This window comes from Molothrus aeneus, chromosome 1 (genome assembly GCF_037042795.1).
Source record: "Molothrus aeneus isolate 106 chromosome 1, BPBGC_Maene_1.0, whole genome shotgun sequence".
Classification (NCBI taxonomy): Eukaryota; Metazoa; Chordata; class Aves; order Passeriformes; family Icteridae; genus Molothrus; species Molothrus aeneus.
In genome coordinates this window covers 92,084,932-92,358,407 of record NC_089646.1, presented here as the reverse complement: position 1 = coordinate 92,358,407, position 273,476 = coordinate 92,084,932, and the positions used below count along the sequence as shown (strand labels likewise).

Genomic DNA, 273,476 nt, shown 5'->3' with positions numbered 1-273,476 from the left:
ATATCTGTTTTCCCTCTGCTGTGTCTCCTTCCCAGGATTCATTCATTCCTGAAACATTAACTACTGAGTGCAGAATTTATGATGTAATTGTGTTTAGAAGAGAGTACTGAGAGCCAAACTCAGTGTAGAAGGTGGCAGATTTACCCTTAAAACTGAATCTATCTCCCAAACATGAAAATAGCCAAGGTGTGTCAAGATTTGCTCCAGATATCAGGCATCAGGATGTAGATTTATTCACAAAGAGCAAATGTTTAATTTAGAAGCTGTTTAAATGAACAGCCTCTTGAATTTATTGTCATACTTCCTTTTTTCCTTTCTCATTAATAATGCTGCTTTTTTTTTGCACAAAGGATGAGAATGATGGAATGCACTGTTTTCTGTATTGATATGCAGCAATCAAATAATGCCCAATTAAATGATTTTAACATTTCTAAGATATTCAGTGGAAGCTGATACAAAGGCTGGATGAAATTGCTCTAAAAGGCACAGCACACAGAAAGACAGTAAGCTCTGAGGCTACAGGGTCTTCCAGAAGTGGTTTACTGGAATCATGTTTCATATTTTATATCAAAATCACACAGTGAAAAAATAAAAAAGCACAACTTAATCAATGCCACCCTGATTGTTGTATGTGATGTTTCTTTCTCTTCCAGATAATCTATATCAACCTAAAACATTCCTGATGAATGAAGGACCCCTTTTGTTGCCAAAGGAAGGGCTAGAGAAAATAATGGAACAGTAGCCAGCACAGGTGATTCCCAAGAGATGCTTACTTTTTCTATACCAACACATAATGTCCTGTACAGATAAAGGAGCCATTTTTGCTGGTTGTACCAAGGAAGAGCTAAAGGACACAGAGAATTTCATCAGACCAGGTCAGGAGTGGGGTTTCTTGGAGGAAACAAAGCTCTGTAGTCCTCCGAAAAGATGACTTTTGAGTATCTGGGGAGCATCTTGTTCCCCAAACTCCAGCTGGTTAGCTGCTTAGTTGTAGTTGCTGGTTAGTTGGGCAACAAGGACAGCAGCTGCCTGTACCGAGCTGAGACGTCCCAGCCAGCAGGACTGACGGGTGCTTTGGACTGTCCGTCCTTTTGCACGGGAATGGGGCAGAAGACTCCCATGTGCAAACCCAGACATCTCTGCAGGTCTCCTTCTGTTCTATGCCTGAAGCCTCCCTGGTGCAGACTGTTGGACCATTTCCACAGCACTCTCTTGATAACGTGCTTCTTAATTTGCCTCCACGTTCCTAGTCACCATTTCACTGTTAATCACCAAATGTGTGTGAGCAAAGCCTTTGGTAGCCTGTCCTTTGTGGCTGCAGGGACAGCTGCAGAGCAAAGGTGCAGGACACCAGTGGGTGCAGGAGAAGCCAAGCAGCACCCTGGCAGGGAGTGCCCACTCTGCTGGGAGTCCTTCCAGCCTGTGCCAGCTTCTATTCCATCGCTCCCTGCAGCACCGCAGGGGCCATAGGAGAAATCTGACTGCAAAATTACATGATTTCTGCTTTAATTAAATGAAACACTTGCATTCATGTCGGAAAGGTACAGACATTTCTTCCCCCTCCCCTCCCTCCCCCTGGAATCACAGTTTTCAAAGGAAACTGATTGCCATCACATGCATTAAAAATGGTATTTAATGGCGACTTTATCAAATATACTGAAATATCTATGTTATGTGCATAAACGTAACATGTTTCACCTTCTCTATCTAATCCAAAGGCTTCTTATTTTCTATCCACCCACTCGGGCACACAGTTATTCATTAGGTACAAAAATGAACTGCACACATTAAATATATTCAGATTATTGTAAAACTGCCTCCACCTTGCTACCAGAATTGCCAAGGTAAAAATATATATCTCTTTTTCAAAAGATAGATGGTGATAATATAGAAATGTTTCTACTTCCATAGCACCTATACTAATACAAGGAGTCAATTCTATTTAAAAATAAATTCACACTTGAACAGTTGCTGTACTCTATACATGTATTTCACACACTTAGAAAAAAAATTGTTAAAAAAGTTACGTAGCTGTAGTCAAGCATTTAGAAGTTAGGAAATAAGAGTGAAGAAGAATCTTCTGTGCCTGAAGAAACTTTTTTCTCTCCATTCCTGTATAAGCATTATGACATAGTCCACAATTACATGAAAATATGCTTCTTCACCACAGGAATCCATCTTGTTTAAGCCCAAGAACATCTTTTTCTCTTCAAATTGTTCTACTTCAGCCACCTGTGCTATGGACATCTATAATATTATTTAATGCCTCTTCTAGCCAGGTTTTCTGGGCAAACAAATCTTACGCTATGCTTTGTCCCTCAGACCCCACTAGGTGGGCTCAACCAAATACAATGGAAAAGTGGAGGTTTTAAAGAAGAAATCCTTTCCATGTTTCAGGACAAACAGGGAAAAGTGAAAGCCTTACCAATGCCTTCATCAAAGTAAAGGCTGAAGGTGAGCCCTGCTCTGCTGCTGGAATTCAGGCGGCACAGCCCTGAGGTCCTGCATCTCAGGACACCTGCCCTGACCTGTCCTACTACACCAGGGCCACCCACACCTCTGCTGTACCCCTCACTTGGCCTCTCTTTTCTAAGCATCTGCTTCTTTCAAAAATCTAATTTTTAAAAAAATCTGAGCATTTTTTAACCCAAAAAATGCTCCAAGTGTGTTACCTTATAGCTTGGGATGATGAAGATTACAATACAACCAGATTTACATCCAGAAATCTGGTTTCACTCTTTTCTTCTTTCCCTTGGTACTCCCATTGGCCTCAGTTTCTTGCTTTTATCTGGCTGATCATCTTTTGGTTCTGTATTTCTCCCCCACCTTGCACACGGTTTGTCATCAAAACTCCCCCTCTGAGCTGAACGTTTGAGCTGTGCTATTTAGGTTTGCAGCCCGGAAGTCTGCAGTAAAAATTCTACACACAAGGCGTGTCAGGGCAATTTCAGTATTAGGTGATAAAATTCCCCTTCTTTCTAGTCACCTTTCAGTCAATGTTTCCAGCAACTGCCCAGTCTCTCAAAACCTTCAGGGTAGCAAAGATGGAGCTGGGTCACAGACCACAGCAACAATGCCTATGTCAGATTAAAAATAAAAAAAAATTATATAAAAAATCAGCACACTACCTGAGGGTTCATCAGCCATCTCTGCCAAACACAGATCTTGGACAACATATTGTAATTTTGCTCAAGATTGAGAGCATCTCAATAGAGATGTCTGCACATTGGCAGGAAATTGATTGATTCCTACTGTTCTTTTTATTCAGAGTCTGCTTCCATTTTCTCTCATAAAACAGAAGTGTAGCAGTAGATGGTGGATAACCTCTAGTGTATTCGCAGATACCATGCAATACATATATACACATTATCACATTGATTTTCCTGTATGTGCCTTTACTGTCACTCCTCATTGCTGCAAATGATTAAATGAAGTAGCAGGCAGTGAAAAACTACAAGAGCTTTCTGTTTGGCACTATCTGTAACAGCAGCTAATCTGCTTGTGTCCATGAATATCCAACTCATCTTCTAGGAATTACCATTCCCCCATTTTGTAAAGGTCCCAGTGTTAATTGTCTTGTACAGAGTAACCACCTTTATTTTCTCTCTCTCTTTCTCTTGCTTTTTAAAGTCCTGATTTGATGATTCAGTTTGTATCCACATGCACTTAGTGACAAATAACACTCTGCCTTAGCAGAAAATGTCTATTGAAGGGTTGCCAAGAGACTGGACATCAATCTAGGAAAGAAACACTACAAAAACTACAGAGCCCACCCGCAGTGTAAAGCAAAAAAAAAACCCCAACCCAACCTAAATTCCAAAGTACACATCTATGCTGTATAATCATGATAAGAGATTTTGCTTGAGTTCCAGTATGTCAACACTGGAACTCAAGCAACACTGTAATAGGATATTTTTGCTTCTTAAATGAGTCAAATACTAGTGACTGAAATTAATTTTTTAATTTCCCTCTTGCTGTGATAAAATGTGACCATTACATGGGAAATTTAAATTGAAAAATATGAGTTTTAAAGCATAACATCTGCATTCTTCATGCCTCATGCTAATGAAATTATATATTGCTAAAGAGTCAAACAGTTTTATATAGTTTGAAATTCTTTCCAGTTTGTTTTTTAACATACAAACCCACAAAAGAATAGAACAAATGGATAAAAGAAATACATTTCTATATTTACATCAATCTAACATTTGACAATAAAATTTCAACTTTTCACACCATTTTCTTCTGAAATGTTACTGCATTTTGCAGCTTGCCTGGTCTTTGGAATTTGCTTCAGCAATAACTGGATAGAACAAAACTACTGAAGACTCTACCCTGCTAAGAGCGGTGGTGAAAGACCTCTTCCTGTCCTTACAGTATTGTCCTTGTTATGTATTTTTACAAATGCTTTTAGCACTGCTATAGTGCTTCCAGGTCTGCTGTAGTGCAGCATAGACCCGGGGCATTGGGACAGCAGAAAAGAAGGAAAAGCTTTTGGGATGAGTCATCCATAGGGTAACAGAGCTGGAGAAGGAACAAGAAGGACAGAGAGAAAAAGACTAGTGGCAGAGTACTCTGAGGGTGGCTATGTAAAGAACAAGGCTATTAATAACAAGAAACACATGTAGGGTGTGGGCTGGAAGATGGCAGATCCCAGCATTCCAATCAGCAAGCTCATCCTACTGCTCCCTGAAAACCTCCTTCCTTATCCAAAGGATGCAGAGCCAAACTACCATCCCACTTATGTTCTTTCTTTGCAGAACTACCTGTGAAGACAGACTTCCACAGGAAACACAAGTTGCTTCAGTGCTCCTCCACTTGTATCTGAACACAGCCTTTTTCCTAGGAGCCACCACTGGTAAAGAGCTGGGTGTTGCATGAAGAGCATCAACTGGTGGGACAGCTTTTCATGCTCCATGCTTGCAATCCTGGAAAGAGAGTCATAGAGGACAGGGCTACAGTGAGGGAGTTCATGAAAGACTAACTTGTTCTCCTGAAATGTATTTCAAAGGTACTCCTCAAATGGAAGAAATGTATGTGTTAACATAAATCTTACAGAGTAATTGGAGCCTAAAACAGTCAACAGGAATCTTGTTTATTGCATCTGAACATCAAGTTCTGCTGTGAGTTTATTTACCTGAACACTAAGACTGAGGTTCAACCAGTCCCAGGAAATTTCTTTAGTGATCAGCCCTGAAACAGTCCTGAGAATCACAAGGCACTTTCCAATTCTGGTAAACTTTCATCTGATTCACTAAAGAGCTAAGAATTGGCTCGACAGAAGTGTTGTCTTGGTTTATTTTGAAGCTTGGGGCTCATAAAAGCTATTTTGTGTTGATCACCTCCATGTTGTTCACTTTGGGACTGCTGTCCAGCTCAGACTGACCCTCAGCAGGAAGCAGTCAGATAGACTGAAAACAAGATCCAATCATGTTCCTCAAACTGTGCAATCAATGTGCAATATTGCCAACACAGTCAAACAACAATTAAGAGTTCTTTTGTTTTCCCAGTGTTTTACTTGTCTGCAGCTGATGTAGAAGACAACCATTCATAAATCATCCAAGTCCATCCTGTGGGCAGTATTTGCCACCAAATAGAAAACTGCTAATATAACTCACTCTCTGTGCCACCCCAGTGTAAAACTAAGGCCCCTTTTAAGCTTCTCTGAAATTCAGAGCTTTTGCACACAAAGAAATAATCTACATTCACAGTGCCCACAGAACTTAAGTCCAATCTACTATTTCCGAGATATGAAATAAAACCATTTTAGTCACAATTTAGTGTTTCATTCAAACTGTAATTATACTATCTTTTAAATAAAACTGAAGATATTTACCTAAATATTGTCTTTATTTCATGTTTATGTTTTCCCTTTTAGTATTACAGAAAACTGCAGCATGGAGAAAGCAGTATTATCATGGCTTATCTAAATACTAAACAAAAATGTAAATATTCAGTATGATGTGCAGGGAATTAGTAGTAGCTTTAGCACTAATGGGACCTGCACTGCTAATTCTCCACAGAGCTAGCTGAACATGTATCCCAAAGTACTTACCAAGAAAACCAAATTTTCAACCACATTTTAAAGTAAAATAGGCTTCAGAGGCTTTTTTTCTCCGAGATAAATCTTTAAAGTAGGTTTGTCTCTACAAGACTGAACTTCAGGACTTCATAGTCTTACTGCCATACTAGAGGAAAATAGAATAAGATTCAAAGATTATTTATAAAAATAATTCTTACTATGGAATCAACTCTCTTTGCATATCTGTTTATGCAGTATCTTCAGTTTGTACTGTTACAGAAGTTGAGCACTTCACAGTTTTAGTGCATACATGGCACTGCAGTAACATGAAGTAATGAAAAGATCTACCTGATTTCACAACTGAGTAGATAACCTTCAGCTTTGCATCTTTGATGCTAGATTATTGATTTTCTTTTTCAGTAAGTGTTGATGAGCATGTCTGCAATAAAACAGTCTATCAGGGAAGAAAGAAACAAGTCTGAAATGTGAACTTAAGCCATTTGTCTTATGCCATCATCCCCATTCATGGCTTAGATACATCTATGACCTATGAGGAAGCAGGAGACAGTGAAGGAGTTAATTGTGACTACCTTCTCATTTTGTGTCTTTCAGAGAAAAGGGTCTGACTTCTGCTAGAAGCAAATTAAACTTTTCAAGATAATACCAGCAACCATCATTGTAAAGATCCAGGTCATGAGGGGTCCCTTTGTTGCAAAGAATTTGATGATTCTGGAAAATGTGTAAGACAGAAATAATCAAAGCAGCGCCGGGCCAAAGAAGTTTCTCATTTAAGAATGTATTTTATGACATATTTTTATCTTGCTAAGATAATCTCTCAGTTACATTTAAATTTGTATACTACTTGCCATGTATTAGAAATGACAGATACCTTCTAGCAATAGATTTGGAACTATACCTCAGCCATTCTTCTCTTCACTTCTGACTCAGCCTGACTTTCTTGTGAGTGGAAGTATTCCTCTGTACAATTGCTTTATTCATCGTGTTGCCTTCAATCATTTTCAGTGCAACTGTGTGGCCCATTCCTAAGGTAATGAGCCAACCATTTTGTTGGCCATTACCATTCAAAGTAAGACTTTGAGATTAGAATGAAGACTTGCAGTAAAACTTCTCAGACCTAAAAAAAAAAAAAAAAAGAGACAGACATATCAAATGCTAGGCATTGTTAGTAGAGTAATAGGCAACAAAGTGGAAAATACAATTATAACCTTGCATAAATATGTATTGGCCCACAAAATGAATATTGTGTGCTGTGTGCAGCTCTGGTCTCTTCACCTCATTAAAAAACAAAAAAAGAAAAAAGAAAAAAAAAGAAAAAAAAAGAAGCCAATAAGAAATGGAAAACACCCAGAGAAAAACTACAAGGATGATCAAAGTTATTGAGTACATTGACCACAAGGAGTGATTGAGACTAAGAAAAGGCAATGCAGAGCAGAAATGAGGTCATTGGAGCAATGAGTAGCAAGAGGAAGTTGGAAGCAATGAACTGTCAGAAGAATCAGCTTCTTCATACAGACAGCAGCAGACCTGTGAAAATCTTTGCCAAAGGACTTTTCTGCTCAAAAGAGCCTTGCTCTCTAGGGGAGAGTAGTTGAGAGATCCACTGAGATTACTGATAATCCAAACCAATTTGTGTTCAGGAAGCCCCCCCAAAAAAGGTGAAGGCTGGGAAAATATGGAGGAGGAACTAGCACACCGGCTTTCTTACTCTGACCTCACTGCGCACTTGCGGCTGCTGCTGGAGGCAATCCAAGACTCTGGGGCACACAGGGCCTTTGAATCAGCAGTGTGATTAATAGCTCATTGTACTGACAGGTAAATTCCTGAGAAACGTGATGTCAACTCGATGGCCTTAAACTGTAGGAGGGTTGATCTAGATTAGATATCAGGAAGAGATTCTTTTCTGTGAGGGTTGTGAGGCACTCAAACAGGTTGTCCAGAGAAGCTGTCAATCCCCCATCCCTGGAAGTGTTCATGACCATATTGGATGGAGCTCTAAGCAACCTTCTGTAGTGAAAAATTCCCTGCCCCCTTGTTTATTCACCTCTCAGCACAAGGAATCACTTTGGCAGAGCTGAACAATATTTTTCTGGTTATCCCATAAGGCAGAAGACAGAAGGCAAAGACAACTCTGAAATCTTAAAAGTAAATATGTAACATCAAGTCAGTGGAAAAGGACCCTAAATGAATGTAAGAACTCTAAATTTTAATTAGAGTTTTTTCTCAAATTCCCTGAAGGTTTTATTGAACAGGCAGTTGCTCATGATCTGCACATGTTAGAGAAACAGCAGAATCAGAAACACATTCCTAAATAAGCAAGAAAAATTAAAAATGGCTTTTAAAAAGACTATAATATAAATTGATCATGAATGTAAGATGATGATATTTCACCTCTGGTTCTGCAGTTAGAAGACATCCTGAATCCTTCCTTCTTTGCTAAATAGTTTTAGAAAAGGAATGTTTTATGGGAAGTATCATGGATGAACTGGATGGATGAATGAATGTTTGTTCAGTTGATTTGCCGTTTTCTATTTTCTATCCATGAATATAGTCAGTATTTTTTTTTTTTTTTTGACTCAGGAATCATTGGAACCTTGACAAAGAATTAAATCCTCACTATGTTGATTTTTATGGAAAAAAAATCATTACCATTGTCTTGATTGGAGCTAAGATTTGACAGAGAATTTCTAAGGTCTTGAATAAAAACCCCAAGGAAATGGACCAACTTCCTTTAGTTGGTAAAACTGCCTTGTGTGGAAACTCCTTTTTTTTTAATTGGAGTGACTTGTTGGGATTTAGCTCAAGATGATGCCGATATAATCCAGTATAACAAGAGACAAATGTGCACAAAAGACATTCCCACTCAGCTGAGTGAGCTCAACCTTCTTCTGAAACAAAAAGGTGCTGAGGTGACCTAACAAACAAAACTGGGAGTATCCATAAACCATTGCTACAGCACATGCTGAAAGCTGATCAGTAGCTCTGTGTGGGAGAAATCCTCTTCAGTGGGAACAAAAAGACATTGGGAAGAAAACACCAAACATGGATTTTAATGAAATTCTAGTCATGGGTAAGTTCCCAAGTATGGCCACAACCCCAGCAGCACATTTTTCAATGTTTTACCTCCTTTGATTATGACAGCAGTGGATAGCTAAGGCACCCCAGGCAAAGTGCTGCAGGTGCACATTCCCTAAGTGCCAGCTACACGCAGGAAAGCCTGCACAGAGAGGATGGTATGTACGGAGACTGACTACAATGCTGGTCTGCAGTAGGACTTCTCTTCAGACAAGAGCAGGGTGAAACAAGCTGGTGGGAGCTAGCGATGCTTGTTTCACCCTGCTCTTGTCTGAAGAGAAGTCCTACTGCAGACCAGGCATTGTAGTCAGTCTCCGTACACACCATCCTCTCTGTGCAGGCTTTCCTGCGTCACCCTTGCAGGGGTAGATCTGTGGCAGGTACTACAAACTATTCCTGCATCAAGGTCACACTGTGAGACCTGTGAATATGCTGGAAAAGACCCAAATAGCCAGTGCAATCTTCTATCAAAACAGAATCTGCTATGCCCTAATTTCTTTCTCTCCTACCTTTACACCCTATGCAGCATTACTGCTACTGCAAATATGTTAATGTATGATAAACCCCTTCCATTTCACTCCCATTTGAGAGCCCTAATTTTGCAGTAGTATACAAATGATCCTCAACCAAATCTTAGATGGTTTTGTCACAAAGTACATGGAAAGAACTTTGGAACAGAATTCTAGAAAATGTCAAAAACTATAGCATAACTTTTGCCAGCAGGACGAAAAGGTTTACCCCCAATTAACTCCCAGTATTTTGCTTACATCAAGAATATGGTTTTTTAAAATACTGCCACATATTCCAGCAAGAACATCCCTCAGTCAAGAATTATGGAAAGAGTTTGATTGTTTTTCCAAGGATGTATGTTAAAAGGGGATCTTGTTTCAAAGAAGCTCATGCTCCTGAAAGACTGTGAGAGAGAGCAGTGTTCACTGTAACACAGTAAGGGCTGTTTTCCATGACACAGTGGAAACTTTATGAATGGTTTTTGCCAGCACAAGGAGTTTGACACTGAAATCAGTGTATCTATAGCAATAATGTTGAAAAAGGCAACAGAATTTTGAAACGCTTTACTGGAAAAAGATACATATTTGGGAACATAATGTAAGCATCTTGGAAGTTCTGTGTCTATTGAGCAACACCCACTGAAATATCCCCAGCATGAGTTATCTGAGAGTCTGTGCGTAAGGAGAGATTGCTGGGAATAGAGCTAAGCATGTTAAATTAATTGCCCATTCTGTATCCATGTATCAGAAAACTATGAATGAGCTCATGTGGAAAAAGAAATAGAAAATGCTGCAAGCTCTTCCTCAGTCAGATGTACAAAAAAGTTCTGTGCCTTTCTAGGATTTCCTATTATTTTCTCATACACATTTACTGGTGGTACAGAACAGTTTGATACCTATATAGGGATGCACACAGTCATCAGATCTGTAAGAGACCACTCAGAATTGATCACTGACTTGCAATGAAAGTCTGAGTCTGTCTGTAATTCAGGAAGTTGAACCCCATTTACACTTTTTTTTTTTTCCTGAGATATCTTTTGCCATCAGAGGTAGTATTTTCCCAGACCTGAAGGTGGAACTCTTGTTCCTTTGATGATCTTTACATGAGTGACATAGCATTTTGCATTGTCATTTTTAGCTTGAGGAGATTTGGACTTCTCTGAAGTTGCTGCTGGGCTGTCTGGAAAACAGCATTAGTCCTGGTAGAAGAACTGGATAGTCAGGCATGAACGTCATATTCACAAGGAAGTGTGCCAGGAGTTCTTCAGATGTTGCCTGTTAGAACTCACACACACAGAAAAATCTTTCCTTTTGGAAATATTGTGATCCTGTTCCTTCTTTTGCTGCTATACAAGTAGACTTCTTGTTTTTTTCTGGAGTCATCACATGTAAGGAAAGGATTGGCTGAGTATAACCTTGTGGTTGGGCCACATCCATATTGGACCAATGAATTCTGCTGTTTATGCTTGAACTACAGTGTATCTTTGGAAAAAAATCTCCATGATTTTACTGACAATTTTGCATTGTTTCAAAACAGCTTCACAGACAATTTGATCCTATAGCAAACTAAGATATGTCACATTTCTAGTCTCATTTTTAGTCTAGTTTTGCTTTCAGAGTTTTGTAATTTTCTGAAAACCAATCCTTCTCCTCAAATATCTCTAAGTACTACTTAGACAAGTACTACAATGCTTATGACAAAAGTACTTCCTCATCTGCACTGGATTATATTGTTTATATATATATATTATATATATATATATCCATATATAACTCAAGTTAATGCACATCTTCCACACCTTTCCTAACTTTCTTGTGGACTCTCTTCGGTGTTTAACATCCCTTTGAAGTGTTAATGCTCAAACTGAATGCATTTTTTTAATAGTGGTTTCATCAGTTCTATAAGAAGGTGGAATATCCATTCCAGTTGTATTTGATATTCCTCTGGTTTTCTTCAGAGTATTAGCTATCAAAAGCTTTGTTCTGAGACCTTATGTTTAGCTGATTATGTCCAGGTCCTCTTTAGCACTGTCTCATGCCTGTCACTCTCCCAGATTCCAGGTGTGCCTTCAAGGCTTTATCTTGAATGCATGGCCTCCAATTTGACTGGCTTCAGAGGAGTATTTTTGCAGAAGAGCTTACAAAGCAATTCAAATAAGTTTATCTAAGCAAATTGCTCTTATCTCTATTTATGAGAGCAAAGTAGTCACTTGGTATTTTTGTGTCAGAGATTTATAACAGCATCAGGCCAAGAATAACACCAAGACAACCTAGTGACAAATCTTCACTTAGAATCACTCCACTCAAGAACTGCCACCTGAATCACTTATTATGATCTTATTATCACTTATTATGAGGAAAGGCTGTGGGAACTGGGCCTGTTGAGCCTTGAAAAGAGACAACTACGAGGGGACCTAATCAATTTCTACAAGTATCTGAAGGGAGGGTGTTAAGAGAATGGAGCCCAGCTCTGCTTAGTGGTGCCAAGCAACAGGATAAGAGGCAGCAGGAAGAAACTGATGCACAGGGAGTGCCACCTGAACACCAAGAAAAACTTATTTTCTGTGCTGCTGACTGAGCAGTAGAACAGGCTGCCCAGAGATGTTGTGGAGTCTCCCTCACCAGAGATAATCAAGAGCTATCTGGATGCAATCCTGTGCCATGTGCTGCAGGATAACCCTGCTTGAGCAGGGAGGTTTGACCCAATGACCCACTGTGGTCTCTCCCAACCTGACCCATTCTCTAATTCTATAATTCTGTGAACTACACAGAATCTGCACTCCTCATTGTATTTATGAGAATACCATACTGCTTCACACCAGATGGAAGCTATTACTTCATCATTACCACCTTCTTTTAACAAAGTTAAATCCAAACACATTTAATCAAATATTTTTCATAAAAATATGTTGACTGGCATTTAATTATTGGCATTTAATGACTCTATCCAAGGTCAGCACTTCCACGATTCTGCTCCTAATCTGGGTCAAACTGTGAAACTGCTAGCCTTTGCCATCCTCCTTAACCTTTTTAAAATATATGTTCAACATAAACTTTTTTTTTAGTACCCTGGCATTCCCCAGAATTCCATTGTCATTCCAGAAGCAGTACTGTGAACAACAGAACTAATGAAGCCATGGGATTCTGTTCATTTTGATTCTTCAGCCCCTAAATAGGCTTAATTATAACTAAAATTTATCCTCCATTACTCCTCTGAAAACCCTATCAAGCAGTCTGGAACTGTGTCTACCCAAAGTGGATGGCTGATATATACACACTGGCTGGCTGTTTGCTGCTACAAGAATGTGTAAGAGCTGAGCTTTTTGCTTACTATTCCTTCATTGAGGAAACAAATTTTAGTTTATTTCCTCAGTGACACATCAATATCCACAAAACTTACAGGACCATAATGACTTCCTCCAAATTAGATTGGAGCTGGCCAAAAAACTCATGGAACAACAGATGAACAGATAACATAAATCTTGTTTAGAACATCACAATCAACATACATTCATATTTGTTACTCTGGAGATCTTTCTTAACTTTGTTTTATTGATATTTAGCTAAAAAATTGTCCAATATTGACGTAACACAGTTGCTCTACAGATATTACCAGACAGTTTTACACTTTGATTCAGATGTGATAAATTGATCAGAAGTGGTACCAGGTTGCCCTTGGAGATTCTGCTCCACCTGTCCCGTACTAGTGCTATGGCCTGAAGTTGTCAGGGAAGGTTTAGGCAGGACATCAGGAAAAGGTTCTTTACCCAAAGGTCTTTGGACCCTGGAACAGGCTCCGCAGGGAAGTGGTCCCAGCACCAAGGCTGACAGAGCTCCACGAGCGTCCAGACACCGCTCTCGGGCACATGGGCGCTCTTGGGGATGGTCCTGTGCAGGGCCGGGAGCTGGACTCCATCACCCTTGTGGGCCCCTTCTAGCCAAGAATACTTTATCATTCTGTGAAAAGCTCTTAAAATTTTGTTGGGAATCTTTGGGTCTCTTTTAGAAGAATAAATTTAACTTTTCCCTCCCGACAAGCCCTGATCCCAGACTCCCGGTACCCCCTTCGTGGCCAGGACAGCTTCTCCGCCTCCTTCTCTTCTTCTTCTTCCTCTTCCTCTTCCTCCTCCTCCTCTCCGTCCCCTTCCCGCCCCCGGCCGGTGGTTCCCGAAGGGAAACAACCCCGTGGAGGATGGCCCGGGGGCGGCGGAGGGGGTGTGCGTGTGGCGGGCGGAGGGGGTGTGCGTGTGGCGGGCGGGGGCTGGGCCGCGCCCCGCGGCGGAGGGGGAGCCCAGCGCCGGCTCCCGCCCAGCGTCCCGGGGCCGCCGCCGCCGCCCGCGGTCAGCGTCCATCACACGGCTGCCCCATGGTGAGGGGGTGAGGGGCTGAGGGACCGGGGGCGGGCGGGGGCGGAGGGAGCGGGGACCAGCGGGCAGCGGGGCTGGGGCGGCTCCACTTTCGCTTTCGCTCCCCGTGCCAGCGAGGCGAAGGGAAGGAAGGGCCGAGCCGGGGCCTGGCGGGCGCACGGTGAGCCGTGGGTTGGGCCCTGCCGACGGGGCCGGTGGGAGCCGCAGCGCGGAGCGAGCGCCGGGCTCGCCCGCGACTCCCGGGGCCGGGCCCTCGGCCAGGCCGCGGCGGCCGCCGCTGCCCCCGGCCCGACCCGACCCGACCCGGGGCCGGTGGCAGAGCGGCGGGGGCTCGTCCTGCTCCCGGCCCGGCGGAAGGGCTGAGGGTGCCCAGCCAGAGGTGCCCCCGGCAGCGGCCGGGCCCGAGGTTCCCCCGCGGTCGGGTTGTGGGGTGTTGATCGGGACAGAACGTGTAACACCAGCTTGGGTTGTCTTGTTTACTTATTTACTTATTCTTCGCAATGTGACAAATTGTTAAGCCTGGCATTGCCCAGGCTTTTAAAACTGTAAGTCAGGAAAAAAAGTAGTTTAGTCTGCTTGAAGCCTTTATGTAAGACTTGAAGCCTGTCTTTATTTTTTATGCTTCTACTTTTTTCACACTCACCTTGCTTTTCCAGGGCATGGTACAGGCAGGGTAGGTCTCCAGAACCTGTTGGTCTTAAGCTGCACCAGGGGAGGTTTAGGTTGGACATCAAGAAGAATTTCTTCACAAAGGTTAATTGTATATTGGAGTGGGCTGTTCAGGAAGGTGGTGGAGTCAGTCCCTGGAGATATTTGAGGAAAGACTGGCTGTGCACTCAGTGCCATGGTCTAGTTGACATGGCGGTGTTGATAGGTTGGAGTTGATAATCCCAAAGGTCTTTTCCAACCTGATTGTATGGTTCTGGGGTGAGACCAGAGATGTAGTTCTGTTAATACTGAGAATTCAGTATTAGGGCTCTGATTGCAGGTTGAGCTGTTGTGGTTTCTCATGGCAGGCATCAGCCCATCGCAGACTTGCTCCACTGGTTCAGCTTTGTGCAGAAGGTGTTCACGTGTTAGTCATTAGGTGTTTTCTGCCCTTCTGCAGCTGGCTTAAACATACAAATCCAGGACAAAATGCCTGTTGTCTGCTCTGATTTCTCAAAATGCAGTCATGTGCCCTTGCCTTGCCTGGATCAAGTTTGTGTTGCCAGGCGATACACTAGAGCAAAGATCTACTGGGAGCCACAGCCTGACATGTACAGCTGCTGATTCTGGGTGTTCTGTGGGAGATCCCACAGGTGTGTGCCTGTTTATCTCACTAAGCAGTTTCATATTACTTTGTGAACATGCTGGGGCTGGTGACTGTGCCTTATTTCAGCATAACAAAGTTATTTTCTTTTGATTCATTTTAGAGACAAAAAGTAAAAGATGTAATTTAGTCCCTAAGTGCAGTTTGTCTGTAGCCTACCAGAGGAGTGTGTTCCTCACTAGCTACAGGCCTTGGCCAAGTGGGCAATCGTGTCACTGCAATTGCGGGGCCAGTACCACTCTAGGAAATGTTTCAGGTCATTCTGAAAGGGAGAAAGCTGTTGTACGTCCTTGTATTCTAGTTTATTTTATTTACAGGGCAAAACTTTTTGGCCTTTCAACCCTTATCAACAAGGAATTTATGCTGGAGGTACTTTTTCTAGTGGCAATGGTTGTCTAAAGTGTTGTGAGTGAATTAAAATCAAATCAGTGAATTACATTGTGTTTCCCTGGGCAAGCAGAACTCCTGAGGTTTGTTGTCTGTTGTCGTACTGGGTTTCAGGGGAGAACACTACGCAGTTTAACCAAAGTTCATGAGTGTTAACAAACAAAAGTTCATGAGTATTAACATTTGAGGTGTGTTAGAGCATTTTCTGAAATTCATAACAAGTATGCTACCATACCTGGGAAGAATTTTACTTCTTGTTGACTGCAACTATGTGGCTTGTGCTGCTACAGCCTGCTTTGGATATGTCTTTTTTTATTTACCTAGTTGACTGAAAGTTATTCTGCATCTCAGTCTTGATCACTTCTGGGTTAGTGTTATTTCAGTCACTGATACTCAGATCCAAGGACAGAGGCAACTCGCCTTCCTAAGAAGCTGAAGCTGAGTGCAGTGTTTTCACTTGCCTGAGGAGAGTGGTTCATAGGCCAGACACGGCTGCTACTCAGAGGGATCCTGACAGGATGGAGATATGGGCAGACAGAAACCTCAAAAATTCCAGCGGAGGCAATAAGAAAGCCATGCACCTAGAACAGGTTGGGAAGACTTGATGGAGAGCAGCCTTACAGGAAAGGACCCTGGTGTTGTGGTGGTTAGAGGGCTGGAGCACATGGCATTCTAGGAGAAACAGAGATGGGTTTGTTCAGCCTTAAGAGGAGGTGAAGGAAGGGGAGATCTTGCTGTTGTGGGTAGGAGCTGTAGAGCCAGGCTGCTCTTGGAGGTGCATGACATTGGGAGCAGTGGGCACAAGCTGGTTTAGCTGCATGGAAGGTCCTCATGGTTGTGGTTTTGGTTTGGTTGGTTTGTTTGCTTGTCTTTAGCCTGGACAATAGTCAAACACTGAAGGAAGGGCTCTAGTGAGTGTGGAGTGTCCATCCATGGAGGTGTTAGAACTTTACTGGACAAAGGTCTGTGCAATGACATCTGATTCAGCTTGTACTGGATGGCATGTGAAAATCCTTGCCAACCTAAACTGTCCTGTTACTCTGTGATTGCTGAAAGAACAGGCGTTATTGCTTCAGAAATTAGTTGTTAAAGTCATGCTTAGGAGAACACAAGTCATGTAAAGTATGGAAGATTTCCTTGAAATTGCATCAGCAACAAGCAGAAATGCATCACGTCTATTTTATTTATTTAATGTTAATATGATATGAACGTTTAAAAAAGTAAGATGTTGCATTGATAATTTATGGCTTAGAATTTTTGTTGCAGAAGCTACTATACTATTTGAGAGAAAATTAATCAGGAGACCTGATGAGAATGTAAGGAGTTTTTATATTTCTTTCTTAGTTTTTCGAACTTGCTGCCCAGTGAATTTTAGGCAGCAGTATCTTTAAGAGTAGACACGGTCATGGAAGTTACTTTACTGTCAGGAAATTCTTAATGAGAAGAAAATGACTAGCCAGAGCTCTGCATGCAGCCAAGTCTTCAAAATTCAGAATTCAGATCATCAACCCAAGGCACATGGCCATTGTTTACATCAACTCTGCTTTCATTGTGCTCCAGATTGTAAGTCATCTAAACTATCAGTTTTGACTCTCATCAATCTCCAGATGTCATGAAAGGTTAAGGACAAAGTTGTGGTGAATTTAACTTCATCTCTGCTGTATTTCTTCTAAGACAGAATGGGCTGTGTGTTTCTGGGAGTTCATGTTGTGTTACACATTCGAAGAATTTGCATCAACACTTCTTCAAGATGATTCCGTATTAAGGAAAAGCATGATACAGCTATTAAATATCTTTAGGGAACCGATTTTTAATTAATTCTAGCTCATAAACTCATGGATTAGTGTATAAGCTGCCAGGAAATTAAATGTCTGTTTGAGGAGGAAGTACTGCAGTTTGGAGTATGATGCTTCTTATCTTTTGGACATTATAAAAAAAAAAATCAGTTCTACACACAGAATAGAGTTCAACTGTGATCTGTGAGTGCCTCTTTCAAAAGTTAGGGACTGTAGTGACCAAAGTATAATAGAATGTATTTTTTATCAGCTTGCATTTAAACTGCTGTTTTTGGAATGGTGAAAAGAGTGAATCAATGCAAAAGGTATAAAGTTCTTTTTGCAACCTGAAAAGTGTGAGGTCACCCATCCACTGCATGTTTATTTGAAGGTTATTATTAAATGCCTTGGGTTAGAAGGGGATTTGTAAGGCTACTTGATAGTGTGTCTTTATAATTTGAAGTGGGTATGATTTAGCAATGACTGCAAAGTCAGTTGATGAAATAATTTCCTTTTGAGGTTCTGGAAAAAGAAAAGATGTGTCATTGAAACCTTAAAGATTGACTTCCCCTAACTTGGTCTACTCTCAGTAAGCATTCAGCTTTCCACAATTTTCAATTTCTTTGTTGATTGGGATAGATCAAAGGAGGAGAGTCTCCTGTTAGCATTCTGTTCTTCTGAAAAATGCAGCGTTGTTTTATTTTTAACTATCTTCCTCCCTATACCAGAAGTGCTTTCCCTTTCTTGCTGGAAGATGCTTCCCACTTGGCTGCTTTGAGTTTGGAGCAGGTTTGTAGGTGTGCTCCCTGCAGCCTGCACAAGAGGGCTGGGGCTGAACACTGAGCAGTTCAAAGACCCAGTGCCATCAGCTGGAGTCTGCCCCCATGTTCTCTCTGCCTGCAGGAATCACAGCTCTCACAAAAACACCAACACCCTCCCTCTGCGTTTTCACACGCTAGACAGATGTGAGAAAAGTGATGTCTAATTTCACTGTTGATAATATGTGTGGCTGTGGAAAAACAGGAATGTTTTCTAACCTGTTAGTTCTGCCGTGCCTCACCTATACCAGGAGGAATATGCTGGATTAATTAGTTTAAATCGATTTAGTTACTGAAAGAGGAAAATTGGGAAAGCTTTCTGATATGGTAGCTGAGGTACTTCAGGTACTTCCATATAACCAAGTTAGCACATGTCTTTTTACTGACACTTGTGACAAAACTTTCTCATACGTGTCTTCTTTCCCCTTGTGTGCATGCAGCATGATGGAATTCCTTTATGTTACGCCTATGCTCTGTGGATAAATGCTATTACATACAATACTACACACCTCTTTTAGAGAAGTGAAACACAAAAATTATGTTTTACACTATGCAGGGAACAGAATTCAGGCTGCTTATGTGCCTTCTGGTCCTGCAAATATTTCAGTAGCCTATTTATACCCCTTGTTAGGTGATGCCTTAGTCATTGTCAGCAGGGAACATATGCAATTTGGGGTGCAAATCTTCATTCAGGAGCTCTTAACATTTCCAGGAAATGGAATTCCAAAATTAATTATATTCTGGTGTGTTTTCAGGACATGTTTTACAAATTTTAGGATGATTCTGAATGAGAATTGGCAATATGTGAATTCTGATCAATCAAAGCATCTAATTGGAAGGTTTTTTCCGAACCTTTTTATGTATCATTATGCTGTAAAACATTTGCCTCTGCGTTAATTACTTAGCTGCTTTTTTCTTCTTGTTAGTGTTAGGTTTTATGAAAAATTATCCCCAAAGCCTGCAAATAAGTAGAGACAATACATTTAAATACAAACATCCAGATATTAATACTTCTTAGTTGTAGGTTTGGGGGATATGTGATCATCAGAAAGACAGATTTATCTTAATTTCTTTAAAAAGTGATTCAGGTTTAACTTTCTTGTTTAATTTTTTTTTTGTTTTTGGGGTTTTTACCTTGGTGAAGGTATATTGGACAACTGTTGACTTGAAAGCTGCTTTTAGGATGTCTGAAGATGAAGAAAAGGTTAAACTCCGCCGAATCGAACCTGCAATTCAGAAATTCATTAAAGTGGCAATTCCAACAGATTTGGAAAGGTTAAGAAAACACCAAATAAATATTGAGAAGGTTAGTGTTCACATTTTACTAATGTAGTTCTTTTTGCAGTATAGAAGCAGTCTCACTGAAAGATAATGTAGAGTTTTTGATGAGAAGTTGATGACAAAATGCTTTGATTCAAATTTGGCTAAAGATGAAAGTTCTATATTTGTAATTGTGTGCACAAAGGCCTTTACATTTGTAGTAAACACTGATGTTAGCAGTAGTTTGGTTGAAATACTTGTATGATAATTCATATATTATATCTTTTACATGAATTTTAGCCATAATGAATGTGTTAAAGTACTTTTGTGAGCTGTCATGATGATTTTCTCTTCAATAGTTTTTGTAAAATTAACTTTCAGCCATGCAAACCAAACATCCCTAGAGGTAAAAGGATAATTTTATAGAATCTGATTCTGTTTATTTTACAGGCTACTTTTAAGCAAAAATCACTAATTATGTCCAATTGCTTAGAGCAGCAACATTATTTACTTATGATGAAGCCAATATCTCTAACCTCATTTCATGAATATTGATTTAAACCTTAGGTTCCAGAGATAGTCCAAACAATTAATCTCCTAAATCACTGTTTGAAGAAACTATAAAATCAATATATAATGAAATTTGACCTTGAATACACCTTTCCAGAGGAAGTGGCTACCATAAATTCATCATCATTTCTTCTCAACTATATGAGAGTCCAACTTTCTGTTGACCATTTTGGAAGACTTAAAAGCTATAGCCTTTAAGAAATAAGGTCTCTGTAATTCTTCTTTCTTTCCATGTTTTCCCTATGAAAATTCTTGTTTTCTATAGTACATTTTATAGATTAGATGGCCTTTCACTCCAAGAGGGAATAAAATGCATGTGTATCCAAAAGAGGTACAGATGTCTGTAAGTTAGATAACAGCAATTGACTTGGTAGTACATTGGTACTACACTTCCTGTACTTGGTAGTACAAGAAGGTGGAGATTTTGTTTGGCTTACTGCCCTAGACTTTGTTGGTGATATGCAACAATCCTTTCAAAAAAAAAAAAAAAAGTGCTGTAATACACTTTTTCTCTCTTGCTTTCAAGAGAGAAAAATTTCATTTCATTGTTTCAATTTCATTTCTTGTACCCGTTTTAAAGGATGTTGCGTGAAACACTTTTTACCTTTGGCTGGGGACCATTGTTGTGGTGGGAATATAGGTCAAGGTGACCAAAATGAGAAATGAGGGTATCTGAATCTTCCTGCAGTCTTATTCAAGTGTGGATGTTGGTGTAAGACATTTATTGAAGAGCTTTTAGCAGGAGATAGTATGACAAACTTTTGAGTTCTCTCCGTGTGCTCTGGATACTTTCAAGGAGAGGTGAAAGGGATCCAAAGCAGAAGCATGAAAGTTCCTTTCTAAAGAGGGCTCTCAAGAGAATATTCATAGAGCAAAAGTGATTAAGTGTCTGAGAGTAACCTAATGTTTTATATTTTTATTTTATAGTTTATATTTTATTTTTATAGTTGTGGAATACAAACTATTTGGCTATAGCACAATTATGATTAAATTTCACAGTAATATGGAACTATAGGGTGATTTGAGTTGGAAGAGAAGCTTTAAAGATCATCTAGTCCAACCCCCTGCCATGGGGTGGGAACATATTTCATTACATTAGGTTGCTCAAAGCCCCATCCAACTTAGGCTTCCAGGCCTGGGGCATTCACAAGTTCTCTGGGCAATCTGTTCTAGTTCCTCACCACCCCCATCAGAAAAAAATTTCTTATGTCTATTCTCAGCTTACCCTCTAAACATTTAAAAGCATTGCCCCTTATGCAGTCACTACAGGCCTTAGTAAAACGTCTTTGTCTTTCTCCTAAGCCCTCTTTCTTTATGGAAAGGCTGCAATAGGGTCTCTCAAAAGCCTTCTCTTTTCCAAGCTGAACAATCCCAACTTTCTCAGTCTTTCTTCACAGGAGACCTGTTCCAGCCCTTGGACCATTTTTGTGGCCCTCTCTGGACCTGACATAAGAGGTTAGGATTCCATAGATGTTTTTAATTCCTGGACCTCTCTTAGTTTTACACATATTTGTTCAGGATAAGATCATAGAATGTTAGAGGGTTGGAATGGACCTTAGAGATCATCTAGTCCCAGCCGCACTGCCGTGGGCAGGAGCACCTTCCACTAGACCCAAGGCCTTACTCAAACTGGCTTTGAACATTGCCAGGGATGGGGGGGGGGTGCATCCATGACCTCCCTTGGCAACCTGTGTCTCACCACCTTCAGAGTAAAAAATTCCTTCCTAATCTCTAACCTAAATTTCCCCTCTTGCAACTTGTACCCATTGCTCCTTGTCCTATCACTACAGCTCCTGGTGAAGTTTCCTTCTCTGGCTTTCTGGTAGGCCCCCTTCAGATACTGGAGGGTTGCAGCGAGGTGTCCACGCAACCGTCTCTTCTCCAGGCTGAACAGCCCCAGTTTCCACAATAAATAGTGTCAATACCATCTCTTCTCAAGCTTTACTATCCTTGAGGCCCCCAGGGTGAACACTGTCCAGGAGTGTGGCCTACTTTGTGTTGCATGACAAAGAGAAGTCAACAAGGAGGAATTCTCTGACCACGTGAATGTCAGTGCGTTAAGTCATTGGATTCTTTGGACTCGTCAATAGCATATTCTGAATTTTGAGGCAAAGTAATAAAACAATATATTAAGCCGATGAATGTGCTGAACATCTCTAGAAGAAATTATGAAGAGCAGTAAAGGTTTCCTGAGGAATTTTTCTTAACTGGATAACAGGATTTTTTTATTATTAGTTGTTTGGACAATGTATTATAGTCAGCTGAAATGAAATAGGTGGTTTTTCCCTAGAACCTCAGAAATTCCTGTTCCAGTACTCTTTGAGGGGTGACTAAATTGGAAGAGCTACTGTTGATACAGGGCTTTCTGTCCATTTTATTTTAAAGAACACTGGCAGTAATTTTAATGGCAGAGCAATTTATTCAGAGGTTATCATTATTCAGTTTCCTGGAAGAATGACGTTAATCTGATTTTGTTGAACTCTAAACCTTTTACCTTCCATAGCCCTACGAAATCCTAACATGAAAGAACTTTTTGCTCTGAAAATAAGTGGTAACTTTAGATTTCTCCTTGTATTTCAGGAAGCTGAGTAACTTGTGATCCTTATTGCTGTGGCATCTAAAATGATGAAAATAATTATGGAAAGATAGAGACTACAGATAAAGTTTTTTATTGGTAACAAAGGTTATTAAGAAATTGAAGAATTAAACTTTACATAAAAATACCTTAGAAAGCATGGTAAATATTTTGCCTTGTTATCTAAATAATTAAATAAATATTCTAATATTATCCAATGTTGTAAATACATTCTTTGATAGTTTCAGTACACATTCCAGGAGTCACAGCTTCTACTTCTATTACTTTATTACTCTTTTTCATGCTGAAGTCTCTGTATCATTTGTGTCAACTGCCTGTAGCAGGCACTGATTTGTTTGATTGATGAAAAGCTTGATATGTAATAATATGCAGTTTTTTTGCCAAACTTGCTCTCTGCTAATGTAATGGTTAGTCTGGTCTCTGTCCCATGGGAAGTACTGTATGGATAGTTTCCCACTAAAATTAGTGGAGCCTCATGGAGGTGCCAGATCTGGCCTTGAAGGTTCTTGTAGCTGTATTTGTAACTATGTAGAAATGTTCAGTGTAAATGTAGACAGCAGCATTGTGTAATGAATGCCATTTTCTCTGTCAATAGTATCAGATACCTCATTGTCCTGTATGACCAATACTGTTTATCCACTATTCCACTCCTTTCTCCTTCTTCTGCCATTTGTTCTACTGCCCACCAAGTGATTTCTGCCACAGCAGTGTCCAGAAGCAATATCACTTGGATGTTAAAAACTGATACTGAAACCCTGGTTGTCTGTAATTCACTAAAATACATTGTACAAAATTTTTCACAAAATACATTGCTATTTACCTCTCTAATTTTGCAGTGGAACTGTTTATGACTCAACTTTCAGTTTTGGAAAATTAAAGTGATAATTTACCAAAGGTGGCTTTTTTCCTGCATAGCCAGTTGATAAAAATAGCAACTCTAAGGAGTCCTTTTCCTCTGTTTTAGTATCAGAGATGCAGGCTTTGGGACAGACTGCATGAAGAGCACATCAACGCAGGACGAACGGTTCAGGTAAGGATATGAAAGTGGCTGTGCTGCTGATGGGGTTGAATTACAGACATAGTTCTGGTCACCTCAGGGATGGACCTTCAGAGAGACATACACTTGACAGGTGGGTTTGACAAGCAAGCACTCAGTTTTGTTTTGCTTCATTTAAAAGTTAGGGATTTCCTAATTGTGTCCTATGAGGCAAGTGCGGCCAGAAATGTTTCCATATTCTTGAAAAAGCAAAAGTTTGGAGACTGTGATCTTTTGCAAACTTTCCTCTAACATTATTAAATTAGAAGACAGCTCTTGCAATAAGGGATACTGCAACTTTCAAAGCATGATTTCAGACATAGAGAACATCTGGACTACTAGTTAGATGTGCACATCTGTTGTTAGGTACATGATATCATCAAGGAGGAAATACCAGCACATTTGTCAGCATGGGCATCATCTCAGTGACTTCACTCATGGTCATCCACAACTCAGCAAACAGGGAACCATACACTGTTTCTAAAAATATATAATGTCTTGATGAAAATGATGTAGAACCTCAGCCAAACATCAGCTAAATAGCACACAGGCAAAGTAGACTGTCAGTATAGAAGAACACAAGGACCACATCTGCAGCACAAAGTTTGCTGAGGCAGATGTAGCATCTGGTGTCTGTAACAGGTGCATGCCAGTGTTCTGGGGACAGATGTGTGTTGGCCAGGAGAGGTACCTTGTGTTGGATTCACAGGTGTGGTTCAGAGGAGGGACCTGTCTTTGCTACTGTAAATGACCTACACTGCACATGGACGGGCAGGATTTGCCAACACACGTGGTGTAGTCTTAAACCATTGCTCACAATTCTAACACTGTGAATTCCCATGTTTCTTTCAGTGTCTTAATGACTCTTGTGGGAAATTAGAACAAACTAAAAATGAAAAAAAAAAAAACCACCACCAAAACCAGCTCACCTCAGAAAGAAGAACTTAATCCTGACTGAACAACAGAATTAGATAGTAGGCAGAGCTAGAGTTACATGTCATTTTTGAAGAATAGTGAGCTCTTTCTTTAGTGTAGGTGATATGATGTGACACATAAAATCCAGTTAATATTCCTGCTCATTGGAGGTTTGAGTGTATTTTGATTTTTCACCGAGTACTTTTGAAATTTTAATACAAGTTTATTCTTCATATTCAAAGAAGCTTCCAAAGGTGGAAGTTCTGTTAAAACAGTGGCATTTTAACAGGTGTGGTGTAGTAAGCATATATTTGCTTATGTCTGTTCTCTAATCTGTTTTCATATCTGAGTTGTGGGAAAGGCTTCTCTTGTAACTTTAAATTACCAGTATCATTTATTTAGCAAGACAAAAATCTATCAATAATTACAGAAAAAATAATTGTGTTGAAGATGTTATTTTTAGATATTTTAAGTGGTTTAATAAGAAAACTGCTTATATTTCTCTAGAAACGTCTGTATTTGTCTTGAATCTAAAGCTTGCTGTTTTTACTTACACTCAAAGTAAATTTTCTTAGGTTTTATTTAATGCTTATTGCTTCTAGCTCTGGATACAGATCTAGATGCATTAAAGTGGTTCACATTCTGATACCCAGAGAGCAGAATAAGTATCTGGGTCCATGCAAGAAGAGCAGACTGGCTCTTTGTTTTAATTAAATAGTTAGGAGTCTGGAGTACTTGATAATAAATTATATGACATGTAGAATGTGTTTGCCGTAAGCTGTTTAAATGTTTACTGATGGACTTGTGATCTGTTTGTTTGCAAAGAAATCAGATTAATTATTGTGATACCAAATGTTCTCTGCAGCACACACTTTGCTCTCAAAATTAGATGTTGTAAAAATACATTAGGAATCCCTAAGTCAATATTGACCCAAGGCATCCGCCACAGGTTTTAGACAAATATATGCACAGCCATTCTACATTTAATCCATGTGCACATAATTACCCATTTTTCTGAATTTTCAGTTTACCCAGAATAATTACTTCTGTTGTAATTTTGATGATGGTCAAAATTATAATAGAAGTATAGATGAGTGCAAATCTGTTGCTCTGCTTTCAAGTGACTGGATGACATTAAAAACTTCTATAAAGGAAGGTGAAGAAAACAGATAAATCTTGTACTCTTTCACATGAAGAGACCCTTTCAAAAATATTGAGAAAATAGCTCTTGTTTATCATGTATTAGTTTTTCTGAACATGCTCTAGTATATTTTCATTTTTAGGGACCGTCCATGGACTTATAATGTTAGAGCCTGAATGAATTTGCAGTTTTCTAGGCTTTGTCTGCATACATGCTGACTGTACCACACAATTAGTTAATTACTGCAAGGTTTAAGCTAATTTCAATGAAATGGCAGTATTTTGTTGTAACATCTAAGGACTGCCCTGATCATTTTGGTGGTGAGAGGAAGGGAAATGGCGCAGGTGCTATAAAGGACATAAGATATTAAACTAAAAAAAAAAGGAAAAAATGCAGTGGATGAACAGTCTGGCTTTAGTCTATGTTCAGCCCACAAAAAGAGACTCTGTTCTGCAAAACATATTTAGGCTGACATAGTCTCTCCACGTATTACTCTAACCTGGAAAACTGCTTGAAAAATGTTAATCTATTTTTTCTTTATGGTTTCTAGTTCAGCTGAAAATGGTTTACAAGTTAAAGGTGGTTTCTGATCAGCTCTTTTTTGCATAAATCTTCAAAGCTCAGGTTGTTGGCTCAAGGTGTTGTATGGCTCAGGTCTTCTGTAACATTTCTAAAATGATCCTCAGGTACCTCTCTGGCATACTGTGTAGATGTGCTGTGAGGGCATGAGGAGTAGTGTAGAAAACTTTATTTCTGCAGGAGATTCTTTGTGGTTTCAGTGAAGGATCATGTAAAATCAGGTCATTATTGCAGCCTGTGGCCATCTGCAGGGTAAAGATATCCTTAAACTCAGTTCCTTTGACCTGAGCCAAGAATTTTTTAAGACTTGAGGCACACGGAGTAGAAGTGAACTAACTGATTGTGTGGTAGTGGTCCAGAAAAGCCAGATAACTTAGTGAGATATATAAACAGGAGAGCAGTCAGTGTGGTCTCTCCTACAGTCTCTTCAGTCAGCAGTAATAGGATTCCAGGTAGAATAGTCTGTTCAGTTTGGGCACCACACTTCCAAGGAAGGCATGAAGTGAATAGGGAGAGACCACTGAATGCAGTCAGAAATTGAGAGAACAGGACTTCTGGTAAAGATCAAGAAATCACTTATTTTGCCCAAAGAGTGTCCAAGAGCATCCTGCTGTCTGTCTGCAAATGTAGAGGATGGTTGCAAAGAGGACAAGGCTTGTCCTTCCCTATTTTGCACAGAGAGGATTAGAAGTACCTGGTTTAAGCTGAGGCCAGAGAGATTTCTATTAGACATAAGGAAATGCTATAGTATACTGAATTCTGGCACTGAGGTATGAAGAAGCTTGTAGCTCTTCATGCAGAAGTCCTTTTAAGATCAGATTAGATAAACAACTGACAGAAATAATGTAGGGACAGTGGATCATGCATTGAAGGGATAACTTCCCAAGGTTTTCACCAGTTCTCTTTTCCTACAGTTTTTGTGAGAAAGCCATTTGAAACAGAGATTCTTGTTTGATTTTGGAAGTTAATGGACCAAAATTGCAATTGTTATAAAGAAAAATTATGTGTCTTTTGGGTTGAATTTGGAGAGTGCGAAACTCTGAAGTCTCCACAAATGAAAAGAGAATTTTATATTACCTTCCTTGCTAAATAATCTTGGTTTTAAAAGTGCAATCAGTTGAGATGAAAGTGATACACTTTCATGCTCTACCTAGAAATTAAACTCAGAGCCATTAAAATTATTCTGAGAAGAAGTCACAGTCATTTGCATATCCATAACATTTGTGATGTTACACCCTGGTGAGCTCCTGGGATGTGACTCCTCACAGCAGGGCTGAACTTTCCTGCTAGGCTGAATCCATTCACCTTCTGTTTAATTGACAGTAATTGGAACACAAGTCCTCCCTTCAAAACCACAAAGGAAGAGCTACTAAAATTAAATTTTACTACATAGGCTAATATCATCATCTGATTCCTCCATCTTCTTGCTTAGAAATATTTCTCTTTGATAGCAAGGTAATAATGAGCAGTGGAAGTGAGGATCTGGTTTAGCCATTCCTTAGGGTATTTCATACCTCTTTAAGCTTCTCTTCAGGATCTGTGCAAACTCCCATCAGCCAGTTGTGTTGTGTTGGTCACTGCACAAACTTGTGATTTGCCCCAGCAGCAGCTGCAATGGTTCAGATCCCAAGTAGAACTACATTTAAACTCAATTTCAACTGCAAAATTCTTCTTTTTCTTTAAAAGAAAAAGAAGCTGCTGTGGAACCATTGTTATCTCACCCCAAACTCACTGTTGTCACTGTTTCACTAGTTTTTGTTTGTTTGACATGCCTTTTTCTTTTGTCTCCATTGTTGCCAAAGGCACGATAATAGAAATAATTTTCTTTACTGAAATAAAACAGCATGATCAACCTCAGTCCCTTGCGTATAGTTCTAGAAATTAGAGGATTGAGTGTTGTGTTTTGATAGTCCCATTTTGTTACTTAAATGAAATTCCAAGGTTCTATAAAACAAGAATTTTGGCACACGGTGCAGTATGAAAGTGGTGACGTTCTCCTTTTCTGGGTACATAGGGGCGCACCATGGGGGGAAGATACCAGGAAGCACGAGGTGGACTGAGATGAGGAATGGATTAGGAAAGTTACTGGCTACCATGTTTCTAATTCAGCTCAGTGTCTTCCACAGTTGGGGTTTTTTTGTCTCTCTTTCTTTTAATCATCAATCAGTGGTTTTACCTGAGGTTAGTCTTGAATAATGCAGCCTAATTTGGCTAATAGTACTCTTAATTTAAGCATACAGTATAATCTAATCTAATCTTAGTAATTTGCCACATGATTTTAACAAATCAATAGTTCTTTCTTTGGAAGCTTGTGCAACAGGTTGTTGAATAATTTCCTTCCTTCTTCTCTAATTATATTTTCTACTATTTTTTTTATAAATACTAAAAGCAATTAATTCCACTAGTGTATATAAATAAAATTAGTTCCATCTAGATCTTGCTTTTCCAGATTGTCAATTTTACCTCTCTAAGCATTATCTGTACCTGGTTTGTATTCTGGAAGAAAACCTTTCTATTTCTAATCACTCATTGGTGTCAATCCATTCTCTTGCTCTGTTGTGAGAAGAGTATTCAAATTAATTGGTAAATAAGTGACAAAGAATAGAATTTATTGTGTCACTGTAAAGTAATGCAGATAATATATTTTTATTTATCTTTTTTTTTAATAATTAGATAAAAACTCTGTCCTAAAACAGTAAGTGGTGTAATTTAAACTGTAAATTTTGTCCTTTCATTTGTAGGAAAAGAAAATTTGTGTGTATTTTTAAAGCCCAGGCAATTAAAAGCCCCTTTATTTTTAATGCAGAAATAATTTATCTCATGTGAAAGGCCTGTACACATACTCTTGCTAGTTGTGAACAGTTTATATCTCCTCAGAAGTCTTGAAACTAAAGAAGTATTTACATGTTTTATTAAATTTGATATTCCAATCAAACAAGTGTATTTGTTGTTCATCTGAAAAAAAAAAAAGGCAAAAAGTAATCCTTCTCCTTTGTCCCTGAAGTTGTCTTCACAAAATGAAAGTTTTGGGGTAGTTGGGGGTTATGAATGACTGTATCCTGAGGTCCTGTGATCACCATAGTCACTTCTTATTATAAAAAAAGCAAATTTTGAGAAGCACTCACTTACTTTATTCAGATATTATTGCAACTTGTGTAAATATTTTGGCAAAGACCTAAATTGACCAGAGGAACAGAAATAACTTGAGCAATTACACAATGAATTAATTAGTTAAATACTTTAATTGAAACCCAAAATAAAACAAACTGACTTGGAGAAGTAGATAAAGTACAAAAACAACAACCAGAAAAATTCAAAATAGTGGTGGTGATGGCTTCAAAAATGTTTCTCCCTTGATTATAAAGATAATAGGTGCTTCCCAGGCACTGAAGGCATCTGGTGTTTTCACACAGTCAGCTACAAAATAACTCTTAATGCTCTTGCAGCAGCTCCGTGCCAACATGCGAGAGATGGAGAAGTTGTGTTTGCGAGTCCGGCAGGAAGACATCCCAGTTCTGCAGAGAATGATAAATCCCATTAAAGAGGAAGCTTCAGTTGCCATTAAGGACTTCCTGCAGCTGCATTCTGAATCTGCAGAAGAACTTAAAAGGCAACTCAAAGGACAGGAGGATGCTTCTTTAACCAGATCTGCAACTCTAGGAGAAGGTAGTAGAATTTAATTTCTGTATTTATTGTATCTCTGTCATTGTATCCTGTATGCAATTTCTCTGACCAGATACAAATGAAGCAAACAAATAAGATAAATGAAGTAAACAAATAAGATTTCAGTTGAAGAGTACTGTTAATGAAGAAGTAGATTTCTTTCCCTACACCACACTTTTGCCATGCCCTGTGACTGAATTTTGATAAGCAGAAAATGCTTGAATATGTTAAAAAATTAAATATCTATGGCCGTCTGTGACAAAGGTCCTGTACCCTTGGATCTTGAAATAGTGGACTTTTCATAGGAAGCAGAATACTTTCATTTATGTTTCATGGTAGCTTGGCTTCTTTTGTCCCCCCTGAAAATCACTTGATCTTGTGCAAGTAATCATTTTGGCCATTTTCATTGAATTAGTGAAGAAATACCAGGAAGATTTTTATATGACAGACGATGTAATACAGCATTGATGAAATATATGGAAAAAGAGAAGCAAGTTCCTAGGTAAGGAAGAACATCTCTTCCTTTAACATTTTAACTTGCTAACTGACAAGAAAGGAGTATAAATCCATTTAAATAAAAGATTTTGAAAACACACTGTGACATGCTAGAAATCAGATATGTTTGCTGGTCTTCCCTCCTTTCTGTATAAAATGTCTTTTGGTCTTTGTTCTACCATTCTGTCTTCAGGAGAACTCTCTGTTATGCCCTGGTGCTGGACAGTGCTCTCTCCTGATGATCTGTGAGAAGGTTGGTTCCATCAGGATTAAACCCTTCCCATATCTGTAATTAGATTGCTACAGTAGCAGTATTACTTAAAATGATCTGAGCATTTCATGTGTCCTAAAATTGAAAGAGCATTCTCAGGCAGTAGCACTGTAGAAGAACCTTCTGTCAGATTTGATTTCATGACCATTCTTGTTGCTGCATGCAGAACTACAAGAACTCTTTTCAAGTGTGATTAACAAGCCAGTGAGCCTCGTGGTTGAGCAGGGAGAAAAGGAGAATTGACAACCGGGCTTGCTTTCAAAAATGTCATGTGCAGTAGTATCAGAAAACCTTGTGAACATGAAGATAAATCAGACACAGTCTGAACCCCTTGGGTTAGAAGGGGCCCTTGAACCATCATCTAGATCCAAGCTTCCTGCCATGGACAGGGACATCTCCAACAGACCAGGCTGCTCAGATCCAACCTGGCCTTGAACTCTTCCAGGGATGGGGGCATCCACAGCTTCTCTGGGCAGCCTGTGCCAGTGCCTCACCACCCCCATTGTAAAAAACTTCTCTTTTACAAGGCCAGCAGAACAGACTGAATTGGCTTCTGACATAAAAATCTTGACCTCTTCAACACCTTCAACATGTTGTAGTTAGTTGTTCAGTAGTTTGTTCTAATATCTTTGTAGATTTCAAAGTCTCTTGCAGTCCTCTGGGACCACCTTATTCAAGTTCCCAAAAATATGCTTGACATTTCAAAGGCTATTTCTTAAAAATGCTCTAGAGTGAATTTCATCAAGCCTTCAGACCCCAAATAGGCCTAGCTCATCCAAATATTTTTAACCTGTTCTCTTCATGTTTCAGCCTCTCTCTTTCTTTCTTATTTAAATTAATTGTATCAAACACCTGCTTAAAGCCACCTTTTTATCTGGCAATGCACTTCCACATCCCTGGTCTTCCTCTAACTTCAAAAACATTCACAGGAACTTCCTTGCTACCATTTATGCCTCTTGGTAGTTGCAATATATTTATGTCCTGGTCTTCCTGATATTAACTTTCCATGCTTCTATGTTAACTTGTACTCATATTGTATGTCAAATTCTTGACATCCAGGGCATTGAAGAGCTCTTGCTTAAGCCATAAACTACTTCCTCTGCATCAGGACAATTTAAAGTCCTCTTCAGCACAGCCTGTTTTTAGTGTCTGACAGCACTTCTGCAGTCCTTTATCTTTTAGGAACTTCTACGTAATTTCTATTAATAGTTTTACCCAATTTGTTGACATCCTTTTTGTGGAGAGCTCATTGTTTTTGATATTCAGTGATTCCCTTCATATATATTGGCCATTACTTTCAGTCTCTTTGTGTGCTCTTCTCTGTTATGATCAGAACTAAATTTAAGATACCTCTTCTGTTGGTGACTTTCTGCAGTTGTTCTCAGTTCATTCCAATATTTCATTGGAAAGGCTTTCTTCTGGCTTACTGCTTCTGTTTTTTACACAATTACATAGGTAGCAAATGGGAACTAGGGTTTAATTTCAAAGTACAAGACTGTTTCTGAAATCTGAAATACCTTTGAACTACAGAGGATATTGAGAATAACAGCACTTCAGAAGGACAAATAAATTTATTAGAATGATGAAGATGAGAAGAACAGAAAAAATATTACAGGAATGACAGGCATCTGCAAATCTGCTCAGGAATGTGGAAATAATTCACCCCATTTAAAGTAAAACAGACAGGCAGACAACTAAATACAATTGAATAGTTTTTTTTTCAAGTTTGCCAGCCTGTGCAAGCAGCCTTGTTGAATTGCTAACCCAGACACAGTGTATTGCTTATTCTTTTGTGCTTAGAGGCTGCAGTCCTGAAAGCAAATCTTGGCTGTTGATCTTAATCAAAGGAAGTTCAATACGTGCCTGTTCTTTGTAGCATGTTGCTTCCCATCTGCTAGAGAAGGAAGGAGTTTACAAATTCAAATCTCCCATTTAGAAGGCATGTCAGTGATATGATACAGTCCCTTCCCCCATTCACCATCCTCAACTGAGGGCCAATAGAAATGGAATTTAATTGCATATTAAACAAATATTAACAAAAGGTGAGACTCCACTCTTAAAATTACTAAAATCTTTTAGGCAACATATTGGATCTTCCAGAGCATTAGATTTTTATCGCGAGTGTAATGAGGTGTAAGGCTCCTCTGTGAAATCTGCAGAGGTGTTTTGTATTATTGTATTTCTGTGGAGATGCTGTATAAATGAGCTGGTAGAGTCACTTCCATTCTCAATTCTATTAAAATTGGTTAGACTTGATAAAAAGTGAAGTAGTGAATATAAATTTCTTGCTCATACTTTCAGCCCAAATGTGACCACCTCTTACCCTTCCTGTTCTTTACCCTAAAGTGAATAAAGAATTTTCATGCGGAATTTTTTCACTGATTTTTAGTTACTACAAAATAATAACATCTAAACCTACTTACGGTTTTAATTGCTTTGGAATGCGTGTCATGCAAAACCTTGATTTTACAACACTTTCAAGGATATGCTTTTCTAGAGTAGGTCAGCATAGACTGTTAGGAACAGACCCCAGAGCAAGGTCTTGGGAGGAGGTAGCTTTGCTTAGTGAGATTTTTATTTTGCTTTTGAATTATGAATACTTTAATTATAACCAACTTAGCATGCATGTGGTTGATTAGGGAAGAGTACACCTTTCTGGGCAGAAAAAACTTTATTTTGAAATAGGATTGTGTAGGATTGAAATGAAATAAGACCCTCAGAACCTGTGATAAATGTCAGAGTATGTGGCAGAACAGTTTTCTCAAAAAATGCACACATTTTGATATATAATTAATTATATTGAAGGGGAAAGGAATATTTTAGAACTGAGTATACAACCTTAATTAATCTGAGGTTATTAATCAAAAATATGTTCAGGAAGAACAGGTGATGATTGTAGAACATGAAGTGCCTTCCGTGTCTGGATTCTTAAAGGAAAAGGGGCAGAAATAATTAAAAAGAAAAACAAGCCCAAGTCAAGCCCCAAAATTGCTTAGTGCATTCTTGTTACTCTGCTCACTTAGTAATTATGTGTAAATATCAACTTCATTCATGTTAGACTTCTACTGAACTGAGAGTAGGAAGATTGGGTCCTTCATCTATTTTGAGATATTGGGATAAAAATGTTGAGAAATGGACAAATGTTATGAAAATGTATCATTTTTATTTTATCTTAAATTAATTCCATGAATAAGCATGCACTGATTTTTTTAAGAATATGATTATATTTATTTGTTTTCCATTGGACATATCTGTTGTTGTAACAGTTATATAATATTATTATCGTACCTTGGCACAATCGTTGGATCTAAAGATTTTAATACAATATTTACACTTTAGTATTGTTAGATGTATCTAACCAGCCTTTCACTTTCTCTTGGGACTGCCTTCCCAAGAAAGGTAACACCAGTGTCCTGCTGAAGGAGCGATCTCCCTTCAGAAATTGAAGTTGTTTGAATTGAGATGATCTTTGCACTGTGTTTACATGTACACCTTCTCCAGTCTGCCTTCCAGACCCCCAAGCTCTTCCTCAGTCCTTGTATTGACAAGCCAAACTTGTTTGTTATTTTTCTTTATTGCCATTCAATTTGTTGTCCACAATTACAGGCATGTCCATGACCTCTGCAGTGACTCTGGAGTGGGCTCTGACTGGAGAAGGGCTGTGTGAGCCTGTCCATGTATCTGCTCTTCCCAGTGCCACTCAGTGTCTGTCATTCCCCGTTTTTACCACCATACTTTGTCCAAATGCCTTCTGCATTCAGCCCAGGTGATTTAGGGAAGAACATACTTGGGAATATCTCGTGTACAGCACTGAGCTGCAAATGTCTGCCATCCTCACAGTACCATTTACTCAAATGGGTTTCACTGCTTTTGCTTTGAAAGCTTTTTCCTCCAGCATCTTTTAGTTCTCAATGGCTGGAAATCAAACCAGTAGCATGATAATCAATCATAAAATGAGTAACTGTCTGTTCAGTTTTGGAAGCACAGTGTTTTTATGTGTTGTACGTAAATGAAAAGTTTTTGTCCCAAGCCCAGTTTTCTCAGCCTGGTCGATACAAAATGAATTAAATGACCTTGAATTCAGGAGTATAATTTAGTATCATTTCAGGACTGGTTGTGAAAATGTGCTGATAGAAATGAATCTATTTCTTTGTCAATAACATCCTTTTAAGAAACTGTGTAGTGCTGTAAGGCATCTCCCTATATGATCATTTTTGGGGCTGTTGCTTGGCTTGAATTAGTTTAAGTATTAGGTTACCCTTGAGAAACTTCAGGAACAAGAAATTCTGCACACCACCTGCATCCTGGTTCAGTGCATTTATTTATAAACATTATGTTTCTCATTCAGAAACTTTATATAACACAGAAGTGAAGGATGGCTCCCAAAGTTTGATCCAGATCTACTCCCGCCTTCCGGAAATACCTCAGGAAGAAAATGCAGCTGAGTCCTGGGAAAGTTTAGAAGGGGTATGTTGGAACTCCCTCCCTGCCATGGTGGTGCTCTTCATTTTAGCAACTGTCACAGAATAACTTTTTTTTTTTTATTTGCAGGACTTGGTTGAGCTCAGCCAGTTGGTGACTGAGTTTTCCCTCTTGGTCTGTGTAAGTATTAATTCTGCATTCTGTCCTACAGAGTCTCCTACCAAAACAGGGTGCATGGGTAACTCCCAGGTAGGGTTGGGTGGGGACTAAAACGCTGAGGATGTATCTCTCCTGTGATTCAGGCTCTGCCAACCTGACACTTTGAGGAGGTAGCAGCACTCTTTCAGCACTTATGCTGGGAGTTGCTCCCAAATTCTTGTCAGTGGAGCAGCTGGTGATGTTCCTGCCAGTGCACATGGCCACGAGCTGATCCTCAGCAGAAGCTCTGCTGTGTTGATTGCAGACTTCTACCCAGGTCCTATTAGTTTTTATAATTTCTAATTGTAATGGTGGTGACAGCTCTTACTGCACAGGGTGTGTGTTTGTCAGGTATCTTTTCTCACTTAATCAGGAGTGCTAGAAAAATCCTCACTGTTACCATGCCTTTTCTCTGTTCTCACTGCATTGCCAAAATGTCGGTTCCCAATGTTAGTTCTTCCTGTGCCATAGGGAATTTAAATGCACAGTTCTCATCTCCTAGGAGAGTTCTTAATCTCCTTGCTATTTGGTTATTAGGGATAAATAACCTAGCTTTTATCTTTTCTGCTGAATATGTGCTGCTTCATCTATACAAAAATACCCAAGTAAGTACCATTAGACTGGAGAGGAACTGCAAAAATGTTCATTCAGTATTCTAAAGGTAAAAGGAAGAGGTCCTGTTCCCAGGGCTTACTGGATTTCCCACTTAACCATCATTAGATATAATAGCAAGCATTTAAGGTGGGTGGACTGCATTGTAGATGAATACCAGAGCTGTGTATTCAGCAGTTTCTGACTTAGAAAGAGGCAAAAAGTTCAGAATGCCTTTTATTTTAAGCTGAACATCAGCCATCTCATTATTTTGTGACATAAAACAGCCTGCGTAGATTAGAATAAGAACAAACTAACCCACAAACCCCTTTATCTTCTGCTCCAGTGTTCCCTGGGAGAGACTGCAGGGGAACCTCACTGACTGCATTTGGAGAAAGGATGGAATGTTTTTGTAAAATCAAACAGTAAAATACAGAGCAACATCAAGTGTATTTTCTGTGCTGTCACTATTTCTGAAGTCATTGTTCTATAATGTCGTAATTAAATCTTAGATTTTTTGATGCAGCTTTGTATATTGAAATTAGTACTGATCTTATAAATGCCCTTTATAGAATTTTTTTTTGAACGTGAGACTCAGCAGGAAACAAAACAGGCTACTTTGGATTATTTTTCCTTTTGGACTGTGAATTCCTCTATCTATAGGAAAGATTTAGAAACCATTTTGCGTTGTTTTCTCTAACTGCAGCAAGACATTGTTTAATATCCACCCCATATTATTACTTAATAGTTTAGATTTTTTTGAAGTTAGTCTGTAGCTTCAGCAGAGTTTAGCAGATGCTAATCATGGAGCACCACTAAGGCTGCCGGGTGCAGATGAAAGCTGCTGTGGGGCCCTGATTACAGGCATTAAAATGGTGTGTATTGGCTCACTGCTGCTTCCCAGCAGGTTCCCTCACTCATAATTCCTTTGCATCTAGTCCCAGCAGGAGAAGATTGACAGGATTGAAGAACATGTCAACAGTGCTGCTGCGAATGTTGAAGAGGGAACCAAAAACTTGGGGAAGGTAGGGATCTGCTCCTGCTGGTGAATCAATGGTGCTCTGCCTCCCAGCCACCCTCTGTATTAACCCCATTGATCTGCCGTCTTTAATGCTGAGGGAACCAGCAATTAAGGAAATAAAGAAGAAATGACCCACAGGTAGCAGGGAAAAAAAAAATCAATCTCTCTTGTAATTTTCTATCACATACAGGCTGCTAGGAAATACAATTATTTAATTTGGGGGGGCCTTTGAAACACTATTCTGATGGTTACTTTGTTTTACCTGCAAAGACAAGTGCAGTCAGTGACTGGCTCACAAGAATCATGTAAACATTAAACAAGAGGCTGATCATAACCTGTCATTGCCATCCTGTTCCATGTCAGTTGCTAAATAAACCCCAAAGCTGCAGTCAGACCCATCACTGAAAAATCTGAGCATTTCCTCAGTTTATGATTTGATGTAAGGGTGGTGACCAGGTAACACCCAGTGTACACAGCAGCTAGAACCACATGAAAGGACTTGGTTCACAACTGCATACACAAGACAGGATTTTGAATTGGTTTTAGCATGTTCTGTCATACTTTTTCTAAATACTAATTTGTAAAGTTTATTTATCACTGAGCATTCATGTCATTGCCAAGAGCAGTGAGGGGAAAATGCACATCACCACAGGCAAGTATTCTGACTATTTTTTTTTTTCCTTTACAGGCTGCAAAATACAAGCTGGCAGCTCTGCCTGTGGCAGGTGCAGTCATTGGTGGAGTGGTGGGGGGTCCTATTGGTCTCCTTGCAGGCTTCAAAGTAGCAGGAATTGCAGCTGCACTTGGTGGTGGGATTTTGGGCTTCACAGGTGGAAAATTGATACAAAGAAAAAAACAAAAAATGATAGAGCAGGTCTCTTCCAGCTGTCCAGAGCTTTCTCACCAAAGTGCCAAAAAATCCAGCTGAAGTATAGATTCATTATGGCCAGGAATAACAGTGTAGTAGCTGAGCTAATGACAGACTTGCAGCCTTGTGCTTTATATACAAGGCTGAGTTGTGTGAATTTTGATGACAGTTCTGCTCCTTGGGAGGGCTGAAAAAGTCGTGTCAGAATTTCTCTTTTCAGACACGGTGACATCAGTCCTTTGAAAATTATATGGATAACTTTTAATTACATAATTCTTAGGTAAGCTATATTCACAGCTATAATAGTGGGTGACAGGTGCTTCATGCCAAATTTGCACAAAGTGTCTTGCAGACAATGCAAAGAGATACTTGGAAAATCCTAGTGCTTTCCCATAAATGCCATGAGAAGCTGGAGCTTTTATTGTAGTGCTCCAAAGAAAAGGAAATAAATGCCATCATTCTTTCACACTTATCGTATTTTAAATTTACCTTAATTTATGTGGATTCACAAATTCTTCCTGTTATTCCCCAGGATATGACCGACTATGCCTGTTTAATAATACACAGGGAAGCATGTGCTGTTGTAAGAAAAGGTGAGAATGTTGAGTGAGCAAAGTGAAAAAAGTTATGTATATATCACATCAGCACTGGAAGCAGCTTCTCCCCTTTTCAGGCAAGGCAGTTGATTTGTAAACTCCCCACCTGGCTTAAAGTGTAGTTGTGAATTGAACAGTCTAAGCAGCAACCCTGCAGCACTGCTACTGGAGGGTAGTAATTTTCCATAGCTGTTGAGCTCCTTGGCTTGTCCTGAGAACACTCTACAGGATGAAGGGCCAAGCTCTGGCATTCTGGACCTGAAGCCTCACACATGGAAGCAGCACTTATTGCAGGATGTTGCCTTTGCTTCTCCTGGAGCCCAGAGCGCCCTAGTGGGAGAGCTGAACAGCTTCCCTGGAGGGCAGTGCTGCAGCCAGGCCCACTCCTTCCACAGGCTGCTGTCCCTCAGGCCAGCAGAGAAGCAGTGAGGGAGGTCCCTTCACACCAGCAGTGCCAGCTGGCAACCCCAGAGGTGGGGACAGGGTTGAAAATATCAACCTGATAGAGCTTATGGCATAAACCAGCCTTGTTTGGGCAGCTGCACTCTTGCATTGCTCTCCAGTGCCAAAACTTCTGCTTCCACCCACACTGCAGTGTAGCTGCTCAGCCTCTTCAAGATTTTGGGACATGCTGTGAAGCCTGTATGCGATGAGATGCTGGCAGTGCTTTTGCTTGCTTTTTATAGTGGACACCTGTTATCTTACTCTCCCTAAGAAGCCTTTTGCTTCTGGAGCTTCGATTGTTAAATGCAAAAGTGTTAATGTGTTATTATTGTCATATAATTGTACAATCATCACATAATTTACTGTTTTGAACATGGTCCTACCTCCACCCTTTCAGGACACTTCCCACACTACTGCTGCTACTGTTTGGGGGAACAGAAATTGAGGTTGGGAAGCCAGTTTTTGAAGTTTTTAGATTGGTCAATTCATCCTGAGCTCTGCTTGAGTTGTTTTCTTAGGTGCACAGTGAAGTCAGTATTGAGATAAGGCTCCCTAGCAGGGAACATGGTCCAGGGCAGTGTACTATAGAAAGAGCTCCCTTTCAATAAGCAGTACTTTGATATCATCACTGGAAATCACTGTCTGCTAATGACAGATGATGGGGTTTTGTGCCTAGAGACATTGTAAGCAACTGTTAGTTACAGCACAAATAACTTCTTCTAAGCAGTGCTTCCTTATTACTTTTAAAATACTGAAATTGCTATCAGCCAGAGCATTATGTCTATTTTAAGTAGGTCTGAGATTCAGGGAAACAATGTGTGCAAGAATAGTTTTCACAAGTAATTGCAGACATTGTCAAAACTGCATGTGTTAAAACCTCGGTGCCTGCACTGGTAAAATCAGCTGGAGTGCAAAACATGACCTGAGTAATTCCGCTCATTTGCTTCTGACAGGCAAAAAGCCCTTTCCTTTCAATGCATCTACTTCAGATGTAAACACAGTTAATGAGCTTGTAACAACTTCATAGTGAGGCTGTTCATTCCTTTGATATTTATTTTCTACATTTAAAGGAAGACACTAAGGAAAAAAGTGTTCTTAATCAGAAAGTGGTTGATTTTTTGTATGATCTTCAAATGTGCTCTCTGCTTTCCTGCTGTATGCTGTGAAACCTCGTGCATTTAAATGACAACAGCCACATCTGCAATGTTGTGGACTCCATCCTCTCCCCCCAAACTGGAATAATGCCAGGACAATCTAAATTCGAAAGACGGAATTCCTGCCCCAGCTTATACAAATTCAGCTTGGTGTGCACTCATTTTATGAAATGTCTACTACAGAAACTATTCTTCCCCCTTGCATCCTTGTGGAAGCAATTTGAAATCATTGTGTACACACTAGATGTGGGAGACTGTTATTTAAGCTATGATATTTTAAAATAGGTGGATTATTTACATATGCAAAGAAACATCAGCATGTGAGTAACCAAACTAGCAATTAAATTGCTAGGCATGTTACTCAGAAGAATTGTAAGATATAAATAATTCTTTCAGATGAAATAAAAGTTTTTGCCTACGAGACTGGTTGGAGCATTTATTGAGAACACCAGGGTTATTTCCTTTCAGCATCTAAAAGATTAATCCCTCCCAAATTTTACATTATTAAAATAATTGCACTACCAAGATACAAGAATCCTGTAATGAGTTCCCAAACACATACTTCAGCTATCGAAATATTTACATTGACTGAAATGAATAGAAGTTCCTAAAATGTCACAGGCATCCAGTAACTCATACACACACAATGGCTCAGAAATGGACTCAAGTTCAGTGGAACACAGTTTGGAATGGTTTTGTTCCCTAAGGGGATAACACTAATATTTTTGACAACTTCTCCTGGAAAAGCTGTGAGAAGTGTTAAAGGGAGTGGGAAGTTGAGCAGCAAATGGTTAAAACCACAGATGCAGATGTTCAGAGTGCAAGGGCTCAATTTGAAACACAACTTGGATTTTGACAAGCACTTTGCTTTCTCAGGTAAAGGCTCAAATGCCCCTCAGCAGAATGGGCAAGCCCAGCTCAGCTTTAGCTGTTCAACATCCTGCCTGCAAAGAGAAAAGGGACTCGAGCACTGCTGCAGCTGGGTCAGTGGTCATCAAGAACTCAGGAGTATCAGGTCCAACTCCAATGAATGCACCAAAATTACTTGAGCATGGAACTGTCATAAAACTCTTACATCTAACCCTCAGCCTAGTGCTGGGGATGCCAAAGCTCTGGCAGAAAGTCCTTACCCTTAAAATCAAACTTGAATTAAGGAAGGGCAGAGGGGGCTCATCTCTTGCACTTCCTAGCTGAAAGCACCAGCCAGTGGACTGCTGGGTGGATGATGATCATCTCTCTTCAGAAAGAGAAGTTTAGGTATTTTCCACCAAACAGCAGTTTTAAATCCCATTCCTCCAAGAATCTCAAGGAAAAATAGGAGCCTCAGAGGAGTAAGGTAAGTACTTGCAGGTATCATGTAAGAATTGCATAACACAGACTTGCAAATAATAAGTGTCAGCCTTAAAACCACACCCTGCTCACATCTTTTGATTTCAGCTGGAAGGCAGTATGACTCAGCTGCCAAAAATGCTTGATTTGTGATGAGATGGAGAATGGGACAGGAGAAGACCTGGCTTTCAAGCATTTTATGTGCACTCCAAAATGCAGATTCACAAAACCAACAAAAAAGTATAGCTGTAAATAAAGCTTTGCAATACTGTTTTAGCTCCCAACTCTGCAGCTGCGTAGTCAGCTGTAGCTTAGCGTAGGACCAGCAACTCTGTCCTCACAAATGCTCCCTAGAAATCTGCTGTGCCTGGTGCTGCTGGGGCTTGAGTCAGGAGCCTGTCATGGGATCAACTTTTGCCACAGCTGCACAGGACTATGTCACTAACTCTGTCATGTCCTCTGTCAATAACTGAGCCAGTGGCATTGAGCTGAGAGGTAAAATGGTCCTGAGCAGTGACTGCACAGGCTGGGGCACTTTCCTAAGTAAACCAGAACCCAGTGTTGCACCTGTCCACAGAATAAACTTGCTTCCAAGGACACTGAACCCTGGGGCCCAAGTCACAGACATACAGTCTGTGCAGTAAGTGTACAAATCCAGTAATCTCCAGCAATGCAGCACAAATCAAGAGATATTCTGCCCTCTCACAGTTACTGTATGTTCACCTCACCCAGCAGCTTGAAGGTTCATTGAGAAAAGCCCGTAACAGAATGCCACAAGGAAAATGGTAATTCCTTCTTCAGAGCAGAATTCAAAGAGTACACAATAAGTAAGGCACAAGCCAGGCAAAGAGTAACAGAAAATTTGCAATGGTTGTTTGAACAGTGTCTGCCAGGAAGGCAGGAACCCAGAAGGAAAAAAAAATAAACAAACCCAAAATACCCAGAGACTAATGGTAACATACATACAGATAAAAATTTAGGACTGACAAACTCAGATACCAGTCCAGTCCTAGTCCTCTCTGATTCTGAAAGGTTTTTAACATTCCTGTCCTTTTACCACAATCTCGTGGGCAGCGTAACAATCTTAGTTCCAGGAAATCAGAGCAGGTCAGTACAGCCCCTTCATTCAAAATACAGCCATTATCATCAGAACTTGTCCTCTCCTCACTTGGTATTTTAATATTCTGGATTGTTAAATTGCTTAGATATTTACAGCCAGTAAAGCACCACACAAGATTCTGTAAAACTTTAATTTATTCCCCTCCCAAGTATCCAGAATAGAAGACCCTCTTAAGTTGGAGAAAAATGTGACAAAGAAATAGATTACCAGGATAGCTGTTCACAGAAGAAGAAAAAGCACATACTACCAAGGTTACACAGAAAACAACCCAAAAGTCCTATTTAATGGGATAGTGCAAGTTAACAGCATGTCTCTGGCAAGGATACCTTCATTTGGATTACAAAAGTTTTACAGAGTTAGATCAAGAGTCTGGATGGGTCTCTGATATTTTACTATAGCATTAAGAATGTACTGTTTGAAAGATGCTGTACAGAATGACCCACCAAACAAATGTATTTACAAGCCTGGGGAGAAAAAATTATTTTTCAGTTTATTCAAAATAAAAATACACATAGAATTATGAAAATATAGGTTTACTATTTCCACCACACAGAAGTCAATGCTGCTGTCTGAAAGGCTTGCAAGATTATTTCAAGTTTTTTAAAGTTCATCTTTTTCCCTCAATAAGGTGTACCTATGTTCACTGGGTGCCAGTTTCTGGAATGAGCTCTCTGGTGGGCTGCTTGCTAAATCCTGAATTGGCTGAAAAACAGAACAAACAGTAAAATTGTTTGTTAGACTAATAATCATTCATCTCCATTAAATGAATTTCTAGCATTATGGGAATGCAGAAATGTGCAGCATCCTCATAAATTGAGTTTGGGGATTTTTTGGAAGGTATGTTCTGAGTCCCAAGTAGGTGGAACACAGACACACACATTAATTAAGCAATTCCATTTAAGGATATTCCTTTTGTTGTAACATCTCAAGGGCAACAGCCATCACATGAGTTTCTGTACAAGTCACACAGAAGTGTTTCAAATGTACCCCGCTGTGTATTTGCTTTAATCCACCACTGGCTTTGGGGGTGTTCTAGATTTATCTGCATGTGTTTTATGAGATATACCAGGGCAGAAGTGACTTCACTGCAAAAGTATTTTAGAATTGCTTTTCCATGGAAACTAAAAGAAAACACCCCATACAAAAATACATGCAATTCAAGGGGCATAGGTGACCCACGACAGCAGCCTCCAGTTTAGTGAGTGCCAGTATTTATTTCCATTGCATCCACATCTTCCACAAGATGGCAGGATGCCATACAGAGATGGGAATGTAAACATCCCAGATTTTGTGTGCATTTTTCAAGGCAGAAATGAGGCAAGAGAGAGCCTGCAGCTCTGGTTCCTGTGCCCAGACGGGCAGGCAGCAGGATCCAGGGACTCCATAGGCTTCCTCCTCCCCTGGCCAAGCCTCCTCCTCAGGGCAAGTGCTTGGCCTATGCCTCAGTCCCAGCCCTTATTTCTGCCCCTCCTCCTGATGACCTGAATTCTGGTTGCTCAATGAATTTCTGAGAAACACAGGGAACTACAACTCAAATGAATTACTGCTGAGACAATTCAGCCCACGTGTTTTCACAGCCAGTCATGACAACATTCAAAAGCAGTCACTCTCTTGGCCAAGGCAAACCCTCCAGGGCTTTCACACTTTTAAATCTTTTGAGCAGGGAAACAGGAGGCTGCACTCAATCGACTTAGAGCAGTGCCATCCTTACCACATTCTGCAGATGAGCAGGAAAAGGAGCCTGTAGCTATAAATAGTTTCTGTCCCTCAGCCATGGAATGGTCCAAGGCTCCCCAGCACAAGGGCACCAGGGCTCCTCTGGGACCAAAGTGGCTCTTTGAGCCCTGGACAACACCACATATACCTTGAACAAAGTGTTTAAAAATGGTTCTTTCTTTGGAGGGTGCCCAAGCTAGAGAAAATGTTCCCTACAGTTAAATTTGCACTTTTCAGCAGGACCTCAAGCTTGTGAGCTGAGTGGAGTATCAAGAAGATACAAGGCTGAAAGAGACACCATTAGAAGACTGCAATGAGCAGAGGGAATTGAGGCTGGTCATGTCCTTTCTTTTCTGACACTGAGGGCCTTCTGACTTTTGTCTGGAGAAGGATCTCGTAGTTGTGTTTCTGAAGAGATCCCAGAAGTGACTTCCAGGCATGTAATTACACAACATGACAAGCTTTGAGAAGAACCATGAGGAAATCAAACTGACAAGTGCAGCCTGTGAGCACTGCTAATGGTGTTTGTCAACCGCATTAACAAAAGCAGTAATGCCTATTACTGCTCACCCATCCTTTCTTGATGCTCTAATAATTTGCTTCCTGCTTATACTGGTAATATATAAAATATTCAATTGTTGTTTCCCCTAGAAGCACCCTCTAGTAGTGGGTTGTGTGGGAAATAATGCAGCTATGATGGATTATCAGCTTTTGCACTGAAGTCACAGGAGAGCCTAAGAGCAGCTCTGTGAAGTCAGAGTCATCCAGCCCAAGATCTCCTGTTTCAGTGGAGAAAATAAATATACTCTTCCCTTATTCAAGGCAAATAGGTACCATATTACCCTAATGCCTACTACCCCTGATATTCCCTACCTTCACCCAAAGAAGGGTGAGGAGCCAAGCAAAGGTGGTAATGTTATGCTTCTGTTAATAGATTTTTCTCTTTCAAAAGACAGAAGTTAAAAGTACAAATATACCAGAAGGTACAGCTCTGACAAAGAGTAATAAAAAGGTCTTTACTAAATGGCCAAATGAAATGTATTTGCTGTAACCTTACCTGACCAGGTGCTACATCAGTTGGATCAGGGCCATGATGAAACTCTCTATGCAATTTTCCAGAATGCAAGTCTAGTACAAATTGCTTCAGTTTACCTGGAACTCTGGAACAAATTCAACAGAAACATCCATGAGTTTATTACAAGTTAAGTCCAAACACAGGAGATTTGAAGTGCACTGCTTAGAGTAGCCAACTTCTGTTTACCTAGCACACTATGCCTACTTTTAGGTGATTAATAGAGGATAGGGAGCCACATGGTTTGCTAAGGTATCCCACCAGCTTCTTTTTCTTTCCACTGTCTCTTGAGAACACAGCAAGTATTTCATCTTTTCAATAACTCCCACAGAGCTGTACCAGCCAATAACTTCATTGTGAACTCCCTTCAGCTCCCCACTAACCGTAATGTAAGAGGGAACAGCAGGTTCCAAATGCACAGTTTACAGATACAAATGACACTTGGGGAGCACTATTGACAAAACATCTTTGAAAGGCTCTCTACTGCCTCAGCAACTGCACACACACCACAGATAAGCACTAAGAGGATATCAATGTAAATCTAATCTGAGATCATCTACTGTCACCCACAGCAAACATGCTAAACTACAGCATCCAGTTTTATTTGTGAAATGTCAAGTTGACTAAAAACCTCAAAGTGAAGAGTTAATCTAGTAAGTATTAAAGATGAGATAAAAAATTCTAGTGTGGGCACTCCGCATGAAATCTAAAGGTAATGTGTGAATGGACACAGGTTTTGTAGGGAGTCTTTCATGAAACTAATTACATGTAGGAAAGAGGAAGAAAGTGTGGTCAGACAAACTATCAGCAATATTTAAGATCACCAGAAAATGCTATTAATAAAATGCAGCAAATATTGATTCAGAGGGTATCATTACAGCAATGTCTGTAACCAATCAGTATTACACTGGTACTTTAAGAGGGCTCTTCCCATCCCAGGTGAGATCATGAATTAGTACCAATGGAGAAAAAGGGGTTCACTGCAGTCTGGTTATAGGGACAGCAGACTTACTGCTCCCTGCTTTTCCTTGGGCTCCTGCTCCTGTTCTAGGGCAGGCACATTGCTGGAGATATTCTCCTCTCCTAATGCAGCAAGGGCACTCAGTGCCTGCAGCCTTGTGTAGCTCAGCCTGTTCTTGCTGAAGCTACAACCCATCTGTTGGACACTCCCTGCTATCATTTCCAGCCTGGAACAGCAGGATGAATAGGGCCAGGTGGCCAACAGAGGAGGATAAAATAGTGATGGTCTCATTTGCCTGCCAAGTGCCTATTCCCCAAAAAGACAATGAGCTCCCTAAAGAGAGAGGAAATCTTTTAGTAGCCCAGCTCTCAAAGTGCCATTTCCAAACCCTATTGGCTGGTGGCAGCACTGAGGTTACATGAGACAGCCTGGGGCCAGTTTATGAAAGAATACAGAAAGTTACTGAAGTGGTAGATGAAAGTCTCAGAATTAAGATTTTACTTATTATTAAAAAATAAAACCACCATACAAAACCACCCAAGAAGCAACAAAAACATCCAAACCACATATATACAAAAGAGTATCTTCCCAGGAGCTCCAAGCTCTTCTTGTTCCCAAACTGTGTTTTGCTATTTCTATGTATCAGCTCAACATCCTAGAGTAAAGTTGAGTAATTTTTTATCATTAGGCAACTGTCAACAATCCTGACATCTCTCCTTCAGCTTCATTTGTAAGTGACAACTGGTACACGTCAAGCAAGTAGCTCTCATTATTCTGACAGTGTTTCACAGAAACTGAACATTTAAGAAACATAACATCAAAGTCTAAACTAAACATCTCTACTACCTCTCTGTGAGATGTTAATTTGTTTTAGGGCTGTTTAAAAAGTGCCAATAAAAATAGAGGGTTTAAATGCAAATATCCTATTTTTTTGCTAGGGTGTGCAGTGAATACAATCTTCCAATGAAACAGAAACACAGGGAGAAAAATAGTCACTTATCAAGAATTTCAACATACATGGCTTCAGATATTTGAAAAGCACTATTCAAGATACATCAGAGACAACATTTTATAGATAAGCCTGTGGAGAACTGCAAAAAGAAGGTAAGTTCAAACTCTCCTCCCAGGTGTCAGTATTTCAGGTAGAAGAATGTCTCCTGGAATAGCAGAACTAAACATGATATTACATTGACGTTGCATGCTAAGTCTGAATCCTTGGTTTTGACAAAAATGAAATATCCAGCCTAGACATCTAACCTGGAGTTAGCAGGCAGTGTATGTGCAGCTGCAGAAACTGGAGGCTTTTTTAACACCCAACCAGAATACAAAAACAGAGCACTTGTCTCAGGCTGAAAGCCCCTGAAGAGAACATTTACACATCTTCATTCCTTGACTGACCCATACCAGACAGAACACCTGCTTCCAAGGCCAGGCACCATAGTCAGGCTGAGGTAATGAAGGTTATCCCAGCAGTATTTCACCTAAGCACCCTGGTATTTTGCTGTAACATATTTTATCCAGATAAACATGCCAGTGTTTGGCCATTTTCCACGTTGCACATGGAAAATTTCACAAACCCAAACAACTATTTCTTTGCCAACTTTCCAGGTGTAGACTAATGCAGGAAGGCTAGAATTGCACTGCAGGAAAACCCAAACCAGCAGGCTGGGAATTACTACATGCTGCTTTTTACAGTAATCCCTGAACAACACAGTACTTCACATCCCATGTAGTATTTTTAATCTTTTAAAGTTGAGATATCTAGATCCCTACTAAGAATGCCATGCCAGGCTCCAAAACCATGGTGGAAAAGAATCTTCATACGAGATTCTTTTCTTGCATAAAGTAATACAACTCCATTTAAACAATGACTTCACGCCAGCTCATCCTGCTATAAGGTTCTGACACTAAATCACACAGAGGCAGCCTTCGCGTCCCCAGATTTACACATCTTCCTACCACAGTACTGATTAAAGTAGGAGCCTTTTCACTTGCTCTTCTCAAATTAAAATGCGCCAAGAAAAATACTTACGACAAGTCACTGAAGTCTGGAAAGACATACATGTGCCTGAAGCTATCAATGGCAATGACAGGGCAGTCAGCTGGAGTCTTCTGAATGTGGAGGAGTGGGTGCCTGAATTTGTCACAGTCAGCATGGAGGAAGTTTATTGTACCTTAACATTGTGAGCAGACAAAAACCCATGTTAGGATTTTTTATTATTATCATCATCTTGAAACCCATTTGAAACCACTTTCCTAAGTATTACAAAGGTGGAGATATTAGCTAGATACAACATGCAGAACCTGAAAATAGGTCTGAATAAGCAACACCACCAAAAGAATAGATTTCCTAAAGTGGTTTTTTTCCGTATTACAAACTGAAGCTTGTTTAATGCCCTCTCAAAACACATTAAGTCATTCAGACAAGAAGGATTTCTGAAAGTTACTTACTAATAAATTGTGCATCAATTTTAATAATTTCCAGAGGAGTTGGTCCTCACTGTAAAAAACGCAACAAGCCCTTCAGTCTCAAGAGCTTGAAAGCTACAATTCTGTTGGGCCTTTGCTTCCACTCCCCTGAGTTGTCTGAAAAAAATTATACCAGTAAAACCAAGAAGTAGTGGGAATTATTACAAACCTTTTTCACCTATTAACTGCCGTGCAACCTCCTGTTGGAATTTCTCTAAACTCTCCAAGTCATCTTTCATGTGGAAAAGTATGAGAAAAGGAAGGCCTTCTTCTGTCAGTTCCTGCACAGAAAACAAAGGACAAACTAATTTCTTCCACTTCTTAAGGGCACCAAATTAAGTGATTCCAACAATTTTCAAATTCAGTGAGATCTCCACTTTAAAAACAGGCAAAAGAGCAAGGCCAAAGATGTTAACTGCTGACCCTTCCTCTGAGATACCCGAGTGATACAGTAACCATGTTTCCTCCTTCTTATTCATATACAACAGACAAAGGATGAGAGCCAGTCATTATCAGCATTTTGGGAAGGGATTCACTTTCACTGGAATACTTGTGCAAAAGAAATAAGCCCATTCTGAGGAAACACAGCAGCTCCAGAGAAACCACAATTAGGCCTGAGCACCATGGTTGTTAAATGCTACAGAAGGCTGAGGGTGTAGTCTAGGACCCAGTTCTAGCTTATTCACATAGTAAATTGGTGGTTTCTTAGCATAACACAAGAAGTGTCTTCAAATAACTCTATTCCCTCCTCACTAAAAAAGAGAAAAGCAGAAGCTAATGACACAGCGAAAGCAGTTATGATCAAGTGCTGCTCTCCTGCCAGTAACTGTGTCCTGACTGGTCATCCTTTGCTGGACAGGCAAACTTTAGTTCCCCATATGAATCTGTTCTTGCAGCCTTTTAAAACCTCTGCCCACAGACAGATAAATACAGAAGTGCCTTGAATAATTTATTCAGAATTTTCTTTTAATCAACCAAAACACAAACACTTGCTTGCTCTAGAAGTGATTTTTGTCATCTCAACTCACTACAGCCTGATTGAAGAAATAATCATTTACCATCTAAGAAATGCCTACAGTTGTCTATCTTTCATTTGCACAATTGGTATAACAAGCAAGTGCTGCTATTGCTTTGATTCTAGCCTACATCAGCACAAAAACTGTGCTTTTTGGGAAAGACAGTAGTGGCTTATTCTGCTACCAAATACAAGGGTTTCTTCAGATATTCTTTCAGATATCAATTTGCAGTAAGTTGAAGGAAAGACTTCCCCTATCAGTAGGCAGCCAGTTACACAGCGTAGATGAAATGGCTCTTGTTCTCCCTTCAACCAAGTCCATCAGGTAAGTTGAAGCATGGTTTTTTAAACAGAAGACTGCAGAGATCCCCATAACTTCAGTGCTCTTGAAATCCAATCCCTAAAACAACAACTAATCATATTTGTTCATTCTCATTTTTACACACACACATTCAGCTGGGTCTCAGCCTCCTACTACAGGATGGGAAAAAGTCCATTTTGTACCACTATAATTATGACTCCATTTCCTTCACTTCAGCAGGTGCATTTCCAGAGGGAGAACTCCTAAACAGCTTGGTATTCTGGCTCTAAGGTCTTCTGTTGCTTGCAAGCAGCTAAAATGACAACCTCAGCAAGTTACATTCACAAGATCAATTCATCTCCAAACAGGCTTTAAGAACAGCTGCGTGAACCTTGCTAATTTTAGCCCTTCTATGAGATACCTCCCTTTGTTTCCTGTGCTATTCCAGCTTTCATATCATGTCTCAATGACCAGGCAGGACAAGTGGAAGCTCCCTCAAAAGCTACTGTGTTGTTAAGCACTAGGAAAATCAGAAGACTTTCCATTAGACCTCAGCTTCCCACATCACTTCTGTGTGCCTTTGAGAAGCTTCTTACTGGTTCCAAACCTGACAGCTCAGCACCACCGTTGGACAACACAGGTTCACTGCAGCCATTTAACACAGAACTACACAGCCTGATTCCAGTTAAACAGGAATTTCTTCTGAATAACACCCTGATCCCAACAGCCTTTGCCAGTCAAGCACAAGAACTGTCTCAAATGGGCAGTCCTTGAGCAGACCCTGCTTGAGAGCTCAATTACTGGGTGCTTAAAGTGTATTCTAGTGCCATCAATACAGTTTAACAGTCACAGCACTTCATATTTTTATCTTGTAATATTGTGCAGTATGCATAGTAAGAGCCCATTTAAATAACTGTACAATCTTAGCATGCAGAAATATCTCAATTTTGGCATGTTTAAATTTATTTGCATACCAGCAACACTGAAATTTTTAAACAAACTTTGCCAGGCAATTCTGTTTATTGCAATTCTATCTGCCTAAGCAAACACGAATCAAAGTTAAAGGGAACAACCAGAGAAACCACAACAGAATGTAGTACAAGCTAACAGTGATGAACCTTGGCTTCCAAGGCTCAGAATCCTGTTTCACCATGTAAAAAGTACACTGAAAATCTACCACACACTTCTAAAGATGTTAACATGTTGGCATCTTTTACATATTGAGTTGCAAATGAAGAATTAAGATTTGTTAACTATCAGAGCTTTCCAATAAAAGCTGGCAGGATTGACTAGAAAACAGTCAATAAACATGGCCTAAGTAAAATCACCCTGTTCCTCCCTCTGCCATGAAACCTGAAGTGCTGCATGTGCCCAGAACAGCAGATTCAGGATAAAAATAATTAAGTGTGCAAACCATGAATGAATCACGACTGATTCTCTGGTTTCTCATCCAGTATGGACAATGTCCCATAATTTGTGACAAACCTTGGCAGATTTTCTAACAGATTCTGTACCTATGTACAAATATTCCTTTTGAGATGCTGCAAACTTGTTATTTTTCTAAGGGCTTTTTTCCCCGTTGTTTATTTTACAAAGAACAAAATTAAATATGGAGTTGGATATGGACGAAAGAAGAATAAGTTACATAAGAAAAGAAAAAAGCCTTGAAAGAAATAATAATAATGAGAAGAAAAGATGTTTAAAAACAAACTCCCAAATTCTACCAATTGCAGCTAAAAGAAGAAAAGCATGGGAAACAACACATGAAACTAAAAAGATTAAGCTACCAGTGCTTTTACACAGATTGAAAATAAAAGCCCCATATAGTTTTCATTACCATTCCCAGAAGATTCCATGGTCAGCCACCATTTAATGTGCTTATTTATCAGATAATGCTTTGGAAGTGGCTAATACAGTAATATTTTTCTACCACTCACATTAACATCAATGGGAGGGAGCCGGGGGAGTTTAGCCTGGAGAAAAGGAGGCTCAGAGGAGACCCTGTTGCTCTCTACATCTGCCTGAAAGAAGGCTGTAGCCAGGTGGGGGCTGGCCTCTTCTCCCAGGTAACAAGTGACAGGAGAAGAGGAAATGACCTCAGGTTGCACCAGGATAGGTTTAGATTGGATATTGGGAAAAAATTCTCCATGAAAAGGGTTGTGAAGAAAAAATTCTCCATGGAAAGCACTGGAACAGCCTGCTCAGGGAAGTGGTATAATCACCATTCTTGGAAGTGCTCAAAAAAACGTGGATGTGGCACCTGGGGACAAGGTTTAGTGCTGAGGACAGTGGTGCTGGGTTAACTGCTGGAGTCAATGATCTTAGAAGTCTTTCCCAACCTTAATAGTTCTGTAATTATAGCTTCTTACTTTGGTAGTGTATAAATCTACTACAGATCTGCCTCCAGTGAATTTCAAGAGGAACCAAAAAGATCCTAAAGAATGAAAAGACATTATCTGACAGCCATTTTCTGTCTAAACCAAAATACACAAAGTTCTTTGATATGGAATTGAAAGAGACATTTTCATTTCAAGAAAGAAATCCCAAATGTAGAACAGTAGAAAAAGTCTTACCTCTCCATTTTCAAATGTGATTTCTCGAACTAGTGGTACACATTTATCTTGTGTCCATGCATAAATCAAATCAAAATTGGTTAGTGAGCCTAAATACACCATATCTGGAGCATTTTCCTGTTGAAAAGAAAAATACAGTAGGATGAGAATCAGTAAAAATGACATTGCTGCCTACAAAGATTACTTACTCAACATAAAATTACAATATTCATACAAATATTTTAAACAAATCTTACACCAATATTCAACCTTGTGCATGCAAGATTTCTATTAAATATGTGATAAAAGTACAAATGGAAAATAAATATTACATACAATTTATGCAGTTAACTCCATTTTATAAGACAATTCATAAATAATCGGAGATACTTTGTTTCCAAATTAGGGATGCTTCAAGTAAGGCCTACTTAGATTTCTGCTTTCTGCTAGGCTGAGAAAGAATATCTCCACACCTAAACTAAATGCAGATAGTGAGATGCTTCAGTGAATGCTGATAGTTACAGAGACTCATCAAAACCCTCTCCTAACATCCTACAGAGCTTGAAACTGGTATTTTACATTTGCTTTTCCAAAGAGATATGAACAAATAATAATTTTCCTTTATTTGCTAGTAGCTTTAACTTGTAATTCAGTGCTAGCGTCCTTTAATTTAATTACAATTTTGGTTAACGTGAAGTGAAGCATGACTTCGCAAGCTGCGGCCATGATTAAGCACACCTTAATTCAGAAATGCCGGATAAATTAGGTAACTTCATAAATTCTGTGGTTGGAAAAAAATAAAAATGCTTTGAAACTCCCTTCCCCCTCAGGTCTATTTGCATCTATTTCCTCTTTTGTAAGTAGCTCTTTTCATACAGTAAATTTGAGAAAGGAGCAGAGTTTTAGATAGTATGGCTCTATAAAGCAATTCTTGCAGGTTTTCTTCTGTACTGAATTTTTCTTCCAGTAAAACTATGTTTATGAGAGTTTGTTAACCCACAGTTAATTTTATTAATTATTTTTCTTTTTTTTTTAATTAACAGAAGAGCTCTTAACCCTTGTGGACTAAGGCATACAAGACAATTAAGTAACAGTCATAAAAATAGACAGTAACTGTCACTTGCTTTGAAAAACATGAAGTGTACCAGCTTCAGAGATTTTAAAGTTCTACAGAACACACATGATGTGTTGACTGCATTAAAAAAAAAAGAAAGATTAAATTTTTTGACACGGATATTTCAAACTATAGGTTTAGGTTCTGTGCATTAACTGTTAACATGTGAGACTGATCTTTTTCACTGGCTCAGAAACACTAATTTCTATGATCCTATTCCTCACACTATTTAGTGATGGAATAAAACTAAGATCTGAGATGCAGTAACATACTGAATGATCTGAATACAGTCTCCATTTTTTGGTATTCACATATAATCACAAGAATCAAAATAAAATACATAGTTACACTTACCCCTGGTGGCTTGTAGATTACATTGTCTCCGCTAAATCTCTCTGCTTTTGAAATAGCCCTACAACAAACCAACCAGTAAGCATGTCTTGGTACAGACAGATAAAATAACTGAGATACCAAAATTCATGTTTTAATTTTTTATCATTTCCTTACTTCTTTTTTTTAACCTCTTCACAATTTGAGAATTAAAATCCTTAGTTTTTAAAGTAAACTGTAAAGCGACTTCATAGAAACTTGGCCTGCCTGGATAAGAGGGCATTAAGGGATTCAGCAAGATGCATCCCTAACATCAGAAGTCTGGACTAAAGGCAACAAAGTGACAAGTGATAAATGCCAGGAGAATTTGGGGTAAAGACTATCAAAGAATTAAAGAAAAATCGTGAGGAAGCAAAGAAGAAGGTGGATTCTTGTTTGCATTTACTCTTCCTATTCCACTGTTTACACTAAGAATTTACATCTCCTCTACCCTTACAGAGAAGGGCTTTGAGATGTTCTACAGGCACAAGCAATGAGAAAACAGAGGGCAAGTGAGCCCCCACTGCCCATTCTACCCTCAGAACACATCTAGACAGAAGACACAGCATGCAGTTTCTGGCCACTGATGACACTGAAGCAAGTGTGTACCTCTAAGATACACAATTCCTCCTTGCTATTCAGTTTACTATCTCACCTTGGTAAGTTCCTCTATTGCCTTTAGAATATTTTACCCCAAATCACAGCAAAGTGCCCTGAAAGCTGCTAGTTTGTACCCCAAAACTATCATCTCTTATTCAAGTAAGTTGCAACAGCTATGCATCCAATGAAGGAGACAGAAAAGTAAGAGAAGTCAAATTATCTGAATTTACCTCACTGCAAAATGAACTACATCTTCCAGGGGGCTGAACAATTTATAGTGCTGAGAAAACTACAGACATTGTAAGGCTGAACTCAAAGTACCTCTGTTTTATTGATTTCTTTTGATCCAATTATCTTTTCTTATCACATACAAAAGGTGCCTTGCATCAGTTATGTTACACCACCAGTATTTGCATCAGTTTAGAGATGTGTATTTTAAAATGCATTTTTGTATTCCCAACATGACTCTCCCCATAATGTGAAATGAGCCTTCCTAGTGACAATCATGACTGAAGTAAACCACTTGCATCCCAAATAAGCCTTCATGGAATAAGAAAGTGAAGCTATAGAAGCCACCTGCACAATCACTGCTTGCTAAGCTGATGATAATCTATAATGAAATACATGCTCTAGGCTAACCCTGTGGTAGAACCCAGAATGTCCTCTTCTGTGTTCTTCCACTCCAGTAGCTGCAGCTATGACTGATTTTTTTTTTCAGATAACTCAAATAAAGTGGGGACATGATGTGAAAATCCCAAATGCCTGAAGATACACCTTTTAAAAACAACTACTAAAATGGAAACACTTCAGTTTGCATTTTGTCTTTTTTTGAAGCAGTAATGAACAAGGTGAAGCTCTGGAAAGCACACAGGCCCCCCCTCCCCCATATTTACTTGCTAATGTAAAATTAAAACAGTTCCTAGATTTATCACTTTCTGCCATAAATTACTTATAGTTCATCATAGCCTTTTAAGATAAAAGTATTTTTTGCCTTTTTTTCCCCCCTGTTCAACATTCTCTTCCATGTTCACAACATTACAGATTCATTCCTCTCTATTTCTAAACTCTACCTAACGATCTCTTAATCAGATTCTTCATCTATCTCCTCCTGCTTACAAGCCTTCTTTCAATAATCTTGTTCTGTGGTCACTTCAGCTCTTAACAGAACTGTAAGGACCACTTAATTTAAGAACAGTTTTAAGCATCAAAATCATCTGCAACTAAGTACTATTAACAGAGTTTTTAAATAAGCTATTACAACTACCTAAAGACAGAATAATTTTGGCATAATGGGACAGTTCTGCCTTGACAGAAGTTAGTCAAGCAACTATGTTCCTCCTGTCAAATTGATTGTTTTACTTTAGCTTAAGAGAAATTTGAACATGACCACCCATGTAACCTCCCCAAACCAAGTAGCTGTTGAACTCTGTCCATAGCAAAACCAAAGGTCCTTTCCAGGGGCTGTTAGGATGCTCAGTCAGAAGAGTTCAACTGATCAATGCCAGCTCCCCATGAAGAATTTTGCTATATATAATCTGAACAAAAAACACTGATCCGTAGCCAGCATCTCCCTTGGAAGTCTTTTCACATACAATTTTTAGGAAGTTGAAGAGCCTCAGCTACTGAGAGATGAAAACATTTAGCTCCCAAGGCTGCTGTTGGGAAGGCTGCACTTTAAAACACTAACAGCTCCAGGCTAGAAAGGGAATGGGTGTCTGGAGATAAGAATAATGATAAACCTGCTGTGCCATCTGTATTTACACAGGCAGATTATCAATAATCAAACTGTGATCCATTCCACTATGTCTGCTTATTGTTTATATCTGAACAAAAAATAAAAATAAACTCCCTATAGTACTTATAGTACTTCAAGAACAGTGCCCAACAACCAAGTGCTAACACTGAGTGGTGGGAAACTGCTTCTCATTATAGGCAATTGACAAACAGCAAACCAAAGATGAACAGACTCAAAAACCAGGAGAGTGAATGTTGGAAGTAGTGCTATCTTACTAATAATTTTTAAAGTTATTTTTGAAAAGTTGAATAAGGGGCAAAAAATAATTTAAAATCCTAATAGCAACTCAGAGTGGCTGTGCTGAGAACAAGGATGGATGCAGCCATCAGAAAACACTTGAGATAATGGCACTCACCAGGGATAAGACTGACAGACCTACAGACCACAGATTTACAAGTCATGGCCAGGGCTGCTTACACAGTCGTAGCACTACCTGACTGGGGACTGAAGGAAGGGAGAGCCACATGCAACCCTGCATTTTGCAAACACTCATACTCACAAACTATTTTTGGAGACATATTGGAAGAGGCATCAGGGACTGACAACAGGTTTTGTCTGAACAAATGAAACATTTTCTACCTTGATAGATCCTCTCAGTTTCTCTGCTATTCTCTACTACATCCAATTTAAAAAAAAAAAACAAACTCCTGAGGCAACTCTATGCAGCTTAAAATCTGGCATAAACCATGCAAATTCCTGATTTTGCAACTGCGGGTAGACTGGAAACCACTACAATCACATTAATGACCAATCACTTCCAATTGGGCAGTGCTGGCACATTAAACACTGCAGAATGAATCTAGATTTTAATATGCTACTTAAAAACTGAATCACTCCCAATCTATTCTTCTTCCACTGAATATTTTGAAATACCACTGTAAATCTGTACAAGGAGAAATCTGAATTCCTGTAGATTTTTCTTCCAGACTTACACTGTGTAGCTCACCAATGCAATTTTCTAAGCTATTACATTGTGCAGTGACATAAAACTTGCATGGAAAAGACCCAGGCACAGAAATTAGGTATTTTGGAACAAGGCCTGCTCCCTAACACCAAGAGGAAATGAGTAAGCAACTACATTCCACAGAGAATGAAAAAAACCCTCTCTCTCTAATAATGCAGGTTTTTTGGGACACAAATGTCTACTATTCCCCCACCCAAACCTCCTCAGGTACATTTCAACTATACTAACAAAGAATGGTAAAAAAAGAAAAAGGAAGCAAAAAATAAAAGTTTAATTTCACAGCAAACATTAAGGCTAAGAAGAGTTTTGTCCTTCTATCCCTCCAGTGTATTTATCCACTAAGGTTTAGTCTCTTCAGCTATGCCACACTGAAAATAATAAAGAAGTCTATTTAATAAAATTATATAGACCTCATGAACAGAATTTCAATAATGAAGTCATGAAATCAAGAAATTTCAAAACTTACCCAAAGGCAGAGAGGAACACACAATCATCATGCAAAATATTCGCTACTCTTTCAAAGGTTCTGTAATTATCAGAGTCCTTTTGCTCAAAGTACCCAATAATATTTCTTCTGCTGCGCTGTAAAAACAAAGGTTGAATTATAACTTGCATCAAATTATCAAAAACAGTCATTACTCCCTACAGATATTAAATAGAGAGATACCATTCATTCAACCATCAGTAAATGCAGAAATTATTTCTTTTTTGCCTTTCCAATATTCAGAAGAATCCTTGTGAATATTTTTTTGATGAGGAATATTAAAAGTATCTTGTCAAATACAACACATGATTCTTTTCAAATTTTTAAAAGCAAGATAAATAACTTAGCAGTGGAGTGAATGCAGCTCAACGTGACTACACTAATTTTTAATATTGCAAGTGATCCAGTTTTCCATTCAGTTAAAAAAAAACCCACAAGGTACTGACCATTCCACAGCTCAACCTTGAAAAAAAATTTGGAAAAGGAATAAAATTGAAATACTTACATCAAGAGAACTAATTTCTTCCAAATCCTGGACCTCCCGAATAGGGTTACTTTTCTGCTGCCTGATGTAATCTGCTATTGCTGTCACAGATCTCTGGCCCCTGTATTCCCTCTTCATCATCATGCCATTCCGGAAGAGCTTCAGAGTTGGGTATTTGCTTATCCTGTACCTCTGAGCTATATCAGCTAAAAAGGAATGAAGAAAATAAAAGCAAAGCCCTACAAATACAGAAATATACTGAAGACGGTTTCTTATGTGTATATATGTCTGCCTGTATATGAAATCTCTGAACCAGCAGTTCTGTATCTTTAAGCAACAAGATGACAAAACAAAAAAAAACAAAACAAAAAAAACCACCCAAAAAACCAACCAACCAGAAAAACCCCCAACAAAAACAACCTCCCCAAAAACCCCCAAAGCAAAAGCTCCAAAACCGTTCACACCTATATTCTTCCCATGTACTGATTGTCATAAAAGAAAAAATTACCAAAATCTGCATCAAGCAAAGACTCAGCTTGGTCATGTATACTCATTTAGTACACTTCCTACAAACAACTAGGAAGGCAAATTTAAGAGCATAACAAGAACATAAAAATCTTCAAAGCTTGCCAATCTCAGTTAATTAACTCACTTGAGAAAATATTGATAAAATAAATCGTCTCCTATTTTTCTTCAAACTTAGGATTTTCACCTCAGTTGCAATGCTGGAAATATAACTGTCATGTCTAAAATGTTTGAGAATGTACACCCTGAGCAAAGTATTTTTTGAAGGCTGTGAAGACCAGAAGACTGCTGTTCCACTTCTGAGATGTTCAGGTTTTGAACAAACACAAAATTCCAGGTTTCTAGATTAAGGCAAACACCTCTCTGGTCAACCAGTATCATCATTCCCTCCAAGACAGGTCTTCATTCACATCTGTACATACAGTCCAGTCTTCTTCCAGACTTGGACTACACAAAGCTTCACAAAACAAAGTAACATGTGATTGGCATTAATCTAGGATAAGAGCACTAGCTATTTTCACCTTTATCTAACAGCTCAGTTATTTATTGATTCACAAGACTTACAAATATAAAAGAATAAAACCAGAAAGAGGCCTTACAAGAAAATTAAAAGAGCAGCAAAGAAGAAAGCTAAGTAGAAGCAATATAAGTTTCCCACACATGTGCATCCTGTGCCCTTACAACCACTACTAAGGCACAAATGTAGTTCTTCACCACACCCCACCAGAGTTCTTAACATGCCCCTTTGTCCCTCTTCCACTTTGCTAAATCATTGGGACACAGCAAATTGCAATAGGTATTGCAGCTAGTTCCCAGCCACATATTGATGGGGAAGCTTACACATAACCAGCAAGTGATTCATGGCACATTGAGCAGGATCCAGCTGCCTTTGCTATGGTGTAGAAATTTGGTTTGTGCATCTCCAATATTCAGCAACTTCTTTAATCAAAGTTTTTAAGTATTTAATAGCTTTGAATGCTATTCCCCCTTTCAGATGTGGCTGAAGTCCTGCAAAGAACTTGACAATTTTATCAGGAAGAACTGAAGAAATGAGGTAACCAGATATACTTTGGGTTCTTAGGGAAGCAAGAATAAAAACAAACAATAAAGACACAGTATGTAATGTTAGATAGATTTCCAGAAGCACTTTCCTTTGGATTTTGCTTTGCTTAATTATTCCCTCCTGTTCACTCCTCCCCTGGAAATAAATCTAGAAAAAAATAAAATCTCACAGACTTTGTGAAAATTATTTATCTTCTTTTACAGAGTGAGATGCAGTTTACTTATATCTCTGGACCTAAACTCAACTAAATGCCCCCCAAATATGCCTACCTTCCCAAGCTACTTAAGCATTTGAGGAGACTCATTCCAGTCAACCACACCCACCACACTTCCCCTTCTTTTCTCTCAAGGAAGGACAGAGGTGGTGAATTCAGCAGACTGATCTATACTTTGGAAACAGAGAAGTTTTATTCAGTTGACAGAGAGAGGAAGGCATTGCAAGTGTAGCCTGTACACATATCCTTACTTTTCATGGACTCCTTACAAGTCACAGTGTACCCTTCATGTCACCTGGATTAGCCCACAGCAGGAAGGCAACCAAATGGGGTCCATGAGCACATGTGGCACAGTACTGAACAATGTGAGAACAAATCCACTCTGACAAAAACATCCCTTCTCAGCTATATATTTACCACAAAGCAGATTTGCTTTCTATCTTACACTTATTTTTTTAAAGAGAATGGAGAAGTCTAAATTCCAAGCTGCTAGAACAATACTAATCCTATTTGCAGCATTAGTTACTGAAAACAGTCTATGTACAAGTTGCACAGCTTAGATCAGTCTGAGAACTGAAAACAAAAAAAAAAACCCAAAAACTGAAAACAAGAGAATAAGAACCAGGTCTACTCCACAAAAATGTTCTCTAACATCTCCCAAGCAAACTTCAAAGTTTCACCAGCTTAGCCCAGTTCCTAAAAAGCTTTGCATCACTATAAAACAGCACAGAATTCAGCCTATCAATTTTGACTAAGAGGCCTTGACTTGTTTCCTAAATATCCCAGAAGTGCATTTCTTAATGCACTAATTACAGATAAAATTAAGGTAAAACATTTTATGTCCCCAGTGAAGAGTACTTTTATTTCAAATTAATACAAATTTCTCCATGGAGGATGTCAATATATTCAACATTAATGAACATTAGATTAATAATGTTTTCTTCCCTTAAACTCTACCACATTTTAGTTAAAGTACCTAAGAGCTGCCTGCAGGAAGGTGGCAAGTACAGCAGGAGAGGAATCACTTAATATTTGCTTGGTAGAAGACAAACATCTGCAAGCCAGGCATTTGCTGCCCTTCTCCCTGCTGACAGAAGGACCTTTGGTCTGACAGTCCCTGAGTTGGTCCAACCTTGACAGGGTCTGACAAGGAGCACAACATGTCAGGGTTTCACAGAAACACACTGAGATTAGTGACTCCTCCTGTTACAGACCTGCACAGCAAGAGAACACCAAACCCCACACTTCTTTGTCTCACAACATGGACTTCTCCCTCATGTTATTTCCACAGCTATAGGAGGATGCAAGGGTTGAAGAAGGGGCATTCAGAGGGTCAGGCAGGTTCTCCAAGTACATGCAGGTTCTGCAGTACCTAAGGATGTGGATCTTCATCAAGGGCTGAAGTTGTGTAAAAATATTAATGGCAATAAATGCCCACTGTCAAGGCTGAATTCAAACATTATTTCATAAGTCAGTACCTGCATGATCTTTACAAATTACATTGAGATTCCATGAATGCTGATATTTGAACTAACACAGAGAAATGACACTCCTACACAAGTAAGTATTTGAAAACCATCTTTTTACAAAAAATAAAATGCAAGTACATGAAAAACTGTTTGAATTAATTCAAAAGTCAAATAGAGTAAACCTTAAATGCTTCATTAAGCCCTGGCACTTGATACAGGAAGAGTTAGCATAAGCAGTGCAACTACAAAATTATATTCTTTTTAAAATTGGAAATACACAATGCAAATACATGGAATATTGTTTGAGCTCATTCACAGATTGCATTAGTTATAGTAAATCCTAAATTAAATTTAAAAATATTTCCTGACATTCCCACTGCCAACTTTCTGATGAAACAGACAAGGGCAATCTACCTACAAAAACCAACCAACTCTCCCAACTACAACTTTATGACTTTTTATTTTCTTCAGATATGAAGGTACCTAAAAGGAATAAGCCTTGTGTTTGTATTTTGCTGAATTAATCATTAAATCATAAATCTAGTGTTTACCAGAATAGTTTCACATTAATTATGATAGGAAGCTACTGACATACTTGATCATCTTCTTCTCTTCTACAAAACAAACTTTGATCACAGCAATGACTGCTGGATTCAGATGATTCTCCTCTCCATTTTGCACGTTTACCTGTTGACATTCAACCATTTCCAAACTGCCCAGACTTTTTTTTTCCACTATTCATTCTGCCAACTCCAACACAAATGTCTTGCAGTTGCTCAGTACTCTTCAGATATGCATTGATTGGTACTTCTCCTGAGCAAAGCTCTGTCTTACAACAGGGAAGAGACAGCAGTTCTTGTTTTGAAACAAACTTTTCTGTGAAACCTGACATTTACACTCAGGTTTTCTAAGACAGTCTCCCACGTCACCTTCTGACACAAGGATCTGAGCAAGACCCTCTAAGGAAGTAGGATTTGTGAGCCATATCTCTATGGATCATTTGTGATCCATATCTCTATCATATCTCTTGTACTGTCAGCCATTTCTCCAGAGCATTGTGTGTTCCTCTATTCAAAGGAATGCCAAAGCCCATTTTTTTGGGGTGTCAGGCTTTTCTCATGGTGTGTACACACATTACCCAAGCCACAGCTCCAAGCAAGCACACAGCCAGTGACTTGTTTCCCAGAATGCTTCAGACTCCACCATTCTAGGTTAACACCACAAGTCACTATCCAAAATTCAGCTAGCTAGATATCAGATTACATCACCAAGAATCTCAATTCCACTGCCACCAAGTTGAAATTAAATGTACAGTGAATAAAGTGTTGTAAAACTGCACTATATTGAAGAAAGCCCCCACCCACAATGTAGCTAAGAAGGTCCTTCCCAGTGAAGGCCCAGCAGTATTTACAAGGGTTACCATTAACTTAGTACACTGCTCTAATTTTTCAGGGCCATAATTCACACTATGACTAAACAAATACTTAGATTTTAAATCTACGGGACTTGTTCTCAAAAAACATGTCCAGTAGGATTTGAACAATATTGATAGTTATCCTAAATGCCTACCTCATCATATAAGGCAGCACCTGAAGAATTCACATGCTGAACAGAAGACTATAACAGCCTGAAAAGTTATCTGAAAGAAAATCAGAGTTTCAAAACTCAAACCCTGTAAAAATAACTTCTGAAAATACTCAGTGTCCCTTTTTCTAGAGGAGAGGGGAGTGGTCTCTTTATGTTGTCTGAGAAAGAGCAAGCACAAACCCAAGCTACTGCATTTCCTAACTTTGGTGTTACATGATGGTGGTAGGAGTTGCACAGCTACATATAGGGAGAGCTCAAATTTTCTGGATCTAACACCAATCTTTATTTTGTGTGTCAAATCATCTGAAGTCTTCCTCACCCTTCTGCAATATCTTCCATCTCAAAAATAACAAATCCTTTCAGCTGTTTATTTGAAGCTGGAATGACCAAATGAGTATTCTGCTAGCTCACCTGAGATCAGTCAACATCTTTTGAAGTCCCTCAGGCTACCCACTAGGGCACACTACAGATGACAAATGAAGTCTGTCTTTGATAGGTACCTTTTACTTTCATAATACACCATAAATTCTCCCCAGTTCAACTACTGCTCTTGTGACACTTGCAAGAAATCATAAGCCCTGGTGGAATACTCAGAAGCAGAATTAGAAAGGAACTTGGGAAAGCATATAAACTAAGCATCCTACTCCAATGATTGTGATACTGGAGACTGGTATGATGGACCAAAACAGGTAGGAGGAAAGCAATCAATATTCTGTATCAAACTCAGGTAACAGCAAATTTAAACCACCTTCTGCTGCAAAGGAGCATTCACAACAGTCATGCCTGCTCTAAGCAGGGCCTCATCAGTAGGCATCCCATAATCTTCTTTGACAGACTAACAAAATCACTCTCCTAAGGAGTGCCATCAACAACCTCTCCAAATCACTTACACTTTTTATTTTACCCAAAGATAACTCTCTCAGACTGATTTTTTTTTTCCCAAGCAAAGTGACAAGAATGCAATGAAATCCTCATGCTTGTTTAGAGGTTCATTTAGAGTTCCTTTAAGAACTTCCAAATTTGTTATCATTGAATTCTTTTGCTTACCAAAGGCACAGTAGCAACACAACCTCATCTCTGCAGCCTAGCATTAGCAACATGAGCACACATTGCAGGAACAGCCAGTCACAGAGAGCAGCAGCTCACAAAATTTAGGGAAAATACCACTCCCAGACACATCTGGAGTGGAAGAACAGTTCCCTAAACAGTCTGTCCAGCAGTTAACATCTCCTTACATACCCTCAGTGAGAAACTGATTTATGTTTGGAGGCACAAAGATCTATTCAAACTAGCTACTGTTTTTTATTTAACTCAGAAACCAAAAGAAAACATGGTGCAGTAGAACCAACCCCCCAATATATACACTTCAATTGACAAGAATTTTGCACCACAGCTCCTAATGCTGAATTTAGAGAAACTGTCCAAAATATAAACTCTCCCCCAGAGAAACATGAATTCTAGATTGCAATATCCACTCAGAGAGAACAGAAACATAGGAAATCTATTGTACCAAGTGAGTTTTCAACACTGCTGCTTAACATAAATTATTAAAAACACCCTGAAACACAAGCAAGAAAAAAAAATCACCCAAAAAACCCCAAACCATGAAGCAAAACCTTCCTAATAACATCTATGCAGTAAGATCTTCTGTAACTTTATATGGAAGATCACTTTTACCAGGTATTACTTGGATGAGAGGTGTCTAGTATTTAAGATAGCTGAATTAGTAAATTGAACATACCAAAACCATCAAAGATTTTAACAAGACACAATGTAGCAGAACTCAGACATTTTTAAGTTATAAAAGGATGTGGTCTTGGAAAAGCAAAGAGTACCTGCTTTAACTACCTGCTCCAGATTTACCTTTAGTCTACGTTGCACACCAGCTTAAACACAGCCTGGTGACTTTGCCTACATATTTCAGGTATAATTATCTTCTACAATATTACCAACTAGTGTAAAATATAACACATACAGAGACTTAATATAGTGTTAATATGTATATTTTGTATTTTATCACATTAGGGACTGTCACTTTCCAGAAAAAACATCTTTATATTGGCTATAAGAGCAGACAGAATGATGGTTTTGTCATTAGGCATCAAACATTTGGCAGTTCATCAATAATTCTCTTTAATTTGCTTTACCCTCAGAAGCTGGTGTGAGCTGTTGGGCCCTGCAGTGTGCTTCAATAATAGTGCATTAAATAGAAAGTATCTATGCCTGAGTAACCATTCTGAAAGCTGGTTTTGAGTGGCCAGAAATCAGCTATTTGGATTCCCTACAGAGTCTTGGCCTCAAAAAGAAGCAAATCATTTGCAATGCAAATAATCCACCATCTCTAGAACAACATTCTAACAGCAAATTACTAGTGGTATGAAATCTACAGACATAACAAACCACCAAAATATTGACATAAAACCTCTAGTGTTGTTAAAATATGTAAACACATACAAAAATATAAAGCTAGAGTAAAAAAATCCCAAACCACTAGCAATCTCGACACCAGCATTCAGCAAAATATTACAGCAGGCCCAACCTTGATAATACAGTAATATCTGCTTTATTACTAAAAAGCTGCTATTGCACACATTAAAATCCAAGTTAAAACACCTAAAACTTTAGGACATGCCAAATAATTGTGTGCCATAAAATGTACCATTGTTTAAAACCCAGCAAATAAATACTAGAAACTAGGAATGAATGACATGCACAACTCTGTTATTTCAATTCAAAAAGGCAATGTAAATTGCCTGTCATTAAAGGATTTTATTTTTAATTCTCACATTTTACATCTTCTGCAACAGCAGTCATGCTCATCTACTTAAATTAAGGACAAAAAAAATGAATACAGAGAATTAATGGTATTCCAGAAATATAAAGAAAAACCAAAACTCCTGGCAGCCTCCTACTACTTAGCCCCACTACAAGCACTCCCAGGAGGGATGACAATCTCTCCTGTAGCAACTCCTCCTCTCAGCTCTCTGTAACAAGCACCAGTTACCTTAATTCAAAGAGCATATGAGAGGATTAAGCAGCAAACATTTAAAGCATTTCAAACACTTGGTGGGGGACAAAATAAAGTTTTCTTGACTACAGCTGCTAAGACAAGAACATCTCATAGCTAAACACTGGGCATTCAGCTGCACAGATTCTCTGAGTTATTCAAGCAACTGAAGCTACAGCAAGGACTTCAGCAGTTAATTTAAACCTCGACTAAAAAACACAACACAGGCTGATTTTACCATGGTCTTTAGAGAGAACTTTATAGAAAGTTTTGTTGTCATTATCTTGACATGAAAATATGAGCCAATTTCCAATGATGCTTGTCCTTACAAATTAACAGTTTTGTAAAGCCCAAATAGTATAATCAGTATTGATTAAACTGAATTTCTCTGTTAATACTCTTTGGGAATCATAAGCCACTGTTAAGAAATTATTCCTAGAAATGCTGGTCTCCAAGAAGCATAAAATAACAAGCTGATCCAACAGTGTAATAAAATTCTTGGTACTATCCATTTGCCTTTCAATGTGCAGCAGAAGTTCCTCACATTTTACTTATTAAGGGATTTAAAAAGAACTTTAGGAATTAGTACCAGCATAAAGTAAGATATTGCATATAATTTTCATGTCTGGGCATGGGGAAAACCCACCCCAAACAGGGAACTGTTTGCTGGCATGTGCAACAACAGCAGAGCAAAGCTCTGATCCCTGCCTGGCTGTGTGAAAGGAAACTTACAGCCCCCACCATGACTCCAAGGTGGAAGGAAGATCTGATCAGAACATATTCTTCATGCTAACAGTGGAAGGTTACCCCTTCCTTTTCTTGGTTGTGAAGACCTGCATCATTTGTTGCACTAGTGCTTCTCTGACATGTGAATGAGCCAATTCAATTTATAATCACAGCCCTATTTTCCTCATTAAGTGAGATAGGCTGAACTGATAAAAAAGGATGTTGATGGATGCAATGAGAATGAAACATTGGAAATTGCCCTGACAAATTTGGAAGGAGAGGTTTGTTGATATATTAAAAGCAACCCTGGGCTAAAGGACGGGCCATCTACAGCTACACTTTGCACAGCTATTTAGCATATTTCTCAATACAATTACTAACTTGGTAGCAGGACGGCACAGAAAAACCTAAATCAAGATTTACTTACAATGCTGATCACAGTCTACTCTAGCAAACACCACTTGATTCTTATCTGGATATTCTTCTTTGATTACATTAGAAGCTTCCTCAAAAATAGGATGCAGCATTTGGCTGAAGCGGCACCTGTAAATAGAACACAAAATCATGACTTCAAAATATCACTTTGAAATATTTCAGTTGATGACTACTGGAACATTTCAATCTTTGAAGGAAAAAGAAAAAAAGAAAACAAAGAAAAGCCATTGAAAAAAATCACATCTACATGTAATCATCCCAGTAACTGAGTGGATAAAAATCAGTTCAAAAGTAACTTGAATGAATCAGGTGCAGAAAAAAAAGTAATTCTGAAAGAATACATAGTTCAAGATACACTCCCCTGCTTTATCTCCCTAGGAAACACCATTAATCAATTAGAAGCCTTTAGGAAATATATTCTATTCAGACAGTATGTTGTTAATTTTTTCTACCTGAATTACCCCATGGAAAGTGAATTTAAAAATGTAGTAAAAGTTGTTCCTTCGATTGTTGAGATTTAAATATTCACCAACACCACCTTCAAGAAATATCACGGGTAATTTTCTGTGGGTCAACAATACAAGTTATAAGTATCATGTATTATATTATTGCTCAGGTTTGGCAGAATTTGAGCAGACTACCTTTACAGCAGCAAGAACAAAGAGAACCCTAAGGGTCCCTTCTTCCAGTAATGTCAGATTTTGATGCAAATTTTCTCTTCTTGCCCACAGAAAAGGTGGTAGGATTGTAAAGATGCTTCAGTGGCTTTAGGGAGTTTAGGGTAACAGTAGTGCACAAGCAAGCCCATTACAAATATGTCAACAAAATTATTTTATATTGTGTCCTTCCAAACATATGGCAGATTTTTAAACTGGAGATGGATAATGGCACTGTAGAAATTGTAAGAATGAGACTTCAAGGAGTAGACTTGCAATAAACCAGCCTGCACTGAAAACCACCTTAAACATAACAGTGACAGCCTGGGGATGCAGTTATGTCTGCAACAGCAAACATGTAAGTGAAGAGCAAGTCTTGCTCTCAAAATGCCAAGAGACCTGAAGTCCACCTTCTGAAAAAACCTGACTGAGCAGCTCAGCTGCATGCTACACATTTATGCAGCATGTACATGTTACCATGTATATGCTACAATGGCTTCTTGACCCCCATTCTTCTCCACACTTAAAACAGAGAACCTCCATGACTAAAACTGATCTGTTCTCACTCATAAATCAGGTTACATCACAGACTGGCAGTGTGCTATGTTGAGGGATTATTGCTGCATGCCTAAAAGTAATGATCGTAATTAAGGCTGCAATGTTTTAAAACTGTAGCCCATAATAATGTGAACCAAGCAAGCATAGACAGGAGAAGCAATCAGGACCTAAACCCAGGAAAGAACTGGTTTGAAAGCAAGAGACTACTGTATTTTCAATTAGAAAACTATAGCCAAACATGATAGTTTTCAAAAGACAGAAGCTTAAATATAAAAAAAACCAAAAAAACAACTTGAATAACTTACCAATCAGCATAAAAATTAACTAAAGCAACATCTGCATTGTCTGAGAAGAAAGAAAAAGAAAAAGCCCAATGTCACATTGTGAGGCAAACTTCTCAGTTCTTTTATTCGAGATTATAAAAGTATGCAAAAAAACTACAAAAGCAAATATTTCTAGATAATTCAGCATAAAGCTTAGTCTGGTTGCTAGAAAACTGCTGGGGTAAATCTCATCTGAAATATAATCTATAACAAATGGGAAAAAGATGGAAGAGGCCTTCAGTCAAGTGTTCTATTGACTTTATTGATATATAAGATAAAAAAAAATGTAAATACTTAAGGCATTAAGACACACAAAATAATTAAGTGACACATGCAGCAAAAATTATTTCTGGATTCAAAATTAAGGCACTCACATCCAGAAACTGAACTCTAGTAGCTCTTACGCACTAGCTCTATTATTCATAAGCATTAAAAATTAGTTAAAAGCTGAAATCCCAACTATTTGGGGTAGAAGACTGAGAAACAGGCAACCCGTCGGTGCAACTTGCTCTGGTTTCTCCTTACTTGTCTTATTTAACCTGGATACTATGGCAAAAGCTAACAAAGAAATTTTCAGTCCCCAAAACCAGAAAAATAATAAGGAACACTAAAAAAATGCAGTACTACATGAATACATATAATGAAGTAATGAAGTAATGTTCTTATGCATTCCTTTTCACATATTAAGCAAAAATTTAAAAAAGGATAAATTTCTGGCCCAAAAAAGAAGTATTATCTTTATAGAATATAATAACTAACCATGCTTTAAATTAATTTTTAGTAGTAGTACTGACCTAGACACTGAAAAAAATTGAAATACATACTCAAACTACAGAATATCAGCCACAGTTTTATAAAGCAGAAATGCTGACAAAGCAGAAAACTGACAAAGCTACAGAGAGTTACATGTGAAGATAAGGATGCTTAAAGCCTGGAAAAGACAACATGCTCATAAAGACAACTCTTGAGTAGGCTGGAGAACACCACAGTTTGATTACAATTATGATGTTAAGATTTTCATTATCAGCAAGGGATGCCAGTGGTGAATAGGTAAGTAACAAGCACTGAGAAGTTTAGGGTCACCTCCAACGTATAAAGTATTTCTTGAAAGTACTGGGATGAATTTCAGAAGCACTCACACTTAGCATATATTCCCTTTTGTGAATTACAATGTATAAAATAATTTTATATTTTCCACTGTAGAAAAAGTATTTACAAACAGCTCTCATATCACAAAGCAATCTCATATCATAAGGCAGGTTCTAGTCCAGACCTTATTAAAGATTTTTCACCCTGGATATATTTGAAACAATGTAATAACTTTTTCCTGCAAAGACAACCAGATACAGGCAAGTTGTATACTTCTCAGAGGGAAAGGTTTCGGACAAGAAACACATATCTGTTTAAATTAAAGATTTCCATTTTATGAGACACCAGAATCAGGACAGTGCTTAACCTGAGAAAAGGCAGAGCTGAACAAACAAGATACTTAAGGCCCATAACCATGGGTTTCACTTGCTGCTATTTTTGGGGGGGGGGGGAAACTTTTAAAATGCCCTCTAGACTAGTTTTGGTTATGCAATCAAGCATTCCCTTCTGCAAACAAGATAACAGTTATTTTCTTAAGACACTTCAAATTCTCATTGCAATACATTAGTTCAGACAGCTAATTTCAACCACAGGCATTTAATATTTCTAAGCCGATTGCAATTCATATATTCAAAGCTAGGCTATGAATATTCATTTAATACCACTGCAATATTCACACAGATAAGTAACTGCAGACATACAAGGAAAAAAAATTATTCGAAGTACTCACTTAAAATGTCATCTATATTTCCACTATCTAGACTTGTTATTTCACTTCTTGCTGGATTAAAAAGCCAAGACACCTAAAAAGAGAAAGCAAACCAGTAAGGTATGTTTCAGCAGTAAAGTAGTAACTGATGTGTGATTTTTAAGTGTTGGAGTTCAAAAGCTGGAGAAGAACAGTAAAAGAACTGTAATTCAGTCAATGCATTTCAGATGATTGCAGTACTACAAATATACAAATGAACTACCAATATAACATACTTTCACATTGAAAGAAAAATTAGTTTTTTAAATACCATTCTCTATTATGTAGCTAGAAATGTTACAGGTAAATCTGCACCTTTAAGAGTAACTTATATTCATAACTTCAGTCTGAAGTAAGAAATGAAACCCCATTTCAGCAACCTCACACAGGTGGGCACGTAGGTTTTACCCAGACACAAGTAATTCCTTCTGTCACTTAGAGGACTTGCCTGACAAAAAAGGTTCGCATTAAGTAAAGCCTCAGCCACCTGCATTTTTATTGTTGTTTTAGGAAACTATTTCAATACATCTAACTCAACTAGCTACAGTCTTTTATCTCTTCACACTTCTTCAGTCCCAGCATGCGATAGACTCATCAGACTGTAAAAACCAAGACACCACATCAGCTAAATCATTCAATTACAAAGCAACCTTTATATTACTCTTAATGCAACTCTCATAGCAATACACAGTTTTATGGATGGACACTCATTTTCAGTGCAACTGGCCCAGATCTTTATTTTTCTAAAGTGCAGTGGAAGAAATAGGAGGTAGAGTTCTATTCCAGGTGAGAGAGTCATCAGTGAATTACAATTTATTTTTGCTTTGAGAGAGACAAGCATGCAAATGTTTGAGTAGGATAATATAGATTCTTGTCTGGGACATGAGTGTTTCCATCCTGAGTAAGCCAGTCAGAAAGTCATCACTTCTGTAAGCCCAGTCAGAGCTTGGACCAGACTCTCTGCTGTGATGGCTTCATGGTTTCAAGTAATGTATGGTTCCTCAGCTGACAGAGGTAATAGCAAAGGAAAAGGAAGGGTTTTGGAAGAGAAATGAGAAGCACAGGTCAAGGAGTTGGGCAGAGATCAGAGATTCACACAGACATCCCACCCACACTGAGATGCAGCAGCACACACATGCTATTGATGTTCCCTTTTTTACTCCTTGAGGTGGAAACAAAATCTGCCTATGGCTCAAGAGGCACCAAGGAAAAACATAGCTAAAAGCACTAAAAGCATAAAGACCATCCAAATAAAACCACACAGAGCAGCTGTATAGCAGGAACCAGTGATATAAGGTTCTTTGCATTTATGGAAGACCTTGAGACCTATCCTGAACTTATAGTAGGACCATGACTACAAAGAACAAGCCTCCAGCATATACCTGCCTTTGACACTGTTTACAATTTATCAAAAAACTCATTTAATGTCACACACCAAATTTTGTTACATTTATTACAAGTGTATATGAAATATTGCCAAATTGGATCCCTGCTTTCCTTAAGATCAGCTTCAAAGATGGTAGGAAACTTCTGCAGTGAGACACTGTTAAGAGCTCTAAAACTATCACAGTAAATCACACACAGGTGAGATTTGCAGCAATCAATCATTTTCAATTCTTTCTGATTTGTGGATCACTAATCAGAAAGATTACTAATGTGGATCACTAATCACTTCCCAGTGAAGACAGTGATCCTTTCACATTTCCCACATGGAGGCCCTTGGGTAGCAGATAACTCTATCTTGCACACCAGCTGTTGGAACACAAAATATGTACCAGTGCTCCTCTCTTGGTAGTTGAATAAGATGCCATTCTTAAATGAAAATCTAAGAATTGTGGTGGAGTTTGCACAGTCTTCCTGTGGCATCTCAACTGCTTGAGACAAGTATCTGAACTATGGCTCTAAGACGACTGTAGAGAAACAGAGCTGTGAGGTCCAGAGATTAAACAGGCAGTGTAACAATACAATCTGCCAAAAAATTATCTGATTAAGCAACCTATGCAATGCACAAGTTCAAGCAGGCCAGTGTTCAGGGAGGTCCTCTGAAGATGCTGGCATTGCTGACTAGTGAGCAGCAAGAAGGTAGAATCTGCCTCTGGAATGAGAAGCTACCTGTATGGACCCAGATCCACACCGGCCAAATTACACCCAGAGAAGTAACAGCTGATGGCAACCCTTAGTGCAGACACCTCCCCATCACCCCTTGGGTGGTGCATGGGATGACAGCTTCCATGATGTTGCTGGGGGGAGGTTCTGGTAGTAGAAGTTATGTTTGTAACATAAGGGGTCAGGTCAGCATGTGCTGGCACAGGTTTTACTTGTACACAGGTGTTGCTTTGTTGCAAATGTCAGGTTTGACCTAACTTGAGTACAATTGAAGCAGTAGCTACAATTAACAATAACAGCTGAAATATTGCTCTAGACAATAATGGATAGGGTATTTCAACAATAATTTTCTTGGCCATCATCTGATCCTACTGAAGGTGACTTTGCAAATTCAATGTTCTAAGGCTTTAGCTGCCTTGCAAGGCCTCAAGAACCTCTGATCACCCTGAAAACCACAGAGTTACTTAAGCTGCTTGCAATCTTGGACAAGGTTTGTTTACAGAGAAAATCCACACAAGCCTCTAGAAAGCAGGAACTTTTCAGTAGCTGCACACAAGCTCTGCATCACCATTCATACTTGAAGAGAATTTCCATTGTAGGTCTTGGTATAACTATTTTCACAGGAGCTCAGCAGTAGCACTTCATATTGTCTAAACAAACCAAATGGGTAAGATAACAATTTCTTAAACACTCCTGGCTTTTTCTAGTATAACTTTCCAGCACCAAGACAAATCTTATCTAATAGGATAAGTTACACATAAATTAAACATAACATAGATAAGCGTATTATTTGCAGTCAAGAAATAGGCTCTGTTACTTAGCAGATATACTTCATGGATCAGGAACTGCAGTCATATTTGTAGATTGTCACAACACACTTAAAACACATTTAACTTGTAATGCAAATATTTAAGGGCACCATGAAAGCACAGGACTTACTAACCAATGAGATCCTCTTCTAGACTGTGCTATATGCAAAAAAGAGGAATTAAAACTAATACTTCTTTATAGGACAAATAAATTTTGTGATTGCTTTCTTGACTCTTACTGTGGAAATGTGCATGGAAACGTGCAAGCTGCATGTACTAACACATTAACACCAAAACCAAGCATCTTCATGTATTGAAGGTGAAAAACAAATTAACCATATACCCTATTGTCCATTTGTATTGCAGTAGTGGAAAAATACTAAGACCACCTTCCCCCAAAAGTTGCACAAAATCTGAGATAATTGAAATACTTTTCCCACTAGTAGTATGAAAATTTCTGTTTCATCAAATATATTCATAATCACGTTCTCAAACATTTTATACTGACTAAATAATTGTGGGTGCCAAACTTTTAATAATAAGTAGACAGACTCATGGAAAAAAAAGCATTCCTTGAAGAAATGTCAATAAATATGCAAGACACACTCCAGGCTGAAGCTTTCATTAAGGTATAATGCCTGTAAGGAAGAAAACACCTCCTTTTGACCCAGTAATCTTGCTGTCCTATGGGATGCAAGAAGATTTATGATATTACTAGTATTAATATTTATCATAAAGGAATACAAATTTGTATTTAATTTCTAAGAAGCTACACTGTTTTGAGAATATTTTCTGACCTTTTTGAGGCATGTGCTTGATACCCATGAGCAGAAAACAAGACATTTTTGAGGAGATAATTTCTGAATATCAGCTACACACTTTATAAAAGGTATTGAACATAAGTCCTGAAAAACATACTGGCTAAGGAAAGTATTCAGAATTTTTCACTTTTAAATGCAAACTTTAGGTTCCACTGCTCATAGCAGGACATATGGATGATGGTTCATATTCGTAACTGAAGTAAAAAAAATAAATTTCAAACTGGCATTACAAGATAGCTACAAACTCATTGAAGAAAGCATCTTGAAAAAATAATTCAAAAGGAGAATTGGTTACTGAAGTGCACCTGAAAACAACTCAACTTTCTGCAGTTACATTGGATAAAATTAAGTATTTTTTATATTTCTATTTTTTAAACATACAAACTGAAAATCTGATGGTAAAAGTAAGTAGCTATGAAATAAAAATATTCTAAAAATAGAGTAGGATATAATACTTTAAATACTTGAGTGAAGCTGCTCAAGTTAGATTAGGATATTTATAATCTACTCACAACATTTAACACTACAGAAAAATGACAAAACAAATGTAGACTGAAACAAGCAAATGCAGAAAGCTTTATGCACTTACAGAATACATTGCTTGAGGGAAAAATCAGGAACTGAACAATGTGTTCACAAAGATAAAATTTAGCTCATATGGGGGAGGGAAGAAGAGGCAATGACATACACTTTTACTCTTCTGGTCCTCAGAAATACTGTCAAATAAAGCAGGAACATCATGGCTCAGGTTCCTGGGAGTTTCTGAAGATAACAGTGGTCATGCTTTTTCTGGGAAGTTTAATTAGTACAGATATCTTAGTGTTTCTGATCAAGATTTGGTCCTCACTTGAAGTCAGCCAATGGCTTAGAGAGACAGTAGCAGTCACTTCTGAGGAGTAATTAGATGAGATTTATTCTGATTGTTTCCAATGAAAGACCTCAAAGCACTGCTGGAAAGTCACTATGGTCCTCCCAAACACACCATGCAATGTCACACAAGTATCCTCACACAAAACAAAATGCCTGGACAGAACCTATTCAACCTATACCCAACACTGAACCTCTGCCAGGTGTCACACCACTTTCCCAAAGAGGAAATAAAAGCACACATCCAGTTTCAGCTCACCTTCTGCTAACAGTATTCCTGTTCAATTGCCATTCCACACATACAATTAATAAAGCCTGCTGGTTACTCAAGAGATTTAAATCAACCTTTTATCAACATTTTACCAGCACTATTTAGTGTTGTTATTTCTTTAACTGCTAACTGGAAAGGAGAGACAGACCTATAGTTTAATGGTATTTCAAGTGTATTATACTTTACATGCCACTTTATTGCAGAAGATTTTAACAGTTTAAATGTGCATAACCTTAAAATTGAAAGAAAAGGAAAAAAGAACCAGGTCTGTTGCATTCTAGTTCTTTGTGCCTTTATTTTTTAATGCACATAATGAAGCAGAGGTCCTCATTTCTAAAGCAAACTATCTGTAGAATATAGAAAATGTATTCATGAAGCATTATGATTTCTAATTAGTACTACACCTGCAAAGCAATCAACAAGAACAGCCTTCATTTTCACTTGCTAAACTTTTCATTTACCTTTTCCTCCTTCTGGGAAATCCTAAAGGCAGACAACTAAACCATCTTTCTCCCCTAACACAAAATCATTTTACATTTGGCAACCAGGTCTAGCCCACACCTAATCCAGATTGGCATGTTGAAGTTACTACCTGAAGTCCAAGTCTCTCAGGACCCTGCTGCTGACTTTCAGTACCTGAGTACCTCCTTTTTTATGCATGCTGCTGATCTGCTGCTGCTCTGAGGTCTGCATTAAACTCCTGGACAACAGGAAGCAGACGGGTTTACAGCCTGCTGTAGGATGATTCAAATTGAAAGCAATCCCAGGAGACAGCAATGCCAAAGCTGGCTAGACATTGTAAGAGCCTCTGAATTTTGGCTTCAGAACCATCAATCAGGAACATCTTGCTGGCAGCATTCCCAGAAGCCCCATAACGAACCACAAAGTTCAGAGCAAAGAGAGGTAACAGTAAATAGAGAATGCTGAAGGAAAATAAAAAAAGAACATTATTCACCCTCTCAGTGAGAGCAGTTCAACTCTTAGTTGTCACCACTTAATTTCAGACTGTGCCCAAATATTTTCATAACTTTGACTGACTGTTGCCATCCCTGGTGAATATGCAGGAGTTTTTTTACTGGTAAGGTAATCTGCTTTCATTCTAAGACTATGAAACAAAGATCTATTAGTTCAAAACATTAACTAACGATCCCTTCTCAATTACATTCAAGTTTTCAGAGCAATTTTTAAATGGGTAACAAGAAATAATTTCTTATAATTTTTCACTTAGGAACTGTACCTTAAATTTAGTCAGGAAAATTTAAAATGCTCAAAAGAAGCTACTTAAAACAGATTTAAAGATTGCAGTTACAAATGTTCAGGAGAACGGAGAAAAAACCTCTAACTAAACAGAAATATGGATAATAAATAATTAGAAAAGTAAATCTGCTTCTTCAGCCTTGATAGACAGTTCACTTTTATGCTGTTTTAGCCAAACAGTGCTGTAACTGCATAGAGCTAAGTAGAGACCATCATATGAAAAAGAAGTCATGCCATTTTTTGTCTTCCACATATCCTGTTGTCTGCTCCCATTTTAAGTGTGTGGAAGGAATATTTGGAGTAGGTGCATATCTTATTAATACTGAAAAACTTACTTTCAAATGAAACTACTGGAACAGAAAAATTCACAATTTATAATGCTATCTTTGAAAATCCAACTCATATTGATTTTACAGGCCAAATTAGGAAAAAGAACTCGCAGCTAATGGTTCCTAATACTGAACTTAGCACACAAGCAAAGGAGTTGAAGGATTGTCCCATTTGACTGGGAATGGTTCAGAGCTGCAGAGATCTCTCAATGGCATGATACCACAGCACCAAGGATTTCCAGAAAAATGGCTAAGTTAATCTCTTAACAGTTTGTGAACTATCATTAGAAGACACAAGATGTTCATTCAAAAAGTCCATTGCGGAGATGAGAATTAAACATATTTATCACAACATGCAGTCCAATGCGTAGCATTTTTTTCCACAAAGATATTAGTAGCAGAACCATGCACCCAAACACAATTCTAAAACTTAAGTCTCTGAGCACAAACCTATGGATCATGGTCTTTTACAGAAGTGTTTAAGCAAGGGTTCAAAAAAAATGACATGAGGTGTGTCTAAAAAAATGTCACTGTGATAAGACCTGTAATTTATTTCCAGTTAAATTATTTGTAACATTCAGTTATTTCTCTTGGCCTTTAGGGAAAAGAGTAATCTCCAGTCAGGGTTATAATCCACTGGTTTCCTTGCCTTATATATCTACACAGAGAGAACACAGTCCATACACCTTAAAAAGATGTAAACAGATGTCTGAACATCTAGATTAATTTGTGAATGATGTTCAGAGTGCTCCAAATCTTCACAACTAGGAATCTACCTTAAAGCCTGTTTCACAGATTTAAAACTACAAATTCAGCTCCCCAGGAAACAGCTGAAAACTCTGAATCTTTATTTTTGAAATTATTTTATTTGCCAAGCTGCTTCTCTTAAACAAGCAGCTAGAATTCCCCTGAAAAAGAAAGGTCACATTTGTGCAGCCTTTTAGGAAAAAACACCTCATGTTCTGATAACTCTTTCTTTTCCATTTTGCCAACTGCTCTGATTATTTGGCAACAATACAAGGATACACTTTCAAGCAGGAGTAACACACATAAAATACAAATGCAATCTCCAAAATGATTAGCACAAATTAAGCAGCTGTTGCTGTGTATGAAAGCCAGCACTCTTAAGATCCTCAACTTGATAAAGTATGATCCAGCAATATGAAATAAAGAGCAGTTTGGTCTTGTCAAGACTTTGGTAAGGCTGGCAGAGGAGAATAGTTTGCTGCCCCTTTTCACTAAATCAAGGAAAAAGGTCTTGTTCTCTATTTTGGCCACTGCGATTAAATGTAAAACCCTCTATTAAAAAAAATTTGTTGTAGACAGTTTCAATATTGGAGACTGTGTACTTTTAACTCCATTCCTCATTACAAAAAGCAACACATTACCCTGCTATTCATTATAATCTATGGGCTTTCCTGTGCTCTTTATTATAGTTTTTACACAGGGCCATTGAAGAACAAGAAATTAGCTTTTTTTAAATAATACAAATGTATTTATGTTTTGTTCATTTTTGGACTGGTGATGAAAATGCATATTAAAATAAAACAAAAACTTCTACATCCTTCTGTGGGATGAGTGGCTGTGGAATTCAGAATCTCCCCTTTAAAGTATAGATGAAGAAACCAAAAGTAGATGTGGTGTTTCCATCAGAATCTGTATTTCTAATGTCACATGAATGTTTGCTACCTTGGAATAATTTGAAGTATTGAACATATTAGTGGATAACAGAATTTTCTATCCTTGCTGCCTGCACACATTCTACTGCTTTAAAAATAAACACAATTTCTATTTTGAGAAATTTTACTACATATTGAGCTTATTCTTCAATAAGACAAAACCAACTTTTTTTAAAGTGAAATGATCAGCTTCAACACCTATGCACTTCTAGCTGCTTAGGTTTTTATTAATGACACAATCTAGTTACAATACTGAACACATTTTTACCCTTCTTCTCCAAAACATCAAGTTCTCCATATCTTTGCCTTATCAAGAAAGGTGGGAACTTTAAGTAAAGACAAACCTGTTCAGTTTTACCTTTCAGCTGGAACTTGTTTTAAGAGTGTGTATGAATTACCCACTGCTCAAATGCCAATATAATATGACTACCATAAACATACAGCAACTAGCCCTCCACGAGAAAAATATCCACACTGGACATGGCTCTAAACCATGCAGCTGAGACACTAAGTTAAGAGAAAAAAAAAAGTAGAAAAAGCAACAAATAGACAAACAAAATACTTAAATGAAAAATACAGCTGCGTCATCGAGTCCACCCAAAGGGATGCAAAACATCATACTGGTTAAACTTGCACTCTAAAGGGAATATAAGGGAAGACAAGTGGACAAAGCCAGTTTCCAATAACTTTAAACTGGAGTTTAAACAATGGTACAATTTAAACTGTAGTTTAGTGCAGCTGCTTGTTTGTACCTCTGAATAACAAAATCCCTGTGAAAGCACAGAATCACAGCCATTGTGATTCAGCTCATCCTTGTTTGATGCTGAAGGTGATGATGGTTAGAACTAAACAATGGAGCAGTGCAGCAAACTATGGATGATTCTGTGGCAATTAGCAGTTCAACTTGAATTCTGACCCTCTTCCACTTTCACTATTACACAGTCACGTCATGCTCTGCAATCTCCACCACAACGAACCCACCTGTAATCACCCATTTACTAACCTCAGATCCAGAGCTTTCAGCACCAATACTACCAATATCACTATGTCTCTCCTTGTGCTACAGATTTTACTTTTCCTTCCACATGACTGGGATGCCACTTTCCCTCAAATTACCTGCTAATACTGCAGCAAGAGGCTAAGGTATTGTTTGCACAACTATCAAAAGACAGGTATAATAATTTGTGATGCAGCCACTTGTAGTGTATGAAGTGTTTGCCCACACATTAAAACCACTGAGATTCAGTCCAGTGTTGCTCCTCCCTCTTTTTCTGAGAAATCAAAATGAGGAACACCTCAGAATGTCAAAATTACAAGCTTTCTAAAACACAGTGGCATTTTGATGATATCTGTTTATCATTCCCTTAACATCAGAACTCTGAACTTTAGAATAAATCCACTTAAAACATAATCTGAACTTACATTACTTTGGTTATTTTATTTCTTCATTCCAGGCATAATTGTGATGCACACTCCACAAACTTCCACTCTATACAAGGAAACTGCCAATCATAGCGTATTAAAGCTCTTGGGACATCCATTAGCTTGTCTCTAGCAAACAATTTTTAGGCTAGCATTTATTATTTGCTACCTTAAAATGACATATGAGTAGATAATGGAAAAGATCTTTCCAAATAGGTGGTGATTGTGTGTAATAGAAATACTACTCCACAGCTGCATTCTAATTGACAAGCTGGCATGGGAAAAATCTCCCAATTCAAATGAGGAGGTTAAAAAAAAAAAAAAAGAAGATATCTTTTTACAAATAAATCCATTGGCTTATCTTCTAGGGAAAAGCACTGATTAAAGTAATGCTACCTGAACCTGAAGAGAAAAATTCACCTTTGGGACCAGAGCTGCATGCACCTTGAAGAATGAGAGGCTAATTTCAGACTGTATAAGACCTATTTTCTTTCTGTCCTAAACAGCTGCTAAGGTCCTGCACATATGCAGTCAATTTATCCTGGATAACTCTGGACAGCAGAAGAATAAATAATGCAGATGGCAGGACACATACCACAGATATTTTGAAATGCACAAAAGGGAATCATACAGAGATTGCTCTACTTCTCTTCAAGGAATATTAGACCTGCCAGCTTCAAGCTGACTCCCACAAAAACATCCAAGCAAGTATTCCAGACTGGTCCTAAAAATAGTATGAACACACTAACATGGTGCAGTGCTTGAACTGGGAGCAAGTTTCAGACACCCTGGCTCTGCACTCAACCAGCTTCATGTAGCAATCTTACTGCTCTCAACAGGGAAGCCTGCTGCAACCAAAACTGCCACCAAAACTCTCAGCGAGGTATCACAGCTATTTAATGGTTTATTTAAAAATATTTATTATCTACATAACACCAATTATATGTAGACATTTGCATTGGTTTAGCAAATTCTGCTGGCCTCTAAAAAGGCCTCTCCCCCTTCAATTATACCTTTTTAACCAAAGCAGATTTAAATGCCATGCGAAGGTAATTCCTGAGAGGCCAGAACACTCGGAACACTCAAACACTCGCTGAGCTCCCTTCACTAATTAACGGATCATTAGAAGGAAAGAACCCCTAACTGTTCAGCCCCTGCACCACATATTGTCTTAATTACCTTTGTGAAGCAACCAATTTGTCTTTTAGTTATTGTGTCCAAAATCCCAATTGAATTGACTCAACAGGGAGAAGGAAAAAAATAAGGAAAAAAGTTGTTTCATACACACGTTTATGAAAATTCATACTTTGTATGACTGGCAAAGAATCTAGGAGCTAAGTGTTTCTAGCAAGAGTTAAGAAAGGAGATTTCAGTAAATTACGAGAGTCAGAAGTGATAGACTGACTAAAGGAACAAAAAGCTTTTCTTGGGATTACAAATATGGATACATCACTGAAAAGCTTTCCCTTTGTGCAGCTTTTGAGAAAGTTAATTATATCATCACTTCATAATCACGACAGCTATGGGAAACAGCAAAACACTATCACAGCTGTTGTTTGCTTTTTCCAGACCATTGGAACAGGCACCTATTCCTTGCCTTTCAAAATACTTCCTTGCAGAGTTCCTAATGAACAAGTTCTCTCTGTGTTTATGCCCAATTGCCACACGAATCCAGTTGGAGACAAAATATAAGCTTTACTGCCAGTTATTTTACAACAGAGATTAGACTGCTCTTCTTCTCTCATTTTCACAAATTTATGAAAATAAAACCCAAAAAGACATTCATACTTTTTTTGGATGCACCTCAATGAAACACACAAGAAACAGGCAAGAATCACTGATGCCAAACAAGACAGAAGACAGGCTGGCTGCAAAAAACACATGCCAAGGAACCAGGTCATTTACTATCCTCCATTTCTAGAGTTCTATGTTCTGCTCAGGTTCCTGTTTCCTGAACATCATTTAGGATACAAAGTTTCAGTCATTAAAGAAATCTAAGCCACAGAGCAATGTAGCAAACCACATACCTGAAATGTCTCTTCATAACCTTCATTTTGGTCCCAAAGTGAAGCAGCTGGGAGACTCCAACACATAAAATGTGAACAATTACATCTTTCAGGAAACAAGATTTTGGACCTCCTGTGTTTCACTTCATTGCCACTGCTAATGCAACTTTTACATATATGACTGAGGCTCACACTAAATCCCATCTATAATCTACTACGATATTTATTTTTTACCTAAAAATATGTACCTCACAGGACAATTGAATAAAGTGACAAGACTTGAAGGGACTCGAGTCTTAATTCAGTTCACTCATAAACCGCGGCTCGGAAAGCCAAAAGGACCCACAAGAGCCTGCTGACCTTCAAGGAGAACCTCTTCAGAGCTCAAAACCAATCCACTCCACTGGGCAGAAAGCTGGCATGGCAGAAGACTTGCACGGATTAACAAAGAATTTCTGGATGAGTTAAAAAAAAAAAAAAAGAGGGAGCAGACAGAAGGTAGAGGTAAGAAAAATACTTGGTAGGAAGAGAGAAACACTGCTTGAGCTGGCAGCAGCCCAAGCTCAGCTGGAGTTGAGAGAGGGATGTCAAGGTAAGCTGGCAACAAAAGGAAGAGAGGAAGAGAGGAAGAAAATTGTAGGCTGCTGCTCAGCTAGCAGGAGACATAGAGAGAAAATACACAGAAAAGGCTTAGACACTCAATGTTGTCTTTGGCTGATTTTATACTGATGAGGTCTGAGCCCATAACAGAGTTCCAGGGAAAGAAGCATTACTCACATGAGTAGAAGACCAAGTTAGAAAGCTCTTCTGCAACTGGGACGTATACAGAGACACAGACCCAGAACAAATGTTTTTTTCTCTGGGTCACCAGGAGAATCATGGAAACAAACTTTCTTTCCAGAAGCCACATCCATCCAGCATGTATTTGGAATAAGTAAATCAATCTGTTTTCTGTGGCAAGACATTTAGCTCTGTAAACAAGGAAAGAGTACTGGATGTTGTTTGCCTTGACTTTAGGAAGCTTCTAACATAGCACCTCAAAAGATCCTTAGACCTAAATTGTTGATGCATGCACTGAATAAGTGAACTATGAAGTGAGTGACACAGCAGCTGAACTGCTGAACTCAAAAGGCTGTAACTCGGATACCATGTCTGAGTGGTCTCTAAGGAAGTTTCTCCAGAGCAACACTGGGTTTGAGATTTGTGTGTAGGAATGACCAGAAAGATGGAAAAGAGTGCCTCCTCAGCAATTCCCCAAGGATACAGGAACTAGGTGAAGCGCTTTATAAGCTCAAGGGAATATTTGCTATTCAGAGATACCTCAAACGGTTGGAGAAGTGGCCTGACAGAAACCTTGCAAAGTTCCACAAAGGCAAAGTCCTCTGTCTCTGTTGGAGACACATAGTTCACTGTTGGAATAACAGGCTGGGAGCCAACCAGATGGAAAACAGCTTTGCAGAAAAGGTCTTGGGGAGCAAGTTGAACAAGAGTCAGAAGCATGACCTTGCAGCAGAGACAACCACACACTGGTCTGTGCTAGCAAAAGTGTAGCCAGAAGACCACAGGAAGTGATTCTTTCCTTTCATCTGGCACTTGTGTGAGCACATCTGGAGGACTCTGTCCAGCTTTGGGACCACCTGTACAAGACATTAACATATGGAAATGAAGCCCAGCAGATGGCTGTGAAGGTGAGTAGTGACAGGAGACCAGGGTATACAAGGAGAGGCTGAGACAGCTGCATTTGTTCACCCTTAAGGAAAAGTTATTACTGTTGGTACCAGCGACCTAATCAGAGATTATAGAGAAGGCAGAGCCAGACTCTTCCCAAAGATGCAGTGATAGGACAACAGACAATATATACAATCCACACCTTCAGACAGACTTTTCAAAGAAAACTTGCAACAAAGTTTTGATTCAACACCAAATCAGGTGACCAGAGAAGCTGCAGAACCTCCATCCTTGGAGTTCTATAAGACAATTGGAAAAAAACCTGAGCAATCCCATCCAAGTTAGACTTGCACTGAGCAGGGAGTAATACCAGATGACTTTAGGAAGTCCTTTAAAATTTAAATGATCAAACTTCTAGTGGCAATCAAAAAAAATCAGAACTCTACAACTTGATCCTATCAGGTAAACACAGTGAGACTCTTAATACTCCTCTCCATCAAAGCTTTCTTGCTAAAGCCAGACATAGATCAAGAAACAAGGGAGGGAAGAAACCTAGAACATTTACCATAACAACAACAGATGAAAAGGAGATTTACTGTGTTCAGATGAAAAGGAGATTTACTGTGTTCAGCAGAAGCCTTGTGCTGCATAGATGATTAGCAGTTATTTGCTGAAAGTATGCCCAGAGCACCTGCCTTTAGGTAACCATGTGCATCCTCAATGCTTTCGCCATTCCAACCACTATATGGTTTAAGGCACAGAGCACTGCACTTTGCATTTTGCTTAGTGCCACTGTAGAGAACATTTTATGTCCTATCAGCACCCATGGAGCAGATCTTGTGGATCACTTCCACTAAAGGTCTATGTGCATGCATGTGAAGGAGCTTCCAGGTTTTGGTTCACTCACTTCCTTCACTAGAGGAAGCTCCAAGTCACATGTGCTTTTCTGGAAGACACAGTACTGAACTTTGCACATGTTTTAATGGCATGAATGGCTCTTAGCTATAAAGGGTGTACTACCAGGGTACTCAGTTTCTCAGTAGTAGCATATATAAAAATAGGAAAAATTATAGAATTCTCTCCCAATATGCCTTGTTGCTTTTTGCATGGCACTTTTACCAAAGTGTGGAAACAGTGCTACAGCTGGTTTGGAAAAACACAGTATCCTCAAGTAGTGGTGAAAAAAACATTCTGAGATAGTGTTATAGTATAGCAATAACTTTGCAGGATAACTCTTAACAATGTAAAAAGAAATACCAGAGAGAGTGAATTTGAAAATAAAATTAAAGCTATTCAAACTTCTAAAATCTTATGTATGAACTTTTTTTAACTAGACAATATGAGCACTTGACATTACTAAAAGTGTTGGAAAAGAAAATTGCATGTATTTCTACCTATGGTTAGGATGCTCCTGATGAAGGAAGACATGTCAAGGAGAAAAGAAGGGTAAAGGCAGAACACTCAAAAGGAAATTTGATCTCACTTCTTTTCCTTATTCTCTATAACACACTTCTCCCTCCTCTACTTCTCCAGGAGCTTTCTCCAGTTTGGAGTTTGGGAAGAATATTCTTTAGGCTCTGATCTCTGCACCCTGTATTGCTTCTGCTTACCTCCCCAAATGTTGCTTTGTTTCCTCCTCTAAACCACTAGAGAACTCACTCTCAAATGGGGTGGGGGGGAATAATGAACAGGTTGCTACTAATGCATCCAAATCCACTTAAAGCATTATTAAAGCACTTGTTTTTGAATTATCTCTAGACTCTCCTGAAGAGGTTTTGAAGAAGGTCTGGTATAAAATTTACAGCATATTTGTACACTTGCCCTATGCATTAGACAATTCCCTCCCCTTAAGCAAACAAAATATCTGGAAGCTATACAATTGAGACTTATAAAAGAGTCTGCAAGGTGAAAAATTGGTTCTCCTGAAAGCAGCATAGAATCCTAAAGTCTTTCAAATGAAGTAGGCTTGATTAAACCATATAGAATGTGGTAATTCTGCTTTCTTGAGAAAGCAATGTAAGGGCCAGTCTCTTGCTTAGGAAAGCTGTCCCACCAAGAAAACACAAAAAAACCCAACCAAACAAAAAACACAGCACATTATGGAAGTAAAGATATCACAGAAAAAAGCAAGGAGGGTGTCATCACAGCCACCAGCAACAGAATCTCTGAGATCTTAGTGTCAATAACCCATTTAGACATTTTCCAGCATTGTTAGAGTCTTCTGTTCCAAGAAACAGTTCAGTTTCTTCTCTCTTCCCTCCTGAGCACTCCAAACAGTAAACTTGCCTAGCATAGCACTAAGAATACAAGCTGTCTTCACAGGAATTCAAGACTCCCCTGCTTCCCCTCTCCAAAGAGGAATGTTCCTCAGTTACCTGCTATTTCATTTAGAAATCATGGCAGATAATGGACAACTCAGAAGTCCAGTGCTACCCTTGGAAGGAACCTATTTCATTGTATAAGGCTCAGCGGCCTAAATTTTGCCTGTAATTACAATTTCTGACTCATGCTCCTATTCAGAATATGGTATTTTGAGCAGCAGTCTCAATTACAAATTTAGTTTTCTAATACAAATGCAGGGAGAGGCAAATACACAGATATATGGTCTAGGCATAAAATGTACAGAGTTCAACTTCTCCTTGGGCAACTTACTACATATTTAACACTAAGTTAAAAGACAATTTTTATTTCATTTTACTTTCATTATTTGGGTACCTGGTGTCATGTTATCACGACATGAAAGGCAGTGGCAGTAAAACAAGAAACAAAAAGATTACCCCACAGTATTTTTTCCAGTTAGGAACTTCCCTCTTCATTTCCCTCACTATCCGTTGGTGGTTTCCTCCAGTCACAGCTTTTGCTCAGGGGCACTGTGCCTGAGCCTCCCAGGGAAGCACTGAGCAATACAAGCCTCTCAAACACATGCAGAAGAAGCATGTGCAATAGTGTCTTGTTCTAGAATTTTCTTTAAAGGCAAAGTATATCTGACTGCGACTACAGGCAAACATACAGAATGATGGAGCAAAGCCAAAGAGCCACACCTTGCCTTAGAGGAGAATGTCATGAGCCACTCTCCCATCAGCATTTATTCCACTCTCTTGGATTCATCTGAAAGATGTGTCCTGCCCAGTATTAAGAAACATACCAACAAGGCAGAAACATCTCACTCTCCAAGGGCCCCATGACATTTCTGTGCATCTCTTATTCTGGTCTTACAAACAAGCAGCTGTACAAGACCCTCTGTAGTCTGTGCTGTGCACTGCTCACCCCTCCTCTCAGCTCTTGAGGCAGGGGTCGTGCCAGCCTGCACCTCTCCTGTCCTTGCTCCAGTTTCCTTTCAACTCCCAGCAGCCCAGTAAAATGCTGAGAAGTTGGAAGGGCAGAGTTGTGCTGGGACTGCAGGTATCCCTTTGCACTGAAATCTCCCTCGTGTCAACCCAAACTTCGGTGACACCAGGGAAGAAGAATATTAGCACAGAAGAAGAATATGAGACACAAAGCCCTCTAAAACTGTAGTGATCTGTCAAACTTTAGACAAGAGAATTTATTTTGATTTGACATTGTATCTTTTCTTCTTTTTTGCAGCATATTAAATTCCCGTCTGGAAAAGAAATTTGCTTATCAGAAAGTCCAGAAAAGAATTCCTGATAACTTCATTGCTACTACTAAGCAAGACCAGCTTAGCAAGCTGTTTTCACAGCTACATATCAGTGTGTATTCTGTCTTACGAACCCCTGATGTAACACTAACAAATTCACTTATCCACAAAATATGCCATGCTCCAAGAGCCTCTGTCAGGCGGCACACCCCTTAGATATGGAGCAGAAGGCCAAGTTGCACTGCTGGTCTTAAGTATTCCAGGCAGTTGGTAACAAGAAAAACAAAGTTACCGGAACTTTAAAGCTTATCTGATACATCTCAGGGACATCAGGGACACTGAGTATCCCAAGAAAACAAACAACACGCAAAGTTTTTTCAAAGGAGGCTGCAGCCAGGTGGGGGGCGGCCTCTTTGAACAACGCAAAGTTTTTTCAGCCCTTTTAAAGAAAGAGCATCCCTTCACTCTCCCAGACTGCTTGGAACAACCTTTCCAAAACCTTTAACAAACCTACTAAAAGGAATGATTCACTGGCTTGATTCATGTAACTAGGCATCTTACAACACAGGACCATGGCTGATAAAATGACACTGAATCATTACACAGATAACATTGCATTTAATTGTATTTTTTTAAAAAAACAAACCTATGAACTGTATTCTTCTTAAAGTTTTATGTATTCTATTATTTTAAACCACATTAGAAATGGGTTTAAATGACCCATACACAAAGAAACAGCAAACAAAATACAGAGAAGTTGCAGATCAATAGTTGCAGCTATTTCCTGCTAGTTTTCTTTTTTGTTGGCAAACATAATTCTTATTGATGCATATTTAACTTGTATTGATCAACTGTGCCATGAAGAAAGAAAAACTCACTGACTTCCCCCCACTCTTTCAAATTTGTGGTTGCCTATTTAATGGACACATTCCATGGTGTCTTTAAACAGTACATGCTCCTTGGTTTTGCTCATTAGTCTGTATGTAAAACAATAGTGAAAACCAATCTAGCACATAAGCAATATTGTTTTAATACACAGATGACTGAAAAGTATGAGGTTCCTAACTTCAGTCTCTCATATAGTGTTTTAGCATGCTATTGCTGTCTATATATAAACATTTCAAGTGTGTTTTTTCAAACCCTACCAATCATATGCGTTTTCTAACCCTGAAATGACAGCAAGTTCATACTATTTTACCCAGAGCTTACTCAGCTAGAAGTGCACATTTCAAGGGGATAATGAATACTTGTACTGTTCATTACAGAAGTGTCCTCCCATTCCTAACCAGTTCATCCATTCATTAGCAGCTATATCACTCTGTACTCCTCCTTGGACCTCTAGACTTCTATCTACCATTACCTCCAATTATTCTTTAATTTTCTGGCCCATTTTATTCTTCCAAATGCTTAAAATAGATTGACTAAAATCCTTAGTACCTTAAGAGAAAAATCCTACTAGAATTTATTCACACAAGTCCCCCTTAGTTCTGCAAATCGCTTATGAAAGATCCAGAATCTGACCCAATATATCTCTGGAAAAGTAAGAATGAATCACCACACCAGCCTGGTTCCTCTTTCTTTAAAAAAAAAATGAACTATAGGGCAAGCAAGTTATCTCCACAAAACACACACATCAATGATTGCATTTGTGTACTGGCAAAGCTGGAAGGTGGCTTAGGTCATGCGTGTAATGCCAGCCTAAAAAAAGCCTAAGAAAAAAAAATGCTGTAGTCTGTCAACTAAAGATCACAGAATCAATGAGGCTGGAAAGGGCCTCTGAGATAATCGAGCTCAACCTATGACCCAACACCACCGTGTCCACTAGACCACGGCACCAAGTGCCACATCCAGTCATTCCTGAACATCTCCAGGGACGGTGACTCCACCACCTCCGCGGGCACTAGCCCACTCTGGTGTCTAATGGCCCTTGCTGTGGAGAGATTCCTCCTCACGTCCCACCTACACCTCCCCTGGCGCAGCTTAGGACCACGTCCTCCCGCCCTGGCAGAGGAGGCCCCCCCCACCTGGCCCAGTCTCTTTCAGGGGGCTGCAGAGGCGCCCCCGTTACGGCCGTTCCCGCCGGCTCCGGCACCCGCGGAGCCGGGGCCAGGCCGCGCCGCCCGCCCGAACACTGCCCCGGGCCCGGGCCCGGGCCCGGCCGCGGCCCCACCCCGTGCGCGCAGCCTATCGGCCTCGGCCACACCGCCGGGCCCCGCCGCCGGGGCCGCTCCCTCCCGGCCTCCCTCCTTCCCGGCCGCCGGCACCTGCTGGGCGGGGGAGGGGAGCGAGAGAGAAGCCCTGAGCGGGGCCCGCCGGCCACCCCAGCGCCGCCCTGCCCGAGCCGGCGCGGGGAAGGGAAGGGCAGCGGGGGACCGGCGGCTTTTACCAGAAGGAGCAGGAGGCAGCCGGGGTCAGGCAGGAGCGGGAAGATGGCGGGTCTCATGGTAGATCGGGCGGCCGGGAGCGGGGAGGGGAGAAGCGCGGCTCCCACTCTCCGCGGCGGCGGCTCCTGCACTTCCCCCCGTCGCCAGGAAACACCCGGGCAAGTTCCACCGCGGGGCCCGCGCTCCGCCGCGCGCTCCCGGGGCACGCCGGGAAGCGTAGTTCCGGGAAGGGGAGGGCACGGAGGAGGAGGAGGAGGAAGGAAAGGAGGGGACGAGAGAGAGAGGGAGCGGGAGAGGAGGCGTGGAACCCAGAGCGCACCGGGGCTGCCCGCGGGGCGGTGCCGCGATGAGGAGAAGGGCGGGGTGGAGGTGAGTTACGGGGCGCAACTGCAGCGCCGGGCTGGGGAGAAGGGAGGGGAGGAAGGAAGGCGAGAGGGAGGCGGTCTGGGCGAGGCAGGGTTAACCCTTCCCGCCGTGGTGGCGCGGCTGTCCCGTGGCGCCGCACCCTCTTCCGCTCTGGATCGCTCCCTGCCAGCCCCCAGCGGCTGCCCGCGTTTCCTTTGGATCCTGCCTTGTGCCTTCAGCCGGGGCTGGGCACGCGGGTTTGGCGTGGGGAACAGAAGGGGTGCTTAGGAACTGTGCTCCTTGTGGTATTCGAGTCCTCGGAGTTTGGGAGGAAACTTTCTGCTTGGAAGCCTGTGTGTGACGGGGCTGGGCGGGTTGGGAAACTTCAGCTCGGGTGGAGCGTCATCGTTGGTGTTTATCCCTTGGCGCTTCCACAGATTTGCGCTTTCTGTCGCTTCCTCAGTTGTAAATGCTGAAAATGAAGAACACCTGAAATTCAGGGCTCGGCCCTCTTCCACTAAAACTTTGGACCTTGCAGAATGCGTACACGCTCTGAGACCTTGCAGGGCTGTCTCAAAAAGATGATAGAAGGCTGCGCTTTGCGTTTGTCACATTTCCAGTATGCACACGTGTGTAAGGAGGGGGACAGGGTGTAACACCATTTAGAAGAAAATCCTTCACATCAGCCTTTTTCAAGTTAGGGCTCGCTTGGTTTCAAAGAACGCCTGACAGGCTCAGACTTTGTGTGGCCCTGCAAAGATCTTGTGGCCTGTCAGTTTCATGAGCTGCAAACACTCTTGCACACATAAGATATACTTACAAGTCATGTATTTTTTATTGTCTGAAATTGAAACTTGGCTTTTATCAGTTCTGCCATGACTACCTTAAGAACTTGAGCTCTTTGATCTGTAGAATGAACATCTTGTGCACTAACTCACATTTGAAAAATCTTTGATATTTTTTCAAAGCTCAGTCTTCACTTGGAAAGTATCAATAAAATGTGATAGCATGATTGTGCTATCATGTTTAAATTTTAACAACTCATGTTTTGGTGAGTAGAAATGTGGTATAACTCTTGCTATCTGTGTTATGCAAAGTAGACAAAATATTGTAGTTTGGTATGAAATTTCACACACACCTTGAAGAGGCCTTGGTGTCCATGTGAGTGTCCCTTCATTTTAAGTGACTTGAGAAGGCTAATATTTTTCTACATGTTAGCTTAAAGAAGAAAAGTATTTACTTGATTCCAGTAATATGATGTATATGACAGATATTGCCAATTATGTAGCATTTTATAAGCAGACCTTTTACTTATTTCTTCGTTTTTAATTGACATGTCTCATTTTTTTGTTAATGAGAATCTATATCAAGCAAGTCTTCCAGACAGCAGTTCATCTGTTTGTCATATACATGAGAAAAATACCTGAGGAATGTTACAAATTTTCCTTTTCTAGTCCCTCTTAATATTTCAGAACTTCTCTGATGCAGAATTAGCCTGTTCAATGGAATCATAAGACTTTACTAAGAATTGCTGTAGAGGTAATGGGTTGCTTCTCTCACCTGTATAATTACTAACACTTTATGCAGAACTGTTGCTTTCATCTGGAAACTATTAACATTTTTTCATTATTAATTCTCTTCTGTATGCAGTCAGTTTTATGGCAAAAATATTGTTGATGTTTCTGGTGCTTCACTGGGTTCTTTGCTATTTGCTGAAATTTGTGCTGCTGCCCCTAGATTTCTTATATTTTAGTTTATTTGTTGAGAGGTAAAATGTGAAGAAAATGGAGGAACTAGATAGTAAGATCCCCTGAGAAAATGCTTGTGAAGATGCTGAGGTCCATCAGTGCTGATCACTTCTTAAGCACCACCTCCTAAGGGCACAGGAGCTAGCAATTCCAAAATGTCAGAGGTCAAGCACACGAGGTAGAAGGCTGGCTTGGGTGACCAGGGATCTTCTTTTGGAGCTAATGGAAAAAAAGGAGGTGTATGCCCAATGGAAGTAAGGTCAGGTCAATTCCATCAGTTGATGGAATCTCTTTGGATTTCAGTAAAGCTTTCAATACTGTCTCTTAGAGTATCCTCCTGGACAAAATGTCCAATACACAACTGGATAAACACGTCATGTAATGGGTGAGAAACTGGCTCATGGGTTGTGCACAAAGGGTTAGAGTGAATGGGGTGACATCAGACTGGGGACCTGTCATAGTGGAGCTCTGCAAGGCTCCATCCTCAGCCCTGTGATTTTCAATTTCTTCATTATTGACTTGGTTGTGCAACTGGAAGGGATACTAAACAAGTTTGCAAATGATACATGCAAATGATACAAAATTGGGAGGTCTGTTCAGCCTGGAGAAGAGGAGACTGAGGGGAGACCTCATTGCAGTCACAACTTCCTTGTGAGGAGAGGACGAGGGCAGACACTCATGTCTTCTCTGTGGTCACCAGTGACAGGACCCAGGGGAATGGCTTGGAGTTGTGTCAAAGGAGGTTTAGGTTGGGTATTAGGAAAAGGTTCTTCACCCAGAGCATGCTTGGGCACTGGAACAGGCTCCTCATAGAAGTAGTCACAGCACCAGCCTGACAGAGTTCAAAAAGTGTTTAGACAGTGCTCTGGGGCACATGGGATGACTCTTGGGCATGTTCAGTGCAGGGCCAGGAGCTGGACTTCAGTGGTCCCAGTGTGTCCATTCCAGCTCAGGATTCTGTGATTCTATATGCAGGACTATAATAAGTTGATACTTGGTAACAAACTTTATTGGCTAAAGTTTGAATTAAAGCGTGCATGGCAATACTCTGAAGAACAGTCTCTTTGATTTGCACAGACTTTTACAGACTTTGGCAAAGCTTATGGACTGAAATTTGTGTTTAAGGCAATGAAACTACAATATATAGGTATATATTTCTTAATGAAGGCTTTTTTTCTGGCGAATTTTGGCTAGAGGTAGATTTAATTCACTGATAAAACCTGTGTTTTTTCTTTTCTGTTTTTAACAGAAATTTATTCTCTTTAGCATTGCTTGAATAATGTTAATGACTCATCGTGAAAATAATTCTGTGTTATTAATGTGGTTTTGGGTTTTTTTCTAGAACTGAATATATACAAAAAATGTTGGTGGCACAGATCTGACCTACAGTAATACCTTGAAAGAGTATGAATATTTCAGCAAACTGCCTCTTCAGTGGTTCCTCGTTAGCATCTGAAGTGCATGCTGCTGCTGTTAATGGAGATAAGAGTACCCTCCAAAAGCTAATAGCAGGTAAATGTTTTCACTGTAGATGCATTTGGATTACTTCAGAACTGAAGCTTTTTGGTTTCAACTTACAGCTCTGATCTTTAAGATACTTTTGATGTCTTGGTTATATGTGCTTCTAGAATAAATGTTGCCCTGAAAATATGACTGATTTTTCTTACTTTTTATTACCTATTGCCTTTGATTGGTACTTCTTTGTGAAGTAAAATAGAAAATTGGTAAGTGATAGAACTCCTTTCAGGGAATTTGAAGTTCTGGAGAAGTGCTTCGTGCCTAAATACTTTAGCTGCAAATTCTTAATTTTTTTAGTTGCTTTTTGGGAAATTGTGTTTTTACAGATAATTCATCATTGTTTCTAAAGTTTTATTACTATGTAGTATGTGAAAATGAGCCAGCCTCATTTATTACTTTGATTCTGATAGACTGGCAATGTTTCTCAAGAGAAATTAAACGTAGTGAGAGAGTTTAGTCTGATTGAATCTGAAGTTAAAAAAAAAATCCCATCCATTAAAAAGCTCAGGATTTTTCCTTCCCTTGCCCTCTAGGAATGTATGGCATTCCGGGTTAATAGTTCTTAAAAGCAGTATATATTCTATGTTCCAAAACCAGTCTTGCATATACTTGGAAGGCTGCCATATGATAGGTGAAGACTTGGATTTTTCAGAGCTTCTGATTAAATGCAATTCCAGGTGATACTAAAGAAGCTCTATTTGCTCAGTGTTTTTTGGAAAATCCTATTCCCAGAGCTTAGCAAGGGTTTGAAGGACTGTGAAATAGTAAGAAGCACAGGCTGTATTTATGACACTTACTGTCATTTTTAATGTGTGTGAAGGATTTCATGTTAACAGCATGAAACCAACGATCAAGTTTCTTTATATATCTTCTGCTGACCTCTGTTGAAGGCAAGGTGAAGACTTGTGTGGATGTATTGTCCAAGCTGCACAGAAAGCAGTAAGGGGCTCTTCTTTACAAGGAGTATGTAATTTTCTCAAAACATAACTAGAACTGATTTGATTCCAACAGGAACATGTTTGAGGGGACTGCCTTTATAGAAGCTCCACTTGTTGAAACAGTTATTTTTTGTTGGGCCTTCAACTTTATTTTGTCATATGATGGTTCAAACATATACTGTTTGCATTTAATGCTATCTGTTTGCTCTTTTAAAAAACATTTTATAAACAGCAGATGATATGGAGATACTTCTAGAAAACTGTGAGATTCAACTACAAAGTAGCTTTAAATATCCAAGTTTGTAAAAAACCCTTCTGCCTGCATGTGGAGGTGAAAAAAGTGTGGGCTTTCAAATTCTGAAGAAGCAACAAAGAGTCTTTGCTAACTTCAGTATGTTTTTGTTAATCTTAGTGCCAAAAGACATATTTTTGGAAACATGAAGGAAGTATTGTTTCTTTTTGCTGGTACATCTTGTCAAATATACCACAAAACAGCCATTAGAACCAGATAAGGAAAATGCTCTTCTTTCAAATGATGATCATGCAGTAAGAAGATAAAAATGCTGTTTTACTTTTACATGGGAGAGAAAACTGCACAATCCTTGTAGCATTTGCTGTACTAGCAGTTTGGCTTTTCTGCTTTCCCATGTTTTGACAGGATATGACATAGACCTTACTTTTTCCAGAACTGGACCAAAAAGAAAAAAATAAAAAAAACAACCCGAAGCTTCACGTATTGCCTAGCAGAAGAAGAATGCATTAAAGTAATATTTTTAGCTGTTTACCAGTCACTGTTTAAAATATAACTTGATGCCAGAAGCAAATTGAGCAATTGGTGCTTTTCACTGAATTTCATGACTGCACTCAGCAGCAGCAGCTAATTCAGGACAGTACTCCGGTGTTATGTCTGCTGGATTGCTTAAAAACACTTCTCTAATACAGCCAAGCTCTGCATCTTGGATACGTAGCTAGAGGTGGATGCAGCAATGGACAGTCCTGACTCTCTCCTCCTTTCAGTCCTGACTCCCTTCCTCCTTTATTCCCTAAATTCATTATTACTTTCCTCTTCATGCTTTCCCTGTTCAGTTATTAACATAGGAGGGGCATAGAGGCTGGCCAAACGGTATCTTGGAGCAGCCCCTCATACCTCTTTGGTGATTTTTCCTTCTGGCATCTGTAGCTTGGTGGAGTGTGCGTGGCTGTATACAAACATAGAAGCTTTATTTGCATATAATTAGAGTATGGATGAATTTTAAAGGAACAGATGTTTGAAAAAATAATACAGTGTGTTCTGTATAATGTGTTCCTTTTGACACCCTGTGCCAGAAAGAGGCACAGACAGAATCAAAGGTAGGTAAAAAATTTATTTAGAGAAAGGGGGCTTTGGAACAAAGTATCTCTCTATGTTAACCACTGCTAATGCTTAATCACGGGACTTTCTAAAAAGCTTGTGGGTTAAATGCCATAGAGTACATGCCTGGTGTTAATTGTATAACCAGTGTTCTAACAGAAATGTGCTAATTGTTTGCATTGCATGAGTTGTCATGTGCTGTATCATGTTGTTTTAGAATTGTATGTTCTTGGGCTTTGGGGAATGCTCACAGTATTTTCTTTCCTGTGTTTTACACAACACTGAACTTGTCTTTAATTAACAATTCTTCAGTGTTAAAAACCCATCTGTATGATTTTGATCCTAAAGAAAAAGCAAGCAAAAGTTAATTTTGTATTTGGAGGATCATTTTCCATTTTATGCTTTGGGAAGAGAGAATTGTTTTAATTGTTTAAAAGAACAAAATAATGATAGTCATTATACTGAAGTGTCTGTTTAGTCCAGCTCCTCATTCTAAAACCCTTATCATGCATTGCTTGCATCCGAATGCTTCTAAATCTCTGATGTGATGTTTCATTGTAAATTTTAACTGAACTATGGGCTACAAATATGCGGTTGTGTGCTATTGTTTTATCCTACTCTCTACTTCTCTCTTGCCTGTTCTACATTGTGGGAAGTAGGATAAATCTGAGGTACTGCAGCAGGCAAGATTCTTGAAAATGACAAGAAATGGTCTGCCTTTTAATAATTAGGGAGAAATCACACCCTCCTGCTGCCCCTTCTCCTTTTCTGGTTTGAAAAATGCATAGAAATGTTAAGAGTCTGATATGGCTGTTTGCATAGAGCGTGAGGAAGTTATGAAGTACAGCTATGAGAGTTAAATTTTGGACTTGGGCCCTGGATTCTGTTGTGATCATGACCTCTGTTGTCAATAAGCTTATGGAATGCATATTCTGGTGGGCTGAGGACTTTTATTCTAAAAGGGAATGGATCTAAAATTTCTTTATTAGGCAGGTATGTGAAGAGAAATTATTTTTGCCAAAGCACATTTTAGGTACGCTATGCACCTAAATATAAATGTTTTGAAGGCTACCTGTGCTTTCTTGATTGCAGAAATGGTAATTTGCTGCAGCTGTGAAGTTCACAAGGTGTTGTGGCTAGTGACTTTCATCAGCTTAATCTCCCCTTAGCACCTGATGGTGATATAGTATCTCCTAGACCTTGTCCTGTCTCTTAGCCTGAGCACAAAGACACCCTTTTAGGGAAATGCTCATAGGATTTTAACCATTCTAAGGGCCTTACAGAGCCCTGGTAAACAACAGTAGAAAACCTGCTGCTAGCTGAAGATTATTTTTTTACCTTCAAAAATAGTGCAGGAGCTTCAGGCAAATTACTGGCATCACATTTTGAGGTTCTTGCTCATTTTTCCCTCAGACTGTATGCAGTCATGGAAATTCCTTGTCATCAGCTACATCACTTTTTGAGAACTGAAAATGAACATAGATATCTGTTGTTCTATTTAGTTATGGTGCATTTGAGCTTTAGGCCATTTTTGCTCGTTGTTAGTCTCTAAATCTTTTACATATGTATGTATATATATATCCACTAACATTCTGTAACAGAAAAGGAACTGGAATTTGAGAGAAAGGTGCTGGTTTTGAACACTGCTGATGTAAGAACCAACGTTATCTGAGCATAAGCCCATGTGCTTGTGTCTTATTGGAAGAAATGAATATTTATGTATTTCTCTTAGTATATTTGTTCAAGTCCCATCAGCTTCAAGCAATTTAAGACACTGTTGAGGTTATGTTAACACTTAGCAGTGAAATGTGGTTTAGTGATGTCTAAGTGACCATGTTGAACTGATACTGGAAGAGCACCTGAATGTACATAGTTAATTAGAGAATCTGGCTTGTTGGTTGGGAACAGTGACATGTTAAATCATGCTTGGGACCACAGTGTATGCAGAGGAGCAGGCTAAACAGCAGTGTGAAGGTGAGTATTATAATGCAAAAAGGTGTTCAGAAACCAGCCTGTTCCTGACAAAGCTAGATATAGCTATATGTGGTATTTTCTGGGTTCCCTGTGGCAGGAAGGAAAGATGAATCTGACTCCATGTTCTTAGAAGGCTAATTTATTATTTTATGATATTATATTATATTATATTATATTATATTATATTATATTAAAGAATGCTATACTAAACTATACTAAAGAATAGAGAAAGGATGCAGACAGAAGGCTAAAAGATAATGAAAACCTGGTGACTCCTTCCACTCCCAACACAGTCTGACCGTGATTGGTCATTAAGTTAAAACAATTGACATTAAACTAATGGAACAACCACCTGTTAGATAAACAATCTCCAAACCATATTCCAAAGCAGCAAAACACAGGAGGAGTAAATGAGATAATATTGTTTTCCTTTTTCTCTGAGGCTTCTTAGCTTCCCAGGAGAAAAATCCTGGGCAAGGGGATTTTTCAGAAAATATGGTGGTGACACCAGTAAAAGACTTCTTGTGGGATTTTTTGGGGGTTGTTTGTTTGTTGTTTTGGTTTCTAGTAAACTGCTAGTGGCATCAAGATTAGTTGTAAAACCAGTGGGTTGTCAAGGTGAAGTGGCAGTCAGAGAAGATGAGGCCACAGGTGAAGAATAAAAAGAATTTTTCTATATCTGCATCACAGAGAAGTTTGGAAATGTTCTTAAACTTTTTTTGCAGAGCAGAAAGACTTTTCTTAATGCAAATCACACTTTCCAGGCAAAAAAAAAGTGTTACATAGTGAATCATGTGATTGACATGGTAATCACTCTATAGTTTTAAAGGAACTAAAAAATGTACTGAGTGAGTAAATGATTTCTCTAACTGGCAATATCCTACTTGACAGTGTTTTTTGTAAGTGGCTTGATTGGTAGGGAATGAATTTTAATTCTTTATATTGCCCTTGATTCATATTTAATCTCCTTGATTCTTCTTCTGGGTGAATCAATAGAAATTATAATTAAGAGTAAAATTACTGTGTATGTAGATAGGTATAATATGCTGGGGGAGAGCAAAGACTGTGTAAAGAAGCAGCATGCCTCTGCTGGAGCGCTTTTGAGGCATCAACAGTCATGCAGACAAAGGAATCATTAAAAAGCAAAACTAACTTGCCTGTAAAATTCAGTGTTCCTTGGGTAACTGTAGATAATGGTTCTCCAGTGGAGATCTGGAGAGTCTGGATGTGTGGGGTAGTTGATAGCCATGAAGTTAAAGGTGCTTGCCTTTATAAAGGTGACATCATGGAAATATGAAACTTTATAGTGAAATTGCTTTGTTTGGAGGGTTTTTTGGACTGTGAATAGGAATAGTGTCTTGACTCTTTTTTAAGAGGATCTGAGATTACTGCCTTTATTAACCTTATCAATTCAATAAACCTTGAGAAGTATTTTAGTAGTTTCCATATTGTAAGGCACCCTGAAGTAAATGATGTTGTTGATGTAATATTGATGTTTATGCTTTTAAAATAAACATTGCTGTGAGTAGGCTTCAAAGTTTGTTTTAGCTACAGTGTTTACAGGTTTCAGGAGGTCTATTTGGCTTCTATGCTGTTGATATTTTTTAAACTAGTCTGTGCAGCTGGGATTTATGTAACTATTTGAAAGTTATTTATCATTATGCCACTGCAGAATCTTACTGGTGGTAGGTGTATTCATGGAACTAATATTTTCTGAATGTACTTTTTTTCTGCAAATATATTTTGAAATCTTCTGTAACTGTCAGTAAAAGTAGGACAAAATGTAATGACTTCGAGTTTTTCACATACTCCATTTTTTGTTCAGCCCAGTCACATTCTAATGAGATACCTGCTGTTCATATTATAATAAGATGACTTTTTAATTAAAAAGTACTGCTTTTAGCTAGATACTGATACACTTTCCTGGTTTAAATGGGTGCTTTGTTTTGGTTTTTTCAGGAAACTCTGAGCTGAAAGATAAAGAGGACCAGTTTGGAAGAACTCCCCTTATGTACTGCGTGCTGGCTGACAGACTGGACTGTGCAGAGGCGTTGCTGAAGGCTGGAGCTGATGTTAACAGAGCGGATCGCAGCCGGAGGACTGCTCTCCATCTTGCTGCACAGAAGGTAATTTCTGTCAAGTGCTTATGAAGTCAGGGCTCTCACCACAGCTGGGAGGTGGGCTGACCCTGGCTGGACACCAGGCACCTACCAAAGCTGCTCTATCACTCCTCTCCTTAGCTGGACAGCAAAGAGAAAATAGAACAAAAGGCTCATGGACTGAGATAAGGTCAGGGAGAGATCCCTCACCAGCTCCTGTCATGGGCAAAACAGACTCGACTTGGGGAAATTGGTTTAATTTATTACCAGTCAAATCAGAGTAGCATAATGAGAAATAAACCCAAACCTTGAAATCATCTTTCCCACACCCTTCTTCCTGGGCATAACTTAGCTTCTGAATTCTCTACCTTAGCCAGCAGCCAGTGGTGCAGGAGGATGCTGTCAGTTCATTACTATCTGTTCTTCCCTCTACAATCTGTCCAGTTACATTGTCCCCCTGAAGAAGTGCTAAAGGAAGTATTCAACAATAAAATAAAAGGCAATTGAAAGTATAACTTGAACCTGCAAGAAATTTTGAGTGTGGTTAGGCCTGGAGGAAGTATCTACAGTCTCTCTACAGGAGACTAAGCAGGATGCTGATTGGGGGGGGAAAGGGGAGTGGCTTTGGCGGCTAACCAAGACATTTGAGTTCATAAACTCTGAAAAAGACTCCACAGAGAAGATTAGAAATTCACACTGAAACAAAGAGCCTTTTATTTACTATTTAAGTTTTTATACTATGTTTAAAACCATAACTGCTCAAAAATTAGCATTTTTTTGTCTGTGTTACTGTCTTTTGCTACCACTTAGAGTGCCTGCCATGATTTCCATAGCAAACCATTTCCATATATATCTTGTCACCTGTTTGTAACCGGTCAAATTTTTCAGATGTTGTAATACAATCTGCATTTTTTTATAATTTTATTTTAATTAGGTTTATGTAAAGGCAGCTATAGGTTAGTCATGGTATCCAGTAAGGAGCAGTTAAATAGAAAACCATCTTTGGAAGACTATAATAAGGTGATATTCTCCAGATACATTTGCTTAGAAGTCCATAGGGGCTGTGTGGTCTGTGTTACTGCATCCCTTACAGGGAAATAGTGTTGTAGGTTGTAGTTGACTTGAAATAGGCTAATTCATCTGCTTGGTTATGTACCCTTACACTCTGATGAAAACAATTCAGTCATCATAACCTTGTTTCCAGGATTAATTTTGTATTTCTAAGGGACCAACCAGCTTACTTGAATGTTGTTGTTCCAAAGCTAGGTATTTCATAAAAGCAGCAATGTCAGAGACTTAAAAAATGGCTGTAACATACTTTACTTGCCTGGTATTCATAGAGGCATTCAGATTTTATGATGTGATAGACACATGAACATTTTAACCATATTAAAAACTTCATTTTACAAATTATGTTTTCCTCAGATTTTTAAAATAAATTTTAGCATATAAAAACAATAGAAATTCTTGTCTAAATCTTTGTCTGAATGTTCACATTGTGGATAATATCCTCTAACTGCATATGCCCTCCATTTCCTTATGCCTTGCTTCAATCCTGAAAATGCAGATTTTACATGGGGTACTTGGACCATCTTAGATGGTTTTTCAGTTGACAGTGCAAATGAAAAGGAAGGTAAAACAGCATGAGATAAAGATTTTAGCAGTAGATTTTATGTAGTCACACACTTACTGTGTAAGGTGCTAGATAGATGTGATGCACTCCATAGCAAAAAGGGTCAGGAAACAGCCCTTGCTACTGCTTTTTATTTGCCTCACTTAGCTGTCCTCTAAAATTCTCTTCTGTGTCTTCTGAGCAGTTACTTGCTATTGATGTTACCTTATGAAATTAGCATTTCATGTGTGTGAAATTTTTCTGTAGTCTTTCCATATTAACATTTTTAGATCTACATTTCTGTCAGGAGTGTCTTCTGAAAAATACGTAAAATTAAAATTCAAAACAACCTAATGTTTCATGCAGTTTTGGCTGTTTAAATAATGTTATGCATTCTCCTTATATCTTGCTCATACTTTTGGTTTATATTCCAATTTTTTTTCACCAAAAGTAAAATTTCTCAGTACAGCTGACTTTCAGATAGAAAAATAAACATGCTGTGAGATCACCCATTACCAAAATTGTTTTGTCCTTGTTGGTTAATCATGAATATATATATTTACCAGGGCCACTCTATGGTTTTTGTTGTGTTCAAGCTTGTGAATCAGTAGCTGTCCTGTGCTTCATCAAAACCAGATTGACATGACTTTATAAATTCCCATTAATGGGTAGTCACAGGTACAAGCTATTTAGAAGGGCAGCACTTGGAAATTCAGATTCCTAAATTGTACTTGTGTTGCATCCTAATTTTCCTTTTCTTTGGAGAGAGAAGCTAAGTTACAGACCTTTACATGCAACCAGTGAAGAGGTAGGAAAGAAAAGACACTTCTTTCTACACTGCTGCTAACTAAAGTAGATGGAGGTAAAATTAAGTGAGGTTTCCTGAGTCAGAACCTTCCTTTCTAAGTACCAGGATTACCTTTGTTCTTCTTTGCAGTCTCTTTGAAGAGCTTTTGAGACACCTTGCTCATCAGATCACAGCAGACAGACATTCTGAGGGCTAGAGTTTGTTGCCAGAATATTTGAGACTCCTTAGGTCATCATTCTACAGGCTGCCTTTATGTGTCCCTTTGAACTTGTTCCTCTGAAACAGTCTTGCAGCTGATTTCACAAAAAGTGGTCTCTGCTGCCTTTCTTTGGGAACCTCAGAACTGTCTCAGAGGCAAAGAGTTAGTGAGAAAATGCTCCTCTAATGCCAAATAGAAGCAATGATTTAGCTGTCATAGACTGAAGAGAGCTGAATGTCTTAATTCGTGTGTTTGGATTCAAGATGGTGTCTCTCCTATTAGTAATCCTGGTTATCATAAAAACAATTGGTTTTAGTCTCTGCAGGATGAGGTGAAACTGTTCCCATTTTTCTGTCTGGAGATTTCACTGTAAGAGAACTGCCAGTTCATGTCTTTCAGTCTTAGTAAAATTGCTTGTGGGTTTTTTAATCCCTATAATAGAACAAGTATGCAGAAATGTGGCATTGACCTGAATTTAGTCATAAATCATCAGAATTAAGTAAAATAGATAAGGACTTCACTTGCTTTTCTTCTCTAGGCTGGATTTCTGGTTGGTAGGACTTAAATGAACAATTGTAACACATCATGCCATTAACACTTGCAAAATTAGCTTCTCGCTCAACCTGTGTTAGTTGCAAACCTGGCTGTACTGGGTGAGTGTGTGTATGCATAGACATATGTACATATCAGCTCTACATTATATTTTATTCTTAACATCCACCTCTCTGCAAGTTTTATGCTTCCAGCTATTGTCTGCAGAACAGGAGACAGCCTGTGCTTCCATCATGGTTGTCATTACTCTTACAGAAGGACTTCATTCTGTAAAAACATTTCTTCCAGTCCTTCAAAATGCCAACAATCACATCCAGTGTTCAAAATGCAGATTGTTATTTGTTGTTAGTACAGAGTTCTTCTGAAATTATAGGTAAAAATTTCAGCACTATCCATATGGTCATAGAAAACATTATCTGATGGATAGTTTAATAATAGTCCCTTAATCCTTTTCCTGTTCCTAATGATGCCTGTAAGTCCTTCTGAAGTAGTTACTTTGTTACTTGCAGTTGTGTAGTTGATCTCCTCCCAATATTCTGGTGTGCTCCAAGTGCCTTTGCTTTGTTTCACAAATGTCCTTGAAGACATCTTTCAGAGCCATGATTTGTCAAAATAGCTCTATTTTGATTTGGGTGTCAATAAGCAGTACCAAAATTTTTGCACTTAATATAAAAGCAGTTCACAGTCTCTACAAAAACTATTTCTGATAGTATACCTAGGTAGACTGGCCAGTGCTTTTACATGTTCTTTCTGTTCCAAGGGTTTCAACACAGGTAAGAAGTGTTCTGATGATCTTGGTACCTCTGTCTAGTGCTGTTTTAATAACCAGGCCGTATTTACCAGTCAATGAGGAAACTCATGTCTCAGAACTCAGAGTTGCTGTGTCATCCTGGTCTTGCCATGCTTCATTCAAATGGTTTTTGTCACCAGACCATGTCTACAAAGCAATAGTTAGGTGAAAAGCTGTCAGGTTCTCATCTCAACATCTGTTTTCATCTCAACAAAAGATTCTTATAATCTCTCTGTCTCAGATTTCACTAGTGACATTCTGGACTATTTGCAAGAAGTAAAGCTTTGGATATTCACTTACTACCTTTGTCACCTTTCTAAGACAAAGCATTCTGACACCTTTCTTTCCAGAAAGTTCCTGAAATTAATAAGGTAAGGTCAGATATTTTGGCTCTACTATTAGAAACATGAATGCTTTTTGAAAAACACCTGTGGTTATATATTGCAATGATAACCTTTGGTCAGTGGGTGTTTCATGCTAATAATTATGTTCTTAATGATTAGTCCTCTGTTTAGTGATGGGCATCCTTTGTATTACAGCTTTTAAGTTTTATACATCTTTTGATCTGAGAAACATTTTTAGCTTGAATGAAGAGATAGTTTAACTTTCTGTGTGCTTAAATGTAACAAGTATATCTTCTTTCAATGGAAAATAATATAGTACAATGCAATGTGAGATGATGGGCTGAGAATAATATCATGTAACTAAAAATTTACATTGCAGACATCTACATATGAGCTGGTTACGTAGATAACTTAAAAGTAATGCACTGGATGGTGCAGTCATTCACCCTAAAGTGAGATGAGTACTCTAGGGCACACTGACTAGCTGATTCTTTCTTTTAGGCATCTGTCTGATGGAGGTTTTTGTATTGTCAATATTGTAATTGTGACAAAATAATCTCATCCAAGGCATACATTTTTTAGCAACTCGTTTTCCAATTGTCTTTGATATGATCTTTCATGGTATCTGTCTTTCTTTTATCAGCCTTATGATGGAGGTGATTCAGTCTTTGTAGCAGAAGGCCGTGTAAATTAAGTTATTTGGTGTTTTTCCTTTTGGATTTTACTCTGTTCCACTCCTTTGGTCTCTCTTTTCAAATGCAATCTCACAAGCAATTTTGAAAGGGTGCACACCCCTTAAAAAATAAGAAAAAGGGGCAGATCAAGTCATTAACTTCATAAAATTTAAATTAAAAGCAGTCAAACAAAAAAGCCCTTAAAAATACAAACCCACCAGAGAATGATACAAATTATTGCAGGAGTGCACCTGCAAAGATTGCCATGGGAGTTTCAGAGGGTGGTTGTAACTTCCTGAACACGGATGTAATTTAGTGGGAACTGAAACTGTGACTGATTGCAACAGAAGTAGAATCATTAGCATAATTTGTCAGTGATTTTGCACTGAGGAATTGTAGTACTGTATCGGTACAGATTATTTAAGCTTGTAGAATTTAGATTATTGTGAAATAAACATGCTGTGGGGATTTGAGTACTGGGATTACAGTTTAACAACAGGCATTCATTTCCAGTTGCAGGCATTTTGCATTTGTAGCAATTTGCCTCTAGTGTTAAATTGCAACTTTTTTAAACACCCACGCGTGATACCTATGAATGGAAATGTTTCTGCATACCCAAAATGCATGTGTATGTTTTGTCATTTATGTTTCATTAAGTAATTCCAGTTTAATTTAAGGTGTGTGGGGGGGAAAGCAGGCCTGCCTCTTTCAAAATTTCTCACAGGGGATACTCACTTATTAGCAATCTGCTTCTTTTGGGGAGTAATCTACCTGAATCTTTCTGAATACTTTGGGCACAGCCTTTTGTGCTCATAGGGATAGAAGAAAAAATGCAATTTTTTGGGTGGGTTTCTAATAATATGCACTTCAAATAATCTATCAGGATGCTTAAATGTCAGGAGGATATTAATTTTGGCTTCAGGAAGATTACTACAACCCCAGAGGGAAAATGTGACTTTAGTAACGTTAAATATTGTATAGCTTTTATTATTTATTTGCTAACATGGTTGTTGAGAAATAACAGTACATTCAGGATGCAGTTAGGAGTTCTGTGTAAAGTAGGAGGATATATTTTAAGGGTCTTTTTTTTTTTTTTTAAACTAGAAAAAATGTACTGCTGAGTATACATTGTTCCTGTATACTCAGCAGTAACAGTAAAAGTAAAGTAAAAAAAGACAGCCTGTGGCAAGCATTAGACATGGTAGAAAATTGGAAACACAAGGTAGTTTTAGTTCACTTATTTTATGAAAGTTTATTCCCAAGTCTTATCTAATGAGTACAGTCAGGTTAGTCCAAGAGCTGCAAAAAGAAATTTTTTTTCCATTTCTTGAGCAAATAAAAGGTGTTTGTATTAAAAACTCTTGAATTAACTTGCCTGGGAGCCAGTTTATACATTTTTCTCTCATTACCTTTTCCAAGATGTATTTCCTGGAGCTATAGTCTTTCAGATCTTTCATAAGGCTTTATTTGATCTGCATAAAAGAGCACATGTACTTCTAACTTTCTTTCCCAATCTATGTAATGAAAATAAATTATCATGTCAGAGACAGTGGTGGCCAGTTCATGTTCTTGTTTTCCTCAGGCCAATAACCTTTTATGATGTTCCCCCTTAACTGAGAGCTCATAATGAGTAATATTAATTCTATGCATGTAGGTTCTTGACATGTAAATGAGCTTTACTTTCATTTTGTGGTATTTTCATGTGAGCATACAATTTGATTAAATGTGAGAAATCTGAACACACCAGGATGTGAAACAGGACCGTTTGCCTACCTGCCAGAAGAGGTGAATTTTTTTTAGCATATGGGACTGTAGTTTCCTTTGTGATTAATTAAGCCACAGACAATAAGCATGATACAACTGTTTTCTTTAGTTTCCTGAACAATGAGTTCTCTCTAGTGAATGTGGCCTGAAGTTGCTCAAGGGTGGAAGGCAGAGTAGTTCCTTGTGTGTGATTGGTGTGTGTGTTATACTATAGATAAGCTGTCCTAGCTACCAAGGAGTTGGTACCATCCACAGCCTTCCCCTGAGCCCTTTTCACAGCTGTAGAACTGCTCACTGGCCAGTGAGTTGACAGAAAATGAACTCTACAAAAAAACAATTAATTTTCTGCCCATTTAACACAAGGCCCCATGTCCCCAAATTATTTTTGCTATTGGTTGATACTACATTGATCTGTGCTGCAAGCCCTATTGAATTGGTTAAAAATAGCTACAGGAAAAATTTAAGAAGAGAAAATTCACATTGTTACAGAGATCTGATTCACAGTACACTCCCCAAGAAAGTTGTGCTGTCACTGCTGAGAATGAACAATAAAACAGAGACTTTGCAAGACTGGAATTTCCTAAATCACAGTGACATAATGAAAAATATTCTCAAAACCATAGGTAAGAATTTTAGCATCCAATTTGAGTTCAGGAAGGATGGGAGCCCTTTTAAAATTGGTGTTTTTCTGTGTGTGATAAATTGCTGCTGTGACTCTCTTTCAGGATCTTGTATGTCTCTCCTAATTCTTTTGACTGTTCTTTAGATTTCATTAATACTTCCATTTGTCTCTGCTGTGTCTTGATTCAGATTAAAATTTGGGCAGTACTTTGCAAGACTGATATGCTATTCTCATATATTCAAGGCAGTGCATTTTCAGCTTGCACACTTTGTCATGTCTTGTAACAAGGCAAGAACGTGCACATTGTTTCCTCATTAAGTGTTAAACTGCTATAATCATATGGTATCCAACAATTGTCTGTCTCTACTGTCAAAATGTGGGTTAGAATCCACATTTTAATTCTTTTCTCTGCAGAAGTTAAAACTGTGGAAATACTGTTCTACATGTTAGTTTTCAGTTGCACAGCAGATACTAAGACACCTGAATCTGATTTCTCACTGGTTTTATGTTAGTATGAAACCATATTTTAAGACAAGGTTATGCAAAAATTTTCATGTGCCAAAGTATTCTTTTGACTTGAAGTTCAAGATCAGAATTTCAGACTAACTGTAAGATCAAACTTGGTTTGTATACAAATTTCACTGATAAATATGGTATGAATGTCTATAGTCAATGGCACTTGTAGAGTTGATTTTTAAATTATTTTAGTAGCAGTTGGTTACTAAACTAACTTACTCTGGTAAAACATGTTTGAAAGTATTGCTTGCAATTTGTTGCTACCTCCCTGACTATAGCTACTTTCCAGCAGACATTTTACACATCAAAGGAGTTACTGCATGGCTAACCAGAAAACATAGCGTCTGTTACTGTCTGTGTTTAGGATTGGCTGGTGAAAGAAAACAAATAAAGCTGTCTGAGATGCTAAAATGAATTATTCTATAAATATGACAGAGTTGCTCTATAGCCTGCTGTAGTCAAAATGGTTCTATCTACTTCCAGTTGGAATAGCAAAATGGTATTTTCCCTCATTTAGAGTAGTAGAAGTAAAAACTGAAGGAGGATGGAAGATGTTTAAGGAGAGGATTTGCAATAGGAGCATGGGTGGAGTATTTACCCCAATAGTCTACTCAGCAGTAGACTATATTTGCATGGAAAGGGATGGACTGAGTATGGTGTGTTCCCTTTGACATGCATTTGAAGTGTTGGTCTCCAGTTGCCTGGGACAGTTGTTGACTGGCAGCCATCATTGTAGTACCCAGTTTTTATTTTTGTAGTATTCAAGGATTTTATTTTAATTGTGAGGTTGTAAACATAATCTATACACAGAAGAAAGAATAAATGCATCTAAGGTATTTGGGAAGATGTGTGGATTAGTTCTTGCTTTGTGTAAGGGATGTTTAGTATGATTCTCAAGGAGGCACATCTGGAACACAGCTTGAAAAATACAATGGTGTACCATTTCTGATTTTGTCTTGTAATAGTGGAAAAGATTCTCACTTATCAATAATTGTGATCATAAACCAAGTATAAATAAGGCTTGCAGCAGAAAAGTCCCAAGTGATAACAGGTACACAGCTCACTGGGCTAGTAAGTCTAAAGTTCTCTTTTCTCTCCACTTCTTGCAGACAGACAGGGATACAGAAGATTGTAATTCCCCATTTTTCACTGTTTGAATCTGGACAATAGCGTTGAGAATCTGGAGAATAACGTTGACTAGCGTTGTAGTTTTATACAGGATGTGCGTCAATGTTCATTAGTTCATTAGTGTAAATGTCTTAAGACATTTACAGATTTTGCTAAGATTAGGTGTTAAGAACAGTAATTTTTCTTCACTATTTGCCACCACCTAGTCCTCTAGCACAACATTGTTGTGTTTGGTTTTTTTTTAATAAAGCAAATTGGGAGAATGATATGTGCTCCATTTCTCTTTAATCAAGGTATGTGTTAAAAGGAATGAGAGTCTGCTAAATAAGAACAAACCATAGCAGTGACTACAACCTGGGATAAGTAGGAAGTTTGTAATATAAACAATAAAGGAGTTTTTGATCCTGGAAAATCTGAGCAGCTTCTGAGATCACTGTGTGCTCACTGTCACCAGCATAGGCATAAGTGCCTGTACGTGAATGGCAGTTTGGGAACAGTTTGCTCCATCTTCCCTGGGGTGGAGGGTTGGGTCAGGCCAGTTGCACCCCTGTAGGTCTCCTTTACACAGGGGCTTCTATGGGGCTCACCATTAGCTTTAGGAATTCTGAACTGGTCTCCTTTTTGAAAGGACAAGCGGCTATTTGAAATGTGTAAAATGTAAATAAAACTGTATCTACTAAATGTTTCTCTATGGTATTTGAAAATTACAGTATTTGTCTCCTCTTTGCAGTGATTTATTATGTTTGGAGTACATTTTAGACTGGAATAATAATAATTAATATTTATTCATAGAAATGTCATATACTGTTTCAAATTTTATTTGTAGGTTTGCTTGAGTTTTGTGAGAGCCAACTTACCAAAATGTCAAGTTCAAGTTTTCTTCAGGCTATAGTCATAAAGGATCTGTTTGCCAAACTACTTACTTAAATATCTATATTTTGTGTTGTACTGCCCATAAGCGAAGTGTTAAATCATCTGTGTCTGGTTGAAACTATTAATAAATATGTATTCACCCCCAGAAATATTTTGTAAGCCTAAAAAGTTAAAATAATAAAATACGGCATATTTTGATTTTTTTTTTTTTACTGAATAGGTCTTTTCAGAGTGTTTAGATTTCTTAAATTAATACTGTCTTGCACTTGCATAGTAGTTTCCTATATCTTTGCAACCTGTATTTTGAGCAAGAGCACATTCCTCAGTTAAAGGAGAACAGCAGATATTCATGTTTTATGTCTTTAACTAAAACTTTAAATTAAATTTGCATGTAAATTGATTTAATGATATTTTTCTGTTATTAAGTACTTCCAGAAGCATAGGAATCCCTTGCTGAAAAACATACTCCTTTTAGCATAGTTGAAGAACCAGTAAATTAATTTTGTCAGTATCAATTGCTTTTTAACTGTTTAAATAACTTGTGTATTTTTCCTGCATTATTCTTTTGGCTGCCTGATTTTAATAATATTCCTGTGGTTGTTGTGTTTTATTTTGGGGTTTTTAAATGTTCTCTTCTATCGTTTGCTATAGCAAACAGCCTCAGTTTAGGGACTGTGCCTCCAGTCTCACTGGTTTTGGATAGTACCACCCTGAGAATAATAAATGGTTTCAATTTGCCTCAGAGTGATGTGACTTGTGAGGTCCTGTGTCACTAGATAACTGCATATTGCCCTAGAAAAAACAATTGAAGCAAATTTATAATGATAAATTCAAATTATGTAGCCCTGGTTTCTATCACTCTGCTACAAAGAAAAAAAAAGAGTAGATATTAAATGGAATAACGACTGTAACATCTCTCTGTCACCTAGCATGGTATTGGAATCCCTTTTCCAGTGGTGCAGATCCTTGCCTCAATGTTTCCCAGCTCAAGCTTGGTTTTCTGGGGTTAATTTTCCCGGAGTGTCTGCCTGGGTTTTCGAGGAGCCCTGTACAAAGGGAGTCAGTACAGCCTAGTGGAGAGCAGAGTCATGAGCATTTGCATCTCTGGAATGTTTTTATTGACAAACGGTAGTCTGCTATTGACATTCGTGTCCCTTGATGATACTTCTATCCTAGCTTATCTTTGCTGGTCAAATGCCTTAATTGTTCTGGCCTTTAATTCAGTCAAAGTTGGTGCAGGAGTCGAAGAGAAAAGAGAAGGAACAGGTCTAACAGAGCATCAAGCTTGAGCTGTGAAGCTGCTGGCAACGATCAACCTGTCATAATGTTATGATTTGTTCATTTTTATACCATTTATTAGCCTTTACTTGTTGTGCCATTTGGCCTCCAGGGCAGATAAAGTGCTGTCTAATTTGGTAGGTTTGCTTCTGTCAGAGTGGCCTCGACAGAGAAGGTGTTAGCTGTAGTGACAAATAATCAATAGCTGTCGTTGTCATGAGGAACGTGAGTAGTTGGGCCTTTCATCTGGAGGATTAGAGGTCTAATTGGATTGAGAATAGGGAGGGTGAGCTGTTGGGTAACCCTGTCAGCTATGTTAAGCTGTCAAATGTCAGCTTGCCTGAAAGGAAGAAGGAATGGTTAGCTTTCAGAAACAAGGAAGAAGACATATGAAAGCTTTTTAAAAAGTAACAGATAGAAAAGTAGAATAGGCTAACATAGGCTTTAACCCTTTCTTGTTTAATTACATATCTTTCTAGTTAATGAGGATGCGTGGTGTGCACTCTCTCGCTCTCTCTGAGACAGGCAGAATTTGTGTGAAACAGATTTGGCAGTGTTATACCAGATCAGACTGGTTTTATGTCTCGAGAAAAAGCCAGTTAACTACTCAGATAGGGAATATAAATGCAAAAGATTATGACATGGGGGAAGAAAATATCCATCAAAGGAAGGAATCACTTAATAGAAGCTGTAAGGAAATAAAATATTTTATTTTAATATTTCCTTGTAAAGATATGTCAGTCTGATAATACTGACAATACAGTCTGATAATAGTATATTTTTTGAGAAATAAGTAGTTGTTTCAAAGTAAGTAGAGTAATTATTACAACCCAGTCCTGCACTGGACTTCAAAATCATCAGTTGAATTTTGTCTGCATTTTCTTATTGTTGTTTTTGATCTTTGCTTTCTGCCTGTTTCTTGGAGAAAGATTTCTATTGTTCTAAATAAGATAAATCTAATGAAAGACCCATTATGCTGGTAGAACATGTAATTTTATGTCTCAGATGTGCTAATATTTACCTTACCAGAATAAATAATAGGACTACATTTTAATGAAGGATTTGCTTATAAAATTACTGAAATAGTTGTTTCTTTACTTGTCATCTTATTCTGCCACTTACTTGTAAGCAAGTCTTAACTGTAACCATGCCAGTATTCCCCTTCTCTAAGTAACACATTTGCCTTGAGATCTGCAGTACTTGGCCATAGTTATCTGTATAACAGATCTGGAAATAGCAAGGTTTTTAGAAAGTTTTTATTTTGCATCAGTTAATTTAACAAAAGAAAATGATATATTTTTCTTCTTTTCTTTTTTTTAATGGACTTCTAGGTATCTCAAAACTCTCAGATTTTTTTCTTATGTGTTTGGTCATTTATTCTGAAGTAGTGGTTTTACTATTGGTGTTTTAATTTGGATTGATTCCCCTGCTGCTCCCCTCTCTCCCCTGCAGCACTTATTGATGGTCATCTAGACTTGCTACGTGGTTTTTACTGGTGGTCTGCTGTAAATACTGGCAAACCTATCCTTCATCTCAGGTTTATCTTCATAGATTAGTACAATAGTGTAAGTATTCCAGTGGCAAAAATCTTGAACGGATTGTCTGTTATCACATTTCAGTGGCATTATGTTATCAGGAATCACAGGGGTTTTATCCCTTTGAGATTAACTGCCATGCTCAAACACCCATCTTTGTGTGAGAGCCTGAATTCATGTGTGTTGAATAATTTTTGGGTTTGCAATTACTTATCTGACAGGTACTGTACCTCTGTAATTTAATTTCTGATAATCCAGTTCTCATGACTTACCTTTCTCTGCTTTGTTTCATTGCTTCCCCAGCTTGGACTTTATGATCTTGATATTTATTTTTGAGTCTGACTAACCTGATTTAAGCACATTTAACCTTCTGGTGTGAGCTACAGGATGGACAGATGAAGAAGTGGCATCATAGCCTACTCTCACAGCTTGAAGTGTGCTGAAGGTTGCTGAGCTAGAGGAGAAGTATTGTGCTGCTGTGGCCTGGTTGGCTTCAGTATCCATAATATCCATGAAGCTGACCCAGCATTTCTGCACTGTGTGGTTGTCTGCAGTGTAGATACACTGTGGTAAAATGAGCAAGCCCAGGCCTATTTATTTACTTTTTTTTAAAATTATATATTTACCTTATATTTACCTTATATTTACCTTATATTTACCTTATATTTACCTTATATTTACCTTATAGAAAATCTATCCATTTCCCTGATTTTTTTTTTGAAAGTTCCGTCTTTTGTTTTATCCATTGTGATAAAAAGAGTGTCATAATTCAGTATCTTAATTTCTAGAGTATTATCAAACACTTGGTATAAAAATCCTTACCCAGTATTTTTTCCCAGACAGCTTCCTTGCCATGACAGTGATCTGTGGTTTCCCCAGTTTTTCCCTTTTTTTTTCCGGCTCAAACATCGTTATTGATGATGCTTTCTTTCTCTTTTGCTCCAGCAATATCACAGCTATTTTCATTAACAAAATCGATTTATTTTCATTATTTTATTTTCAAACCACTCTCTCCCATTTTCAAACTGGATGTAATTTTACTTCTTTGCATCTCTGTTTCACTTCTTGCTCTGGTAACTCTCCTCCTTTCCTCCACTTGGGTTTATGTATTTTGCTACCATGCTTTCTGTGCTTGAAATAATCCAAGGAGGATATTGTCAGGCCCAGAATATATATTGTATTATCATCCTTGTCCCTCTCTTGAGCAGTCTTGCTCTTGAGCACTTGAAATTTGAATATGAAATTTCACTAAAATAATAAGAAAAGGAATGCCTCCAACTGCAGTGATTTTCTAAAAGATTTTGCAAATATCGTTTAAGTGCAAACCATGGTGGCAGAACATTGAGGAGCTCTGCTTGTGTTGTGTTTCCCAGGGAAAAGGAACTAATTCTGCATAGCATATGGAATGATATCTTAAATATCTGTGCAGCCAGCTGGTAGAATTACTTTATTTTCATCTATTGAGTTCAGTGCATACTTTCGTAAGTAAAATTTGGAAAAGATTCTGGACTCACCTATTGTTACTTTTTCTGATCTTTGCTAAAGCCTCTTCCATAGCAATATTTTTTCAGGTTACTATGAACAAATAAAATAATTTGTAATAATTTTTGAATATTCTTAGTTACCAAGAGTGAGTAGATAAAGTGATCCTGTTTAAAAAAAAAACACCCTAAATGAGTACTTAAGTCTGAAAAAGTATTGGTGCATAACTTCAACTCAGAGATTTTATTGCAAAGACCAACTAGAACTGAACATGATATAAATATGCCCAGCAAAGACAAGTAATTTGTTCAGGCATGAGCAGTGCTTTTTCTGTAAGAACATTGTTCCATATTGCTTGATATTTGGCTCTTTTAAATTGACTTAATTATCCTGGTTTCAGCTGCTGGTTGTCTCCTACATACTGTTGTCAAACAGCTGCTTCCTCTCTCTCATTTTGCTTTGTTCAAAGGACAGGTGAAAATTTCTCTATCATTTGATCTTAAAGACAATGGTTGCATCTTAAAAATGGTATTTTCTTTTTAAATGTGGTGCTTGCAGTACTTGGAGAGTTACACTTGAGATCTGAATAGAATTAATTTTGTTTCACTTATTGTTGTTCCTTGAGTGTGTTTAGCATTGTGGCATCCCTCGGTGCCCAAGAGACTTGTCCAGCGTTTCTCCCAGGACATTGATGTCTGCTGCCAAGTCTGTACCTTAAAAAGTACCTTTGCAGACAAAGACATTTCCCTGTCTGAGTGTCCTTTCTAAAACATCATTCTTGCATTAATTGCCCCTCTGCAGCTGACCCCACAAGTGATCTTTAATGGTTATGAGAATAAATATTGTTGTTGGGACTGAGGAACCACTTGCTTCTTTGTATCCAGATTTGGCACTGACAAATTAAAACAGAACTTCCACTATTATTAGCTCATCAGTTTGGTTTAGTCCCATTTTGTGGACTGTAGGGTGATTTCTGTTGGAATAAGGTGTCTTTTCCCAGCTATTTTGCAGTAAAAAGGGAAGATATTTGTTTTCACTGATTATAAATGTTATTCTAACTTCAGGCAAATTAGTTTTGTGTTAAATGTACCCACATACGCTTCAATACATGAAGTACCAGCAATAGATCATTTTGAAACAGGGCACCTTTCTGCTGAAATCTCCAGGAATCTTCTATCAGGTGTCTGACACATCCTTAATCTGATGCTCAGGCTTGTCATTTGAATCAATAGGATACTAGATAGGATGTCTTCAGCATGCAAGCCTACTGCTATAGGAAGTATTTGAAAAATAAATTCAGATCTTATGGCCAGCCACAAACTCCAGGAGCACTAATCTTTCATTTGTCTCTCTCTTTGTCTGTAAACAGTTGGTTAAATTGTTGATTAAAGAGAATTAAGTGAATCACACTTAAGTCAAAATTGATATGTATGAACTGCATAAGCAAATTCTGTTGCTGCCTGAAAAGCAACAGCTAATGTCAGCATTTCATAAAATACAAAATTAATTTAACTTGTCTGTTAAGATTCTAAATTTTCTTGTTTCTTTGTGGAGCGGTTTGGAGCTGTCTTTTGTTACACTTTTTTTTTATTAATGAAGGATTAAGGAAGTATGCTACCAGTTTTTATTAATGAGGAATAGTTTTTGCTGAAATATTAACTGATTTTTGTTATTAACATAATCTCTGTGTGTTCAGCCTTATGATGGGAACATTTAAACATAGATGGAGTTATACACAAAGGATGTGTTTTTCAACATGGTTAATATGGTGTGGATTTGGGAAGGCTTTGCAACACCAACCTTGAGCTGTTATTTTATCTGCCTCTAGTCCAAACAAAAATAAATAAATCTAGCACTTTTATTACTGCTAGGATGCAGTTTGAGTAGATTATGAAGGCTTTGATTTATCTACCAGTATTTAAATAGATTATGACTTCATTTTGAAGAGCAAAAATCACTGCAGTATCTATAGAAACGATTAAATTTTGCCATATGTAAAAGTAGCCTGAAGTGTCTGAATAATTATTTAAATTAAGAGTAAACCTACCTTTATTGCTGGTTGTTTTCAATATGGATTGTCTGTCTACTTCTGTAACAGTTCTGGAGATTTCACTGTGGCTGGAGACCTTTTCTTGTCCAATGGAAATTGATAGGTAGATTTGCAATTATTTCATACAGCGGTTTGTTATAGGGCTTAATATGTTTGAAATATATTTAAATCACATAAAAGGCATGCTTTTATTTGCAGATAAAACAGCAGTTCAAATAATAACAAAAAATTCTGTGAAGCTGTGCTCAAAATTGAGCATATATGCAACGTTTTCACTTGGCAAGCGTTGTTGCTTCCAGCAGTCTGTAAGGACATGACATGCACATAGAGGGGTGCAATTAAGAAGTACAAGGCAGTAGTGACCCAGTACTAGTCAGAGTGATGCTTAGTAGTAATGGCAATTAGTTTGCTTCCAGAATGAAATAGCACTGCACAAAGGTAGGATAAAAAGACTTGGACTGGACTGATGGCTGTTATTTAGACTTGTTTTCAGGTAGAATGCTGTCATGGATTATACTGTGATTTGTAACATTTTTATTAGATTTTTTAAAGGCATACATCTGTTTCAGGGATATGTTTTCTTACAGTGCTCTTATTTCAAGACAATGCAACTCAAAGCCATTAAGATGAAGAAAATGAATGTAGTAACTATTTTCTAGTACTTGTATTTTTGGGGAGGAGGGAGTCAGTACTTTCTGACAAATCTTTCAAATCACTGTTTTTTGAAATAAAGTATTTTTTGAAAGCTTAGTGTTTGTTTCTTTATGAAGAGGTGGGCAGTGATCCTGTAAATATGGATGATGCATCTCAGGCTTTGTTGTAAATCCCCAGAGATTGTGTGTTGTGGGTACTTCTGCCTGAGTGACTTCAAAAGAACACTACAGGAAAACAAGTTCAGCAACAGTGGAAGAGATCAACTGGAAATGAGAATGCTAATTGCATTTTCATCCTTGAAGTGTTTTTTACATGAAAGCCACTAATTTCAATAGGTTGACCATAACATTTATTGCTGAAGAGCTGAGAACACTACAAAGGAGCAACATGTACACAGGCCATGGATAAAGGAGGTCAAAGGCTAGAAGATACAAACACCTATTTTCTTTCAGCCTATGCTGGGAAACAGTTTTACCTTGGCTTTTACAGCACTGGTCCGCTGTCTTCTCTCTTGTGTTCTTTAACTGTGTGCCACTTGATAGTTCTGTCTATTCCTATGGAAACCAAGAGAGTAAAGCCAATCTTGCAAGAGGCTTTAGGGAGAATTGCTTGTAGTTGAGACACTGCCTTGCTTTCAGTCAAAATGTCTGATAGTCAGAGCTGGCCTCAAGTCGTGCTGATGTTCTTCGCTGATGTATTGCCTAAGATGCTTTGCCAGACAGATGAACACTTTCAGCTTGAAAAGTGGTAAATAAGGTTTCTGTTCAGCTGTCTGGGAGATTTTCTCCAGTTGAGTGTTTTACTTTTGAGTCTAGAATGCTGCTAACAAAGTTGCTAAAAAGGTACTTCGCGAGATTAAACCCAATGTCAAAAATCAGTGATGATTTTGTCATGGTTGACTTGAAGGGGTTAGCAGAGCATTACATATTTAAATCCACCAGTGGTTTGTTAGATAGAAGGCATGGCATCATCCTTACCATCCAGAGGTAATAAAGAGTTTGCAGATCTTTTTTTTCAAAGCTATAGTCCAATGGATGACTGCTAAGGGTTATGCCTAAAACAATAATCCTAAAGATTTTCTCTTACTTTTATTTTTCAGTTACTTTGTTAATCAAGGAGTTAACATTTAGTTAGTGATAACCAGAGAGGCAGCCTGATATTTTGATGGCAACTTTACTAATTTTAACTAGAAACTGGGGTTCTAAGTAGCTATGTTGACTTGGTTTTTTTTCAGGAGCTTGGTTTTTTTTCAGTAAACAAATTTACTGATACTCAAGGAGTGTAAGAATGGTGCAGTCATATACAGTAAAGGGTAGCTTTTACAGAGCTTATAGCTGTTGTAACCAGCTATAAGCTATATGAATTCAGTTTCAGTATATTAGAAAACAAGAAGCTCTAGTATTTCATGCATAGGTAAGATTTCAAAACACAAGTGCTAATTTATAAATCCAAATAATTCTTATTTGCAATTAAATTCATATATCTACTTGCTAGCCTCTCTTAGTAGTTTTTCTTCTGAAAAATTCTTGTGAGATTTCTGGCAAGTAGCTGATAATATAAGCATATCAAAATACTCCTTTTGATGTATGGATTTCAGTTACTTTTGGAACAGATATCTGTTCCAGATATCAAATTACAAGTATGATATAACAGATTCTGTTTTTCTAAGTGTTTAGTTTGTTTCCTGAAAAGCTACTGAAACTGGTAGGTGTTGGTGACAGAAGTCCACATCATTCCAAGTGGTTTCTGACATTCTTAGAATGTGCCTCTTCTCAAAGAGATGCTAAAAGATGAAACAACCTCTAAAGAAACCATGTGAACAGCCCCTTTCCTTTCCAAGGTAATTAAAATATTTGGGGTTTGAAAATTTGTTATTTTGTGCAAAGTTTATTTGTAAGGTAAAGCATCCTCTCTTCAGCACCTCCTCACTGGAGAGAGAGCGAGCATGTTTGTGTATACAGTAAGATTATCTTCTGTAAGTTGGAGTAGATCAAAGAGCACTTTCTACTCTGTGAAGGTAGCAGGTTAAATTCAGTTACCATTTTGGTTTTAAAGAGAAACCTCATGGATGTATTTGTCTTTCAGAGGCTTAGCTAGCAATTAAGGAGTTCAAGTTTTTTGACTTTCACTGCTTCTTGAAAGCATCTGACAGCAAGGAACGGTTCTCAACTTTGGCTTTAGCATCTGTGCTAATCTGTTGGTGAAACGTGTTAATGCAGGGCCAAGTGGCTGATCTGTTCTGCCTGGGTTTTTAAGGCAAAATGTGAAATACTTTCATATTGTGCATGTTTTACCTCCATGAGTGTCTGTGTTACAATATTATTTAGTATTTGTAAAGGTATAGAATTCGACTGGCTTTAGAAACTGACATGCCACTGTTAAAAAAGTGTAGACATTTTTGTGTTTCAGGCACAAGCAATGATTAACTCTTGACTCCAGCTCCTAAGGAGTCCTGGGTTTAAAAGGCTTAACTAATCTAATCTGACTATTAAAAGATCATAGCAATCTATTTTGAGTTTTATTTATTTACATACTTGGGACAGAATGTGCTTCTCTGGAAAAAGGAGATGACTGGCCTGGTGTGCTAAATTTTAATGTACATTAGCAGTTCTTAATCTGGGTCTAAAGCAAATGTAAAAGCTACATGAGTGAATATGTACACTATAACCCTTGATATAATTAGTTTTTCTGTTCTCAAGATGCTGTTATATATATATTCAAGCTCTACTTTCTTAAATACTATTTGGGAGTTTAAAGAAAGCTTAAAACATAATTAATATTGTACTTAAATATTAATAATCTAATAGCTGTATAATCACTGCCTGTGTTATGATTGGTGTGGTATTAGATGTTTTATCTTTACAATTAATTTAACTGTAATAATTTTGTGCTGTTCTGTTTGCGAAAGAGTAAAAGTAACAGAATTATATATTACATTTCTCTGAAGATGATCTATTGATTGCTAAATGCACAAAAGATTGCTAAGAAAATTTTGCTAAAATATCTTACATAAGTGCTTCTTAATTAATAATGAATATATTTCAACAATCAAAATTTAATGAGCTAATAAAATATTAACCTATGGCAGAGATGTATAATTATCAGATCTCTGAAATCCTTTCTGCCATGGTTGGTGGACTTGCTGCGCTGCAGTCTTCAAACACACCCTTTTCAATAGGCTGACCTTTGTGCTTCTGATTTTGTGGAGCCTCTGTTTTACCACTTCCCTGCACACTTGCTGACCAGGCTTAGTTACTGCAGGAGCTGTGGTCAGTGGTTAATGCCTGATTTTTGGTAAATTTCATCTCGTGAGTACAGAAACAGCAAGGGATAAGGTGCAAATGAATTTTAATCAATGAATCATTCTTTAGGAATTGTGACATTACAGAATTTATGGTATTCAATAACACTTTAAAATAGTGGTAAGAAATGTTTTAAGAAGGAATTAGCTGAGAGAGGCAGCCTATTTGACCTCAGAAGCATATAAGAATTTGAAATTATATGGGGATAAATATGTATGCAGAAATAGAAAATTGGGTAAAATGAGCACCTTCTGTCAGCAGTAGGTTCTTTAAGAGTAACTGGATATTTAGTTAAGTCATTTCATAGAAATAAATTCAATAGTTTGCCTTTTTAGCCTGTACAAAAATATTAACTGTGATGCTAGATGGAAAATTGCAAGCTTAATTAGAAATTAGGACACAAAATGTAAGAGAATGGTGAATTATTATTTGATAATGAACTGAAAACAGATAGACCTGAAATATGAGCTATAAGATCAGAAGGCATGTGTTGGAATTCCTTGATAGTTGCACTTGAATCTGATATTAGTCAGTATTTTTCATGAGCAAACTTATGAGTAGTACTTTTTTGAAGTATATTTAAGAGTTGGCACAGTGTTAGGCATGATTGTAAGTCAAAGAGAGGATGGCAGTGGTTAGGATATCAAAAGAATAGGGATACTGAAAGTAATTGAAATTATTAGAAACATTATAGTCCAAAATGCAAGTCCTAGGGGGTGGGTAGGGGGAAACAACAGACAATGCACCTAATGATTTATTCTGTGGATTATAAATTTATTATTTGAAACATGACTGAGAAGGATGTAATGTGCTGTTTGGAAAATGTACTTAATTTTTGGGAGAAATGCAGTTTTGGGTATATCTGACAAGATATATGCACTAGCAATAGACAAGTGTCATTGGGACTCAGTAGGGTACTTTGTGGGACCCCCTCGGGTAGCCCTGTAATCTGTGCTTACTTGTGTTCAAAATAGAAGAGTTCCAACTAGAATGAGTGCAGAGAGCTGATGATTTTTTGAGGGCAGTGTAGGGTTTATCCTTTGTTACTGAGATAAAAACTCCAATGCTTGTTTAGATTTTAAAAGCCACACTGTATTTTCATAGGTAGAAGAATGAAATGTGTCCTTGTGTGTTGGCTTAAAAAAAAAAAGAAAATCCAAACAAGAAACAAAACCTAAAAGCCTGAGTCTGAAACAGAGAACTGGGAGGAGAAAATCCTGAACACTGTAATTCCACTTAAAAGAAATCGCTAGGAATTTTTGAAAAGGATTAGATGTTCTTGCTCCCTATGGTGCTAGAGGATGGATTTACTAATCCAGAGGGTCAATTTCAACCTTCAGTTCTAATTTGTGGTTCATCTGTAAATATTTCTAAGGCTTTCTGTTCTGCTGCAAGAGTATGCCCTGGCTGCATCTTCAGTGCTTATGACTGTCAGCAGTGAAAAGCCCTTGAAAACCACCTCCTTTGTAAGGGTTTGTGCTCTTTTGGTCTGTCTGTTCCCAGTGCTGGGAAAGCAGGTATGTAATTTTGGAGTGGAGCCAAAGTAGCATCTTCACGGTTTAACAGCTTGGCATTCTTTTTTATGACCCCTGCTGTTTTTACCAGGAGGTTGTATAGAGATGCTGGGCTGCTTTTTCCCCAGTTCCTCTAGCAACCCTTACAGTGCCCTAAATCTTCACAGGCCCACTGTGGGTATTCCAAAATTCAAGCCTAGCTGTACTGTAACCATTGTCAGCTCATGTGCTCTACATTGTAAATCATTACAGATCAGTCCTTCAAGTCGTGTTAAGTACTTCATGTGGATTAGAATTGTTACAGCTTTTGAAAATGTGGTCTCAGCAATTAACAGGGAAATAAGCAATTTTTCTGTGTGCATTGTCCCCTTTTATCCCACTGATGATGAGGGGATGATAGCCTAACTGTGGGTGTGCTTTTGATGTGCTTGGAGAGATGCAGTATTCCTCTGACTTAGCCTTACCTTGTACATCTCAGTTTCTCCCCTCGTAAAAGATGTTGTGTTTATTTATGTTGTGCTGTATTTATCTATGCAGTGTGTTTTTAAAACCTGAATATGAAAAGTTTTGTGTCAGAGATGTACCCACACTACAGGGTAGGAAAAGTGGTTAGTCAGTGTATAAGCACACAGCTTAATCTAATGACCAAGTTAACTCACCAAGAAATAGTGGGATGAGAATGGAAATAAATTTTCACAGATCTCTGTTGCACATCAGCAGAACGTTTCTAGCTAGAACCCAGGTGTACTCTTTAAAGCAAGTTTTATGCTTGTGAAACACTGAAAATTTGCTGTGAAAAGTACTTCTGAGGAAGTGTTTGAAAGAGGGGCATGTGTCACTGTGTGACTTGGAGCAGGACTCTGTGGGCTGTACAGAGTGGAAAGAAGTGAAGTGTGGGGCCAATGTTTTTAGTGCAGTGGCAATACAACCAGTAATTTCAGCATCAACCTGTGATTAGAATCACAGCCCCACTGAACAGAGCTCATTTTTTCTTCAGCCTTTCACTTAGGTGACCATATGGGACAGCCTGACTGTGGCTGTTTGACAGATGCCCACCCAGCTGCTCTCTCGCTACACTTCCTCAACAAGCCAGGGAGAGGAAATAGGTTGAAAAAGCTGCTTTAGATTAATAAAGAAATAAGCACATTTTCTTCTAGACCCAGAAAACTGGGTAGAAAAATTTACCAGTGATTTTCCACTGAAACCTTTCCCTGGCAGCAGAATCATATTGAATGTACTAGACAGCTTTTTTTAATGACCCAGCTTGCAATTTTGGGGATAATTTTTTCAATTTCAGAGATAATCTAAAATCTGGCAAACTCATTGGTTCTGACTGAAATATTTCTTCCATAAATCTCTTCTCCATTAAAACGTTCAGAAAGTTTTTCTGACTGCTTAGCTTGGAGTCCAGAACTTTCTTTGAAGTCATTACTTGATGGCAGAGCCATGGTTACTTATTGAGCTGTCTACCAAAAAATGTGTTCTGCTAGTACCTGTGGCTGAATTTTTGAAATAGCAGAAGTATTTCTTCTGATTATGTTGAAATCAGCTGTTCTCTGGTAGTTTTCAGAGTCAAGTATTTTGATTTTCAAAAAATTTTAATAGAATCTAAAGGAATATTAAGAATTAGCATTGGAATGGTAAATTTTGGCTGCCAGATACCAAGTTTTCTGTACAAGAATTTAATCCTGTTTGCTCATGATGTTTTCTGTTTATAGTAGAATAAATTTTGAGTCACTATCAATGGTAAGAGATCATGGACTGACTCAGAGAGCTTCATGCTGCCCAGCAATGTTTAGGCCAGTCAAGTGCATTATTTATGAGTAAAATCTAGCCAACTTAAAGACTTTTTATACACAAAAACTTTATAAAAATGGAGGAATTGGCTTTTCAAATTAAGGATTCCCTCCCTCCACCTAATAAGACCTCAATTACATCTGCCTTCAAGGCATGTTGATACATTCCATACTTACAAACCTAAGTAGTAATCAATTGAAGGTGGGGAAATTTTCCATTGTCATTAAAAAGGGCAATATTGTTTTCTAACAAGTGAAAGGAAGACAGTAAAATTCATTGTGTTACTAAAGAAAAGAACAGTAGTCAGAAGTAAAACCATGAATAAGATAATTCAGATAAATAATGTAAGTACAGGTGTTTTCTGTGGTAATGTTAAAAAAATCTTAAATCACTTTGAAGAAACAGAATCTTTTGTGTTTCAGAATGAAGGGATTTATTATAAATTCATTTGCTAAGGAGAGGGATTTGTTGGCTAAGCATGCAAGAGAATAATGCAGTAGTAACTGATGGAAAAATGTGTAATAGCAAATATAAAATACAGTATAGGGAGAGAAATTCTAATAATAAAAGGGCATGTTTCCTTAGTTTTATGCATTATTTTAACTTTCAGTCTTCTTTGCCGTGGAATTCATTCAAAAAGCAGAATATACTTGTAAATCTTACAATAAGTACCCATCAACAAGACAAAAACATTTTTTTTTCTCTCATGGGTATGCATGCACTGTGTACAGGAAATATCGAAGGCAACAAATGTATTATCCTCTGTGATGGAGAAAAGCAGCTATATTTCTTCCAAGACTAATATTCTCTTAAGGTATTTAATATTTTCCTCCCCCAGTTTAATTGCCAACCACATCATGATACACTTAGATTTTTTTGCTAGTTTTAATTTTTCTTTTTTAATGACTTTTGTAAATTTTTCTCATATTTGCCTGTACAGTGTAATGGTAATAATGAGGAGTATTATTACCCTCCCTAGCTCCACCCCAAATTTATCCTGAGTTAATTCTGAGTGTGTTCTCTGTGGTTTAGGAGCCCTGCAGACATCACGCTGTTCTGCCCCTGTACTTCGGAGTATGCTTGGCACACAGAGTCTGTGTTCTGCAGGGACAAAATCCTGAGGTTGTGCTTTCCCTGACACCCAGCAGAAGAAAAAGATGTATTTGGTCACTTCTCACTGGGAATGCTGTAGTAGCCATGCTGTCTCTGGCAAGGGAAGTTTGCATGTTCAGGCAGGTCTGTGGTAGGTTCTGTGGCAGACTTTTCTTGTGAGCTGTCACTGACCAGCAAGGACTAGTAACAATAAAAGGTAGAAGCAGGATGAAGTAATTTTGTCTGACCTCATTCATGATTTGCTTTCCTTGATTTGTATTTTAAAATGAAATAGTGTAGCAGGAAAAAAAAGTCACATTCATTTATTTTGGCTGTACCTGGTGAAATCCATTCTGCATCTGTAAAGCTCATGTCTTCCATTGCTATTAGACAAAAAACAGAACAGTAATTTTTGTAAAGTATGCCCTTCCAATGTTTATGGCTGCTTTGAAAAATGAAATCTGTATATTTTTTATGCTCTTGCACTGGATACTGTGGAAGCCTCTGGAATCCTTTGGCCTGTCTCCATCCTACCATTCTGCTGACAAAAACACTTTGGAATTCTGAGCCTTATGAGATACCAAAGTGCCCCCGTTCATTAGCACTGCTTGCCCTTGTCTACTTGGTTGCCTTTTTTCATTGTTTTTCCAAAGACAGCCTAAGGGAACTAAGCTAACATGCAGAATTTGTAAAAGAATTGTAGCAGACTGAAGTATGTTAATTTGCAGGTAGTTTCATAAGCAGAAGAATCCAAAGACTTGACTTCTATTGATTTGAGTGTCACCTTTCCTGTGTACATTGTCTGCTAAAGCTTCATCAAATGCTCCAGCTTTTCCCTGAGTGGAGGAGAATTAGTAGAATTTATCTTCTCTTTTGAGCTTTCTGTTTTCATTATAGTTACAGTTAATGATCTATATGGGAAATTGGCAAAAACTAGTATCTTGGGAAAAAATTGGGAGACAGTGAGCAAAATTAAGAGACAACACACTTCTTTCACTTTAAGAAATGTTAAAAATAAAAGTTACAGTGTGAAAAGAGCTGGGGTGTTTAAATCATGATGGCTGAAGGCAGGTGCAGATGTTTTGTTTAATGAGTTATTGCTCCAGTTGCTGGTCCTCGATTGCAACCTAACTGCTGAAGGTGATTTGATAAACCCATAGACTTTGGGAAGTGGAAGCATGAAAATGTTGTATGTAGCATCTCTCCTATATGGAAAATAACTTTCAAGCAAAGGGTAGTAGCCAGTCAAGGCTGCCTCTGCTACTAAATAAGTACAGCTTCTTCATGATTGCATGTTCATGTCTAATTTTTCACTGGCTTCTTCAGTGATTTGAGAAATAAATCCAGATTGGGTTTTTTGGGATCCACCCTCATTTATTATATCATTATATTTGTATTAAAGAAGCATTGCTATGTTATTTCTTTCCAAGACATAGTGAAAACCTTGTGCAAGTCCTACTGTGAAGTATTTTCAATGTGTTGTAGAGCTAGCTGTCCCATCCATTTATTATATATACTGTAGACCAAAACTCATACAGTTCTCAATTTTAAAAATGTAAGAAACAATCACTTCTGCGTATATTTACTGTGTATTCAGATAAGTACATGTTATCTTTCTGAATAATTCCCGGTTATTTTTCTTACTTTCGTTTTGAAAATTATATTCTTTCTTCATGTTTGGTTTTATTCTTCATCTGATAACTGTTTACCTTGCTGAAGCCAGCATGTAATGATCTTATTTCAGTTTTTACATGATTTTTACTGAGGCTAAACAGTTAAGAAACTGATAATATTACAGATTTTTTGGTATTAATGAACCCTGTCTTATTCTGCTAATGGTGTATATATATATATATATATCTTAAACCGAGTAGCATGAGAGACCTAAAAATGAAGAGTTAACAAAATGTTACAAAAAAAATTGTTCATGTTAACAAAAAAAATCTTCATTAGATGTTTCCAAAGCTTTGAGCTGTTTTTTTGCTTCAAGCTTTTTCAGGCAGTGTAGTATAGTAAAAAAAAAATCTATATATATATAAAGATATATCTAAGTATCATAATTTGCTTTGATAAACTGACATAAATTTCTGGTATTTTTCTTTACCCAGGGAAATTACCGCTTCATGAAACTTTTGCTGGCTCGTAGAGGGAACTGGATGCAGAAGGACTTGGAGGATATGACACCATTGCATTTAACTACACGTCACAAAAGTCCAAAATGTTTAGCTTTGTTGTTAAAACATATGGCACCTGGAGAAGTGGATACCCAGGACAGAAACAAGGTAAAAGTACTGCTTATTGCAAGATAACTGCTTATTTTAAGACAACTGCTTATTTTAAGATTTGTAGCAACTTTAGGAATTGGTTTTACATCAAGCAGTTGTGTGCAAAAAATTATTTGTCATAAACTTTTTCTAGGTCTTCAAAGTAGAAATATTAATATATTCCTGATGTTAATGGTGTCCAAGTTCATTGCACTGGCTCCACTGACATTCTTCTTGAGAGTAGTTACAACAATAGAGGATTCAAAAACCATCCAAGTCTTTCTGTAACATTCTGTGATCCTTGTTGGAGTCTGGATAGCATGTGCTTATGTTGCTTTTCTGCCTTTGAAAAACCTCACATTCAGAATCTTGTAATGATAAGAGTCACTAGAAAACTGCCTATAATTACAGGAGTCATTCTGGAGAGGTCATGCTGACTTCATGACCATGCTAATTAATTAACAAAGGTATACATAAACCAGCCAAAACCATTTAGCAACCTTGCCTGTTCAGCAGATTTCCAAACCAGTATTTAAAGCATTGCCAGATTCCCCACAAAACAGGGAGCACTTTTCTCCCAGTTCATGTCATGAGTAGTCACAGTAGCAAAAATGGAATTCAGGTTGGTGAAAAGATGATCTCAGGCACAGAGTCTGACCTGTTTGACCCTGTTGGGCACATGGCTTTTTCAGTTTCCTTGCTGTAACTGTGCACATCAAAATTGTCAAATATAATTCCTGAAGATGAGGGAGAACAAGTGTCCTTTATGTCTGCTTCCATGTTGGTAACTGACTGAAACTGGTTGTAGGTGAGAGAAGTCAGTGAACCAAGGCTACGTTGGCCTTCTGGTAACCAAAGCTTTCTGCTGTCATTGCAACTGTCAGTTTCCAGGAATAATGGTCAGTTCCATTTAATAAATAACACTCATTTATTTAGTGCAGATTTTTACTGGTACAAGGCTGTGGTGGCACTTCGTGGAGCCCTTCTTCAGTGAGTGACAAGTAGAAAAAAAGGCTGTGCTATCTTATTGTTGTTACCATGGCACTAAGCTAACAGCTGGCAGCAATGAACACAAATAGATTCCTTTTTGCCTTCTTCCTTCACAGAGAAGTTAAGGATATGATAGTGAACTTAAAAATTCCACATCACTGTTTCAGGATGCTAATGCAGGGTATTGTACTTCTATACACAAATATAACAAAAGGAGATATTTCTCTGTTTCCAATCCAAGTGCCAGGTAATGTTTAGTAGGGGTGAGGGAGTAAGAGGTGGGGAAAAAAATTCATTCTTTATCTTCTAACTCTCTGTTACTTGGCAGTTGGGAGAGGTGTGTCTGGTAAATGAAATACTTGTTAATATGCCAATGTTTTGCTGGTTAAGAAACCCCCACACGTTGGTTTGCTTATGTAATTATGAATGTTGATAAGGCCTGTGCAAAAGCTGTTGGCAGTCAGGAATTGGCAGTAGGAGCATGGATTGCCTTTTGAAGTTTTATTGGACTGCCACCGGGCATTAGATTCACTAATATTCAACCTCAGAATTCTGAGTTATCACAGACAGTAAAGTCAAAACCTTAGTTCAAGATGGATCTGAGTCCAGTGTCAGCATAAAGTGTCACCTTCCCCTAGTGGAGAGTAGTCTCCATCAATTTGTGTCATCCCAACAGAGTTTGAAATTTAAGAGGGACCACACTAATGACTGCATTTGTTCTGTAGTGCAGCTCTGGGGCTAAGGCCTGGTTCAGGTCATCAGTCTAGCTTGGATGTCATTGCTTAATACCAAGCACAGATACTTTCTCTGAGTGTGAAAGTATTTGCTGCACCAAATAGCCATCTGGGCAGTGCTAAGTGGCATGCACATTTTTCTCTTGCCATAGTCCAACAAATCTTTATAAAAATCAGTCTCCTAGCAGAGATACTTATGTTCCAAACATAAGGGCTTCTCAGTTTGGATCCCATGTAAGGTGGTGCAGCTTAGACTTGACTCAGACCTCAGTAGGTGTGTGATGATCTGCCCTTACTGAAGTAAATGGGCCTTTATTCAGCTTTGTTTAAAGCCTATTTTCATAGATTTTCAGTTGTCAGCCACCCCAGGTACATGTGCTCAGTTATTTGTCAGGCCTCTTTCTTGAAGTGTAACAAATGCTTGCTTATTTACCTGTTGTTTAAGGCTGGTTTTAGCCAACTTTAATTTTCATGTTTAAACAATTTTTCAACATGTTGAAAAAGCTTGTGAAAATTTTATTGCAGCAAACTGCATTGCATTGGAGTGCCTACTACAATAACCCAGAGCACGTGAAACTTCTCATCAAACATGATTCAAATATTGGAATTCCTGATATTGAAGGAAAAATCCCACTTCACTGGGCAGCTAACAACAAGGACCCTAGTGCAATCCACACAGTGAAATGTATTCTGGTAAGAAAATCTGCAATGTATGTATATAACACTTTCTTTCCTTACTACTTTCCTCTGATATAAATATTTTTTTATTCTCATAAGATTTCTCATTTTGGTCCACTGACTCTTTGAGAATGAAATAATTTGCTTTTCCTAACATCCAGAACTTTGTAAGAAATAATTCTAAATATTTTTGCTGTCTCAAAAAGAGTTTTTTTGATTTCTATGGGTGAATATCTTTGCTTGAAGTCTTGTAAGGGGGGAGGAAAGACTTAAAAGTTTTCATGGATAAAATGGCCAGTCATATTGCTCATTTCAACTGCATTTTGCACACTGATTTCTTTCTTATGTGTCTTTCCTTCATTATTTAAAAGTTTATATCTAGTTATCTGTCTACTGGAAATTTTAGTTTAATTTGGTTTCTCAGGTTAGAATTCTGGTAAATATTTGATCAATTGTCAGTTAGCCCACAGTCAGTTTGCTGAAAGACTTTCTATGTGATTTTGTGTATCAATTCAGTATGGTTTCCTTGACAGCATATTTTCTCTTTCTGCAATGTTTGAGTTTATCTTCTGCAATGACAGTTATAATGGGTACAATGAAATCATATGATGAGCTTGATTTTTACCTTGATTTTTATTTTGTGGTAATTCCTGAGCTTCGCTAACATGGAAAGATACAGAAGTCTCAATTTAAATTTTCTGTCACATTGGAAGAATCTTCCTGAATCTTTGTCTTTCAAAGGTCTTTCAGAAGTAGACACATGATGATTGTACTTTAACTACAAGGACTTGTATGTCTGTCTGCCTGATTAGCTGGCAAGCTGAGAACTTAAATATGAAAATGAAAACTTTCTTTGCTTTTTTTTTCAAATGACACTGACAATCTTACAGTTACTGATACTTTTTTTACTATAATAAATAGTTTTAGAGAAGATTCCAGCATCAAAGAGATTGCATTTCTATAATACTGCTCTTTATTCAGTGTATTTGTAATTTGTATCCAGCGGTAAAACAATTTGTTACAAACAAAGTTTTGTCACAAACTTTGAATTTGTATATCTGCTTTTCTGCCACACTGGAGAAGTAAACTTACTGCAAAAAATATATGGATCTTTATATTTAACTACAGACTTTTTCAAACATTAGGTAGTCAAAAGACAAATACTTTTTAAAGTTGTGGTGTGTTTGGCTCAGACAAGAGCCTCACACACACCAAAAGCCACTCACTTACTTACCTACCCTCTTTCAAGGCAGAGAAAGTAGAAGGAAGGCAAGAAGTCTTGTGGATGAAGATAATGCCAGCCCGGTACAGAAAGCAAGAGCTGCATGCAGAAAAGGAAATTTATTCACTCTTCTCATCAGCAGGCAGATGTCAGCCACTTCTGGCAAAATGGAAAAAAAGCTTCAGCATGCTTAATCATGCTTGGGAAAACAAATGGTTAGCCATGAACATCCTTCCTGTCCCTGAGGTTTTTTGCTTAGCATGATATTATGTGGTATGATGTATTGTTTGGGTCAGTTTGTGTCAAATGTCCCAGCTGTGCCCTGTCTCTTGTCCACACTCAGCCCATTCACTGGGGTAAGCAGGGGAGCAGGATGTGAAAAAGAGGAATCCATGCTATTCCACAATAGCCAAAACATGGGAGTGTTATCAACAATTTTAATCACAAAGTCCAGTTGCTGCAAGGAAAATTAACTTCATCTCAGACAGACATACTACAAAATAGCAAAAATACTTGTGTCTTTACTGAAAGTGTTCTCAAAGATTCTCTTTAGGTAATCCAGAATCATGATCATGTCCAGGATTTTTGGTGGACTTTTTTGGTTTGTTTGTGTTTGTAGGTTTTTGATTTGGTTTTTTTTTAATCTGACAATTAAAAGAATCAGAGAATAGTTTGATTTGGTAGGAAACTTTTTAAGGTCATCTAGTTTAACCACCCTGACATGGGCAGGGTCATCTTCAACTATATCAGGTTGCTCAGGGCCCTGTCCAGCCCTTTGAACTCTCCCAGGAGTGGGGAATCCACAGCTTCTCTGGGCAACCTGTTCCAGTACCTCACCACCCTCACAGTAGAATTTCTTCCTAATATCAACTCTAAACCTACTCTCATTTCAAAATCATTCCCCCTTGTCCTGTCAGTATGTGCCTTTGTAAATAGTCCTTCTCCAGGTTTCTTGTAGGACCCCTTTAAATGCTGGAAGGCTGCTGTAAGGTCTTCCTGGAGCTTTCTCTTCAGCATGTGAGAACTCTCCCATCCTTTCTGCATAGGAGAGGTGCTCCATCCTCTAATGATCTTGGTGGCTCCTCTGGAATCACTCCAACAGGGGGATATCTTCCCTGTGCTGGGGACCCCGGAGCAGGATGAAGTACTCCAAGCGGAGTCTCAGGAGAGCAGAACAGAGGAGCAGAATCCTCACCCTCAACCTGCTGATCACACTGCTTTTGGTGCAGGCCAGGGCATGTTTGGCCTTCTGGGCCACAGACACACATTACAGGCTCATGTCCAGCCTCTCATCCTTTACCCAGCACCCCCAAGCCCTTCCTGGCAGGACTGTTCTTGGTCTCTTCATCCCCCAGCCTGTGTTAGTACGGGGGTTGCTCTGACCCTGGTGCAATTCCTTGCACTCGGCTTCATTGAACTTCATGAGTTTCCCATGGGCCAACTTCTACTTCTTGAGCTTGGCCAGGTCTCTCTGGATGGTATCCTATCCCTCAGGCTTGTCAGCTGCACCACCCAGCTTGGTGTCATCTGCAGACTTGCCGAGGGTGCACTCAATCCCTTCACTTGTGTCCTTAATGAATACATTAAATCTCACTGGTCACAGCACAGCCTCCTGAGGGACATCATCGTTTTCCATTGGGACATTGAGACAGTGACTACTGCTCTGGATGCAAGTGTCCAACCAATTCCTTATCCATCAAACAGCCCACCCATCAAATCTCTCCAATTTGTGGACAAGGATATTGCGGGAGACTGCATCAAAGGCTTTGCAGCAGTCCAGAAAAATAACATCCGTAGCCATTCCACTGATGTAGTCACTCCATCATAGAAGGTCACTGGGTTGGTCAGGCAGGGCTTGGTGACCACCAGGTCCAGTGACACATTCCCTCTGTTAGGGCTGTCTGTCACCTGTCTTGGGAAGTTATCCTGCATTCATCCCAGGCATCTCCTGGATTCCCTATAGCTCACTGTGCTGCTTCTCTGCAAATGACAAGGTGGTTGAAGTTCCCCAGCAGGACAAGAGCCTCCAGCACAATGCCTTCTGCAGCTGGAGCAGGAAGGCTTTATCAGGAGGCTCCCCTTGGTCAGGCAGCCTGTAGTAGACACTGACCACAGGGTTCCCTTTATTGCCTTGGTTTCTGATTCCTGCCTACAGGCTTTCTACCTGCTCATGGCTGTTCACCAGGGACAGCACGTTGCCTCTATCCATCTATTGTAAAGAGCAACCCCTTTGACCCTTCTTCCTGTCCTGTAGTAGCCTGTAGCCACACACCAGTCATGGATTCATCCCACCAAGTTTCAGTAGTGGCAACTGGGTCATCACTTTCTTCTGGAGGCTTCCAGCTCCTCCTGTTTGTTGCTCATGCTGGGTGCAGAGGTATAGAGGCACTTTGGCTGGGCTGAAAAGAGTGTATTCTTGATTTCATCTAGACTTTTTTATGCATCAGCTTAATTGTTTATATTGCAATATAGTTACATATATATGTGCTTAATAACAGAGTAAGTTAATAACAAGTTTAAATGAAAAAGTAATTTAGCTATGATGTAAAGTTGACGATAGAGGACTATTGTTATTAGGTAATCAATCTGTTGACTGAATTTTTTGTTCAGTATAAATACCTTTTTGTGCCGGTGGTAGTGCCCTGAGTTTAATTCTGTAGTAAAATCTTCTCTCCAAATTGAAATGTTTTTCTTACTTGTCTTGAAGTGACAGAGCTTCACAGCACAGACACAGCAGAGCTCACAGTCTTCCCCTCCTTTCTTAGCTGTTTTTTCCCATATTACCCAGTTCCAAGGCTATTGTCTAAGCATCATGTTTGATTCTCAGTCCTCTCTAGGCCTTCTAACTTTAGTTTTTCACATTCCATATTGTATTTCCAATGGATGTACCCATAGAGTGAAAGATTCTGTAATCTTGTGTTTTAAGGTATAATTGCATTTTTAAGTTTGCAAAAACACTGTCTTGTGGTGATAGCAGGATAAAAGACAAGTGTCTGTGTCACTGTTGCTTCCCCATTTTTAATCACATCCAACCAAACCATTTCTCTTCGCTTTCTCTAAGCATTTTGCCATTGCCCAGACAGCAATGAGGTATCAGTGTCTGCTTCCAGACCACCTTTAGTGTCTGCTGGCCAAGTTATGAAAAACAACACTGCTGTTGTTTCTCTCTTGTTATCTTTAACACTGTGGAAGAATTCCCCAGAAAATTATTTTTTCTCCACTTTGAATTCTCCAGTGCTGCTTTACAAAAACTTGACAAGAGTTTAGCTGCTGGTTTTATCGAGACCACAGTCTATGGTACTGAAAAATACTGTCTTGTTTTTCTGTACTCTGTCCTCTGGGTGTGGCCAAATATTGTCTTCTGTTTATAAATTCTTAAAATTAAGGATCATCTTTCTGTTTGGTATTTGTGTAGTACATAGTCCATTGGTATTGTCAAAATAAACAATAATGAAAAGAGCTGTGCTGAATGCTGAGAAAGTAGGTTGGGTGTGCAGGGGTGACAGCTGGGCACAAATTGGTTTTATCTGATACTGAAATCCATGAAATACTGCCAAAACTGAACTCAACATATGTAGAAAGTAAATATGTGAAGTAGAGAGAAACTCTAATCTGGAGATCCTCTCATGGTTCACTTCCTTTTCCACCTTTCCAGATTATGCTTGGTTACGTGAAAAACGTTGGGAAGATTTAAGGAGAAAAGAACAGCATAAGGTTCCATTATTATGATGGAAGCAACTGCTTAGTACTCTGTCTATTTTGTATCTCTTCTCTTTATTTATTCTTCATGGTAAGAGGCATGACATTTGTTTGTACCACACTTTCCATTATTGCTTACAATTCCATTGTTCTAATTGCCACAGAAAAATGCTTAGCTTCTGTTTCTTCTCTGTATTGTGCTTATAATATTAATACAGTATGACAGTTTAATTATAGCTAACCAAACCCACTTGAAATCTAAAGAAATTATACTTGTGAATGTAGGCAGAAACAGACTTAGAAAATTTTAATTTAGGTGGCCAAAAATTCAAAACACATGAATACTTTTAGATTAGAATACAAATAGTGGCTTTGTCACTGGAGAATCTGTACCATTTTGCAAAAATAACACTTTTGAGTATGGGGATGTTTCTTGGCAACATCAATGACTTTAAGCCAGGAGTTTAGGATTCATTTACTTAGGATGTTGTTGTGCCTCTGTAAGGCTTGAAAATTAGCTGTCAGGATTACATCAGCAAATTAGGAGTGATTTGTTTTCTTGTTTGTCCTTTTGTTCAAACACATTTTCTTCTGGTGGACTTAGAATTTCAGTAATAACTTCAGTGCCTATCATAATTCATGTTTAGCCACTCTTAAAAGTGATTCTCATAAAATGAATTTTTGCAGTAGGCTCTATGCTCCCCCTGCTGAGCTTTATGAATAGACAAAAAGTAAGCATATTATCAGTTAGCTTTCTCTTCAGAATTATTTAAGTTAGGGAGCAACATACAAGCTTTCACTGTAGTGGTTCAGGTAAATGCTTTTGAATGCTTGTCAAAAGAACTGTTATGCAGGCTTTGATTATTGTGTTTTGTGCATGTAATAATGTTAACTTTGATTGCATTTTTAGTTGAGAGTCATATTTATCAATTTTTATGTTTTTAATAGTTTATGGTTATTGTACTGATGACTACATATATTAGTGAGCTCCAATGTGTTTTATGTTAATTTTTGACTCTAACAAAGTATGGTTGATGGTACTGATATCTAATCTAAAACTGATGAAGTTTTTTGTCTGAGATGGGCAACTTAATTAGCATTTAATTAGCATTGGCAGATGTTATTACTCAGATACTGTACATCATCTTTGAAAAGGCATGGAGAACAGGAGGGGTGCCTGACGACTGGAGGAAAGCCAGTGTCAGTCCAGTGTCTTGAGAAAGGGCCAGAAGGACAATACAGGAAACCACAGATATCACCTCAATCCCTGGAAAGGTGATGGAACAACTCCTCCTGGATGTCATCTCTAAGCATGTGAAGGAAAATAAGGTTGTTAATAGTCAACATGGATTCACCAAGTGGAAATAGTGCTTGGCCAGTAAGAGAGTTTTCTGTGATGGCAGGACTAGCAGGGTAGATGAGGGAGGATCAGTGGGTGTTGTCTAACTTGACTTCAGCAAGGCTTGTGACACTGCTTCCCATGACATTGTCATAGGTGAGCTCAAGGAGGGTGGGTTCCCTCAGTGGGCAGCAGGTGGGTTGAGGACTGGCTGAATGTCAGAGCTCAGAGGGTTGTGATCAGTGGCACAGAGCCTGGTTACAGACCTGTATCTAGAAGTGTTTTCCAGAGGTCAGTAGTGGGCCCCTCTTTTTCCATTTATTTGTTAATAATCTGGATGAAGGGAAAGACTGTACCCTCAGCAGGTTTGCTGATGATAAAAAATTGGGAGGAGTGGCTGATACACCACCGTGGTGTGCTGCCAGTCAGTGGGACCTGGGTTGGGCAGAGAGTTGAGCAGAGAGGAGTCTCATCTAAGCTCAACGGGGGCAAATAGAGAGTCCTGCACAGGGGGAGAAACCACTCTGTGCACCAGTAGAAGGACCTGGGGCTCCTGAGGCACAACAGGCTGTCCATGAGGCAGCAGTGTGACCTGCAGGCCAAGAAGGCCATTGGTACCCTGGAGTGCATTAGGAAGAGCATTCCCAGCAGGTTGAGGAAGGTGATCTATCAACCTAGTGAGGATCAGCCTAGGGATCAACCCTAGTTAGGCAGCATTTGAAAATCTGTGTCCAGTTCTAGGCTCCCCAGTTCAAGAAAGGCCAGGAGTTAGTGAGGAGGATCCAGCTAAGTGCTATGAAGATGAGGAAGGGTCTGGAACATCTCTTTTATGAGGAAAGGCTGGGAGAGCTGGGACCAGTCAGCCTGGAGAAGACTGAGAGGGGATCTAATCAATGAGAAATACTTCAAGTGTGGATGTCAAGAGGATGGAGCCAGACACTTTTCAGTGGTGCTCAGCAACAGGATAAGGGGCAATGGGTACAAACTGAAACATGGAATTCCCATTTGGATATAAAGGAAGCATCTTTACTGAGATAAAAAGTGAGCATTGGAACAAGCTGCCTAGAGAGGTTATGGAGTCTTCTTCTCAGGAGATATTTGAAACCCACCTGGACTCAATTCTGTGCAAACTGCTGTGGTTGAACCTGCTGTTGTAGGGGGTTGGATTAGATGATCTCCAGAGATCGTTTCCAACACCAGCCATTCTGTGATTTACATACAGTGTGCAAAGTATGTAGCTCCTTAGATCTAGAAAACTTACATTAACCAAATATTAGGAGGTTTAACTTGGCACCGTAAGAAAGCAAACAATAAGAAACAAAGAATCAGGGCATTGCAGAGTTGAAGTTACTACTGCTGTATTAACTTAGCCAGATTGCACTTAGAAAGTATGGTGAAACATGACTCTAAATGTTTGGAGGGTTTTGAGGGTTTATTTATCCATTACATAGAAAATATAGATTGTACAACTTTGGTCAATTAGTATTTGCATAGAAACCATAATTCTGGAATTTTCTTTCTTCTTCTTGATTTATTGTTCTCGGTGTTAGAAATTTGTTTTCTGTGTTATAGTTACTACACATCAAGTAATGCAAATGCAAGTGATTCTGCAGCCAATTTGTGTACCTAGTGGAGCCAAAAGAAAAGATTGCAGTTAGTTTCATGAGAAAGGGGTCAGGAACTTGCTTTAACAGTTAACAAGCTGCACTTACCACAATTCCTTGCTCCTCTTTCATAAATGTATTGTGATATATAGTGTGACTCTGTATTTTCAGGAGGATTGCTTTTCTCACTTATTATGAGTTAAAATCCCCTCTAGTGTTGGAAGTTAAAAATCTCAGGACTACATTCCCTTTTAGTTCTGCACAGATGTCCCATAACTTCACTGATTTGTTCTGAATTCTTGGAGATAGAAAAGCAGACTCACTCCCTCTGATTTACTTAAACTCTTGTTTTGACAATCTGCTTCTACTCTAGATGATAAGTGTCCAGCATCCTGGGTTTCTACTGTATCATTGCTTACCACTTTTTAGTAATACCTCTTTTTTTCAGAAAAGTGATGTTTAAAGTTTGTGTTTCATGGGCCTTTATGATATTTGCCATTTGAAGATCTCTCAGATGCTAAGATGATGTTCATTTGTATCTGTTCTGGTCTTCTGCCTGAAAAAGAGTCAGGAAGAGAAATCTGTATAGAAAAACATTTGAGAGAGGAAATTATCACAATACAAAACTATATAGCTACGGACCTTATGTGAAAGTAATTTAGCATATTTTTAAAGAAAAAGTGATGAAAAGTCAAGTTATATTTATTAATGCCTGTGTTACATGATCAAGTGGCTAATCATGAAACTTTAAAAGACTTTCTAAATTCAGAATTAAGTAGAAGTAGATGCATTATTAGAAGTACTCTCTCACTTCTATCCTGTCAGCTGGATATGTCTACATATTTTCCTTTGAAAATACTTTAGGATATAAAACACTACAAGAATATTGTAGCAAAGCCATAAAATTAACTTGTGCAAAAAGGGAAGTGTTGTTGGAGAAAATCTGAAGATATATGTATATGTAATTTTCAACTTGTAAATCATGTAAGAATTTCTAGTTATTTTCATAAGAGCCAGAGTTAATCTTTTAAAGATCGGTTTAAGGAACCACATGCACAGCAGACTGGTAAAACTATGAGGTATGTACCAGGAATCTGGTCTTGTACAATAATTAAGTATAAAAAAGCATTCCATAAGAAATACTTGAAAGTAGCCTATACTGTAACAAAAGCATTTGGTTGTGGAGCTACATTCTGCTGGACAAGCACAGTGTATCTCTCTGAGAAAACACCTGTAAGGATTGTATAGGTTTTCTTTTCAATTTAAATATTCTTAAAATTTTTGTCGTTTCTTTTATTTTTAAAGGAAGCTGCACCTACAGAATCTCTGCTGAACTGGCAAGACTATGAAGGACGAACTCCTCTTCATTTTGCTGTTGCAGATGGGAATGTGGCAGTCGTGGATGTCCTGACCTCCTATGAAGGCTGCAATGTGACATCTTATGACAACTTGTTTCGAACTCCCCTCCACTGGGCAGCCTTACTTGGTAAACTGGACAGTGCTGAAGTCATTTAGTCATTAATTAACTGTACTGTTTAATCTTTGTCTCTGATTTTTATTTAATTCCAGCCTGTCAGTATGATAATTAATCTCTTAGAGCAATAAGAGTTTCTGCTCAACCAGGATTAGAAGTTTGTGTATAGATTGCTTATTTTAGCTTCAGATTCTCCAAAGCATTGTACAATGCATCACTTCAACAGGTTATATATGCTGATGATTTAAGAACAATTAGGGTATATTGAGATTGTTCTTGCATATTCAGCTTTGATCATAGGTTAAAAAAACCAGATGCTCTGGAGCAGTGGTGTCTGATGTGGGGTATGCACAACCCAGCGTGAAAGCAACACAATCTATGGGAGTGCATGAAGAAAATGCCAGAGTTCATTTTTTATCTGAAAAGATAACTTGACTAATATTTCACATAGAGATTTAAGCTAGTACCCTTGTTTGGTCCATATGTAAGATGGTCACATGGGGTTTGCAGGGTGCCTGGGGGAGCTGAGCTGCTCCACAATGCAGAGTGGTTGATGGTGGCATCATGAGTCACATGCTCACTTTCAGCCTACTGTGATGTTCTGCAGTTCGTGTCTGCCTGGTTAAGTGGATTTACGATTATTTTATCTAGTTTTTATTAAACTACCCTTCACAAACTAAATAAGGGGCTTAAGAAGATTCCCACAAAGAAAATGCAGATACTCTGATAATGCCAGCACAAGTAAACAACAAAAAATGGCAGAGTTGACACTTCTAGTATAAGCTCCTCATCAGACACGCCATGATAATCTAATCAGATCTGACAAGGAGTTTTATTTATATCAAGTTCTTCTCTGTTTAGATTTTTACCCTGCAACTCAGACACTCTGTAAATTGTAACCTTGCATACGTAAATTTTGATTTGTATTTACAAAAACTAGATCCTTGCAAAACAAGTTAAAACGGGATTAAATGTAAGTAGTCTAAATGCAAAGAAACACAACCGGTAAAATGATAGACACAAAAATAATATGATTTAGAAAATTTACCTCCTATTTCCATTCAGGAGGAAAAAATAACCACTGGATAAAAGAATCTTCCAACAGTCTCTCTCCCCTTTTAACTGGCTTCATCCCAATGATCCTTTGGGACACTGCAGACAAAGAATGCCAATATAAGAATCAGAATCAGATGTTCACTGGAGTGAGTTACTGCAACTCCAGTGGCAGTATACATGTAATTTGATTATGTTTATTAAAACAAAAAAAGAGGGAAGGGTGTTCTCGAATTTGTATATATGTAGGGATATTGAATTTTAACAGAAATTGTGAAGCATTTTAAGTGTCATAGGATCCATAGGATCAGCTTTCCAAAGAAATAGTCATTATCACTTGGTTCTGTCCAAGAAGCAAAATTTATTGTATTTTGAAATTGATTGTATTTGAGAGAAGTTTTGTCTGCTGGAAAAATGGATTGTCTAATCAATGTAGAATAAAGGAGGAAGATGTGCCAAGACCTCCAGACTATTTTGTGAACCTGATGAGGTCTCTAGTTGGCATATGCTCTTTGGGAATTTCTGGTTAGTAAATCATTATTAATTTTCAGGGTTATAGTTTTAAGTTGAAGGTAATGTTCTCTGTAGGTCTTAAAGACAGTGAGATGTTACTATATAGGTTAACAATAGGAGATTTAAAGCAGTGCCGGGATGCTGCCACAACTTTTCTTAGATGTGATGGATTGCATGTGACTACAACTTAAGGGCATTGCTGCTCCTCTTACCTTTTCTTTTTGCATAGATGAAAGTCTTACCACTTACATCTCTGCTAAAAGAAAGTACAACAGTAATGACAGTTCTTAACCCCAAGAAATGAGTTTTAACCTTTACATTAATGGCCAAGTGAGATGCACCTTTGCACCTATTTCTTTACTGTTGCACCCAATACAATTTTTTTTAACTCCCTCAAGCCTTATTCTCATAGATAATTTAGCTAGACCATGTCCTCATTATGGAGTTAGGTTCCCTTTTTCTGGTTGTCTGTCCTGAAAGTTCAGGAAACTTTTTTTTTCAGGCTCGGTACTCCTAAGGTTTTTCTGCTAGGATTTCACTCCAAAGCAACTTCTTCCAGTGAACCTCAATTTACTTCTTAGACTCTTCAGATGGGACTAGCATGGCAACATTATATCTCTCTTTTTTGTTTTGTTTTTTTTGGTTGTTGTTGTTGGAAGGGACAGAATAATGTGATGTTCTCTATCCAGCATTCTCTCTTAATAGCTAACAAGAAAGAGGAACCTTCCTGTACACCCCAAGGCCCCTAGAAAGAAAAAATGCTCACATAACTCTATATCCTTTTTGACCCAAGTTACCATTTTCTCCCATTTCTGATACTTCTGTACATATAAAGTCTCAAAGTGCCATTTCACAAAAGTGGGCTTGCCTAGTCCTCCATGTCTTAGGTTTTAAAGAGCTACAGAGCACAACTGTATCACAGCTTCATTCTGTAACTGTTGGTGTTTTCATTAAAAATAATCTACTGCTAGCAGGAAGGTTTAACTACCTTTTCATTTATTCTAAAGTCATTCATGACAACTGTGCAAAAGTAACAAGATGCAAAATTGATTGCTTTTCTGACATATGAGGTACTGGAGGTTTTCACCTGTAAAATCAGAGTGGTTTTATAGTATTGCTTGAAATACCAAATCATTAAGATACTCTGTGAGCTGCATATGCTGACAGGAACAAGTATATGAACGGACTGGTTCACTTTAGTGGCAATATACTGTATTTGTCTTTGTTTTCTTGTCTGTGAAGTGAATATAAAGTTTACTCATCCTCCAAAAGTGTTGTGATTTTAATCTCAAAATATTTTGATCTGTTTTTATGAAGGAGTTGTGTGTGAGCTTGTTTATAGCAGCTGGTAGTAGATTAGCCTCTGATTCTGCTATACATTCTCAGATGTAAGTTTTGGTTAAATAAAAACTAAGTGAAGAATTTACACTTGATTTCTGTAAAGCAATGTGATGTGTGATGAAATTGTCAACATTGATTTAGCTTGTCTTTTAATGCAGATGGACAAATGCTCATCATCATCAGCCTGTGCTCACTTTACTGTTTCTGACTGACCTGTCACTCAAGTGCAGCATCTCAATTGAGTTATTATTATAGGTTTTTTCTGAAAATATTCAACCACTTCATTATGAAGTTAATATCTTAGCTATCGGACCAGTTACTGCTGGTTTCTTTATTTAGGGAAAAGCTCCAGTGATTTCTTTTAAAAGAAATTTTGTATTTGTAAGTCATTCTGATTTATAGATGCCCCCCAAAAATGACAATACAGGGTAGGGCACTGGACCACTATTGGGAATAAAGTACATGCCAGACTTAATAGTTCAAATATCAAGTCTTATGTTTCTCTCTTACATTTAAACTATAATGGCTACAACACAAATATGTGACTATTTGTGAAATAGTTTAGGTTTTTCATTTGTCAGTGATGCGGTTTTTTTACCTTTTTCTTAACTAAGCTTTTTAGTGACTTTAAGATTTGATACCAATTTGTTTTTATTACATTATTTTTCTCAGGTCATGCACAGATTGTCCATCTCTTACTAGAAAGAAATAAGTTTGGAACTATCCCATCTGATAGTCAAGGTGCAACACCCCTACATTATGCAGCGCAGAGCAACTTTGCTGTAAGTAGAACATACCCTAAATGTGAAGTAAAGATATTTTGCTGAAATCTTTATAGTTTAGCAGAGTGTTTGAGTTGTTTTTGAAATCATATAAACACAGTGTTGTTGGCATGAGTTATTTCAGAGTTCTCCTATGTAATCTGATACAAATGTGGTTAATTTCAAACTATTAAAAGATAGATGTACAAAAACTAACTTTCTGTACCAAAAAAAGGCCCTTTGAGCTGTATGTTTGCATCACAAAACACAATAGTCATTCAGTTACTTCAACAGAAAGCAGAATGGCACCTACTATTTCACAGTGCTTTCAGGTTTTAGGGCTCATTATAATGAAGTCTAAGCAGTTATGAGGTATCTAGAGTAAGATGACCTGTAGGAGTATTTGCACAGCTGCTGCAGGACCAGTCAAACCAGTCTTTGCATTCAAGAAGGTAATTAATTTATAAATATTTGGCATTATGAATGAACTGTTGTCTCGTGAAGCACAGCTAAAGAGTTGAGTGCCTTTTGTCATAATTCTTCAGGAACACTATATTTTTAAAATTTTTATAAATATTTTTTAAACTCAGACAACAAAGAACATTGGTTTCTCAGACCGTTTAATTCTTATACTTTGGTATAATAGGTAATGTTTTTTTCCAGAGCAAGTTCAGATACAGTAGAGCCAAGTATAAAACTCAGCACTTCAGTGATTGCCAGTCACAGATGTTGCAGAAGTAGTTCTCAAGCACTGGAAATTAAGAAAGCTTTTCTTAAGCTCCTTTATCTCTCATACTTTTCATACCCTCCCTTTCTAGAAAGAGTTATTTAGTGTCTAATTAATGTAATAATTATGTAGTCCACATTGCAACATTTTCTTAGCAGGGATAATAATTTGGGTCTTTCTTGCATACCTACATGTTAACAAGGAAAAAAAAGAAGGAGAATTTAAATGCCCCTGAGAACAATTCAAGTTAACAAATCTAAAAATAGTATTGAAAGAGGGAACAAACCAATCAATATTTTTGCTCCCAAGTGAGTTTTGGGATGTTGGTGGCATTTTCTGGAGATGGTCTTACTAAGACCATCCAGATGTCTCTTAAATTCAGACTTTTATTGAAACATATTTCTCTGTGCAATCTTCACTTTAGAGAATTTTTTGTTGATGCTGATTTTTGTCGATTTAGGGCTGTGTACAATTTGGGCTTAACACATTTAAAATATTTGTGTTGTAAAAGCCTTTCTTTCATGTTTGAGTTAAACTCATAGAAAAAAAAATTTACCATCTGGTGATTATCTCCACATTCTTTTATCTTGGTTTTTTTTTTTTTTTTTTCTTTTCTAGATTGATGTATTGCTAAAAAGATTTTACATACTGGTTTTCTTTGCCTGGGCTTGATTCAGTTAAATGAAATATCTTCATTATGTTGCTGCCTTTTGATCCCATCAGCCAGCCAAACTGTGATATCATCTGTGTTTTAAGGGGAAGTGAAGTACATGGTGGAATCAGGCATTCTTTTGCAATCTTGTGTACTTATAATGAATGTACTGTTTCCCATTTTACATGAAAAATCACACAGGAGAGTTTCATTCAGATCTGCAGGCCTCTTATAGCTGGTGATGTACTCAACAGCCCCTTCCTAAATTATGTCTGGAGTCTGGTTTCACCAGTCCAGTTGTTTCTGAGCACCACTATTTGCCTTTTTGTCTCCTTTACATGCATATCATTGAGTAATTCCCACCACTGCACTCCATATACATGGTGAAACAACTGAGTGGAGATACATTCATGTTTGTTCTGGCAGTAGCATCTCTGTACTCATGGTTTGAGACCCACATTGTTGTTCTATTCAGTCTGCCCAATTTTGGTTAGGTTTTTCTCAGGTAAAATGTGATGTTTCTTAGTCCCTAACAAGAAGAAAGTTTGTTCTTTTGTGTTTACAGTAAATGTTTGCATGGCTTTTAGTTTTATTTGCTTTGATATTTTGTTCTTTGCTCTGTTTCTCTGTGGGTTACTTACTGTAATATGACATTTTTAGGTTTTTTTAAAGACTGAAAAGGATTAGCCAGCACTTGATTTAGGTGAAGCATTTGTTCCCTAAGACTAACTTATCCCTACTTACTATAGACAAGAAAAGTTCTGAAAGAAAAGACATTACCCAGTATAACCACCCAAATTTAGATGTCTTGGGTATCCCAAGGAGGCCCCAAGAAACACTGCTATTTAAAATTTTGAACTTCATGTGTGAAGGAAGATCAGAAAATCTTTATTTCCCAATCACAGAATATTCTGAGCGGGAAGGGACCCAAAAGGATCATCAAGTCCAGCCCTTAAGTGAATGGCCCAGGTGTTATTAACACCATGCTCTAACCACCTGAGCTAAGATGCTCCCTTCATATGGATTTTAGTGTGCAGGACTAAATTTTTTTTCCTGAATTTTCCCAGAGGTGTTCAAAACAATGTACTTTCCTTTCATGTATTTATATAGATTAACCTAGTAAATGAAATGTGGATACCCCGTCTTATTTTTAAATATTCAAAAATAATATGTAGTATTTTTCAGTTTCCTGATAGCACAGCATTAAATGTTTCATGTTTAGCTCTCTCCTTTACTGTTATTTTTCAGATTTATTGTTTTTTATGTTGTTTCCTCCACTTTTTTTAGTAATGTTAAAATACCTGTGATCTTTCATAACAAAATACATGTAGAATTAAATTGATTGATACTTCTATTTCCTGATTTGTTAGTTATCCTGGTGTAATTAAATTTTGTTTTGTTTTCAAGTTGTGGTAACTTCATTTTGGAAAATAATGCTTATAGTACTGTGGGATTTTCTTCTACTTTTTCCAATTAAAAAGCTAGAGGAAAGAAAGAGTCATTGAAAGAAGCATTGCTTTGCCAAAACGTAGCAGAAAAATAAAATAGTTGTATTTTTTAGAATGTTTGCCTCAGTACTGAAGAAGCGCAGCCTTTGCAGTGCTTTTCACTCAGCAGGATTTCCAGCAGGGCAGAGCCCTGGGAGGGTGCTGAGTTTCTGGCCTAATGAGAGGCTGTTTGTGTCTGAGGTGTGCTGGTGGTCAGTGTGAGAACACAGACATAGAAACTCATGCTGGGTTTGTGTGGAAAGCTTTGTGCTTCCATCTCTCCTTGCTTCTGGCTGGACCTTTTCACAATAAACTGGTAGTTCAGACCTAAATTCACAAAGCTGTGAGGATCCTCGATCAGTAGCATAAGATAAATGAGACATTTCCTATTTCTTTAGAGGGATGAAATAGTAAGTAGTAGTGAAGAAACAAATCCAAATTGATCAATGGTACTTAGGCATTCAAACACCTTCATGATTAAAATAATTTAGTTCATTCTAGCCAGGAAATTCTTGTCATGCCAAGAGTAGGGGGGTAGCTATTGTGAGATAGTATTGATAAAAGAATATAAATATAAAGTAAAATAATGAAACCTGGGTTTTTTCAGGTTTTTATTGGCTAGCCTACCAGTGACTCATATCAGACGTTTCCCAGCTGTTACATACATGGCCTTTTAAGGCATTAGATAGAAAAGGGAAAATCTTCCTTTTTAGTTGTTTTCTAATAGTTGTGATTTTCTCTCCCTTCCTTTCCTGGGTGACTCATTAAGAATCTAGCAGCAGGTTAAACAGTGGACTTGTTTGCTGACAGCTTAACACAAACACAGCATTTAAAGAAATAATTATTTTTTTTCCTTTATTTGAAATTTTAGTTTAACAGTTACAGTGGAAAGACTGGACTCAGGTGTAAAGATTTCCTTAATATTTTCTGAAATATAGTATTTCAGTAATTAATAACCTGATGATGTTATTAAACATGAGGAAATATGTCTATGTTGACCCCTCCTTTTTTTTAACAGTCAAAATATTAGAGAAAGGCAAAGTAAAATATTTGCATGTGCAATTGTATTTATAATTGGAGAGAAAAAAATATATTGGGAAAATATTTTGAAAGAACATTATTGTCAGGTTTAGGTTGGACATCAGGAGTCCCATCACAGACAGGCTGATGGAATGTTGGAATGGGCTGCCCAGGGAGATGGTGGAGTCACTGTCCCTGTAGGTATTTAAGGAAAGATTGGATGTGGCACTCAGTGCCATGGTCTAGTTGACACGGTGGTGTTGGGTCCCTTGGTGATCTCAGAGGTCTTTTCCAGCCTAAAGGATTCTGTAATTTTTTCATCACAGTATTACAGTCATGTTTGGATAAACCCATGGTACTTTTTCCCATCGCTTTCTTCACAGAGACTGCAGTGTCTTCTGCTTCCTTGTGATGAACTCGTTGTATTTGACGCTGAAAAGAAAAAAGTGTTAAATGACAGTGTTAAATTCATAGTTAAGGATGCACTATGATCTTTGGTGAGGGAAAAGGCATAGCAGAAGATGCAGTGTTCCTGTTAAGCAGTTACTCTTTATAAACATAAAAGGAAAAATGAATTTATTTGCTTCATAAACAGCTACATGAGACAATGGTTGTTGCAGATTCCTTTTAATGTTAATTTCAACAATATATCTTTTCAGGAAACAGTTGAAGTATTTTTGAAACATCCTTCTGTAAAAGATGACTCAGATCTTGAGGGAAGAACATCCTTCATGTGGGCAGCTGGCAAAGGCAGTGATGATGTCATTAGGACTATGCTGACTTTAAAATTGGATATTGATATCAATATGACAGACAAATACGCCGGCACAGGTAAGATGCTTTACAGTAAAGAGCCACTGCATGTTTCCAATCTGTGTGATTTCCACCAAGTGGAAATATTGATAGAATCTGTATTAATGTTTTTCTGAATGTGTACTTCAATCCTGAAAACATTTCTGCATTTTTGTAATTATATGTGTCAGTCAAGTCTTTGCCTTATTGTGGGAAAGAAACAAATCTTTTCTGCACAGATTGGAACAGTTCATTTGAAATGTAGAAAGAAGAAATGTACTGCAATGCTATTTAGTTAGCTCTGTAATCCTGTGAAAGGAAGAGCTGTTCTGTAATTTGAAGAATAACATGAAACATAGTTGCATAAAAAGCTCTTCCTGAAAATGCCTGTTCAAAAATGTGTTTGACAGTACATAAATACTTTGAAACAATATGGACCAAACTAACCACTGAAGTAGCTAAATTATCATGAAAATCATTCCATAGTTATTTTTAAAGATAGTGAAATAAAGATTAGATCTATTGCACTTCTGTTGTCCCAACAAGAGATCAAACTTGATACCCCCCAAATGTCTCATCTTGTTATCTGCCTGAAACAAAAGTAGGCAACACAGTGCTTCAGAATTCAAGTGTGCAAGTAATGAAATACTTGCACACTTGCACACTTGCAAGAATTTCCTGTAGTAACTATGAATTTATCTCCTTTAAGGAAAAAAAAAAATTGGTGGAAATATTGTACCTATGCAGTGCTTTCAACAAAAACAGAGTAACAGTTTTGACAGGTGAGAGAGACAGGTGTTGAAGTGTTTATGTATTCAGCAGCGTTGGAAATTTAGGTATATTTGGTATAAATTTTGGGGGGTTGATAGCAGGGCTTCAGGGTAAACGGTGTGTAGAGAGATCGGGAACTACGCAATGCCAGATACAGTCACAGAGGTAGAAGTGCAAAATATATATGTCAGGGTTGTGTGGTTCAGGATTTGAAACTTAGTATGCATCAATCTTAACAAAAAGCAATTTGCAGGTAACATAAAATTCTGTTTAAACATCTAAATTCTTGTTTTTCTTACAATGTAACACACACTAAATACATCAGTCTTTCCAAGTTGTGATGGTTTGAAATTTTTGAGTATAGGAAATAGTGCAACAAATAAAATTGCAGTCTTCATGTTTGATGACAGTACAAACTAAATATTCTACAATTTTGGTCTTATTTCATCTTTTATCAGTCTCAACTACGCTTGCTACTTCATGACAGTTCCCTTTCAAATAACTCTCAGTATTTTTTTCAGACCTTAAGGTGCAGCAGTGTTGTTGTTACTCTGCAAACCTCCTTACAAAGGGCTTTTTTCTTTGCAGGCAGTAATCAGTAATCACATAGTGTGTTTCTGAAATTACTCAGGTGTGGATTTCATGCTTGAATAATTCAGGTGGTTGGGTTTATTATCTTCCAGTCTTAAACCTTTCCTAGCGGTGATATGTAATCACCTTTTAATCTCGGTTTCCTTGTAGGGCTTTTAATCCAAGGAAATGAATGGATTTTCCATTTGCTTGGGAGTGCCGCTGTGTAGAGCACAGGAACAGCCTGGAAGTGGGGAGCTGTGCTGCCGAGCAGCCCGAGCTGCACCATTGTGCCAGCGAGCGCATAGCATGGGCTTTATTGGAGCCAGCTCTAAACATAAAAGGAAGCCCACCACTAAATCACTCTCTGATTTTTATTTTTTTTTTTTCTTCCCAAAGGGCTTTAATCATTCCCAAGTATTCGTGAGGGAGAAGCAGTGTTGCGTTCGGACAGGAAACTATGCACTGATAGAAAATAGCGCACATGCCTCCGTGCCTGGGATACAGTTGCTGAGCAGAGTTCAAGGCTGTGTTTTTCTTGACTTTTGTGTGCAGACTCGGTTCAGCTCGGTTGTAATGTTGCGTTAACGCAGCCTTTTGCATTTACTCAAAAAGAGCAAGCTCTCCATTGAGCTCTGCTAGAACATCCAGACTCTGGGCATTGTGTAGGAGAATGACACCAAGGGAAAGGAATTTCCCTCCTCTCAGAGATCAGCGCTGCAGGAGCATTACAGGGGCAGCTTTATAGCTCTGCCGTCACTGCGCACAATGGAGAGGGCTCTGTCTGTCGGCTGAACAAAGGGCCCATTGTCACCAGCTGGCTGAAGAATCTCTTCAGTCACCGTGACTCCATCACAGAAAATTTGGCTTACAAGAAAATATTGAGCACAAAGTGCGAAACAAGATGCCTGCGTCAGAATGAGTGATAGGGGGGAAGAACTGGCCAAGCTGACACAGCAGCTCTTTTTCTATTGTATTGTTACACACACCCCATGTGTCATCTGATGGAGTGGTTTACTGCCTTTGGTTTCATAAGGGATTCAGGACAAAAACCAGAACCTAGAGTTTATTGTGAGGTCAGACCACGAAAAGCAGGCCCATCCAAATGTAGGACGCGGCAGGGATCTCATTCCTGTCCAATTCCTACTGATAGCCACCCACTCGCAGTGGCTGCTGCACAGGCACTCCCTGTTCACCAGCGCAAGGAGCTCTGCTGAGCTTTCAGGCTGCTGCACTCAAACTTAAATCAGCGTCCTCTCAAAGACATGATTTCAATTTTCACTCCTCACAGTGTCTCAGGCTCTGACCCCAGTGCTTAGTCCGTGTCACAATGTTGCTGTCACTTATTTTGTGACTCTGTTTTAAGGCAGTGCACACCAGGTGGATTCGGGTCAATAACAGCACGAACAACCTGAGCATTTCAGTAGGGCCTGTGTAACAGGTTGTGCTGGGTTACTGTCTCATAAGCTGGTACTGGTTGTAATCAGTAGCTGGCAAATAAAAAAATGCTGGTTTTATATTCTGCCTATGGCTCAAGAAGCTGCTTCTTCTAATGCTGGTCTTTGTGGTGTGCATTTCTGTATAATGCCTCTGCTGGATCCTGACCCTGTCTTAACATTGAACAAATGTGGACATGTAGGTAGTGTTTACAGCCCCACATTTTGCTTGCATGAGCAGATTCAGTTCTCACTAAGCATGACTATTTCTGAAATTTCATGGGGAAATATGAATTCACTTTGTTAGATGCACACTTATAAACCACACTGTTTTGTGGTTTTATTCCACATTATTTTGATTTAATTGTCTGTAATATATTCTACATTTAAGGCAACATCAGAATGTAGATTGTCTGATTTGACTGCTAACTGTTGGAGATAACTCAAAGCATTTTGAAGTCAAGCTGCACCAATACATGTGCTCTCCATTGGTTTGAAATCTCATTGGTGTGCAGTTCTTTGCTTCAAAAAGAGCCTTGAAGTGGGCATCCACAGCTCTGGCTGACAGTGCCTGCAGGATGCTGTGTTAGGCAATAGCAAGTTAGCACAGTTACAGGACACCACGTCTTTACCTGAGTTCTGAAGTAGCAGCGTCTGGATTTTCTGTAATCTTTTTCTTTTTCTTGAAGAAAACAGGGAGACAGATACTGTGCAAGATATGATGGTCTTGCCACATAATTTAGTATACAATTTTCTCCAAGTAATTCTGAAACAAAAGAGGGGGGCAAGGAGGAGTAGGAACAGCTGGGTGGTTTTCTGAAGTTAGTTTTAATTGAGACAACTTTGCTTACTTGAAAGAAAAAAGTCATTTCCAGGAAAGCGTTGAAGAAATAATAAAAGCTTTCTTTCACTGATGATGAGCAATCTCAGAAATGCCACAAAGCAGAGGCAGAAGTAAATCATGTTATGTTCTCTTAATCAGAAGCTGCTATTCTTCCACAAATCCTCACTATAAGCCAATCTTGGTGGTGTTAAATGTAAAATTTCTATTTGTGCAAGTTAGAAACATGTTTCAGGGCTAATAGTTTTTCTGTTTTTTCTTGAGGCTGAAAAGTACTTTTTCCACCAAAATTGTTGTAATTAATTTTATTTTGACTGTTCTTATTGTGGACCTCTAAAGCTCGTGGTCTTGTGGTTTCTTTTTCCCTACTCCTTTATTCCTCCAGCATTACACGCTGCTGCCCTTTCTGGCCACGTCAGCACAGTGAAGCTGCTGCTGGAGCACAAAGCACAGGTAGATGCCCTGGATGTGATGAAACACACCCCACTCTTCAGAGCCTGTGAGATGGGTCACAAGGAAGTGATTCAAACACTCATCAAAGGTCAGCTCTCAGGGCTTTCCAAACCTGTTCAGGAGTTCTGCTGCTGCTTCCTGTGGGGATGGGAAATAAACAGCTGAGCAAGAGGTGGGGTAGGAAATTGCTTCTCTAAAGCAGGTTTTGTTTGTAAGTTCCCCTTGTGAATCTGAAAGATTATGAGTGTTGTGCAAAATGGCTAAAGTGTTAAATACAAAACATCCCAATACAAATCCCAATTTCAGAATTGGGATTGTTCTTTTCAAAGCTCATTTCTGCTTAAGCCTTTGCAAGTACATTCTAGTCTCTCAAACTAACTCTTCCCCCAGGAAGTTCTTTCTTTCTTTTGGTCTTTTTCGTTTGGTTTTTTCCCCAGTAAACAAGACCAAATTAAGTTTTCTTCACTTTTGTGAAAAACTGGTTTTAGGGTTCTTTGAAGATTTTTTACTGAGTCTTTATTTTTTTAATTTAGATAGATATCAAAAGTCCTACATCATTAATATTTTCATATGGTTGGTTTTTAAAAGCAGTATTTATTTTTTTTTTTGTATACATAAATAGGATTTAATGTAGTACACAGTTTTAGATAACTGTAAAATATCTCCTGAAGGGTAAGAAATACAGTGAAAGAACAGTGGCATCTTAGATGCAAAATTCTGTCATTTTGGCTTCCTGGAAACATCTCCTTCCTGCTTCATTGGATAGATGAAGTATCCAGGCTAAAGTTTGCAAGTTTTCTATCAACCAGCCTTTCTTACTGAAAAGTGTTCTTCCTTCCTTGATAGGCTGGACATGTTTTAACCTCCTGTTAAGCTCTTCCCCCCACTCCCTATGCCATTTAGCTTTTGTAGATGCAAGAGGTTTGTCTATCAGAATCTCAATTGTATTTAATTAAATATTTTATGATATAGAGAGTCATTGTTTTTGGTTGGTTCAAGTTCTTGTATTTGTGGAGTTTTACTTTTGTACAGAATTTTTACATCTTTCAAGAACATATAGAGATATTGATTATCTGCATAAAAGAGTCTTAGCGTGCTTGATTTTAAAAAATAAGCTTATTTTAAAAATTACTATTACATTGTGAATATTTTATCTTGTCTGCTTTAGAGATTTAAAAAGGCATTTAATCTGAAATCTAATTTTTAGAAGTTATTTTGTTGTTAAGAAAGAAAGGTTCTACTGAAAATTCATAGACCTGAAGCAAATAAAATAGGTTTTCCATAGGCAATTGGTAAGTCTGGATATTCTAAAGCATATTAGAGGATAGTCAGAAGATTTTTAAAAAGTTAGATGCCTGACCTTCTTTGAAACTATTTCATTCCCAATTAATTTTGATTTAAGTTTTAGGATTTGAGTAACAAAATTGAAGTTGCTTTCTGAAATACTTCTCTCAACTGTCAGTTTATGAAAGATGTTCTAGTTGAACACAAACTCGCTCTTTTCTTAGCATTCAACAGTATTTTCTTTTTGTGCTCAAAAATGTATGTTTTTACAGGAGGAGCAAGAGTAGATTTGGTTGACCAGGATGGGCACTCACCCCTTCATTGGGCAGCCCTGGGAGGAAATGCTGACGTGTGCCAAATCCTGATAGAAAATAAAATCAACCCTAATGTGCAGGATTATGCAGGTAGAACACCTCTGCAGTGTGCTGCTTATGGAGGTTACATTAACTGCATGGTAGTGTTGCTGGAAAACAATGCAGATCCAAATATTCAGGATAAAGAGGTATGTTGTTCTTCTTCACTGAGGTATACCATTAACTTTAGAATAACCACAAATCAAAACATTTTCCTTTTCTTCAAAGTCATTCTCTTTTCCAGGACATAGAAATGTCTGTGCTGCTGTTTGTCACAGAAGGAAATGCATCCTGATGTCATTTTCCCTAAGCCTTCACTTCTAAAATTTCGAAAGAAAAGTAGTATTTGAATTTTGGTTTTTCCTCATTGAAGTGTGATCATATGAGGAGTCATATTAATGATCTGATTTCTTCTAAAATTCCTTATTAACAGCTGATATGGGAATGTGATTTTAGTCTGTTCTCCAGAATAGAGAGAGTGAGCAAGTAGAAAGTAAGGTACTGCAAGTGAGATTGCACAATAACTGCTTCAATTGCTTGTCCACATTAAGTACCCACATATGTATCACTCTTCCAGGTGAAAAAAAAAAGAACCTGATTGGTTTGTTTGTTCTTTTGTGCCATTGTTCAGGCTGTAATTGAAATTAGGAGCCAGAATAATTGTGCTACCTATAACAGATTTCTTTGTTATATGACATAATTTCTCAGAAGTCAGTAGAACCTCGTCAGTCAAAAGAGCTTCACCCAATTTATTGAAATTTTCTGTAGCTATTTGTTGTAGGGCATAGATAATTCCAGGTAATGGAAGTGTGCTTTTCATTATGAGTTCTACAGAGCATGCTGTACATCTTTTGCAAAGAAAGCAACTATAAGGCTTTCAGCTGCTTTTCAGCTGTTTTAGGTGAAAAAGCACTGGTGTTGAAATCTTGTTTAAAAAAAAATCCATTTTTTAAGTGTTGTGTTCTTTTTATTTTAACAAGGAAGTTATTTAGAAGAACTGTTTGTTCTTCATGTCCAGAAAAGCATTGAATTGCACTATGATTTATGACTTTAATTGTGGCGTGGCAGAGTTTGGGGGTAATATTTATTTTTGTTCTGTTCTATTGTTTTACAGGGCAGAACTGCCCTGCACTGGCTCTGTAACAATGGCTACCTTGATGCTATAAAGTTGCTGCTGGGCTTTGATGCTTTCCCCAATCACATGGAGAACAGTGAGGAGAGGTACTGCTTATCTCAAGGTGTTATTTTGTAATTGTGCCAAAGCACTGCCTTCCCTTTAAATGTTAAATGTTCTGATCCTGCAAGAGAATCCTCATCTTATATCTCACAGGAGTGCTGTAACCCAGGGCTTCAGTGTAAGCAGCTTTTCTGATGTGAAAGTTCCCTTCTTTAACTAAGACATTTCAACTTTTATACTTCTGAACCATCTTCTGGAAGTATTTATTCATTGTAGTCTTGTTGGAAATATTAAATATCTTTCCTATTGGCAGATACATATGGCCAAAGGATGAAAAGGCAGTTCTGCTGCTGTTGGAATAGACTGGAATTTTATATTTGATACAAATACAGCAAGAAGAAAGAAAATGGGAGAAATTAAATATGTTGTAAAATGGTAATTACAAAATACCTGGTGGTTACCTGTATTCTAAAAGCCTGGTTTAAAAAAAAAAAAGTCTCCTATAATCATGAAGAGACAGCACATTTGCATCTCTTTTCTTTGTCTTTCATTGACATATAAATAATAGATTTTTAAAAGTGATTTGAGTTGTGGAGTTTGAATTAGTCACCTGCCCATGAAGATAATTACTATTAGCAGAAATTTCTAATGCCTTTTTTTAGAGTAGATGACCTCCTCATAATTATGAGATTATGAACAGCATGCCATATAAATTTGAATATTTCAGCATTTTAAATAACTTAAGGCTTTTGCAACCTCCTATTTCAATTTGAGACTTCTGTACTTAACCCCACGTTTTAATTGCTTTCTTCCCCTATCATTTTTCTTTCATTCTCCACTCTAAAGCATTTAGATCTATCTTCCTTTTCTGTTCTTATTTTTTCTTGAGAAACACAAATGAAAGTATAACTAGCTTCTAATTAAGTAGTGTCAAGGCTCTCTTTAGTAATTTTTGATAGAAAATTGAATAAACAGTTTTAATTAAATTACCTTTAATAAGTAAGATTAAAAGCCACAATTTTGCCAGATTGGAGACTGCTGTTATCCTTACTTTGTAGAAATGTACTCATGATGTTCAAATGTCAAGAAAATACCTTAGCGGTGGTTTATCACAGTCATTCAGATGGTATATATTTTTGTTTCCTTTCTGGAATTAATATGTATTTAATGTGTAAATCTAGATTACTCAAAATACAACTAGCAGTATTCCAAATGTCTGCTGATAAGCACTAGTGCATTTGCAGAACAAAAGACATCCCCAATATTTTTAGATGGATCAATCTTTAAATATAATTCTCCTAAAATACATATAAAAATTGCATACTTGCATCTTAATAAATATCTGCAAACTTTGTGTTATCGTTAAGAGAGTGGAAGTTTGGAAGTGGAAAATTAATTTGAATGTTGTAAGAGAGAGGAAAAATAACTTCATGGATATGGTTCAACTGTATTTGGATGAAATTTGTTTTTAACCAGTAACAATTTCACTACATAGTGGCTTTTTTTTCCCCAAATATTCCTATATTGGAAAAAGCTTCCCTTCTTTACTTTCTTAGAGTGTAGTATGAGATACCAGTTAAAATTCAAACAAAGTGTTTATAACTAAAAGATTAGAGAAGACATAGACCTGAGATTGCATCGAGAATTTTAAAGTCTCTGCTTGCTTGCCAGATATGTGATCAAGTGCTAATCTGCAGGGTATTGGGTTTGTTGTTCTTTGCAAATTTATTTTGTAATCCAGTTTAACGTCCTGGGTGCATCAAGCTGCTGCTTGACCACCTTCATGTTAAATTGCCTATAACAGCTGATGGCTGATGTCTTCATGTGCTTCCTTGTGAAGCCAGCCTGATTTAAAAGCTATCTGCTTTAGAGCGAACCAAAGGAAAAGGAAATTCACATCAGACTTTGAACTGACACAAGAGATGTCAGTATGTGCAGACACAACAGTGTGTTGTGTACAAACACAACAGTATGTAAGTGCCCAGTCATAAAAACCCCTCTTCAGATTTGATTAAAGTGATTTTTTTACTTTCAAAGGTAGCTCAGATGGAGTTAGAGAATCCACATTTAAAAATATGAATCTTCATGACTGCTAAAGTAAACTTCATAAAGTTTACTTTAGTATCTTTTGTGTCTTTAAAGTATTCAAAATTAGGAATACTTTAGAAATGTGGTTTTCTGAAATAACGTTCCTTCTGAGGTTCCTATTTCTGGGTTATCAAAAATCTGTATCTCTTTAAATGCTATCAGCAGCACACCTTGACATCCAAATTTTCATGTTATGTCACTGTCTTTATTCCTGCAGACACTTCAGTTCAGATGTTGTTTATCCTTCCATCAAGCCATTGCTGGGTGGCAGGTCCAATTGTGCTTTCTGTCTGTTTTTCTTTGCTTACCAGCACTGTGTCCCAGCAAGTTACCATCAGCAAGAGCCCTAATTTTCACAATCACATGCATTGACACTTGCTATTGGCTAGTCTTATGTTACATGGTATTGATTATGGTTTGTGACTGATAATTTTCAGTTGCTAAATGTCTTTCCCTGAAGTTTCAGTGTTGGTGAGGGAGATAGATTTTGCTCCCATGTAGACAGTGGGAAATTTGGGAATTATTTTGAAAAAGGCTTAGGCGTCTTTGCTACCATTAAAACCCAAAGCAATTTAATATTTTGCACACCTGTTTCCATTTGAAAACAGACTTAAGTTTTCCTAGTGCCTTAATAAAGACATTGTCCTTTGACATGAATCTAATCTTGCTGCTGTGTCAGTCATAGTGTCTTCAGTCAATGTTACAGAAGCTAAGCCAGATTTGACAGTAGATTTCTAGAACTTAAATGCACATGGAAATAATACAAACATATTTTAACTTACTTTTTCTTTATATTTCTATATGAAAACTTCAATAACACATTTTAAAGACTGCTTTCCTAAAGCAGTTAATGCTGTGGATGGGGCTTTGGGAGTTTTAGTCCAAACACTTCAGGTTCCTCTCTCCTCCTTTCCATGTTAGAAGACCAAAATAATCTTTAAACATAACCACAGTCTGTAGAATGAATAAGGTAGCAAAATAATGCCTAAAAAGATGAGAAAAACAGCCTACTGAAAGAGTGCTTAATCTGTCTTCATGCTAGAAGTTGCTTTTTATGAAATGAGGGTGAAGAAACATTATAGCTAGAATTCTTGATCAATAGTAACTGTTGTGGTTTTTATTTTTTTAGATATACTCCACTTGATTATGCCTTGCTTGGTGAACACCACGAAGTGATTCAGTTCATGTTAGAACACGGGGCTCTGTCCATAGCTGCCATTCAGGATATTGCTGCTTTCAAAATTCAGGCTGTCTACAAAGGATACAAAGTTAGAAAGGCTTTTCAAGAGAGGAAGAATCTTTTAATGAAACATGAACAGCTGAGAAAAGATGCTGCTGCCAAGTAAGTCTGAGACTTGAAACCTACTACAGCACATAGACATTTGTTGTAAGTTTGTATTTTTCTGTTGCTCATCAGTTCTTGTTCCTCTTGGTAAAATTAATGAAACTAAAGGAAGCATATAACTTCCATATAACCATAGACAGATGGAAGTTATTTTCCATATAATCCCAGTTTAAATAACAAACTTTGTACAATATACCATAGCAAGGCAAAGTACCAAGGCTGAGGAAATAGCATGTTACTGTCCATGAATCTTTGCCTGATATTCTGTATGATAAAATGGCTTAGAAAACATTTATGACTTTAAGGTAGTGAAAATCATTATTTGCTTATCAAGTCTTGATATCAATTTTGAACAGACGTTAATCAGTAGCTGAGGAAAAAAACCCAAAAACAAACCAGGGAAAGCCTGGTTTAGTAAGGCTTAACTTAATGTTTCTCTAGCAACTTGAATTCCTGGTTTCTATTTGGAGCTTCATTTTGGGCCTTATTATTCTCTGCACTTACATTTTCTGGTCTTGAATTAGAGAGATCCTATGAATTGGTTATATTGGATTACAGCTAACTAACATATGCAATTCAAATTGTTGTCAGCAAGATGTGTATGTTCTGGCTGAGTTTCAGCCCAATTTAAATGTGGTGATGGTAGCACGGTGGTGAAATTCTAAAATCAGAAGGTACATAAATGATTATCACAATACATTGCTTCCTTGGAGTTTATCCTTAAGATTCTTAGTATGAAGTTGGCACCTGGTTTCTCTTGAAGAAATCTGATTCTGAAATGAAAAAATGTAACAGTCTGAAAAGATTTCTGCATGATTTGGGAGTATTATTTTGATAAAAAGAGATCATATAAAAAACCCCCACGATAGAATTATTGTACCTGGAGGTATTTTTGCTGCATCTGTGTATCACAGACAAATTCAGCTGCACTCCACTCTGTATCAAATTTGGAAGTTTGATGTTCTGCACAATTGGCCAGTCAGACCTTCATTGGGTTTGATTACTGCTACTATAAAACAATTATTATTCCCCAGGAAGAACCAAAGCTAAAGAAACACCAGATAACTCATCTCCTAGTCACATCTCTACATTCTGAAGTTGTAACCTGTAGCTCTCCTACTGTTTGCCTTTTCTGCTGAAATCAGTACAAGTCAAAACTATGCATGGAGAAGCTGCCTTGAAAAATATTTCTTTTTAATGTGGAGAGCTCTGCTTATTGCTGTGTGGTCACAACTGACTTTACCAAATGAGGTAGTTTTATCCTTTTTGATAACAGTCATTTTTAGAAGAATCTCTGATCCACCATGTAGAAGAGTAAATGGAAAAGAATTGCCTTATGGAAATTTGGGGGTATTTTTATAATAGTTTTCCTTTGTGAGTTTTTGATGTAGTCTCTGAAACTTACTTAGCTGTTGCTGATTTGTTTGAAAACAATAGAAACATAGTCTGTGTACCAAATACCATAAAAAGAGAATTACAGTACAATTGGAGTGTACAAGCAAATCAGGTTGTCACATAACAAATTTTATTTAATTGCAGTTTTATGGTCTGTAATAAACTGAGGGGGACATTATGTTGTCATCATTCTGCGTCCCCATCTGGGCATTGCACAGCTGAAATTGGCCAGGGTGTTCCTGCATACAGAAAACTATTATCCCTACTGGTGTTTAAAAATCTGCTCTCCAGATAAAAGGAGACATTATGAATGATGGTGAACTCCTAGATTGAAGACACATCCCCTCTCCCCAACTATGTCAGTGTAGATATTTAAACTTGCTTTGTAATATGTTACTTTAGAGAGTCTCTCTAAGATAAATCACTCCTAAATCTACTTGGGTTTAGATAGTCTGTTCTGGTTTTCTTTTTTTCCTTTTTACAGTAACAAAAAAGTCACCCAGCATCTCATACCTGTATTATTTTCTGGTAAAATTATATTCACTGTAGTTAAAGCCTATGAAATATTTCTATACAAACATCATCTCCCATGTTTTCTCCTATCTCAAAGAAATTGTATTTTATAAAATGCAGTTTGATGAAGGCCAAAACAACATGCACACTGTTATGTCACTGAGCAAAAAGACACACCAGGGGACAAATGGGGATAAGCTGGGAATCCTTGACAGAGCTCAGATGTAAAAATGCAGTTCACAGAAGGCAGAGGCTGGGACAGACTGCAAAAACAGAGTGTAGATGAATTGCTTGGGCATGTAGATGGTGTCAGAAACACCAAAACTCAAATGGAGTTGAGACTTTAATGACATGTTACAGGTTACAAAGTGAGTTTGTGCATCTACATTAATAAAAGTAGTAATACATCAGTAAAAGGCTGAGCAAGGAATGTGTGGCCCTGTTGCTGAGTGGTGCATTTAGTGACAGCAGACTCAGGTGTGGCAGCAGCACTCGATGCCTTCTGTTCCTCAGGCTGCCAGAAGATCTCCTAGGCCTCTGTGCTGAGAGAATTGGTTCTAGGAGGAGCAGAACTGCCAGCTATGAATAAAGATTAAGTCAGACTTGAGAGAACCCAGCCCAGACAAGTCCATGGGACCAGGCTTGCTGCATCCAAGGGTACAGAAGGAACTAACTGATGCTCTTAAAAGGTCACTTTCCAATGTCCTTGAAGGATCACAGAGATCAGGGAGAGTCCCCATGATGGGAGGAAAGAAAATGTTGCACCCAGCTCCAAAAAGGGCCAAAAAAAAAATCTGGGGAACTGTAGTCTGGTCATGTTTCTGGTCTCTGGGAAACTTTTAACAGGAAAAAGCTGGGACAAGAGATTTTGTCTGGAAATAAAGAGTAATTCTTTCACCCTTGGGACAGTCAACCAGTAGAACAACCCAAAGAGGTTGTATGGTCTCTGTCCATAAAGGTTTTCAAGACATAATTGGATAAAAACCTGAGCCACCCGATCTGACCCTGTTTTAAGCAGCCTGTTAGCCTTGCTGACTTCCTGAGATCCCTTCCAGACTTTAAAAAGAGGATTTTGGTTTACTTATTGCAAAACCAGGTATTAAAAAAAATAATATTTATGTGTTTAAAACATATTCAGAGAAAACTAATTTCCAGTATATTGAATTTTGAAAGGGCTGCAGAACTCATTCCTCATTTGTTCACCTCCCCTTTCAATTTCTCAGGATGAGTTCCTGAATCCATACTTCTGTTTTTCATTCTGGCCAGTTGAAGGAAACTGATTGGGAATGTGGATGTGAAAGGGAAGTGGATGAAAGTGAGTAAGTAGCTCATGATATTTAGGAAGAGAAGAACAGGAAGAAAATAAGCAGTTCAATTAAACAGCCTTCAGAAGATTTAGAAAAATGTTCTCATGCCAAGAGAGTACAAGTAGATTATGAGGCTTTTCAGAGACTGGTGGTTAGCCCTGCATGCTGAGAAAAGATAGGGGAGTGTGGCAACAGAGAAAATAATGAGCTCTTCAGCAACCTGAAAAGGGAAAGCACATATTGGAAATTTGATGTAATTACTAAAATTGACAGTAATAAGAACATACAATGATAAAGCTAAACAAGCTGAGGTGCTAAATAAGAACTGACAAAGGATGTGAGGTAGGTATCACAAAAAACCATTGTAAACATACTCATTGGAAAAGGAAGAGTAAAGAAACAGTTGGTCCATGAGAGATGCTAAGTAGACTGAACTGTTCTGTGGGATTTTTTTTACACTTTAGAAGAAATTACATCAAACCAACTCAATTTTCTTTTGTGTCTGAATAACAAGTTTTGTGGCCATGAAGAAACAGTAGCTGTCATTCAGACTTGCCTGAATCCTTCATACTTCCTCATGGGAAATTTCTCATTTGTCTCCTTTAAACTAAAAGTGTATATTGATGAGAATTTAATATAAATCCATCATGAATTTGTATTTTCTTCTAAGAAGTAAATTTGAATTTGAAAATAGCACCAAGATGCAGAAGGTTTTAAGCACATTGAAAACTAAATTAGAAATCAGAATGGTGGTAAAATACATATAAAATACAAAAAAGAAATGACTGAGGAAAAAATAGGTACTTAGGTAAGAACTAACAGACTGCTCTACACATTTGGGAAGACCCATCAATGTAGGAATACTGGACAGAAAATAACTGTTGTCTTAACATTTTTATTAAGGACTATCATTTTAAAATATAGTTATATATCAGAATCTGAACACATCATGAGTTAGTGGCATCATTCTTTTGAAAATAACCCTCATGCTAGGTTGTGTAGCAGGAGATGCTGTTTATACAACATGAAATATAACTGATCTTAGTCCAGAGAAAGCTCTACCAGTAATAGGATCATACCTGGAGATCTATTTTCAGTTGAGATTTTTTTAAGTAAGTTTTTGCGGGTTTTTTGCAAGGATAACTTTAAAAGCATTCTCCTTTAAAATATCCTTCAGCGTGTAGATAAAAAAGTTACGTTTCTATTCTTAACAGAATAGAAAAGGTTGAATTCATTTTAGCAGAATCAAAAATTCAAAATATCTCTGTGTCTTCACAAATGTGCATATAAGGCTGAAACTGTTCCTTTCCATCTGCTAAAGGCTCAGCTTTCATTCTCTCACTTTTGAACAAAATACAAGCTTATGACCACTCAGGACAGAATTGTGTTGCATTTACAGTGGAAAATGTTGGCCTGACAGCTCTGTTCCACTGTTGAGCTGTAGCTGTCTAACTTGTGAGCACAGATTTGGATCCTGTTGGATTTGCCAGAACCTCAAGAATGACTGGGAGCCCTGAAGTTAGAATCCTATTTCCTTCACTTGTTCATGAAACCTAGCCTCCCAAATTGGACAACAGTAAAACTTGGAAATTTTAATTTCAAAGAGATCCTTCACTGCAATATGAATTGAATTTCTGATTAAATAAAGCAAAACACAAGGGGAGGGTCATATGTATTCAGGAATCTATTATTCAACTAAGCTGTACTGTGACAATTGTGATGATGCTTTATGAATAGGGAGCTTTGAAATCCCTTCCCTTTATTCTTTCTTCGGTTTAATCTGAAAAATTAGCACACAGATAAAACCTTTAAAGAAAAAAACAAACCCTTTTTACTTCTTGGTTTCTGGTCCTGCATCATTTCATTTCAATAACTTTACAACTGGTACTGGTTGCTGAAGTTGCTGTTTCGAGTTGATCTGCCCATCAGAGGAGTGCGGGTCGCTCCAGCTTGATTGTGTATCACACAGCCCATCTCACACTTCCTTTTCTAATACCCTGAATGGAGGACATTGGTAACAGGCTGCCCATTCTGGTGAAGAATAGAAAATTACTATTCTGTGAATAGCAAGATCTGATTTATCAGCTCAAATGGCACAGTAATGGCAGTGAGATCCATACTGTACACAGTCCCAACATCCCCGCATAGTCCGGTTGTGGAATGCCAATATTAATGGAAAGCAGCCACTTTTTTTTCATGCCAGAGGGAATACTGAATCCCAGGCTGCTAGGAGTGTATTTTTTTAGATCAATTAGCAGCTTTTCAGGTGCAAAGTTCAATCAGCTTCTCCTGCAGAGCATAGCTGATAAGATAGCACTGACAGATAAAGTTCGGGCTCCTGGCTGGCAGCTCGCGCTGCAGTGACACGCGCTGGCAGTGACACCGCTCACAGGATCCGGGGCTGGCGTGCTGCATAACTCACCTGTCACACGCCGTGCTGGGAGGTGATGTGGCAACAGTCTGCACACTGTGTTGGAGCACTGGAAGCAAGTTAAAATACCAGGCAGCTACATGATACGGCATTTACCGCCTGTCCGTTCCAACAGGAAAAGTGTCACTTCATCCAGCAGCCAGGGCTTCATTTATAAAAACGAGTTCAGTGGGAGTAGGGATGTAACATTTGCCGGGTGCAGTTGGGTTTATTCTGCTTGGTAGGAGCACGAATTTAAAAGATGAAGTGCAATGACAGCCCACTATATTTCAAAATGGGCTGCAAAATTTTATTCAATGGATGCACCTTTCGTAAGATTGTTCAAAATTCTCTTTTATGGCTACTCCATTAAGAGATGCATGACTTATTTAATACTGGGAATCCAAATGTTACCATGTAATTGGCATACTAGGTGCACACGAGTTTTTAATTCACATCTCATATTATCAGTATTTGTAATTTAAATGACATGTAATGTTTCAGTAAAATTAATTATCCATTTATCCAATGAAAAATACATAGCAGCAAGTTAGTACCGGTAGCTAGTTCAAAGTTGGTTTATAATTGTCTGTGCTAACTGACACATTTAGGTACGAAAAAATAATTTTCAAAGATATTGTGTCTTTTGTTAAATGTTTTTGCTTTTCAAATACAGTGCATTGCATTACTACTCACCTGAAAATATTGCTCATTAGTAATTACAAACATAGTTATTAGTGTTGTGATTCTTTTTAAAATCCTGCTTTTAATTTTTGTATATTTATAAAACCTCCTAAATTTAGTTGTTTTCAATAAGTGAGTGTTTTAAGATCAGTCAAAACAACTGCAAACTGAATGGGCAGCTGCCTGACAGGGACTTAACCTTCATCAGGCTGTAGCTGCAAGTCAGTTGTTGTTTTGGATCAAGTTAAGACATTTCAGTGCAATATGTGTCCTTTTCTCACCAAAAAATGTCAAATCAAGGATTTGTTGTGGCAGCGTCAGATTTTTAGAGAGGAGTGTGTTCAAGTTAGATACGTGCTCCCAAGATTTAATCTTCAAAATTCTTATGGCATGGGCTGTAATTGCAGGAAACGTGAAGAGGAAAGCAAGAGGAAAGAAGCCAAACTGCAGAAAGGGATGCAGAACGTGGAACAAAGCAAGTTTCAGGTACAACAGAATCCCACAAATCGGGAGAAGGCCACCAGTGTCCCAAGGTTACCCAGCAAAGCAGCTGACACACAGAGCAAGAGGCTTCTGTCCCTCAATGCTTCACAGATCCAGCCAGGGAGAAACAGCAGAGGTTCACCTAAAGCTGGTCATGACAAAGGGACCCCAAAGGAGAGCTGCCTGTCGGCAGAGCCTCAGAGTGGAGGTCATAAGATCAGGCAAGGTTTGTGATCTTTTTAAATTGTGCTGTTTATCTGCTTTGTCCACTTCTTGGGGATATTTTATATATAGCACCCATTTTGTCCTTCTGTGATTTCATATTCTTTCATCACTTGAGCAATTTGTGCAGCAGGGTAGAGTTAGATACAGATTCTTTTACTCTGGGTGAAGTAGTGAAAAGCACCAGTACAGTGTCTTATGATGTCCATAAAAATACCTAGAATATGTGAAAATAGGCTGCGGGCAATTGTTCTATTAGTTGCACCATTCAGAGAAAATAAGATTAGAGATATTTGACATATCTGTGGTGCACATGAAAAATGTAAATGGAGAAATGGTAGCTCTGGTTTTTACGCTGGATTTATCCTCTCACTCCATCCAACTGGTGTTTGAAAGAATGCTATGCCTTTTTTAGGTATGCATTCTCTTTTTGCTACTGAAGTGATGCCAGGAAAGTTGATGGAACAAGGATCAAACCATGAAGTTGTGCAGTGAGTTCTCATTAGGTGTTTTAATCAATCCTCTTGTGACCAAAACCTTAATGGACTTCTTTGGTCATTTTATTGGAATTAAATATAAACTTAGACACCTTGGGCTGTGAAAACCATGATTCAGTTGTTGGGTATTTTCTGATCTGGTTATCCAGTCGAAAGGGTAGCTTGTAAAGGCATTACAAATACAGCATAATTTCGTCAGATTATGGATGATCCAGATGATTTTCTGGAATGACAGTGTATCAAAGATCTCTCTCTTTTCATTTTCCCTCCTACCTACCCTGTAACATCCTGTCTGTTATGTTTCATCCTCTCTTGTCTATTTTTTCATTCTCCTGTTAATTTCCAAGCAGAATGGAAGGTGGATGGAAGATGGGGAATTTTCAGTTTTGCACTCCACTCTGGCTTCCAAGTCACCCTCACCAGAGTATTTAGAAGCAGTGATCACACAGCAGCAAGGGAGAAATAGGAAGGACTTGATAATTTCATGCAGGATGTCAAGGGAAGTGCTGAGAAGCCAAGTGCTTTGGGCTTCCTGGGTGAGTGGGTTATCCTGTGCCAGGATACATCGTGGATAGAGCAGGAGTTTTTCAGGCATCTAACTCAAATATAATGTTAGAAAGAAAACCATTTGTACAACATTAAGCAAATGAAGGCATTTATGACTCTACAGTGACAGGCAATCATGTCCTCTTCTGATTCTTCCTGCTTGCATTTTTTTGTTCATTTAAGTGAATCCTAGTGTGCCCCAAAGGTCACTGAGCAAAAAAATCAGAGACATAAATTATGTTTTGCTGGGTCAGAGACTGAATTTGTTTTCAATTTCTCTGTCTAAAGATTCACTGAGGAAACATCTCAAAAGCAAGCCAAGCTGTGTCCATTTCCACTGTGGCAAAGCAAATGAGGGAACAAAAGTTGAAGTGAAACCTCAGGTTGCAGCTGCTGTGGAGCCGGATGGAGAGAAGCACAAGGAACACGCTGTCGACACAACGGATGCCTGTGCTAGGAGGAGCAGGAGGCTTTCTGCTCCTGCCTGTAGGGCTGCCTCTGCTGGGGAGAAGCTGAAGGATCCAAGTCAGCCTCCCTCTGGCAGGAGGGACCACGGTGAAGGAAGGGCTGCGCTCTTCTGGGATGTTGGTTGTACCGGTGGAACGGCGCAAAACTCAAAGCCGGGTGAAGCTTCTTCCAAAGGCAAAAGGCACCAGCAGAAACCCAGAAATAAAGAGGTGAATGATAAGAGATGTTCACCAGCTGGTTCTAGTAGACCAGGAAGTGCCAAAACAGTGTTTGTAAGCAGCAGAAATGACAGCCTGCATACTGTAGAACAAACTGTCAAAGTGGGAAACAATGAAATGGCAAAAAAGGCCTCTTCATTATTGTCTGCTGAGGCAGAAACTACCAGGACTGTGCCAAGAAACCCAATAGCATGTTCTGCTTCTGATGACGGTTTGAACTTGGAGAAAACGGGCATAATTGGATCCAGGAATGCAGATGATCAATTATGTTCTGTTCCATGGCAAAGTACAAATATTGAACTAATCCCTTTAGAGATTCGAATGCAGATCATAGAAAAAGAAAGAAAAAGGAAAGAGCTTTTTCGGAAGAAGAACTACGCTGCCACAGTCATACAGAGGACGTGGAGAAGGTAAGATGACTGCTTCAGGGGCTAAAGAGTGAGATACAAGTAGATGTAAATGAAACTAGGCTTGTTGGCAATGTGCTTTATTTTGCTTACAATGTTGCCAGTGCTAAACGAGGCATTTAATAATCTTTCTCCACAATAATCTTTCTCCACACAAGGGGAAGTGGGTTCCAGTGGTGTAGAATTACATTAGTAAGTTCATAAAAAATGCAAGGTAAGTGATGACTTTTAATAGTCAGAGAAATCATTAAACTTCTATTTCAAGCTCTGATATTTCTTTAGAGAGTGCACATCAGGATTTCCCTAACCCTGGAGTTCGGTGACGTACTTGAAATTGTGCTCTGACCTAACATTTAACCAGATAATCAAACCACAGAATGTTTGGGAGCTTTGAGTGTTTATTGACAAAACTTGAAGGTAGCTTGAATACCTTGATTAAGCAGGAACAACAGCTCTACAGAAAAATGCTTTCCACAGCATTATCCTGCTTTCATGAATGTGTGAGTTTCAGCCTCAGAAATGCAGTCATTCTACAAGTACATGCTCCTGAATATTTAGTTTCTTATCAAAACAGGCAGGAAGAGTATGTAAGGGAAGTATATAATATGCAAATTATTCTTATTTCTTGGCTTTTTTTAAACTTTCTTTGATTTTACTGGATGCTGAAAACTATAAATTGCATATGTTTACTAATATTTTTTCCTGGTCTCTCACTGAGTTTAACAGTTTCTCTGAGGGACTCTGAGTTGAACATGTCCCTGGCTATGGCAGGGAGGGTGGAGGAGATGGTCTTTAAAAATCCCTTCCAACCCAAACCACTCTGTGGTTCTGTGACTTCACACCATATTCCTCTGAACTGTGAGGCAAAGCAGCCACTTTTTTTTCCAGGGTTCCACCACTTCTGCTCTCTCTGCTGCTTGCTCCTTGGCCTTCTTTTCTGACGTAGATCCCAAGTTCCTGTCTTATGGGTTCAGATCACTCAGATATCAAAAGCTAAAGGAAGCCAGGAGTAGGTTAGGAGAGTGTATCTGCAAGTGATGCTGCTGCTGGCTCTGCTGCTTTCTCTCAACACTAGTTTAAAATCCTCTATTACAGAGGGGCAGGCACTTGCTGTGGCTCTAAGACAAAGCAGAACCATGTGTAGTGAGTGCAAATTTCCCTACAAGAACTGGGATCCAAAGCCATGCATTAAGCTGCCTTACCTGCACAGAAATCTGCATTCCATTCACTACTACTTCACAGATTTTGGATAGGCCTTTCCAAACTGTGCACCTGCTGAAGCAGGGATGGTGTGTGTTCTCTCCAAGAAGTGCATGCACTTACTAACCCTTTGCATTTTGGATATTGTGGGGATTAAAGATTGTTTAAGTTACATTTGTTATTTAAATACATTTGTTATTTAAATACTTAATAGTGAAAAGTAAATATCTTTCTTCTGTTTGCAAGAACTCATAGTGCACTAACAAAGATCTTAAATTCTGCAAAGCTGCAGGAGACATTAGTTTGGCAGTTCTTCCACAGTCCTGTGTTTGCTTTTCCTCCAAACTTGCACATGGTAAATAACATGTACTAGTAGACAGCAGTAAAATTATACAATGTTATTGTGTAATTCTGTGTTAGAAACATGTAGAAGTACATGCTTGAGTTCTGGAATTTCTCTAAATTAGAACTAAATGCATTTGTCTCACTCTGAAAATTTTATAGTCTTGATTTACTTATTGAAGGCAAACACAACAGGAGAGTGGTACTGGTCTACTTAAGTGTCTTATACTTGCCAGTCTCAGGAGAATGTTTCAATTCCCAAATCTGCAAACTTTATAAATGTACTTCTCAAAAGTGTATATTCTAAGGTGTGTGGCTTGCCAAAGGTTAATTGCTTATCCTGCTCAGTGAGGCTTACAGATTCTGTGTCTGTGCTCTCTCCTGGGGGGCACCAGGGCCTGTACCATGCTCCAGGGCCCACAGGACGCCGACAGAAGCTGGAATAAGTTGGTTGCTGTCACTGTTGTTCTCCCGCTGGAGTCAAGCTGTATTTTTAAAATATATTATTGCTGTGTGCATACTTTGGCCAGCAGTGGTTTTTAAGATTAGAGCTTCTGTAACAAGGAGTGAGAATACCACTTGCCAGCTTTGTTGTTCTCCACGTGGATATTCCACTTTTCTTTTATATGCAGTACTTTTGTTGACTAAGCATCAGGTATATTTTAAGGCGCCATGTCAGATTCATGTTGTATCAAACTTGGTCCCATTCTCCTTTTTTCTCACTAGGATCAGAATGATCTGTTAGGAGAGAGCTGAATTAAAACAATATAGAGCACTTGCTGTACAGATAACTGCCTACATCTTTCACTGTCAGAGCCTCACAGTCATTTTCTTGTTGCTAAAAACTACCAGAAGTTCTCTGCAAACTTGAAATCTCAGCTGGGTGCAAAGGTGCAGTGACTGTGAATGGGTCATTTCACGTATCAGCAAAGGCATCTGGCAGTAATTACTGAATTCCAAGAGAGTAGCTTAGTATTCTTTTCTGCTCCAGTATAAAACAGTTCCCCAATTGTTTTTTCTGCAGTTAAGTATTCACTTAACCCATCCTTAGCTCAAGTTATGTTAGCAAGTCACTGCAACTGTGCTCTCTCTTCACTTTCTTTTCCTCTCTTACCGTGTTGAAAAGTTAAAAGTGGCATATTATTTAAGACTGGATCATTTTTTCCCTCTGTCTCAATAATACTCCTGTTCTGAATTCATACCATGCTTCACAACTTGCAGGCCCTGACAAGATGCAGTTGCTGCCTGCATTTATGTACTTCAATGAGCTGCATAACAGTACATGCCTGAATTCTGAAGCTTCACTAAATTAAGATTAAATACATTTGTCTCACCCAGCAAATTTCACAGAGGTAATTTACTAAGTTTATTGGAAGTTTAAAATTATTTGGGCTGTAATGGAGCATATCATCCCCATTTGGCATTCTAGTGTGCTTTTATGTACTCATTTTTTGTGTATGGCTGCTGCTTTGTTTGAATTATGTAGCTCATTGGCTTAGAACATATATTTAAACAATTTGTATTTGGCTTGTTGTCTTTTGTTTTAATTTAGAACTTGTTGCGGAGGGAGCAACAGAAAAAATCACCTCTTTCTCTCTCCTTTCTCCTTTGCTTTACCGGGCATCCAGCAGAAGCCCTTTCGAATGCCAGAGGGGATGATGATCAATGTGTTTTGGCCTGTTACCAAACACTTATAATTAATATTTTACAAGTGTTACTCAATGCTCATTTGTGACAGGTTTGTACTGGGAGGATTCAGAGTTAATTGCTAAGCCAGTTAATTGACTTGTGAGCGTGAAACGCCGATATCCGATTGAACGCTTACGTCCGATTCCAGCGGAAAAATCCCCAAACAGCTCCTTGCTGCCGGTGCCATTTGCCACCAGAGTGTGAGGGACACATAATCTGCTGCTGCCACTCACAGAGGAATGTGACTGTGTGCAAGATCAAAGCAACTGGGGCAAGCTTGGGTCAGAAGACAGGGAGCCTTTCAAGGGAAGGGAAAGAACACAGATTGCTGAAAACAAGGCGAGGGGAGCATCTTCAGAGGAGGGGTGGAGAGCAGCTCAGTTTTCTGTAGAGGAAATGTGCAGTGGAACCCACAGGAGGCAGATTTGGTTTGTCTCTTGCACTGATTGACTGAGGACATGAGGTGCTAAGGCACACGAGAAAGTTTGGTGTTACTAAGCTTTGAATATGGTGAAAAAGTGGAAGCGGTGCTGATTATACTGTTACCATAAATATTTATAGTTTTGTCTTCTGATGATTTTCTATTTATAAAGCAGCTGATCAGCTGATGTTGAAGCACTGTAACTTTTGATACCTGTTATGCCAGATCTTTACTAACTGTGTGAAATAATGGATGCATCCAAAATTGAACCCAACTCCTACTTTTTCTTCTGAACAAACATTTCTCATCCAAGTGACTTAGCACATCAGTGGGAGTTCTGTTTTCCCAGTTACTCATGTAATCCACCATGTGAACTGATGCATGGAAAGCACGGAAGTTAAAACAGGTCACCTAAAACAAGTGCTCTTCTCTTTTCTGCTCTCTAGTTACCAGCTAAGACAGGAGTTGTTTCAGCTCCTGAGTGCTAAGCGGCACTGCAAGGAAGACGAAGACAAATGGAGACAAGAGGCAGCTGCCTTCTTCATTCAGGTTGCTTGGAAGAAGCAGCTGAACCATAGCCCTCTGAAATCAGTTCCTTCATGTAAAAATCTGAAATCTGTAAACAAAACCAGCTCAGCCATAAAAACCAGCAAGCAGTCCATCCTAAAGCAGATATATGGTAATTTTCTTTTCACTATAATTTATTTGTATAACTATGCTTTTGTTTTTATAACAGAATGTATTCATCTATGCACTTCTTATCTAATTGTTAAGAATTTCAGCTATTTATAAAAATTAGTCTCATGTGTTCTGGGCAATTGTATTTCTATTTCAGGTTAAATAAACCAAACAACTCAGTGATTTAAAATGGCTGCAGCTAAAGCTGTTTGAATCCCCACACAGCATTATTTCAGCACAGGTCTTGAGCAATCAAATAATTCCGTTGCCAGAGCTGCTCACATATATCAATGAGGAAAGAGACCAGAGCAGTTAAGCTGGGGATAGCTGGCTGTCTGGATCATGGTTTGGTTTGTTAAAGCATTGTTTTAAACTTGATTGTTTGTTTGTTTTGTACTGTTTTAAAAATATTTTCATACGAAGAATATGTTCCATGTTGATAACTTTCCTGTATGAAGATGTAGTCTTTATGGCAAGAGCAAGATTGTCTTTTATAATTTTGCACTGCTTTGCACTGTGCCTGAACGTGCACATGCAAAGGAATGCATCTGCAAGAAAAGGTAGAGGAAAAGTGTTGCTTCTAGACGTTGAGTTCCTTTACAGAGTGGATCACTGATGGAGTAAGGATATGCTAACCATATGTACTTTAACAGGTGGTAAGTCACTTCTAGCATGGCTCTGTAGCTTTGAGAACCAAAAAGGATAAAATAAATAAAGCTAATAAATTTATTTTCCTTTTTTTTTTTAAGGCAACTTTTTTTTTTATAGCAAGATGTATTTTAACATTTGTTAAGTTTCAGTTGTGGTTGTCAACAATTTTCTGTCATATGGAATGTCTCATGAGTTTCCCCATAAAAAATGAGAGTAATTTTTAGGATAAAATAATGCTGTAGCTTACTGAAATAGTTTGTAGCTATGCACAACCACATGTCTATGTGATAAACACAGAGCTGTTCACATTGTTTGTTAAAGGGCATTCTCAGGAAGGCAAAGTGTGTCAGTCAACAAGATCTCCTCCTAAGCTGAAACTTTCTGACGTGCAGCTGGTCTCAGGTAGGACACATCCATTTTAAGAATACTTTGATGTTTACATACCTGAGATTGGTTTCTCCTTAGATAAGAAATCAATCTGCTTAAGAACTGGGCTGTCTTATCAAAATGCATAACTACTGGCAAACTGTTTGTGATTGCACACTCCTTCTTTCACCACTTTTGGGCTTAACTAAGCACTGCACTTCTATCCTTGAGTGATCTGGATGAAAAACTTCTTTACTAAATGCCATTTGTCAGACTTTTTAAAGTGTATGATGGACTTACTTGGGGCTGGGAGCTGTGGTAATGTTGGTGCTTCACCACGTGAAGGTTTAGTGCCCTGCTGGGCATTTGGTGTTCCTGGCTGTGCCACACCTCAGTCACACAGGCCACAGCTAGATGGGAACACAGCAACTGCTTCAAGGAGGCAGAAGTTCAGGTAATTTGTAAAGGAAAGTAAAATATATTTTCCAAGTAGTTTAACACCACTCTGAAGTCAGAAGGAAATCTGACAGTGGACCTATCCTTGAGTTTGTTAAAACTGTAGGTGAATTTCTGCTTCACTAAGAAGAGACAAGAGGGCTTTTTCTTTCAGTGTCTGGGAACTGTTTTAATTAAGAGGCACGACCAGACAGGTGTTTGATTGCCACTCTTCATGCAGATACAAATCTAAATTTTAAAAGAGCTTTTAGCTCTTTTTGTTTAACTTTTCATGACAACAGATTTCCCTGTCTTCTGAAATAAAAAGGCTTTCTCTTGAGGCTGGAGTGGCCTTTGCTTTCATAACTTGGTGACGAATAGGTTAGTGATAGGAACTCTGCCCAGTTCCTTTAGAACACTACCTACTTTTATTCACCTAATAGGAGCTCAGGGAACTTTAGCCCTTACTTAAAAGACAATAACATGTTTTTCATCTGCCTGCCTTTGTGCATGACAACATTACGTTTGTTGGAAAAGTTCAGAGCTGTCAGTGGCTAATGCCAGATGCTCCGTTTCTGACGTAGGTGCCTGGAGTAGGTCAGAATGGACTGCTCAGTTTCACTCTTCCCTTGCAGCAGGTACATCTGGCAAGGTGAAGGCTGACTGTCAGCCTGAGTTTTAATGTTCAGAGAGCTCATGGAAGAGGCATGCAGTGACAAATCTGTGATGGAGATTGACACCCAACTCAGTCAAACACTTTGGAAAGGGGGGTACACAGAGGATGTGCAAAGGAAATGTTCAGTAAAGGGTGACAGGTAGAAAAGGGATGGGTTATAAAGGCATGGGGTGAGTGCTTTGGAATATTCTGGCAAATAGGCCCTTTAAGATTGTTACCATTAAAACATTTCAGAACTTGAAATTTGTTCTTTTTCTAGTTTGTTTGGCTTTTTAAAATAAAATAGATTCCTTTTGGCAGTTCAGCAAGTTGCACTTAAAAGAGGTGCTCTGCAGCAGAACCAGACAGCCTGGTTCTTTGCTTCACTGTGGACATCAAAGTGTGTTCAGAGTCGCAAAGGAGCAGGTTTTGCAACTCTTGGCATTAGAAAGATGTCCTTAAGATGTGCTGAGTTCACACCCTCAATGAAACATTTGGATTTGCACTTGGGATGACCCTTTATCCCATTCCAGCTTGGAATAAAGCACTGAAATGTTTGCAGCTAATCTTTACAAACCTGGGGAAGGAAAACACGTGTATTATTTGTAGCACATTACAGGACATAAAAAAACATTGCATGAGCAATTCTGAGTACTCACTTTAGCCCCTGGACTAGTTTCCCTGACTTTCTAGAAAGAGCCTCATGTTGCTAAAGATTGCTCAACACTATCTCTTTCTGCTCTTCAGCAAATTCAGCCAAGAGTATATAGTGTTAGTCTGGAGCCCTAGATTCATTTATGGGGGTGAACCTCACTGCGCCCATGAGAGGCTGCTGAAGTCCCACAGGCAGCAGCAGCATCATCAGTGTTCCACACAAGCTCTACCCAGTGCTGCAGAGACCAAACTCCACTGGGAGACAATCAGCAGTGAGATGCCAGGAAAAAGGCATTTTCTGCTCCCAGCAGATTTGCTGCTTATGAAATCTAGAACATAGTGTAGATGAAGCTGCTTTTTACCCACTAGGGTTACTCATCAAAACTATTTTGTTTTTTTACAGTGAGCAACTTACAGTGTGTTAATTTGTTGGAGAATATGGGAAAATCAAGGCAATTTTCATACAACATGAGACCAACCACTGCTGCAAAACCAAAAAATACAAGACCGAAGCATTAAGCAAAACAATGTTTGGAATTTAAAATCTATTCTGGTACAGCTGTTATCTTTCATAATGTATAAGCCATCTATGATGTATTAAACTTGAACATTTTCAGTTTTGTATTATCACAGCATTACATGCCAGGCAGACTGCTAAAGAGCTGGACTCATTTTGTGTACAAACTGTTTTTTAAATGCAACTGTTAATTTCTTTATCAACACAGGATGAAATCTGAATTGCATTTGAAGACAGAAAATGAAGCACTATGCCCAGTATTGCAATAACACTGCAGAGGCAATCAAAGCTTTCCATTGCAAAAAGTAGGAATTTTTAATGTGTTTATCAAACAGCGTTTCAAAAAAGAGGGAAACTGTACTAAAGATACTACAGTTCTGAGAGACCAATGTTCAATTTTACCTCAAGTTCATTAAATTAATTCCAAAATCCAAGCAGGAATGGAAGAACAGCCTTCATGCTCCACTTCTCCACTAAAGAAAAAATTGTTCCTTAGCTAACTATGGATTTGGAAGGAAATGTAGACATGTTGACATAAAACACTAAAGAAATTGCTTTCACAACCTATGGAAACTATTAGGGCTGTGTTTTCTACCCTTTGAAATTATCACCATTTTTTTAAATAACTCATTTTCTATGTGCATTAAATAGAGAAGCAAGAAAAGATGGGCCCTACTGTAGAGAAAAAAAAAGTTCTTGTAAAGCTTTAGAGCTGCCACAGTGTACAGTATTTACCTTGCACAAAGTATTTAAAAATATGAACTCAGCAAAAATAAAATATGTTACTCTAAAGCATATTGTTTTCTAATGTTTTTCTACTTAATATTTTTCTATTGTTTTTTTAATAATGTGATGTTTCAAAATAATAGATGAGCAGTCAGTTGAAGTCTGTTTCTCTGCAAGCTCTTCAGCATCAAGGACTGGATTGGCTTCAACACCCCTCACATTTTACTAAAACGCTTTCCACTAAGATCTACCTTGCTTGGAAAAAAAAAAGGCAATAGAGGTATTGTAGTTCTCTGTAAAATTTTTATTGTTTCACTTACAAAAAAATTGACAAGCTTTGTTCCAACATCTTCCATTCAAAACTAAATAGAAGTAAATGCTTTACAATAAATGCAGTTTGACCTCTTCAATATACTGTGTTTATAGGGCCAGGTGTCTGGGGATGAGAGGCAAGGTAGATGTTGAAACAGTAATGGAGGTCTGTGAGCCACTGCTCCTGAACTTCACCACTCTTCAGTGTCTAAAAAGGAGAAAAAAGGTAAAACTCAAGTACTTGCAAAACTTGCCTTTGTTTTTGCAGATAATCAGGTGCACTGTTAAAGGTACAAGATAGCCCTGTTCCCCTGCACACAGTGACAGTGTTCTTCTCTTTTACACATTTCAACATGATGTGTCTGTTAAAGCCCAAATAATAAAGTGTTACAACTGGGTACACTAAGTCATTGCATTACCAAGTGTGTGAGTTAGCACCAGATGTGCTTTCCTTACTCTTAATTAGAATGGCTCACTTACTTTGCAATTCTGCAATTTATAGGCAATCAAAATGCAAATGAGCATGGTGCTACCAGTGCAGGAGAGTGCCCCTGCCCAGTCTAAGGAAAACTGCTACCAACAGACCAGACCAGCCCAGCCCAGGAATTCCCTCTTCTCAGGATTATGTCGGTGGCTTAAAAAACCCAGCAAATACAAATGCAGTCCACCTACAGCAGAACAGCACAACAACTGGTTGTGGCATTTTCAACACTAAAGAGAAACAATCCCCTCCTAACCTGCAGGTTAGAGAACACATTCACCATAATGCCTTACATCTGCTTTCACCACCACTGTTTGCAAACAGCTCTTCTTGACCGTTTGCAATGATTTTTAAAAATGAACACAACATACATGTGGTGTCTGGGAAACAAGAAGGAGTTTCATACCATGATGTCCTTGATGATCTGCTGCACCAGAAACTCGTTAGTGATCATATGGCTCCTGAGCTGCCCGTGCTGCATGAGCAGGCGCAGCAGCTGAGCAACAACGGGCAGCTCTTCCCGGCAGATCCTGCTGACTTGCAGGCTTTGCAGCATCAGCCTCAGCAGCCGTGGCAGGAGTGCTAATGCAGAGATGCATGATCTCCACAGCATGTCCCTGGGAGGGAAAGATAATCAAAACTGAAATGACTGAGGACACACAGTTCAAGGACGATTCTGTGAACTGGCCGCATGGCTGTACAAGGAAAGCTGCTTCTGTGGATCCAATCACACCAGCTGCGTTCACCAGAATTAGTGGCAAAGCAGAAAATCTGTACCAGAAAATGCCAAACTTGAAAATATTCCAGAATTTTGTACAGCACTGGAAAAAAATTAAAGCCCTGTCCTGGAAGCTTAATCCTGGAACCTTAACCCTGTCCTGTTGCTTAATCTGTCATGCAGTGCAATTTCTGCTTCATGCAGCTGTGAAGAGGTTTTTGTTTCAGTCACTTTTCAGGTACACCTGAATCTTTGTTTAAGATTCATAAAGAAGTTAAATAATGGACTCAGCTCTTTGTGATATGCAAATCATTAAATACAGTAAGAGAAGAAGGACTTGGGCTTTGAATTTTCAGGAAGCTTTTAACAACTTTTCTGTATATGGAAAAGTTTGACCTGTTTAAAGACAGTCCTGCATTTCAGGTGAATTTATTTGAACTCGTTATCTGTAGCTTTTGGGTTTTTTAAATCAAATGGCTTTGCAGTCTATGTAATGATGCCTAAGAAGTTTTAAAACTAAAACATCTGATCAGTTAAGAGGACGTATTCATAAAGCCAAATCCTATACATCGTGCTTTTCAATGTATCTGATGAAGCTAAGGTCAAAGATTAAGGTATAAATATCCAACTTTACAAAATCAGGATGGTTTTGACATCCAAGTAGAACAATTGGAGATGAAACCTTCTTCAGTTACTGTTTTAAGTAATTCCTGGTAACTTTGCGGGTATTTTTCTTAAATCTAAGTACTGATTTGAAGTAAGCAAAAGAGAGACAGGAAAAAAAAACTCTGGGGGGAGGGGGATGGTATCCTTTCATTTCATATCTCTAAATACTTGTGGCTGCAAAGATAGAGACAAGGTGGTAAGAAGAGCAGCTTTACCTTTTCTGTAAATGTTCTGCCTCCTCTCTGTCTATAGTTAGCAGAAAGTACAGAAGACTGTAACAACAAGAGGCCAAGAACCTGTGCAGGTTTTCACTTATGATGCAGGCTTGATCCAAGAGCTTATTTATGGCACATAGAACAGATCCAGCTGTGCTATCAGGTATTACAACCAATCCAACCTGTATTAAAACAAGACCAAAAAAAAAAAGAAAAATCAACAACCCAAATTCATCACTTTATACAGAAGATTTTTTGCTGGGATACAAACAAACTTAGAGCTTTCCTAATAGGTGGCGACACCTATTACTTTGTTTCTGTTCAAACTCTACAGACCACTGCCTTTTTTCAAATCCCTGCTTTCCCAATAAATTGACACCCATACCAACAGAAGGTTAAATTGACATCTTCATTCCATGCCTTCTAAACAAACATTCATCTCAAACATATTTGCAAAATACAGCACTGCTTTGAGCCTTGCTCTGAATGACAGTGCGGGCACAAACAATCTTCTGGGCAGAACAGGTCTTTCCTTTTAAGCATATATCATGGGACTGGGAAGGCTTTCTGAGTCTTGAAATGGCAGTGAGCAGTCACTGAGGTAGAAGGAAACTCTGATTTATGCTTCAGAAAGGAAAGCCTCTACTGGATTTTCACCAGGGTGAGTCTCCTCTGAAGCCCAACAGGAGCTTTATGAACCAAGGTTAATCAAAGCTAATGAAATATATGGTGAGCCCAAAGTGGGGTGATGCTCTGCTGTTGTTAAAGAGAGAACATCATGTTCAGTAAGGATTTTATAGGCATGATAAATAATTTAGAAAAAAAATCTTGGTTTTTGTAGAGGCAGTGAATTAGAAAGCAGTTTAAATTTTGAAGTACTATGGAGTAAGTACCCTAGATTTTTGTCTTGTAAAGCCATAAAAAAAATCATGCACTGCTAGTGTGGCACCATTTACCTTTAAAGAACTATTTAAGGAATTTGAGAGTAGTCTAATTTGCTCACCTGCAAGTACACTGTTTTAAGCTGTCTGAGTGAATTGGTTCACTTAACAAGGTCAGCTGTTTCTTTCAGAAATGTTTAGAAAAAAGATCAATAAAGTACAAGCTACAGAAATGTGAAATGTGTTTCATTCATACCATTACTTGTGAGAGGTAAGAGATACAGAACAACTATGAGTTGAAATTTTAAATCCTTCCAGCCTAAGACACTGGGTGTATTTCAAGGCCACGAGCACAGATTGCTGTCCCAGGCTGACCTGTGCCAGTCAGGTGGAGAGGCAGGAGGAGGATGATGATGGTCATTTGCCTGACAAAAGGTGGGACTGCAGCTGTCAGCACGACCCTGCTGAATACTACAGGACACTGAGGCACCAAACAATTAAAATGAGTAACATTCTTCCTGATCAACTGTAAGTAAGAAATAATGGCAGCGATCTAGATGGATAAACAGAACCATCCTGAAGACAGCTGAGCCAACACTACTGATGGAATGTGCTGGTCAGCCAGTCTGAAAGATGACAGGAACAGAGACATTTCAATTTATGCAAGTCCAGTGGATGAGGCTGCTCAGATAAGTTCTCATATAGGATGTTGCCTCTGTGGTGCCTTTGCTCCCTGAGAGGTGTCAGCAGCCAATTGGAGACCTTGGGCAGCAGCCTTGCCAACCATAAAACCCCATTTAATGGTTTGCTCTCAAAGGGACAGGGCAGTAGAACATATACCCTTTTTAAAAGCTGATTTAAGTCAGCATCCACCCCTAAAAATCCAGACTATGGTTATAGGTAAGCTACTCCCTACAGAAGCTTTGGTCTAGTAACTTCTCAGTATGGCTCCAAGCAGAGAATGGCAGACACTGGGTAGATTACAGAACCACCCTGACAGCAGGGCAGAAGCAGACCTTGTGATCCCCCCTCTCATCAGGCAGCATCACAGGGAACTGCAGATTCTGTCCCTGACCATTCTGTTACCCAGCTCTGGCTTTGCCATCCTCATCTTCAGCTCAGGCATGTTCAGGATTAGAAGACAGGCTGTAAAACCCACAGATTGGGTCAGTTGGGACCAGAGTGGTCATCTGGCCCAATCTCCCTGCTCTGCTCAAGCAGGGTCATCCCAAAGCACACAGCACAGGATTGTGTCCATACAGTTCCTGAGTATCTCCAGTGAGGGAGACTCCACATCACCTGTGGGCCATCTGTTCAGGGCAGAGTCAACCACACAGTAAAGAAGTTCTTCCTCATGTTCAAGAGGAGCTTCCTGAGCATCAATTTCTGCCTGTTGCCTCTTGTCCTATTGCTCAGCACCACAAAGAACATGGCATCCATCACCTTGGCATTTTTTAGATACTTACATACATAGATGAAGTAAAAAACCTCATCTAAAGCTGCTGGTTGCTCTTTTGAAAAGCAAACCAAACCCAGAAGTGTTTTATTTATGGACAAACTGCCTTGAAGACAAACTCAAGTATTCACAAATCTGAGCAAAATGACCCATATAAGTTTAGATACCAACAGTTATTACGTATTTTTTAAACGCCCCCAAATCTTGTTTAAAGCTTTTTCAAGTACTGAAATTATACATTAAATACATAGGATAAGTGGATTTGAGGATTAATGAGACTGCTAGCAAATTTCACAAGAAAGTTTTAACATAGAAGACAAAATGGTACTTACCAGATATTTACAGATGCCAGTCTGGAGAATGTCAAAACACTGACTTTGTGAAGGTATAGTGGACAAGCTGTGACAGATCACCTATTTTAATAAAACAAAGTTATATTTAAGCACTCCAAATGCAACCAGCAATCACTGTGCAGTCATACTTTGCTGACAGACCTAAATCAAAGAACCTACAGGGATACGCAGCAGCTTTGTCTCAAAGTACTGATTCTTTCCAGTGGAAAAGAGTAGCATTGTCAACATAAATTGTTCTGTGCTTAAAGAGATGATGGTCTTTCCCAAAAAACCATTAGGTTTTTTGGGAAAGGCTCTCTGCATTCTATCTGTGCGATAGAAGGCCAAAAATGTTCTATCAAGCTAGACTGCCACACCAAGCCTCCAAATGCCTTTCCTCGGAGCTGAAGAATTTCAGAAAACAACCTCCCAAATAACTGTATCAAGCATGAAACAGAGGGGTCACAGTGAAACAGTAAAGTAATACAAGAAAGAAAACTGTAGCAAAGATCCATTTTCAACATATTTTCCTTTTCAGTGCCAAAAATGTCACTGTCAAAAATGATACAAAATGGAAAATTTTGTTTTATAAACTGCATAAAACTTTCTGGTGCTTGTATAAGCAGGCACTAGCAAACTACCATGAAATGTTCTGTCTCCTGAATAGGGTAAAGAAACCAGAGCTCCAGTAGAACTGCTGGTAAGCTGTACTGCAGTCCTCAGAAGATGGCTTTCTCTGTTCCTCTTTTCCTTCCCCTCTATTCCAATGATTCACAAACAAGTTGGAGAGCTTGGATGCCCTCTCTGTGTTCACATTCACTGCTTATCTCACCAGAGTGGCAACTAAAGCCTCTGGAGAAGCCACCATGCACTGCAGAAGTGCATTATCAGACCATGAGCAATTGTCATGTCCTGCTGTGGACGAGGAAGATGGAAGAACCAATAGGTGAGGAATGGAATCTTCCCTTTGTGCTTAAGGGAATCAGAGAACAGCAAGATCAGATGTTTGGAGGATGAGAGAATTCAAGTCCGTGAGGTTTTACAAATATTTTAACTAAGCAAAACGCATTTCTCTAAGATGCCTCATGACTCAAAATCTAAAGAGAACTTGCACAGGAGGATCTGACCTGAAGGATTAAATTCTGTGATAGTGTTTTGGTTTTGAGACTTTACTTGAATCTGGCAGGTCAAGACACCCAAACGAGATAATGACAAAATAGAACATATCAACTGTGTTGTGTCAAAAATAATAGTCCACAACATTTGCAGCTGGAGGATGAGAAAGGTTAGGGAAAGAACCATGAGCCCAAGGTCCTGTGGTATGAAAACTCAGCCTTAACTAATGTGGATGCCAGTGGCAGTTTAATCAGAAATGGCAAAGAGGCACCATTTGTGGTGATACAGAAGTGCACTCAGCTTTTTCCAAAATTACATGCCACACCTGTTTTTAGCCCTGCTTATGCCAGCCAAATTCAGGAGATCCTTAACACATCTGCCTAGTGGCACATAACATTGTTGGGCTGTCAGGACATTGCTCATGTTAATCAGTATCACAGATGTAGTACAAGTGTTTCATTTGAGTAGCAGGACTATTTAAAAAACAATTTCATAGATACTCTTGCACTGAATACATTTACTGTACATTTATTTTATAATGAAACAATATTATTAAAACTGAGTACACTATCCTAAATATAGTAGGGCTTTTGTCCACTGCGATTTGAAAATGATAAAATATTAAGTACTCTGGAATATTCCCAAGAAATCCCCTCAAAACATCTGTGTTATTAGTAGTGTCAAGGAATAAAGTGAAGCTGCAACAGAGGTTATTACTGGGGACTGTCATGTCAAGGACAAATTGTGACACCAATCTGACCTGGTATTTTAATGAGCAGCACTTACACAAAAGGTAAAGCTGCACTGATGAAATCTGTTGGGTGACAGCTCCAAGCTGAGAAACCCTGCCGAGGCAGGAGGACTGGACTAACCTATGGAAAAGATCACCCAGGTTTGATGAGTAACAGCTACAGAAAAAATTCAGTGAAAAAAAGTGGTGGGTCACATGCCTGGAGACTGATAAAAACTTCTGTATGCAGCTATGAATTTTACCAGTTGGAAATAAGGAGGAAATTCTGTAACAGCTGACCACAAGTGGTTTTGATACAACCACAAAATGGTCAGATGTTACTTCAGGATGTAAAAATAAAGATAATCCAAACAGAAGTGCTCAGATAGAATAAGGATCATCTCTCCAATACTACTCTGTAAGATCTTACTTAGAATTAGACCATTTCTGACATACTGTGCAAAGTAGGAGCCACACATTTTCAGGAAAGGCAAATTCAAACCAAAACAGACAGAAAAACTGCACCAAGAGAGATCCTGTCTTACCATTGTCAAGGCAAAGAACTGAACCTGCCTGGGCTGGCAAAGTGACACCCAAGAAGGGATCTTACTGTCACTTACAGAGTGGTGAAAAATGCTGCACCAAAACAAATGTAACCAAACAACAACTAAACATAACAATGATCATGGCTGGCTGGGAACACAGATGAAATGGAAATTGGGAAGGATGATTATGAAAGGAGAAAATGCAGGAGACATTTGTTGCTCATAGGGCAGAGCTTGGGCACTTCACAAAGGGGTTTGCCATGTGCTTGTGAGCACATCACACCAGACACCGTCTGCCAGAGAGATCCCTTTTGATTCAGTACAGACCCACAAATTAAAGACCTTGAGGGCAAATCCACCAGGCCCACCCAACAAAATACAGTTTCATTATTAATATTTCACACTTAGGACTATGTCCCTGGAAAAAGCCCACCATTCACTGAGGCTCTCCCTGAGAGGACAAGTTGTAGGAGCATTTCATTACAGGTACAATATGCCCTCATGGCATAGACTCTTCCCCAATTGACAAGGAAAACAGGCACTACTGGACAGCAGCATAATTCCTTAGAAAGGCTGTGGTAAAGTGCAGGTGGATTTTTTCAATCTATTAGATCTTTTGGACCCTCAAAACAGCACCACCATTCCCTACATCACTTCTGTTTTCCTACAATTAAGTGGGAGAGGCAATTCTTTTCAATTCCATAAATTAAATCCTGCTTGAAATGGCTTTCATACCAAATGCCTGTTATAAAAAGTGTAACTGAAACATTTTTAGACATGGAAATGAAAGGAAAAGAAAACTTAATTATCACATGAAAATTAGTATTTTCCCTGACAATTTATTTTCCTTAGGCAAGGTTTTGCATGATTTTTAATTTCCATAATAAAATGTCACAGCTGATTCATTACATTACATTTGATTAACATTTATCACATTTTTGGCACATTCATAGATTGATTTTGGACCAAAGCCAGAGTAGTTTCGTTTCAGAGCAATCCTGAAGTGAATGGACTGAGAACAGGCATTTTTGATCAGGGAGGGGTGGGTTTTTTCTTTTTGAGGCAAGTATTTTATAACAGGTTTGGCTTAGGCTTAGACATTTTATTGGGGTGTTTTTTTTCTTTTCTTTTTGATTTTGTTTGAATATTCACTTGAATAAATTAATCTAAAGAAAAGAATTCTCTTAAACACAGGGATTATCTGTTATCATTATGCAGCAAATGCTACAGGCCCTGTAATCCACTGGCAGATTTTCAAACCAAACCCTATTGATCAGACAAGCCCAAGTATCACGAGCCACACAGCTGCAGCAGCAGGTTCCCTACTGGTGCTTGGGGAAGTCATTGCTACAGGGGCCTCCTTGCCTGCCACACTGAAGACAAACTGCAACAGCAGCCAACCACAAAAACAACAACAAAAAAACACCACAAAACAAAACAAACAGCCCCAAACAAATCAAACAAACAAAAAAGGCTGAAAAGGCCCCTCAGAAGCACAGCCTGACCCAGGTTTTTTGGAGATCCTGACACCATAGAGTATTTTATTTCAACTGGATGAGTTAAAAGCATTTTTGCCACTGACAGCCCCCCTGACTGACAATGCAATCCCACATAGGCTTTTCACAGCTCTAATGCAGAATCAGAGGAATTCATCAGTTTCATGTTGTTCATCTCTAAGATGCTCTTGCCTTCAGAAGACAGAGTTGGGATGAGCCAAGGAAGCCCAGGCTCAGTGTGAGCCCTCATGGAACAGGAACAAGCACACCTGATGAACCGACACTAATGTTTTGTTCATTATTGAACTGCTCCAACTCCCTCAATGCTTCCTGTGACACAACAGAATACTGATTCAAAGTCTCAAGGAAACAACTAATAATCAGTAACTGTCCAGAGAAATTTTTTGTATTATTTCAAGTTTAGTCATGCTGCAAAGTACTCTTTTTTCAAAGAAAAAGACTCGCCTTCCTCTGAAGACACACACAAGCAGGAGCACAGAGAGGAACCCAAGCAAGAAGGAATGATAATGGATGGAGTATTTTAGCATGCCACTGTGTGGAGTCAAACCAAAGGCAGTTCAGACTCCCTGAGAAATGATTTTTTTAGAAAAAGAAAGTTGGCACACAGCAGATACTATAACCTAAGGTGAACTTTAAAATATATCTTTCAACTCCCATTGACATGGACCTCAGACATGGATAACTAAAATGTAACAGACTGTTCTGCAGTGAATTCCCCAGCCCTTGTGAAATGCCTGTTTGGAGCAGGACTGTATCCAGTGTAACATGTTAGTGCAGAGCGTAGAAAACGAGAAGTTTTCAGGTGATGGGGCAGGCAATGAAGCTTGGCTTCTGAAGCTTGGCCAGCTCCCCCGAAGCACTCTCACTTATCAGACACTGTACTCCCCTGACAGGTGCTGCTTCTCTTTCTGAAATAAATTGATTTGACAGGGCAATATTAACAGTGCCCTGAGTTGTTGAGAAAGCTGCGTACAACAAGAGATCTTTGTTATCTGCCTTGGGTAAGCTCACAGGAGTGGATATGAAAAATATTCCTGATTCACTGACTCCAGAAAAAAAAAACAACCTAACAAAATCCCATAAAAACCTCCACATGAAAACCCTACACACTCACAATAAAAGAAAACAAAACCTAAGTTAAAAAAAGAAACAGCCAAAAAGAGGAACAGAGTCTGCAGGAGAACATTACACAGGTGAGCAACAAGGGAAAAAACCACACTATCTGGATAATTTTACATTCAGGGTAGCAAAATGGGAATGCAAAAACTTATTTAAGAATTATAGATGTTTAAGAACATATATGATGTCCCACATATTGATAGAGACTTGGTATTTCCAAAGACTTAGAAGAATTACGACACACAGTTCATGTCCTGGTCACAGTGTAACTGCAGCACACAAACTCATAGCATCTGCTAACTGTGATGCTTGCCTGGCTGCAGGCTCCTTGGCTGTGACACAGGGTCTGATACAAAATCTATATTTGAGAATCAATTAAACTAAGTGAAGTTATCTTTATTTGCCACTGGACACAAATACCTGAATGGCAAGCACCACAGCTCACCTCCTGTGCAACAACTTGATCATGTGTTCAAGTCTGGGTACCAGCAAGATTTGGTGCTACAAGGCAGGGAGGGCTAGAGACAAATCACCCTGGTTCTCTAAGTGAGGGGCATTTCTGAAAACACTGCTATTAGCAAAACCATGGTTTTACTCAACAGCCAGTGTGCCATCCAAGGGTACACAAAGCCATACCTGAAGAACAACACAGGTCAGGTTCTCTTCTCAGAGCCATCTTATTAACAAAATTCAAAGAAAGGAAACCACAAAACAGCTTTTGTTTCATCCTCTTGCAGCCATAAATATGCCCTTCTTTCAAGGCTCTGCAGCTTCCTCACAGCTATGAAATGTCATCACAGCCAATTGCTCCTCCTCTGGATGCCTCCTCATCTGACTACATGCAGGACAGTCAAAGGAATGTGTTGAAGTCTCCAAATTCACCTGCCTGTCTCTTTTACAGAAAAAAGAACTTGAAAACACAGAAAACCCACCACTTAGCTCTTGTCCCACAAAGCCTGTCTTTCTAAGCAAACTTGGGTTAGGTATCACAAGCCAGGATTTGAATATAAAGCACAGTACACAGTACCTGTGGAGTTGTAAATTCATGCTAGTTATGTGCAGTAACACTGCAGTGAGCTCCCAGCTCCCAGGTGTTACAAGATATGCTGGAAGTATATGATGCAGGTATACAATGGAGCACTGGCCTGAAGATCAGCTTAGGTTTTCTTGAAGTTTGTGTTTTACTCTTTGTGTTTTACTGGTGGGGACTGGTTTGGGTGCTTTTTGTTTGATTTAAATTTTATATCTTATGAAAGAGACCTTTGTAAAAGAGCTTTATTAGGTCATTCTTTTTACTTCAATTCTTTCCCTTCTATTTCTCTGGACTTTGCATTACTTTCCAAGAAAATAATTATTTTCACCTCCAAATATTAAAGCTGGGATAAGATGTAGCTTTACTAAATACTAATGGGCTTATATAGATTTTTTTGTCTTTCTTAAAGATTAAAATTGTACTATATTCCTAGTTTAGAAGGAATTTTATTTAGAAGGAAGTTTATTTACCCTCAGCTGCCTTTTCTCCCTCACATAACTTTGACATGTAAATCTCAATAAAGACAATAAGCTGAAATCTTTTAGGAAGTTCAATTCAAAAATCTAACTTGTAAAAAAATGTTAAGAGTTTTTTTAAAGCATTGATCTCTGCTTCAAATTAAGCTACAGCACTGCAATACCACCATTTACTTCTCAAGACAAACATCCTTGCAGGGCTTTTAATTAATATCCACTGACTTGCTATCTTTATTGATTTGCAGTAATTTTTTCATAGCACATCTGTGCTGATCCAGCCTTCCCAACTGTATTTCACTTATAAGACAGAACAGGTTTGGACACAGATTAGTGTATTACACTACATGCATCTCCAAGTTTTTGAATTCAAGTCTGCTTTTAAAAGCAGCTGACCTTCCCTAGTGTTTGCTCTTAAACATTTTAAACAATTGGTTGAATATTTTATTTCTTTGAATTAGCTGTGGGCCTGATACAGCTCTGGAATCTCGACTTCAAGCAAAGCCTCAAATTATCATTTGCTTTCCCCCTCTGAAATGTTCAACCGTCACAAACATCAAATATTACAACAGAAATTACCATGTATACACTGCTACCTTGTTAAACTCTTCATTTCTCTGGGCACTTTTTCATTCCATCCTGGCAGAGCAATTCAATTACAGGGGAGTGAACAATATCACTGACAAACACTATGGGCACAGTTAAAATGAGCCAAGGCTGAAGCTCTTCCCTTGGGCTGCAACCATTTATTCTGGAGTCCCATTTATTTCAGCTACAGGGGGGTGATTTTAAATAATTGGCTTCAACAAGACAGAAGTAATTTTAAGCAGAAGTTCCTCCAGAAAAAGAACCAAAGTTCCCACATTTAACATCTCTTTTAGACAAATCATGAAGACTAACCTTTAAATGCTGCTTTGCATAGCTCTAAAGAGACACTTTTCTGAAGAATTGCTTCTTAACTGAAAATCACCACTATTTAAAAGCTTCAAAAAAAATAACATGGTTTCAGATTGCTACGATTCCAATTCCAAACCACTCTCTAGTCAAAAGAAAAGCAAATTACAAACAATATCCATCTGAAAACAGGTTTTGTTAAAAACTACCTAAAAGCATTACTTCCTATCACAAGTGCGTTTGTTATTGTTATCCACAAGTGCATTTGTTATTGTTATCCTACCAAGTGCCCTGGCTATAATAACACCCCAGAAGTCCAAACTGCTGTTTGAAAATGCCTCAAGTTATTATTTTCCTTTCCAGAAGTTGCCCTTTCTCCAGAGGCACACTGCTTTTTCTCCCAAATCTCTGACAGGCATACGTTATACATGAAATTCCCTCTTCCAGCTCTTTACCCATAGAAACACACATCACCCATTGCACAGCTATGGACAGGAAGGTGGGACTGCCTTTCCCTGAACTGGGAAACAAAGTGGAGCAGTGAGCAGTAAGGCCAACAAGCTGTGGCCTCCAGATTCCCACCTGGGACCCTTCCTCAGTCCCACCACCCCTCCTGCTGCTGCCTCACAATCCCAACACTCCACTGGCCAAGAGACAGCCCCTGCAGGCTGGGTGCTGCCAAGCAGGATGCTGGAACAGTTATTACCCACCCTGATCTAATCTAGAGCTTTTTCTCTTTCACCTGCTTATTTTCATAGAACTTATGGGGAATTAGTATTTGCAACTTTATTTTTTTCAGCACAGAGCTAAAAACTAAGAATGGTTTAGACAAAACTAGAGTTGGAAGAAATGAAAGAAGACGGTGGAAGGACTAATAGGAATCTGATCAGTAGTCTCATTTTTTGATAGGAAACCAGGCCATCAAATTCTGATTCCATCAGAGTTCCTTATTTATTTTCACCCACATTAAAATACTTTTCCATTGAGAGGAAATCCTGAATTACAACTACATAATGACAACTCTTAAACAAACAATTCTCAACACAGAGTAGAGGCCTGATCTACAGCCAACGAGCACTGTTCTCATTTAGCAGGTATTTAAAATTACTACAAACATTCTGCTTAACATTACAGCATCACCATTGTCCTTCCTTATCCAGCAAGGGAACAGATGAAAGGTTAGCATTCAGAAGCTCTGCACTGTACCAAATTCCACCAAAGGCATGACTAATTCAAGCCAGGGTTTATTATTTCCTGTAGCATTTCTCTATCTAAATAAAGCAATTTTCTGCTACAGCTAAAAATATTTTGACTCCAAAATTCTATCACACCTTGGAAGAAGGCAGCCTCCAAACCTACCTCCCTCACACTCAATGTACACGGTACCCTCATATCACACGTGCTTCCAGACACCCTAGGAGAGCCTCATGATTTCCGGGCAGTTTGCTTCTCCCCAGAGCCTACAACTCTGGGCTTTGTTCTTCTGGCTGGGAATTTTTTGTTGTTGCTGTTTAGGGGTTTTTTCCCCCCTTTTGAGAGCAGATTAGCTTGTTCAGTACCTAGTGAAAACTACTTGATCTACAAAAAGCATTCCTGTGCAGCTTGTGGCAAATCCTGAATGCAAAGGTTTTTAACAAGCTTGCCGTTGTCCCTTTTTTCTTCTTTACCTTCTTGGTTTTAAAATTTGTCCATACTCCAATTCCCAATGTTTTAATGGACTACAGTCCCCAGAAAATTTTTTTTCAGAAACTGAGCATTATATACCATATTGGTCAACATGTTTGAGGTTGAAGAATGGTATCCATACGAGGAAAAGATAAAACCCCCAAAACCTAAGGAAAACAGTGCTGTATTAGATATTTAAACTGAGAAAAAAGTAATCTAAAAGCTGAAAAGCTTCAACATGGTTTTGTTTATGTATCATTTACCATATCTATGGCTGCATCTGAAATCAGAACCAGATGAGTGAAAAATGAATGTAATTCTGCAATTCATAAAAGGAAGAGGTTGCCACAGTACCAATGATCACTTCTCATTGTAACACAACCAGATATGCCACCATTATTACCACATCAGAAGCAAGATTATCTTATATTTTCTCCACTATGAAAGCGAACTACTGAAGAGGTGCCTCTACTTTTTTGTTCCCAAAATTCCATGGGGGAAAAAAACTAGCAAACCTGGGAGGAACACCCCAAACAGCACTGCAGTACCTGGCAGGCCTTTAGTGGGAACAGCTTGACTTTTAGATCAAATATAAGTGTAACAAACCTACCAAATAAAACAACAAACCCTTATCCATACTGTGAATTCCATTTTGTCTAAAAAGCAAAAATAACAAAGATTTGTTGATGGTAAAACAAAAAGACCTGTTTTGTTTCAGAAGGAGCTTTCAAATAATCACAGAATCCCTAGAGTTGGAAGGAATACCCTCAAGTTCCTCTAATCCAAGGCTCCTGCTCAAGTGGAGCCACCTGGGGCAAGTCACCCTGCACTATGTCCAGCCTGGTTTTGAATATATCCATAGATGGGAACCAGAATGTCTCTAGGCTACTCATTCCAGTATTTGACCACCCTCACTGGGAAAATGCAACAGTTCAGAACTCTCTTTGGTTAAGAGCCCACAAAATCAGGTGAGTCTAGAAGGTCTCATCCTTCTTCACACAGATTTTTGATGTATGAATTTTTGCTCCTATTCTTTTACAAAACAGTCTCCAGAAAAGACATCAGGCTGACACATAAGTGCAGAAGTAGTGCAGTGCTCCACAGGATGTCCAAATCTTTCTTTACTAACCAAGAATATCCAGCTCTTTGCTTACTGACCACCATCCCCTTCTAACAACCTGGGAGAGCACCTTGTCTCTTTCCTGACTAAAGGTACTTCTAGAAAAGTGAGTCTCAAGTTTCTGAAAATACTGATTCTCCTTGACAGCACCAAAAAACTGAACATTGTGGTAGAAAAGATTTAAACTTGCTATCAGGAACCAAAGGCACAAAAAAGAAATCAAACTATTTCACTGTTTCCTTTGTGAGAACAGTCCTATTTCACTGCCAACTTTGAAAGATTTATGAATAGAAGCAAAAAGAGGAAGGAAAAACACTAAAGGTGACATTTTTAGAAACAGGTAAGGTGTACATAAATCCTTCAGATGCTGTATGGGATTATGTTAACTCTGAGAAACAAATAGCCACTCTCTGCATTCAGAGAGCAACAGGAAAGAGAGTATTCTGATCCCTCCATACTGGAGAAAGGTATTTCGTTGAGAAAACACTTCGTTACTGTCCAGAAGAGACAAAGAAAAACAAATTAGAAAGTTCAACTGCTCCACAGGCTGAATGACTGAAGGTAGGACACCTAAAAATGTGTGTGAGTCATGGTACCAAACAACAGCCATGCTTAAAATACTTTTGAATATATAGCAGCACACATTCAATCTGTATCTCAGACTAGCATCAATTTCAGAACATTATCACTTAAACACTATGAAGTAGAAAACATCTACAATATTGCTTTCTTGAATGAAAAAACACACAACTAAAACCTGTTTCGCTCTTCTTTCTGAATTCAGGACTACAACTTCATAAATACTGTCAAATTGGCATGTCACTACATGATTTCACACCTCAAAGTAGTTTCTGGTGAGCTAAACAATAAAAAGAGCTGATGCAGAAAGACAGCTAATGCACCTGTTTCAAATAAAATCTGGTGGCTCAAATCCCTTTTAGAACTGACAAACAAATTAAGTTTTCAGCTCTTATGATGTTAGGTACTGAATTCAGAGTGAAGTTTCTAAGCCCAGCATATTTTGGTTAACTAATCAGGAATTATTCAAAATAATGACTAATGCCAATTTAATATTGCTTGAAAGTTCAAATCTTATTTAATGCAAGTGCTTCTAAATTAATAGTGGCACTTATTCTCCTGGAAAACTCTTTATAATTAGTATTTTTACAATTAATTTATTTTTGAAAGCCAAAATATATTGCTGGTCCTAATATTAGTGCTTAAGAATTCCCACCAAGGTTTCTACCAATGTTTTCCTTGAGTATTACTTTGCATACTACCTGTCTAAACATTTAACTTTTAAAGCAGCTTCATTCAAAATATTATCTGATAGCTGTAGAAAAATGTTGGTTGTTTGACAGCTTTTATATTTTTCATTCTTTTGTCAACTCAAATCACGACAGGATTTAGCCATCTGTGGAAAAGGGATGGAGAGCACTCAGAGTTTGTATGCTGTCATTTAGAATTAGGGTTGATGTATTACCTCTGTCACAGCCCAGTGGTGTAAAAACTGGTCCAGATCAGTTAGGTAAAGACGGATAGGTGAAAGCTGTGTCTGGCTAATGTGTGGTTTTCCTCTAATGCCCTGGAGACTAGTCAGCTCCTCTCTTGAAAACCCTGGGGAAGAAGAAGCAGTACAACAGTATCACAAAACAAGCCAAACAGTGTTCTACTTCAACAGCATCATTGACAAACACTGTCTTTTACACTATGTCAACATAACAATTTTTTCTTAAAAGCTCTTGCTTGGTTTAATAATTAAGTATATTAAAGTACAAATTTTGACAGAAAATAAAAATATTTTAAAAATTCCATAGTGCTATAATGTGATATAAAAAACACCTTAAGAGGCCTGTGTTATGCTATTTTCAATATATGTATCTCCAAAAAAATAAGCAAAATGGATATAATGCCAACTACTTCATGTATTCCAAATAACTTAGTAATAAATACTATAACTTCAGGAATTAAAAAAATACCATTTGGCTTATTATTTCTAGATAGGTATTAGATATCTTAGTAAAACAGGATGACCACTCCACAAGAGTTACTTGGGCTTTGCTTTCATTTTCTCTGCTATCAGTTCAGCACTCTTTTTACCATTTTAGCAACAAAAAGGTAATTTTTGAAAACAAAGTATCTGAACATTATAAAAAAAACGAGGTGATAAAGAAAACACACTATTTTTTACCATACCACAAGTGAGTGGGAGTTACTTCTCAGCAGTCTTACGCCTTTTTAAGCATTGTAACTTCCCAAAGTTGCATCACCACAGAATGCAACTATTTTTATAGCTGAGTAAGAATAGAGTAGCAGAAGTAGCTCTGCTCACACGCTGACCTTGGCCAGCTCACTTGAACGTACTTTGATTACTTTATTCTGATGGAATGTTTTTAAGAGCGTAAGCATGTTCACAGGAAATCCCAGAGGCACTCATTTATATTGTTATGAGCCAATAAAAGGCATTTACTTCAAGCTAGGGAAAAAATCCTGTTTATATGTCATATGCTAAATTTAGGTTTTCTTCATACTTTCCTGAAAAAGTTGCTAGAACAAAGGAAAAGTATGCAAATATTCAGCCCAAATGGAAAAGTGTAAAAGCAGAGTGTCAAAAATCAGATCAAGAAAATAAAATCTTATATCAAAAATATATAACAAGATTAGAATTACCTTCAGGAAGTACTTACTAAACCATTTACTCTAAATTAAATTCAGTAATTGACTATCAAAACAAATTTCATTTTGTTAATTCTGAATTATTACATTCATATGGATTACCTATAAGGGTTGAAAACAAGAAGCTGAAATAGTCCACATCATTCACTGAATTATCCTGCACTTGGCACTTCCAGCCTGCAAAGGATGATCTACACAAAACCAATAGCAGACAGTTTATTAAAATAATATAATTAAGAATTCATAACTTACCTGCACAACACAATCAATTAGCATGCCTAAATTGTTACAGTTTTAGCATTCCTGTTACTAATTGTTGCTAGAATAGCACTTTAAATAGCTTCAAAACCAGAACTGGCTCTTTTAAAGACAAGACATACTGAACTTTGTACCCCTGCATGGCTTTAGGGTTGCTAAAATGATTCAATTAACTAAGATAGCAGCTTTTCATTAATACTGGTATAATCTTCAGTACAGTGATGACACCATAAATTAAATTAAATTTATTTCCCTAACTTGGTAAAAGTCTTTATATTACAAATGCCGGGCTATATTTTTCATCATATCCACTACTTTTTATACACAAACAATAAACCCCACTGCAAGCAGTCTCAGCACCTCTTTCAGAACTGCTGAAGCTATTAAACACAGCTAAAAGTTAAAAAGTTGGTTGGAGATTTAGAACACAAAAAGGAGCAATATGCAAAACCCTTTATCAAAGCTGTCTGACACTTTCCATCTCAAGGCAACCTGGAACAAGTGGAGCACCAGCTTTAGCCCAAATTAGAAGGCAGTGCTTGTGGAAGCTTGGAGCAAACAGACACCAGTGACCACCTAATGGCAGAGTCTGGCCCATGTGTCAGTGCTGAACCAGGAGGAAGCCAGGAGATGGGAACAAGGACATCTCACACATGTTTTCCTCACAAGGCTGCAGCTCAAACCCACATCACATTATGCAAAAATGCATATTATTCAAATTGCCTTGTATGCTGCTTTTGGCACTGGCACTGCAGACTATGGATCTTTGCTGTAAGAGATTGCTGCTTTCCACTCTTACAATCTTGTGAAATTTCAAAGCTTCTGAATGCAATTTTGCAAGCCAACTATCTGCCTAAGATCACTTTTTTCCCCTAATTTATCTGTGCCAACAGCCAAAATGGCTTAGCTCATGAGTAACAAAATTCTGGAAAGCTTGTTACGCAGGAATTTTTTACAGCTCCGTGCTTTGGGAGCAAAAATATCAAATTTGGAATACTTTTGTGCCAGGCATATACATTTTGCCACCCACAAAAATCCATCCATAATACTTCAGCATCCACAAAAATGACAGCTAGAATATGCACGTGTCTAGAGTTGCTAAAAAAGAAAGGAGAAAAACCCCGGAGTTTCAGAATTTCTTTAAATTAAAGAAAAAAATTCAGGATTCCTCCAGACTACCATATAGAATACAGTTAATTTTAGGGAGACAAAAACCATAGGTGAGAGAGCACCAAGTAAGGCTTTATTAAATAAAGCTCCCCCTTCGCACTGAATTCTCACTGCCTGGCAGTAGGGATCTGCCAAATTCCAGGTGAGGCAGTGACTCTGCAGTGCAGGCAGCTCTGCACCCCCTCTGTCTCCTAGCACGTCTTTGGTCCTGCCCTGAGGCCTGGCTCACTGCTTCCTTTTCTTAACCTGCAGTCTCTCTCCAACTCTCCCCAGACTCAAGGCTGCTACTTGGCTCCGAAGTTCTCCCAGGACAAATCCCTTGGCCATGACCAATGGTCTCCAAGGAGAACAGTGAAATTTTTCCATCCTTCCAAGGAGGTCCCAGTCCCATTAGTTACAGCATGGAAGAGACTTCACACATACTCAACTAAATCAGCAAGAGCTCTTCCCATTACTTCTCTACATAAGGTGGATATTCACACAGGAATCAAATGGGATATTCACACAGATCCATACATCAGAAAAGAGAGTGAAATCCATGTCCTGTTCAGCACAGCAGAAGAATGTCCCTAAATCTGATGCAGAAAAACCATGATTCTGACTTGAGGTCACTCTTTTTTACCAAAATAAGCATTGAGGAGCATGGAGAGAGATTCAAGGGAGTTTAGGACTTGCTAGACTAGACAAAGAAATTCAAACTGTGATGTAACCACTGAGCAAAAAGGTGGGAATGCAAGAGGGTGAGAGAGATAACAGATAAGAAGCTGCAAAGGCAACCAGACAAATGTGAAAAGAAATAAATCTTGGGTAGGAAAAGAGAAAGAAAGAACATGTAATAAGCCCAATTCAGGAAGTAGGGACTTGCATGATAAATCTTGTTAGAACCTGGTTTAAAAGAATCAAATAAAAAAATATTTTTCCATATTGGAAAAATTCCATTTCCATATGCAACAGTTAGCAGATGCTTTGAATTCCTTACAATAGGACTAGTACACGCAAGAATTTTACATAACCTCCAGAAGAGACTGGACAAAAACTCAAGATTCACTGCAGGTTAACAAGCAGAAACTGCAATTGGTTCAGGAGATGCCTGGACAGGAAAAGTAATTCCAAAGCTTATTGCTAAACATCTGGAAATCAAACACTTCATCAGTTTTGTTTTCCCACGCATCTACAAACTCACAAACAGGACAAGCATGTTAATCATTGTGTGAGAAAGGCTAAGGGCCACTGATACAGACATAAGAGGAAGCAGAGAGAATCCCTGCAGTTCTGCCCTGGGAACATGGAGGCAGCTTAAGGAACAAACCCCTGACAGAGCTATTAAATGGTTTAATTTAAGATTCATCTCTACAAGCAGAGCTACACTGAGTCACACACACACAAAATCAAGATTCCCCAAATTCAGCTGCAGTTTGCTTTTTTAGAAAGTGAAAGCTATTACATGCACAGAAGCAGCCTCAGTGTTAAAAGAGCAATAAGGTTAAAAATAATCTAGCATTAAATTTAGAAAGTGACAGAGAAGGTTGCCTCTGATCTTCAACTTGGCCTGTCTGTGCATACACCTTAAAGTATGATAATATTATGTGTCATATTTTCTCTGAAAAAAATTGAAGATCTATGTCTCATTCAAATCATGGATGAATGGATCAATCAGGATTACACCATGAAGGATAACATAGTCTGACCTGTCCCTGTCCTATTTATTGCATCATCTATAATGAGCACAGCATATGAGGCATAATTAAAAAGTTAGAAGAAAGTATTAGCTCACAAATTCAGGTAGGTTATACAAGATGCAAGATAAATACTACTTGAAATTGTAGAACAAAAGTCAGTGGTAACACATTCCTTCAAGCATCATCAGATAAATGTTTTTTAACTTTCAGGACAGAATAAGCTCACATAATTCATACTGGAAGCTTCTCTCATCCCTTTTTTCAGCTAGTTGTCCACAGTCCTGCAACAGCTCAACAGTGATTAAAAGATTAAAATGTCACTAACAGCTGTGGAGACACAGTTTCAAGCATTTCTAAGAGTAGGACCCATCTGATCTCTACTTCTCTACTTGTATTTACAGTGAATTTGAGGTCAGTTTTTTGTTTTCAAGACAGAAGATGCTCTGAAAAAATCAGAACCCAAATGTTTCATACTGAATTCCTAAAGTTATCAGATACTTCTACGTACTTCTGCCTACACCTTTTCCTTCCCTCAGTTCCTCATCTTTAAACTGGGAAAAACATCACCTTCCCATCTCCTGCAGCTGTGAAAATTACTTGAGCACAACAAAAAACTTCCCTGGGTGGGGGCAGGGGGAGGGAATCCCTTTGTTTTCCAAGTGGAACCTAATACAATAGAAAAAACATGGAGCCTCCTATTGAAACAGGGCCAAACTGTAACAGGAAGAAAATGCTCCTTCAGTCCTCATGTACTCCATACAGAAAGCAGGATGGAAAAAAATAGGAAATCATGTAATTGAAACACCACATGAGAATCTCACAATAAATAAGACCAAACCCAATGTCTTTCTAATAATACAAACACAAACAGAGCAGCATTACAGCATAGGAGTTTGTTTAAATACAAGTCTAACCAGTTGTCAGCACCTCAATTACCTTAGAACTTAAGTGCCTATAATGTAGATGCTTGTTAAAGCTGCCCAATTTTGAAGTTCACATTAAAGGAAATAAAAAATAAGGTAAAGAACACAGAACAAGAGAGATTCCATTCTAGAGCAGATGTTGATGTACTACAAGTACATTAAAATTATGTTTTAAATCTCAGTTTAATATATTAAGACTACCATGAATAACTGGGGACTGTATGCACTTTTAAAATGTGTTTTTAAGATGCTTGTAAATTACATGTCAGACATCTGACTAAAAATTACCTGCTTTATATGTGGAAGAGAGGTAATAAGCATATTATAACTTCTCTTTTTTGTATAAATTATTACTGACAAAGGGAACCTGTTATCAAACTACATATGAGTGAGACCTCCAGTCATGTAGTCCAAACCCACATTAACTATGATGAATTACATCTTGTAATTTCCATAAGGTCACCCGCTCTCAGTGGGAACCTCTCTTTTGAGGTTTAGAATTGCACCTTTAGGTAACCTCCTCTGTACACCAAATGGTATTAAAAGAAAAGCTGAATCTAATTAACTTAAAAATTACTGCTTCTCCTGCCATTAGCAGAGCAAATATTTCTCAGTCAAAGCAAATGTGCAGTGCATTTTTTTTATCACTTGCTGCAAACTTTTAACTCCAAATGGACTTCACTACTTTAGTTTATGCTACTGTTATTTTCGGGTTGGCTGTATCACACAGCTGCAAAATAACAACTGCAGTTTGTGCACCAGTGGTTATTTCTCAACTGCAGACTACTATCTCTCTGTGCCTCCTGACCTGAACTAGCTAATTGATTTATGGTCCAGGTTTAAGGTGTTGATTTTGGCTTATACAGGCACAAGGAGTCTTTGGGTCATTTAGAGGTCTCTAGTAGAAGAACTCTGATGAACCTTGCTGCACTGATTTTAGAAATTATCCTTCCACTTGTTCTCTTATAAAACACACTGCACAAACTCCAGCACAGACAGCAATTCACCTGCCTAGCACTTGCTAAGCAAGTTTTCCTTAGAACTTGGATTGGGGTTGGGTTTTGATTTTATGGTTTTTAGCAATAAAATTGGGAAAAAAGTGTGACTAATTTCAATCCTGAGTTCAGTCTCCAAGTATTTTTAAAGTAAAATATAAAAAAGCAAATGCAAGATTCACAGTTCTTCTGAGGCATTAATACTATCACCCTTTTGTTCATAAATCTGAGGGTTGTAACACTCGAGAAATGCAAGGTCAAGGGTTTGTGTTTTCTGTTCAAGGAAAATAAAATCCAATTCCTTCACTTTCCAGGAAAATCCTCTCAGCACCATCAATGGGAATACCTAGTGCAGAGCATTCCCAAAGCTTTACAGAATTATTTGAACATCGGCAAGACAACAGCCTGAGATACACAACTTGTACTGTACTAAGTGATCCTATTTTAAATTGATTTCATCAACCACTGATCAAAGATTTAAACCAAGCCCTCCCACAACTGTTTTTTTTTAAATTCTAGGTTATAAAATCATTGTAAAAGGAGTTTCCCCTCTATTTCTTTCACTGATACTTCTGTTCCACACAGAACATTTAAACAATCACAGGCACAGTCAGTAGCTGATTCACTCATTTCCTGAAAAAAACTAACTCCATTCTAGGCCTCAACTCTTTGAAAATTTATTAAATTTTAATAAAATTATTAAGTACAAATCCTCCAAATAGGTCAATGACTAAGTCACTCCATAAGGAAATAGGAAATCCATCTCCCCTCCAGATGAAGACAGTGAACACAAACTTTCTACAACCTCAGCAACTGCTTTAATGACCAAGATACTATTATTAATTTATTATTTAATTGTCCTTCAAACACATCAGGAGCAGAAAACTTCTGGAGATTCTGTACACCCAGCAGACAAGCACTGCATGAGGATGGCAATCAAGCATGAAAAGGCTCTAGGACACCAGCTACAGGAACTCTGCCCATCTCTGATCCCCAGAGAAGAAACTGTTCTGGTTCCCATCCCAGAACAACTCCTCAAGATAACCTGTTGTAACTTCAAGCAGCTGCACAAAATATTATGGAACCCCAAGAACCAGAAAGGAATTACCAGGATGAGATGGCATTCACCATGGAAAAGAACTCCAGGGGAAGGCAAGAATGAACTGAACTAGCAGCCGTGAGCAATCTGATACCTGAGAACTTCCCTGACACCTGCAAGAGTATGGAGTGACAAATGCCAAGGTGTTTTTGGGGTTTTTTCAGTTGTTTTTTTGGTGGGGGTATTTTGGTCAACACCAGTGTCACGCTTGGGAACAGGCCAAAAGGTTTCTGAAAAAAAATTTTCCATGATGCATTTCCTAGAAATCTTGTTAATGGTAGCTGCACATGAATATGAAAGACCCTGTAACACTTAGGAAAAACACTGTAACACTTAGGAAAAACAACTTCCAGAAATCCACGCAGCCTCAGAGTAGGAACAAAGGTCCTTATATCAAGAGACAATCGGTTTAAAGGCAGGAGGTGGTAGGTAGAAGTGATCAACTCATACAGCAGAAGACATCACTGGACACCACTGGTGACTACTAAGGTACAACCCAGAAAGAGAGATGACAAAAGTCCACAAGCCTTCACATTATTTGTATACAAAAGTACTTAGAAATGTAAGTTAATCAAGGCTACCCTGCCTTTTTTTTTCTCTTGACAAAGCAATTTGGCCACTTCGTCTACCCAACAGTTGAAATGACACAGCAGCACCTCCCACGTTTTGTTGTTTTGCAGCTCATCAGGATACAGCAGAGCAGCTCTTTTGGCATATCCAGGAGTTCAGTTAAGGCCTTGGAAATATGAGAAGCTTCTTCCCCAGTAGCCAAAATAATCACACTGCAACCAATGATCATAAAGAATTGTTTCCACTGCATAAAACAGGCCTGAGTTTTCCTTCACAACCCAGGGCCACAGATACGTAGAACAGCACTCCTTTAGCACTTGTGAATCTTTCATTGTGATCAATCAGAAATTGCATTGGGAAAAAAGTCTTTGCTGATACACAGAGAAGTGTAGAGAAAAGGCTTCCTTGTTTCTTTTGGCTTCCAATTTTTAAGACCTGTGCTACCTATGACCTCTCAACACAGCAAGTTTAACATCAGCCCAGAGTTTATCTATCAACACAGAACTGTTCAGCTACTGATCAGCACGCATCAGAAGTGGGAGACTTCCACACAGATACTGCAGCATCCTTCCCTTAGCTCTAGGGGACCCACTGAAATCCTTCAGCACAGTGCCCAGGGGTCACTGTCTGAGCCCAGAAACAGTGCTCTGCTGATAAACCACATTGGGACAACACTGTACATGTGTGTCTCCTAGCCAGCCTTCTCACAGGACTGTTATGGACTCTGCATGTCTTGCAGCCAGCCAGCTGTGTAATGACAGCATTGTCTGACTGCCATTTAAAATAGTGCTTACATGTTAAAACACCCATCAAGTATGAGGTAATGGATCACTTATGGAATTACCTATGAGCATGGAAAGTATGTTACGATACATCCCAAACACTTCCATATTATCATTGTCAGGAGCTGTGTGTATAAACAACAAAACACACTGAAAAGGGCAAAATTACATGCAAGTACCACACCAGGACTGTTGCACCTTTATGGAAGAAAAATATACAACATTTTCTCCCAGTGTAGGCATGTAGTTGCACTTCTGTAAAACATGTTCTTTTAAAACATTAAAAAGCTCTGTGCCAATATTTATCTCAGCTTTGGCAAAGTTTATTCCTGTTCAGCTTTAATGAAAAATAATTTCTGTCAGATTGAAATGCAACTGCAATAAAGTATAAACTCATGTCCCTGCATCAACTTAATCAAATCAGTTTTGAGTTCTACTGCTAATGAAGATCAGCACTCTCAGTTTTTATATCAGTTCTGAAAAAGACAGGAAACCATGCCTGTAAAAATTATGTTGAAATTGCTAAAAAAAAGGAGAAAAAACCAAAAAATTGAATATTTGAATACTTCCCCAACTGTATACCAATCTCATCATTCAGACCAACTTAACTCCAGGTAGTACAGGGCCTGAATGTAAGCTCCAAGAACAAGTGAGGGGTTTTTATCTTCCTTTTCCTCCAACAGGTTACCATGTGTAGCCACTGGTTTGTTAGTGTGAGTTTTTTGTTTTAACTTTCATTATCTCTTTTGAAGGATCAAGTCTTTCCATTTGAAAATGCAGCAAAATACAACAAACATCTGAAAGGAATTACCAGGGATTTGAGGAAAAATATGAAGCCTATTTTAAGAAAACAACAATTTAAGCTATGCATTGTTAAAAGTAAGCCTGTCAGCTGCTCATTTGCTCCAGAGCTGCAGAGGTTGTCTGAAGCAAAGCACTGCTTTCAGATTACAAATGAGGGCACAAATCAGAAGAAACATTCACTAATGAGCAAACGGCATTTACTGACGGCGGCAATTGTAGTGCAGCAACATTATTCTTTTCCCTTTGATTAGGAACCTCACACTACAACCAACCTGGGGAAAAATTTAGGGCCTATATCCTTAAATGCAAGCTTGAACTTCTCCCTCTTTCTAGTCCTAGACAGTTACAAAACAGCAAGCAAGAAAAAGGAAATTTGGTGACCAGATGTGGATGAAGGAATGCAGTGTAACCCACCCCAGGGTCTGATTCTCAAGAACTACAGATCTTTTCTCATCTTTCAGCAAGGAAAACAGATCATTTTTTCACCCTTCATCCTCAGTGGTACCCCAACAGGGAGAAGCCAGCATTTTGAAAGCATAAAGGTTTAGTTTATTCAATACTGCCTTAAGCCCTCTTGTTGCTATTTTAATACTTTCCTCCTTTACTTTTGTTTCTAAATTGAGGGGTGTAAACATACAGCCAGAAAAGGCACTTCAGTGAACACAGACCTTACTATTGTTGCATTTTTCCCAGCAACCCATTCATAACTACTATACCTCTCTATAAATGTACAATTTTTGACTTATTCTCCAAGATGTACTGAGCTGACTTTCCATTATATACCATTTGTATATAAAAATTGAGAGTTTCCTCTTTGTTTTGTGTTATTTATTTAATATGAACTTAGCTTATTTTGGCAAAACTTTCATTTTATTGATGTTTCTTAAAATAAATATACAGTTCTGGAGTATTTTCTACACTTTACTTACATGAGAATTACTGAATTCAGTTGTTCTATCAGTATTGCTAATCACAACAATGGGTTACAGTATCCTCTCCAAGTTCTCTCCTGGTTGCAAACACTTTGGGGGAATGTGCTATTTTTCTTTTTCTTGACTACACTTACTCATTCAATAATTCTTTAATCAAGTAGTGTAGAAGGTCTTCATTAGCTACATTTTGTATTCTCACTGTGCCTCCTCATGCTGTATTGGCAAAGGCTGAAGATAAAATAACTAGGAAGGCTAAATAAAGAAAAAATAGCATTTAATTACAGTGGAAATATCCATAAAGAACTCCGTTATAACCCTAAAACATCTTTGAGTCATGTATCTGAAGACACAGAATTTTACACCTCACAGCAAACAAATGTTAAAATGTCCATCTCAGTTCTAAGCACCAGATTCCAGAGGATAGCAGGAACCAACAGGCATGCCTGGGTGCTTGATGAGACACCAGCTGAGCTCCCTCATTATTGTCTGCAAAGCAGCAGAATATTTTAAAGGCACTACCTCTTAAGAGAAGAGTTAATTTACAGTTACATCAAGCAGAATGCAAGTTACCCCCAGGGTTATCTCAAACCTATGAAAACTTGGAACTCCCACACAATTTATGCCAGAGAGCACTCAGCTTTCATTTATATGGTATTCACCCTGCTCCTTTGCTACAGCAACAGAAACAACACTTGGCGAGACCCCAGCAGGGAAAGAGTCCCAAAAGAATAAGAAATGGCTGTTTGAAGCCATTGGAGACCTCATTTATGGACACTCTACTTCAAGAGAGAAATGCCATAAATTAACTCCCATTGTTTTTTATCTAGACAGTGAAATATTATCTGTCCAACTCTCTATTACAGTGAAATAATTTCCAGACACACTGTTCCAATGGATAAAAAGTTGTAAAACAACCATAACTATTATGCATAAATAAGGCACATAAATAAATCGCATTTCAGTTTCCTTATTTGTACTTCAAGGAATGAGAGGAGGCAGCAAAATTTTCCCATAAAGTCAGCAATCTAACTTCCTGATTTATATATTTGATCACAATACCATAATCTGCATTTTTTAATCCACAGTTCACAGAATAGAACACATAACAGTAAGTATGTAGATTATATATTAATCATCTTAAACACAGCACCATATACAAAAGGGAAGGAAAAAAGATAATTCTGTTTGCAAGAGTATCTGACACTCAATCACCACAACATCACAGAGTGGCAACAAAAAACATTGAGCCTCACAAAGGGGTTTCTCTGCAACTGCACCAGTATGGAGTTTGGTACAGCAGACCACTTTTTCAGGCAAACAAAGTAATCTACCTTATACAAGAAGGTACATTACAATATTTAATACATTTCCACATTTGACAAAAATACTTGCCTCAAAGTCAGTCTTCCAAGAAGTGCTCAAAACATAAGCTCATGCTTTACTGCCTCCTTAAAACCATTTTGAAGCAGCCCTTCTGCCCTATTAATACAGGAAAGCAGGCATGGGGAGATTACACCAAAATTTTTTCCAGCTCTACCTCTGATACTGCTAAAGTTTATTACCTTAGCCCATATCAGGCCATCAATGATTCACATATTTCTTCACTTCCTGGAGAGAACTGTCTACCTGTCCATATCCATGGCCTCAAGGAATTACCAGAACTCCACTGTCAAGGCGAAGCTATGACTGGAATTTCAAGCCAAAGATCCACTCGTGCCATGTTTTGTTTATTCCAAACCAACACTCAAACCATTTACCTTGAACTAGCAGTGAACTACTATTTGCTTAATTAATAGTTATTCCAATAAATCATAAATGAAAAATAAATACTGAAGATAACTCTTCTAGAAATGTGGCACACTGCATCAAGATGAATTGCTTATCTCAATATATCAAAATAGTTCCACTAAAAGATCCAAAAGAAATCTATCCAGTAGATTTGATGCAAAACACTTTCTAAAATACTACCTGACCCTTCAATTTTTCTCCATAAATGTAAGCTTATCAGAGGCCAAATCAGAGAACTCATCTCCTGTCCAGAAGCTGCTGTCTCCCATTTCTCAGGCAGAAGTGCCAGACTGTTCACCCACGTCGCTCCGCACCCTCCCTCACCTGTATGACTTATACCCAAAACCCTGGCACACTTCCATCTCTCAGAACTCCACCTGCTTGGATTTATTGAAGCTACTTCCATCTCAGATCCCATACAGTAGGCACAAGGCAGGCATTTGAGGAGAACAGCAGGGAAATTAAGCCACTACAAGACCTTCTGATGTTCAGTTTCACCTGAAACTCACCAACTGTAGCCACCCCAGTGACCTCAACACCAGCAATGTCTGTTCACTGGCACAGAGATCATGACCAATTAGTGCAAACCTGGCCATGTTCATAGCAGCATCTAAAATAGGGTGGCTGCATTTCAGCTCTCTTTTCAGAACAGTCCTTGGTCTGTGTCAGCTTCAGTGAATGTAGACCAAAAGTGCTACAGAAACCATTCTAATAATTTAACAGTATAGGTAACCAACCTCCCAGGGGCCCAGAAACCTTCCCAATCTATATGGAAATACTGCCAACATCATTTTGATTCTCAGCACACACAGCTCACTTAATGGGTTCCTACACACCATTTGGGTATTCACTTCACCATTGCAAAAATAAAAAGTGAAACTATTACATATTTTCAAAATTCACTTCTAATAAACAAAAAAAAAAAGCTCTGAAACGTAACACACAATAATTATAACTTAATGTTACCACCTGATATCACACAGGCTTTGAACCATCTGGACACACTTACTGTTAGTTTTATAGTTTACACACAAAAAAACCTACGAGTTCCTTCAGTTTCTAATGATTGTTCAGGGAATAACTGCAAGTTTTATGATGATCCATAGGTACTCTCAGTGAATCCACCTTACAGTAGCTGGTCCCTGACAAGTACACACCGCTCCATAGGAGCAGTCTTGGATGCATGTAAAAACAGCCATCCTCTGCCAATCAAAATAGCACGGGAATAAAGGCTGTTGAAGAAATTAAGAACAAACCTTCTGAATCCATTCTATTTAAAGCCTGACTGATAAGTAGATTCCATAGAAGAAGAGAAATTCAGGGAGAGTCCCCGCTCAGCCCAGGGACCAGGAATGTACCGGAAGAGAAACAGCGCCATCTACTGACGGCAGCGGGGTACTCCGACAGGACGGCTCCCCGTGGATTTGGGACAGCTTCTCCGTCAAGTCATAATCTAAAAGTACAGAAAATGTCCCACGAACCAGGCTGTGGCACAGAAATATGGAATTAAAAAAGTTTTTTTATAGTACCATTCATTTGACAAACTTTCAAGTTTGACTCTGAGTATCGTAAGAGCTGTAAAAAATGACCAGGAGTTACCCAGTCTCTACTTCCTTCGAGGCTTTACCCTCCACCATCCATGCCCAACCCGGCTGCCTGATATTAAGTATTTCCAATGAAGTATATTTGTATCCCCTTGCTACACAACCCATTCCTGTATGTATCTCTGCTTCCATAAAATTCTGCTACCACTCAAACCAAGCACTCTGGTGACATTTAAAGGTCTGTATTTTTAATCCTGCTAAATCTGCACTCCCATTCCTTTTCAACAGTCTTGTACACAGCTGACTCCAACTTCTTCCCAGCCTTATCTACCTAAAATGACCATTTGTCAGTCATTCCCCATTATCACAACTGACAGACTATCATTATTTTCTCTTCTTGAAAATCCAGTCTGTCCATGTCATTATCTTAAAAAGAGCCACAAAAATGGATACAATAGTTTGGCTTGGTCTTTCTGATAAAAGATAGAAAACTGGTTCATTTATCCTGTGTGCAATAACTGGTTATGAAGCTCATAAAGCCCAGCTAAGGTTCATATCCAGAAAACCTACTATTGTTTCCTAGACTGTACAACTTATTTTCCAATGAAAAAGAAGTATCAGACTCTTCTGTTCTTGAAAAGTTAGTATTTACTTATCTCCCTATCTTTGCACCTTTAAATAGACAAAGCAACTTTTTTTGGACAACTGCCTCAGCCAAAAACATTTCTATCATCTTGGTTCCCTAAAGGCACCCTAGATGAATCTTTTAGGATAAAATGTTTGCCGCCATGATCATTGGAAAAATAAAAACAAAGAAAACTAGAAAAAAAAAAAAAGAGCAAAAGGAGCCTTATCTAATAAAACCAATGCTCAGTCAAGAGCAATCTAGCAATCTCTCTTTTTCAAGTGTCATCAAAACTTGCAGGCTTCCAGAAAGATGGACTGTCAGGGATTATCAATATAAAAGAAACACGCTATTGTAAGTACATCAGTACATTTTTCTTTCAATTAGTGATTTCAGATGGACTTCTTGATCTTGGTTGATTATCTACAGTCTTTGAATTTAAAGTAAGTTTAAAATGTGTTTCAAAATGAAAATCAAAATACTTCCTTTGCACAGGAAAACAAAGAATTTACTCCTCCTCTGCTCTCAGAATGTAACCTACTTCTGGTAAGAACACTGCCTTCTGTCTGCCATTTGCATTTTCTGCCAGAAGGATCAAATGCCCACAACTGACCTGCACCACTACGGTAATTTTTAGAAAACAGGCACCCCATTACTACAAAAAACTCCCACAATGAAAATCCACTAGGATCTAACAACAAATTAAGCACCTGAGTGCTTATTTCTGGCTTCAGTTCTTACAATGACTGTCTTTGAACTGGTTACACTTTGCCACTGAGCTTCCAGTATATGGCAGACAATTTTTCATTTTTAAAAACAAAATCTGATGCCCAGCTTCCCAAAACTAGACAGAATTTCACTTTTACAGCAGTAATGCATTACAAATATAGGATATAAATGTCACCACTACTGCTTCCTATGTTAGTCACCTTATCCACATGTTACATAGCTAATACAAACAGGTCTGCATTTGACAGTACATTGTGTTGTGTCATATTTTAATTAAAAATGTTTCAGATCCAAAAAACATCAAGAATCACTTTAAGCGTAATTCATATAAGCTTAATTCCTTAATTCATATAAGCTTAATTTTGCTTATCCAAGGTTCCACAATGTTGAAAAAATGTATTTTTCCCAGAAGCAGCAAAGCAAAACACCCTTGTGAAATCTCAGCAAGCCCTGCACTCACTTCAGTGGAACAGCAGCTTTGCTCCCTGACTTCAAAGGCAAACCTACCCTCTTTCAAGCCAGGACAAAAAAAAACAACAGCATTAATAATTTCAAACAAGGCACTTGCCTAGCAACTATAAATTGGCTATTTAGGTGTGGTAACTGGAGAAAAAGTGAGCTGAAAGAAAGCAGAACACGAGAAAAACTGATTGGTTGTTTTTCACTATCAGCTGTGTCAAGTTGAAGTATTCACAAGGGAAAGCTGCAATTAGTGGCAGAACAAAGACCACTGGTGATGATGTTCTGGGTAGAAGATGCTCAATACCATGCAGCCTTACAGATTTTGTAAGAGAGAGGCTAAAGCTGATTTGCATCCTTACTGAAAGGACCTAGGTATTAAAAGCACTAATTTTTGTATTTCAAGATGAAAATTTTTGGCAGACTTCATGAATATATAAAAAGACAGTAAAATAATATGGATAGATGAAAACTTAAAAACATGGTTTAGTGGTGTAACTGGCAGTGCTGGATTAACAGTTGGACTTGGTCTTAATGGTCTTTTCCAACCTAAACAACAGAAGGATTTTCTCAACAAGTATCGTAGAAAATCGGGCAGTGTAAAGACAGAGTCAGAGCAACAGGCCAACCACACCATCAGTCCCTGCACATTGAACTGAATTCCTGTGTGCAAACTGATCACCAAGTTCAAGCTCATGACTAACTCTTCCCACCCGGGGCCGGTTTTGGCTAGAGCTGAGCACGGCGCGCGGTACCTCATGTGCAGGATGCCGATGAGGGTGGCGGCGAGGTCGGAGGACATCCTGCCCATGATGCAGCAGCGGCTGAGGCAGGCGAGCAGGCTGGCGGGCAGGCAGGGCAGGAAGTATACCAGCTGCACCAGGCGCCGCTGCGCCTCGGCCGGCAGCAGCACCAGCGTGCCCTCGAGCGGATCTGCGGCACACAGCGCACGGTCAGCACCGGCTGCACCCACCAGCCACCCCAGCTACCCACTGATGTGAGGATGTTATAACCATATAACCATTATAACCAGGGGAAAAAATGGGAAGAAAAATAAGGCAATACTAGCCTAGAAAATAGGAGGCTTGGAGAAGAATATATTGCTCTCTACAACTAACTTAAAAGAGGTCGCTGCCAGGTGAGGGTAAGTCAGCCTCTTCTTCCAGGTAACAAGTGACAGGATGAGAGGAAATTGCCTTAAGTTGTACCAGGGGAGGTTTGGATTGGATAGTAGGAAAAATTTCTTCACTGAAAGGGTAGTCAGGCATTGGATCAAGCTCTCCAGTGAAGTGTCCAAAAAACATGTGGCATCTGGGGACATGCTTTAGTGGTGGACTTGGCAGTGCTGGGTTACCACTTGGATCTTAAAGGTATTTTTCAACCCAAATGATTCCATGATTCTCACTCTAAAATTTCCAGTCTATCATAACTACTGACTTGAAGAAAAGATCTTAATCTTTTTACTCTCTAGTAAATGGCACACATAGTTCATTTTAACCTTTAGGGAACTGAACCAATCTGCAACCCTACCCCCCACCCAGTCTTCAGGCTCATCTAGGAAACAACAGGATTTTCCACCTACTGCAAGCTGCCTACCAAGTGAGGGACAAACTTCCTCATGCTATAGTGTCAAAGTCTTACCGTATATTCGAGCAGCAGTGGCTTGTAAACTTTGCAACAATTCCTTGTTTGAACGAGAAGCAGCGGAATGAATGATATCAATGAGTTGATTGGAAAGCTCAGGATTCCTCAAGCCAAGCAGAGCCAGTTGCTGAGGTAAGCCAGCCAACCAACGAGATAAAACTTTACTTCGACTCCTAAAGAAAGAGGGAAGAATCAGTTGCAGAAAAAAAGATAAAACAACAGAAACCCACACAAACTTCTCTTCCCATTCTTGACTAAATTGTTTTCTTTCTCCTTTCTAGGTCAAACTGAAACAACAGTATGGACTAATCTATCTTTCATAGGCTACAATTTCTATGTCACCCTGGCTTATCAAATCAAGTATCATTTAGAAACCAAAAGCATTTCATCAGCTTTTAACTAAAGTGATGATCACAAGAAAAAAAGCTGCCAAGTGCAAATTAAGAAGTTCAAAGTAGGTCTTTGAAGATGTCAACAAGAGTAGCATGATGATGATACAGATTATTTCACTCTCAAAGACCCGTCAATGAAAAAATTTTCAAGGAAATTAAGTATCCATGACACAAGAGAGAAGGGTCTTGCATAGAGATGAACTGCTCAACAGCAGAAAAAGCCTGGAGAACAGACCATTGAAATGGGTGAGTTGGAGGTGAGGTCAGAGGTCTCAAATCACTTGACATGGAAATAGTGGATGGAAATAAAACATTTGCTTCATCTTTCACAGAAAGAAGCAGATGCTAGTATCAAACGAAGCTAGAAGGAGCCAGGATTAAACAAGCAAAAATAAGTTGGGTCTTGACAGAGCTGAGCTTTGTCACTCCTTGCCAGAGGATGCTGCAGTTGCTCTTGATTTAGACTGGTCCAAGGAATGATGAGAAAAGCTCACGATACAGACACGCACTGACTCTTATCAGTATATAAATGCATATGTGCACACACACACAGACACACACTAGATATGCATATATACACACAGTGCACGGTATGTGTGCAGTGATTAGGGGTGAAGATAAACTAAAACATCAAGAAAAAACGTAATTCTGAACCATGTAATAAATCTGTCAATTTGGTTTTTTTCCACAAGGCAGCAACAGGCCAAACGCTCCTACTTTATCCTTTGAATCAGACACACCTAAAAAAGAAACACATTCACAAAAAATTCTGAAAAATGCTCCAATGTGAATTCTGTTCCTTGTAGACTGTTCTTGACTAGCTTCTGAGAAAAAAAATAAAAGAATGAGGAGAACAGTCAGAGGAGGGAACTACAGAGGAGGGAAGGAGCTACGACATCAAACTGAATGGAACAATATGAATGTCCAGGAGCTACTAAACAGCCCTCATTTTGAAGAAATTAAAAAAACTCACTTGTTCCTAAAGGAAAGAAATGGAATAGTGTAGTACACAAATATTATGTTGTCTTCAAATGTCTTGTCAGACCTAAGTGCAGTCATACTTTTTTGCAAAGAAGTTTTGAGATTTCGTTCATCTGTTACTAAAAACTGTCACAAATCCATGTAGAAGACTAAGAGGAACAGCAACAAAACTACTGCTATTTGTGATGTCTAAAGATAGAAAGGTAAAGCCTTTCAGATGGTCATATAATCACATGAAACTGAATGAGATGCTCAAGACTTTCAGGTAAGTACAGAGAACAGTGGTTACGTAACCTCAGGGAAATTAATTAGTATGAAGATCTCTTTTTCACTCTGTGTGAAAAGGGGAGAAAAATGGGCTATTCCCAAGTGCTTTTCCCGGTCTTTCATATTCCCTACACTTTTTATAATGTTCAGAGCATAGCACTAGATTATTTCTGGCTGTAGATCTAATTACATGTACTCAGGCATTACTACAACAGATGATGTAACAAAGCAGTTGTAAAAAGGAACAATTTTCCCAAAACTTTACTGTGTTACCAGATGCCACAACTTCTGAGAGACCTGAGGGTTGATTTTTTCAGTGGCAGAAACAGATCACATGCCCCAGAAAGTCAACTGTGTCCTGGGCTGTATCAAAAGCAGTGTGGGCAGAAGGTCGAGGGAGGGGATTCTGTTCCTCTAGTCTGCTCTGGTGAGATGCCACCTGGAGTCCTGCATCCAACTCTGGGTCCCCAGAAATAAGAAGGACATGGAACTATTGGAGCAAGTTCAAGGAGGCCATGAAGATCATGAGAGGTCTACAGCACCTGTCTTATGAAGACAGGCTGAGAGAGCTGTTGTTGCTCAACTTGGAGAAGAGAAGGTCTTCCCAGAGCCTTAGAGATGCTTTACAGTACCTGAAGGGGAGCTGCAATTCCCAAATGAGCCAGGAATGACACATACACATCAACACATGTTTAAGGTTTTTATGTCCTGGAACTTTTTATGTCCAAGATGACTTGGCTGAAAAATACATTCTAGAAAAGATTTGGAGACAATCTGGACACACTGATTAATGAAAAACTGTTGCAACAGCATTACATAGAGAGAATAATCTCCTCTTACTGACTACATCTGAAGCAAGTCAGGTATCTAAAAGCTGCCCATGATCTAATAGATCCCACGATGAATCAGGAGCCCAGAAGAACAAGAACACTTTCTTAAACCCAGTCTCTCTGGAACCACACCCCCAAAACAACAGAGTATTTTTCTTAAGAAACTAAGTCAGAAAGGCTACACAGCCACTATCAGAACATCAACAGAGGCACTAAGTGACAAGCTCATGACCTCAGGATGAAGTGATGGAAATGCTCCATGTCTACAAGCTGCATGATCTTGACATGTCCACTGACTGCCACACAGTCAGTAACAATAAGTTTGTAGCAGTGTACTTCAAGCTAAAATTTAAGTCATTAACATCTATCTAGTACTTATGCTAAGATAGACAACTAAGCTGTTAAATCTCCATTTCACAGAGCACACAAACTTTCAAATTCCAGTGACACAGCATCAAAACAGATTCAGAATGAAGTTTTATGATATCTACACATAAATTCAGCATTCTCACTCCCAAAATAAATACACTATTTTGAAATGAAAAACAATATGCCTTTTTTTTTTCTTACCTGATTCGTTGTGTCCTCAAATCCTCTTTTTGGTAAACTCTGCTAAAAAATTTCAAAAGCAATGTACGAACCGGAAAGAGCAGATTCCTTTGCTGGTACAGTGTATATACTGCTTTTATCAAGGGTTCCGTTGCTACTGGGAAAAAAAAATCAGAAGTAATATTTTTTAATCTTCTGATTTTATACATGCACACACACAGAGCTGTGATCTTTATTACAACTGTTTACACTGTAGTCCAGAGGGAAGTACCAAAATGTTTTGAAGTAACTTCTGGACTGACTTCTAAACCATTCAAACAACACTTCTTGTGCAGCTTATGAAAGAAACAAAAAGAAACACAAAAGAATAGAGACAACATGCAAATGAAAACTTCTGAACCTCCTGAAGACAGCTTGCAAGGTAGCTGAAAAGCAATTAATTCCTGCTTTTCACAGCTATCTTCCAATCCTTTTCCTCTAGCGCTGTAACTTCAGACTTATGTTCTCTTCTACTTCTGCTCCCCAAAACCTCACTGTCACAGTGCCTTCAGTTCTCTCTGCACTATCCCTTTCTCCCTGCCACACACGCACCAGCTCTCCCTGTCTCTGAACCAGCTGGCTCCAAGTTACACGTGCTAATTAACCAGAAAATAAATACCTCAAGAGGCTGCTGGCAAGACACTGCAAGAACTGCTAACTACCCTGCAACCTTTCCTGCCCTGAAGCTCTCATCAACCATGTGCTATCACCAGACTTAACATTTGAAAGCTTTACCACTGTAACCTAATTGGATAAAATTAGCCAGCAAACACAGAACTTACTGTAATAGACTGAAAAAGAGATCAAACATTTTCTGTGGAAACTAGGCTAAATCACTGGATGAAAAAATTAACAAAGCATGAAAAAATACCCGAATTCAGAGAAGACAAGCCTGGAAAGAATAGGAAAGCACCTGAAAACTTAAGCAATACATGAAAGGTATGAGACCTGAACTCAGCTTGTCACAGAAGAGCTTGTGGTCCCAAGGAATTCAATCCAATTAAGGCATACTTAAGTAGCAGCAATCACTTCATTATCTTCCTAAACCAAAGCTGAGAAACATCTGTCTTTTCATCCAGGTACACAGATCAGTCTTAGTAAGTTATGTGTGCAAAACCAGATAAAATATTGTGTTCCACACCGAACAGAGCAACTTCTGCCCACAGAGATAGACAAGAATGCTCCTTTCTAAAAATGATTCTGGATCCAGTCAGGGGCCAGTCTTGGTCTGTAAAACTCTTACTCAACTTCAAGTTACCATATAAGGATTCTACTACAAAAATCACCCAATATGGCATGGTCACATGCCAGCATGAAGCAGGAGCCATCCATTTAGAAGTTAAAATCTAACATATTTTTCAACAGAAAAATAAAATCCATTTTAATGTTTCATGTAACTAAGATATATATTATTAAATTATTTTCAATGCTCAGGAGTATCAGCTTACTCAATTCACATATTCTTCAGGTGAAGATTCACCTCGAACAGCATTTTTTTAACAGAATGCTGGCTTATTCTTAAATGACTAACAATTACAACTTTATGTAGTTTATAGCTAATTGATAAACTGTTAACAGAAAAAATATAAAAATAAATAAGTACTCTGAGTAGAATTTTCACTTCCCTAAAACTTTGTGGCATTTTAAGTAAAACAGGTCCTACTTATTTGAATTGCTCCATGTGAACTGGAGAAGTTTAAAAATAGAAGCTAAAAGGAACTCTTAAAAAAAATAGAAGTTAAAAGGAACTCTTAAAAAGTAAACTTTAAAAGGCCCACATCATACAGATGTCCAAAACACAGCTGAAGAACTCATGAGGTTTTAAAATACTTCTGTTTTAACTGGCACATGTCAAGTTTCCTTCTGAAGTGACTGAGTGTGCTCCCTTTCGTTGCATGAGGAAAATTTATCAAAAACACAACTAGCAGGCAAGCTGCTGTTGAAGTCATACCTGAGAAATGCAAAAAAGGAGCAGACCTCCTAACTACAGAGAGGTCCCAAGTTTGATCTTAAGCGATGGAGATAAATCTTCAGACAACACAGCTACAAGCTCTTCTACACATTCACAGAAAAAAAGGGGATATTTGCATTTCACCCTAGCATAAACCTCTACTCAAAACAGGCAATCCAGAAAAATGGAACCATACTTGTGCAGGATAATGCACAGGACGTTCCCTATGGTTTTATTTAATCTCTTTTTCATTAGCTCTTTTGATTTTTCTATGTAAACTTCCCCTCTTTTGATTTCCATTGTGCTCTTAACTTTTTTTTTTTTTACTGTAATGGCTCATTTTTCACTTTGTATTGTCTTCTAAATAACACGTACCCTTTCCAGGCTTTAATCTCCATGTCAAATTGTTTGCAACATATCAAGAGTTAATTTTTTTTCTATGTACCAACTTTTGCAGTCCTATCTGACACAACACAGTTCAAAATTTCTAGAGCATTATCAAAAAACCAATCAAGGACAGAATGTTTTTCTTCCACAGAATCACATAAGGATAAGAGTGGGAATGTATGACTGAGCTAATTTGACACAGGGTCAGCTAGATCTGGCTGCTCACAACTATGTCCAGACGGCTTCTGAGTATATCCAAGAATGGAGATTCCACTATCACTATGGGCAACCTGTGCCTTGGTCATCTTTACAGTGAAAAGGGTCCTCCCCATGCTCAGAGAGCATCTCCTGTGCTTTAGTTTGTGCCTGCTGCTTGTCCTGTCACTGGACACCACTGAAAAGAGCCTGGCTCCCTCTTCTTTGCTCCCCTCCTTCAACTATTTGCATACACTGATGAGATGCTCCCCAAATCTTCTCATCTCCAGCTGACTCAGCCTTTCCTCACAGGTGAGGTGCTCCAGTGTCTTCACCACCTTCACAGCCTTTGCTGGACTCTCACCTGTATGTCCATGCCACTGTTTTACTGGGGAGCCCCAAACTGGACACATTGCTCCAGGAGTGGCCACACCAGTGCAGAGTAGAGGGGCAGGATTACCTCCCTCAACCTCCTGTCAACACTCCTAATGCAGCCCAGGACCCCACTGGGCTTCTTTGTCACAAGGGCCCATTGCTGGCTCCACATGGACCCCTGGTCCTTTACTGCCAAGCTGCTTCCACCTGGCTGTCCCCCAGCATGTACAGGTGCATGGGATTGTTCCTCTCCAGGTGCAGGGCTTTGCACTTCTCCTTGTTGAACCATCTTCCTGTTGCTCCAGTATGTCAAGGCTGTATCTCCTCTACAGCTGGTAGATTGGTAGATTAATTACTATCTGACACCTAGTCAGGTTTTTAGTACTGCACAAGGATTATCTTGAAGGAGTGAGATAAACCATCCACATGAACAGACACAGCTTTGTGAGGTAACTAATTTCACGCTAAACTACTACAGGATCAGCAGAAAATTATTAAATTATCCACTGTTTGGTGGAAGTTTGGCAAAGTTTAAAAAAAAAAAAAATCAGTATTTCATTACAAAGAAAGGCCTGAAATATCTAACAGTCTAACAACTTCTTGGAAGTTACTTTCCTGAGTAGCAACTCCTCTACTTTAGCTCAGGTGGTGCAACAGGCTCTAACTTTGGATTGTTATTTTCCTTTAACATAAAACTAAATTTGAAGTGCAGATAGGAATGAGTAGTTATTACCTTTGTCATCAGGGTACATGGGAATAGACAGATTCCCAATTAAAATAGATTTGGTAGGAAATATAACTAACTGCCAAAATGTATTTAAGGGATATTTGACATATTTTCATTTTACAATTCTAACAATTGTATCTGTTGCTAAGGGCTTTTCTTTAAACTACTTGGATGTGGAATTCATTCCTATCACACTGGTAAAACATAAAAGACTGCTGTCACTTTTCTGGTTACTGATAAAGTCCTTTCTTGAAGTTCTATATATCCAAGGTCTCATTTGGAATACAACCAAGTAGCACTTGAAATGAAAGAAAAAAAGGAAGCAAAAATATTAGACTGGTCCTGCAAGACATAACTGGAAATGTTTTCTCTTGGAAAAGAATTAAAATCAAACACCTTGGAAAATACTCAACAGCAGCTTCCATCAAAAGTATCTTGACATTTCACATCACCACAGAACTAAAACAGTCATCTGACAGTACTTGAGAAAGTCTATCAGCTATGTTAATGACTTTAAATAAGGACTGGCATATTAAAATATCATGCCGCTCTACAGCCTAGTAGTTACTTTTTCAATATAAAGCTAATCTTCCATTTATAAGAGTATCTTAAGAAGAAAAACCAGAAAACAGATACAAATATATTTGTACCTTGGATATCAACAGAATGAATCTAAAAGCATTCCAAAATTCCAAAAATAAAGTCTCCAATGCTACATGCAAGGGTATTACCATAAAATTCATTTTACTTCTATGACAAAATGCATTTTGGTGTAACAACTGAGAATGTAAAGTGCAGCATTAAAATGCTAAAACAACTCAAAGCTTTGTCAGTGCATAATTTTGCTTTCCAGAAACTACTCATCTTACCCTTGTTTTGCTGTATTTGCATTAGTCTCCAAGTCACCCCAAGCAATCTGTTCACTTGCTTGCTATTCAGCTTGCTGCCATCCTGAAGAGTGTCTGTCACAAATTTCCTTATCATGTCCAGCCAGCCAGAGTCCGTCTGAAGCGTTGAAGCGCTTGCTAATGAAACCATTATGTCACACAAGGTTAAATTCAGTAAAAGATGGTCGATGTTGTTTGAGGATTTCATACAGTTCCTGTTGCTAAGGGGAGGAGGGGGAGACAACAGAAAGATTTCAAAAAATTATTTTTGAAATAAAAATGGACACCAGCTGATACCCCTTGTAAATACACCAGTGTTCTACATAGAGTGCAAAGGTGCAGAATGATTTCAGAACAACTTTAGCATGAATTTAGTCTCACATCTGGGAGCTGCGAATGGAGACTTACTACTAAAATATTGTGTTCCACACTGAACAGAGCAACTTCTGCCCACAGAGACAAACAAGAATGCTCCTTTCTAAAAATGATTCTGGATCCAGTTGCTACTGGCCTGTAGCAAAACAGAATCGGTGCATCTGTTCTGACACATCAAAAGTGAAGAAATGTGTGTTTGGCTTCTGCTCCAGTACTGCTTTGCCCTACAGGACAGCCACAGTGTGCCCATCTCCCCTCCAAGTTGTCCTTACTCAGCCCCATAATACAACTAGAGAAGACTATATGGAGGTGAAAAGAATGTTTGAACTATGTTTAATGTAATTCAGCAGTCAGCTGAAGAAAACATGCAGAAATATGAAACCAGTCAGCCTAAAACAATCACCATTTAGCAATATGCAAATTCCAGATCAAGAGTTGAATAAAATGCTTTTATTTCCCTAAGGCAGCACTTAATTTTCTACTGGATGCTATTCAGACAACTTCCTATACAATACTTTTACAAAGAACAACTAAAATGTCTCAATTTGAAGCAGTGCACCCTTCCTATAACTGCATCTCCACAGATCTTCAAGAAATACACAATAAAAGTTTTATTTTCCACCATTAAAAACTAAATATTTGATAAAGCACGTGAGTCACATTGTCCCACTTCTCTTATGAAATTAAAGCTGGTACATGACATTGATTTTACTCTTACCTTTTGCATGGATCTTTCTTTTTGTGTTTTACTGTATCTTGTAAAGAATAAGGAAAATGACGCATGAAGTGATGCTTGAAATCTACAAGGTAATTCATTCGGAGCCACAGTTCCTGTTAAGGAAAGCAGATGACAGACAGAAAACATAGTAGCAAATTAAATAAATCCAGACAATCATGTCCCAAAATTCATTATTGGAATCAATGAAACTAGGAACTTTAGCTTCTGATTCCAAGTTGTTTATACATCTTTACTTTCAAGTGCTGTGCATGAAGGTCCACAAAACAAGGGAGTATAACAAGATGCTGTAAGTTAAGGTTGAGCAACAACATGTTGCTAACTGAACCACTTTATTTTTTTAGCACATATTTACGTGAATATATGCAATACTAATCTGAGTTATAGATCTGAATGAAGTACTCCTATACCAATTTATCAGGGTTCTTAAAATCAGAGTGGACTTAAAACATATTCCGATACCTCTTTGCAGGTTAGCAGACAGTCACCATTCCACAAAGTGTCCAGCAGAACTCATCACTAAAAAAGCCTGCATTGCTATCAAATTGATCAGGCAGAATAATCTTTTCGAAATTTGACTATTAAGAGCAGAGAACAGCCATTAAACTATTTCAAAGATCAATAGCTTTCCACCAAGCATATACAGAGTGGTTATCCACAGTGACTGTAATAGCCACTTTGGCCTGTAAGCCCAAGGGCTATTAAATAAGCAAAGCTTTTATTTTCAAACTGAGCCATTTGAATGCATTTTGTATATAATGGTAACTATAAAGACAAAACAAACCATTAATCTAAAATGAAATTTGCTCCACAAAAAACCAAATTGTATGAACCTCAGATTTTTTCCTCCCCACAAACAACTTAAGGTCATAATCCAACTCTGTGTACCCAAACCACTTTATATCTTGACAGAGAAGTGTGCCATTCACATGACCAAAATACAGGCACCCTATGGCTAAGGGCAGCAGTTCTCCAGGATCCTTCAGAAAAAGGCTAGGGACAGGAGGCTGCCACAGGAATTTACCAGGTCAAGTGCCTGCTTTTTGCCCACTTCCAAGAGGGCCTCTAGAAAAGATGAAGAAGAAAAAAGAGGAACAGTGCACTTTGCTCAGACACACTGAATCCATCTCTCAAAGCTGGGTATGTTTGGTAACTTTGATCTAATGTAACAATTCCACAAATGTTTTCCAGTAATTACCCTATGTGTAGCTTTTTTTCCCTTTAGCAAAGGGACCTACAGTCCTATACACAGATTAAACCAGGAGCTGTCAAGACATTTCCTCCACCTACTCAATAGCCAAATTTTCCAGTTTGCAAATTTTTTGTAAAAGCAGCAAAAGTTACCAAAAAAAAGCAATTCAGTTATCTAAGTAAAATACAGAGAGAATAAAAGGATACTCAGAGGATACTTCCTAAAAACCTTTTTGATCCAATGTCTTATGATTCTACCAATCATGACACAGCAACAGATTGCACCAAGCAATTACAGGATCTCAGACCACCATTATCTTCTACCTTTCCAAATATTTAGGGTTTGTTCACTCCCACCCCCAAGAAATTTTTCAACACACAAAAACAAGAAACAAACAACCCCATTCTACACTTTGTTCCAATTTATATTCTAGAGGTTATCTGGGAGACAAAATGCTCCTCTTCTCCAGTTTCAAAACCTTTGTACTGCAGTCAGGGAGGATTCCTGGAGACTATTTACTGAACTCCTGGCTCAGTTCAACAGATTCTTTTCTACAGTAGAAGGCAATAAAACCCAGATTAAAAATCTACTCAACACCTAGGCTTTTTCTCTCTTAATGAAGTGTCTTCAGTACTTCAAATCACCAAACCACTAGCTTCTACTCAAAAGAAAATGAACTTTCATCATTATGCCATGGATCATTTCTCCCTTACCATTTTGTATGTTTCATCGTGTCGCTTCGTGAGTTTCCACAATAAATGTATTATGCTAAGAACTTGCTGCATGAGCTGCTGAGATTCTGATTCCAAAAGGTTTCCAAGAATGGGAGCTGATTGTGCAGGAGATGCTTCAATCCAGCACTCAATCAATAATGGAATTATTATCTCAATAAAGCCTTTTAAGTTTTCAGCCGAGGACAGGCCTTTTTCTGCACTGTCCATTACACTTGTCAGAGACCTAGACAACAAAAGCAAAAGAGCACAAAAAGATAAAGATCACACCTTTCAAGACAAGATTACAGTAATACCACTTTCCTGATTTCTAAATAATGGGAAAAGTTACTTTTTTTAACACATTAAATATTTGCTGGCTTTCTTGCTAGATATTTCAGCATGGAAAAAAAGGGGGTTCAAACCATCTACAACAAACCTGCTCCCAAGTCTCCCTGCAAGTTTGTGTGCTTCTTTAACAACTTCTTAGATTTCAGTATTTCTTTCCCCATTGTTACACGTAAAGTCTATGAAATGGAGAAATACAATACGCATTATCCTATCACCTTCAACCAACGGTAAGGAATTAATTATATTCAGCACAACAAAATAATAAAAAACCCCTTTTAAGCTCATTAAAGCAAAATAATGAAGCTGACTACAAGGTGTTGTCAAATGCATAAGGTTTATTACAGTTAATAACCATCTCCAACTATAATAAACACAATGTTTTTCATATCAAATGTGGAAAAAAGTGTTCCTGTAAAAATATACCTTTGGTTCCCACCTGATGTTTAGCTACTATGCTCTGAAAAGCAACTAAACAGAAAATTATCTGATAATGAAGTTAAAAAAATTTAAAAACTAAGATACAGTTTAAATTAATATAATATCTCCCAGAAATCAAGAAAAGCAACTCTTTTTCTCCCCCTATTCAAAAAACACCTTGTGTCTCTGAAAGGATAATCAGCAGTTATGACCTAACACTGCTACTACACACTACTACAAATTGAAGCAATTTGTATACAATTTGAAAAGAAAATTCTTTAAATGAACTAAAACCCTGGATAAATCCTGTTAATTTTAACGAGTACAGACTCCTTAAAAAAGGCAACAACAGTTTCAATCGATCATTTGTAAATTGTTTTCCATTGTGATTTTGTTTCCTAATTCATCTTCCTCCTCATCCGAACTCACCCCCTATTCAATAATAGCCAAACTGCCCTAACTCTGTGCCTCTGCCTAGGAGCTCTATCCACACTATTTGCAGCCACGTGTGCCCTTACCCAAAACGACATTAAAAAAATCATTGCCTTCTCTACTTCAAGCCAGCTAGGACTAATAATAGTTACAATCGGACTAAACCTACCCGAACTAGCTTTCCTTCACATCTCAACTCACGCATTCTTCAAAGCCATGCTCTTCCTGTGCTCAGGCTCCATCATTCACAGCTTAAATGGTGAACAGGACATCCAAAAAATAGGAGGACTCCAAAAAATACTCCCCACAACCACTGCATGCCTCACCATCGGCAACCTCGCCCTAATAGGAACGCTATTCCTAGCAGGGAATTCCTATCGTAATTCTAATCTCCTAACATACATAAGATTAGCACACTGAACCTCCTGCTAAACTACCTTTTATTTCAGTGATCATCTCCAAGTCATCTTTCTTTACATATACACTCAAAATAGGAACTGGAAAACTTTCAACAGACCTGCAGAAGTTTTGTTGACAAGTATTTTAATTTCGTATTGAAGATGTAAAGCAGTTTTCCTAGTCACTTCTAAATTATCAAATTAGTTATATCTTCTATTAATTCTATCCTTCTAGTTGTTGCCATCATCTATAATACAAATCATAATTATTTTATTCTGCCATTTCCCTCTAGTTGATATCACTGTATCAAGAAAATTACCAAACCAAAACCCAGGTATTAATGACGTGGATAAGGAACAGGGAAAAGCAATTAAAACAAAGTGTGAGACAAATACAAGCCATTTTTCAATGAAGGCAAGATGGGGGAGAGAAACTAGATCTCCACCACAAAATAAAAGGGATAAGCGGTAACATAACTGATCATAAGAAAAAAAAATTGCTTTACTTTTACTTACTACAATTATCAAACATGTTAAAATTTATAAAGCTTAGCTTTAACTGCAGCAACCAACATATCCAATAAATATAATGTGGTTTATTTGTTTGGTTTTTTGCCTTATTTCTCTTCTGTAGTGCAGGCACTAAAGTAGACACTGGCTTCTTTCAGACTACAAAGAGTTTAAGGTGAGTGGTTCTATCTCAGACTTTTTAACTCTCAGTCATCTCAAATACAGCAGACAAATCCCATCTTTCAGTTACAATCACAATGAATTCTAAAGCCTTTTGATACCAAGACTATAATCTGATTGAAGAAGTGAGGTTGTCCTGTAAATGCTATGCTGTGACAGGATTATGCTCTCAGATGAGAGTCTGAAATTTCAGTAATTAGCTGGAATAGTTCTGAAGTAGTAGTCTTTAGTAATTTCTTTTCTAAAAACTACTTGATATTACAGCAGAACTCTGGAATTCCAGCAACTTATTTAAGGAACACAAAAATCTCCCAATTAAAAAGTGAATAGTGCATGAAACCTGAGGAGCTGGTAATCCACACTGGAAGATTTTTACAGAAGTGTAACACACAACTATTTCAGTACTTTTCTGAAACAAGGAATGGAAAAAGGAAGAATTAGTGCCAAAAGGGGTACTCCTCCCAGCTGCTGAAAGCACTGGGTAAGAATACTTAGCATAGCTTTCATGCACCCCTGCAGAAGAAGCCTTTATCTCTCAAGGTAAGACTCCTCCACACATTCAGAGTTAACAATAAAAGTGTAAAATACATTTTAGGTGCCAGTAAGAGATGATGACAAAGTATAATAGCAATCTGTCCAGCATTTATTTGATTAGTACAGTATCCTTAACAATACAGGTTCACTTGACCTGGGCAGGTTTGATGGCAATTGTGCTGTCACACATCTGCTATCACTACCCTTGAGTGGTAGGGTGACTTTTAGAAACACTGCAAAGCATATTACCTTTATATCAGAATGAAATACTATTGAAAGGAGCTACAAGGTATTTGTGTACCCCCTAAGTTGCCATTTGTCTTTAAAATGCCAGTATTTTTATACAGCAGGACCAAACAAACAAAAATTGTGTAAATATCTGCCATTTGACAATAAGAAGACAACAGAAATTCAGCAAAGGGAAGTCAAAGAAAGTATAAAAGAAATAGAAAATAAGGAAATAACTTGCTGGTCTTTAAAGCAGGAAAAGTCTTTGGAAGTTAAGTTTTTATGGCTTGCAGTTTAAGCCAGGTTACTTGTTCTCCTTTTCTGTGTGCACTGCCAAATACAGCAAACACACAGCACACCAAGTGAACTGCATTCTCCATTTCTCTTTGATGCACATGTACATATTTATTGGCTATGCTTCATCTTCCATTTCAGTTTCTCAAGTCATTTTTGCTTTTCTCTGCAGCTTCATATTGAACTCTCAGCAGAACCTGAAGCTCAACTGTTTCTCTTCCAGTCAAAATAAAAATAAAAATCACACGCCTTGGTACCACCACATTTGAGTTGTGAAGCCTTTCTGTTTTCCACACCTGAAATGAGTTTGATGCAAAAAGCAGCACAGTCAGCACATAATGCAGAGAATACATTCTAACAATTTTCTAATACACTGCAATTTTTAATTTATACACAGTAGGAAGATCTACCACACAACACAAGATAACAAAGTCTTAAGATTTGCATCATTGAATCATCCAGCATTCCAAGCTCAGAATCTATCCTTTTTATTACACAGTAATACTGCAAACTGATTCAGAAAATCTCATTCCATTATCACTACGTTATTATTGATATGTCAGCCCTGTCCAATGAGCTTGCAAGATTAAATAGATACAGGAACTTTAAAAATTTAGTATGCTATTATGCAGTTTGGAAAAACAAAGCTGAAACTTTCTTGGAGTATTAGTGAAAAGACCACCAATACGCACACACACTCTGCAAATAATTACTTATGGTTTGGTCAACTCATTATCCTTAGCTAGTCATAGACTTGACTATTTGACTTTAAACACACACAAACACACAGAGTATTGCACCTCTTATTACAACTAATTTCTGTCCTTGCAGTAGTGGCCATAGCAGAGGCCTGGGAATGGCCATAAAAGGCAACAACTGGGATTGGAAGTGACAGAATTAAACACCTTGAGATTATTAGAAATTATTTCAGCGGCCAATACAAAAAATCACCACAACTCTTCACTATTGGAACTTCACACATAGTCACTAAAACAAGCTGTATACCCTTGTGAAAAACAAATACATCAAAAATATGCACAAATGCAATAAAATGAGAACATTTTAGTACCTTCAGCAGATGATCCTTCCCTCTCTATTCTTCTGTTCTGCTGCCATCAGCTTGCTTTGCCAATCTCGCCTTGGATTCTAGCCACGTTTCCTTCTATTCTTCTGGCTCCTCCTCATGCTTGCAAACATCTTTTTGTGAGTATTTATAACCAGAAGCACATCACGATGTTCCACCAAAATCTAGCTCCTCAGAAAAGCGGAATCCAATTCAGGTGACACCAGATGTAAAGTTTATTTCCCTAGACCTTGGATACAATGCATCTTCAGCTATTACACGGCCTGGTACATCACACACCGCATATCACCCAGGGCACAATACAAGCATCCTCTGACACACAGTGGTCCACAACTGTGTGCTTCTGACTGCAAAGAGGAACTCAATAGGACTGCTCTGTGCTCAGCACTGAACCCTTCCCCTGCCTCAAGGGGGCATCATCAGCCTAGTTGGTGATGTTTAGTTGTGATTTTAGCTGCCATCTAAAACCTCACCTGCAGCAGATACTGCTGGCCATGACTGAACACTTATGCTGACATCCACTTTTAGGAGAATAAGCTGATCTTCTTACTTAGCTTAATATGTTTCCTATACCTACCATAATTAATATCTACCTCCAAAGAGGAAGCCTAGGAGAGCGGGAATGGATGTCTCTCCCTGACAGATGGAAAACACCTGCCAATTCAGGTCAACCTGTGTATTCAGAGAGAACACCTCTTCTTCTGTCCTTCATTCCTTCAAAGATATAAGATGGACATAGTAATGGAGTAGGCTGTGGGTTTAATCCCCCTTTTTGCCACTGACTTCCTAGATGAATTTGGTATAACTGCTTTATACCTCTTATTTTGTCTACTCCAGCAGTAAAACAAGGATTGTGGTTTTTCTTCAAACCACCTTGGTATCCATAGGGAACAGAGCTATGTAACAGCTAAACTGCTTCCATTTTTTACATCACCATTCCAGGTCTCCTGCCAGCAGATATGTAACATCCATAGTAATGCATATGAGGATGCCAATGTTCAAAAAGCACCAAAAAGTGAGGTGGGAGGTTCACCTCTAGTGGGTGAATCAGAGAGGAATCCAAACAGCTGTTTATTTCTCCCTTAACTTCAGCACACATCTGTTTACAGTACTACTGAAACCCACACAAACCTTTCTGTGACTAAGCAAACTATGCTTCCTTTCATATTCATCAGCATGTCTCAGCCGAGACATCTTTCATCCACAGTGAATATATAAACTGGTGAAGTGATTAAAATATCTAGAATTGGAAACTCAGCAGAACTTCATACCACCAGACACATCCTATCCTGCTGTCCTTTTTAAAAGGAGCTACAGTCAAAGATAACACACTCCTAAGCTTATGATAGACTCCTGAAGGTAAAAGCACAAAATTTCAGTGAAATTCATTATCACAAACAAGCTTACATTTCACACAAAGAAATTTGCCTACTTGTCCCTAGGTCTGTTAGACATCCTGCAAGAAGTTGTCAGTTTGCATTCCAAAAGTATTCCAACAGAGCTGGTAATCCAAAATTATGATTAATAGCATAAAATAAAGTCTTTATAATGGAAAGGTTCTTGATATACACAATACAGTTATCTGCTGAGTATTCCTGTATTTTCAAGCCTCTGCAGTACATTACACATTACACTAAGTGTCCTAAAATATGGCTAAGGGACAATCCCACAAAAAAAAATCAAATTGTGATCACACAATTTAATTGGCTTAAATTCCCAAACTAGTTAACATTTTCTCACCTCAGTCTAAATGACGAGTTGATCTTTGGTCGTAAGCCACCATTTTCAAACAGTTGTATGGGTTGCTGATTATTTGCATGGAGCTTCCAACTAATACATACTGGGTTCCTCACAGAATGAGAGCTGTCCTGCTCTTGAAGCCCTTCATCCTCTGTATCACTGGATCCATCTACCACTGCTTGGAGAAACTTCTTGAGCCTGGTAAGTACATTCAACCTCCACTGCTGAGAAGTTACTCTGCGATTTGGGTTAACAGAGAGCATCCACGAAAGTTTGTCCCTGCTTTTCAGTCTTTTTGAGAGTTGCTGGTGAGAAATAAGCTCTACAAAATTCTTCAACAATATAATGCTGCGGTCTGTAAGAAGAGCTGGGTATGCTTCCAATAAAACGTCCAAGACTTTCAAAGAATCTTCCTGAATTCCCTCACTGATATGAGTCATGGCACTAGAGAGATGGGCACTTACCAAAGGAAAAAATGGAGCAATCTGTTCCGCTCTTATTTTTGAAGCCAAGAACTGCAGCAGGTGAACAGCTGCTCCTCTGACACTGGAATCTTTGTCTGTAAACACAGCTGCCACCTCACTTATTATACTGGAAAGGTGTGCATCAATTACAAAGGGATACTGAGACAGGAGTTCTTTGAGTCCGAGAAGTGCATTATGCTTAACCCCAGGGCTATAGTGATGCATCTGTGAGAGCAGATCCTATGAGGAAACAAATATATACACTTGCCATCATTATTATCTTAACTTTCAAATTTCCCCCATGTATTTTCTGCACATTTTTCCTAAATACTTAAAAATACAGAATATTCGTATGATGTACTGCTGTTCATAATAGCAAAATGGGTTTAGAACAAACATGGTATGCATTTTATAGCACAACAATTAACAAATTGTTAATCAGAATTCAGTGATAGGAAAAACAAGATATAATGACTTGTCCTTAGGTCTCATTCTTAAGTTTATGCACAACCCCACTGACTCAACAGAGTGATGACCAAAGGAAAGTCCTCTCACTCTTGTTCTCAAAAGCAGAACTACAAAACCTCAGCCTGAATAGCTCTCCTCCATTTAAGCACAGAGCTGTAAGAGACAGAAGAGGACACAAAGAAAGTAAAACAAATCCAACCCCCAGAGAAATACAAGATTGTTTAAAAACGAGGGTGCATTCAGATAGCCCGCTGCATTTATTTACTTTTTTTATAAATGTTTTTTTTCCCAAATTGCAGTAAACATAGTCAACCTAGACAAAAGGCAAGCAATTTTCTGTCATTTCAGAATGCAATATCACAGCATACCTTTATGTTAAGTTTTCTATTTTGTGTAGGAAGCACTCCATCTTCTTTAAGCTGCTCAGGAATTTGTATGGCCTTTGTTTTGAAGGTAGTATCAGTTGCATTCTCTAGCTTAGGCTTTTTTTTCCCAACTTTGAATTTCACTTTCTGGAAATCCTCCTGACGTTTCCTTTTTTTAGTCATCCTGATTCTCTGCAAAAAGAAAATTTAATTGATTAAATACAAAAGTAGTTTTTCCACCAAAGAGCAGCACCCTCCTAACAACAGCTACTGTTTTCATTCTTTTGTCTATGCATAAACGAGTGTCCACTCCTGAGACAAGATGCTAGACTAAACAGACATGCAGACTGATTCCATGCAGCTGCTCTTCCAGTGTCCAGAAAACATTCTGCTGCTCCTTTGGCCGTCTTTGCGTTGAGAACTACTTTATCATAAAGCATCCAGATATCTGTGTCTGCCCTTGCTTCACCAAGAGTTAAGTTGCTGATTTGGTTTTGTTTTCAAAAGTTCCTGCCAACAAAGCAACTTTTTACATACTCAGTTCTTGTCAAGCCAAGGAGCTCAGTGAACCGTTCCCTTTCAATTGCACATTGCTCACCAAGTCCATCACTAGCAGCACGCAGCCTGCACATGGACAATCACAGGTTTAAACAGGCCTTCACCAATAAAAGGACACAAAACACCTAAGGAAACTTACACTGAAAATACCAGTCTGTGCATTTAAATATAACTAGAAGTGGGGGGAAAGAAGAAGTCAAATGGGCAACTACAGACTAAAAAAAAAAGGAAAACAGACATTTTTAATAAGGCATAAGAAATGAGATATCTGAGCCACTGTACTTGTAAGCTGTACAAACATACTAGAATAGAGGCAAAATAACCAAAACAAATTAAAACTCCCATAAGTTTCTAAATAGCTTTTTAGGTTTGTTTTATCTGTTTTGATACTGAAGTACATATCTACCAAGTTAAAAAAAAAATGAACGCACTGAAAAGGCCCAAACAAACACTACACCACAGATTTATTTAATCCTCTCAAAAAAACCCCAAACAAACCACCATCCACTTTCCCCACAAAAAAAACCCTGAATCAAGAAAAACCCAAGCCAAAAACTCCAACAATACAACTGACTAAACCCAGAAATTTCTAAATAACATATCCAAACAATGATTCTCTTCTGGTGGATGTGATAATCATTCCTACAGCTGATTTTCCCAATGGACTTCAAGCTGAAATTTGTGCTGTAGTAGAGTATTTCATAGATACATCAATAGGAAAATCATTAAAGAATGTTTTAAAACAGACTGTAATTTTCTATTATTTTAAAAACAATTTAAACAACTGATTACACCAACATTTGACGGCAATTTAATTTTGCTTTTCACACACTAGGTTAAAAAATCATATGCAGGACCACTTTAACTGAAGTACAAATTTGGCACAAGTAACCTATGAACTCAAAAGGTTTTAAAAAACTTGGAGCCTGGTGCCAAAAGAAAAAGGTCCTTTAGTGTCCAACTATAACAACCATGGCTTAATAAATGTTTGATTTTTACCATATGCATCTTTTTAGGAAAGAATTACAAGAATTTCACCACTTGATATATAGAAATAGCTAGAAAATTTTGGCATAGAAGTTATTTCCACTTACAAGGTTTGCTTTTACAAGAGTAGATGTCTGGCTCCCAATCAGCATAAAAACTTCACAACACAGGTGTGCACACAACTGAACAGAGCAATTAAGTTCTTTTAAAGGCGCAGGCTTGTAAAATATCCTTTCTCCTGCTAAAAGCAGCACAGCTTACATCACAATAAATATTCTGGGAATAATTGGTAATCTAAGCCTATATATTTCCAATTCATATGTACCATGCTATACCAAAGGAAAAATCCTTACAAAATATAAGGATGTAAGCACCACAGTGGCTACATAATAAGACATCAGGCAAAACTGTCTACAGCTGATGAAATTATGTAACCATTTCAATGAAACTTCCTGCTGAAACAACTGCCTTGGACACAAACTGCATTTTACAAGGAGAGACTGTGGGAGCTGGGCTTGTTTAGTCTGGAGAAGACCGAGAGGGAATCTAATTATTGCATTTAAATTTCTCCAAGATGGGTGCCAAGAATATGGTGCCAGAGTGTTTTCAGTGGTGCCCAGCAACAGGATGAGGAGCAACAGCCATACACAAAACCACAAGAAATTCCACCTCAATATGAAGAAGAAATTCTTTACTTTAAGGGTATAAGAGCACTGGAACAGGCTGCCCAGGAAGGTCTCTGGAGACAATCCAACCCACCTGGATGCGTTCCTATGTCACCTGCTCTAGATTATACTGCCTTGGCAGGCAGACTGGACTGAATGATCTCCAGAAGTCCCTTCCAACCCTAACTAATCTGTGATTCTGTATATTTTCACCTGGCCCTCCTCCTGCAAAACTGAGCACCTAACAGTTAAGCACTAACACGGCTTTACAATCCAAAGCATTAAAACAACGTCTAATCGATGCAGGCTTCCATAGACATAAAGTAGCATGCATCGCTTTTCAGACACCACGTCCGATGTCACTCAGGCACCCTCACCTCAGGCTCAGAAAAATACTCGGTTACAGGTAGGACCCGATGATCTTGGAGCTCTTTTCCAACCAAATTATTCTGGTTTCACTCCCTCGCAGCTCTCAAGCAGCATCCTTCGGGAACCTCACAACCTTGCTCAGTCAGGAAAATCCTGAGAAACCCGAAGGCAAGGCACACGCCCTAACCGATTCCTCCGATCTGATAAGGATTTCCCCGCGGGCGAGCTCTCTCCCGGCACAGCACAGCGATACTTACAGGCGATCACCTCTGCGCGGCTCCCGCGCCGGCAGCGCATCCCCCGCCGCCGCCGCCGCCACCGGGACCGGACCGCACCGCACCGCCCGACCCCGCGCCCGCCGTACCCGAGCGCCGGAGCGGCCGCTCCTCCCGCGGGTTTAGGCTGTCACGCTGCCTTCCTCGCCGTCCCGGGACATCCTTCGGCTCGCTCCCCGAACGCCGCTTCCCTCCGCCCCGCTCCAGTCGCTCTGCGAGGCGTTCAAATAAAGGCGCGTCAGTGCCGGCCCGGCGCCGGGGAGGCCGCGAGTTCGGCTCCGGGGATCGCCGGGCGAGGCGGCGAGGAGAAGCCCCCGGGGGAGGTGGGGCAGGGGCGGCGGCGCGCGGCGGAGCCGATGCCGCCGCTTTGCCCAGGAGCAGCAGCCGGCCCGCGCCGCCGCGGCTCCCGCTTTTCCCGCCGCCTCCCTGGCGCAGGAACGTGAGGGGAGGGCGGGTCGCACAAAAGGCGGGCGGCCCTTGGCGCAGGGGCCCGGCGAGCGCGGCGGCCCCGGCGAGCAGGGCCGGACCGAGAGGGACCGCGCCGGGCTCGGGATCCCGATCCCGCTCTCCGTCCGCCTCCTCCCGCCCGGCCCGTGCGCGGCCGCTCGCTCCCTCACTCACCAACCACGCGCGCGGCAGCGCCAGCCCCGCTTCCGCCCCCGCCGAGCGCCTGCCCGGAAGCGGCCGCCCACGTGAGCGGCACCGCCAGCGCCCGCCCCGCGCGCCAGCGGGACGCGCGCTTCCGCCGCGGCTGCGCGCGCTGGCGCCCCCTGCAGGCGGGGCGGCCCCGGGAGTGCCCCGGCCCGGCGGGAACGCGGCTTTCAGGGGAAGGGGAGGGCAGGCACTGATCGCTTCTCTTTGGTGACCGGCGGGCAGGACCCGAGGGAATGGCCCCAGGTTGTGTCAGGGGAGGTCTGGGTTTGTGAAAAATGTGTACTTTATGATTGGCTTTTTGTGACCGTGTTCACAGGGGTCCGAGGATGAGGGAAGAGACGAGGATCTGACTTCATGTTTCAGAAGGCTTGATTTATTATTTTATCATATGTATTACATTAAAACTATACTAAAAGAATAGAAGAAAGGATTTCATCAGAAGGCTAGCTAAGAATAGAAAAAGAAGGAATGATAACAAAGGCTTGTGGCTCAGAGAGTCCGAGCCAGCTGACTGTGATTGGCCATTAATTAGGAACAACCACATGAGACCAATCCCAGATGCACCTGTTGCATTCCACAGCAGCAGATAACCATTGTTTGCATTTTGTTCCTGAGGCCTCTCAGCTTCTCAGGAGGAAAAATCCTAAGGAAAGGATTTTTCATAAAATATGTCTGTTACGGCTTTTTGCAAATATTAAAATGAGTATTATATGTGTTGTGTTAGAAAGTAATGCTGTGTTAATTCTCTTAAGTAGTGTGTTAAATATAGTTTTACATTATAGAAAATGTTAAAATAGAAACTATGCTTTGTAGGATACTTTTTTTAAAGAAAGGACTCACAGCAAGATAGCAGCCACAGGACACCTAAATCTTTCAGAGAAAAAGAATTTATTGCTCTCTTATCAGAAGAAACGAACTTCTTCCCACCTCGAAGGCGCTGTTAGGATTCAGAGGAAGAAATTGACAATGACCAGACAGAGTCCTGTGTTTGAATGGAATTTATGCATCATGTATGAAATGTATGAATATGCAACAGGCTGTTGTTTTTAAGGGTTAATCCTTTGTTAACGAGTGTCCTTTTTCAGGCTTGTGCCTGCCCAGAAAAAGTACCTGGACGTCCGTAACTCTTTGTTTCTATTGTCTCATATTATCCTAATTCAAATTGTCCAAAATATTATTACTCTAATTGTATTACTATTTTTATAACCATTTTATTGCTATTAAATAATAGTAGCGATTGGCATTTTTCACAGGTTGGATATTAGGAAAAGGTTCTTCACGCCGAGGGTGGCTGGGCACTGGAACAGGTTCCCCAGGGCACTGACCACAGCGCCAAGCCTGAGTTCAAGGTGTGTTTGTACAAGGCTCTCAAGCACATGGTGTAAGTCTTGAGGCATCCTGTGCAGGACATATCCCCGGCCAGGAGCTGAACTCAGTGATATCTGTGGGTCCCTTCCACCTTGGTTTAGTCTGTGGTTCTGTGAAGATGAACTCCCTTTCCCTGAAGCATGGCTGCTCGGGCACAACAGCAGAAAGAAGAATGCATTAATAATAACCAGCACCCACACAGGCACAAGTCCTGTGAGGAGCAGCTGAGGGAGCTGGGTTTATTTAACCTGGAGAAAAGGAGGCTCAGGGGGGACCCTATCCCTCTCTACAAGCACCTGAAACGAGAGCGTAGCCAGATGTGGCTCAGCCTCTTCTCCCAGGCAATCAGCAACAAGATGAGAGGACACGGTCTTAAGATGTGTCAGGGGTAGTTTAGGTTGGACATCAGGAGGAATTTCTCTACTGAAAAGGGTTGAACATTGGAATGGACTGCCCAGGAAGGTGATGGAATCACCATCCCTGCAGGTATTTAAGAAAGACAGTTCAGTAGACAGTTCAGTGTTGGGTCACGGGTTAGGCTTGATCTGAGGTCTTTTCCAACCTAATTGATTATGGGATTCTTCCAGTGAAGGCACTGCAGAGTCAGCATTGGCATATGAGGTTATTGTTATTATTTCACATATAAACCACGAGGCATGCTGCACACTTTTGTACATTCATACCCAGATAAAGCTTGTTGCTCCAAAGGGGTAATGAATTCCCACATCAGAAAGAGTGCAAAACCCTGGGAGATCCAGGAAGCAACAAACAAGGAGGATGTTCCACACCTGTCTACAACGTCTCAATTTACATGAGACAGTAACTCTGTAGTTGCACGCTCTAAACTTCTCATTTCTTGTCAATTAACCTGTGAACACCCTTCTCCCTCCCCCTTTCTGCCTTCTGTGAGGAGTTCTGCAGCTTTTTGTTAAAAATCATTTCCTCTGGTCTCAGTAAAATACATAAAACCTAGATGAAGCTTTACAGAAAATTATTTTCTCTTGGTTTAATTTTTGTTATTGTTTAACTTTTAATTTTATTAATTCTTTAGTTACCTCAGAAGTCTGCCTTGCTGTTATTGTGAGAAACCAAAAATGTATAATATTAAATACAGCCAACAGCATTGTTTAAATATTATCAGTAAAGATAATACTTTTTTTTCTTCCTCACTTTGCAGTACTGGCACAAGTAAAACATTAAAATGTATTTTGGAACAAATATACAGTTTTCCATTATTATAAGAATACACCAAAGCAGAGGCAGATACAAGAATAAAACAATACAATGCTTCTTCCTCTATTTGCACCAGGTAAGCAAGGAAAAAATAAAAATAATTGTACAGCTGAATGGACTATGTTGGACTGTGTTTTTTGAAAACATTTCCAGAAGCATACACTTGCTGACTTTTACCCAGTTTAGGCTTCTCTTTGAGAGGCACAGCAGCACTCTGAAGCACACCATTCAACCATTTTATGTCAATGTACTACAGATTTAGGGGTCTCTCCTTTTTCAGCGTGCTCCTCCTGCACCCAAGCAAAAAAATCCACCTCAAATCCAAGTTATTTCAGCTTATTGTAACTTTATGTTCACTTGGAATGATTCCACAGTAAGAGGAAAAGAAGCTGTCTCAGAGATGGCCATTTACAACAGCTGAATATTCTGATTTTGTTATTTTAATACAAAGATTGTTCTGCATTTTGAAAACAAACAGGAAAAAGATGTTTCTATTTTTATTTTCAGAATTCAGAATTTTTGCTGATTAAGTTCACCTCCATCAAGCAGGCATTAAAATTGTTCCTATACAGAATAAATGAACTGTAAGAACTATGGTTCCATCTCTGCCTCTGATAAGAACAGATTTAGATGCATTCCAGAAATTCCTCAGAGTTTCTTTAAAACATAGTGTTTTAATTTTTCTGTGAACTGTTTTCCTTCCTGTGTCTGTTCACATAATAAACTCATAAATTTTGTTGCTGCTTTCTTTGTTACCTTAGTTTTACTGCATCTTGCATTCTATGGTATGAAGATGTGAAACCATCAGGATGAGAATTCTCAAATTCTATCCGGATCTCAAAAAAAATGTAAGTTAACACTAAAAAGTTCATTTGCCATCTGGCCCCAGCATGTCTAAGTTACATCAGTATTTGGCTGCAAAGCTGAAGAGCTTTTATTAGAACCACTGAATGCTACCCAGCATCACAAGCAGGAATTTAATTTTAATCACTTTAAAAAAATATTTTTTCCCAAGCAAACTAATCTATAACCATTCAAAACATTTTTTCACCCTCCTACAAAAGCAGAAGTCATTAATATAGAGACATGTACATTCAGTCAGAACCAGTACTACTTTAGTTGGAAAAAAGCTCATGTTAAAAGAGCCTGAAGGACAGTGTAAGCCAGCTTTCATTTCATTCTTATACTAGCAGGATAAAAGACAAAAGATACTTTTGCCACCACATCAGTGCCTGTTAGGCAGAGCCTGCTTAAATTTCCTGTTGGGAAATATCTCTAAATTTGCAAACTTCTACTAACTATGCTGAGCTTCTATGCTCCTTAAATCAGCTATAATCCAGGCACTTCTCATCTCAGCACGAGACTGACAGCACTGACTTTTTATTATTATTTTTAATCTTATTAAGAAAAAGATATGGAGACTTGTTCATAACCCTTATATGGGAAACGGTTTTTATTACAAAGGCTTTTTAGTCAGTCCCAGCAGCCAGCCACAGGGAATAACTTCCAAGCATTTGTTGTAGGATGAGTTTGTACTGCTGAGTGCAGTAGTTCATTCTGCTGATAATTCTTTGTAAAAGAACCAACAAAAAGAAAAGTTCAGACTGTCAATGTACAGTATTTAATAATACTGAAGAAAGCAAGTTTACCTGTTTTAAAAAGCTGTCTTAACACAGAAAGAATGAGCATGACAACCTTTCCACAATATAGAACTTTCAGCTAAATGGAAAAATAAATAACAAGAACATCAAAAGCAAGTTATTAATTTAATATAAAAAACACTGTACAAAACTTAAATGTAAAACAAAATAACTCCACTGAGGTCAAATGAAGTAAAACAACAAACTTACAGAAAGGAAACATTGCTACATTATCTCTATTAAGTACCATGTCACTGTGTGCTGCCATTGCTTGGTCCCCTCAGAGTTCCGCTTTCAGTCAGGATCCTTATGACATTCGGTATATCAATTCCTTAGTTAAAGGCAAACAAACAAAATCAAAAACCAAGCAATTTTATGATAAAATTTATTTAAAAATACATGTTATACTGAAACATTCAGATGCTGAGATGAGTTTTGGATCTTTCCTTATTAAAAGAAAAATACCTTAATGGAGAACAATCAGTATGTGCCTGGAAACTGTAAGCTTTCCTACAAATGTACTCATCTTTAGTGTTCTTTTTTTAACCTTTGTGAGGTTACACACTCTGAGAAGCTTAGAAACATACACAGGAAGCTTCTGAAGAGAGAGCAGTAGTTGACTGAAGACGTGGGAAGGTTTAATAGCTGACACTTATTAGAAAGTTGTAAGCAAAAGGGAGACTACTTGTCTCTGATTCATTATTATTTCTATATTTTCATATATATTTATATATTCATATATCTATATTTTCATACATATTCATTATTATTTCTATTATTTCTGTGCAAATACACTTCTTTCATGAACTGGTAAATAAAAAAATTCTTCACTGTTGGTATTCACAAAACTAGCATTTCTCCACTTACAGCTCAGAGAAGATTCTAATTTTTTAATAACAATATATTTGGTTTTAGTTTACTGTCTCTTGCCATGCAAATGTTACTATGCAAAAATGAGAAAAGAATTTTAAAAAAAATCAGCAATTACTAATGCCTGTATGGGAAAGCAGCTATTCTGAATTACCATTCCTAAACTGGATCCTGCAAAAGTTTAGAGGGTGGGAAAAAAGAATTCTCTTCAACCCTCCCTAATACCTCAAAGTTCTTTGACCCATATAAGCCCTTAATATTTCCCACTACTAATAAATGATGTTATGTATATGTTTATATATGTGTAGGTGTGTGTGTACATGTGTATGCAAATTACCTCTGAAAGCTGGATTTGATGCTGCTATTTTGTGTAGGGTGTCAGTAACTTCCTCAGCATTCATGTTTCTTACACTCTTCAAAAATTCAGTCGTGATGTTGTTCTCATATGCTGTTTCCAAAGAGCCAGTTGAAAAGTTCTGGGCTTCACCTTCATTGGCTGGTAAGAACTGCTTAGCTGACCAGCTGCTTGTGTAGTCTAAAGAAGGGAAATACTGGTTTTCAGTAAAAGAGGATTCTGAAGAGCCTTCACCACTTATTTCCCTAAACAGGGCTTTTCAAAGCAAGCATGTCCAGTCTGGCACAGCAGCATTGCTGGTACTGATCACACCTGACTTTGCTGCATTTTCAAACCACCAAGAGTCAGGAATGCTGTCCAGTTACAGAAAATCCTGGAGAAACAAGGGTGGGGAGGTAGGTGAAAGCTATTTCCATTACACTAACAAAAACAGAATAAAAGCCTCAAATCTCATATATTCAAAGTCACTGCAATTTTTGGTATTACCATTGTAAAAATTAAGGTTTTCAAAATCTAAACTTTCTAGAAAAACTAGAAAATTGACACAGTACAGAAAAAAAATCACACAAAATAGCTTCACTAGTATTCCAGGTATCTTGGTTTTCCAAGCATAGGATTGTACTTTCTAAGTTTAAGAAAAACAGCCATTTGTTTCTGTCAGAATAAAATGACCTCCAAGAAATCCAGGATTCTTTGAAAAAATTAATCAGAAATACTGAGCCCAAGTAGCTGAAGTATTCAGGTTTTAAAGAGAATTATCCATCCTCTGCCACATAACTTTCTACAAACATCTTGATTTGACTAAACCTGCAGGAAACATCTCCTCCATCAAGAAAGGAAAAAAATACTGGGGGGGGGAAAAAAAGCCAAAGAGACTTTGAAAGTCTCCTTAGAAACAGGTGCCTTTGAACACAGGACAGTCAGAGTTGGTACTACCTCAATTTCTCCCCAAATCCTACAGTTAAGTAGGATCAATGTGTTTTAATAGTCATCTCTTTCTAATATTAGTAGAGGATGGGGGAAAAAACCCAAACCTATTCATTTATGCTACTTGACTCTGGCTTTATTCTGCTCTTAACCACTGCTTTTAGAAAAGCAGGAAGAAAGCTTACTATCATTTTTGCAAGGTTCAGTGTTAAGATTAACCCACACTAAAGACTGCAAAGCCAACATTACCAGTGTCAGAATCATTAATATCTGCTGAAGTTGGGCCAGGCTGTTCTGTGGAATATTCTAGGGCTGCTTCTCCATTATATCCAGCACCTAGGTGGTCCTATGAGTTTAAAAAAAACCAAAAAGTTTGAAATCTCATGAGGACAACCTCTTGGAACAATGAATACTACATTTTTAACAATCACAAACCAAATAAAAGACCACTATTTCTGCTACCAAATCTGAAAAAATCACATATTTCTTTGCAAATCATAGAGCTAATAACTTCTCTGTACTGTCCATCATATCTGTCTGTCTGAAAAAGCTCTATATTAGGCAATGAAGTGATACTCATTGAGCCTAATCCTCAACTTTTCAGATCTAAAAAGGAAGCATTTCACACCCAAAATAGGAGATTTAGCTAAAAAAATTACCAGTTGAAAGATCACAGTTTAGAATACTAACAAGGCCTAATGTAAGAATACATTTTGGTCTTCCACACCTTGTAGGTTAGAAGTTATTTCAGTTAGAACTTCATTGTTTTGTAACATGTCAGCAGCCTCCGAAAAGTATTCAAAACATCTCCATATGTACTGCTTATGTAAAGATAAGTCAGTCACAAGTAATAGCAGAGAGGGGAAAAACTGGGTTTCTAATAATGGAAGAAGAATGAGACCTCAAAAAGAACAGTCCAAAGAGTAGGACCAGAAGTTGTATAAGAAAAAAAAAATCATGTCACTGATGCATGATAACATGGTGAATAAAGTGAAGCCTGGGAACAGAAACAGGATACAGAACAGGAGTGTTATGCAAGTCAGTAGAGATGAGAAAAGCTTAAGTTAAAAATGGGCAAAAGTAGCAGAAAAACTTAGATGGAAGGAAAAGCATGGGAAATAAGTGACAAGATGATTTTTACTTTCTATCTACAATAAAAAATAAGCAAGCACCATTGAACAGAAATTAAGACTTGTCAACAGAAAAGCTAAAGTTTTACCCTATCATCACTACCAGAATTTATGCATTTAATAAACAAAACTTACAATACAGTCTCCATAGAATTTTTTGGTTTATTGTATCATCTATAATAATAAAAATGCACAATCACAGGAATCTACAGGTTTGTAGAACAAAACCAAAACAAAATCCACATTACTTTGTTTGATGCAGCCTGCTGACGATATTCCACCAGTGCATTTGTGAGAGTCTGTGTAACTTTCAGGATAAATGAAGCATCATCTTCATTCAGTATCTCAAAACTTTGCTAGGGAAAAAAGAAACAAAACAACACACCATAAAACATTTTTCCTCAGAAAAACTGAAGTATCAAAATTTATAAACAAACCTGCAGGAACCTCATTTTCTCTATGTCTCTACCCTTCTGTCAGACTTGGATGGAATTACAAAGCAAATACAGTTTTTATTTTTAATCCCATAAACTGGGGGAAGGAAGGTAGAATGAAAGAGAATCTAAGAGAAGGAAGATGCAGCTATGCAACACAATCATTTGAAAAGGAATAAAACAAAAATATGCCTGGAAATACATAGAAGATAATGCTTGTCCTTAAGTATTTTGATCTCTTGCCAAGATGCCTGCATAAAAATGAATGTGTACACCTTCCCTGAGGCAATATAGTCATAACCCATTTCTCTAGAATGTAGCAAAAAGCCAGAATGTGACTGAATTTAAATGTACATGCTGCCTTGCCTTACATTAACCTTCTTTTTCCCTAAAAGTCTAAGGAAAAAGCAGTCTTGAAGCTGTGAAGCTCTACAAGGGAAGCAAGTTCTAGCACCAACAGCACTCACAGAGGGCTACATGTGTCATCCTCTTGTCTACACCAAGGAAGTTCTGCTGAAAACACTTTCTTGGGGACAAAGCAAAAAACTCCAGGTATGTCCTAACAGTTCAAAGTCTTCTGGATTAGAAAGAAACACCTTTAAACACACCAGACAATGGAAAATAAGTAATAGAAACTTAGCATTAAGTTCATATGAGACAGCGTAACAGGGACTGTATTACATTTTTAACACTAATAGTACTTCTGTCTCCTGGTTTGCACAAGTTATACTTAATAAAGATCTTCTCAAAAGCTAGCTGAATAATGAAGAGTAAATTGTGGCAAGGATATCTTTGCTATGAGGTGATAAAAGAAATATAGTATGGCCAATTATTGGACAGCTTTTCAGAATACAAACAGCAAGTGCAAAAAAGATACCTATAAAATAGCTTTTCACTACATAACAAACCTTTGAATCCAACAAGAGAAACACAATGCAGCTTTTGAAAAAATTACAGTAGATGCAAAAATAAATTATTTTCACACTTTCTACAGTGTTCCAATCACATTCTCCACAGTCATCTTTTCTTCTCAGAGGACAATCATACTAAGAAAGAAGATGCCTCAAAACAAGTTCAAGTTTTATTGACAAGGTGTAATCTCTATATCTAGTAATTTCCAACAAAACAAGAGGACAAAACCATTTTATGATAGTCAATAGTGCCTAAATTACCATGCAGTAGATCAGTCAAGCAACTATCAGTAAAGATTTCCATTGAGTTTTTCAGTGCTTTTAGGGAAATCATCATTTCTGTGTGCAAGATCACAACTGTTGTTGATACATCTAACAACTGGAAACTGGCAGTTTTCCACTGTCACTGATTGTATCACTACTGTGCATGTGTACCTAACACACATTTTCAACAACTGAACAGAACTCCAGTGTACTGGCACTTATTTTAGAGAGGCACATTTTGCAGTTAAGGCACTCTGGGCCAGGGTGCTGGGGGAGCCTGTTTTTAAATACACAACTTGCATTTTATTTCTTAAAAATCCCTTCTTTCCTTTCTACGCATCTCTGATATTTGTTTTCATTCTTTACATTGTTTTCATTCTGCTTCTTTCCATTACTGAACTGCATCTTTCCAAATACCTCATGTGAAAATTATAGACCAGTTATAAAAACAAAGGAGAAATAAAGTTTAAAAGGGTCATATTACCTAAACGTGTAGTTAAGGAGTGAAGCTAAGATATAGTTGAAAAAATGAATTTTCAATGCAAGTAATTCCTCTGACAGTAAACCAATATTTTGCAAAAGCAATGGCTAGAAACTTGAAAATTAATATACACATTATAAATTCAGTGACATTCATTTTATTCTGAATCCTGCCTTATGGCAAAATGGTAATCTGTTAGATTACAAGACTGCCTACATTCTGCCTTTCATTACTTGCTACATTTTAGGCTTAGCAAACCAGTAATTTAATTTCTTAGTTTTTTAATTTTTCTTCCAAAAATTATCTTGAAGGTAGGATTTAACACTCACCAAATAACCCAACAGTTCTTCTTGACTAGTGAATTCTTCAGGATCTGCTGTAAATTCTTGCTATTTAACATAAAAAGAAAGAGGTCCTTAGATCTATTATATGCAGTAAATATGAATAAATAAAAATAATTATGGTTGCTCTAAAAATTCAAATTGTTTGTGCTGTTGTGAAATGTGTACATAGGTTTTCATAACAAAGTAGAAAAAAACCTTGTTGTTAATAGTTTTGCTTTAGCAACTTTGTAACTAATTTATTGGGAATAATATTGAGTAAACAAACACCATTGCCAATCATATATTAATTATTTCCCCAACTATTTGGAGACTGGAGTAACCCATTAACAGAAAAATATTCACCTGAGCTTCCTTGTTTTCTTCTTCCGATTGTTTATTGGTCTCACACCTTAAAATAGAATAAATAAAACATTCAGTTGGCTGATCCAGCAAAAATGTGTAGCCAGGCAATAACTGCTAATCAGCTTAAATTCCTGACACACTACTACTACAGTAGTTCTGATAAACTCTGAAAGAAAGGTCACATATTATTTCCTCAGAGAAAGCCCAGTCATCCCAGATCATCATAAAAATTATTCATGCAGTGTGGGTTTGTTTTAGTGTGATTATCTAGCACATAAGCTCTAAAACCCAGAGTTAATGAAAAAGCTTGACATTGGTGGTAATAGCTGTAAGATTTTTGTACACATTGCAGCAAGACAAGGCTCCTAATTACAGGTGGATTTTTATCAGCACTTCACAAACTAGCCCTTAAAAAATTCAGCTATTAAAAATCAGTGGTTTACAATGCAGTCACCAAATAAAGGGCATTAAAATATTCATATGGCAAAACATTCCTGTGCCATATTTGTGCTGTTCTGTCATTACTACTATAGATACATTCCATCCCTTTGCAAGCCCAGGAACCAAGGCTGAGAGTGGATGGATGTTTTCTAAATTAACCAAAACCATATGACTGCCAAGCCTAAGCCCTCTTCTGCCTTGAAATGTTTCTTAGGAATCAAAAGTTTAGTAAAAGCAGATGATGATAAAATAATATACATCTTCAGATAACTGTTCAGAAACTTAACTACAAAGAAATGTAGAGTCATAGAAATTCTCAGACAGGCATTGCAGAATCTTTAAGTGGAAACAAGCTGTCAATGAGGATCTGATCTTAGTTCTTTTAAGACACTATATATTTGAGTTCATATCTTCTCAGTAGTCTCACATAAATAAATAAATAAAAAGTAAAGGAAGAACTGAAGCCCTAATTTAGTAACTAACTTCCAAGTCAGTCTCTCATTGAAACACCTGGCTGCTAATAGTCACCCAGAATCCATCTGAGCCAGATTAAAAGAGAAACATTAAGTGATAATTCCAAAGGAAGCTGTTCTTAAAATTTAAAGGTACAAGACTGCACAATGAAGCTCAGTACCAGGCAGAAATAGACCTCACATTTCCAGATACGGATAGTTGAGCTTTTATCCATTTCCTGCTCTTCATGTTTTCATGAACTGGTTCTGATTCAGAACTGTTACTTATTTGAAAGCCAGTAAATAAACACAAAGATTGATAAACCTGGACTTGAATGTGGTTTCAACTGAACATTTTCCATAATGGTTGCTCCACAGAGAGGCAAGTCTGAAACAATGTACTCCAGAAACATGAAAATTTCTCCTTTAACATAAACTAAAGCAGAAGCTGTTAGCCCTTCACGTCTGGGAGAGATACTACTGGTTTAAAGTTAGAACACATTCCAAGGGAATGCCTTTAAGAAAAAACCAAGTAACTAAATCATTGGAACAAAGTCCTGTGTCTGGGTTGATGCCTGTATATCCCTTTCCAAGTGCCCTCCTGTGGCTCCTGGTGCTGCAAAAAGATGCCCAATGCTGGAGATGTCCTCCTCACACAAAGGCTGACAGTAACTCAACTCACAACTCTGTTACTAATAAAATGCTCACAAGCAGCAAGCACAGTTTCACCATTTTAGAACACAGCTGCTCCTTTGAAACACATTGTTCCTCCTCAAAATCCTTTGTAAAGGAGAAACCCCAACAATCAACTATTGCTGATTGTCTTTCTTTTCTAAAATGAGTTCACATACCACTTTAACTATCTGACATGAACCTGTGGCAGAGGCAGCTTTAAACCCTGAGGAGACATACTTTTGGAACATTTTGAGCAGCACATGACAACTATACCTTAAAGATAATAGTTAAATACAAGAGCCAGCTGCATCCAGAGGAAAGTCTTTACATACAGAGGTCACTTTATATACACCAGGTTTTCTGTCGATTACAGAAGTTTACAGCTGAGCACAATTTCAGAAGTCATGGATTTTACTATGCAAATCCAATACAGACAATTGTCATGCACATTTTCCTTTAAGTTAATTTAAATGGGTTTGAAGGTGGTGATTTTTTTTCTTTTACCATTCTGAGTCGTTGCCTTTGCTGCTTTCAATAGCATTATTAGGTTCAACTTTTTCATCTGGTTTTGCTTGTTCTTTCTGCCTTTCTTCATTCTCCTCCTGAACATTATTTTCATCTAAAACAATAAAAAGGTATATTAAGTGATGTTTTTCCAGTGTTTTAATTTTAAAAATATTCTAAACAAAGAATACTTCTAAAGACAACATCAATGAAATCTAAAGGTGGAAGTAAGGTATCTTATGAAGAAGTAAAATAAAAACTGAACCTAAAAAAATCAGTAGAAGTAGAATGTTTTCTTCACAAACACTGGGATTATTCCTCCCTTTGCCACAGACCCCAAGGCCATCCACACAACTGTGCAAATTCACCTTTATAACTCTGTGGAAGCCATCAACAGGCACATGTAGTAGTACATAATTCATGCACTGGTGAAAGTTAAAATAAAAAAAACAATAAAAGAAATAATTTTTCCTCTTACCTTGCATAGGCTCTGTCAGTTTCCCATCTTTATTATCTTTTTTTTCTGCATCACTAAGGGGTGCATCCACATGCTGAACTTTAGCTTTTGAAGGGTTGTCCTCTGCACTGTGAGCTAAACAAACATGCTTGAGATGTAGCATAATGGACATTATCTTCATAGAGGGTGGTTCTACTACTGCACTTCAATTTCACCTAGCTCTGTTTCTAGGCAATAGTACTTACAAACACCAAGAATAATTTTATAAGCATTATTTATTATGTGACACCATATTAAATATGAACTACAAGTCAGCAACAAAGTTTAAAGTATTTTATAGCCTGGTTATAATTACATGCTTGCATCTCCTAAAAATGTAAATACTATAAATGTAGTAGAATGCTACAAAGTCACATGCAAAATAAGACACATTAACCAACAGATAGATTACAGTCAAGAAATCTAATTTGAATAGGACTCAGCTTATTTCAGACCTTTCAGATCTTTTCTAGATTCAAAATGGCTATTTTTTCTCTTCAGAGTACAACACTGCTAATTTAGATGATCTTATTACTTCTACTGAGTTATTTTAATGTACCACTTACATGCCAATATACATTAAAATTAAGTACATTAGTTTTAATTCAAATCTTTATTTTTCAGGTAATGCAAATCATAGCAAAGTTTAGCCATTTCCTCAAGTGGCATTCAGTGATACTGTCTGTCCACCTGGACAACACTGTACCTACAATGAGTTTTAAAACATTAACTGGGTGGGGAAATCTCAGAGATACCACATTCCTACACTTTTGTGAGTATCAATGGCTAGTAAAACAGAAACTTTTCTTTCAGAGATAAGAGCTATAGCTGTGCTTTAAGAATTCTAGATTCCCATACTGCAAATTAACTACTAGCACAGAGCCCCCAGCCTGCTCCTTTTGTCCAGTTCACCAAAATGCTGGTGAGTATCTGGCACTGCAGAGACTACCCTGGTCTGATTTATATCAAAGGAGGACCAAATTAGAAATTGATCATGAGCACACTTACATTCTTGCCATTTCCTTCTCATTTTTGGAACACCTATAACAACCTAAAAATAAAACCCATTTATGTTAGTTATTTTGTGGATAAAATTATTTCATAGATATTTCATCAACATTAATTTGTATTTTTCTAGGAATATATGACCAGTAGTGTAAAATATGCGTGTGTAAATCCCTCAATGGATATTCAAAAAGCCAATAGGTTAGTTGCCTGGACATTTATTTACCACAAATAAATTTCTTCTAGAGCTTAGAAAAAAAAAGAAAATTAAACAGCTGGTTTCAGAAGATATAGCAGTAAAATTAAACCAGGTTACACACACTTTGTTTAAAAGTTCCTTACATCGAGAATGGATTGCTATGGAGATCATAAACTACCTAGAAAAAGAAAAAGGTCTAAAAAATATAGATGGAAGTAAATATTTCCATATCGATGAACATAAATCTCAAGTAAAATAAACAACCTCAAGTCAAGAAGAAATTCAAGTAAGTCAAATGAAAATGTTGCTATCAACAGTCAGTTGCTTTTCTTTTTAAGCAGAGGTTAAAAATGAAGGACAGACAGAATGGATTTGGTAATCTGAAATCTCTCCCTTCTACAGCATTCACTCTTGACTTGATCTTCCAATATACCCACACTTTTTTTTATCAGAAAAGGGTAGGATCAGAGCAGGCTCTAATCCTTGAACCTAAGTGTGATAGTATCACACAGAATGGGCAGTAAACTTCAGCTTTAACCCAGGAACCTTGGGGGCTCCACTTTGGAAGGAGACATCCTTCCAAATGCACATTAGCCAGGGATCCTGTCAAGAAACACTGCTTAACAAGCAGTGTGCTGACAGAAATTGAAGCTGATGGACAAAACAAATTTAACATGTACCACAAAGAACTTTGAGCACCTCAATAAGCTTGTCATGAACCAGCTGGTGGTAAGGTGAACCTCAAGAAGAAACTTCACCAATATCCTGTCCACATAAAGGTATTCTAAATTATAAATAAATAAATTATAAAATAAATACTACTGCAGGGTAAGTATCAACAGAGAGCAATATGAAGATATCACCACATGAATATGTTTCTAAGGGTGCAGCTCCCTAAGAATTTAAATTTATGGCACTTCTGTGACGCCACAGCACTGCTGATTATCTCATGTCAACCTGCAAATTCCCACACTTCCATCTGTACTATGAGAAATTTTACCTGGCTTCCCTGAGAATTGCCTCAAGCTGCTTACAAAGCAGAAACTACTCAGAAAAGTTATAAAGGCAGTTTCCTAGCAACAAAAAACCAACTTATTTTACACACACACACAGATCTGAGAATTGCCTAAATATTAGAATATGTATTTTGCATTATTTGTGCACTCAGAGAAATTTTGTCCAGAATAATCCCAGAAGAATTACTAAAATGACAAAAAGCACCTGTAAAAAAGGTTTAAAAAGCAAGATTTTCCCACCTTCCAAAGCAAATCTGCCCACCATAATGGAAATTACATTTTTTTCTTTATTAAATATAAAGCTTCCAGAATTCTTAAGAGAAATGTACCTGTATTTGTTTTCTTCCTTCTTTCTTCTCAACTGTTAATCCAATTTGTCTAACTCTTTTGTTTAGTTCAGAGCCTTTACCCTTGACTTCATCAGATTGTGCTATCTCTGGATAATGTTGTCTCTAGAAAATAAATGCAAGTCCTTAAGTCACACAACTCCTTCCAGATCTAGCACAGTTAATAATCATGGGAGATAAATCAACTTCTACATATACATAGCAGAACTTATTAAAATAGTTATGCACAGAATAATTTAGGGAATTAAAGCCAAATCTTCAGCCCAAAACAGGGTTGACACTGAATGCTGAACTGGTCGCATCGGGCTTTGCCTGCTTAGGTCTAAAAACCTCTAGAGAGAGAAATTTCCCCCTTTCTCTGGACAACCTGCTCCAATGCTCAAATGCCCTCACAACAAAAAACTTCTTTATGTCATGTAGGAAAATGCCCTGCTTGAATTTATGTTCCTGCCAAGAAGCTCCAAAAAGGGTCTAGTTCTGCCTTCTTAATAACCTCCTCTGAAGTACGGGAGGGTTACTGTTAGATCCCTCAGACACTTTTTCCTCTCCAGCCAGAAAAAACCCAATTACCTCAACTTCTCTTCATAGTACAAGTGTGCTTCAGCCCCTGACCATCTTGGCAGTTCTCCACTGGACTAGCTCAATTTCATAAATAGCCTCCTTTCTGCAGTGGCACAAAACTGAACACAATACCCTGGATATGGCCTAGCAAGGATCAAGAACAGAGAAATAATCACTTCCTTTGATCCACTGGCTGTTCTCTTGTTAGTAGAGCTCAGCTTGCTGCTAGCCTTCACTGACACCAAGCTACACTACCTATCTTGAGCTTGTTATCCACCAGGACCCCCAGGCTCCTTTCTCAGCAGAGCAAATTCAAGTCTTTTAGTCTCCTGTCTTTTTTGCTACCTAGGGTAATCCAGCTCAGGTGCACAACTTAAAAGTTATCCTTCATGACTTATTATATTTTTATAGTATTTAAGAATTTAGCAGAGATGCAGTTAACAAATGTAAGATTCAGAATTGCAGGAAACAGTTCCAAGTAAGCAGGAAATGCAATAGCTGAGAATATCAAAACCCTGCATGTACATCAGAATGAATGACCAGAAACAGCATGGTGTTTATGAAAGACATCACTGCAGATTCATAGCAGCACACCCAACATTAGGCCTGAAGCTACCCCAAAATACTATGTGAACTCAGCTGTCTATGACTTTAAGATGTGTTCAATATAATACCAATTTTGAGAGACTTTTATGGGGAGTATCAAAATTCTTTTCAGAATATTGCTTTCTCAGTTTTGTTAAAGCCCCTCCTAAGCCAATATACTCAAGTAAACATTCAGAGACTGGAAAGCCTCATTTCTCTAAACATATTGAAAATGATAACATGTTTGAATGTTCGTGAGCTGACATGAACCTCAAGAGCTTTGTCATAAAACAAGCAACAGAACAGACATGTCTTGTCCAGCCTCAAAACAGAAGAGGAGTTGGGTTTTCCCCCCACTGATTCCAAGTCACTCTAATAATCTAATATGTATAACATTGTCTAATATGCATTATGTTCATTTATAAATACATTCCTTTCAAAGCATCTGAAAGATTGAATAGTTTCTTCTTTGATACTGTTCTCTTACATAATACAAAAATCAGTCAAACATCTATTTCTAGTCCATTTTTGCTACAGATTTCATTATTGATTGACCAAAACAGAATAAACTACACTCAGTATCAAGCAATGGACAGACATACACATTACTGATGAGAAGAATTTTAAGTCTATTGATCACAGCTGCCCAATTGCAATAGCAAGATTTTCACAGAAGCTTATGGAAAACCTTAAATTTTATTTTTTTAAAAATCAAAATTTGACTAACTAATTCTCCCCTTTAATCATTACATTAAATCAAACAAACAAAAGAACTTACCAAGTATGCCAGTCTGTGCTTGGAACCACAGACATGCATGAACATGTTACTCAGTCCCGTTTTACAGTAACATAGTTGACATTCATAGAGAAAAGGAACATTGTCCTTTGTTCGGTATTCTATTATGTAATTAAGTCCTGTATTGAAAAAAAAAAACCAAACAACTTAGGAAATTTCATGTTTGCTGGAACAAATCATCAGTGCTTGTTGCAAAAGAAGTAATCTTAAAGCTCTGACATATAAGGAAAAGATTACTTTGATTACATTGAGATTACATTGACTGCATATCAAATACATCAATGAAGATTTTCAGAACCATCAGATATTTTATCTTTTGGGTGTCTAGACTTTTTGAACACCAAAGTTATAAAACTGATGTTTTTAGGATGTCTTATGCTTACCACATAGTACTCAACATTTTTTTTTAATCCTAAAAAATAATAGCAACAATTATTTTTTAACTAATTAGAAGAGAATGTATTTTAATATATGTCCCTAGTTGTTTTTTCTGTCAACTCCTATCTCCCCTCCACTGGATGGGTAGTTAACTTGCAAAGAGCCACACTGATCTCTTAAGTTAAAGTTCATTTTTTTCATATCACTTTAGATTGTGTCTAGAGAATGTTGTCAACATGAGGTATCTAATCAAATATGTTCCAGGCCAAATCCAATGATTCTGTCACTGCCATTTGTCACTTCCATACCATACTATTGGGTACCCAGTACAACCATAAGAAGATTTTGTAACACATTACCTAATTTTACATTTTAAAAAAACTGATCTGTACTCTTTAAGGTAAATACCACAAAACCAAATATTTACAGTATTAAAAGCCCTCACCAAGTGCAGGTTCTGATTCTTTACATGTATTAAGCTGGTCTTCCAGTGTCTGTCCATGAAACTTCTCTGGCTCAAGTGGCGCTGTAAGAAATTCACATACAAGTGAATCCCTGCTCCACATCACAAATTAAGTCAGTTATTATGAAACATTATTTCCCTCAATCTCATTTCTACTCTTTCTAAAGCATTTGAATTGCAAAAATTAAGTATTATTACAAAATATTACTGCAGATTGAAAGTACAATGATCAGAAATGAATTCCCAATGACCTGCTAAGATCTAGACATCGTTTGTAATGTTGTACCTCAAAATTTTTTATTTCTTCCACTTTTTTTTTTCAGGGAGGTGTGGGGAGAGGCATTAAACATTCTTACCAAAATCAGAAAGTTTCACAGGTGTTTTCACTTTCTTCCCTAAGCAACTTTCTGTTTTAACTAAAAAAAAAAAAAAAAAAAAAAAGAAGAAAACAAAAGTAAGAATCTGAAAGAAGTGGAAATAAAATTGTTAGTACAATTGAAAGGACAATTTGGTAAATAACTGACTACTTTAGAAAAAACTCTTTGAGCTTTTGCTGATAAGAGAAAACTAAACTATGTTTAGTTTTGAATGTGCTAAGAGATTTTTTTCACAGATTCACAGACGATTTTGAGTTGGAAGGGACCCACAAGGATCACTGAGTCATGTACAAGTCCCTGCTTGGGGAGTTGGTCCCCGTGTACATGGTCCCACATCACAAATTAAGTCAGTTATCATGAAACATTGTCCCCCCAGTCTTATTTCCGCTCTTTTTAAAGCATTTGTATTGCAAAAATTAAGTATTATTACAAAATATTACTGCAGACTGAAAGTACAATGAACAGAAATAAATTCCCAATGACCTCATAAGATCTGGACATCAGCTGTAATATTGTACCTCAAAATTTTTTATTTCTTCCACTTCTTTTTTTTTGAGGGGGGGGAAGGGAGGTCTGGGGGAAGATGTTAAACATTCTTACCAAAATCAGGAAGTTTCACAGTTGTTTTCAATTTCTTTCCTAAGGAACCTTCTGTTTTAACTAAAAATAAAAACAAAACAAAACAAAAAAAAAAAACCACAAAGAAGAAAACAGAAGAATCCCACAGAAGTGGAAATAAAATTGTTAGTATAAAAAATAATTTGGTAAAATAACTGACTGACTACTTGAAAAAAACTCTGAGCTTCTGTTGGAAGGGATCCACAAGGATCACTGAGTCCTGTTCAAGGAATGAACCCTTGACCCTGGTGTCATTAGCACCATGCTCCAAAAGATGGACAAAAAACACTAAACAACAACAAAGTTATTTCATGTCAGGCAATTCAATGAAGCAGGCAGAGAGGAAGATCAATCAAGTTCAATGTCTCTAAACATTTGAGGGCATCCAGGAATTTCAGGATATTTATTTCAGCAAGCATACAGCTGCTAAATATTTAATCACTTAAATTTCCATTACAGTCCAAACAAAAATTCTCAGATCAGGTAGGTCCAATGACTACGTCTGACTTGAACAACAACTTTCAAACAGAATTCTAGGAGCAGTGAACTGTAGAAACCTGAAAAAACATTTTGGTGCATCATGAAAACAAGTTAGGAGAGCAATTGCAAATGTAGTTAGATCTTCACTCCTTCTGGAACTAGACCAGTTCATCAAGACCCAGAGGAGGTTTAATGATTTATTAAACTTATTAAAAGTATTAAAAATATCTTCATTAGCTGAAGCAAATTAAACCCTTTTAAAAACAAATGTAAAGTATAAACAGTATTTCTACATACTTTAAGAAGCATAGGCTTTTAAATTATATTTTGACTTTTGAAGGTCTCTAATGTCTTGAATTCTTTAGGGTTTCTCAAAAATTTAACATAGGTGATTTTTAGTCTTCTAGCTAGCGCTTGTTAATCAACTTTGCATACCTCTTGCTCACGTTACTGGTTGATTAGGTAGTTATATCATAAAAAAACACAGGATAGGTCTTAAAGCACAAGTCTTGAGAAAGTCTTCTCATTTGTTTCATAAACAACTACATTGGGGTAGGGAGAAAGATGTGGGTACAGGACACAGCAGGAAGCAAAAAATCTTGCACTTACTCATGCCATGAGTTTTCAGTGCTTCTTCAACCTAAATTACCAAGTTATCAACCAAAAAAAAAAAAAGAAAGGCACTTAAGAAGTCAAAAAACAACAATGCAAAGTTTTCATTATATATAAGCTCAATTAATACCAACAGCATAAACTATCTCAGGTGAACATGAAAATTAAAAAAGAAAAACATCCCTTTTCATTCTGGAGATTGTCTATGATTTAAGCAATTCCATTTTCCCTTTATTAACAGCCACATATTCTCATGTATTGTCTTTTCTAGACGTAAAGTTGTAACATCTTCTGACAGGGCTAACTTTATCATTGTAGACAAGACAGTAAGTTAGCAAAACTAGTTAAATATCTGAAATTGTATGTTTCACCACCACAATAAAAACTAGATTTCAAACCCCATAATCTATTGTTAAATAAATTGATAAAATCTGACAAAAAGTGCATTCAAAAGCTGATCTTACCGTCCTGTGTTTTGCTCCAAGGAAATGAGTCTGCAGGTTTAATGCAGAAGAACACCAGATTTTGCAAATCTAGATTAAAGAGAAGTATTTCTAGCATTGCACACAGACCAAGACAAATAAAATACCACTGATATCAAAACAGATCTACTATCAAATTGTTGGTATAGCTTAAGTTCTACAAAAGTACTACTACTTCAAAGACAAACTAGAGCAGCCTCCTGAAACTGAATTTTTTAAGGCTCCAAGACCACTAAAAGACAGTGAAACGAACCAGAGTCTCCACACCATGTAAGAATTTCAGATGCTCCAGAACTCTGCCGCTCTCTCATAACACTTTCTGGGTGGGCATGTGTGGATAAGTGAAGGCAGATCCAAGACCCTCCTCACACACTCTAGAAGAAGGGTGAGCCACAGGCAGGGCATAATTGTGACAAGCCATGGCACCTGCCTGATGTGAGCCTGTTCCCCTCAGTGCTGCATCCACACTTACTCTGATCAGCTCAGGGCCTGCCTCACCCCCTTTGGAAAACTTCCCTATCACAGCTGCCTTATGCCTGGGCCAGTTCAGAATGGGAGCAGATTAAGTTTAAATTCACATGAATGAACAGCAGCAGCCCAAATATTTTCTTCTCCTCCAAAAATCCCAGTGTGCTTTAAAGAAATAGCAATAAAGCTGACAACTAGGGGAAATCAGGATTTTTTGTTCTGAACAGGATCTACACTTAATCACCCACTAAAAAGAATGCCTTTATTTAGAAAGATAATATTATTCACTTTAATAAGCAATTCTTAACACACAGCCAAGCCAAATATGACAAAGTCACCAAAATAAGTTCAGGTCCAGTGCTATTTACCAAGCCTGCTCAAGAGAAAAAAAAGCACATTCACACTTGGTTTAAGTACAACTTTTTAAGTGAATACTTACATTGCAGTAAAAGGGGTTTATTTGCTTCTTTATTTCACTTTCAGGGTCCATATTCACTCTTTAGACGATAAAAAACTCTAGGAAAATTGCAGAAAGATTGCAAACTGTTGTTTGAGCTTCACAAAATTATTTACATTTTTGATCCGTCTATTATGAGGGTTGGGCACATTCCAGCTTTATTATGCGTCTCGCTTTGAGTTGTATTCAACCTTTAAATTCCCAGGCTAATGATCCTATTTTCAACTCGAGAGCAAAACTGCAGCATGGAAAGAAACAATTGTTCTCCGCGAGCTTCCCTCGGGAAACATCAACGTCACCAGAAGATTACGCAGAACAAAAAGTAATGAAACAAAAACTAATCCGGAGCATTTCAAGCTCCCCCCTTCTTTCCTGGGATAGGACTGCGCGCACGGGCTGGGACAGATGACAGACAGACACCGGGAACTGCCAGCTCGCAGTGCCGGGGGTGTGCCTGAGGAACAGGAGGCACAGGCGGGGTTCGGCAAGAAGGACACGCTTCCACCCGCACCGCGGCGGCCAAGGAAAGCGGGAGGAAGAAGAGAGGGAGGGAATGGAGCGAAGGAAGGGAAGCAGGAAGGCCCCGAAGCTCCAAACCCCACGCCAGGAGCGGCGCAGGCGGCAGAGCGCCCTTCCTGGCACTTCCAGCCCCGCCGGGGCGGACACAGGCGCTGCTCCCGCCGGAGCCGGCAGACCGCCGGGCCGCCGCTGCCCACAACTCACCGGCGGGCCGGGCAGCGTCCGGAGCCCGGAGGAGCTGAGGGCGCTCCCTGGTGCCGCACCGGCACCTGCCACCGACCCGCTCTCGGGCGGGAGCTGCGCCACGCCGGGCGCAGTGAGGCACGGAGGGGTGGCAGGAACCCCGCCGGGCCGGACACGGCACTGAGCGGTGCCGGCGGGCGGGGACGGGAACGGGATCGGGATCGGGAACGGGAGCAGGGCGGCCGCGGCAGCTCCCGGCCCTTCCGGCGGCCGCCGCTGGGGGCGCTGGCGCGCAGGCGCGAGGGCCGCCGGGCGCTGTCGGAGGTAAAGCCCGAGCTGGGTCCGCGGCTGCCGCACCGGGGCGGGGATTGGGGAATCCCCGCTTCGCTCCGGGGCCCCGGGATCGGGATGTGGATGGGCATGCCGCGTCAGGGACGTGCGTTCCGGGAACTCCGCCCGTGCCCGGTGCAGGCGGGACTGCCCACCCCCTTCCTGGCGGCCGCCCGGTGTTCGCACGCCGCTCCCCACAACACACACATAAACGCGCATTTCCCCGCAGCCGCCTCCCCACAGCTCCGCCGCACCTGCGGGCGCGGGATCGCCCGGGCCGGGTGTCCCCGCGGCACACGGCGGTGTCCCCGCGGCACAGCAGTGTCCCCCGCGGGAGAGGCCGGCGCCGCGGCGGGCGGGAATCCAGCGCGGGGTTTGCGGGGAGCTGGAGGGAGCGGTGTCGGCGGCCTGCGGGCGGGGAGCTGAGGGAGGCGGGGAAGCAAGAGGGAGGGAGGGAGGCAGGCAGGCGAGAGGCGCTTTGTTACGAGGAGCCGGCGGGGCCGCAGGGTGGGGTTGTCCCCGCCGCCGGCGCTGGTCCCCGCGGGCGCTGGGTGACAGCGGCCGAGCCCCCCCCGCCGCCGCGGCTGATGCGCCCGCACCGCGCCGCAGCCCCCGCGCCCGCCCGGCGGGGAGCGGCCGCCTTTGTGCAGCCGGGACCTGCTCTCCGTTCTCCTTCAGGCAGAAGAGGAGCTAGCGAGGAGATTAGAAAAAGCCCACCAAGCTCGAGTTAATGTTTGAGAAGTTCGGGTGCGGGAGAGTCTGGTAGGATTCCTCTATTATGCCTATTTTTGGTGAATTTCAGGCAGTCGTTCGCAATAACAACCTGCGTCCATTACCTTGCTTGCGGGAAGTGCTTTGGATGTCCTCCATAGGTAGCGGGATGACCCGCTTAAAATCTGTGTGTATCTATAGTGTAATATGGTCCAGGTACATATATATTTTAATACATTTCCGTGTATAACTATATAAAATCTGATAGGAGAAATTTGGGTAAAGTAGCGTGAATTTTACTAATAGATGATCTTGTTTGTTTGCTGGATGATCCATGATAACTATTCATTTGTATTAAAACGTAGGGGGCAAGCACCCAAGGAGGTGGGATTTTTAAAAATCTGATTAAAACACATTTTCTGTATAGATCTCATTCATATTTGCAATGTGCTCTTAATTACCTACTGATTTCAAGTCTCAAGGTAGGCAGGGTCAGGCCTGGAACACTGATGGAAGCTTGGTGAGGAAAACCAAGGAAACATTTGAGGAAGCAGAACACTGTTTACTGCTGCTTCTGTCATTCAAACGAAATATAAACCTGTTGTGACTAGTTTGGGTCATTGCATTTCCGTGCCTTTCTTTCGTCCTCAAGCACTGGATGAAAAGGACAGAATTATGTTTAATTTCCAGTGTTGTTAATTACTAGCTATGTTTAGAGCTTCACCTGCAATTTAAGTTAGAGACATAAATTTTATTTTTATCAATCTTTGAATATTTCTGGTAGTAATTCTGTTGGCACTGGTCAGCGTACTTCATTTTCACCCCATAAGTGATCACAGTTTGCTAACAAACACTTTTCTTTGGGTTTGGTTAGTGTAATCTTTTTAATATTTGGGATAAGTCTTCCACCATAACTTTCTCTCTGCATTTTCTTGTGCCTAAAAAAACATTTCATGGACTAAAAATGCTTACACATAGCAACTTAAACTGATTTTTTTTCCTTTTACTGTGCTGCTTTGCAACTGATTGGAGCTTGGCTGTCTGTTTACCTGTGTGCAAGCAAAATAACGCATGTATGTGACATATTTATGAATAGATGTGCTTTTCCTAACTTCTGTAATTTTTTTTCAAGCTATTCTTTGAGCAGATCACATCACGTGCCTTATAGCCTTTAAAAGAAGAATGCTGCACAACATTTCACAGTAAAGATGAGGAGCTGAGAGATACTTCTGTTATCTTAAAGCGATAGAGGTTTGTGTGAGAGGACAAATGCTTAGGACACTGCTTTAAGGCAAGTTGTGAATTGAGCCATGCCAGGAGAAGGTGTTTAGGATAAAGGGCTTTCTTGCTGCATGTGTCTTGGAGCCTAGGCACCTGTAAGAGTGGGAGAAGCTTCCCAGTCTTTGTTTCTTAGAATTTACTCTGCAGCTGTCCTCATGTGCCCACACAAATCAATCCAGTTTACGAGATGAGCTATGCACAATAAACTACTTTGATTTCAGCATAGATTCCTGCTAAAATATATCCCAGGCATATGTCCTGGAAGGACTGTTTAGCCTCAAAATGGAAATTCTGTGGGCTTGTGAGTCCTTTCTCATATTCTGCAGAGGAGCCAGTGGGCTGCAAGAAGGTGAATAATATGCATAAAGAAAAAAGAGGTGAATATAAATACATGGTGGTGTTCTGACACAACTTCTTGCTATTCTAACTTGTCCTGACATCTCAGAGAGCTTTCTTGTTCACCTCATTGCAAATGGGCTTTAATACATTGAAGAAAGTAGGTTAAGCATGTAAGATCTTGAGATGAGTCTTCCAAAACTCTTTTCTTATATGTATTAGACTGCCCACACCATTTTTTGACTTCCTTTATACATCCTAGATCATAATCCTGGCTTCTTCACAGAAAGGACACAAGTGCTGTGTGTATGTTTAGGAAACAAATACTGGGAATGTGATTAGTGGAAGAAAAGACGGATGTATTCTTCTCAGAGTAGGACTTATCTTTCCATTAAAATGGATTAGATGGCCAGTCTGTGGAGCTAGATATTTAGCACCTGGAATCCTAGTAATGTTTAACTTTTTGAATGTACTCTCCAATGTTCTGAAAATCCTGTTTTTCTAAATAATGGGATTTTCTAAACATAAACATGTAATGTTTTTTTTCATCTGAGGTTCTCTCACCTTTTCAAAACTAGAAGTAAGATTTCCATGTATCAGCAGAAGGTAGAATCAGTCCTTTCTGATCACATGGAGTGATCCTGGCTTTTCAGGGTCATAAGGTATTGGGCCTCAAAACGTGCTGGTGGGACTGCATTTCATCCCATTCCTTGGTGAAATTGAGGTTAAGATACAGAACCAATATTTAGTCCCAAGAATTTCATTTCAGCATCTGTCCAAAGCAACTGAATGGTTTGGAATGGTGCAATAAGTATGGAAGTAAAATGGATTAGTAGATACACTCTATTCCATTCTAGGTCTCTTTTATCTTGCGTGTTTTCAGAGTGATTTCATGGAGTGAAATTGTCAGTTTTCAGTATCTTTGCTAGGATGTCAATTTCCTGACTACTTTTTTTTTTTTCTCCTAATTTGTGTTTTATTTAAGGAATTCCTGAAGCAGCTGTACACCTCTATTAGACCTAGACATTGTAATGACTGGTATGCAATGAACTTTACTTACACCTAGTTTGTTCTTTGGGTTTATGACTGTTTAAGAATTCCTATCACCAGCATGGGGGGTCACTTAAGTTTTCACAGACCATGAAAAATAACTTGACACAGCGTGACAGAGGAAATACTGGATCAAGAAACTGTCTTCCTTAAACTCAACCACCCAACTCTCTTCCTTCTTCCTCCTTTTGCTTTCATGTAAAGTAAACTAGCTCTTCTATGAGCAGTAGCACTACTGCATTTTGTTTTCCTATGGATCTTTCCCTTAGTCCCCTAGATGCTGTCTGTTGCAAAAACTTCAGCTCTCCCATGTCCTTGTGCAACCAGGATTTGGTAAGAGAGAGCAGAACTGTGACTATGCAGGACCCACATAAGTGCCCAGAAATAACCCAGACAAGCACTGACAGAAGGTGCAAACCAAGTGTTTGCTCCTTTTTCAGTAGGGATACAACTTAGCTACTGACTTGACCTAGACTTACTTCTGTTCACTTTGCTTCAGTTTTGCTATTCCAGGCTTTTTTCCACTGTGTCCCCTGTTCTTTGACTCCTTTGTTTTGCTGGCATCATGGTTTAACCCCAGCCAGCAAACAAGTACTGTGCAGCTGCTTGCTCACCCCTTGCCCCCAGTGGGGTGGGGAAGAGAATCAGAAAAAAAAGGTAAAACTTGTGGGTTGAGATAAGAACAGCTTAATAATTGAAACAACATAAAATATAGTAACAATAATAATACTTGTAGAGAAGAGAGAGTGGGAGAGAGAGAAAGAGAAGAAGAAAACTCAAGATAGAAACAAATGATGCACAATACAATTGCTCACCACCTGCAGGTCTCGGCCAACTCCCTCCTCATTTATACACTGAATGTGACATTTTATGGTATGGAATATCCCTTTAGCCAGTTTGGATCAGCTGTCTTGGCTGTGCTCCTTCATAGCTTCTTGTGCACCTGCTCTCTGGCAGAGCATGGGGAACTGAAAATTCTTAACTTGGAATAAGCACCACTGAGCATCAACTAAAACATCCATGTGTTATCAGCATTATTCTCTCTAAATCTGAAATACAGCACTGTACTAGCCTCCAGGAAGAAAGTGAGCTCTGTCCCTGCTGAAACCAGGACAGCTGGGCTTTGTCATATTCTATGGGCTACTCAAGAGCGCCACTGTTTTTATGCCAGGCTTGGGTTTTCATTTCGATATGATCTTGTCTGTTAGCCTTCTTTATAAATATAAGTAGTTACCTTTACTGAAAGAGATGGGAATAACTGTAAGTACTAAGATGTTTGGAGGAAAGGAACTACAAGGATGGCACAAAGTCCTAGTGTGGTGGAGTTAAGGAAAAATATATTGAGAAGAGGAAACCTGATGGTGATATCTAGTGCACCCTCAAGGAAGGTTGTAAGAGAAGTAGTAGAAACAATAGGCAAAAAACTAGAAAATTCATTTTGGGAGAGTCCTAGACTGTTAGGAATATGAACCAATTATCTTATAAATGTATCACTGGGTTTAATGATTAAAAACAAAAGAAATGAGAGCTAGGCAGCATTTCTGCCCAAAATCTAAAAGTAGTTTGGGCTACACAGTTACAGCAGAAAGGAAGGGGGAGAAAAGTGTGAAAAGATAGAAGAAGCAAAAATATATTTTGTTTCACAGTCGTATGTTGTTAAGTCAAGGCAACACTGCTTGTTTTGGGGTTTTTTTTTTGTTCTGTTTTTTGGTTTGGAGCTTTTTGGGTTTTTTTTTTTGGTTTTTTTGGGGGTTTTTTTGTTTGTTTGTTTGTTTTTTGTTGTTGTTGTTTTGGTTGGTTGGTTGGTTGGTTTTGGGGTTTTTGTTGTTGTTTTTTGTGGGTTTTGTTTGGTTGGTTGGTTTTTGTTTTGTTTTTGTTTTTTTTTAATGGCCATGAATTCCCTATTATCACCTACCTTTTTCCTATTGACTACGTAAGTGCTGGGCTTGAGAAAAGAGGTGGTTGCTGACATGGTGTAAGTGTATAGCAGTGGCTGTGTTAAAGCCAAAACTCTTTTTAGCCTGTTTGTTCGCTCCTGAGTGACCAGCAGCACAAGTGCAAGGAAGTACCACACATGCAGGGCCATCAGTCAAGGTTGAAGGACCTGTGCCTTCTGCGTGGTTGGTTTCTGTTGTTACTTCTTGTCTTCTTGCAACTCTTGCTGCTTCTCAGTATTGTAATACAGGCCAGGATCCTGCTGCCTGTTTGGTATCAGCCAGGAGGGCATGGAGCATGGGGGAGAACAGAGCTGACAGGTCTTTAAAAGGACAACTTCTTACTATCATTGCTCATACACCTTTCAAATATTGGAGAGAGATGGGAGAAATTATTATACACAATCAGCAAGGAGAGAGGATGGTATTTTTTATACCAAAAAAATAAAAAACCCAAACATGCTGAAGGTGGCTTCAGACATAAACCTGAAACTAGCGAGGGCTGAGTTTTGAAATTTGTTCCTTACTTGAGGGCTTGAAAAACTTTCTGGGAGTGAGAAAGTGCAATGAACAGGAAAACAAGATATTAAAAGCAAGATACTAAGTAAATAGTATTTTGTATCCAGACAAATTGTAACAAAGACAACTATTCATTATAGTCTACTTCTGGCACTGTGTATCCACTAAAGTGGCAACACAAACCAGCATGTAATTTTATTTTATCTTACCTGATCATTCCATTATGTACTCTAGAACTATTCACAAGCTATTCTAGAAAACCAAATTGATCAGAATCCTGATACTGCAACCAGTTCTAACTTGTGTATCTTTTTTTTTTCTTTTTTTCTTTCATTGTTGTTTCTGTAGGAATTTTGGCTTCTTGGAGAAACAGTAGAAAATGCAAAACGAAATAATAAAGCCTGCTAAATACTTCTCAGAAGTGGAGAAGAGTGTGCTGCTTGCATTAGTTGAAAAATACAAATACGTGCTTGAATGTAAAAAAAGCGATGCAAGAACTATTGCTCTGAAACAACGCACCTGGCAAGCACTGGCTCATGAATATAACTCACAGCCCAGTGTATCACTGCGAGACTTCAAACAGTTAAAGAAATGCTGGGAAAATATCAAGGCACGGACAAAAAAGATAATGGCACATGAGAGGCGGGAGAAGGTAAAAAGGAGTATTAGTCCACTTATAAATACTCACATCGTAGGGAAGGAGAAGATTGGAAGCATAATGCCTGAGCAAATGTACTTTTTGCAGAGCCCACCAGAAGAAGACTCTGAATATCAGCCTGATGCTTCTAGTCAAGGTATAAATGTTGCTGTAATGATGCAAGTAGTATTGTTTTGTATGTGATTTTGCCAGTGATACTTTTTCAAATCTCTCCACTTAGCTGTGACTGCTGGATATAGAAAAGTCATTTCAGAGCTATGATATTACAAGGCTGTGTGTATTTCCCAAAGCCTACAGGAGTTAAACGGGTGTGAGATTTTTTGCAGATTTTTTTCATCCCTTTTTGACATATCTGCTGCTTTGTGGCAAGCATCACAGTTGCTATCATGCTGGCTTTCCAGAGAACAGTCCCAAGGATATCGTTATTATTTTTAAAGTATCATTTTTCTGGTTTAAAAAAAAAAAACCAAAACTACCAGCAGCAAATTGATACACAATTGCCTGCTGCAAGAGTTCCCAGTGGTCTTTCCTCCTTTGTTTTCAAGGACTAAAAAGAGTATGTGGAGCCATATTTCATGCTGCAGTCCACACTGGAGAATGGCCTTTCTGAAACAGTTCAGCACTACATTCTTCTTTGTTTGGCAAGCATCCCCAGAAGGAATAATTCAATACCAGGAGGGAGGGTGGCTGCAACAGTTTCTTGCAAATTTTATGATGTCAGGATCTCACACAGAAGACTGTCCTTGCTCAAAAGACAACAGCAGCTACATTGTTAGATAACATTCTTAGAATGCCTCTTTTATAATTGTATTTACCATAATTAGTCATTTGGATTTGGACAGGAATGTATTTTGAGACCCTCATTTGCAGTGGTAACTGTTCTGTTCCCTGCACAGTCTCTTTTATTTCAGAAGAATTGGTAGAGCCTTCTTAAAGTTAGAATAATGTGATATTTTTCCTAAAAATATACACTACTATATTTACAGAATCTGCAGCAGAAATAAGGAAAGAATAAAAAGTGTTCTTCCTACTGTTCCCTTGGTCTTTTGATATTCATGTTGACACAGCTTCACCTGACACTCAAATCTTTTATAAAATATTGCAAGTCACATATGGATTTAGCTTAAATGGATGCATTAAGGTTTAGCTCCAGGCTCAGCCATCTAAATTTAGGTGTCCACTTACAGGTGTCTGCATTCACTTTAGTCTTTTGAACTCCCACTATAGCCTTGGAGGTCTTTCAACAGAGCTCCAAGTGGTTCTGTTCAGCCCATTATGTCCTTAGTATTCTCAGCAGAACTGCCTTATGTAGTGGCTCCTGTGCTTTGCTACTGGAGCAGAAGCTTTATATGCACATGTCAGTAACTTATATTTTATCACATTTCTGTTTCTTGAAGGAAGGGAAGAGAATACTATAACACTTTTTCTTCTTTTGTTTGCAGAGTCATTTGTTGTGTCCAACAGAGAACTTTGTGATGAAGACAAAGAGCTGGTACATTTTCCAGTATGTGAAGGCACCTCCCAGCCTGAGCCTTCGTGTTCTGATGTCAGAATAGCAGCAGATAAGAACTACAGAAGTAAAGCATCTCAGGAAAGTGCTCTGAAAAAGATGCATGAGGAAGAACATCATCAGCAAATGTCGATTTTGCAACTCCAGTTAATCCAAATGAATGAAGTTCATGTGGCAAAGATACAGCAAATAGAAAGAGAGTGTGAGATGGCTGAAGAAGAGCACAGGATAAAAATGGAAGTGCTAAATAAAAAGAAAATGTATTGGGAGAGAAAACTGCAGACCATTACAAAAGAATGGCCTGTATCATCCTATAACAGACCCTTTCCTAATTCACCTTAGAACATAGAAGGGCAGAGAGTCAGTCTGATTTAGCACATTTATGAGTAACACGCACTGGAAAGAGGGTTTTCTACTGTGAATGTACAGTGACAGGATAGGTGCCTGGCTGATAGTGAACACACAATGACTCTTAATGTTTAGGGAAACAGTGGTATAGTTCACCAAGAGGAAAACTATTGTTTAATAATTTGTAGGTAGTTCTGATTTGTTTAACTGACACAGATGCACAGTGTTCTAAAATGTGAACATATTTTTTCCTCTCAGAACACCCTTGATCCTTGTGCAGTTTAAGGTACTCTGGGTATTCTTACATTGGGAGTTCATAAGAAAACTTAACAGCTTTAAACATCAGGCTGTAGTGTTTGTTTGATTTCTATCTCTTCCTATCTGCCATTTCCCACATGAAGGCAAGGGTTGGAGTTGCTCTCTGCTATTGAGACAAAAGATGATGGACAGCTATTAGTTGGATCATTATGCTGAAGCTTAGGGAAAATAAGCTGGTTAATACAGTCCATAACTTATTTTTCATAGAAGATGTGAAAATGAAGGATGTAGCAAGAGGGCCACTGTAGTAACAGCCCTCTCCTTCTGAAGAACAGTAATGGCTGGCTGACTGAGAGGATGGTTGTGGAATGGCCCTCCAGTTGTTTGAGCCTTGACACTTGAGAAGTTAAAAAGAAGGTGACTTCTTCCTCAAAGGCCACTGTGCTTTTTCTTTCATTTCCAGGCCCATTTTGTATTGAAGTAGAATACCCAAATAGGAGGCTCAAATGCTGCTGCCAGCACTGTGTGCTGTTCTCCTGAAGTCATTCTGAGGGGAAGAGCTTTTTAAGAATTCACAAAGCTCTCAAAATGCAGTGAGCCAGCCAGTCCATTGGCAAAGTCTCCCTCTATTTTCCTATGCAATACTTGATGGTGTAGCAGCTAGCTTGATTATTTCTCCTTAGCTAGAAGAAAAGACTAAGACTCACCCTCTTTTCCTTCTCTTAGGGTGGAAAGCAGTTCAAGGGAATCATTCTTGTGTTGAAGCACTGCTGTTTTGTTTGTTCTGTCCTGTGTGTTATGGTGGTGTGTTTCTTGCCTTTGCTGTCAGTGAGGGGTGATGGACACGATTTGTATGAAGGCATTCACATGAAAGTCCCCACAGATTTTGGATGTCCAGAATGGTAGATAGTAGGAAAGCACAAACAAAAATAATCTTTACCCTGGCAATCATTTATTCTAGTGGGGCAAGAGTTAAGAAAATGTGAAAATGCAGAACCCTGCAAGGATTCATAAGAACTTCTGGTGTTTGAAAACCTGTTTTACAGGAAGGTGTACAACCATCATTTGAAGCAGTGAGAAAAATGAACAAAACCATAAATTTTCATTGAAAAATCTGAATATCACATTATTCAATAAAGTTTTTCAGATCATGACTGCTGAGGGCGAATCCATACTGTGAACAATGTGTTCAAAGCAGAGTATGTTACATGGCATACATTCCCAGCAACACTCCTATCTCTTTCCCTGGATATCCTTTCTGGTGGAGTGAGTTCCTTTTGGTTTTGTTTTGGATTGAGTAGGGTTGTGTGTGTGTGTGTATGTGTGTGGTTTTTTTGACCTGCTTTCACTGCTGGTGATTCATCTTTGTTAGCACTGCCATTATCAACCACAGGACTCGCTGTGGTTAACAGTGTGGTACCTGTGCTACTTCCTTAAATGTGCTAAAACCAGCAATCACAATGGGAGCTGTTTATTACAACTCATTTTATATGACAGAGAAAAAAAAATATGCTGGGCTGCTGCAAGATTAAAAAAATAGGGCCTGGGTGGAATCTGAAGACAGATCTTTTTGACCACAAACTCAATATTCTTATAAATTGGCTGTGTGAAGAAAGTCCAGGAATTCCAAAGAAGGATGTTGTTATGGGCACTTCTATTTTTCTGCTGAATGAAAACACTTTGGAAGGTATAATAACAGTAGAGGCAAAAGAAAAGTAAACAGAAGTAAGGACCTTGTTCTGAGATTGCATTCTGCGGTCTAGAGGATGAGTCAGTTTGACTGGCTGTGACAATTGTTCAGGCACCATCCAGAAAACAAGGATAGGGAAGACATTTGTCTTAACCAATTAAAACATTTGTCTTAACCTTCTGCACTCATTCTAAGTGAAAGTAAATGAAAACCAGGTGTTAGAAAGTAATGAATGGACACAATTTCATCCCTGTGAAGAGGGCAAGAATAAAGAGACAATCCAAGTCTAGATAGCCCTGGACAGTGAAAATGATGAAATAGTCAGAGAGGATCTCACACCATGTGAGATAAGGGTAGCTTGAACTCCTGAAATTATATGATTGCTCATGAAAGATTGTTTTATTTTTATATTTAAAAATCCTTTAAAATAAGCATGTTTTCAAGCGGTGCTAAGTGGATAATGCCTTGCTTCTTGGTATATTTTCTTATTCTAAGACCAAAAGTTATAGTTCTTAGGCCGAACAATAGACCCTTTTAATTCAGGTTCTATTTACAAGAAAGAAGATCATAAGAGAAATATTAGAAAGAGCCAAGATGAAGGTATGAAAGAAGGAATGATCATTACATGCATAGGGGAAGAATGGCAACATTACACCTAACAAATTATACAAGAGGGTTTTGTGGTATGGACAATAGATCATTCACAGGTGACACAGGCTCTTGCTTTCCCATTTGTAGTTGACTGTTGGTTGATGTAAAATTGGGTGATAAACACAGAAAAATGTAAAAGCTCAACAGGAGGAAGTAATGTATCTCCTTGCCATACTTTGGCTTTATAAAGTGATCAATGTGATGGAATTGAAATTACTTGAGAAATTACTTTTGCCTTTATTGTTGTTGCAATTACTCCCTCTGGTAGTAGAGTTTATCTTTACTTGTGTTTGACTTTCTTATATGTAATATAGCCATCTCAGATAGTATGTCCATTTGTTTCTCTCTCCTTTTTTCTATCTTACAGCATTCAAATACTTTCACATAATTGTATTTTCCTGTTAACCATTTGGCCAAGGAATAGATGGATATTCTCCAGGTTTTTCCACAGATAGAATACAGCAGTATTTTAAGAAGAACATGCCTGTTCTTTTCTGGATTTGCTATAAAACTTTTTGTCAAGAATGAACTTAAAAGATACAGGCCCAAATGATCCCTTCTTAACTCCATACAAAAGCATGTACACCAGATACATAGTGGCCATTGTCTCAGCCTCTGTAATCTTAGGAAGGAAAACAAGGGCCTTCTAGAAAGGTGTGATGAATTCCTTTATGCTCCCCAAATTAACATGAACCTAGCTTCAGGTGCTGTCTTTCCTTGGAGGTAATCTAATTTCTTGCCTAGTATAAATTTTTCATGTATTGATTTTTTTTTCCTCATACATTTTTTCCTTATGTTTCTGTTCACCCTTAGTTTTTTAACCAGCAATATGAGCAGGGAGGGGGTTTCATTCAGATAGATGTGTTTTCCTTTTTCCTTCCTCTTGCCCAGACTGCTCATATCACAGCATTTGAACATGAAATGTTCACCATCTACCATCACCTTCCCTTTCCACAGAAAGCATGATTAGTTACCTTTTCCACACAGCTGCCAGTACATTCTGGATTCTGCACGCAGGCCAGGAAACATACTAGAAGATTTTGAGGAGAGGTTAGTACTGAGAAATGGAGAGGAGCACTTCCTCCATTCCAGCTCCATGTAATTTGGGAGGACACTCTGTGATCATGATGTCCTTCATCAAGACCAGAGCTAATGCAGGGTGCTGAAGCTGTGAAATTGATTTTGATTCTTCCTAAATCTTTGGGGTTCTGCAGAAGTTAGGTTTGAGGTTTCCTGGTAAAAAACTTCCTTCTTCCTTGGTAGTTGAGGAGTCTCAGTGGAATCCTTTCACAGCTTCCTCAAATGAAAGTTATTACCTTGACAAACAACATGTCTATTCTACTTCTTCTGACATCTATTCTACTTCTTTCAATGCCCAGGCTGCTTTATCATCAGATAAAGCAGGAGCTTGCTGCTTGCCACAAATCCTCTCTCTGAAGCTCCTTCCTACACTACAGAGATGTGTTTAGGCGGGGTTGAAAACACAGCCCTTCCCAGGCACTGCTCAGAGAAGTGATCCTTACAGAGCAGGTGTACCTGGTGTGGCTGAACTCAGCCCTTGGATTTTGTGCTCAGCACTCAGACTTTGAACTATTGCTGCTCAGGGTTGCAATTTTCCCATTGCAGCCCTGTGGCCAGAGAAAGAGGGATGGTTCAGGGCTGCCTTTTTCTGAGCATATAGTGCAGCTGAGGATGTTGTGTTGAATTTTGTTTAATGAGCATTCATCTCTGTACCAAATTTTAGCAGTCTCCCAAGTATTTGTATGATTGCATAGGTATTTTCAATGATCTTTTGCAGATTTTTTTTTCTGGTTTTAGTTACAGTAGCTTTTATGTGTCCTTTTCCTTCCTTTTTCTTTCCCACTTGCATTATAATGTTCCAGTTTTGTTCTGAATCTCTGTGGTTACAGTCTCTACAAGCACACTTTCATGTAGTATCATGTAGCATCATGTTTTCAGGTATTTTTCTCATTATGACATTGAAATAATAAACTGCTACATATTTGTATTTTGTTACTCTGTGGGTAGAGGAATTACATGTAAATCTTAAAATAACATTTAATTGATTTTTTCCCAGACAAGTCCCACACAGGTAGTCCTTTGATTTCATATTTTGAGCTACTTTGCTATTTTTGAAAGTCTTATGTACCTTAGTTGCTTTCATAAGATAATTACTTGTCTTCCCACTTTATTTTTCTGTTTCTTCTCAAGACATTTGACTGTATATTCACTCATCGTCACTCTCCCTGAATTTTGTATAATTGTACATTTGATAAAAAGAAAGATGACCATTGGTTGCCACCTATAAGAATAGGATAATATGTTTTTCAGTGAAAGCAAGCAGTAGCCTCTGTTTCTGGTATCACAGACTGACTTCTGTGCTGATGATCAGCTTGATTCTCTGATATCTAACTAAGGTGCACGTAGAAATGTGGACAGATTGCTGGACCTAAAACTAGAGCTATAAAATAGAAATGTACTAGCTGAGGCTCTGAAAATTTTACTGTTCTGATGGTGAAGGGATTAGGCATCTGACAACACCATCAGTCATGTTAATAACAAATTAAAAACTTGCAAAGTTAAAAAGAAAAAAAAAAAAGGCTGGTTTTCAGAATGAGTCAAAGTGAAGACAGCTTTTAGCTGTCCCAAGAGATAACGTTGTCACACATGTCAAACAATTGCCCCTCATGGTCTTCACTTCTCTTTCCTTTGAGACTCTGGACACCTCTATCGTAGCATTCACAAGTGCCTGACAATAAGAAAAGTAGCTACTTTCAAGTAGGAATCCCACCAGAGTTATTAGACCTCACTCTTTGTAAAACTGAAGTTGGACAGTTTTCTAAGACTACATTATCCAAACACGCATGCACTGTGGAAAGCCATGTGAAATCTGTCCAGCACATAGTCTGCAAATGGCATAGGATATACAGCAAGGAACAGGAAAAGGTTGTCCACTCCATGGCTGTGGGTTGTAAAACTATTGTATTGTATTCAGGACAGTGTGTGGATAAATCTCACCCGATGGTCAACCTCTCTAAGAATCAAGAAGTATTTTTGCCAAATCTTCTAATCTGTCAAAACAGCCACACAAAAAAAGTAAAAGGAACAAAAAAAAAAAAAAAAAAAAAAAAAAAAAAAAAGAAGCAATGAAGCACTCAAATTGCTAGAAACAATCTGTTCCCTTCTTGATGAAGAGCCGGCAAGATACAAAGCCTGCACTAGACATATATGTATTTAGGGAAACAAGTCTCTGTTTTAACAGAAATAAATCAAGATAGATTTGTAGATTGTCCTTAATTTATTTAGGTGAGTTTTTAAAATGTTGATTTAGTTTGTTTCTCTTTTGTTGTTCAGTCCAGCTTCAGAATAGTTGTGTGCTTCAGTCTCTAACCAACTGTTAGAGCACCTCATTAATCAAATTTGTTTGTTAAGAGAGTTGAAGTGGGTTTGTATTCAGCACAACTTGAGATTAATTGTATTCCACAAATCTTCAGATATTCATTCTCAGCTATAAGAGGCTGTTCTTGAAGAGGCCAGAACCTGAAACTGGAATTATATGCTATTAAGTAGTAATTTATTTTTTATATGGCACTTACAAGTTGCCATATGAGCTGCTCAAGCTCTGCCCATTGTTTGGTCATGTACAGATCCCTTTTCTTTTCTTTGAGTTATGCCCTGAAATTATGTACTAAGCCACAAATGGACCAGCTGAATTACCCATTTAAATTCCTGCCACACATTCTGTGTCACATTATAATGTGGGGAGGGGGAGAAATCTTGCATCTGTTAAATTGTGGAGTTTTAAAATTTCACCTGTTACTCTCACTACATCTTTGCCAAAAATTGTTTTGTTCTATTAAACACCTACATGGTCCCACTGATCACTCCTTCAGCCCAATGAATTGCTTGGCTTTAGAACTATTTGAATTCCAATCCCATGGACTGTAGGAAGTCTGAACTGACACACACAACACAAATTCCATTTATTTGAAAAAGGTTTTATAAATACTGAGATTCTGAAAAGTGCAAATTAGGGAGGTGACGTGATGAATTTGGTATTTAAACCAGGGCAGAAATTTTGGCAGGCTGGGAGGTATCGCTGCTGACCTAATAGAGAGGTTCAACCTCTGCTTTGGGAACAATAATATACAATACAAATATTGCCTTTCCTCCAACTTTCTGTCTCAAATGAAGCATAATGAGAAGTCCTTGCCAAATAAAGCAACAGTGGTTTCCAAAATGCACTTAATTTGCTTTCAATTGCTGGCCTGCAGGAAGGCTCTGAGGCTGGAATGGACGTCTAGTTGCACTCTGTTAGTGGCTGAGAGCATAAGAAATCTTCCCCTGCTGATTTTATGCTGTTTACCTCAAATGCGATAATCCTGCTGGGATATATTTAGCCACACGGTGGTGCCAGTTCAACCATGGCAAGGTGCTCACATTCTCAAGTTGCCTGGCATCTTTTCCAGTTACCAAATCAGCGGTGGTGGATGTATTTGAATAAAAAAATAAGAGGTTTTAGCCAGCAAGGACAACCGTCATTGCCAACTGTATCACTGAGATGCCTTCTAAAACTGATAAGGCAGAAAATTTAGAGGTATAATAAATAAATTATCACAATGATGCTTTGTCTCAGCCAGTTAAAACACTGTCTTATGGGGTAATCTTTCTTTTACTCCTCTAGTAGACTGATAAATAAGTTGCATACTTCCAGTTTACATTTCCACAATCCCACTGAAGCCAGCAAATTTCTCTACACCATGCCATGGCCTCAGTAGATATGTGTTGATCTCTGCTCTCAATCTGGTTCAAATGCCACAAACTCTACTTCTGCAAATCCAGTGCAAGTGTGCTGTCAGGGAGCCAGGCTGAGAACATCAGGTGTGGGACAGGACTGGCTTAAACTTAGGCGCCTCTCTTACACCCAGCATAGGCACAAGTGGCTGAAGCCCCACAGCACAGCAAACTTAATCCCACATCCTGCCACAGCTTCAGACACAAATAAGGACATAGTGACAGCCGTGGACAATTTTAGTGATGCATAAAACTGGCTTTGGGTGGTAAACAATTGGTTTTTTAAATTGTTGTACGTTAAAATGTTCCAAATCATGGGGCAACTTAAAATTATGTCAGTGTTCAATGCCAAGAGCAATAAATTAACACAGCTTCAGTCTGACAGGTGCAGTTTTCTGTCAGCATTCTTAAATAAAACAAAAAAATAAAGCCAACTGTTTTAATCCATGCCCACTTAAATACATACACAAATTCTACCAAATAAGCATATTACATATAAACCAATTACATTTTTTGTAATATTTTGTATTCTCAGCTACATGTGGACTTTTGCATTTGTTTATACTTTCCACTTTTTCTTTTCCTCAAAAGTTTAAGGTTAAATAATGAGAGATCTGATCTTCATCTTCTTGAAATGCAGAGGCTATGACATTTTACAACAGTAGCTGAAGAAAAAGTTCTGGCAATCAGTAAATGCAAATACAGTGATATTCCAGTCTGTCCTGCTTCCCACAGACCTAAAGGCTTAGCCCTACTCGTGCCCTTCTTTTTGTGGGCAAAATGAACTTCCAGTTTCTGAACTTCCAGTCACAGGTTGCACAAGCTGTTCTACCCCCAGCTACCATCCAGCAGCACTCATGTGTACAGGGCTTGTTCTTCAGAGGTGCTGACCTGCTGGGTTTTTGACTGATTGGCATTGCTGAGGAAGAACCTCTTGCTTCCAAAAAATCACACAGTTGAACAGCATTATTTTTACAGTACCCAAGAAGTGGAAATGCTTTAAGAGATAATATGTTTTCAAAATGTCATACTGCCATCTCTGCTAGTACTACCATTTTGTGATGGTAATACAATACATTAATGGTGGCCTGTCCTGGACTGCCAAGCAAATTGTATTCTATTTGCCATCTGTATGGCAGTTGTCTTCTGTTAAGTGGGCAGTTTTCTTTATCTCTTCCACAATCACTCCTCCCTCCAAGGAGACATCTGCTGATAACAGGCTATTGAATGTCACTGCATGACTGAGAAGAACGACAGCATCGGATTGTGAGATGCTCTGCCCAGAGGGAGGAGCCAAGCATTTTACCCAGATATAATCTGGAGATTCTTGAACCCAGCATGGCTTTCTTCACTGGATTTCCCAGAGGAACAGCTGCCTCTTCCACTGGATCTTCAGAGGAAGACTACACCTTTCTACAGGATCCCTGCTCCAACAAAGCCACACCTGCCACTCCAGGAGGACTGCAGCTACAATTCCAATTGGATTGCTACCAACACCCTGACCCACAGGGTGTCAGGTTCTGTTCTGACTCTGTCAGTGTTGTTTAGTTCACTGCATTGTTTATTTTATCTTTTTTAATTTTCTTCCTTAGTAAAGAACTGTTGTTTCCTGCTTCCATATTTTTTGCCTGAGAGCCCCTTAATTTAAAATTTATAGCAATTCAGAGGGAGGGGGTTTACATTTTCCATTTCAGGAAGGCTCCTGCCTTCCTTAGCAGACACCTGTCTTTCCAAACCAAGACATGGCCATATTTTGAGAAGTTTTATCTCTCCAAGGTGAAAAAGAAACTTTCACTTGAATTTGGCAGTGGCTGAAGGTTTTATTTGAGGTGGTGCCTTGTGGTTATTTCTCCACCATCACTTTTTCTTATCCAGCAGAATCTTCCCCTGTTTTGCATATATATTCCACCAGTGCTGAATTTGCACCTGAATTTGTTTGATTAAGGAGACTGCAAGGATCCTCTGAAAACCTCTGAAAGTGATTATCTTTCCATGTGTGTTCAGGAGGTTCAGGATCACTGCAGTCCAAATGCAGAGGCATTAAAAATTGGATCTCTAAAATATTGCCATCACTGGAGCTTGAGAATCTCAAGGGGAAACCTGAATCTAGGCACTCCTCATTGTGTTTTTGTATAACTGGTCAAATAATTAGGAAATCACTGTTTCTTTACATGATGTTTTATGTGACATTAGATTCTGTTGTATTTTAACAATATGTAAAATTACATTTTGTCACGTCTGTGCTTATCATCAGCAAGCACCTGAAACAGAATGAGCATTTAAGTACTGGGCTGTTTGTCATAAGATACTTGAAAATGTATCACTCCTTCTGATACTAAGTATTTTAATGGAGTATTAGATGGTATCTCTTGTGGTCTTTGCCTTTTAGTAGCAACAGGTTTTTCTGGGGTTTGCTTTTTAAATTGCGCTAAAAACTATACTATTAAGATCTCCTTTTTTAGCCAAGTGGTAACCACTAGGTTGATCTGATTTTCCTAGCATGGTGTCAGCCCAGTCATCTCACCTGTTGTAAAGTGTTGTTTTAGTATTTTAGTGCTACAGACACCAGCAGAGCTGGTTCTGGACTGCATGGAAGTAGCTTCTGGAATTGCACCTTTAAACAAAATTTTTTGTACGGCTGTTCGGTTTTTTTTATTAATAAAAAATACCCATATTATAGTTTGAATCTGTATGGATCTCATAGTATGTCTGAGTCCTTAGAAATGTGATGAATGTAGTTTTCATTATCTTTATCGTGCAGCTAATATTCATAGCAAATTCTTTGATTTTCCTAGGGAAACAGTGAGTAAAAGGAGAAAAAGTAGGACCCTAAAATATGTATATTCTCGTGGCTTCAACAAGAAGTACCACTGGGGGAAGAAATTTAATAATTGTTTTAGCCAGGGGAATGTACTGTATGTTTGACACTCCCAGCGTATGTAATAAGGATGACTAACTGTACATTTTAGTGCCTTGTTTCTTGTAAAATGTTTAATCATAAATTACTAAACATAAATAATTATGAATTTCTGAGAAAACATATCTAAATATTGCCAATAGAAACTGTATATTCACAGAGGAGTCAATAAATCATCATCTATTGTTACACATTAATTAGATGAGATTTTTAGTCTCCATTCTTTCAGAGTTGTTTTCAAATAATGTCATTTAATTTACACACAACTGTGCTATTTCTGTCTCTTAAACTAAACTCCACTCAACAGCATGGAACAGAGCAACTTTCTTAGTTGCACTGCCAGGTTTTGTGGGAGAAAGTGCTGCTTGTGAGGCCTGTTGTACATATTCACCACAGAACTTTATATTTGGTTTGATTAAGTGCTGATACAGTCTTAGGTTCCTCTCAAATGTTCTCTGTAGACCTATTGGCAGACCAGGTTTGAATTTGAGTTAAGCAGCAGCAGTTTGCTTCTGGACAGCCTGTGTCAGGCACAGCTGGGCAATAAAAAGAATTGGTTCCTACTAAGAGCACCTTCATAATCTCAGTTCAAAGACTATGTAGAAATCCAGGAAACTAAACCATGCTGTGACACATCCAAGAAAGCCAAAATCTGTGCCACCCATGAGCAGCAAGATGAACAGTGGGGTTTGAAAACCCACAAGTGCTTAGAAGGAAGGAGGAGAGAATGAGAGTAGTAAGTGGATAAGGATAACCTGACCTTTCTCCCTGCTTCTCTAGGTTTCCTGCACAGGCAATATGTGCTGAAAGCCATGCTGGCATGGGCAGTTTTCCAATGGTGTCTTGCCTATGCCACATGTGGAACCTGATAGTGAGTATTTCAGCATCCATCTCAGATGAACTGGGATGCAGCTGTAGGGAGACCTGGATTCATGTACATAAGACCATGCAAAAGCAGTTCTGGGTTAGGCCACAGCTCCATCTAATCCAGTGTCCTACCTACAAAAGAGGTTTGTAGCATCTGCCCTGTATATAGTTAAAATAAATGTGAGTGTACAATATTTCACAGCAGGCACTGCTCCATGAGGCAGTGTCTGTGAGACCTTAATGAAATCTTTGTATATAATGATCTTCTCTGGATTTTTCTTGTAGAAATCTGTGGAAGATATTTCTGAACCTGTGTAAACTATAAATAACAATGTGTTCCAAATATAAGCAGGGTTAAGAAATACCTTTCATGATCAGCTCTAAAGCCAAATGCTGCCAATTTAGCTTGCTGCCCTCTCTCTCCATATATAACCCTGAATTAGGAACTCATAGATCTTAAATCTGGTTCAAATCAGATAAGGGCTAATAATATTAATAGCTCATTTAGTCCTTTTCTCTTACAGCAACACAAGATTGGTTTTTAATTGATACAGAAAAAGAACAGCAATTCTCTTCCAGTGCATTTGAAGAAGACCACAAATATTTTCATGAGATATGAAAGAAAAGAGCAAGAGTAGAATAATTACATAGAGAAGTAAGGACAGAACTTCATTTTGATAGTTTTCAAGCAGACACTCTTCACTTAAAACTGTTTGCAGTTTTTCTTTTCCAACTCTTCTTTGCTAACTCATTTTCAGTAAGAGAAGGAATAGTTCCACTGAGTTAAAAAAACCTTCATGCTAGATGATTGCTTTTGGCCAGCAGAGTTCTCCTCAAATCATTTCATCTTACTGAAGATTTCCAGAATGTGACCACAGAACAGCAAAAGACAGATTTGAAAGTTTCTGTCTACAACC

At 38.5% G+C, this 273,476-nt stretch overlaps 6 protein-coding genes across 10 annotated transcripts; 3 read left to right on the top strand and 3 right to left on the bottom strand.

The window, feature by feature from the left end:
- Positions 1–13,895: 13,895 nt before the first annotated feature.
- STX17 (syntaxin 17) lies at positions 13,896–40,524 on the top strand. 2 transcript variants are annotated; one of them, XM_066560882.1, is made up of 8 exons: positions 13,896–13,993; positions 19,428–19,589; positions 23,674–23,739; positions 29,830–30,046; positions 35,158–35,276; positions 35,361–35,411; positions 36,959–37,045; positions 37,730–40,524. In XM_066560882.1, exons 1-8 carry the CDS (start codon positions 13,991–13,993, stop codon positions 37,967–37,969), a joined length of 945 nt encoding a protein of 314 aa, XP_066416979.1. In that variant the 5' UTR covers positions 13,896–13,990; the 3' UTR covers positions 37,970–40,524. The 2 variants fall into 2 exon arrangements, with proteins under 2 accessions (XP_066416979.1, XP_066416970.1); XM_066560873.1 differs by having other exon boundaries at positions 29,827–30,046.
- Positions 40,525–42,668: 2,144 nt separating this feature from the next.
- ERP44 (endoplasmic reticulum protein 44) lies at positions 42,669–90,384 on the bottom strand. Its single transcript, XM_066560863.1, has 12 exons — positions 90,068–90,384; positions 70,831–70,903; positions 68,994–69,033; positions 67,467–67,582; positions 58,470–58,654; positions 57,947–58,062; positions 54,107–54,164; positions 52,660–52,776; positions 48,940–49,051; positions 48,334–48,475; positions 45,326–45,428; positions 42,669–43,254 (listed from the first exon to the last, which is right to left on the bottom strand). The coding sequence occupies exons 1-12, from the start codon at positions 90,122–90,124 to the stop codon at positions 43,153–43,155; spliced, it is 1,221 nt and encodes a 406-aa protein (XP_066416960.1). The 5' UTR covers positions 90,125–90,384; the 3' UTR covers positions 42,669–43,152.
- Positions 90,385–93,511: 3,127 nt separating this feature from the next.
- INVS (inversin) lies at positions 93,512–174,842 on the top strand. The gene is made up of 16 exons (XM_066560831.1): positions 93,512–93,670; positions 99,899–100,065; positions 126,733–126,906; positions 129,138–129,305; positions 138,460–138,640; positions 142,208–142,317; positions 146,842–147,013; positions 150,978–151,133; positions 152,602–152,831; positions 153,797–153,903; positions 157,077–157,289; positions 164,009–164,310; positions 165,638–166,445; positions 170,541–170,773; positions 171,745–171,825; positions 173,937–174,842. The coding sequence occupies exons 1-16, from the start codon at positions 93,565–93,567 to the stop codon at positions 174,050–174,052; spliced, it is 3,324 nt and encodes a 1,107-aa protein (XP_066416928.1). The 5' UTR covers positions 93,512–93,564; the 3' UTR covers positions 174,053–174,842.
- A 217-nt stretch (positions 174,843–175,059) lies between these two features.
- TEX10 (testis expressed 10) lies at positions 175,060–230,290 on the bottom strand. Of its 2 annotated transcripts, none has more exons than XM_066560844.1 (16): positions 230,260–230,290; positions 229,621–229,850; positions 226,788–226,976; positions 225,488–226,191; positions 219,323–219,566; positions 217,400–217,512; positions 216,289–216,527; positions 211,767–211,902; positions 208,724–208,899; positions 207,838–208,015; positions 192,828–192,916; positions 191,533–191,666; positions 179,838–179,918; positions 177,169–177,350; positions 175,976–176,186; positions 175,060–175,296 (listed from the first exon to the last, which is right to left on the bottom strand). In XM_066560844.1, exons 3-16 carry the CDS (start codon positions 226,965–226,967, stop codon positions 175,183–175,185), a joined length of 2,781 nt encoding a protein of 926 aa, XP_066416941.1. In that variant the 5' UTR covers positions 226,968–226,976; positions 229,621–229,850; positions 230,260–230,290; the 3' UTR covers positions 175,060–175,182. The 2 variants fall into 2 exon arrangements, with proteins under 2 accessions (XP_066416941.1, XP_066416950.1); XM_066560853.1 differs by having other exon boundaries at positions 211,767–211,899.
- A 2,547-nt stretch (positions 230,291–232,837) lies between these two features.
- On the bottom strand, positions 232,838–253,403 carry LOC136563423 (uncharacterized). Of its 3 annotated transcripts, XM_066560820.1 has the most exons (19): positions 252,727–252,968; positions 251,986–252,062; positions 251,061–251,129; positions 250,594–250,624; positions 249,487–249,546; positions 248,866–248,925; positions 248,492–248,572; positions 247,651–247,787; positions 245,709–245,831; positions 244,168–244,210; positions 243,142–243,255; positions 242,664–242,778; positions 240,592–240,637; positions 240,235–240,294; positions 238,064–238,171; positions 236,935–237,031; positions 235,741–235,938; positions 234,781–234,864; positions 232,838–234,462 (listed from the first exon to the last, which is right to left on the bottom strand). In XM_066560820.1, exons 2-18 carry the CDS (start codon positions 252,034–252,036, stop codon positions 234,785–234,787), a joined length of 1,473 nt encoding a protein of 490 aa, XP_066416917.1. In that variant the 5' UTR covers positions 252,037–252,062; positions 252,727–252,968; the 3' UTR covers positions 232,838–234,462; positions 234,781–234,784. The 3 variants fall into 3 exon arrangements, with proteins under 3 accessions (XP_066416917.1, XP_066416909.1, XP_066416900.1); XM_066560812.1 differs by lacking the exon at positions 252,727–252,968 and adding an exon at positions 253,290–253,403 and having other exon boundaries at positions 232,838–234,864; XM_066560803.1 differs by having other exon boundaries at positions 232,838–234,864.
- Positions 253,404–253,634: 231 nt separating this feature from the next.
- On the top strand, positions 253,635–271,471 carry MSANTD3 (Myb/SANT DNA binding domain containing 3). Its single transcript, XM_066560790.1, has 3 exons — positions 253,635–253,797; positions 259,215–259,660; positions 260,967–271,471. The coding sequence occupies exons 2-3, from the start codon at positions 259,246–259,248 to the stop codon at positions 261,374–261,376; spliced, it is 825 nt and encodes a 274-aa protein (XP_066416887.1). The 5' UTR covers positions 253,635–253,797; positions 259,215–259,245; the 3' UTR covers positions 261,377–271,471.
- Positions 271,472–273,476: the final 2,005 nt, after the last annotated feature.

What these genes read in the sequence shown, in the direction of transcription:
- TEX10 (XM_066560844.1), bottom strand. Translation starts at nt 226,967, where the DNA reads ATGACTAAAAAAAGGAAACGTCAGGAGGATTTCCAGAAAGTGAAATTC. An exon ending in ACGATGAAACATACAAAATG is followed by an intron (nt 217,513 to 219,322) that starts GTAAGGGAGAAA and finishes TTTCCTTAACAG; the next exon opens with GAACTGTGGCTCCGAATGAA. An exon ending in ACCACTGGGCTGTGACAGAG is followed by an intron (nt 179,919 to 191,532) that starts GTAATACATCAA and finishes TTATTAAAATAG; the next exon opens with GTGATCTGTCACAGCTTGTC.
- STX17 (XM_066560873.1), top strand. An exon ending in ACCAAATAAATATTGAGAAG is followed by an intron (nt 19,590 to 23,673) that starts GTTAGTGTTCAC and finishes CCTCTGTTTTAG; the next exon opens with TATCAGAGATGCAGGCTTTG. An exon ending in CCTGGGAAAGTTTAGAAGGG is followed by an intron (nt 35,277 to 35,360) that starts GTATGTTGGAAC and finishes TTTTATTTGCAG; the next exon opens with GACTTGGTTGAGCTCAGCCA.
- MSANTD3 (XM_066560790.1), top strand. Translation starts at nt 259,246, where the DNA reads ATGCAAAACGAAATAATAAAGCCTGCTAAATACTTCTCAGAAGTGGAG. An exon ending in GCCTGATGCTTCTAGTCAAG is followed by an intron (nt 259,661 to 260,966) that starts GTATAAATGTTG and finishes TTTTGTTTGCAG; the next exon opens with AGTCATTTGTTGTGTCCAAC.
- LOC136563423 (XM_066560812.1), bottom strand. Translation starts at nt 252,036, where the DNA reads ATGGACCCTGAAAGTGAAATAAAGAAGCAAATAAACCCCTTTTACTGC. An exon ending in TTGGAGCAAAACACAGGACG is followed by an intron (nt 250,625 to 251,060) that starts GTAAGATCAGCT and finishes TTGGTAATTTAG; the next exon opens with GTTGAAGAAGCACTGAAAAC. An exon ending in AAGAACTGTTGGGTTATTTG is followed by an intron (nt 238,172 to 240,234) that starts GTGAGTGTTAAA and finishes TTTTTTCCCTAG; the next exon opens with CAAAGTTTTGAGATACTGAA.
- ERP44 (XM_066560863.1), bottom strand. Translation starts at nt 90,124, where the DNA reads ATGAGACCCGCCATCTTCCCGCTCCTGCCTGACCCCGGCTGCCTCCTG. An exon ending in GCTGCCTCCTGCTCCTTCTG is followed by an intron (nt 70,904 to 90,067) that starts GTAAAAGCCGCC and finishes TTCTCTTTTTAG; the next exon opens with GTGTCTTGGCTTTTTAATCC. An exon ending in CCAGACTTCAGTGACTTGTC is followed by an intron (nt 45,429 to 48,333) that starts GTAAGTATTTTT and finishes AATTTGTTCCAG; the next exon opens with AGTTCCAGGTAAACTGAAGC.
- INVS (XM_066560831.1), top strand. Translation starts at nt 93,565, where the DNA reads ATGAATATTTCAGCAAACTGCCTCTTCAGTGGTTCCTCGTTAGCATCT. An exon ending in ATGGAGAACAGTGAGGAGAG is followed by an intron (nt 153,904 to 157,076) that starts GTACTGCTTATC and finishes TTATTTTTTTAG; the next exon opens with ATATACTCCACTTGATTATG. An exon ending in AGGTCATAAGATCAGGCAAG is followed by an intron (nt 164,311 to 165,637) that starts GTTTGTGATCTT and finishes CTCTGTCTAAAG; the next exon opens with ATTCACTGAGGAAACATCTC.